At 35.5% G+C, this 243,793-nt stretch overlaps 2 protein-coding genes across 3 annotated transcripts; one reads left to right on the top strand and one right to left on the bottom strand.

The window, feature by feature from the left end:
* Positions 1 to 12,791: 12,791 nt before the first annotated feature.
* On the bottom strand, positions 12,792 to 203,816 carry LOC145694699 (G-protein coupled receptor Mth2-like). 2 transcript variants are annotated; one of them, XM_081771224.1, is made up of 5 exons: positions 202,849 to 203,816; positions 45,202 to 45,280; positions 25,881 to 26,062; positions 21,399 to 21,570; positions 12,792 to 14,117 (listed from the first exon to the last, which is right to left on the bottom strand). In XM_081771224.1, exons 1-5 carry the CDS (start codon positions 203,606 to 203,608, stop codon positions 13,754 to 13,756), a joined length of 1,557 nt encoding a protein of 518 aa, XP_081627350.1. In that variant the 5' UTR covers positions 203,609 to 203,816; the 3' UTR covers positions 12,792 to 13,753. The 2 variants fall into 2 exon arrangements, with proteins under 2 accessions (XP_081627350.1, XP_081627349.1); XM_081771223.1 differs by lacking the exon at positions 202,849 to 203,816 and adding an exon at positions 166,349 to 167,476.
* Positions 88,906 to 109,703, top strand: LOC145694700 (serine/threonine/tyrosine-interacting-like protein 1). The gene is made up of 2 exons (XM_081771226.1): positions 88,906 to 89,117; positions 106,802 to 109,703. The coding sequence occupies exons 1-2, from the start codon at positions 89,057 to 89,059 to the stop codon at positions 107,725 to 107,727; spliced, it is 987 nt and encodes a 328-aa protein (XP_081627352.1). The 5' UTR covers positions 88,906 to 89,056; the 3' UTR covers positions 107,728 to 109,703.
* Positions 203,817 to 243,793: the final 39,977 nt, after the last annotated feature.

Below are 243,793 nucleotides of genomic sequence, written 5' to 3'. Positions count from 1 at the left end.
GTTGTTCACCAGAACTTGGCGCCATCCTTTCATATAGCAACTTGTGCGGTACTTCATTCATAGTTTCTAAGCAGGGGGTAGGGGGATTCATTCTCGAGATTAAAAAAAAAAAAAATCGCATCGTGTTCCAATGTTATTCTGACGACAGCAAAATTACTTATTCGACATTAGAGTAAAATTCTTCCCCAATTTTTTTATTCCCCCCATTTTTTTTCTCGATGGCACAACTTGCGCCATTCATCCCTCCTGTGGGCGGCCCTTCTCTCTTAAAACGAACCAACCTTTCCTTTCACACGGCTACTTGCGCGGTACTTCATTCATCGAGTATCGAAGCAGGGGGTACGGGGGTTCACCCCGGAAAATTTTTGAAAATTAGCTTCTCAAAATCGTGTTTTAATGCTATTTCGACAGTAAAATTGCTAGTTCGAAAGTAGAGTAAAATCCCCCCCAAAAATTTTCTCAATGGCGCAGCTTGCGCCATACATCCCCCCTGTGGGCGGCCCTGCGTGTGGCAAAATTCAGTGAGTGTATTCAGGTAAGTATTTTATTCCCCTATTTCCCCATTATTTTTTTCTAATGGCGTTGAGATTAAAAACGTTACTACGAATGAGGGAACAGCATATATATAAGAACTAGCATGAATGTTAAATCAATATGCTAGTTTGTAACTTGGCTGTTAAGATTACTTAGGGGCAACAGAGGGAAGGGGAACAGCGCCCTGGAACAAATCCCTCTATGAAAAGGAAGCTTCTACGGTTGTTTACCTTAATCCCTTCAGTGCGTAATTTTCAGATGCGAACCGCTGTAAAAAGTTTTTTTTTTTTTTTTTTTTTTTGAGAAGTTTGGAATTTGTTACCTTTTAATAACTTTTGAACCTCTCAAGCAATCACAATGAAATTTTCGGCATTATGATCTTTGTTGCTTCTAATTAGCTACTATAACTTGTCATTGTCGTATTTATGGTTATCATCATCATCATCATCATCATCATCATATGGTTAGGTTACACAAAATTTGGGAATGCCTCAACAGATCAAGCCCAATTTTTCTGTGTGGTCTCTTGGGGTTCCTAGGTGAGCGTAAACTCCCTAAATATTGCCGGAAATAACATTACTCATACTATGGGCAAGTATATTCGCCATGCGCAATACAAAATAGCCAAAGCAAGATGAAAGCGTATATATACGCCATTCGCACAGCAGGTGCATTTTGAAGACACGAGTTAACTCGCCACCCACACTGAAGGGGTTAATGGTATCTTCCTCAGGTTCCTTTCCCCTTTGTAATTTGCAGGCCATGGGCGCCGAGAGCCTATCTATATACAATCAATTGGCATCTTTTCAGGGCCGGCAAATTTCCCAAAGATGCCTGGATATTTATGTAAATGTAACAGTTATCTTCATATTTCTCAAACATTAGTGTTTTAAAACATGTAGATACTATTTAAGAGCACTGAATGAACTTTTTTTATTATTATATATTTTAAAAATCCAAAGTTGGAGCAAAGCATCTCTTCTTTTATTCTTTGAGCAACTTCTGTTCTTCATATATTCATGCAATCCATAAGGTACTAAATCGAGAGTATACATTTCTGAGTTTTAAAAGATCTGTTTTGTTTGAAACTGTGTTTCCTTTTGTCACAGCTAGCGGTGCAAACATTAAGGGGGGGATAAGATTGTTCCCATGCTCTTTTTTTTTAAGTGATGTTCGAAATATTTATGAAGTTGAAAAACAATGCTGTGGAGGGTCAGGGGAGCAGAGTTGTCTTCAATATTGGGAGACTGGCAGATTTGAGGCTTATTGTTGGCGGAATATCAATTTAACTTTACTTTCCTGTGACAATCGAACACAAGCCATCAAAAAAAAAATTGAAATCGGATTATTGGGGGGACAGTCCCCCCAGTTCCAAGATTGGAGGAGACAAGTCCCCCTCATCCCCCCGAGATTTGCGCCAGTGGAACTATACCTACAAACTTTGAAAATGTTTGAAAGAAAAATTATCTTTCTCTCTTATATGGATCAAGATCGTTTGAATCAATTAATCAACTACGTACACTCTCATCAACACACAAGAAATGCAACAACGTCAAACGTGTACATTTAAGGGCGATCTACTGCAAATCGACTGACAGACTTCCCAAGATTTATGTCTTAAAATTTACGGATGGGGGAAGTAACAAATAATATGTTATCCACGTCCTTTCCGTGGGTTTTCTCGGGGTACTTTCGTTTCTTCCCACTTTCCCATTCCACCAATTCTTCCGTCATCATTTACTTGCTTTAATCATCGTCTTCCTTAGCCAAAAGGGTATAATCGTGGGACGTTGAACTAAAAGATTCCATTTCATTTTTCCACATCCTGGAGTAGCAATTGTGGCCTGCCTGAAGTAACGGAACTAATTGTCTGTGGGTGTAGGTGGTGTAATCGAAGTAATATTGTAGTTGTAAATCGTGTAATTTGTCGCGCATCAAGGTAACTACTGACAAATACATGAACTTATGCTCCAAAAATGACTGCTGTTCACGACAACACAATAAGTAAGGTAAGCGATGGTGAAGAAGACAGTGACAATAACTTTGGATGATTTAATCTATTGAGTCATAGTGTTTCCTTTATTTTATGCTTATTATTTTCATTTATCTTCTTATTTATATTCAAAAAGTTGCTGATAGTTATCTGTACTGTACCTAGATATTGCATTTGATGAAGTGCTTCCAGAAAAGCAGTTAAGTAAACAAAAACGTAAGTATATACCGGTAGTGATTATCTTTCATATTTCCGAGAGTCATGTCACTTATAGTTCCATGATAATCTCCATACACATTTGTGAATAGGAAAACATTTTTATACCAAGTTTCTCCTATTCTAATTACAGTATCCTTATATATTATGAAACAATTAGAGCAGTGGTTCTTAACCTTCTTTGAGTGACGACACACTTTGCTGAACCCCTACGGCATCGCGACACACTTACTTGATATTTTTACTAATAATGTTATAAATCATGCGCGTGAGGCTGTAAGTTTTAATGAAGTAGTAACTCTAGTACTCAGAATTTGTTGCTATCACTGGAGACATTGCCTACGTTTAACATTTTATTAAATGTTTCATGATTTTTAAATTCTAAAATCTCGCGACACACCTTATGGAACTGCGTGACACACCAGTGCGTTGCGACACACCGGTTGAAAACCACTGAATTAGAGTATCATTTAAAAAACTGAAAATGATTTAACATAGAAGTGTTAGTGTTATTTTTTCCCTCATTTTTAGTTAGTTGATCTATAAATAAGACAACGTTGAATTAATAGTTAGAAATGCTTTTCTTCGTATTTTGCTAACTGCATTTTGAAATAAAATAGTATCTTCAATAAATATAATAAAATATGTTTCCCCGACAATTCTCTTTAATTTGGAACAAAAATGTTTTCTATACCTATTCTATGCTAAGTAATCTTCTGGTGATGGCAATGTTGGTGATGTTATTCGGAGAATTGTTCAAGTGTGCCAGAATGGCACCCGTCGGGATCTCAAAGAGGACATTTTAGTCTATCACTAACAGCAAATAAAAAATATACTTCATGTCACTCTTTTTTTCTACCGAACTAAGTGTGCCAATGTTAATTCTTGTTCCGCACTTCTTTATACTCCAAGTGCGATATATGAACAATAGAGAGCAGTAGCTACCAGTACTCTCCTTATACGAGTACTTCAATTTCAAGACACCAGATGGCAATATCCTTCAATAGAGATGTGCACAGTATATTGCTAACGCTCGCAATAACGAAGCTCATGTATAATGCATAATTTTTAAAAAAGTTAAGTACGTTTGGAAATGGATTAGTTCAGCAGTTGTGGTGCTGCTTCGTGTTTGTACGTTTAAAAGAAAGAAAAAAAAAACTATTTTCATTAGTATAAAAGCTAACGTACATGATTTTCGTTCATGATGACAGGTGAGGAAACATCGAACCCACTGTACTAGTTTATATCCCAGTTTAAACTGTACATCTCATCTTACGGTATACAGCCTCATTGAACAAAGGACGAAAATAGTCAAGTTTTTCCTTCTACATTCTAAATTTCAAATTACTGGTTGATTGATTGGTCCTTTGATTGGTTTTGTCCAACAATACTGTGCCTCTCACACGTATTGTTCCTTCCAAGTCAAACGTCAGCTTCAGGAGAATTGTTGTCTTCTTACCTAAATTTATAAAAGAATCGACTGACCCTAGACGCTTAAAAGCACAACTTTCTACAAAAATGTAAAAAACTTCTCTTCTCTTACCGCCAGTTTTCGAAAGCGTATGTAGTAACGTGCTTTCCTAAATCAAGATATGTCCAGTTTCCCTCTAGAACCCGCCAAATTCTAACGACCAATCGAAATTTCGAAAACAGTATTGAATTAAGAAAAGAGACAATCAGCTTTATAGAATTTTGTAGGAAACCAAACAGAAAGAAAAGATTCTTCCGCCGAGCTTTGGGGTAGAAAATATTCTACAATGGACAGTGTGATTGACGACATAGTGTTTGAACAAGACGGCTGGACAAATGGGTTGGTTACAACATTTGATAGAGCTGTTCTAAAATAAAACGTTCTATTTCTATCCAACATTGTATCAGAGAAAACAAGCGAAAATCACTGTGCGGTGGCACTAAACATGGACACGTGAAGCAATTAAAATGCTTATTGATTTCTACAAGTGGCATCCTGTTTTGTATAACTCTTTAAAGAATATTTAAAACAAACACACTCAAAGAGGCTTTGGAAAAAATTGTGGCTGAGGTTAGGTTGGCAAGGCCAGAGACTACAGGTTGGTGAGCGTTTACATTTCAGATGCACGGTTCATATTTCCAATTGCTCATTTATTTCACGATTTACGATTTAAACAGCTTCCTTCTAAATAACTGCCTCAAACGACTACCGCGTTTCAATCTATGTCTACCAACAAATGTAAAACCTGAATGAAGAAATCTAAACAAATGAGCAACAAAATTAAGTTTTGTGCCATCACTGTACAAGTGGTATTTGATCGTTTATAGCATTAGCATGTAAAAGTTTTAGCCAAATTATTTGAGCAAATGATTATCAAAGATAAGTTTGATACAACATTTGATGGAAAACTATGACTATATATAATTGGTTTAAAGCTGAACTGTGCAGATATATCAACATGCACAGCAAAAAGGGGTTGATCTCACCCTGTAAATCCGCAATCTTAGAAGTGGAGTAACATTTTGGGCAAAAAGCCTAGTTTAAGTGATCTAGCGTGAATAATCAAAACGGCAAGAAGAAAGTGAACTGAGACTGTGAAGTACTCAAGTAAGTGAACTGAGTGACAATTTCAGAAGAACTGTCAAACAAATAACTGAATTACATGGTTGTTTACAAACACCCAACATGTGTTTCTATTTACAAACATCAACCATGTCCGTCTTACTATGGATTACTATGGCTGCAGACGAGAGAAGCAACTGCGACATCACTAGTAACATGACGACAAAGAAACAGCAGCGCTACTGCCTTACCTGGAGCACCTATAACCGAGAGGATTCCAGGTAAAGACATCAGTATGCGATTGGTCATCCACGCCTCTAGCTTGCTTTGGAGCTCTAGGAGATACTTATCCCAAAGCCTCTCGGAACTCTAGGCTTCCCATTTACCCTCTTAGCTTGCTAGGAGCTCTGGGAGATCCTACCTAGGCTGCTCGGGCCTTGGATCACCTCTCTTTATCCAGTTTTAGAGAAATTATATTATAGTAATATTTTTGTAATGTACTGTTTATAGTGGATTTTATAATAAAAACCGGTAGTGGAAAAACGATTTCACACTGTAATTTGTTCTACCTGTACTATACCTACGAGTACACCTGTACAAGCAGAACTTTACATCAAAACTCTTGAAGTGATCCAAAGACATTCTTATTCATATATTTTACTGCTATTGGCATGTTCTTCGACTTCAGTAGTCCTGTCTAATCATAGAATTTCTCTTTCAACTGTGCTATCCTCATATTTTTATTTATTAATTTCTCTCCGAGAATAATTTGCCATCCAAATACTCGTACGTACTAGTTTCTTTTTCATCAAGTAAATTCTTACGTTTTCCTATTTCTTATTCGTGCACTCGAGACTTCAACTTTTCTTGTTCATATTCATATTACATCTTGCCTTTAGTTCTTCACTCAAATTCTCTCCAAGTCATTTTCAGTTTCAACCACCAATGTGAAATCTTACTGTACTGTGCGATTTCCTGTTTATCTTTATACATTTTCATTACATAGTTCTTCCTCATACATATTGAATAATTTGTCTCACATTTTCTCAATTTTTGCTTTCGGAACTGGTTTCATGTAGTCAGGTTAGAGAAAATGTTTTTGAAAGTAGATACGAAGTTAAAAGAGAAATGTGACCATAATTTCAGTACTACGCCCCTTGTACTATATTGCTTATTTTATATTTTTGTTAATTTTGCAAAAGTGCATCCGAACGTTCTTACATGATTAAGAATGGAGATTTTACTAACTACCTCCATCTGAATCTTCACTCTTTTCAATTGCAAGGTAAACATTGCTTGGAAAAAGTAGGTTCGAATAAGGTATTCAGGGTTCGATGAAATTGTAGGGTTTTGTTTGCGTGAGGAATTTTTTTTTGTTTTTGTTTTTTGTTTTTTAATTTTAATGTAAATGAAAAATAATATATATAATCTTTTATTTTTCCTATTATAATACGAAGAAAACGTTCTGTAATCTGGAGAAAAATAGGATTTTTTGTTTAAAAAAATATTTTTCAGTTTAACGTCTCACGATTATGCCGTGTAAGCTCAAGGAGAGGAAGATAGTGAGAATGAATGAAATGGTAAAATGATGAAAGCGAGAGGAAACGGGAGACCGAGAAAACCCACGCACATAGTGTTTGTCCATCACAAAGACCACTTGCAGCAAGCTGGGATCAAACTAGGAACTCCATGCACCAAGAGATAAACGCTCTACCACTGAGTCATCCCGCCCCTCAAAAGTTTTCAAGAATCTAAGAAAATCACTTATGTATTCGATAGTTATAAAAAGTAAATTTGCGAACGTTGTAGGTCCTCAACTTCCAATGGTTGGTTTGTAGATCCGTGTTTTAATGTTAAGCTATCTACGCATACTAGAAAAGTTGCCATTGTCAGTTTTAACTTTAGCTTAAAATGTCATGTTCTAAAGTATTATAATTTCTGATTTAAGCACAGTAAGTCACATTTCAAGCACTAAAATCACATTTTGTACGAAGTGTATGCTGAAAAGCAACACATTTAGATGTCTTAATTTTACTACTAAGGTTTTAATTTCAAACACATTGATAAGGAATACGTTCATGTAACAGTGAAGGAAGTAGTTTTATATACAGAAAAGAAAGAAAGAATTATGTCGCCACCGAAGACACACCTTGTGCGTGTGGCCTGCAGATAGACGGCAACCTACTGATTCCTGAAAAGCAATGTTATTTTCAAGCTCAAATCTAGCGCTTTCAGATAGAGGGGAAACCACCTCTGAATTAGTTTTTGAGAAAAACAAGAAAACAAGCAAAATAATTCATACATAATAGCTTTAATAGTTTCCAATTATACTATTGCTTGTTATAATAAATTTACAAATTAAAATATTTGTGTTCTACACACAAGCAAGCTCTGTCAGTGCCCAAAGACTGAGTGTAAAAAATGATTTTGGAAACACAACTAGGCTTTCTTCCAGGAAAATTTTTTGTCAGGTTGAAGCAATGGGATATCGTTCACAAAAGGACATGACTGTACAAGAGTGGCTGCAATCGCCATTTAATTTACTTTAGTTACAAGGGAGCGGCGGTTGGTAAACTCCAGGTGGTATTTGCTCTCCCGGAAGTATGATTCAAAGAGAAACTGAATACAACAGAATGTATTGTTTATTTATTGTAGAAAATGAAGTGGAATATTTAGTTCAACATCCCACGAACCTGCCTGAACGCTACAAGTGATGGAGGAGGAGTAAAGAAAGTGAATGATGAAAAGACACTGTGGAATAAGGAGGTGCAAAGAAACAGAAGAGTGCTTAGAATGCTTAGAATGTGTCCCCCACGAACTTACATGGCATGACCGGAATTAACCCTTGGAGCCAGAAGGAGCACTCTAGTGTTATCATGGACACATTATGGTAATGGTAGGCGCATCCATTCTCAACATCAGAATGTAAACTTCGTGATTTTTCCTAGTTTTGCATACGAAATTTAAGGCTGTCTCGTCTCGAAAAGTATCGTGAAAACGTAGTTTCGATTTGGAAAACTATATCTGTTTGTATTGGTATATCTAGTTTTATCTTGTCCCATGTCTCGTCTCGTCTCGTGGAACATAATTTTTGCACACAATTACACGAATATTACAAGGCTATTAGGTCTAGAAATATAAAAAAAAATCTTGAAAGTTTGAAACAAATTTTGTCCAAAATTATTATTATTTTAAGGTTCGAAGTGTTCGCCTATAGAGATAAAAGTATTTTACGTTTTAAATATTTGCAACTGCCAAGACAGAGTGGAATATTTTGTTCTCTTTGTGAAATAAATATTACACAATTTTCTTTACTCTTTTATGGAAATTAAAAAATAGGTGTTCCAAAACATTGTTTGGCATTTCTAACGCTAAACGCCAAGAGGTAGATACAAATTTTGATTTCTTCATGTAATAAGTGTGATATACCTTTCCTTTCTTTCTTCACAGTGAAGGTAATCAAAATCATCAAGATTCTTTACTCAGTTGCCTGAATGGTAGATGTCACATAGCAAACAAAAGTTTTGAAGAGGGTGGACTGAGAGCTATTCACCTTCCGAGAAGGGTTGGATGTACTTTTTCGTTCGTGTAACTTAGAGAAAATAATAGTTTCTTCCATTTTACAATTACCGGTATACAAATGGAAGTACACTCATGTCCAAAATTATTGTCGCATATCTATAACTGTCTTCTTGTAAGAATATAATTTGATAATGATTATGTAGGGTACTTTTAATACTGATACTATGTGTATAATTGAGAGATGTATATTTGAGGTAAATTTCATAGGAAAAGAATTATAAATGCGAAAATTCCTATAACAACATATTTATAGACATGCGACAATAATTTTGGACATGAGTGTACATAAACTATTTTATATTACTCTAAGTTTAACATACTCCTATTATCTTAAAGCTTGTACGAGGGTAAGTACGTTGTATAAGCTTATTTTTCATATCAAAAGGGAAAAATGTGGCTTCGTGATTTTATGTTCACTTCTTTGTTCAATACAATGTTGTCCATCTTGCTGCAAGTTTGAAGTTAAACAACCCAAGTGACATCAAAATACATAACTTTCTAGTATATGGTTGTGGTCTCAAACAGATGGCAATTGGGTAACTTATTAGGAACTTAGAAGGCAGCATTACTCTGAGAAACAAAGAACCCAGTTAGATCAAATCTGGGACTCGAAATACTGTACGCTGGAAAAATGTTTGTTTATTATATAAAATTCATAGGAAGTCAAAGTTAGTAGTTTAATAAAGAAATTAGAAAAAGAAAAAGAAAAAGCCAATTTTTTAAAGTTATTTTCCCAAAATTGTAGGTTTTTTTTTTTTTAAATGGAAAATGTAACCCTCTCCCAGAAAAGAAAATCCAGATCTTTTGCGTCTGAAAATAAAAACCATATTTTATTCTATAATTTTCAATTAACCTTCTACCTGTGAGTGAAGGAGATAGTAATAATAATATGAACTCAACAAAATTTAGGATGAAGAAAATCTGTCTAGAAGTAGCTGTAGTGACACCAATATTAAAGTTGCTAATTTTGAATGAAACTGAAAAACACTAGAGAAAATACCTTACTAGTATAATTGTTAATGTACTTTATTCAGTTACTTTTTTATATTATTTTACTTTCATTCCCAAAAGCATAGATCAAGAAAGTTATTTCTTTTCTATACTTTTGGAGGTTTCGATCATAAAGTTGATAGGATAGAAGCCAACCTTCACAGAGTTCGATGACGTATCCAAAAAGTTCGAGTTTATTTATGGGGGACAGAAATAAGCAGAACACTTTCAGAGTTGCTGACGTACGTTTAGTGGCGTTCGCAAAAGTTTGTCAAGGTAAAAATTCAAGCTCCCAAGTTCATTTATATGTAATTTCAATTGTTTGTATCTTCATATGGTAAATATATATTTTTAAATAATTACTTGCTTAAAGAAGGCAAGGCCTCGAAACCCTCTTCCTACGCCCCTGTATACGTTAATACTTAAAAAAACTTTCGTTGAGCCAGGAAACATATATATATATATATATATATATATATATATATATATTACAAATTGCTGGCGCCTATTTTTACCATGTTTCAAAAATATAAGATCTATCTGTTTAAATTCTTACTTAAGTGTTCAAATGGTATGATTTTCGTCTATGTATCTTACTAAATCCAATTAATCTCGCATTCTAGGAAAAAATACAAGATAATTCGTTTGGTTCATCTTTTTTTTCTTAAAAAAAATAATTGTAATGGTATGGTTACAGCAAAAAAGCACAAGTGTGGATGTGTATAATACATTTATTAAATATCTTATAAAATACTTACATTGTTAAAAATCATTTTGCTCTGGATGTTACATGAAAATACGCCTAAAAAGTTTATTACATAAAAGACTAAAATCAATATATAATATTGTACTCCTTCTATTTTAGGAAATTCATATCTACATTTCTTTTACTTTCTTCTACAAATTGTTATATGCAACTTGATACCAATAAATGTTATACAACACCTAAAAGATCTCATGTTCTGTGGAAAAAAGTATATATTTAGTTTCAACCAGTAGATGTATGAATAATATTAATGTTACATTAAAATATCTACCATGCATTTCAAATTCAAGCCTTTTTTTTTTCAGAAACTATGCCTTTTTGAACACTATTTAATATTCTTTTTCAGATCAGTTTTGCTTGATAATTTTTAATTCAACTGTTCAATATTTAGCATTACAAAGGAATTTATTAATGCATAACTATTAACTAACGTATTTGTTATCATTGGTATTTCCACATCAAAGACTAGTATCATACTTTCCCATTGGGGAGGGGGTAAGTATTGGACTTCTATGTAACCTTGTACTGTATTTTATGATGGTAACCTAAAAGTAAGATTGAGGGGAAAATTCCAGTCTCTTTTACGTGCAGTCAAGATGAAACCTTCAGGCTTAATTAATTTTTCTCTCTCTCTATATATATATATATATATATATATATATATATATATATATATATATATATATATATATATATATATGCGGACAAACTCTGGGAGGTGATTCGTGACATCAAAAGAAGACAAAAAGTCCCTTACATGTTGTCGAATTCCGCGTCATGCACGAGTGACAGGGGTGTCAACTTGGAATCGACAAACGAATCCTTACAATTGGAACCGAACAGAAAGATGTGCACAAATATATCTGTTTGCGCAACTGCCTAATATACCATTTTGCTGATGTTCAATACCACATTTAACTAGTTTTGATGTCACGAATCACTTCCCGCGGTTTGTGCACATCTTTCAGGTTTGCCCGATATATATATATATATATATATATATATATATATATATATATATATATATATATATATATATATTACAAAACTCAATCAATCATAAATAGAAATCTTAATTACCTTCCCACTCTATAAATGGTAACCTTGTTTGATTATATTTCCATTATGAAGTGATAAATGTATCTCATGACATACAATACTTTTCAGTCATAGTAATAATCAGAATACTTAAGTCAGATAGACTGCTTTCATGTTTCCTTATATATCTACAGTATTACTAACATAAGAATTACTTTAAAAAAAACATTGTGATGCAAGAATACATGTAATAAATAAGAACTTTGATCGATGTGATGTAATTGTATTGACAGGCTACAAGTATATACATATTTTATCATTTGCTTTCACTGCTTATTCCAATAAGCAAACTACAAACTAGATTTAAATCACTTATATATAAATTTAATTCATTGTTTTACTTTTACCAGTTATCTACCCTCTCATCTAGAATGTTTTACTTAAATATGTGACGTAAACTATGAGAGTAGCTTTAACTAAATATATTCTGAAAACTTAAAATAAGTTCTAATTAAGCAATGACGTTGTTAACAATAATTCACTCTTAATACCAGTATCACAGCGGCTCGTGTTTTTTGTATGGAAGGTATGTTGATATCGAATCTTCCCATTTGTTTCAGGACTTTTAATGAAAACTATTATTTACAAATATTAATTAAAATGAATTAAAGTAAATTCGTTACTGATATAACACTTATATTGAACTGAACACAAAATGAAAAATATAAAGTTAAAATGATTTATGATGTAATTTCACTTATGAGGTAAATTTTAAATTATCCAATAAAATATTATAGCAACTAACAAGGAACAAAATACATTGAGTAAGAATTGTAGATGATAGCAGCTAAACCTGGAATGCAAGAATGAAATATAATCCTAACTTAAATCATTCACGAACGTATATCTTAATCACAATTATCATAAATGATCTAAGTTTTAAAAAATTACCTACTAATTAGTGTAAAATAAATGTGTATATATACAGGGTGGTAGGTAACTCCACCGACAAACTTTGGGAGGTGATTCCTTATATGAAGTGAAAGATAAAAAAAGTTCTAATAAACATGGGACGAAAAACGTCTCCTTTCAGAGTTATGGGCCGCCGAAAATTCACGTTTCGAAACGCTCTGCCTTAGAAACTACAGGACCGATCCCAAGCGGTATATACAGGGTGGTAGGTAACTCCACCAACAAACTTTGGGAGGCGATTCCTTATACGAAATGAAAGAAAAAGTTCTAATAAACATGGAACGAAAAATGCCTCCTTTCAGAGTTATGATCCATTGAAAATTCAAAAAATCATTTTTCAAAACTTCCTAACTTAGAAACTATAGGAACTATCCCAAGCAGTTTAAGGAATTACACAGGAACTAGTATGTTCTCTATCTAAATATCCATGTTTTACCATCTTCCGTTATCGGTGAAAGGAACTGTGAAAAGGAAGTTGAAGTATAGGGATACTCTTTAAGTACTAATGGTGCGTTCGTTTCGCTGGTACCGGTGAATTCTGAAACATGGATATTTAGATAGAGCGTATACCAGTTCCTGTGTAATTCCTTAAACCGCTTGGGATAGGCCCTATAGTTTCTAAGCCAGGATGTTTTGAAACGTGATATTTCAAATTTTCGGTAGTTCATAACTCTGAAAGAAGTTTTTCGACTCATGTTTATTAGAAGTTTTTTTTCTTTCATTTCGTATAAGGAACCGCCTCCAAAAGTTTTTCAGTGGAGTTACCTACCACCCTGTATATATATGATTATATAAAAAGTACACTTATGACAAACAACATTAATATTTTTAAAATGTTACTGAAACATATTTTAAGACAAAATATTCTATTTAATTTATGTTATCGACAAATATTCTGAATCATTCACACAAACAGAATTCCTCCAATCTTCTTGCGAGTGCAAGAAAATATTGCTCAATATTAAATGCAAACTTAGCTTGTACATAGTTAGATATCTTATGTGCCAACACTGCAGCCTATTACAACAGCCAAATTATCTTCATATGTTTGAGACATACATGTTACAAATTCTTTTCAATATACTAATAATTCTGGTGGACATAAACACAGTAGCAAATCGTTTTCCCTTCATCTTGGATGTAGTCGATCGCTGCTTCCATTAGCGGAATCTTTAGGGTTCAGTGGTTCAGTTACTGCTGATTCTGAGTACACAGACGAGGTGTTTGTGACTTCGGTAGCTCTGCTTTGTAGCGTTGTCAATCTCAGCCCTGCCGGAAGATCGTCATCATCATCTTTGGGACAGAAGCGAGCTCTCAAAAGCCTAAAGATTCTAGGCTTACAAACAAACACCACAAAGATAAACACGCCTTGCAGGATGTTCCCAATATCTGTGACATACCAAATGTACTCTGGACCCCCGATAGCCCAAGACAACACTTCCGTTACCCAGTTCACGCCCATTACCACAAACAGCTTCAAGTACAAGTTGAACCTAGAATAAAATAAATATATTATAATACTATTTTGCAAGGATCTTGTGAATACATTTAACAAATTATTTTATTTTAAGTAAATTATTATTAATGTACCAGTCTGATGAAGACCTGACTCCACTGTAAAACGAGTCCTATGTTTCATGACGACAAAGAAGAATGATAACTATTGGGATATAAAGCAGGAATTATATTAAAATAGGATAGTTAATAGTAATGTTGTTAGTTTGATTCTTAGTCTGTATTTGGCTACTGATGATGGAAGCTTATAGATAAATTGAAGTACTTATCTTTGTAAGTGATTTTTGGGATGCCTTAGACTAATCAAAAATTATTGAGCTTGGAATTATAAAGAAAGACAATATAGAAATGTTTGTGATCAAAAGTGGACATGACCTGCATTGATGATAAAAGAATTAAGAAAAGTTGTAGACTTATTATGATAACCCTAATGAAGTTATGTTTTTGTTTAGTGTATAGTATAAATACCTATACAGTACTTATGCTATTCCTTGCAGTCTGGTTCAGGTTTTGAATACCGTAAAAAGTGTGTTACTTCGGCTAATACTAACCATTCAGTTTCCGTTCAACTTTTTTCACATTAGACTTCCACCGCCAGAACTCATAATATGCGACAGTTTAAATACCCAGACCCATCAATAAATATTTTATGTATACACAATACAGTGCGATACAACTTTGACACATGAATGTACAGTATATAGAATTAGATAACATGTCTGATGAAGGCGATCGTACGTTGCTGGAACTATTACACAAGTATTGTTAATGTATTTGTTGCTTTGGTCAGTTGGTTTTATTAATACATGTTAAATATTTTCAACCTCCAGATAAATATCACTTTTACAAAGACATTTATGTGTTGGTGAGAAGAATTACGTGCTATAGTGAAATTTAGAGCTATGTCGGCGGTAGTTCACTACCAGAAGGGCCATCCTTACCGAATTGGTCTAAATGCAGTAGCCAGACGAAGTGTGTTCTGGGAGAAGGCAGCAGTTCTCCAGTAGCCAAGTTGGCGGAAATCATAGTGATTGGTACGGCAACTTAGACATTTAGTCCCAGGCGTGGTCAGAGTGACTTCAACAGCTGGGATACTGCGGGGTGGAAGGCAACGGGAAATCACTTCTCTATTTTTCCCTAGTTTGGTAACAGAAGGATGAAAATAGAACAGGTGTCTAGTTTACGATACATGAGTAGTATTTTTAGTGTTGATATGAAGTTGAAGGTGAAAGAAAAGCAAGGATAACAATAGCGAAAGAAGCTTTTAGGAGGAAGAAAATGCTATTTTGTGAGACCTTGAATAAAGAGTTGAGAAAATGACTCATAAAATGCTTCGTGTTAAGCAGGGCCGTACTGCAACTCAAGGGCCCACCGGGAAAGTACTTTCTATGGGGCCCACTCATATGTACTGCCCCTCCCCCGACAATAAAAGGAGTCCGGAAGTGTCACTCGGATCAAGTATACCTAAAAGCCTTAAAATGCAGATTTAAAACTTTATATATATACAGAGTGATTCAAAACAACATCAACAATGTTTGGGAGGTCATTCCTGACATCAAGACAAGACAAACAGTATAGACCAACCTGGGTGCACAAATGCTTCCTTTCGGAGTTACAGGCTCCCGAAAACATGAAATAATAAATTTTAAAGGTCCATAGCTCTAAAACTACGGGTTCGACCGTAATCGGGCCAAGACTTCACTTAGAAACTAATATGTGCTCTATCCAAATATCCATGTTTCAGAATCCTAAGGTACTTCCGTAATAATTTTTATAGAGGTAGTTTACTTACAAGCATATAATTTGAAGTACTCACCAACTACCTGTAGTCAAATATATGTCATACATGTCAAATATATGTACAGTAGTATATGTTTTGCATTTTAAATACTAACACGAAACATATTCTTCACCTCCATCGATCAATATTGAAAATTCTCAAAGGCGGCTCTGAATTTCCGTTACACTTCACAAAATATTTTTTACCGCAATACAAATGTCGAAATTAAAATGTTATTTGTGTGGTCATACACAGAATAAAATTTGAAAAGTTTACAATTATTACTGGAAATTAATGTTGTCATCAGTAGCGTATTTAGGGGGCTTTCCGAGCTTAAGCCCCTCCCGAAATCTTTCTTACTATAGTAAATTATATGAAATATCTTGCAGAATTTTCACATTTTCAGGCAAAGCTCCCACCCCCGAAACAAAATTGTAAATACGCCACTGGCTGTCATCCATTTCGAATATTTTAAAAGCACATAGTTTCGAATGGATTGAAATTTCATTTATTATTGATAGTATGAAACGTTGTAAATAGTTGTGACTTTCTATAACTGTTCTCCAATTGGATTTGTATACAACAAAAGGTAGTTTTGTCGAGTTTAACAAAACTAATATAAGCTTCTTGAAAAAAAGCTCTTATTTGTAAAAGAATACTAATGATCGCTTTTGGCTGTTGCAATGGTCTGTCCAAGCAACTTATCGTAGTATAACGACAACAGCTGCTCTTATATATATATATGAAGAAATATTTGTGAGGTGAGTGGAGGGGAGGGGAGCTCCGAATTCTACTTCGTCCCGGGCACCGAAATCTCTAACTACGGCTCTAATTAACAGCAATCAAGGGGGGGGGCAAAATTTTAAAAATTACTGAAAACATTTTCACCATAAAAGTTTAAAAAGCATAACATGAATCACTCCTATATAATTCATGGACCCTTTTGAATATGTTGAGAGAAGGCCCATCATAAAGTTTTGATGGAGGCCCCTTGTATTTCCCGCTCCAGGACCCCCATTGGTGTTAATCCAGCCCTGTATATTTTCTACGCGGAAAACAAGGTGCTGTAAAATGTAAATTAGTATTTAGTTTCAAGTTGTGGCATCATTTGACATTTCAATTTAGCTGAATACTTCAATATTAGCAAAATTAGCAAGCAGAGTGGAAAATCAGGAACCTTTCAAGGGTTGAATTACGGAAAATGTTAAAGGCTGTTTTCGCAACATCATGGGCTGGCAACGCTGGTCTGGGATTAGCTAACTGTATTGCCAATACTCGACGTGTTATTGTCCTTCGTTCCCTTACTCCCGTATGCGAGGAGTGCGTGACGTGTGCCTTTTTGTTCATATACAGATACTTACGATACGAGACGGAGGGCCCACTAAAAAATTCACCGTCCAGGGCCCACAGGGAAAGTTCTCGGTTCCCTACCTGGCCAATACGGCCCTAGTGTTAAGTATGGATCAGAAACATGGACATTTCGCCAAAATTATGAAAAACAACTGGAAGCTTTCGAAATGTAAATGTAAATAAGAATGGAGAGAATCAGCTGGCTCAACCGGAAAACAAATGAGAGGGTATTAGATATGGTGGGAAAGAAAAGAACAAATTTTAGACATTAAGAAGAAAAGAAACTGGCTGGAACATTGGCTAAGAAGGAAATGTGTCACGGAGGATGTGCTAGCGCAGGGGTGCAAATAAACACTCGCCCGGGGGTGAGTGGTTCATCGGTGCGGGCGAGTATTTAATATCATGCGGAAGGTAAGTAAATGATTTCTATTGTGGGATGTGGGCTATAGATTTTTTTCTTGGGCTAGTAAAATTTTGTTGCTTATTTGCATTCATGTGCTAGAAGGTATGGTGGCAAAAAAGAGAGGGAGTGGGCGAAGAAGACTACAATTAATGGACGATATCAAAACAGAAAAATCGTACGTGAAGACGAAGAATGTGAAGCATAGAAGTTTCTCAGCTGCAGTAAGTGACTTGCCAATAATGGCAGAATACATTATGATGATGATGATGAATATTTCCAAAGTTATAATGAACATCATTCCCTATATTTTTTCAAATTGGCATAAACTGGCATGAAACTATTCAACATATTACGGGTACATACTAGAATCACGATTTCAATATGTATCATATTTTATATATATATATATATATATATATATATATATATATATATAGTGTTACTATAGCATTTATCAGTACGAGAGTTAGAACTACTTTAAGCTAAAATAGAATGAAAACCAGCCCACAAGTGACAATGATTTCTTTTTTAATTCTAAAAAGTAATTAATGGCATTATTTTTGAAGATAATATCGTTTAAATATCTTCGTCTGTTTCTATGGGTGAATGAGATACTCTGTACTTATTGCACAATAAGTTCCTCGGACGTGCTCTGTCGAAAAATCGTGATATGGACTGGTCGCCCAGATCGTATGATCTCTATGGGGATCTCAAGTCTCAGGCTCAGAGAATAAGCCACGAACAACTTGTGAACTGAAAGAGAACCTAGAACAAACTATTTCAAATTTATTATACAATGTGCGTGCAAAAGTGGAGCAAAATTGGACTCTCAGGATGTATTCAATCCACCGAAACAGAGGATGTCATTTGAACGGCATTGATAACTTTTCAGAATAAGTATACTTCATTATTACCGATAGTCTTCATTCTATCTCATTTTAAACTTTTGATCTCCTTACAGGTAAACCCTATATTAATGAATCTGAAGAAAAGTGTAAATTGTGTAAAGAAAATTTAATTTTGTACATAACTGTATAAATGTTGATGCTGTCTATTGCAACAGACTGTTTAATGACAATAAAAAGATTCTGTGCTGTCTTGATCAGTTAATATATAATCAATGGGTCATTAATATTCTATGAATAATTTATCTCTAAGATATGAAACTAGAGATGGGAAGGATTGACACATGAAGTCTCGTAAAGTAGTAATAACTGTTGATTAGATTTGCACAAATCATCTGTTGAAGAATTAAGCATAAAATATACTGAATCACAGGATGTGGTTTTCTGTTTCTCAGTGACTAATATTATACATGTTCAAGTTCTAAGGAAGTAAATCATGTCAAGAAGGTTTCCTGTAAACAATTTAAACTGTCGCCATATACCACTGGTTAAGATTCTTTCTGTATTCCTGAACAGAGTATAAATGGTTCCTTTTCTTGCCTTTTCAACTTGAATGACAGCTGAACGTGAAATCAGACAGAAAATTTACGCGATTATACTCTGTATGCTGAAAAAGGCAGATAATAAATGCAAATGAATGGTAATAAAACAGTTGGTGAAATCCATCACTGGCTTGGAGTCAAACAAGGAACCCATAACAAAACTGTGTTCTTTCCCCCTGAAATCCGAACTACCATTAGTGGAAACTGATTCGTCTTCTCCTCTAAAAATGAAAACACGAACTATCTAGCCACAAGGGAGCCTCGATTTTTTTCCTGGTAAATATTGACCACACACATTGTTTTACAAGTAGTATGTGTATTACTGTTAGAAAAAGACATAACTTGTTACTAATGCTTAACAGTAATTTTACATATACAGTACCGGTACATAAACAAATAAATAAACAAGCAATCAGTCCCAGAATAACCATAAACTATCAATAATTACTGATAACGAACGAGACACCTTTCAGTCAGCACTATACAAATTAGTTTTCATGAGTTTTCTCGAAAACTACGCATGAGGATTTATACTTAATTTTGTTGAGATCAATGAGGTTTGTAAATCTCATTTACTGGCATGACGAACTATGTAAATTTTATATACAGGGTGTTTCAAAACAACACTGACATCGTTTGAGAGATGATTCCTTACATCAAGATAAGACAAAAAGTATAGACTAACCTGGGTGCACAAGTGCTTTCTTTCGGGTTATAAGCTGCCGTAAACATGAAAAATATGAGTTTTAAAGACCTATAGCTTCAAAATTATGGGACCTACCGTAGTCGGGTCAAGACTTCACTTAGGAACTAATATGTGCGCTATCTAAATATCCAAGTTTCATAATCCTAAGGTACTCACGCAACAATTTTTATAGAGGGAGACGGGCATATAATTTGGAGTACTCACCAACTACCTCTACAAAAATCGTTGCGGAAGTACCGCAGGATTTTGAAACTTGAATATTTGCATAGGGCACATTCTAGTATCTAAGTGAAGTCCTAACCCGACTACGGTATGTCCCATATAGTTTTGGAGCTATGGACCTTTAGAGTTCATTTTTTCACGTTCTCGGCAGCCTATAACTCCGAAAGGAAACATTTGTGGACCCAGGTTGTCTATACTTCTTGTCTTATTTTGATGTCAGGAATCAGCTCCCAAACGTTGTCGGTGTTATTTTGAGACACCCTGTACATACTTAACAAGGAAAAAAGTTAAGCATTAATTTTGCACTTTGCTGAAAAGTGTCTCTTTTCGGAGATACTGCACTTTTAAGCAATTTAATGATAATGACACCAGGTTGGCTACACTGTAACCAGGAAAAAAACATTCCGACATGTTTCTCACATCGAAACAAGAGAAAATCGCTATTTTCTCGTTATAGGAGCAAAATTCTGTCTCTTACAGCCTAGGATTGAAGAAAAATACTAGTATAAAAAGTCAGACTCTAAGCTAAACAGCTGTGTATGTCTGGTGAAGGGTGAAAAACTTTTAAATGCCGTTTCTTCTTTTGGGGGTACGGTAGCTAGTGAAAGAGAGCTCACCTATAATGCCAGAGATTTCTGGTTTGATCCCAAATCATGTAAATTCGTAGTGGACAATATCGAGTCCATGAATTTTCGTCCTCTCCCAGATTTTCGTTCCACTATTCTTTCATAATTAACCAGTTTTATTAATAAAATCCGTCTAATTTAACCTAAACGACACGAATTAAAGATTCAATTCCATTTCCGCTTCTTAAAAGAAAGTATAACTTGTCAAAAACGTCGTCTTATCCTCTTATCTACAGTTAAAGGTTTAAGGACACCATTATCACGAAAATTTCCAAGTTCCAAGGTTCAACAGAAGATGTTGTGAAGAATGAACCAAGTAGTGGCTGCTACTGAGGTAAGACACATAGCAAAAATTAATTTCCCACTAGCTAAAGTAAGAAAACTCACTGTACGTCCCATTTCTTCAACACAAAGGTTAGTATACTAAGTGTGTACTACTCTCCCAGCCTGCATGAGGTAAAATTCCAATTTTCACTAATGTGACTTCCTTAAGAGCCGTCAATTTAGTCAAAGAGTGAATTAGTAGATTTAATCTTTCAAAAATATTTATTAAAAAAGGTTTCCCCCGAAATATTCTAACATTGGAATCTAGTTTGCGAGTACAGCCTGATTTTAAACTTGGAATTACATTTATATTATTACATCTTACTCGTGTATCATATACGATAAACCTCTTGTTACAATTACTGAACAGAATAATGATTATAAGAAGAAGGAAATCTTACCTCATTTTCTCTGTATGATCTGTGCTGTGAGTGGCGCTATTTTTGTTCTTTAATGATCCTCCGTCCTTCTTGAGTTCTCTGATCCTAATGGCCGTAATGATGAACAAGACAATGTTGCATAGAATTACAACGGAGATTGGTCCGTAGAAATACGCAAAAAGAGCGTAGTTATCTGGAAAGCAAATAACAGAAATATATCATTTAAAAAATACTGTAGGTGTATTAATAGAGCAAATAAATAAATGTTAGATTTTAAAAGCAAGTATCTCTAGAGAAATAGGCAGTATCTGAACAAATGGTAGCACTGACTAATCTTATAGTCATGATACATGTGTGTTCAATTTTCAATTTGCATCTGGTACATCAAAGTCTGTTATGGAAAGCTAAAAAACTACTTGTAACTACCGGCTGTCTGGTCTAAAGCAGATTTTCTCAACCTATTTCATATCACGACCCTCTTTTATCACATCCTCTTGCCATCACCCCACACACACACACACACACAAACAAGTAATTTCCGGTCTGTAATAATCTTCTTGATTTTTGCTGCTTATCACTATTTTATTCCTATTGTTGTTTAAATGAATCTTTATTTGTTTAAAATTGCATTTAATACTGTTTGTTGTACTTGACCATAAGTATGGAAATAAAAATACCAGATATCCAAAAACGTTCATGCCGCTGGGACGAAAGATGAAATTCAAATGGCAGGTGTAGGCAACCAAGTCTGGATGACATCAGATGTTGACATTCCCATTTGTCAGTCAACACAGAGTTGTGAGACATGTCGGTAGTATCGAAAGCAATTCTGTAGGTACTACAATCCTGAAGTGAACATATCAATATCACACAGTTGTAGTTTTTTTTTTTTTTTCAGATGAGTGGGGTGGTAGCGCCAAAATTTGTGGACGTTTCTACTTGTTTCTAAGAATGCTTTCCTCGTATGCAAACAATATTACATTTTCGTTATGCGGGATTACATAATGACAGAAGATAAATAGTCAGTCAATGGAATGATTGTGGGGACACTCGTCTTCCTCTCCTTTAAGGACACTCGTCTTCCTCTCTTTTTGTCCAGGTTCTGAATTAAAACTTGGCAACGACGGATGCTTACAGCTAGTTTATAATAATAGTGTTTTAAAGATGATATAAAATCTTTTGCTGCAGAAATGGAACTGGCAACATAATTAATTTTCATGAACTGATGCAAAACATAATGAAAACGTTTGACTTAACAAATTTTACTGCTCCTTCAATTCTTAAAAGTTCTACACACAATATTCTATCTCGTTCTTTTATAGTATTTATTTCCTTCCCCATTTCCAATCGTCTAAGATTCCATAGTAGACATAAACTAAAACACACTTTCTAACGAATATTGTTCTGGTAATACGTAAAATACTCCACTGTTTGGAATTTAGATTTCTGGCAAATTCTCAAGGAAAAGATTCACACAACTTACACATTGCTTTTTTTTTCTTTCTTTTAATCATCATTCTCATTATAACATTTTCACCCCCCTAAAAGGGGAGAACAGACCTCTAGCAACACATCCTTTTGTTCATAGAAATTTGTATTTTATAGCGTATATTGATATGCGAGTTGTAAGGGATTGGAGCAAGTTATTAAAGCGACATTTAACATGCAGTAGCTGTTTTAAGTCTTCAATGTGGAAGTGAGTTTTTTTTTTTTTTTTTTAACGTAATTGAATTGTTTCAATGACTGATATTTTAGGTGAATAGTGGCGATTGTGAGGTTGTTTTGGGTGAGGTTTAGAAAGTTTTATCATCTTCACAGAACTTTGAGATGAAAAAATTATTTTTTCGCAGTGTGTTAGTATAACGTTGTATGAGTTGAATGAATTTCTTGAGATTAATGAGATTTGGCTTCTTGTAAAAGTCCGATATTAAGCCGATGAAATCACGATTTAGCCTGTATCTCTCTGTTGTGGATAACGCTTCGAGTTTCTGATTAAAAAATACATGTTGATCGAGAAGCAGTGGTTCAATTAATGTTTTGAAGATGTGCCGATGATGGAATTGCTTCACATTTCGAGAGCCAATTGGTTTTGTCAGCTTTATGTTTGAAAATCTGATTTATGTTTAATCTCAGTCGATTGTCAAGTGTTATGCTCAGATATTTAACAGCTTGGCTGATTTGAACAAGTTGATCTTGGACTCCATATTCTTTTAAACTACTACTCAACTGTAAATTTATGCTGCGACCGTCAAAGTAACAAAATTTCTCTCGACATTGGATATACTTTATTTCCGTCCACTCAAATCGAGAATCTTTCCAAAAATATTTTTTTTAAGTAGGATTGATATCAATATGAATTAACAATATTCAATGAGATAAATTTAGAATATTCAGATTGTTTTTTTATTTCTAAAAATTCAATGAATTCTGTAAGTAGGTAACAAACATACCTAGTGAGCTGTTATGTTTCTTTTTTTTTCTTTCTTTTTTTTTCAAATAACGTTTTGAAGAATACTTTATGTTCGTATTTTACTTTAGGATTCAGGCTATGACCTTGGAAAGAGTACAAGTCCCTTTGGATATAGGTGGAGCAAAGGCGTATAAAAAAAAAAGTAACTTTCTCATTTATTTAACTCAACCTCACACGCAATACCCTTTAGTTATCAGGTGACACACTTCCATTATTTACACTTGATATTACGTTGATAATTTTATCCCGTTCATTCAGTTCCTTCATTAATTTAAAAACTCAAGTCTCACTGCATCACGTCGCGACTACTTATTAGTTTTATTCTGTCATTGCCTGAGAGATGATGTCTCTTGACAAGCAGTCTTCTAGAAGAAATGAAGTGAAAGAAGAATCAGTTCGTACTTCTATTAGAAACTTCAATTCTAACTTTTATTGTATAGAAATAAAACACTAGGGAAGTCCAGTCGCGATTGTTAGGAGATTGCTACTAACAAAGTTATGTAGACAGTACAGCTACGTCACAGAATGTTTATAAAAGTATCGGTAAGGGATATGGGTCCTTGATGACATAAATCAGAGTGTCTAATATTTAAAAAAAATATATTAATTCACATGGGTAAATGAATCTGGGATTTAGTGTCACTTTTTCAGCACCAGGGCTATATGAGACGTGTGCATACAATTTAAAGTTGAATCCGATCACCGTAATGCGTTTAAATTTAAGTCTTCCCACTAAGAATCGAACCCGGGACTCCGTGCACCCATCGTCCGCGCACTAACCACTAGATCAATGGGGAGGGCTATGAACAGCAGCGTATCGTCAATTTTCATAACAAAAAGACTGGAAGCCGCCTTCTTCCTCCAAAATAAACCTAATTTATTAGTTAAAATTCAATACGCGCATAAACATCTGTTTCCGTGTTTCACTTGAATATTTACTACAAAATAATATCGCTACGAGTATTTCAGAAATTAGAACTAACATGGCCAGTTTATGTCTGTTTAGAATTATTCGTTCTTTAATGTTCTTTTGTGTGTAATTAAATGTTTTTCGTGTAATAATGAGAAAAGGCAACGTAGTTATTTCTTCATTAAAATTGATTTTTTTAAAAACTCAAAAGCTGTTAAAAACTTTTTCCTCCAGAAAACCAGTTTTTTTTTTTTTTTTTTTTTTTTAGCCCTGTATCCCCCACCGCCATACTTGCTGAAGTCGAGAAAGCGTAAATCGATATCTTTCTATCGCCAGTGGTTCAACTTGCGTTTCCCAAACAAGGAGAGATCCTTTTACCTTTACCTTATGTTAACACCGAAATCATGAGTAACGGAACCTACTATTAAAGTGGGATCCAAAACATATTTAAGCTGTAGCCACGACGTATCAGAGGATTTGAAAATTTCAATTTGTGTACAGTTGCCAGCAAATGTGGGTATTCACGTAAGCAACTTCTTTTGTTAAAAACTTCGAACTCAAGATCACTCTTTGATAATGGCGTAATTAAAGGAGGAGGGCAAATGTTCAGGAGCCCACTCGTATCCGGCATATTTTTTTTTCAACAAAACATTTTTAACACTAAATAGATTAAATACATGATATTTATTTCTATAACTATACCAATGTATGTCACTCTTAAATCTTAAGTTATTACCGCAACGAACTCATAAGATTTTCGAAAGAAATTTGAAGTATTCGATCGGCGCTCTGTAATATGTTTAAAGTGATCACAATCGGTAAACTAGTTTCTCTTCTTATAGCGAAAAATCACTTCTTTCATTCAATTTTCCGAAAGTCTGTGCCTATAGCTTTAATATTATTTGTAACCACTCCTGGCACAAATGCCAAAGCGAAGCATTTTTTTCCAAAACAAGATAATAAGATAACAAGATTTATGAAAATTTGATAGTTTTACGGAATTCTCCCTCTGTAGGAAACTCACAAATAAAACATTAATTAATAAAACAAACATTGTAACTACAGTTGATAGACTATTATAATAAATTAAACTATATGAAATAAAGAAATAAATTCTTCTTACCACCGAACCAACACTTTTGCTTCCCAAACGCTGGTTTTAAGTACGACGATGATATATTGGGAGTCAAATCCATGATCAATGAAACAATGAGTAAGATGGAAGGGCAACCCCACGCATACAGAGAGTAATAAATAAACCTCTTAGTCTCTCCAGTTCTCTGGAAACTCCGACGAAAGGTGGAGCTAAAAACAGGAAGAAAAATTAGAAAATAATTAAAATTAATAATAAAATAGTAGCTAATGCACAAAATGGCATTTTTACAAGATAAGAAAAATATCACTTCACATAAGATTAGTCGATATGCTCTCTCGAAATATTATGTAAGCTAATTATTTGAGCAGTTTAGATAACATGACAAGTTACATAAATTTTAATAAAAGAAATATACTGGATCTATATTATTGTAAAATGGAGCGCTATTTATATCTGTGACCTGATTTTAAAAGTGTTTTAAAATTAATACTGATGTACAGAGAATCACCGGAGGAAGGATTAAGCATCTTTCTCTAACGGTGTTGAATAACTGCGCCAGGGGCGCACCCACGGAGAATTCACGTGGTCCGAACACCCCAAAACTTCTAACTCAACATACATTTGTACACATTTTTAATAAAACTATAATTCTTTAACAGAGAAATGATTGATGTAGTATGAACCATAGGCGCCTAACACATGTAAATAGTGGGGGGGGGGGCAAAATTGCCCAATAAAGATTAAGTGAATTTTATAATAATAATAATAATAATAATAATAATTATTATTATTATTATTATTATTATTATTATTATTATTATTATTATTATTATTATTAAAATAATCATTTTTTCTTTCATTGGCTTTGAGGATAAGCATAGCTTCAATTTTTATTTGTGGTCTACAGCAATCATGGTTGTTGTTCGTACGAGAAGACGATCACTGTTGAGCATCCTATCGGGAAGGGAGACTACAAATTGCGCTACGTAAGACCCCAACGAAGAAAACACACTATTGTAAATGAATGTTCTGATAACAATGACATTAAATTGTGCAATCAACAAATAAATTGCACTAACCTCAATTACTAGTGGTTTTCGGTTGATTAAAATTTTCGACACCTTAATGGGAACATTATCCGAAAACATTGGGAGATTTAAAAAAAAAAAAAAAAAACGGACCACTCTTACTACACAAGGCATCGATAATTCGATGAATTTCACAACCAAAAATACTCACCCAGAAGTCAAAACAATTTTTCACTATGAACAGCAATATGAAAAACCATTGCTAATCGAATTAGAAATGAATTTTGCCTCTTGAAAGCATTATACAAGAACGAACTAATTATATACTAAATTACTGCATTGCTCTACCATGGTAAAAAAGTAATATGTTTATTACTTACATAAATTTAAGGTTTCTTTCTTGAAAATGATCATTTCCTGGTCTTGTAAAAATATATATAAACACCAAATATTCGAAATGTTTAAGATACAGTAGAAGATGTTTATACAATAAAAAAAAAAAAGTCACAAACTATATCACTACCACTCGCAGTTCCCAACACACCACATATACACAGTAGTTTTGGCTTCAGAAACAATCAAATGTTTTTCTGCGGATTTCTGTCTTTAATACGAATTCATTTGCTATATCACGCACATTTAATTTGTCAAGTCTTTCCTGGTGAATCTGAAGAACAGCAACATGATTAAGTCTACTCTGAGTCATAGTGCTTCTAAGATATGTCTTTAATCGACGCAGAGCTGAAAACGTTCTTTCAGCAGTAGCCGTTGTGGCGGGTAAAAGTAAATGTAGTTCCAGCAAAGTTTTAATTTCAGGGAAGAGGTATGACATATTCCCCATGCTACTTAAAATATCAACGACGTCTTGCACTGAAACAACATCTCTGGCATCGTTTATAACGACATCACGGAACATTCTTAGCTGAACTCGAAGTCTACTTTCGTTCAAATCATCGTTATATGTATCAAGTACATATCTCCGTTCTCCTTCATATTGCATATCACATGTGGCTTTCACAATAAGTTTGTCTGTGTGTAACGCTGTATTCACGTCCTGTTGGTCAAACCGTCTTTCGATCTCACCACAAACTATATCCAATAGTCTATACCAGATTTCTACTTTATATGTGTTTCACATCATTAAAAGTGTGGTTTGGAGAGCCATCGTCCAGTCGTCTAGGAATTTTTCGCTGACGCGGCAGTATTGGTTCTTCCACGCCTAACAACTCTCTTTTTGTCGTTGCATTAGTCCAAACTCTGTCAAAATGTTCATCTGTTCGAAGATTGGTGAGAGTCTCTCTTGTACCGTAAACTGACCTAGTATTAAAAGAATGCTTTGTTCGGAAGTTAAAAGATCAACAGATCAACATGGACTGTCACTTGATAGCAGAAGTGCCCACCCTCCTCTTATACTTTTCTTTGGCTTCACAGATACCGGTAGAAGTTGACCTTACCTCGCTTTTCTACCATTAGTCCAGTCCCTGTCCATAAGACCCGTAGGAATTTTGAGGTGGACTAAGTTTCTCTTCAGATCCAAGTAAGACACGTCTCAGTGATGGAAAAAATCTTGGGTGATCATCTGGCAACCCGGGCATAAGTTGGCAAATTGGAAATTCAATATGGCGGCCATGCTAAATGCCATATTTACCTAAAACATGAGTATCTCATCATTAAATGAAGCTAGAAACTTCATTCTTGTACCGAATTCAAGATAATGAACACTGTAATCAAGAAACATTCGTAACATCGAAACATAGTGCCGCCATTTTTAAATATGGCGGCAGGGTTTTCGAAATTTCGATTTTTTTCGTACACTATTATCATTTATTCGAAGATAACTACGAAACTATAAGAGATATCATAAACATACCTGAAATAAACGGGATAGAGCATAATGAGAGCTTTCCAACGGTACCAATATCTTTTCTCTATCTTTAAATTTGACGGAGTTATTGAAATTTTAGTAGCTCAAGGTGTTTGGCTTCAGATCAAGTTATGAAAGGTTAAGCGCTAAAGCAAACCTAACCATGATTTTTCTGCACAAGTTTTAGTGCTGATAAATTACTCTAAAATCTTACAGTGAGATTTCTAGGTAAAAGTGCAAATGGTTAATAATAATAATAATAATAATAATAATAATAATAATAATAATAATAATAATAATAATAATAATAATAATAATAAATCGTGGTTGCTAAAATAATAATTCAACAATTTCAGTAGAAAAAAGCAATATAATTAAAAGTGATATAAAGTTAGTACACTAATACAAATAATAATAAAAGCACCATATTTATAATATAACAAAGCTTTATGAAATTACTTGGTTTTGGTTTTCTTACAATCCTGTGATGAAATATTTTGATCGGTCTTGTTGAGGGCAACTAATTAAATGTTATTAATAAGTTCGTTGCATATTTTGTCTACATGGATTGAGTTACAAAAATGAAATGAAATGAAATCTTTGAGTTTTACGTCCCACGTTTATGCCGGTTAGGCTAAAGGAGACGGTGATGATGAGAGATGAGTGAAATGGTGGAATGAAGAAAGTGGGAGGAAACGGGAGAACCCCGAGAAAACCCACGAGCACGGTGTTTGTCCACCACAAAGTTCACTTGGCGGGGGCTGGGATCGAACCCGGGACCCCAAGCACCAGAGGTGAACGCTCTACCACTGAGCCACCGCGCCCCCAGGATTGAGTTACAGTTCGTAACGTTGGCAATTATTACAAATCATTTTGCACTTACAGAAGGTCGTACAACTAACAATTTTTTTTAGGCATTTGCATCGTCTTGTGGAACAGCTCTTGCAAGTACATGTTCGAATAACATCTTCTGGTAGCTCTATAATGCTAGTATCCGGTGTGAGCGATGAATCATCTGCATTGTATGTCCATCCAAAATCCGTTGGATCTAATGTTCTTTTGCGCCTAACACTGTAGAATACGAATATACCATGTAAAAGGATCTTTTCAGGTGACCCTGTAATGACGAACTGGTGCAAGGTAATTCCTGTAAGCTATGAAGACTACTTTGATTCATAATTTCAAATTGGAGAGTGTTAAATGTCTTAGATCTTGAACTTGATTTTACAACCCTGACCAAATATTCTTCAGCAAGTTCCAAGCACTCAGCACTTGGAGGAAGACTTCGTCCAAATTTGCACAGATACTTTTCCGATTCTGCCTTAAGAGCGGATATTTTGTTACCTATCATACTGGTAACATTAGACCCTGTAAGAAAGTGTGCTGCAAGAAGGGCATCTGTTGCTGCACCTATTTTGTTGACAAGTGTGTGAATTGGTATAATATCGGATCTCGATTTTCGCATCCATAATTCTGAAAGTCCATTTTCATGTAGGATCTTGTAAAAATGAATCAGTAAAACAAACACATCTGTGTCATTTGAGAGCACTACAACGCATTGCATCCCCTGCTTAACCGCATGGAAAACGTGAGGGATAATGCGTATGTCAGCCTCCTCAACAGCTACTTTGAGAGTTCCTGATATTTCCGTGAATCTCTTATTTTTGATTGATACAGCTGGGGTAGGACCACCGTCAAGCAAGACGCCACTGAGAATAGTTTCCCAATCTCGATTTATTGTAACTGTCTTCAAAAATTCAGCCAGAGCAGCCTGAATCAAAACTTTGTTCTCAGATGATGCCCAAAATCTGTTCATCTGTACAGGAAGTGTTGTGGTAGTGCTTATTGATGTCAATGGTAGTGGCTGTACAGAAGATCTTTCCCTCTCAGCACTTTTGATTGATGTTGGAAGATAGCTATCAAACACATAGTCGACACGGCTGAATTTGCAGGCATTATTTACAATGGTGTCAAGTGATGTGAACAAGTCTTTAAATGTGACATTTCCTTTAACTTTCAGTCTTCGAAACTGTTCATTACATCAACTACAACACAGGTTTCGTGAGGATCATTTTTCTGGAAATTTATGGCCGTGGTATCTAATCTTTTTATCAAAATATTCATAAGCTGAGACTTTGAGGGTTTCGTAGTGGCGCCGTTCTCATAAGGGTGAAGGGTGAAGGTGAAATATAACTAAGAATTTCTGCCATCGACAATCCTCTCTCCTTAGCAATTTCTACTTTTCTTTGAACCAGTAATTGATCCTTAATAACGCTTCTCACAGTTTTCTTTTTCATCTGCATGCTAGGTTGTGTTATACTTCGAAATGTGGGAAGATTTTGTCTGTGAATGGGTGCCATCAGTGATTTCGAGCGAGATATAAACCTTTCCTGTCGGAATGTGGCAAAAGCTTCTTCGGCAGTCATCAAAAATTGTAAAAGTTTCTTAACACTCGATTCCGGGACACACTCATTGGTTAGAAGGTTGTGAAGCTTCACTTCGCTATTCACAATATATGGATTTTTCTGCTCTCAATGTACTGGAACATGTTTTGGATGCTTTCTTCCATTTTATTTCTGAGCCTTCCCGTTAATTCATGATGCATTTTTAACTCATAATCACACGGTATATATTAAGAACAGACTGAAATGTTCTTCGTGTGAGCAGTGCTTCATAGTAAGCAAGCTCCCATTCTGCAATATATTCCTTCCTTTTTGTTTGACCAATAATCCCTCCACCTGATTTTTGAGAACGATTTATTGTCTGTTCGAGAGCCATGTCAATACCCACAGCGTTAAATTTTCCACTTGTCCTTCGTACAACAAAATGTCCTTGTTTGAACTTGTTATATATTTCAGGATGGCGTGTTTCAAGATTCAGTATTTGCTCAAAGAATAGTGAATCCAATCTCAAATAGTTTATTCTGTGAAATACCTGAAAAACTGGAAGGATATATTTTAGTGTTTGAAGATAGAGACTCCAATTACCTTCTCTGTCAGCTCTTATGAGGTTCTTTAAAGGACTTATTAGATGTAAGAACCCCTCAAGGAATTGACACTGCTCAGACATCCTCATCTGCTCTTCAGTGAAAACATTTAAGGCTTCCAAAACTTCCTGTGATGCTGCAATCAGCTCTTTAAACTTTTCTTGCGCATCTTCTGTTGTTGAGTGATTCATAGCAGTAAGAATTTCTGCAACTCTTGTAGATAACTGATAATCATCGTCAGAAGTATGCAAAAATGCTTTCCACTTTAATCTCTGCAAACAACTTCTGCTAACATTAACATTCCTTTGAGTGACCTTACATAATTGCTCCCTTGAAGGACACTTTCAGCAACTTTAACACCAAACACGTGACTTTCGATGAGAACATTTTCTAATCCACTCTCATTTATGTACTTACCAATACAAGAAAGTAAAATTTTGGTCATATGGAAAGATCCCAAGAGCAGCACTAAGTTTGGAAATTCATTTGAAACTAACTGAATTTCTGCTGCAATATGAATAACGCCTTCATCACATGAAATTGGTAGAGCTGGTTGATTGAGAACTGAAAGCAAGCTTTGAAAGTTTTTTTATACATGAATATACAATATCATAAGATGTTACTGGATAAGGCAAAATAGGGAGAAAACCAACTTGTTGTTGTAGAACATCAACTTCTGAAATAACAGCATGAATTCCAGACCATGTCAATGTTTTTTTGTTTGTCAATCCTCCAACAGTTTGCAACATACTTATCACTACCTCTTCTTTCTTGATCTCATCACACGGCAAAGTGTAAGCATCTTCAATGATTTTAAGATCCTGTGGAATGTTCAGCGGTGTTGATGGTTTCTGGTAATCTCTAATTTGTTGGCATGGTAAAGGACACAAGTTCGTTTTCTGAGTTTGTTAAGAGCTACTTCAGATAGTGGTGGCTTACTAGGATTTACACTTGGAGTTTTCTGGAATAATACCATAACAGTATCATGCGTACCCTGTAGACCGGAAAGGCTTGCCTCTTCGTGGTCAAAGTTATCCATAGCACCTACAGTAAAGTTACTACTGAGAAAATGACTTGGAAGTGCAAGGTTCTGTGAGCATGCCATCATAGTGTATAGTGCAAGATTATGACGAGATTGCATAACTTCATTATAGCTGACTGATAACCCAGCTTTATTGAATAATGTTATCAGCTGTTTGCACTTACATTTTTCATGAATTGAATGGCCAGTCAATAAATGCAAAGGGGTTTTCCTTTTTCCCTTATGAACATTATAAAACATTATCTGGAAAAGGACTTTGACTCGATTTGTTATAGGAGTTTCTCTTCTATCGTTGTTGTCTTCAATTTCACTGCATTCTGTTTCTTCTTCGTCTGAGCTCATAAATGCTTGACTGTTATAATTGATGTGAGAAAACAGTGTCAATTTATCCACGTTGAATACATGAGAGAAAAAGTCAATTAGCGGTTGGGGAATAGGTGTTGTCTTCCATGATTTTTCTAGTTGATTCGCATCTCCAAATTCATTGTCTAGGTTGAAGTCTGTTTCCAGAAGTGATTTTCTAATTAGCTTTCCAGCCTCTCCGACAGAAGAAACAGAACGTAGTTTGTCAGCTATTTCATCAATAGTGAGGTTTGATGAATAAACAAGTTGGGACTGGTTTCTTTGTATGGTTGATAAAATTGAATAGTATCACCAAATATATTTTTCATGTATAGTTTGACCTCTTTGTTAGTAATTAAATTCTCTGCAGACTGCTTGTTGACATAATCACGAACCTCAGAAAGGGTTAGGCCATAGCCATTATTTAGAATGTTCTGAAAAAGTAATCGACTATCCTCCATTAATTGACTTTTTGTTTTTTTGGGTTGATTCTCTTTTTGTTGAATTTGCTTTTTATATTTTTGAAGGTACGCTTCCAAACAAAGTTTGTGGTAGTATAAATCTGCTCCAAATACAGCGGACTTTGACCTTCAGGATCACAAGTTAACGTGTACACGTCATCTTGGAGGTACAAAGTTGCTGCAAGGAGTAATTTAGCACGATTCGTTTCACTTATTCGATATTTTTCTTCGATATTATTGTGTTTCAAATTTCCACAAATAATACATGGAAGACTGGCAGAATCCACCTTAGGAGATGGAAGGTTACGAGACAGTATCCCCTCTTAATCTTTTATATCTTGATGTTGACGAATCTTCCATGACGTCTTCCTTTGGTTCTACTTGCAGATTGACTTCGTTCTCTCGCTTCTTCTTCAGCAAACGATTTTTATGAGTATAGTTTTTGTAACACTCATTTGAACAATGATATTTGAACTCAAAATCTCGTCCAAGGACACTGATTCGCTGGAAGGTCTCATCTGGTCATATTTCAGCTGCATCCAAGACTTTTTGTCTTCCTTCTATTGTAGTTGTGGTTTTCTCTTTATTCTTATGCTTTTGCATATGATGCATTTGGAACCATCCATTTCTGTTCGGCTTCCGCTTCCACGGCCTAATTGTAGGCCAACAGGATGTTCATCATCATTCATTTCAATAAATGGGTCAGCTGAGTACTGAAAAAAAAGAAACAAAATGTCAATGCCTACATTTAACGTGTAGGTGGGTTAAACACTTGAACATTACACCAAAATCACGCGTTTAAAAATTACTTTGGTAGGTGAAAATTCAAGGAATATTTTAATTAAGATGCGGATTTAATTACAATAATGTCCCGTATTGAATAGTAATAAAATTATTAAAGAAATTCCTTAGTAATATAAACCAGGATTTTGCAACACTGCTTGTTGCAAACATTGAGACAAAGGCTTTGGAGTAAGAACAACAACAATCGTCCATGTAATCAAAACGAAACTTGATTACTTTCATTTGAAAAACTTATTTCTTTTACAACACGCAGAAAATATATCAAAAAAGACATTCCACTGACTTAAATAAACTACCTATTCCACTCGAAATTTATAGATTTAAAGTATTTACCCACTATTTACACTCATTTAGCAGATAAACACTCTTTGCACTATCATACTCGTGTAAACATTACTCACCAATGTTTGCAACCCTCAGGACAAAATGTTACTAACTTTTACACAGCATCATTTTGTGAGAGTTCATAATATTACCCCCCCCCACACACACACAGATTCGAAACCACAGGAGGGTTGAAATGGATTTTTCCAACACTTGATGTCACGAAAAAGTGAAATTTACTTAAATCCCCTTTATTTCCATTTGAAAAGTAACTTTTTCCTCTCATTTCTCCGCACATTTCGCACCCTGCACACACACACACACCTCCTTAAAATGTTATATACTAACGTAAACTCCATTCATTACTACCAAACCAGTGTTACTTCCAACGAAATCATAAATTTTAAAAGGGCGTGTCAAAAAATAACGAAGAATGTTCTTACCTTTTTGAGGTGATGTGAGGTGACTTTAGGTTAGTATCCCTTTTCAGCAGCGAGGCTATATGAGACGTGGACCTACTGATTAACGTGGAATCCGAACCACATGAGCTCCCGCCGGGAATCGAACCCGGGTCTCCCACGCCAAAGGCGCGTACGCTAACCGCTTAGCCTCGAGGGAGCTCTCTTACATTTTTGAATCTGAACTACAACAATGGTGTCTCGCAATGTATATGGAGGTTACAGTAGATCTTAGTCGTACTTTTCTGGCACAGTCTACATAAAAATAAAGCGATTTTTAATTATTACTTTGGATGAAAATCATGAGGAGATTGGCTTCACCTTACTAAATTTAATCTGAAGCCAAACACCCTGACCTACTAAAATTTCAATAACTCCGTCAAATTTAAAGATAGAGAAAAGATATTGGTACCGTTGGAAAGCTCTCATTATGCTCTATCCCGTTTATTTGAGATATGTTTATGATATCTCTTATAGTTTCGTAGTTATCTTCGAATAAATGATAATAGTGTACGAAAAAATCGAAATTTCGAAAAACCTGCCGCCATATTTAAAAATGGCGGCACTATGTTTCGACGTTACGAATGTTTCTTGATTACAGTGTTCATTATCTTGAATTCGGTACAAGAATGAAGTTTCTAGCTTTATTTAATGACGAGATATTCGTGTTTTAGGTAAATATGGCATTTTCGCATGGCCGCCATATTGAATTTCCAATTTGCCAACTTATGCCCGGGTTGCCAGATGATCACCCAAGATTTTTTCCATCACTGAGACGTGTCTTACTTGGATCTGAAGAGAAACTTAGTCCACCTCAAAATTCCTACGGGTCTTATGGACAGGGTCTGTATTACATGTTCTTTTTTCTAATGCGGCACGGGACACCCTGAGGATGTGATTTACAGGTTATTGTACCCATTTTTCCATCTGCAGTTGTTTTAATCCTCCACATTGTTTTGGACATGCGCATTTTACCAAAATCTGAGAATCTTGAATTTTTCTTTTCCAGCTGTTGCCTATGTATGGTTCACCAATTTTGACCCAAGCATATGCATCTTGAACATTATAGATGAAAACCTGACACCATTAAAACACACACACATTATATATATATATATATATATATATATATATATATATATATATATATATATATACAGAGAGAGAGAGAGAATTAAAAATGATAAACATTGTATTTGAGAGGTAGTTTTCCCTGAAAGACAAGACTTTTTGGATATTGTTTGGTGCTCCGAAAGTGGGGAGGGGAAAAATGCTATGTTTGCCCTCCCAGTCTGGGAAGTGGGGGGGGGGGCAAATGACCCCTTATGCCCCATGGCTCAGGCGCCTATGGTATGAACATTTGATTTTACACTTCATCTGTACTCTTTCTCTCCTGGTTTTATCATTTTTTTTCTGAAAATATAGGTGAAAGTATTTTACAATTACTTATCCGGTACAAAATAATACTCCTTCAATACTATAGGAAAGTCGCGTATTGTGGAATACTTCAGGTAATGTGGAATACCAGTGTTGCAGCGGTGGTAGTGGGTGACGTCTAACGAAAGTGTCCTGTACTACCAGTGGTGCTATTCTAATCTTTCAACAACCGGTTCTCTCTCTCTCATATTATATTTATATATATATACAGTGGCGGATCCAGAATATGATCAAGGGAGGGGCTAAACCATAGTTTGCCGCTTTATCCAGTGTATACATAAGGGTCAAGGGGGAGCTATAGCCCCTATAGCTCCCCTTGGATCCGCCCTTATATATATATATATATATACCAGGAAAGTGTCATATTTTGAGGAATGATAGTATTGGTCATGACAAGCAATCGATCGAGATATCGATGAAAAGCCACTTTATTTTGTATACATTACTTCGAAGCCACATATCGGGAGAACTAATGAACACATTATAGTAATTCAAAAACGTGCTGCAGATAAGTAGCACACGTAATAGGCATTAGGGGCCGTTCACATATTACGTAACGCTGTTTTTAATCAATTTTACCCCTCCCTCTCCCTTGTCACACTTCGTAATGCTAGGCTGAACCCCTTTCCCCCTTTGTTACGTAATGCTTTTTGATTTTTGTTTTTTCACAAATTTTGCTTATTTTGGGGGTTATCACAATAAAAAATAATTTTAATGGAAGAACTTTTCATTACAAAATGCTTGTACGTATTTTGAATATATTTTTAGTATTTTTTCGCCAACAAATCAAAGTGTTAGAAAATGGTAGTATTGTAATAATATTTTAACCCCAATAAGATTGTTTAATTAACCAATCTAATTCTTCGAAATTCCATACTGTCGTTTTCCCAAGAAGATCACACCGAACTTCTTAGGTCACCAATGATTGGCAAGGAGGAAGTGTTGCAGGAAGATACAGGTGAAACAGGATCTAGAGAATTGACATTGATCTTTTTTTTTTTTTTTCTGGAATCCAGGATGCTTCCTGTATTTGAAGTTTCCCAGTGTCGACGACACAAAGAAGTTCTCTACCCTGTAGATCACAGATTACGTGGCTGCACACTTGAAGGAGCAGGGACATCTCGTTTGTGAACAAGCTTTCGGTCATCTTCTTTGGACTTCAGTTTATCCATGTTCAAATTCTTCTTGTTCTAAATCAGTGCCAGAATGCGAATAAACTCGATTTCTCTTGGAAAATTCAAATCTAAAGATAAAAAATTCAGTATGAGATGAATATCCGATGAATTTGGCTTTTAATATCTTATTTTGCTTGGATCGTTCTGTCGCGGAAAATATTATTTCACGAAAAAGAGTTTGTTCTGTTTGACATGCGAAACCCCTTGGAAGAAGAGAGTGGGTAATGATTCAAATCAAAAGTTTTAAAACTATTCTCAGAAATAGCGATACGAGTAGGAAAGCGAGGGCATTTTCAAGTGGTAGTTACGATCGCTAACAACTAACTCCAGAAAAGCGTGTACTGTAAATGCACTGCGTGATAGCCACAAAGCTTTATTGTATTGTAATATACGCAGGGTTCGTCACCTGGTGGTGTCTAGTAGCGTCTTCAAATCCCTTCTACACGATTCAATTTATAAGGCTGTATGTTCTCAGTTTTCCACAGCAATACCTATAAATATTTATTTATAAAAATGAAAAGAACTGAATAAAATTATCTGTTTAAAAGATTGAGAAAACCTGAGAATAAAAATAAAGATTACAGAAAAAACACGAAGACGTTAATCCCCTCCTCCCTCGTGTCATACTTCGTAACGCAAGGCCGAACCCCCTTTACCGCGTTATGAAATATGTGGACGACCCCTTAGATAGTTACCACATTCATTACATTCACAGATCCCAGTATCCCGGAATGCATATTCAAATTTCTGTTTGCCCATTGAATTGAAACAATTGAAAGTTGTTTGTTTTCACAACAATACAAACGAGCAGAAAAGTATGGAGGTGTTTTCACTAATTTATTTGTCTTCTTTCTTTAACTCTTGGTTAGGTCATGTGTGGTGTGTGTCTGTGTGTTTATGTCTGGGAATAACGGTTCTGCGAACTTGAAATATTTTAACAACCAGTTCTAGTGACCCGGTGCGAACCGGCTGAATAGCACCACTGTGTACTACCCTGCCAAGGGCAATGTAGGCTGCCATGAAAATATGAGCTTGCTGTTGTTGCAGGCGTCGCAGTGCGAGAAGAAAATCTAATTTGTTAGAAATACTAAACTTTTGAAGGTACGTATGTTTCACTTACGTAGAATAATGTAACTTCTTGAGCATGATTGAACAAGAGTCATAATTATGGTGCTAAGTAAGAAAAGTGTGACTAAAGAAACGAATAATGCTTGATGTGGATTCTGCCAATTAGTTGAAAGTGAGGGGTTAAATTACCAAAATGGCGAAGGTCGGGTATAGTGGAATACTTGTAGGGAGGATAGTGTGGAATACTATTCCACACTACCCGTTACTCATCCATTTCATCACCGGGAGCGAACATTTTGACTTTTTCATTGTGTACATGATTTATTTCATTGTTCTTTAAGTAAATAAACTAAATTCCATTATTTGTGCCTTCTTTAGTGATAGTTTATCAATGGCGGCACCCTCACAAGTATCTCATATGACCCTTGAAAGTGTGGCAAAACAGCCGATGAAGATTCACGCTAGCTTCCGACAATAGTTTCTGTGGCCATTCCATCTACCTCAAAAACAGTTTCTCCTGCCATTCCATTTACGTCACGAACAAATCTTTTCCGCCGTTTCATACAGTTTCTCTGCGTCAACACATACAGAGACACATCTAAGCGAGTTATCTCAGTTTCGCCACAAACTATTTCACCGGTACCCTCATTAAGGAGACGCAGCTCAACCCGAGCCAGACCCAAGTCAGCAGCAGCAGTGATAACATAATCACCTTTCAGGAAGAAACTGCAGACGAATCTTAAGCCTACAAAACGTCCATTGTGGTGTTGAGGGGTAAACGTTTGTTATCTAGATCCGAACAGCAAGAAGACTCAGAATGAAGAACCCGATGACTGTCATGACAGTGATGCTACTGAAAGGACAAAATGCTCAGTGCCCCTACTGCTATGGGAAAATTTCCGAAGACAATTCATTGAACAATGGATTCAGTGTCTTTCGTGTAATCAATGGTGTCATACTGAGTTCGCCGCAGGATACAGAGTGGACTTCATTTGTGATGACTGCTCGTAAATTTCACACGCCATGTACTACTGTACGTGTTCTTCTTCAAAATTCGTTTATTATTCTATGTATTGTTTGCTTCTTTTTTCATCGTGGGACGTTAAACTTAAAGATTTCATTTTTTTTCTTTTTTCAAGCTCAGTTTTTACATTGTATTATATTCATATGTACTCTTTAAATTGAACAAACGTACCAGTTGACATCCCATACTTTCTTTGTCGATTTTCTATTTCAATAGTCATGAAAATATAGATCGTAATATCAATACATTATTTGGAACAGGTGGAGGATAATATGGAATACTATTCCACATCGCCCTTCACTTTTACATGATCTGAAATTCTGTCATTTTTTGAAAATGCTTGTCAAACTCAGAGAATGTAACGTGTGTAGATTCTGCAGTATTGTTTTCTTCAAGAGCATACATCACAGCATATTTTAGCATAAAACTCATTATTGTAAGTTCATTCATGTCTTTCGTATCATTGAAAATAAAAACAGTGTTCTACAATACCCGACTTTTCTCTACATAGACATAGTGGTCTGTAGTGTTGAACCTCCCCCATAGGTTGGATCTCTTACAAATTTCTGGGTGTGTGTCTGACCTACACCATTTTTAATTTCAGCCGACAATGAGTTTCCGATTTATAAGGACAATATATGCATAATAGTATAAATATTGATACTATTTTAATATTTAACTAGCTGAGTGTTCGTTCTTCACACGGGAAGAAATAACTTATGCAAAATATTTCAAAATAAAAGAAACGCGTAAAAATACAATGACGATCGATTCGCGACCCTACTAAGATGTCCATTCTTCGCACAGGAAGAATAAAGTTAAAGCAAAAATTAAATAAAAAATTATGCAACCTGAAACACCGAAATAAATATTGGGTTGAATATCTCACAGGCACTAGGGTCAGTGTACAGTTTTTGCGTAAAATTTTTGATATCGCAATCCTCTTTCGGGTTAAAAATCGAAAAAAAAAAGGCTCCGTATGCGATTAGATGTTATGAAAAAGTAATCATTTGCAAAATCTGATGGAGGTAGGTGAGTCCTTTGTATTCGAAAATCTGATGATACATCTTTTATATATTAGTATAGATAGATAATAAAATTTAATTTAAGCAATATTAAATTCATATATAATGCACTTTTATTTTTAAAAAGGAATGAGGCATTTAAATAGTCTGAAAGAGAAAATAAAATCACAGAACTAATATTGCAGTTCATTTCGAAGAAAATAGAAAAACAATTCCCCATATAAGTCAATGGGCTGAAAAGATATATATTTATACATATACTCAACATCGTTCATGTTCATGAATCTATGGCAAGGTATTTAAAAACTAAAATCGAGTAGGAAGTGGAATCGGCTGTGAACTTAACGGTTCATCTGGAGATCTTACAAAAGGAAATAGGATGCAATACCCTTACTAGTTTCTACTGAATTAGTATCTTCGTTATGGTCATTGCTTTATTCTCCTTCAATGCTATTAATAGCCAATTAAGATGTTACCGAATACTCAAAACCTTCAAAATGATTCAGGAATATGGCTACTGCAGGTAAGTGACAAGCGGAATACGATTGGTACTGAAACTCCTGTTCAACGAACAACGGGAAATTTACTCGTAAGTTATGTGTGCAGCATTTTAGTAGGCCTAAATTTTACTGCATTGCTTTTATAACAAAGGTTTCGGTTCAATGAGAGAAATACGTGAGTTGAAGCATATGGTTGAATATGTGAAGTTTCAATGTTTCATGAAAACAGCAAGCGTCACAAAGAGTGTTTATTGAAGTAGTTTAATCCCGAAAAAGAACTGGAAAACTATCGACTGCCTATTCCAGATCCAAATTTGAGTAGCACAATATTAGCGCTGGAAATATATTTTAGAGAAGCCACAAGCCATTGTTCACTTTAAGCTTTGCACAATTTTTCGTTCAGGACTCCTAGAGAAAATTTGAATATAGAATTTAGCTGGCTTTTATTTTTCATTTAATCAAATGAATTGCTAGATTTGATGCAACTTTACGCCAATTGACGAACAAGATTAATAATCACTATCTCGAAAAACAAATTTAAAAAACAGAAATGAATTGATAAAACTCGTGCAAGTAAAAGGAAAAAATAAGAGAAATTGTAAAAAAAAAAAAAAAAAAGGATTGCTCAATTATTTTTAGTTGAACACGAGATATAATTTGTGTGTTGAGCAGCTTTCCGTAATAACGTTGGATTTTAAACAAAGACCGCTGAAATTGTAACGTATTGTATATTTGTTTGTCGATATTTTGACGCGCGATATTCTACCTGACGCGCGACATTCCTCCAACGCCCTAGGCCCTGTAAGGCCTATGGCCACTTTTGCTTTTCAATAATTTTTATATATCCTAGTGCAAAATTCGGTGCTAACAACGGATGTCACGAGCTGCGCAGTACGCACCGAGATTTCTAGGGTACAGGTATAATGAGAAAAAAAACCTGGAAGCCGAACTTAATTCATTTAACAGCATTATGTACAGACTGTTAAACTCACTTTCTATTAAAAAAAAAAAACTTGCTTTCACATGTTGCTATTTAAAAACAGGACGTTCGAACCATCAAGAAATCTAAACTTTGTTCGGCGTAAGCTCTGAACTGCGATAAACAAAGCCACGTGAAACTAAATCTCGCTGATTTGCTGTTGCCCTACCGACGCTGGTACTCTTCCGCAAAATAGTCCATATGATTTGATTATTGCTTCTACTATGAATCTCCATATAAAACTACTATATTATTATAAATGACAAAAATATAATACGAATTATCTAATGATACTGCAATCGAGTGTGGTTAATGAAACAATAGAAATAAACACTAAGCATATGCAGTAATTATGGCGCCAATTCAACTGTGGAGGCGTGTTCTACTTTTACGTCTGAAAGATCTCACATGAATCCCGGTTCAGCGAGTGTTGTGGTGAAACATCAACAAGGTAAACCTTTACTCACTAAGCGACAATTGTTTACCAGCGAAATTCAAATATAGTTTTTTAATCTTTCGAGTCTTTTTCTTTCATTTTCTGCTGCTGCTGTAAGTATCGGGACAACACGAGACAGTATTGTCAAAATGCACGTGTATAATTTGCTCCTCCCCGTGGGTAGTGGGAGTGATACATCACTAGCCAATCGTATTTGTGACAAGCGGAAGGATACAAATATTTTGTTTATCGGAGTTTGGAGCTTACGAAGAACAGGGAATAGTAGCAATTACCGCGGAAAGTGAAGATCACAAGTGAGAACTATCTGAGCTATACAGTTAGGATTGTTTAGGACCGTCTCGATATTTTCACTTTTTAGTCTTCTCAATTTATTCTTGGTTTACTGAAAAGTGTTTCCATTCGATATACACTCTGCAAGTGACGTATTTCGCCTACCTCATGAGATGACCCAATCTTGTTATTTTTCAATACTAATGTGAAAATTATTCCAAAAAAAAATTCTGCTGCTCAAATATGTTGTTAGAAATACAGTAAAGCCATGATTATTCGCGAGCAGATGATCCCCGATGCGGATTATCCGCGAGTGCAGCGAAAAGAAATTTTAACCCTGTTGCAGTCGCGCTCAATTATTTTTCATAAATAGTCGCTGCAGACTTGACACTTCGCATGTAAATACAGTAAGTATTGAGTGTATGGAATCTAGGAAAATTCGGTGTAAGAAAATTCGGTGTACGGGAAACTAGGTGTCGGGAAATTTAGGTGTAAGGTAGATTCGGTGTAATACATATTGAATATTTGCGGGGTATTACTATAAATTACTTTTCATCACAATGAAGCTGACACTTTTCGTCAGAATTAAAACAATTACAACTATAAGTTCAGAGAATAGTTATAGGAACGACTGAAAGCACCTTTCCTATAGTACATCATAGAACATATACAAGGTGATTCTTTTAAAACTTATGGATTTCATTTATGTCTAGAATTTCTAACTGAAGTCCGATTTGTTTGTTGGTTTGAGGCAAATGATTAAGGAACGTTGGGAGATTTATGGAACTATGTTTACTGGTTTAAATTCATATGGGGTAATATCGGCCACGCCTCTAGAAAAACAGCAAATATCCACCACTGTACCGAATTGGAATTAGGTGAGGTGCGTTGTGGAGATTTGAGTTTCTTCGTTAGATGACGTTGAGTTTCTTCGTAAATATTACTTACTTTGTCTTTATAAAGTCTTTCTTTCACTATATATCCTTCATCTACTAACTTCTTTGCACCACGACTACTTCTAAATACAATTACTAATGATGTCCGTTTAAGTTAAGCTAAACAAGTACTGTAATCCTATTGGCTCCTTATTGACTTCTTCTCCAATCAGAGCTAGACATTTTAGTTGCATTTATTGTTACAATTATGAGTAACATATGATAAATAAATAAAATATGAAGATTTTAAAGAATTTAGATTTAAACATTTACTTATAAAATATAAATAAAATCGTTGGAACTTTTTTAAAAAAAATCTTCCATTTTCAACTTTACTCCTCCAGTAGCCTACCTCTATTTTTGGAAGTCGAAAATTCTAGAACAGCATAAAAGCTTGAGTTTCAAATTAAATGCTGGTACATTGAATGCAGTGGCCACTATGCTTCGCTAAATCATACGGGCGGACATAGAAAAACTAATTTCTCGTCATACACGAGTCATGAAATATTAAAATCCGTCGAAATCTAGAATTCAAATTATTTCACGATCACAATTTTTTAAAATTTGGTATAGTAGACAGTAAAAGTACGTTCTACACAAAGTTTGAACTTAAAACTAATACGCTCATTTATCCTCAAAGTTGAGTTTTTAATAAATCTTACGGTCTACTACAGCGAATCTTTCTTTACACCTAACATTCCCCACACCGAGTTTTCCGAACACCGAATTTCCTGTACACCGAATTTTCCTACACCAAGTTTTCTTACACCGAATTTTCCTGCTCTCGTATGTATGAAAATAGGTTTCTCCTGTATTGTGCATAGTTTAGAACTTTTATTGTTTTTTGTAGAATAAAATGTACTTTTTATGCTGAAATATTTTTTTTTTTCGTTTTTGCGCCTCATTTTTAGTCTTTTTCTGGGATTATCCGCGATTGTCACCATCCGCCATGCCCTTGCCACTCAATTCCGCGGATAATCCGGGCTTTACTGCATTCGAATAACAAATATTAGAAGAATCCATTATTTAATTATTTAAAGTGGGTGGGGATTCTGAAAAAAAAAAACTTTCACATTAAAATCTACAATCAGATACTTCAAATGTTCACTTCGTCATGCTTTTAGACTCAAAAAAAGTGGCGCCAATTTATGAAAGACAGACAGACATACCTGAACGTCCACCAAATGTCAAAGCACATCGCATTGAGCCAAAAGAATGCAGCAAGGAAGGAGAACTCCACAAGAAATGCTGGAATAGAAATGAAGAAATTTACAATCAAAATATAGTACTTTCTACAATGAAATAAACGAAATAATATTAGTTTTTATAGAAACAAACTGCTTATACAATACTTTTACATTCAAGCAGAAAATAGTTTGAAAATCAGATTTGACGTTTGACTTGTGTTATATGTACGCTACGTGGCGAGAGACAGATAACTCCAACCAATCAGAACCGTGTATTTACCATGGCTAGAGTCGAGCGTGATTAAAATATAGATATGCATTTAGGACCGTGCTCTAGTTCTGTGCTTCCAACAGAGATAAAAGCGTCCAAGTGGAGAAGTTGCGTACGTGCGAGTAGCAGCAGGTCAGTAGCCAGCCCAAAAATTTAGGGGGGGCGGCTGAAGTTAGGGGGGGCCCGATCCAACAATATTATAGTTCATCACCATATTATAGTTCATTTGCAAGCCTATCGTGACAATTTTAGAGGGGGCCAGCAAAAATTTAGGGGGGACCGCCCGCCCCTAGACCCCCTTGGATACGGGCCTGAGTAGCAGTAAGATGAAATCGCTGCCGGAATACAAAACTCTGTCAGAAGTGAAGTGAGATCTGTCAAACAATTTCTGAACGCGAAAGGACAGAATGCAGCTGACATTCATCGAGAATTGGGTGCCATTTATGGACCGACAGTAATGAGGGAAGGGAAGGGAAGGTGAGGCACTGATCGAGAATCCGACTTCCATAGTTCTCAAGTGGAAACGTATCGGAATTCTTCCTATGCTAATACTCGACAACATGATTTATTTGTCAACCGATAAACATACATTGATTTAAACTTACAGTTACAAGGTATTGCACAAGTCTCTAAGACAACAATCCTTAATTAATCTTTTAGTCATTGCCATCGTTATTCCTGCGTTTTATAGGTTGCTCCTGTTTTATAATGAAATCGAATAAAACGTAATCAATTTTTATACAATCTGCTTAAGAGTCTTCATCCCGGCGAAATTAAAATGCCGCTAATTTTACAGTAATTATGTGATATCTTCAAATAGATAAAAGATAATAGAAATGTGGAACAAGAGCTCCCTAGACAATATTATTTTATATGAGATACCGTTATCACGACTCACTTATCTGTTTTCGATTTCGAGCCATTTCGAAAATCGGCATTTATTTTCGCGTTTCTAAACAGCTGAAAACGGAAAGCCACTAGGTGACTTGTGATAACGGTACCTCACGCAAAATAATATTGTCTAGGGCGCTTTTGTTCCATATTTCAATTATCTTTTATCTATTTGAAGATAACACATAATTACTGTAAAATTAGCTGAATTTTAATTTCACCGGGATGAAGACTCTTAATACATGGTAGTAACTCACTTGCGTGCTATGTTGTTCTTAAATTGTTAACTTCCATGCATATGTCATTATCCACAATACATCTGCATTACTGCAGGAATAACCATTCCTGCATTCAATAACAACTATACAGCCTGATTCAAAATGATGTGAACGATAAGGAAACGTTCTAATACTCTATCAACAATGAAATCTCTATGGAAATACTTTCAATATTATCCTCAAGTTTTGTTTGGAACGAGCATAGTAGTTTAAAATTTATCCGCTAGGTGACAGAGTGATTAGTTCCAAGATGACTACCTGTGGTGCAGAGAGAGCATTTTGCGTTTTACAGTTTCACGTTTGTCGGTCTGTGTTAGTGTTCAACGCGAGTTCCGCACAAAATTTCATAAAGATCCACCATCAAAGAACTCCATACGTAAGTGGTATGACAAATTCAACAGAACAGGATGCATTTGTAAAGAAAAATCGCCCGGTAGGCCGTCCACTTCTGAGGCAGATGTTGAAAAGGTTCGAACCAATTTTCAACGCAGCATACAAAAGTCAACAAGGAGAGTTAGCAAAGAGCTTCAAATGCCTCAAACAACTGTTTGGCGTGTAGTGCGTAAACATTTAAAGATGTATTCGTACCGAGTACAGTTGTTACAACCAGGGGCGGATCCAGGACGGACTTCTGGGGGGGGGCGGTCGGTAATAATACTGATACTTAGAGCTACTTTTAAGAGCTCCAAACTTTTTATGGATGGGTTTATTTGTATATAAAATAAGAAAGTTTTCTCTTCTGGGGGGGATCGCCTCCCCCTGGATCCGCCCCTGGTTACAACACTTAACACCTAATCGCAAGACTTTTTGTGAGCCATTTCAAGAGTTGTGCAGTGTTGATGATGATTTTTGGGCAAACTTTGTTTCAGTGATGAGACTACGTTCCATGTGACAGGAAGAGTGAATAAACAAAATGTTCGCATTTGGGGAACTGAGAAGCCTCTCCAAATCTGTGAAATTGTGCGTGATTCACCGAAGACGAATGTGTTTTGTGCAATTTCATCTTCAAAAGTTTATGGTCCGTACTTCTTTGACGAAGGAACTCTGACCGGACAAACATTTCTACAAATGCTTACTACGTGGCTTATGCCACAGCTCGAACATGACAGTGCAGACTTCATCTATCAATTGGATGGAGCTCCATGTCACTTTTATCACAATGTCAGAAATTTCCTCAACAACGGACTGCCACACCGCTGGATTGGGCGGTCAGGTAAAAATGATCATCAGCTTCTACGTTGGCCACCAAGTGTATATATATATATATATATATATATATATATATATATATATATATATATATTCAATTAATACGTCACTCAGCGTAAAACTGCTTTTGCTGAATTTTTGTTAATGTGTATTAATTATTTTAGACAGGACAGCGTTTCTTCAGTTTGTGTCTAGTACTCGTTTATATATATTTCAGAATAAATACTGCTGGATATTACTGTTTTAATCCGATCACTCAAATAAATAAAAAATGAGCTAATGAAATGAATGGTTAAAGGACTACATGAAACTCATGCCTTCAGCCGGATTCAAACTCGCAAGAAAGAGGTCTTCCAATCACTAACCCAATGTCCCAAACTGCTCGATCCAGCTTAAACGGAAAAATTATCCTGTTTAATGCAGCAATGAATATCAAATATCGCTTTCGATATCCTGAGAGATCTTACGAATATATACCACATACTACCTTCTTTTTTCTCGTTCTTCCTTTTTATTTAATAGAGCTTTACAACGTGTTGTTTCTGACACAGACATTCTAAACTTTGAGAAATACAGTACCGCTCACAGATGACGAGAAGAACCCTAGCAGAAGTAGCGTGACGTAGGTATGGGCTCGTCCACTTTTCGCATGGGGGTTTCAAATGACACCACGGAATAGCACACATATAACTTTACCCGGAGTAGCAGACGACATCTAACAAGTAAACCTTACGTTTGGGTGAATCGAGTTGCCGACTGAGACACATATGAGAAAGTAGTACTAATTGAGGTCAGTATTTCAGTGAAGTTATAGGTGCGAAGCTCCAGGGGTTTAGGAGATACAGCTACCAGAACATCACATGGAAGTACAGAATAGTCTTCATACAGTTGGAGGTAAAAGCTCTGTAAGACCTCTTGGAACGACAAAAGATGAATAAAAAATATATGGGTACATATTAGGACTAGGTGGAAGTCATATAGTAAGGGTATACCTGACGGCGGCCATCTTGAAAGCCGCCATTTTGAATTGAGCTTAAGTTTTTAAAATAGGAATAGGGTCATGTGATACATGATTTAAGGCGCAAATTTAATCAGAAGAACAATGGTGACGTTAATTTTGATTTACGCGCAATTGGTAAAAAGTTACAGGGAAATTAAGTATTGTTGCAGCATATGTATTAGTCCTTTACCCCACCTTGTAAATTTAGTGTTAATGATAATAAATAAAAAGCAGGTAGATAAATATTAGGTCTATGGTAAGAGTTGCTTTGCTGGCGGCCATCTTCAAATCCGATATTTTGAATCAGACAAAAGTTTTAAACAAAACGCATAACATTGACACCTTATTAATAGCAAATTTTACCATAAATCCAACGGTATAAGAATTTTTGCTTTATCATTAACCAGCATTTGTTATCGCGTAAACAAGTTGCTAATTTAAGGAAAAATGACCAAAGTGGAATTGAGTCATAATTGAACTTGGGTCTTTCTTCCAGAAAAATCCTCAATTAGTACAATCAATATGTAGTTCAGAAAAGAGTGCATGACTTGCACAAATGCTCTGCTCACAGTGAGCACACCTGACAAAGGCAATCGAGTTATACTTGACACATTTGTCGTTAACATTTCCGTCAAAGCAGTAGTCGTAAGGGGCGATCCATTTAATTTTGTGCTGGTTAATGATAAAGCAAAAATGGTTATACCGTTGGAGTTATGGAAATAATTGCTATTAATAAGGTGTCAATGTTATGCGTTTTGTTTAAACCTTTTGTCTGATTCAAAATGGCGGATTTGAAGATGGCCGCCATCAAGGCAACTCTTACCATAGACCTAATATTTATCCACCTGCTTTTTATTTAATTATTATCATTAACCCAAAATTTACAAGGTGGGGTAAAGGACTAATACATATGCTGCAACAATACTTAATTTCCCTGTAACTTTTTACCAATTGCGCGTAAATCAAAATTAACGTCACCATTGTTCTTCTGATTAAATTTGCGCCTTAAATCATGTATCACATGACCCTATTTCTATTTTAAAAACTTAAGCTTAATTCAAAATGGCGGCTTTCAAGATGGCCGCCGTCAGGTATACCCTTACTATATGACTTCCACCTAGTCCTAATATGTACCCATATATTTTTTATTCACTTTTTGTCGTTACAAGAGGTCTTACAGAGCTTTTACTTCCAACTGTATGAAGACTATTCTGTACTTCCATCTGATGTTCTGGTAGCTATATCTCCTAAACCCCTGGAGCTTCGCACCTATAACTTCACTGAAATACTGACCAAATTTAGTACTACTTTCTCATATGTGTCTCAGTTAGCAACTCGATTCACCCAAACGTAAGGTTTACTTGTAAGTATAGATCACACCTCAAAAACCGAAAATGGACTTGTCAATGTCGTTGACGTTTACCCGCTTCCCCGGTTTTAGGGTTCTTCTGGTCATTTGTGAGTTGTACTTAATTCTAAGAAGTTCTTGAAGCGGTGGCTACAGAACTGAAACCATTAGTAGTATGAAAATTGTCTTGCGTGAGTTGCACTGAAGTATGGTATTACCACATTTATCTGGCGTAATAAGCTAGTAAGGCACGAAGATAGCATGACAGGAACCTTTCCTCTGTCTCAAAGCATACAAGCATATGAGAAACTGGAAATGTACTGTAATGAATAGCTAATTCCATTTTAAAATAATGTTAATTGTGATTGGATTGGATATGATTTTAGCGCCCCGTCCAGCAATAAGGCTATATGAGACGTAGACCTACAGTTTTATGTGGGATCCGAACCACATGAGCTCCCACCAGGAATCGAATCCGGTTCTCCCATGGCAAAATTTTAACTATGAATAGTTAACATTATTGAAAAGTTAATGAATAGTTAACTTCAATCGTTTCGAGGGAACTCTAAAGTCATCGCCGCATAAACAATTTTATAAGAATTATGTAAATTCTATCCTTAGCTGAACCACGTCAATCTTTAGCGATTATTATACTCTTAAATTAAGACTATAACTCAGTCAGCTAAAGTTATGATACTTTCTCACTTAAGACAAACATTAGCGTAGTACGAGTATTACATTTTTCGGTCTACAAAAGATTTTTTTTTAAAAGAAAGCTTCCTAAGTTACTCTTTATACACTTCGCACTTATTACGAAGGCAGATCGATAAGTAACGCACATTTTTTCACGCTACATTATATTAATCTGGATGCTGAAAACAGGGGCGTCATTTCAGACTTCGCTTGAGGGGGGCAAGAACACCATCGACATTAGACTTTCACGCTTTGTACTAGTATATCAGTAGACATCGATTAAAGTATATGTATTCTTCAAACCCTTGGGGGGGGGCAATTGCCCCCTCCTGCCCTCCCTAAATGACGCCCCTGGCTGAAAACTTAACAAAAAAAAAATCTTCGAAGTTCGCATTGTAGTTGGCAACTGTCCGTTCAAGTGTATCTCTAGTAGCAGAAGCGTGAACTAGTAAGAAAAGATGGTAAAGTACGGGACAAGAATACAACCAAAATTCCCATTAAAACTAATGGCGTTTTTGGTCGTTTATTCTTGTCCCGTACTTTACATGTCACACAGTGAAAGATCTACGTCTCTCTCTTCATCATCCCTGTGTGCTAACGTCCAGCTTTCACATCCATGCAGTATATCAGACTAAATTATTCTTTTAGTATCGGTCTATATTTACTTCTAATTATTTCGATATTAGTATGATCATTTTTTTCAGTTATTGTTAAATTGCGAAGACAAAGGTATTAACCAGTGGCGGATCCAGAGGGCGGTAGCGGCAACCGCTCCACTCAGGGCTATCTTTTTCTTCTAAGTTCAGCTATTTAGCAATTACATTACAATCATTAAAGCACATCATGTAGCCACTTTATTTTGTTTTTGGACGCAGTGGTTCAGTGGTAGGTCCTGGGGCTCCTGGCTCGATTTCAGCTCATTTATTTATACATATTTCTGGGCATTATCGGCATCTACGGCCTTAAGTCGGTCACGTATAAGATAACGTCCCCCGGCAAGTACACTATCTGGGGAAGAAGAGAGAAGAAAGGAAGCTGCCTGAGACCTGTATGTTAGGTACATTTATGTCCAAAATTATTGTCACATGTTTATAAATATGTTGTAGGAATATAATTTAATAACGAATTCGCCGGGTATTTCTTACAATGTTAGTATGTGTATAATCGGCAAAGACATTTATGTGGCAAATTTCCTGTCAAAAGAGCAGTAAATAAGAACAATAAAACGAAAATAAAATTTTATTGTCCATTTAGCAACATTTTGTTTTACTTGTTCTAACTTTCATATTTATAATTCTTTTCCTATGAAATTTACCATAAAATTTACGATTATACACATAGTATCAGTGTTAAAAGTTCCCTGTAAAATCATTATCAAATTATATTCTTACAAGAAGACAGTTATAGATATGAGACAATCGTTTTGGACATGAGTGTACCATCTTGACATTAGCCTGTGTGAATGCCGGAAACTCAGAGAAACCTCCAGTCAAGATGACTGGCATGGAAAAGCTGTTAAATCTTTTAGATTGAGTATTTCCAACATAGAATCGAACCCGGGACCATTTGCACAAAAAGCTAGAGCGTTAGTGACTGTGGGATTCCAGCGCTTCCATTTGGGCTTTGTGTTAGACAAAACACCGTGTACGTGGATTTTCTCGGGTTCTCCAGTTTCCTCCCACTTTCTTCATTCACTATCATCAATACCGTCTCCCTTACTCTCGATGCATAATCGTGGGAAATTAAACTAGAAATTTAATTCCATTTTAATTTATTGTTTTGAAGTACAACTTCGTATTTTGAGCATACGTTCATCGTTCAGAAGGCGATCTGCCCCTTCCAAAACGACCTTCTGGATCCAAAAGGCTATTGAGATGAACTGAATAACCAAATTAAATACTCGAAGGTTACTATCCGGGCCGCTTCTCTACATGCTTTGTGTATATTTTACAATGATAATTTGGCAAGAATAGCAACACTGCGTGATGCATTGTAGTTTTAGCTACTTGTGAATGGGATGTTTTTAAAAAGCTCTCTGAAAGCAATGTGACGTAAGAATAGGCTCCCATCTGAACAAAAAAAGTTCATACAATGTGCTAACACATTAGACCTTCAAATGTTAACTGTTATTTGAGATGAAGCAGCAGCGACTACCAGAGTACATCTATTCAAACACTGTTCAAAAACTTGTCTTGCTACTCAATGATGCATTAAACATGACTTGTAGACAGCTGCCTGGCTTCTTTTGTTGGCTGAGAAGCACTATTTCAGTATTTGTACTACATGTTATTACAACTATTATTGTCCAATACAAGAGCAAGAGTGCAGAAACTAATTGCTTATGCACTCTCACGAATTTTAAATTGACGCGATACTCTTGTGTACTTATGTAATTTAATTCATGAACTAGTTAAACTTTCCCTATTGCGAAAAAAAAATGCTCTGTATTGATTTTTAGTTAATCTTTCATGTATAGATACTGCATCAATCGTTTCACCGTGCATTTTCTCATAACTCAATGTTTGACATGTTTCATCCATTCATCGTGGCTCTAATAGTAATTAGCATTTTTTTTTTCAATCGAAAATTTTACTAATAGTATAGGCATCGGGGCTTAAAAATTGAGTTCTAAGGGCAAATCACGTAACAATAACAATAAGAAAACTGTGACCTTTTATTTTCCCTAGGACAGGTTCCTTTATCAGCAAGCGCTATTGAATTTGCAGAACTGTTTTTCACAAAGCTCCTCAAGGTTAATGCGAAGATCTGTGATGAAGCTAGGTTCCTACTTTTAGGAAAATGCAGCTTGGAGAGATTACCTCCAACTAGTGATGCTCTGAAACAACATATAAAGAGATCCCATTACCAAACAGCAATTTGGGAAACGCTGATAAGTGTAAGATCGATCTACCAAGACCAGAAGACTCCGGATGGTTTTTGGAGGACCAAATTCTGAAAACACTCGAAGATATTCTCAAGACTTGTTTAGAGATTTCCATGTTTAGCTGTCAGAAACTTGAGTGTATAAGTTTGAAATGCAAAAGTAAGAATCGCGGTTTCTTGTGCACTCCAATGTGTAGTCCGAACGAGCAGCATAAAAAATCAATTTCAGTTAATGAACAGAGTGATGAAGACTGAATGATGCATTAAAGAGATCATAAATTTCTTTATCTTTTTAGGATATAAGAGTGGCATAACATTATTGAAAACTAATTCTAGAAATCAAATAATTTGTTTGCTTGTGTAGAGATTTCTTAAGCATATGGTTTCCCCTCTATTACATTTCTTAGTACAGATTTATTGTATTATAGCAATTGTAACAATAATAGGCAAGTGCTTCTTCTGTAAATGAGAATTAACAGTTTAAAAATTGATTATTTATAAAATATGTTAGGCATATTTTATGCTTTTTTTCTTACCGTTACAGTAAGTATTAAGAGGGAAAGGTGGTAATATATACAAAAAAAAAAAAAGAAGAAAGAAAGAAAAGAAAAGAAAAGAAAAGTGAATGGCAAAAACCGGATGGCAAGTGACAGATTTGCAGAGTTTCTCATAGTGTATACCAGAGAAAGCTCCCTTTTCATTCTTCAGAGAAAGTTTGTGTAGCAAATGTTATTTTCCTAAAAGCCCCTCGATTGATATTAAAAACTGTTATTTTTAATTAGATTATAAACAGATTTAATCATCAGGATTATATACTTGCAGGCAGACAAGATTATATATATATTGGTCATCATCAGCTACTAATATGTACTGTTTGTGAGAAGATAACTCTTGGGCCGCGCCGTGATCAGTTTCGCAGACGACAAAATAAAGTCGCTTATAACTTAAGCACTATTAGTCCTACACTAATTTAAGTATATATATATTTTGGAAGAGCATAAAATGACGAAAAACAAACATTTTTTCGAATTCGATCTTATAAAGAATCTGTGGTTAAAAAAACTGACGTTACGCGCAACCAATACTGAGTAAAAATGAAAATAACAAGAAAACCATTATATTTAGCTCAAAAATTCACTTAAATAAAATCGGAGGACAATTAATTAGACAAATCAAATAAAAGAAGTTCGGATGCTCTAGCTCCAATGGTTACGGAGATATAGTGAATAATAGAAACGGCTAAAATTTCGGCTTTCCGCTTCCCTCTCGTGAGGTGTTTTTTCTGGCATCCGGCATTTTTGTGATCAATGATGGGTACATATTCAGGATGCCAGAATGTTAAAAAAAAAATTGTTACATGATTTGCCCTTAAACTCGAAAAGGAGAGCACTTTTATCAAGTTGATGCCTAGACTATAAGTACAAATCTTAGATTTGACCACCATAACTCATGAACCAAAGGGCTGCACAGGAAAGTATTTCACGTGCACACTAAGCAGGTCAAGGATTAACACAATGCTTTTTAATCAAATCAAGATCAAATAAGTTTATCTGAGGAAGTACAATATATACTCTCGTGGTATTGATTTTTAAAGAGTTGGTTTACTCTATCTGTCTCTGTGTATGTCCATCCAAGACACAAAAGATCAGGAACTGCTAGTTGATCAATCACCATCAATGGATAATTATAGCTCAACACGGAGCTACAAAATTCCCCCCGGGGCATTTCTCCAATCGGGCTCAGCTTCCTTTACCAGAAATTCCTCGCCTTCCCCTCTGGGGAAAATCTGAAATCATCACTGACGACGACAATTGCAACGTATTAAATGAAGCTTCTTGTTGTATAAAATGCTCGCAGCAGAAATGGTTCATATGATTGATTAACGTATTATGTACCAACAATACGAGTTAATGTAATAAATGCATGGTATCTTCCTAAGCAATTTAAAGCTTCGATAATTTAAAATTAGTAGACTCCCCCCTCCCCTCTCGTAACGTGCTGGGTCTAGTGAACGTAAGTGGAAAGTTATAGCGAGAATAAACATTCAGAAACTTAAGGAATCAATGCACAAATTTGATATAACAATATAATTCATATAACGAACTCTTAAGTGTGCAGAACATACGGTAGAATATATATTTTAGCACTGACAGCACTGATTTAATATACATATACTTACTCTATGCATTTTAGAGTTGATTTCAGTGATATGAGTGATCTGTATAGTGTATTGTAATGCAATACGTTTATTTCGGAACCATTTTCTATTATGTGGAGTAATTTACTGAATTTCATGCACTTTCAGTGTATACAAAATAAGACTTACCGTTAATTCTTTTTAAAGATATAGGTATCGTGGCATATTATTTCGTAAAAAAGATTGATATATGAGAATCTTGTTTTTTTTATGGGTCTTTAAATATTGCCATTTTTCGAAAAGTCGCTATGTTCAACGTGAAATATCTCGAAAGGGATATACTTGTTAAATCTATATTTTTTACAAAACAGTCGTTGTTTGTGTAGTAACAAGTGCTTAGAATCTAATCATTGAAACTTGACTAGTTTCTTAGTTATGTTTTTTTTATTTTTTTTTTATTTTATTTTACTGCATGTGGCGAAATTCAGTTTATTAGCATCAAAAGTACAACTAAACTAAACTGATGGTTTATTCTAGAACTAAGTTATATGTATTAGGTATCGAAACAGTTCAGTTCAAATTATGGATGCGCACGAGACAAGTCAAGACAGGATTTTCCTGACAAAATTCGAGTCAAGACACGGCTCTTCCAATAGAGAAATATACATTTTTCGAGTCGAGACCACTTTCAGGGCAAATTTTCGAGTCGAGACAGCCACAAATCTTGTCTCATGCGCATCCCTAGTTCAAATATGTAAGTTGTTTTATCATACTAATATTTTACAGGGACAAAACTAATAAATCATGTTTTGAAGGAAATAATTATTATTAAGAAATAAACGCTGTTTTGACTTATGTAATTTTTGATCTTATACAATTCATAAAATATTAGAGATCATTAATAGAATGGCTTACTGTTAAAGAAAATACAAAATAATACAAATGAAAAACATCATCTTTATAGTCAACGCGGGCAAACGATTCATTTAACTGTACTAGATTTTAATTTTAATATACACTGGACATAAAAATGTTGTATATTTAATTCTCTTTCAAATAGTTTTTGCTTGAAATCAATATCTTGAAAACTAACGGAACTGCAGCATTTACTGCAAGCCTTTGTAAAGTGCAAAATAGACATATTTCTGCATGCTTGTATAAAAAGAAGCTGATTTAAAAAATAAAAATAAAAAATAAAAAAGCGCTTCTTTGGAACTCTCTAGGTACAGTACAACTTGGTGTAATCAGAAAAGTAACTTTTGTCAGCAATGTTTTAATCTAAAATTGGATGATTTTAAATATATTGACCCATTAGCGCATCATGAAAAATATATATCTAAAGATGAGACTTGTACCAATTGATAATCTCGTTAAACCGAACAATATTATATGGGTCTATTTAAATCCACATGCGCTGTTTTCGAGGAAAACTAAGTTTCTTTTTGCAAATCTGAATAGAAGCTGTACTATAACCACACTACCTAGTAAGACGAAACTGATAATGAAATATATCTTTATCAAACTTTTTATAATAACATAACAAGAGCAAAAATCTTTAAGTTTTACGTCCCACGATTATACCGGCTAGGCTAATCGTGAGAGACGGTGGTGATGAGAAATGAATGAAATGGTGAAATGAACAAAGTGGGAGGAAACAGGAAACACGAGAAAACCCACGCATACGGGGTTTGTCCACCACAAAATTCACTTGCCGCGAGCTCAGATCGAACCAAGGACCCCATGCACCAGAGGTCCTACGCTCTACCACTAAGCCACTACGGGCCCCCATAACAAGAGGAAGTATACACTATGGTTAAAAAAAAAAAAGAGAGAGAGAGAGAGACCAATATTATGATTAACTCTCAAAAACTTCAATTTTTTGTTTAAGTACATATCTATAATATTGCACAAAGATGAGACACGCGTTAATAGATGACATGGTGTTGAATAAAATAACATGCTTGCGAGTAAATCATCATGCGTAGTTTTCGAGGAAAATAATATTTATGGAGCTATGGCATGTGTCGTTCCTTGCCAATAATAATTTAAAGCTGTTTTTATTATTCTACTGGTACAGATTATTTATTTATGTACCAGTGTTAATTAGCAGACTGCGTCTATTTTTGTTTTCTTCTAATACATGCTTCTAACAATGAGGCATAATATTACTTATGCTATAGTTTAACATTTGCATTTAAATTTTAATAGCATACGCTTAAAATATAAACCTACTAGCAGAATACTCAGTGGTCGAAGTGAGACGGTATGCGGTGGTATGCCATACCGAACTTGGTTTTTCAGTGATGAAAGCATACCGCCTCTGGTTTCTCAATGATTAAAACATACCGTCACTGGAAAGTAGATGCTGAATATTTTTAATAAATCCATTATTATACACAGTAATTGATTAATAGTTTTGCACGTAAAAGGTTTTATTTCTTATGTAAAAATAATTTCTAAGTTGACAACACCGACATTTTTCTTACCCTTTTCCTACCTTTTGTTTTTAAAATGAGGTGTCTGCAAAGAAGTTCACTTAGTTTATTTATATGTGCCATATTGAATTGTTTCTTTGTTATGTATGTGTGCATGTGTGTGTCCGTCTTCTTGCCTTAATGCATATAAATTCCGTGTTTTGAGCATGGGCGGGCTTAGGAGTTGTCTATTGTGGGCAGGGGCGTCATTTCAGACTTCGCTTGAGGGGGGCAAGAGCACTAGCAACATAAGACTTTCACGTTTTGTACTAGTACATTAGTAGACAATCGATTAAAGTATACGTATTCCTCAAACTCTTGAGGGGGTTAATTGCCCCCTCCTGCCCCCCTAAATGACGGCCGTGGTTGTGGGAGCGAACCTTCCGGGTGTTTGGAATACCCCACAATTGAGTGCGAGACCGGGAGTTTTCCCGCAGGAAATTATTAATATCCTCATTCGGCTTTTGAGCATTTTCATGTATAATTCTATATAGTACAACATAAGGTGATATTTTTTCAGAAAGTTGGAGGGAGTCAGAGTCTCTCCATGCCCCCACCCCCTCGTGCGTTACTACAGAGAAGCTCTCCAATAGTTTTCAGTCATTATGTAAATAGAAATGCAATCTTTTAAGGAACATCCCCTCACTGCATTTCAATATTTAGGTAGCCGGTGTGTCAAGTCAAAATCGTAATAAAACATACCGCCTCTGTTTTTTTATCCACTTCGAAAACTGAGAGTTCTTCGCAAGGGGAGAATACATTTCATTTTGAACATAAAGAGCTGAATCTGGCTTTCACAACGATATCGGAAGTGTAACTGTTCATCTCAGCGACCCGGAAAACTATGGATTCGACATTAATATGGATCATTTTTGATCATTTATAAATATCCCCCCTCCGCTAAGTTGCACCGTCAAAATGAAATGATAAAAAGAATCCGAAACTCGAACTTCATCTGTGTGGCAAATTTGATTGAAATCGGTCGCGTGGTTCAGGAGTTATTAGGTTTTATTTGTTATATATATATATATATATATATATATATATATATATATATATATATATATATATATATATATATATATATATATATATATATCCCCCTCCCCTCCATTGTACCGAAAAGTGAACTGATACAAAATCATTCCAGGCCCGAACCTCATCCATGTTGAAAATTTGATCGAGACCGATCGGATGGTTAAAGACAAACACAGTGACTTTCATTTTTTACATATAATCATGCCTGTTGTGCTGTAGGGTTGCGAAACATAGTCGCTTACTCTAAGGAAAGAATGCAAACTAAAAGTATTTGAGAACAAGGTCCTGAGACGAACATTCAGATCCAATAGGAACGGGAATGGGAAGTGGCGGAAACTTTATAACAAAAAACTACATAATTTATATCGTTTACCAAACATTGTTTAGGGTCATTAAGTCCAGGAGGTTCAGATAGGCAGATCATGTAGCCAGAATGGAAAAGAGGAGGAGCGTTTTCAAAATTTTAACTGGAAATCCAATCGGAAAACGGCCATTAGGAAAACCTAGGAGCAGATGGAAGGACAATATTAAGATAGATCTCGCAGAAATAGGTATACAAAGTAGAAACATGATCCAGTTGGCTAAGGATAAAAGTCAATGGAGAGCTTGTGGGAAGGCGGCATTGAACCTTCGAGCTCCATAGACCATAGAGAAGTAAGTGTGATATATCTTAAATATAGTTCAATTATCAAAATGTTACAATGAATTTCTCCGTTCTTATGAAAGAAATTAATTGAAGATAAAAGAAAGAACATTTTAATTCACTTCCAATATCTTGTAACATTTACTGTTCTTTATCAGAGTTTGTAACACGTAGAAAAACGAATAGAAAACGATATAAAATAAAACTCTGTATATGTTAGTTTAAAGTTTCTACTTGTGTAAATGTGGTTCCTGTCACATCGGGCTTTCTCCCTATTTCAAAACTGACTCCATTGCTCTGCATTGAAAGACAATACAATCATATCATCTCCTTACTGTAGACCTTCATGGTAATAACACCACGTTATCTTCTTAGTAAACACAAGGGACAAACAAAATGTAATGCTGATTGGTTGTCCCTATTCAACGAAACAAAAGACGCATGAGTCATTGAAAATTTTTAAACACAAGATGAAGAAAGTACAGGGAGAGAGGGATTAGAAATAAAATAGCCTGGCAGTAATCCCTCAGGAGCTGGAATTGAAATAGGGAAGCGATTCCTTTCATTTCTTTCTCTTTCCCTATTCTTTGTCGAATGTTCTTTAACTGTGTACAACGATACGAACGTTGTAACATCTGGTCTTGGAGATCTTTCAAACGTTTATATACAGTTTGAAAAAAGATGTTCCAGTTTCCCAATAAATATATTTTTATATAAAGCTTCTTACACCAACGGACTCCACAATCACAGCATATTTTCCAGACGAACAGGGAATGGCACGATAACATGCCAGACACGAAATGTTAGGGAAAAAATGGTTGGACATAAATTTTCAGCAATATAGTTCAGTTCCCTCTTCTTAGTATTTATTTTTGTCCTTATGCAGTTCTTCAATGGTCTTCTTCTCAAACCGAAGAGTTACTTCCGTTGAATGGGGTTTGTGGATGGATTAGACCGAAGAAAGTGTCGAACGGTGATAGAGACGCTCATATATAGGAGAGAGAGGGAGAAGTTGCTCTACATAGTACTCTCCCACCCCTAAAGCACGTGACCACCACCGAAAAAGACAGAATGAAATTCTAGGGGAGGGATCGTGTAACCATGGGAACAGGAGGGTTGAACATGGTTTAGGGGATGAATTGATTGATCCGACGTGTCTTCTGTAATTCCGCTGGGAATGTCTGATGTACGACTTTTTGCTCGTAAAAAACGTAAAAGATGAAGAGAAATGTTTAGGTGATAAATACACAACGAAATGTGGATTTTTATTTTTTTCTTTTACACGCGGAAGGGTATTTTTAACTTTTTTTCTTCTTTGGAAAGAGATAAACCATCCTTTGTGAGGGAACCCCTTTTTTACCTTTCCATTCCTTTCAATGTTAAAACGATGTTTCTGCTGACGTATATCCATGTTTATGAAAGTGGGTTAGCTTCTGTTATATTATTTTCTTTTTTACTTTTTCTTACCTCTACAAAAATAAGCTATATATTTCAAAACAGACATTTCCTGACTATCTAGAGCAATGGTCCTTCGATGCTAAACGGGAATCCCAAGGCTTAAAATTCCTGAGTTTCTTTCATAAAGATCATGTCGTTTTAAAAGCGACTATTGTTTGTTGGTATTTGAATAAGGCCATGACTTTGTATAATTAAACAACTAGTGTAGCTTTCCTGTATATTACTGAAATGTTCATTTCCCTCCCCTGGTTCATACATACTCGTAATGAAATGAAATGAAATCTTTGAGTTTTACGTTCGACAGAAATGCCGGGTAGGCTGATGATGGGACATGAATGAAATGGTAGAATGAAGAAAATGGGAGAACCCGGAAGAAACCCAAGCACTTGGTGTTTGTCCAGCACAAAGTTCACTTGGCGCAAGCTGGGATCGAACAAGGGACTCCATCAACATCTCAAAGATTACTGTTTGTAGCAAGCGGCAACTGATCTACAGATGAGTGGGTTACAGCAGCAGACAAAAGACTTCTATTTACAAGGACTTAAAAAGTTGCAGGACAGATGTCACAAATGCATTGACTTAATAGGGGAATATGTGGAATAGTGTGGGTTTTTCAGCTTCATAGCTCAATTTTTCTTGGTAAGGCTCAATCTTTATCAGCACCCCTTCGTATATTACATATTCTCAAACTCAAGAAAATGCTAATAATCAAAGAACAAGTACGTTACAATGTATACCACGTGAAGGAGTTTGGTTTGTTTATTGATAAACCAAACTCCTATTAATTTTTATCAATCATAGGCTTAAATATAACATTTTAACTGAAATTAAATGAAGTATACGTTAAGATGTACGAATATTTGAAAATAGAAAATATTCAAGTCTTCGGATTTGTCGAGTGGAAAGTCACTTAGCTTCCTTTTAGCGTTTTATTTTAAGGACAAATTAGTATTTTGCATCTTGAGTATTATACTAACCCGCTAACCTCAACAGCACTGCGGGCAACCTACCAAAGAAGGATGACGCACACAATTACTGCCATAGAAATACATGGAGAACCGACTTAGAATCTCTTGGATGAATCACTTCCATCAACGAACTCGAATCAAAACTTGCGGGGCCGCGGTGGCTCACTGGTAGAGCGTTCACCTCTGGTGCTTGGGGTCCCGGGTTCGATCCCAGCCCCCGCCAAGTGAACTTTGTGGTGGACAAACACCGTGTGCGTGGGTTTTCTCGGGGTTCTCCCGTTTCCTCCCACTTTCTTCATTCCACCATTTCATTCATTACTCAGCATCACCGTCTCCTTTAACCTAACCGGTATAACCGTGGGACGTAAAACTCAAAGATTTTCGAATCATAACTTTAGACGCTTTACATCGTGGTTAAAATTGATGGTGATACATCAGGTAGTTCTTGAGATTTTGTGCTTACCTGACGAACAGAAGAACACAAGGAGTTGTTGGTAAACGAAAATTCTTAAAAATAAATACACAAGTCTCTTATGAAAATCGGTTTTAATTAGGAATTTATTTTTCGGAATCGGAAAATTTCACTTTTTGGATTTTGGAAAAAATCCGGAATTCAGAAAATTCCGAAATTCAGAAAAATTCGAAATTCGGAAAAATTGGGAATTTAGAAAATTCCAGAATTCGGAAAATCCGGATTTTTTTTTCAAAATTGAAATATTTCCGAAATCCAGATTTTTTTCGAAATCGGAATTTTTCAGATATACAGTACCTTCCGGATTCCGAAAAGGAAAAATTCCGGAATTGGTCATCCCTAGTTTTAATTATTTAAGTTTAACGCCGGTTTCCAGCACTGAGGCGCTATGTATGAAACGGAATCTACTGCCTTTTAAGAAGTGGGTAGCAAATATTACTCTTGGAATTATATCAGAACCGAGTACCCCATACGAAATCGATTCCTAGACCACGCGATCAGGAAGCACGCACGTTAGCCATGTCGCCACGTTGGAACACATACTTGTGAAGATTTCGCCGTTATTCTGGTATCACTAACAAGGATCATTATGATCCAGTGCTCACCGAATAATAATAATAATAATAATAATAATAATAATAATAATAATAATAATAATAATAATAATAATAATAATAATAATAATAAGCTGGATTTCAACACGTGTGAACAGAAATATATTATGTATTCATATTCGTAGCATAAACCAAACTGCTCCACAAACATTTACAAACATTTATCGTCACAGAGATACATTGTTATTAGTACTTCATTGTGTAATCATTCAGATAAAAATTCAATCTCAACAGAGCCTTTTAAAAACTTTTTCAAATATCACTTTCTCCACCTTGTAATTATGTGTCCTTGATTCAAAATAACGGGTAATTATTTTTTTTATTCTAATCAACAGAGAAAAAATGTCTTATTAAAATGAAAACTAGTACTTTCGAGAGTGGGCAGACATACAAGTGAAAAGTACTAATGAAGTAGTAATGATGGAAGATGTAAAGTCAGAATTTTTAGTGAATTTAGATGATTTAATGATTCTTACATGCCGAAATACGTCTATAAAGCTTAAGATATTTGATCGTACTTATTTTCAAAGGTGATATTCTTATTCTTTTCCTTTCACAAGTCATGGTTTTACAGTAATTGAAGAAATACGTCAATCAGGCGCAAATATCCCTACTTTGGACTAACCTGAAGCTTACATCACCTGACATTACAATCACTCGACCTTACGCTCACATCACCTGTCTTCTGACATCACTTATACTCGACCTCAGTCACATAATGATTTCAATATTACGTATACTCAACCTCAGCTCACAATCATTTCATCGCGCTTACCACCTCACGCTTTATAACAATTCGTGAGGATGAGTTCGAGCAAGCGTGAGTTCCAAACTTGTAAAGGTCAGCTTCATATATATAGCTGTAAGTTTGGTTCGGCGATATATGGTCACCACATCATCTCTCATCACAATTACTATTATTTGCTTTTTTAAAATTCCAGTTAGTTACCCAATAAACTCTCGATGTTGCCACGATCAATATCTAAAATTCAGTTTCGAACCCGGCTGTAGCTGCACCAAAGGCACACACCCTAACATTTGGTTACACTGAAGCATTTCTGGATCGCCTACTTAGTACTGCCCACGACACATGAAATTTCTCGTCTTGGAAACGATACGATAGTCAAGGCGAGAAGTAGTTTTCAAATTCGAGACGAGACAAGAAGCATTACAATTCTTCTTGTCTCGTTTTCGGAAAGAGTATCGAGACGAGATTAGAAATTTCTCGAATTTCGTGGGAACACTCGTTCAACCGTCTTAAAATTTGAACACTCGTAATGACACATAATTCATAGTATAAAAACCATAAATTGACAAAGTGATTGTAGGCACATACAAATAGTATTATCAACGTTTAAAGACATGCATTACACAATGCACAATATAGGCTACTCCAATAATAAATATGGTTAAAATTATTTCATGCCCTTCGTGGATCTCTCGTGACGTTAAATGATTCTGATAACTTCCAGATGAAATTTTTGAAAATCAGGGCATAAAAATTTTACATAAATTTACAAATCGAGATAAGGGTTTTCGAGACGGGAATACTGATATCTTTTCAATAATTGGAATGAGAAAGAATTCTTCAAGAATCGGAACAACACGAGAGTTTTGCCGAGTGTGTGAAAATTATATATTTTTAATACTCTACAAAAAATTATAATATTACTGATTTCATGTTGAAAACAATGTTACAATATAAACTACTTATTAAGATATCACATTGCCTGCTTCACTTATTTCAATTGATGACCGCTGGAAGCAGCACGAGCAATGTAAACAAACATGGAGGACCGCTTATATGTTTATGAGCGAGCTCAGATCGCTGCGTAGGACCTTACAGATGGCCGGCATGAAGCCCAAATCTCACTTCGTGTGATTGTTTTCTTGTAGTGCTACACTAAGGAGGTGTACAAGTCCAAACATCATTCAATGGAGTAATTGGAGGCATAAATACAAGAAGTTACATCCCAATTGACTTCCTTCAGAACAATATATAATTGTATCTCTGGCCGTTTAGAAAGCTGGTTAATAACGTAGGTGTCTACGTTAACATATTCTTTTGTTTTCTTATCTAACGAAGGACATATACATGTTATTCTAATAAATAAGAATCAGTATTACATAATTTATAACAATTTTTTTCTAATAGCAATACCTAGCTATTTTTCACCCATCCTCTACAAAAATTTGCGAGACAAGATGTCAAATGATGATCGATATTTAATAAACTAAAATCGAAGAATGAGTTTTCACGAAAACTGATTTAATAATGGTGTTCGTACTTCATGAATGAAATAGAATGTATGTTGGACTTTCCTGTAGTTTTAAGATTAAGCGTTAGCAATAAATTTAACTCAAAAGAAATCCACCTAAATTGACAAAAATCAGTAATAATTACGATGCAAGTGGTCCCGGTTCAAGTTCAGCTGAAAATACGTCCCGGACACAACGCATAGGCCTGAGTAGCAGGATTGTACCCAGAACACTAAGAAAATGGAGGCTAATATAAATTTTGGGGGATCAACTAGAGTTCACCTTACATTCACAATTTCTTAGTGCATACATACTGTTATTGTGAAACACATAGAATAGATTTCCCTAAGCTACGTAAAACAAAAGCATTTGAAATACATTTCACAGTGCTTTAGCACAGTTTAATGTGATTCTGACAGCGTATGATAATTGAAAATGGATTACAAAATGAATACGTAATTCTATCAATTGAAGATAATAGATACCTGACCATAAAAAGATTTTTTAAAAATTGGATTTTTTACAAAAAGAAATGAGGCAGCCAGATTAACAAAATAAATGAAATGCTGTTTTCAACAAATCACTTAAATTTCAGAAAACACAAACTGACTATATCTCCTTCAGTGACGCAAGGAATCGTTGTGAGGTCAATAAGGACAGAAATTGAGTTGATTTTCAGTTTAACGTTCCTTTCAGCAGCGAGGCTATATGAGACGGGACGTACAGATTAACGTGGAATCTTAACCGCATGAGCTCTCGGGTCTCCCACGCCAAGACACGTACGCTAACCGCTTAGCCACGAAGGAGGAAGGAGGACAGAAATCTCTACGATATAGGAGAGTGGTCAAGTTAAAAAAACAATGTCGCTTTCTCTCGGTTGGCAAATAAACTGTAAAAATTTACTGGTTGCTTACTTTTTAAAAAAATAGTAACACATATTTATGGAACAAACTGAAAGTTTCAAGGGATAAAGGTGTTAACAGGGGATACGCTCCCTGCCTCACAGTTACGGGTCTGCTGACTAGTGTAATGAGAATCACTTAGTTGAAATTCTCTCGATTTTGGCTTTAGGCTCAAAGACAAATTATAAATGCAAGAGAATGATTTATGAAATAATTTATAATACGAGAATGAGTGAAGAAATGGCTGAATCCAAGAAAGCTCACGGTAGGAGTTGTCCACTATAAACTCTCGCGGCCTGGGTTTCAACCAAGGACTCTCGTGTTGTACAACAGAACCATATTGTTCCCCTAAACTCGAATACTACTTGGGGCGGGCGCCGTGGCTCAGTGGTAGAGCGTTCGCCTCCGGTGCTTGGAGTATCTGGTTCGATCCCAGCTCGCGCCGTGTGGACCATTTCATTCATTTCTCATCACCACCACCTCCTTTAGCCTAACCGGCATAACCATGGGACGTAATAGGGGAACGTGGGGCATAACGGGGTAGGGGGGCATAACGGGGTATCGGTATTTTTTGAACTGTAATTTACTGCAATCTAGCGATAAGTACCTAAACAAGATTATCAAGGACGAAGGGCTGTTGTGCTTGAGCAGCGTTCTTATCAGTTGAAAAGGAACAGTACTGTGTGTCAGTTCTTTGTTTTCGTGCTATGGCATATAACAATTGGGATTTTACTTTTGTCAAGGTAAGGCAAGTTATTTATTGCACACTTTTAAACTATTGATATGTTAAAAGAATATTTCTTCTGTGTTTGTTGTGTGTTTTTGAGGTTTACGGATTGTAAGTTATAACAGAGATACTAGTTGATTTAACACTACAACTCATCTGGGGCAAAACGGGGTGGGGCAAAACGGTATTGCAATCACCCCATTTTGCCCCATTACCCCATTATGCCCCTTAAGAGTATCGATTGTGTAGTTTACTATCCAGCTCGAAACATTTCTTGTTAATGCTAGGATTGCATAAGCTCGTGTTTGCTGTCATTTTAGCACATATAAAAGGAAATCAGCGAGGCAAAGTTGGGAGGAAGAAAAGATGAAGGCGGCCATCGAGAGTGTAATACGTGGTGAAATGGGATATTATAAAGCTTCCCGGCAGTTCAACGTTCCACAGACTACGCTGGAGCGGCATTGCAACAAGGATCGAGAAAACCCTGGATCCTCCCACTTTCTTCATTCCACCATTTCATTCATTACTCATCATCACAGTCTCCTTTAGCCTAACCGGCATAATCGTGGGACGTAAAACTCAAAGATTTCATTTCATTTCATTTTTCCCTCTGCAGAAAATATTTATAATGTAGATGAAACCGGAATAGCCGTGAATCCTAAAGGACATACAAGGGTTGTCGCAGAAAAAGGAAAACGTCAAGTTGGAGCTGTAACAGAGAGGAGAAACCGTTACTGCAGTAATTTGTTGTTCAGCTACTGAAGCTTACATGCCACCTATGATGATTTATCCTAGAGTAAGGATGCAGCGGAAATTTAAAATGTGCATTTCACTTGGATCATGGGCAGAAGTTAGTGTTACTGGATGGATTAGAAAAGAACTCTTTCTCAAATGGTTCAAGATATTCCTAATGTTTTCAGGAGCGTCTACAAGTAAACCAGTTTTTCTTCTTCTGGATAGTCATAGCACCCACACTAAAAACTTGGACTTAATTGACATGGCAAGAGAAAATAGAGTAGTTTTGTTTTCTCTGCCTCCTCATTGCTCTCACCGACTTCAACCCCTTGACGTCGGCTTTATGAGGCCACTCAGCAAGTTCTATGAAGATGAGGTTAGAAAATGAATTAGAACCAATTACCCAAAAGTTGTTACGCTCCTGCATTTTTGCGAGCAGCATCAATGCTGAACGTAATTAACGCCTTCAAGAAAACTGGGATTTGACCTTTGGACATGAACGTGTTTACAGATGAAGACTTTCTACCTGCAGATGAAACAGACATAGGGCTAAACGTCACTGAGTCAGTAGGAAATAAAAACCCTACACTAACTGCACCTAACAAATCCCTCTTCAAACCACACACACAAAGCGTACAGTCGAATACATCCGAATCTTTGATTGACGCAGAAATTCCCGGATGCTCTTACAAAGAACAAACTCCATCAATATCAAGTTTTCCTTCTGCTTCGCCTCAAAACATAATAGCTATTCCAAAAATTAAGCAAGGGACAAAACATACAAACCGTAAAAGGGTAAAACAGCCATATTAACTGCATCTCCGTACAAAAAGGAACTTCAATTTGCTCAAGCAAATTCCAAACAATCAAAGGTGTATAGAAAAAAAAAACGTATTATAGCACCACCAACGTCAAACAAAGGCCTACCAAAGAATGGTCGAAAAAGGAAACTCGTTAAAGAGTCATCAAGCTCGTCCGATGAAGAAGACGATGACGCGTCTTCATTGTGGCAACCTTTGGTCCAAATCTAACGAGGGCTGGATTTCATGCACGAAATGTCATCAGTGGGCGCACAATTCGTATGCCGTGGTTGTTAGCGATGACGATGAAATTGAATACTATTGTAAATTCTGTTAGAAAAAGCATGATTCTACCAATGTTTCACATCTACTTCAGACATAATAGTTGTACTGTATGCTTGTCTATTTTTGATTTCCTCGTGTAAATTTATAAATAAGATTCGAATACGCAGTTTTGTTTGTTTTTCATGCTGAATTTTCAAAATTTGGTTATGTTGATTTGATGTCAGGAAATATTAAGATTTAACTGACAATAATTCGATGTAATCTGCATAAACTTTGTAGTACAATTCCCAATGATCACATTTCTTCTTTTTCTTAATAATGCCTAATTCAAAATGTACCTTTTGAAGTAATTATCAACACACGTTAGCCGCCAAGCCATATTTCGGGGGTATTTTGTACCCCACAATTTGTGCATCAGAATTATGCACATGGCGGCCAACGTGTTAAAAAAAAGATTACTCATCTTTTGTTATATTTGATTATTGAGTCTATAAATATTTCATAAAATTCAAGTTGTGTTGTATAATAGTAATCATATATTGTTGTTTTATGATAAGTCTATATTACTGCTGGATATTATAGATGTAATAGTGTACGGGGCAGTATGGGGTAGGGGCATAATGGGATTGACTGAAATCCAATGTTCCATTATGCCCCACGTAGGGGGCATAATGGGGAAAAGAGCCATTTTTGGAATAAGCTAAGCAAAAAGGTCCAAAACAATATTTTTGAAAGGATTTGCTGGTTGAAATATCACAATAAATGTCCAACGTGTCTACCGCAAAAAATTACTGCAATTGAGATATTGGTTACCAATTTAGAAAGGCAAATATCTTAGCTTCCCCATTATGCCCCACGTTCCCCTACTTAAAGATTTCATTTCATTTCATTTTCTCGAATACTACTACGCATCACACCTTAGTACTACGTCCCATCCACGACAATCTCGGTATTAAGTAGAGACGTAAAAGCAATCTCTCAATACTTTATTAATTTAGTCATTTATCTCAGAAATATTACTAGGAAGTTTTGGTTAAATCATATAAATATTTTTGAGTGAGAATCATATACATAGTTATATCACAGAGTGGATATTTTTTTCAGAAGGTCAAACATAGTTAAAAAAGAAAGTTGGAAAGGGTGGATCTGAACACTTAATTTTTACTGCACTTGTTTTACCTAGACCGAGATTTACAAGCTCACAAAATGTTCATCATTATCTTCTATAACCATGTTGTTACTATTGAACAAAGTATAGCAGAAATATCAATTGTTAACTCTGATTACAGGAAGCTAATCCCAGTTTTGCCAGGATGTTGTTTAAGAGTTGAGGAAGTGGTAAATTTATCATGGTTACTAACAATAGTAATGACCACTTTAAAGCATCAATTATTCTGATTGCAAAAACTTCAGAATCATCACAATTATTCTAGTGTAACACACTGTAGGTAGATTTTCTCTTTTAAGTTTATTCAGAAAATGATACACACTGTTGCTCTCTCCATCCCTCTATCTATTATCCGACTTGAAAAAAGCAGAATCCAATTCAACTCATTTAAACATTGTGGGTATGTTTACGCATAACTTAGACATAGGTGCATTGATTTTAATCATTTTTTGTTTTGTTTTGTATCTTCTTGAGTCCCATATAAATTTCCTTGGGATCTGATGGTATTCGTAGGAGTTAGACCATGACACACCTCAACAGGAGCTGGACTAATTTTACGCAAGGTAATATAGGCAACCACACATTCTTTAGAGTGATAATGGCTGCAAAACAGCACAGGGGTTGTACTGCAAAGAAAACATTTACCTTCTTGGGTTCCATATAAATTGCGTTAGGATCTGATGATAATCTTAAGAGCTAGATTATGAAACACTTTATTAATATATGCTAGGCTAATTTCAGCAAATATGCTCATAAGCAACCATACATTCTTCAACGTGATTATGGTTGTGTAACAGCACAGAAGTTGTACTGCAAAATTTCGGAACACTTTTATACGGTTTGGGTACAAAACCTCGCGGCCAGAATCTCGCGGCGACAACCTCGCGGACCAAAACCTCGCTTGGACAAAACCTCGCCTCCCAAAGCCTCGCGACCCGAAATCTCGCCGGGCCGAAACCTCGCCGCCCAAAACCTCGCGGGACAAAATCTCGCCTGGCCAAAACCTCGCCGCCCAAAACCTCGCGGGACCAAAACCTCGCCTGGCCAAAACCTCGCGGGCCAAAATCTCGCCGGGCCAAAACCTCGAATTGCCAAAACCTCGTCTTCCAAAACCTCGCGCCCCAAAATATCGCCATACCCAAAATCTCGCCTGACCAAAATGTAAATGTTCCAACAGATGATAAAAGACGCTGTTTCAGAAGAAGTATCACGGGTATTTGACCAAGTCCCGCGATACCATATGAAAATTCTATTTCTGTATTAGAGGATTTCAATGTGAAGGTAGGGCGACAGGATGTTTTTAAACTGGTTATAGGGAAAGAAAGACTGCATAAGGAAAGTAATGACAACTAACGAGGTTAGTTTCGTGAACTTTGGAACATCCAGAAACTTACAATTTTAACAAAAATCTAATAATATTTATGAAAGTATGAAATAATATATGAGTTTTTACGACGTCCCTTGATTATGTCATGTAGGTTAAAGGAGACGTAGATGACCAGGATGAAGGAAATGATCGAATAAAAAAAGTAGGAGGAAACGGGAGTAACCCGAGAAAGCCCACGCACACGATGTTTTGTATATTATTATTATTATTATTATTATTATTATTATTTGTAATGTGGAATTGCATATTAAGAAACTCATTGGGTAAATTTTAAAGAAAAGTTTCATTCGCGGCGAGGTTTTGGCCCGGCGAGATTTTGTCCTGCGAGGTTTTGGGCGGCGAGGTTTTGACCACGCGAGGTTTTGGCCCGGCGAGATTTTGGGCGGCGATGTTTCGGCCGTGAGATTTTGTCCGTATCCCCTTTTATACTACATTATACCGTCTATGTTGCTTTTAACATTAAACGAAGAGTTGTGTGTGTGAAGATCAAATTTTTTGAAAAAAGTTTTGTAATTACGCACTTATTAAGATATTTTCGTAAATACAAGAGAAAGCGAATATGATTACATTTTAGACTTCCCAACTATGCTACCCATAAGTTTGGGAAGGCTCATAAAACGAAGACTGTCCTACGGCTGAGAGTAAAAACAGTAAAAAATAACGAAAACTTCTTTTCTGGTACGGATCCACCTTCGCCCTTAAACATGTACCACTTCCGGTTTCAACACTGGATCTCCATATAGTAAAATGGTACGATACAGCAGGAAATTATTTTGTGATAGCAGTCAAAAATTCCAAGAGCAATTTCACCTTCTCTTTATACCTTTATTGAAATTGGAATGGTAGATCCATCGCTTACTGTTTCAATATGGGATCCTAATAATGCGTACGTATATCGTAATTTGACAATAGAAAATGAAATCTACTTGTTTTACAGTATTAATTTAATTATTTGGTCACTAGGCGTGTAAATGGGTTATACTGGAAAAGAATGGCAAAATCTATGGTTTAAGCGCGTGATTTTTTTTAAGGCATCATGTTTTTTTACGAGGAAGATCAAGGAAGTCTGTAAGTTTTTCATATAGAGTATTAAAGACGCACCGCGGACTCCAAACATTGTTTTCTTACATCATATTGTAAAGTCTATGTTCAAAACCAATATATTATTTTTAAGTATGGAAAGACGAATAAACATGAAACTATATTTGAAATATTCAAAACATAGTGCTTTGATTAAAGAATGTCACACCGAGAACTGAATACTAGAATATTCGAACTCCAGTAGTGGACTGCATCTATCCACTATGAAATTCTGCAGTGATGTTGTAGAGCTGATATTATCATGGACGCCCGAAGGGAAGGTCAGGGCGGGGCCCGAAACTCTCCTTCCATTTTCTCCCGAAAATGTATTAAATTTCTCAAGATTTTCTTAATACAAATAAAATATACCAAACATAATAGAAAAATATAGCAACCAGGGATTTGAGCCTACTAGAAAATTTTCTTCGGGCGTCCATGGATATTACATATAATATCCATGGGCGCCCGAAACGTTTACAGCTGTTAAAGACTTTTCAACGATTTTTCGCTGCTGTGTTCTATCTTTCAGACCATCTAGAGCTGTTACGAGTGTTAATTCTTCAATAACCAAATATGTATTCTCCTCCTCATTGTATCAAAATAATTTTTATTTACTTTTTGTTTTTAGTTTTAACTTACAGAATTCTGTCTTTTAGCTTATAGAGTACGAATAATACATGAATGATAATAAAAAGGCAATACCTAATACTCATGCCCTGAGCAGAATTTGAAACCACATCAAACAGGTTTACCAGCTATCACCACCCTATTACCTTAGAACGGGGTTTTTCAAACTATCATCATCACGACGCCCCCCCCCCTCCCATCCCGTTCAATTCTTTCTAACGACTTCCATAAGTAATTTCAGGCTTGTAATAATCTTCTTGATTATTCCTGTTTATTGTTTGTCAACCCCTGTAAAACCAGGTCAGGCTGAGCATTCATTTTGAGTTTTATCTCACTATTTCTACTTGTTATTTCAATTTAAAGTTTTTCACCAGTTTCATTTCTCTTTTATTCCAATTGTTTTATAAACGATTTTTTATTTGTTTAAAATGTTTTATGTTTTTCGCTGTATCTGATAATAAATGTAGAAACAGTATTTCTATCGAAATAAGAAACATTTTTATAAAAATATATTGTTCCGCTACTATATTTTAATTACCTTTACTTTTTTCATCTCTCCTCGCAACTCGCATGTCTTTCCTTCACGACCCTCCTAGGGATCGCGACCACGACGTTGACCACTCCACCGTACTGGCCGGCTTTGACATGTCAAGATTTGGTCACGTGCTCTTACAACTGTGTGTACTACAGGTTATATAAGTCGTCACGCGTACCGTAGTCACTAATGCTCTCGCTAGCAGTCCCGGTTTCGATTCCTGTGGGGACATTCGGTTGAAAAGGTGTAACATTTTTTTTTTTTAGATCAAACACATTGCGTGAGGTTTTTCCTGTGTCTTCCTCATTCACACCCGGCAAATGTTGGGATGGCATCTAACATACAGATCCCAGAACGCTTCCTTCCTTCTCCATTCCTTTCTTTCTTCCCCTTGCCCGGATAGTGTGCTTAAGGCTATACATAGATGCCGGTAATGCCCAGAAATATGTATAATATAGGATATGTTTTTTTTTTCTACGCCACAGTGAATAACGTGCACTGTTGAAATGTAGTGGATAATGCGTACTATTAAAACACTCAATTATATATATATATACGGTTGACCCAGCTCCAGTTTAGCATTCAAAGTTTCCAGGTGATGCCCTTTACATTCATCTTAGTGACCTGGTTAATCCTGTATGGCGTGAATATTTCAAAGCTCTATTGTTGTAATTAATGTTGACATGTATTGATCCCAATGCGTGTCAGATACACAGCCCATCACTTCCTTTTGTCATTTGCTTCAACCGTTTCTATTTCCTGCTTCCACTTCCTCATGCTGACCTGTCACACTTCCCTGCTTAGTCATTTAGTAACTTTAGAAAAAAAAAAAACTTATTATTTAAAACTAAAAATTGAGGCTAACATAAGCCAACTTTTCTGTTTGTAGTTACAAGTGACCATTTCCGGAAATGTCTCTTAATCCTGAATGCTTGACTCTGTCTGTACCATGTAACAATGAGAATCCCAAAGTAACTCTCGTGTGCTTGAACTGTGTTCTGGGTCTCAAAAATAACGTAAGCATTTTGCCACGGCACTAAGATTTTATTACAGTTTCTTGTTTACACTCTTGGTCTCTAGTTTCTTCGTCTATCACGGCTTGTATCACATCCTGTTAAACAGTATTTTCTTCTTCATAGATTTTCCAAGATACATGTTACTCTTTCGTTCCACTCAGTTAATTTTTACTTCTTCTTTTCTATACTTACGTTTTGAAGGCCTACGTACACCACTTCTGTCCACTATTCATGTTCTTGCTATGCACAGTAATATAAAACCACACTAACTATATAACGATTATTTAACTTTTTGTTTATCCACAAAATGTGGTTTTTCTTTCTTTCTAAATGATTCGTTCAACACTTCGGGCGTTCAGAAGGGAATTACATCCAATTACGGAAGTTGTGAGAAAGTTTGTACATAGTACGCTCAAGTACATGGGAAAGTTGTCGCTTAAAGAAAAAAAATATAAGAGTTATTTACAATATCTAGACATGAATCTTTGAAACTTTGAAAGGAGCTTCAGACAACGATCTTGAAGACGAAATATGTTCAAAGTCAACAAAAATGGACTTGATCTCTTTCTGCACTGAAACGCACCGTTTCTAGCCCTGCCTATATTTATTGTGGTCACTTCACCAATGAGAATCTAAAGATTAGTCACTTCTATTTTTCCCTTGTAGTTTTTATCATTGGCATAGTACATTTACCAGTGCTTTTGTCGTTTAATACTCAGTGGCGGATGTAGTCCGGGGCCATGATGGCCTGGGCGCCCCAGTTTCTTGAGTGATAAATATAATTGACACTATTGTTTATATATTTTTGAAAGTTTATAGTAAGCATTGCATTTTATTCTTTATGGGAAGATTTTTGAAATGTTATAAATAGTTGCAGTTGCATTCTTTTCTGTTATGCAATGTCTAAAACAATTCTTAATGTCCCCAATATCAACGTCCAATCTAGCCATAATATCTGCCGGAAGAAAGTTGGAAAATTATGCAGGATCCACGAAAAATTGTAAACTCGTGGTATACCTACCATAGTCTGAGTTCTGGCTGCCTCCCCCAGTCCCCCGTCCCCCATCAGTTTTTACCTTCTGTGTTTGTTACTGTTAATACTTATTTTATTTTCATTTCTATATACACAAACAATAACTAAAACCATTAGATATTCTTCATAATGAGAAAGGAATATTAAAACAATAATGATAATAAAAAGCGTTTTTTCTTTTTCGAAAAAAATCATGTAGAAATGCATTTATTGATCTTACTGTGTTGTAGAAATGTCTAATTGTACTGTTCGAAGGCATGTTCCAGCTCTATTACATCTCTCTTACCTTACTCAGCCAGCTAGGTATGAGCATGGTGACCAGTTCGTTACGTTATTAGTTTACTACTATTATTACGACATTAAGACACACAAATTTATTAACTTTATACTAATTCCTTAGAAGAATTGTTTTGAAAATATTTACTTCTATACAAGGAATACCTTTCAAAAACGTGACCTAATACCGCCACCTCTTCACATTCGTAAGATTATGAAAATAGATTTATTTTATTACATATTCCAAATACCCAACTTTTGAGTTCTTAATTATATAATTTCCAATGTTTGAAATGTAAATAAATTTATCTAAAGCTATAACTCGCTCACGTAAAGAAGTAAATGTTAAGTGAATGGTTAAGCTCCGGAATTTTATAGTGTAATTCCACATGTTCTAAAATACAGTATTATCAAGAATACAAGATATTCATATTACAGGCTAAAATGAACTTACAATATGTTTAAAAAGTTCCTTATTGATAAATAAGACGTGTATAGGTTAATTTTGACTTAATACTCTCGCTGAAGTCGCTGCTTGTTGTATAGCGTTGCTTACGAGAGAAGACGAGACAAAATCTTTGTGAAGAAATATGAGACGAAACAATGCTCTTCTAATAGAAACAGATTTTCCGAGACGAGACAAGGCTCTTCTAACAAGAGCAGATTTTCCGAGACGAGACATCAATTTCATGATACTTTTTCTAGACGAAACAGCCTCAACTCTTATCTCGCAGGCGACTTAACTAATACAGGGCACAGCATTACATGAGTACTAGAAAAACCTACATTATAATTTTTTTAATAACTTTTACTTACTACAAATTTGAGATTATATCACTTTGTAGCAATAAAAAGTTACGTAGCAATATTTTAATACGTATTATAATTCATTTCTTATGCTGTAACTTCCTATAATTTATATTAGAGCGTTTTGTAATTACTAAAATATTTTGTTGTAATATTTTCTGTATTCACTGTACGATGAACACTGTAACGACTGTTGTATTCACTACCCGTTACTGACGGATCAGGTCCATTAGACCCGTCTTGGCTTGAGGCATTTTTTTCTAAAGTCATTGTTTTTAATAATTTTAATAAGTTTATTGATGAATTCTACATTTTCTTTGCTATACTTAGTATTTACAAACATTCAACATGCTTCTTAGTCTTGGTTACTACTAAGCATCCACTAACATTTGTTACACACAGTCTTGAATGTTCGTTACATACATTTTTCTTACATTGAAGCACACTATATTGTTTCTTCTATCGAGTTTCGATGGACAAATGTGATATCTCTTCTTGTAATTCTTCTTGGTGATATGTACCGTATGTCCTCAATATGGCTGGGCCCAATAGGCCTGTCCGTCCGTAAAGGGAGTCATCTATAATTGTGACGAAACTTATTGATATTGAAAACAGGATCTTGGTTGTTTTTAAAAATGATGAAAAAAAAGTCACGGGAGCTGAGGTCGGGAGCTTGTGCTGTTAAAATATAAAATACTTCAAAAAATTCAATTCGGGTCCAATGGACCCGTCCGTCGTTTTAACACTGTTATTTTTATTTGCTTGTTTCTTGCAGTATAGGTTATAGCACTTTGAAAGTACTAAAAACAATTATATTATATTGTATTGTATTACCTCTTAGTTTGTAAAGCACCTTGAAAAATGTGAAAATATACTGTAAAATATGCCATCTACATATACTTTCAACGCTATTACCTCGAATTCGGAAGATTCCGATTTTAAATCGCTTGCTGGCCATCTTAATTTTTCCTCAGTCCCATTGTATGAATACCATGAAATTATTTTTTAAATAATGTATATACTAGACTATTTAGGTGCAGTAATTTTCCTTTTATCTACAACTGTTTAGGAATATTATATATATATATAAAATAATGTATTGATTTAAATTAAAAAGTCTATCTTTCAAGATTCAAATAGTTTAATAATTACGCTTTTAAAAGTACCGCATTCGTCCTTTACTTTTACTTTTTTTTAAGAGAAGACTTCTATTGCTTATCATAAAAATATATATTTATATTTATAGATTTATATAAACTGTGTGAACTCGCACAACAAAATAAGTATAAATTGGTGCAGCTCACACCTTCACATCCTATGCTACTTAAGGGTTCATTTATTAAGAAATATGGCACGGAAATATGGTAGTAGCGTATTGTGAATATAAAATGACACCACATTATTTAAATGCATTGTTTTATACCACGAATTATGACAGACATTTAGCCATGAAATGAGCTGTAAACAAAAACAATTTGAATGAAGAATATGCTTATCTCCACTCCATTTCCGTCGGAGCTATGTAGTGGAGTAATCCTACTGTGCCATTTTTCCATCGCACTTCATTTATCTTTTTGTGACGCAAGAAAACAAAGGTGAGAAAGCAAAACTATGTCACTCCCATTAACATCATTATGTACTGGGATGGGTGAGGTAAAGATTTTTTATCCTTTTTTAAAATTTATTTTGTTTATATGTAGAGAGAGAAGGGGTGGAACTGTGTAAGTGACATGTAAATCTGTAAGTAGTAAGTCGTGATTCATATATCCACACATACAGTAAAGTGCATGTATAGACTATGACCTTCTAAACTTCGCAAAGTTTAAAAATCAATATTTATGCTTGGAGTTAGCAAGATGATTATAGTTTGCAAGAGAATAGTTACAAAAAATGTAAACAAAATTTGTAAAACGCATATTGAGGACGTTTCGTAAGAAGAAGTGAATTTGAACCCTAACATCATTACCTTTTTGTATTTTTCTGCATTTGGCATATTTAATCAATTTGTCGCGACTAATGTAGAAAATTTTCAACCATCTGAAAAAAAAAATCTGGAAAGATTGGAAAATAAAAAAAAAATACTTGAATATAATTTATCTCGATATATTTTGCCATTAACGAACTTTAAAATTTAATATATCCTGCTTCAAATTCGACAACTATGATGAATGCAATGCTCCTAGTCAATGAGAATGAATGATCTTGATTCAATTTTCAGATCTATAATATTAAATCAAATGACTCATTCACTCAATACTAGATCTCCGAAACTATTAAAAGTAGAAACTTGAAATTTTGCAGAAATAATCTCCCTATACGTAGATTGCATATAAGATGGGGAACTTGTGAGATTCGACTCCTAAAGAGACACAAATTGCTCTTGAAAGTTTTCCTTTGGCATTCTTCAGATATCCGATGCTATTAGGAACAGAACTTTGACATTTTGAAGAAATAATATCCTCGTACTCTAGTTTGTAGATAAGACAGATATGTTACGAGATAGAACTTGTAATGGGATAAACGAGGTCTTGAAAGTTTTGCTGCTTGCTATACTTCAGATCTTACAAACTATTAGGCGTAGAACATTGAGTTTTTTTTAAAAAAAATAAATATTTCCCATGTAAGCTAGGCTAACGATAACATGAAGTTTTACGAAATCTGGCCTCTAAAGGATGATACGGAGTGAGAGTTTACATAAATCCTCTTGTATCAACAACACTTTTCAAGTTCAAAAAAATTGTACCTAGTTACATCGTTTTAAATACTTTCCACAAATCTTATTCCTCCTAAATAGTTTTTAAAAAGGCATTCTGATAGTTATTTTATAATTGGGAATAGATGTGAAAATCGTTATGGAACGAACAGATTGTACTTTTTGAATCAAAATCCTCGTATTTGCATCTTTCTCTCTCTCTCAAACACAAACACACATACACACACACACACATATTTTACCACACACTATGTGACAAATATTTTGTAATGTTTAGAACTTTCTGAATTATTATTGTATCTTATCTAGTTCATTTGATTCCTCTTTCAAAATAAATAAATAAATAAACTCAAGAACAGCATACGTGCTAAACAGAACAAATTGGATCTTGACTAAACTTCGGATGGAGGTAGCCCTTGAGTTGCTTAGTAAGCATGTAAACTATTTTCCTGTACGAACTTTTGGTTCCCGATGAGTTTGCCATCAAAACTGGAATTCGGACTTAGACAAATTTTCGCAAAAAGATTCACTAATTGTTCTTAAGAACAAGAATTAGCGAAAATACATGGAACAAACTTGTTGAATGTTAAGTATTCTGCACAATATAGTGTGTATTTACATACAACACAGATTTACTAAGACAAGTAATTTATAGTTAAATTTTTGGATCAAAAGGACCAACATATTTCAATAAAAAATTTCTTGTAAGACTTATATCTGGAGAACTACATATAGTGTAGCTAAACCCAAACTATCACTTAAGTCATTATTATGTGCCTTTACCGTATAAAATACGAAAACTCGATTCAAGGGCCTGTTCAAAAATTTTGTTGCTCCTGATCATTATTATTGACCAAGATCGCAATCTTTTGATCCATTTTTGGATCATTTTCCTAAATTTCTTGTTAAATTCTTAAGTTTAAAACTTCATTATCGATAAGAGAACAATTTTTGACTCTAAACTATCCATTGTATTCTTGAATAAAATAATAAATTTAATTCTTGGTTACAATAGTTACACTAATAACAGCAAATTTTTCACGAATTATGCTTTATTTTACATATGATTTGAAGCATTTTTTAAAAATAAAAGTTTTATTATCCTCTTTAAAATTAGTTTTATTTGGACTTTTACACAACAAAAATCAAGTTCAGGGGTAGCAAACATATCTCTAATGTGCTGTTAGGTTTCGTTTTGAATTGCTCTATTCATTAGGGAGTTTTTACTAACGTAACAGAAAATTAGCCAGATCCGAAAAAAAAATAATGTTTCGGGAAATTTCGAATAGAAAATTTATTGTTTTACGTTTAAATGTATTGTTTAGAAACAAGAATTGTTTCTGGTAAAAAGGGGTCCCAAATCCAGAGTAAAGAGAAGAAGAAGAAGAAGTTTACACTTGTCCTGCCTTACACATTTCTGTATGGGTCTTCTTACTTAAAGCTGTTTTTAGACCATTTACCTAGCAGAGCTAGGCAACATCATTAGGTCAATAGATCAGGAATGGTTATAGATCTGTTAATAAAAACATATTTCAATATTACTTCCACTTCGTAAGAAATTATTAAGCTGCTATTAATTTTACTACATTAAATGACAATTTGAATTAGAAATAACTTTTGTACCACACAGTTTACGGTGAATATGGTGGACAGAGTTTTAAAATTATATATATATATCCTGTCGGAACCTCGATACCATACTGTCAAGGGTTCAGAAGAACTGATGGTAATAAAAGTAATAAACTTTGATGTTATTTTTATTAGTGAGTACACAATATTACGAGTATTAAGCATTAATATGATTCCTAAGTAACTCTTAATTCAACAAGGAATCAATTTATAATGTTTGAACATCCGAGGCAAGTTTAAAGAAGAAAAAACTCAAGCAATTTGAAAACAAAGAATGCACGAACAAGAAAATAATCTTTACAGGAATGACAGCTCTGTGGCACTGTTGTTAGAAACTAGAGTGGTATCATTTTTGGCAACACATACATTTCCATGAAATAATGTAAGGCAGCCATTTTAAGTTAACAAATCTTTCTTTTGCTATTTCTGGAGGGTAGCATCTGTACAAGGGTTATTTTCTTAGAACAAAAGCTGAAGAAAAGCAATAAACTTAATCCGTTTAGTGAATGTTTCCCAACTGCAAAAGCTTTTTGAGATTCCAAAGGAGTAAGCACATATGCTGTCACACTATGGAACACTTGTGTGTAGATTCATGAAACGCACTACCTCACACTTCGAGAATGGCAACATAAAGAGTTTTAGCTGAATATTTGTTCTGTCATTTGTCTTGCAAGTTTATTTATTTGTTATTTCTTAACGTTTCCTGTGCACACAGTGGAATGCTTTCAACTCTTCATGGAATGTTTCCCTTTCTTTTTAAATTTGTTTCCCAAATTACTCAAATATCTATTCTTCCTACCTTGAATACAGTATACCAGCATAAGAATATAATCGTGCTCAACAAAGCCTTTCAGTCAGGCACGATATGTCGAGTATCTGTGCCATCTGTTTTATTTATTTATTTTTCATTTATTTGCATGTTGAATTATTATTCTCTTTCGCTTGAAATGTATTGGCATTTTAGTAGTTAGTTTTAATTATTATTCTTCGAATCTACTTAAATGTCCCTTTCTTGATGAAAATTAAATCCTATGATTAATTTAAACAATCTATTTATTAAAATGTTAGATTTATAAGTTTGTCTCCAAAAAAAATTTATGTTTGTCTCCAATCTTTTCGACAGTGAGATCTCGAAAACCACAAGTGCTAGAAACGTGCCGTTTTCACTGGTCGATTCCAAATTTGTGTAGATTGTCCAGTTCTAATTAAATATGTTTTTTTTTTAAAAAAAAACATGGCCGTTATTTCTTTATTACATTTTTAGGGGTACATTGGAAGTGTTGAAATTTCAAAAAAGTAAAGTATCGCATCCTATGAGTTATACATTCCAGCACAGCATAGTTGTATACAGAGATTGCATATATCTCAGGAGTTTATTACATGGGGAAATCATAATGAAAAACGAAGGTTAACCATTTCTCCAGTCTAAGATGAATCTTTATTGTTTGGACTGTTTTGCCCAAAGAACACCATAAATCACTGACATTATAATTAATTGTGTGTGTAGTGTACTTGCTTATTACATCCTACATGCAGAAAGAAAGAAAATATTGATCATACATGATTTAGAAACTCCAACCGCAAGTAGGCTTAAATCTTGCAAACCTCCTCTTTTTTAAGATCCCATTGCCGATTTTTATCAAGATATCATTCTCTTGTATCTGTAAAGGAACATGTACAGGTGTTGTGAGGAATAACAAGAAGATTCATGCTTATATGTGAATGATGCGCTGTGTAGAGAGCGCAGGTTCAGCTAGCCTATATATTAAAATGCCAGGTTTATATGTTTGTGGCTAATCTTTTCCACAATGAGATCTCGAAAACCACAAGTGCTAGAATCGTACCGTTTTCACTGGTGGATTCCAAATTTTGTATAGATTGTCCAGTTCTCATTCAAATTTTCAAAAACCGTGTTGATTGTTCTATTCAACATTTTAGGGGCCGTTTTGAGCCCATCTATCTATTAAAATGCTACAATAGCAATTAAAAGCGCCTGAGCTCCAACCTATAACTTTGGCTTTCAAATCTTTCATTTACGGTTATGTGTGATTTCACGTTTAACACAGACAAAAATTTTGAGTATTTGTACTTTAAATAGTCTAAATTAGTTAACTATATCTTTTTCATAAAGTTTATGATATAAAATTATTGTTCAAAGCCTTTGTATTTTAATAAGCCTTCTCTAAAATCAATGCATGTGAATTGTCCTTCCTTCTTCCGAGTTCTTTTAAACTATGTTTATATGTTTGTGGTCAATCCTTTCCACAATGAGATCTCTGAAACTACAGGCTCTAGAAAGATGACGTTTTCACTGATCGATTGGAAATTTTGCGTAGATTGTTCAGTTCTAATTGAATATTTTTAAAAAAAACATGGCCATTATTTCTTTATTACATTTTTTAGGGTACACTGGAAGCGATGAAATAAAAAAAACTAAAGCATCATATCCTACGCATTATGCATTCCAACGCCACATTGTTGTATATTGGGGTTGTATATGTCTCAGGCGTATGTTTCATGGCCAAATAATAATGAGAAAGGAAGGATAACCATTTCTCGAGTCTAAGATAAATCTTTATTTTTTGAGTGTTTTGCCCAATGAACACCATATATAACTGACATTATAATTAATTATATATGTAATGTATTTGCTTATTACATACTGCATGCAAGAAGAAAGAAAACACGTCATACATGAATTAGAAACTCCAACCGGAAGTAGGCTCAAATCTTGCAAACGGTGCGAGATATTGAGAAAAAGTAATCGAAAAAATCTCCCCTTTATGATACACCTTTCCGATTTTTTTAAAAAATCAAGACATCTTTCACTTGTGTCTGTAAAGGGCATGTACATATGTTGTGAGGAATAAGAAGGAGATTTATGCTCATATGCGAATGATGTGCTGGGTAGAGCGCGCAGGTTCAGCTAGTAAGATTATTTCAGACCGAAACTACGGTGTTAGGCAACCAGTACAGAAGTTACGTATGGCGGGTTGACGGACACTACAGGCGCTTTGCTTAAATCTGAATGGCAAAACCTATTGCATGTTGGTAACTTGAAAGGCCTCAAGAGACTCAAAGAGGCGTACTCGGACGGATATGGATTTATTAGGGGGAAAAGTATTTCCATTTGATATCGTGTTACTTTTACAAATTTTCTAAAAACTCACTTCAACATCTATACATAGCAATTTACTTCCTTTGTGAGTCTCCTATCCTTTACTTTTGTGAGTAAGGAGAGATGCAAGTGCGAAGGAGATTCATGGTCATAACAGAACGATACGCTGAGTAGACAGAGCAGGTTCAGCTAGTCTATATATTAAAATGCTAGGTTTATATGTTTGTCTCCAAAGAAAAGTTTATACAGCGTCATTCAAAATGATGTGAACGATTACAACTCCTTATAACATTTTTATTAATCATCCAAATAGCTTCAAATCTTACAGTTAAATGCCAACACTCTCCAAGTTTTGTGATAAAAAAAATGAAAATAGTACATCAGAAATGTTCTATGTGGGCTCCCGTTTGTTACCCCGCATACATCTATTCGGTATTCTAATTCCGGCCAGATCCGTTTCAACATGTTTGCATCAACAGTTTGCACTGCAGCAGTGATGCGCTCTTTCAGTTCATTCACATCTTGGGGTAGAGGAGGTTTGTAGACAATGTCTTTTAGATGTCCCCACAGAAAAAAATCGCAAGGGGTTAAGTCCGGTGACCTTGGTGGCCAACGTAGAAGCTGATGATCATTTCTACCTGACCGCCCAATCCAGCGGTGTGGCAGTCTGTTGCTGAGGACATTTCTGACATTGTGATGAAAGTGACATGGAGCTCCATCCAATTGATAGATGAATTTTGCACTGTCATGTTTGAGCTGTAGCATAAGCCACGTAGTAAGCAGAAATGTTTGTCCAGTCACAGTTCCTTCGTCAAAGTACGGACCATAAACTTTTGAAGATGAAATTGCACAAAACACATCCGTCTTTGGTGAACCACGCACAATTTCACAGATTTGGTGAGGCTTCTCAGTTACCCAAATGCGAACATTTTATTTATTCACTCTTCCTGTCACATGGAACGTAGCCTCATCACTGAAACAAAGTTTGCCCCCAAAATAATCATAACACTGCACAACTCTTGAAATGAGTCACAAAAAGTCTTGCGACGCGTGTCATTAGGTGTTGTGTTGTAACAACTGCACTCGATACGGATACATCTTTCAATGTTTACGCACTATACGCCAAATAGTTGTTTGAGCATTTGAAGCTCTTTGCTAACTCTCCTTGTTGACTTTTGTGGGCTGCGTTGGAAACTGGTTCGAACCCTTTTGACATCTACCTCAGAAGTGGACGGCCTACCGGGCGATTTTTCTTTACAAATGCATCTTGTTCTGTTGAATTTGTCATACCACTTACGTATGGAGATTTTTGATGGTGGATCCTTTTGAAATTTTGTGCGGAACTCGCGTTGAACACTAACAACAGACCGACAAACGTGAAACTGTAAAACGCAAAATGCTCTCTCTGCACCACAGCCATCTTGGAACTAATCACTCTGCCACCTAGCGGATAAATTTTAAACTACTACGCTCATTCCAAACAAACAAAAATTGAAATGAAATGTTGGAGTTTTACGTCCCACGATTATACCGGTTAGGCTAAAGGAGACGGTGATGATGAGTAATGAATGAAATGGTGGATGGAGAAAGTGGGAGGAAACGGGAGGACTCGAGAAAAACCACGCACACGGTGTTTTCGTTCCAAACAAAACTTAAAGATAATATTGAAAGTATTTCCATAGAGATTTCATTGTTGATAGAGTATTATCACTTATAGAACGTTTCCTTATCGTTCACATCATTTTGAATTACGCTGTATGTTTGTCTCCAATCTTTTCGACAATGTGATCTTGAAAACCACAAGTGCTGGAAACATGCCGTTTTCACTAGTCGATTTCAATTTTTTTGTAGATCGCTCAGTTTTAATTGAATATTTAAAAAAACTGGTCGTTCCGTTATTTCTTTATTATATATTTTAGGGGTACACTGGAAGTGTTGAAATTTTAAAGTAAAGCACATATCCTAGAGATATACATCCCAATACCACATAATTGTATACAGGAGTAGTATATCTCTCAGGCGTTTGTTTCATGTCCAAATGATAATGAAAAACGAAGGAACCATTTCTCCAGTCTAAGATGAATCTTCATTGTTTGGAGTGTTTTGCGCAATGAACACCATACATCACTGACATTATAATTAATTGTGTGTGTAATGTAATTGCTTATTACATGCTGCATGCAAGAAAAAACAAAACACTGATCATACATGAATTAGAAATTCCAACCGGGAGTAGGTGCGAGATATTAAAAGAAAATATCGAAAAAATCTCCCCTTTATGATACCCATTGCCGATTTTTATCAAAATATCTTTTACTTGTGTCTGTAAAGGGAGATGTATAGATGTCGTGATGAATGACAAAGATTCGTGTTCATATATGAATTATGCGCTGTGTAGAGGGCGCGGGATCAGCTAGTAGATACTAAATTTATATAGAACTTAATTCAAATTAATTTGAAAAAAAAAGGTGCATCTAACAGGAATTAAAGAAGAAATCCACTATTGGCTGTTGGCTCGGGTCACTTCTCGATTCGGCTCGATAGTGAATGAACTGTAAGCCCAGAAGCTCGAGCCGTTAACAACCCTAAACCCGGGCCGAAAAGTTTAGAACATGTTTAACCCACGCCCAAAATTTTTTCTCAATTTTTGGCTCGAGCCCGAATACTTGCTCCTCCAGAACTCAAAGCCAGAACCTCGTGACCGATATCCTCGTCTCCTCAAAACTTTCCGACGACCGAGATCGACAGTCAACTAGTTTTCAGTATTCAGATACAAACTGTCCACCTTTCATGGTTTTACACGGTGTTGCTATAATAATAATAATAATAATAATAATAATAATAATAATAATAATAATAATAATAATAATAATAATAATAATAATAATAATAATAATAAATAGTAGTAGTAGTATCATAATTATATTGTCTATGTAGGATACTTGAAGAGAGTACCTGGAAATACACACACGGTTTAGCTCGAATTGCCTCGACTCGACTCGAAACTCGACCCGAATTCGAGTCGAGTTGGAGGAAATTTTTCGAGCCGAGTTCTCGAGTCGAGCACAAAGACGCTCAGAGAAAACTCGCTCGTGCCCATCCCTAGATACTTGGTTAAATGGAGTTTGATTCAGAAAGTTTTCTTTGATTTTCCAAGCATTTGATTAATCAACCTTCGCTAAATAAGGTTTGATTCAGGAGTTTACTTTACTTTTGCAAGAGTTATACTAGTCGACCTTGCTAAATAAGGTTTGATTCAGAAAGTTTTCTTCACTTTTTCAAACGTTGTATTAGTTAACCTTGTTAAATAAGGTTTGATTCATATAGTTTGCTTTTTCAAGCGTTAGATTAGTCAACCTTGGCTAAGTAAGGTTTGATTCAGAAAGTTTTCTTTGCTTTCCGAAGCGTTAGGTTAGTCAAGGATTTGATTCGGAAATTTATTTCTTTTTCTTTCTTTAACTTTTCCAAGCGTTGGATTAGTCAACTCTATCTCAAAGTTCTTCCTTTCTTAACCTCAACTATAATTTTATATCTTTAGGCGCATATTAAGTTTTTTGTCTCCTATACACTGAGTGTTTTTATAAGTAGTTGATTTGTAACATAGTAATAATTGATGGACGCAGTGTAACATAGTGTATAAATTGATGAAAATGATGATGAAAATTGACAGATGAATTTCTATCTCAAAATTCTCCAAGTTATTTCACATTTCGAGAAGCTATTTCTTTCCTTTTTATGTCTTTTTTCTTTTTTTTAAAGACAGTTGCAAAATTTCATGTTGAGTATATAAATATAAGAAAGAAGGTGTTAATAGGTTTCGAAAAAAAAAATCACCGTTCTGTGTCACATTTTATCCATTTTGCGGCACATACAAATGAACCTGAATACATAATACATTGAATACAGAACTAGTTTTTCTATTTAGAAACTGATTAGTGTGAATCATCCTAAACTGGACGGGGCTTTAAATGAAAGAAAGAAAGAAAGAAAGAAAGAAAGAAAGAAAAAAGTCATCCAGCTGTTAAAATCAATGATTTAGGCCTTCACTCTTTTGTTGTATTGCAATAATACACTACTACATACAAAAACACAACAATTAGACTATAGAGACGAAAAGAAAGAATCATTCGGATTGGTTCGGAGCAGCTCGTTAGTGATCGGTTTGGCGGGGGAAACCTGTGATCTGTTTTCTCCGTCCCTTACCCTGCTGCACTCGCGCGCGTCATGAGGAACGAGCATCATTCCCCGGCTTTTTGAGATGCGGTAGTACACTACGGTGCCTGAGTAGTTAGTTTGGATCACAATCTCTGGCTCTACAGCTAAAAATAACATGGTGTCTTGAAGAAACACTTATCAGGCAGACATGGGCTGCGCCGGAAGCAGGAATAAGTCCGCTTTGAGTCGTCTGAACCAATACCAATTAGGTGAGTGAACAATATTTTTTTGGTTAACTAGGGGGGAAGAAGAAAAAAAAAGAAATTCGTCATAAAAAAATAAAAACAATGTGGGTTTGTTTACGTCATGGCGAAGTGTGTATGAATGATGCGCGGAGGGTCTAAATATAACAATGCCAACATTTCTCTCAAGGATCATCATTCACGTCATCAATCCATAATACCATTACCTTACATAAGAAACAAGACATCCAGTTTCTGGCAATTGAATGTTGTCATGTGCAGGTGGTATCAAGAAAAGATGTCCATACAGTAACCTACATAGAATTTTATTTTAAAAGTATCATTCACTCTGTTGTAAATACGTAATTCAAAGTGTAAATTAAATGTAAATTATTTTACTTATGCCTTGGGGATGATTACTAGCTAATCGGGTACTTTAGTTACTATAAAAACTTTTAAATATAATCATGCAGTATTTTAGCGATAATAGTGCTAAAGTTAATCTTTTACAGGACTATCATTTTATTATATTAATAACAGTCATTATTTTGTAATTTTCAAGCCAAGTTAATGGAAGTTAGAATTATGAATTGATATTGATAATAATTATGGTAACTTTGTGACAATAACAGCCTATTCAGTAATTTATATTTATTATTATTACTGATTTTTAAAACTATTTCTATGAATGAAAATGAACATTAGGTAGATGTACAGTTGTTTCCAAATCCTACCTCAATTCTTCTAAGTACGCTCTCTTATTTGTTTGAATTGTACCAAAATTAGGTATTAGAATAATTAGTAATATTTTAATTAAAATTAATGCATGGACAGTAACATCGAATGTCTGAGAAGAATCTATGATGTCTCTGTAGTTCAATGTACGGGGAAACTAAAATTAAGTATATTGTGTATAAAAACGTATATTATATATATATATATATATATATATATATATATAGAGAGAGAGAGAGAGAGAGAGAGAGAGACCTTAAAACATCAAAATAAGAAAAAACTACTGTCTATAACAAAATAACTCTTATACTATATTGCATATGTAACTGTCATTTTTATTTACTAAGTCTACTTTTATTATTGCTGGAGGACGATAATAATAATAATAATAATAATAATAATAATAATAATAATAATAATAATAATAATAATAATAATAATAATAATCTCTTTTATTATTCCATCAAGAACATTTAATGTTGCAGAGGTTGATACTCTCGTTAGTTTAATATTCCTGTATGTTAACTATACACATCATAATTAAAGCTTATTACTAGTAATACATTATAAGACAATTTTATGACTACCATAAAGTTTTAACATTTGAAGTACATAATTAAGATGAGCGATTTATACACTAAAATAAAGCGCATTTACAAAAAAAAAAAAAAAATCGATATTAACCTAAAGTTTAATCGTTGGTACATGGTTTCAGAATTTAATGTCCCTTTTCATCACCAAGACATGGACTTGCAGCATGAGATGGCATCCAAACCACATAAGCTCCTACCAGGAATCTAGTCTACATATTTGATATTCATCTAACGTAAAATTAATACATTTTTTTTTATCTATTACAATTAAGTCTTCAGTATTTCATATATTTAAACTTATCCATGGCGGTGACTCAGTAGTAAAATAATTAACTTCTGATGTACGAAAGATCCCTGGAACGAAACTAGGTCATGTACTTTGTCATCAACATCACAGTCAGTAATTTCCCCTGTCCTTCCACTCTTCAGTCTACTTATGTTCCCTTTTACCATTTGTCTCTTTTTGCCAAGACGGCGTAACCATGGGGGAGTTAAATATTTCATATTTTTTTTTAAAAAAAATAATCATTGAATTTATAATGAATTTATGTTAATGAAGTTTTACAAAGAATCAAATAAATAAGTCACCTGGCATATACCAAACACCATCTGCGATATTGAGCATGCATTTCTGGAATGATCGATCCCGACAAGTATTTAAAATATCATGTCATGAAACATTCATTATTTGTCATATTATATATATATATATATATATATATATATATATATATATATATATATATATATATATATATATATGGACGGATTTAGGGGGTGCACCGGTGCACGTGCATCCCCCTTCGTTGTAAATATACACTATCTAAAAAGAGAAGCTAAAAGTAAAGAAAACAACACTTTTCGAAACTTTTTGCCATTATGTTTAGTTTCGGGCTTAAAAAGAAAGCAGAGCTTTGCAAAAGCAATAGTTTCAGTCGATTTTCTGAAGAGTGAAGGAAAAGGATTTACCAAACAAAACAATATAGCCTGACATTTACCAAGTAGGGAAGAAAACAGAAGCCAGGAGGAGAGAAGAACATTTTCTACTTGCATATCACTTGCGACCTTCTTTAAAATACTAACTCCTTCCCCCCGTTCTACGTACCAGTGTCGTCAGGTGTAAAGAATATTGTCACATGTCACTTTGAAGAGTTTCAGCGTAATTGGTAGTTATTGGTGCACCCCCTTCAGAAAATCCTGGATCCGACCATATATTATATATATATATATATATATATATATATATATATATATATATATATATATATATATATATATATATATATACAACTCAACAAGTTGTTGAAAGTATTAGACTCGGAATAAAAACTAGCTGCATTTCTTGGAACAGCATAATACAATATCAGTGTCAGAAGCTAAAATGTATAAGTGCCAGCAAAACTAAACGCATTCCTCAATATATCTCCGTTAGCAATACAATTTAAGCAGGTGAACGAATTCAGAGTATGTTTTCGATAACTGTGTTAAAACTAGTGTTGTGCACGAGACGAGACGAGAAATGAGGTTTTCTCGTCTCGTAATTTTTTTATAGAAATATAATCTCGTCTTCCGAAAAGCTTCTTTCTCTTCTCTCTTTGTAAATTTATCTATATACAAAATTTAGGCAATGCTTTTTAAAATTTAACTTAGAAGTTATCAGAATGCTTTTGCGTCACCAAAAGTCCAGAACATTTAAACCATATTTATTATTGGAAAGCATTGATAAATTCTCTTCATTCTGTTCGAACGATCACTTTATCAATTCATAGCTTTCATATATCAATCATGTCATACGAAAACAATGTTTGGGATCTAAGACTTGGGTGAACTTGTACGTATTGTTCACGAGACTCGAGAAATTTCTCGTCTCGTCTCAAAAGCAAGATGAGAGTTGTCATTTTTCTTGTCTTGTCTCGAATTTGAACACGTACTTCTCATATCATGGTCAACACTAATTAAAATTAATCAATTTCTACTAAAATTACATTTAGGTAGACGAGATAATATGTAGACTACCTGGGTGAAAAGGAGGTTGGCAAACAAATTCATACATTTACCAACAAAGAAACAAATTCTGACCAGTAATAGCGTTACAATTTCGGCAAAGTATCTTTGCTTTTATCAGACACATTATCTGACACATCAAACACATGAGACACATAAAGGCAAAGATACTTTGCCGAAAGTGTAACCTATTATTTATTAGATAATATATGCTTTGGTCAGAATTTGTGTTTTAATTTATACAAGAAGTTCCAAAGCTAAAATGAGTGGTACCAACATTTAGTTTAATAAGTTTAAATTGTATAATGTCTGCCAGTTCGGGAAAGTCGATCTCCGAAGCTACTAAATAAAGCTATTGGATGACCATAAAAGTAACTGATTGCTTATAGTTCATATAGGCTCATAAATGATAACTGAATTTTCAAAAATGTTCGTAGTATGAACTTACGTAGACTATCGATTATGCATTGATCGTAACATGACATTCAGTAAACACTACCTCATGATGAAGGGAGATTAACAAACTTTGAAAATAATTTTCTCACTAGCACAAACCGTTAGATTGCTTTTCAACTCCTCAATTACCATTATTGTAATAGGAGTATGATTAATGAAATCCACGCATGCTAAGTATAAAAAAGGAATTATTGAGTTAAAATACCAATCCTTTGAAATTTACGGATTTTATTTTAAAACCACGTTCGGGTTTTTGTTACCGCTTATGAGAGAACTACTACTTTTCGTAGAAAATTAAATGATAGTTATGTTAAATAAAAGTTCTCTGAGTCTAAATCAAGGTGGATACATTAGAAACAGAATTTAGAAATGTAAATCTGAACTTAAGTTTATAATATTACTTTCGAATCATATACTGTGATCAGGGTCGGATCCAGGATTTTCTGAGGGGGCTGCATCAATAACTACCAGTACATTTGAATTGAATTGGAATTTTTAAAATGCTTTAGGCATCTGTGGTGTGAATGAGGAAATGCTCTGGAAATGCCAAGTGTCTGTTCTCGGTGAATACTTTTCTTTCAACTTTTAGAAAATTGGCTTAAATTATCGAATTTGCAAAACTTCCCTTTGCTTTAAGCCCAAACGGAAGCATGACAGCAGCAATTTGCGGAAAGTCTTGTTATTTTCACTGCTAGCTTCTCACTTTAACAAGAACGTGCACCTTTGCACCCCCCTAAATCCGGCCCTAACTGTGATCTATATATAGTAATTGGTGAAGGTGGATCTGAGATTTCTTATTGCTTTTGATTTTCCATGTGTATTAGCTACTGAGGTCATAAAATTTCTTTCTTGATGATAAAATAGTTTATCACACATTGTTAAACAGTTAAAATTTTTGCTTTGTAATTAGGATGTTCTTGGATCGAATCCAGCGGAAACTGGTTACTTTGATTGCGTTTATCCGTTTATCATCGATCCCATCTTGATAAACTTTCTTCAGAAAAGTACTATAAAATTTCCAGTTGAATGTTACCATCACACATATCTAGATCATTATTGACAAATAAAATTAGCGTCCAAGATAAATTTCATAAAATCACAAGAATGTTTTAAATTGTGCATGATTATATGTATGGAAACTAATAAAAAAATCATCAGCCAAAAAAAAAAAAAAAAAAAAAAAAGTGCCACGCTTTCATCGCAGAGACGCACAATCTGGGCGTGTGAGAGATGTGTATACTTACGTATATCAATATATGTATGTATGTATGTTTTTACTTGGCTCTCAACGGGCGGAAATCCGGGGCTTTTACGTAATTCCTTGCGTAAACTGATGTCATCAGCGAATTCTGTTTTCGCCAAATTTTTAAAATGAGGACAACCACCTCATTTTTGCTATGTAGTAGGGTTATGTTTTACGGATCTTCTTGAACAGAAGCAGCGAATGAATTTGTTGGTTACAGGGTTACAGATGTGACCGTTTACTTGTTTTAACACTGGCTACAAGTTTCAGCACCTCTGGCTGTTTTCTTAATCTATTTGGCAGCTATAATGTTGTCCTCTACGTACATACCTCAGGAATATTAATCTTGATATATACACGTGTTAGTTAGAATAATACATTAATTATTAATGTGTAGCAACATGCAACCCAATGCCAAAGCATTTCGAGTTTTTGACCTGATTTACTATGTCCTTGATTCAGTCTAATTTCATTCCCCCCTTTACCCATTCTGTTATTGAAAGGCTTACCACATCGTATTAAAGGACTCTTAATAACTTCGCTGTGGTTTTGGGACAAAAAAGATGAATGTGGTATCATGTTTTGGTAATGTTGTACCTAAGGTTAGTAGGTCTGGGACACTGAGTATTTTTACCTTTAAGACAGAAATACCTAACTCTTCACATATCTGCAAGCTATATAAATAACCATGGAACTATTCATTACATCTTTACACGATTGAAAGAAGATGGAAATAGATGCATAAATTACATTATATTTAAAAAAAAGATATTGAATAATAATGAAGCATCTTATTTATTCTTGCATTATGTTAGAAAGTAATGGTTTTGGGGCAATTCTTTAATGTATTATAATGGATTGTTTGCCTTTCTTTGATGGGTGTAGTTCTGTCAAATGAGAACAGAAGTTTCAGCAGCACATCATCCACTCAAAAACTGTCCCTGGCTCAGTGGTAGAGAGCTCACCTCTGGTGCATGGTTTCTGGTTCGATCCCAGCTCCCACCACGGGTGTATTGAGATGAACAAACATGTGTGGGGGTTTTCCCGGGGTTCTCCCGTTTCCTCTCACTTTCGTCATTCCGTCATTACTACTCATCTCATCATCACCGTCTCCTTTAGCCTTGGTACATAAATGTGGGACGTTAAATTCCCAAAAAATGTCCTGTCTTATCAGCTCCCCTTTGTAAAGTTCCGTATGCTATGAATGTGATTTATTATTATTTCGTGTAATAGTAAATTTAGAGCTCTACTTTCCACACTATATGTGTCTCTAAATATCAGCAATTTAAGTTAATACACATGTCCCTATACATTCGTTACCGACACATCCTACAGTTATAAATTTCCAAAAGTATGAAAAACATAATTGTTACATATCACATTTCGAGAACTATTGGCTCTTCTCTTTACGTGAAAGAAATAATAAATATGTCAATCCTTAATTGCCAACTAGCTGAAGTGATAAGACAAAAAAGTGTCTTACCAATGTCTGGAGATTGATTTTAGTTTAGCGACCCATCCAGCAGCAAGGCTATATAAGACGTGCACCTACAGCTTAACGTGGGATCCGAACCACATGAGCTCTCGTTGGGAATCGAACCCGAGTCTCACGCGTACGACCAATGTCTGAAGAGAAAAGTTCCCAAAAATGCAGAAAAAAAAAAGAAAATAGAAAAATTAAGCCAATTATTTTTTTTTAAATGGCTTATGGGAAAGTGTCTTTGTACTTATTGATTATCTAAAAACATTTTCCTACACTATCAAAAAAAATATAATAATAATTGTAGCTTATTATTTCATTTTCCTCTACCTGCATGTGAAATATTCAAAGGAAAACTTAAAAAAAAATGAAGTGTGACCGATCAAAATGTGGAGAGTAGAGTTCCCATTGCTTATACAGTAGGTACAATATAAAAAGAGTCATAAGATTGAACTTTTGCTGAGACCACGCATTGCTAAAGCATTGATAATGGACGTTATGAATATTAATTTCATGAATAGGAAGAAAAAACGAATGCCTAAAGTGGCTATAATCCTTATCTCCCTAATTCTCCCATTATCTCAAGCATATGCCTCAATTACGAAATCAGCAAACCATCATTTGAGGAGAACATAAATGATCCACAAGTAATTTGTGAATTTTGGACCAAATTTCCATCACATAATTTCGGACAATTACTGAATGTCAATATTTTTCTCACACATCAAACATACATGAGGTCAAACTCAACGCCGACTATACAAGTAAGAGCTCGTGAGAGGTGAGCGCCCAATCGTTCAACTACCGAGTAAGCATCTCGCTTTTTTCAACTGTTGTCTATTTTCGTTTCCTACCTCGTGCAAAGATCTTTTCTTAAAGTACTGTACTGTTACTTTTTTTATTTTCCTTTAGTCTTAATTTCGTTGTTGTTGTTGTCTTTCTTACGTCTTGTCTTCCTTTTTTTACATCTGGCTCTTTTGAGGCTTCACATGATGTTTGTGATTCACCAAAAGAACGTTCTTATATAAATTCACTCTCCATCGGGAGAGGAAGATCAAAAGATTCGAAGGCCACACGTTTTTTAACACGCTATATCATGCTTCAGACAAAAAAAAAAAAAAAAAAAAAAAAACTTTCGAAAAGTAGCAAGAACGTAACTGTTTACTTAACACTGTTTTTTCTTTGCGTCTTTGCGTCTTTCATATACTTTTCCATTACAGTAGCCATATAGTTACCATTAAAATCCCTTTTTCTTGCCTTACTGCCTGCTTTCAACAAGTAGAAAAAGAAAAATCGATTGTGCTATTTTCCATAGTTGCCAGTTGGGTCTTAAATTTCCACCCTGCGTCTTCCTTTGTAATGGAAAGAGGGAGGTTGCTGGTGAGTGAACCCTTTTTGAAGTAACGAAGAGATGAAAAGCCGGCATAATGGAGGTGCATGGTATTCGGAGTACACACAAAAAAAAAAAAAAAAAAGTGTAGTCATTTAACACGGGAAATAGCTTCTACACAAAATGTAAATTAGTCTACATTAAAAAAAAAGGTATTATATTTAAAAATGAATGGGTGATTGTACAGTCCATCTACAATGACTTTCCGATGTTACATTTTCTTTTATTCTGAAAATATCTCCAGAATTTATGAACTGGTTGAGTATTGTTGTTTACAACTCGAATAGATCCACTTTTTTGTTTGTAGCCAACAACACTATTGATCAAACCAATCTGACAACAGTGCCAGAAAAAATTATAGATTCAGGGGAAAGTTTTCGGTTATATCTATATGAAGTTTCTTGCACATATTGTGGAACAAGTAGCAGTGTCATCACATGAAGAAGTTTTATTTGTATGACACGATATTTTCTCAATATTGAAACCGAAAGTGTAGCAAATTTCTGCCACTTCCAATTTTATTAGAGATATTAACAGTGCAGATACAATGCTTGCAGAAAACTGTGTCTTGCTGTCTATTACCGTTTTTACTCTATTGCGATCAACGTTAAAACCGGAAGTAATTGCTTTCGGCCACTTCTGGTTTGAATAGGGGATTAAGAAGAGATGGTAATACCTATTCTTACAACGCTAAAGCGATTAATAATAATAATAATAATAATAATAATAATAATAATAATAATAATAATAATAATAAATGCTTCTCATCGTTTTTGCTGAAATTGGAAAACGAAATTAAATCTTTCATTTTTACGTCGCACAGTTCTGTTAGGCTAAAGGAGACGGTGATAATGACAATAAATGAAAATATCGGAATGAAGAAAGTGGAAGGAAACTGGAGAATTTCGAGAAAATCCACGGATACGGCGTTTGTCTACCATAAATCCCACTTAACGCGAGCTGTGTTCGACTCAACAACACCCTGCACCAGAGATAAATGCTCTACCACTGAGCCATCGCGGCTCCGGTATTGAAATCGGCAATTATAGTAGATTTGTATCGCTTCCGGTTCTAGTAAAGAGTGAAGGATTTATATGACATGTATTCTTGGCACGTTTAATCGATTGGAGGAAACCGCTTGTTATCTATTACCGCTTTTGTTCTATAGTGATCAACGTTAAAACGGGAAATTTATATCTACCACTTTCGGATTGAATATAACCTCCACCAACAAATTCGATTCCTTAGTTTTGATTCTCTACACACTGGTGGTCCATCAAATTGTTCTTGAGATATTATGTCTCCCGGACACAGGGTAAATATATAAAGGAGTTTTGGTAACCAAATTTCTTAACAAGAACTTCTTACAGAGATTTTGACAAAGGAATTTGGTGTTTACGTTTGTCCTGTTTCGGCGCAAGTCAACTCCTGTATGTATCTTTCTGTCAATGTTAGTGTCATTTACATTAATTAATTAGATTCATATCTTGTTTTTACACAGAGGAAGAAATCTCACGTCCCTGTTTTTCCTCCTAAATACTCAAAGAGCAAGTTCAAGGTTAATTTAATATGGCGTGCTAAATCATTTGCACATCGCACGATCAATCATCAGCATGGGAAATAGACGGAAAGACGCCATCCGCATTTCCCATCTGAGTCAAAATAATTATGCGTTTTTTGGTTAATTAAGTGTAAATCTCGTTTCTGTTGTTGAAGCCAGCACGCTACATTGAACATATATTATAAACTCAGGTGCCATATTTCATGTAATGAATATGTGAATAAAGACTAGGTTAGGAAGGCGTGGTGTACACCTACCTCTTATAGGTGTCATCTTATGTCTTTTCATGTTCAGACACACATAAGCTGTATTATATTGGTTGTTTTGTCATTTAGTAAGTGTTTACTTCATTATTCTAGATGTCACGTTTTTGCGTAATATTTTGAGTTTAATTGAGTACAAAAGGAAACGAAATCTTTTAGTTTTACGTTCCACGATTATGCCGGTGTGGGTAAAAGAAACAGTGATGATGCACAATGCATCCAGTAGTGGAATAAATAAAGTGGGAAAAAACGGGAGAGCCGCGAGAAAACCCACGTACAAGGTATTTCTCCACCACAAAGTCCACTTGACAACCTGGGATCGAACCAGGTTAAATCGAATAGACTGAGCACTAACATTGATGAACTGTTGCGTTCTTGCTTCGCAATCGGGAGGTACAGAGTTTGAATCCCATGTATGGACAAGTTTTCCCAAGATCTTTCTTCGGTCCCACCGGAAGAATGTTAGGATCTTTGAATATAGTTTTGACCAATTTTATATCGAAAATTATCTTTCTTTGTTTCATTGTTGTTTCAAATGTAATATGGCATCACAATTGTATTTAAACGTGTTATTTAATAAGTAAACTAATGATAAATAAAAGATGAATTGAAATTGAGATACAAAATGCAATTTTAATAGAATTTTGTCTCATCTTTTTCGTTTTTGTTTTCTTTCTTTTTTTAAAAAAAAATAACGGGAATTGTGCCTTTTTGTTATTTCTTTATTCAACTACCAGTGTTACTACTTTCCTGTAGCAGAATCTACAGTATAGTAAGTTTATGTACAACATACAGTACTTGTGACTCCTAGGTTCGATCTAGGACTGATTATTTTTCAAAATAAAATTGCCTGGTTTGCCTCCAAGGTTAAGTTATGCAGCCTAGCTTATCATTTATGTTATTTGGTTGCATAACCATGTCATCCATATTTAAAACCTATACATATTGTTTTTTTTTTTTTTTGAGTTGCCGAAACTAAAACTTGCACACAAGAAAATAATATAAAGAAGTATATATTTAAAAAAGCACTTGGCAGGTTTTCATATAAAAGTAAGCTTACATTATGTTCTCAATACTAGAACAACTTTACTACGAGTTTCGAATGTATTGTTTGAAAAGCATAATAGAGTTATATTTTGTTTGCATAATTTAAACGAAATAAAATGTCATTCTGGGTATGTAAGTACCATTTTGGGACGATAGTAGAACACTCAACTCTTGTAAGTTCGCAGATCCCTGGTTCGATCTCACATCAGTTCGTGGTGGACAACATCATGTCCTTGGATTTTATCAACGTTCTGTCTCCTCCTCCCGTATCCTCATTCCACTCAGTGATGTTTTCAGATTTATCTGAGGCGGACTTCGAATAAACAAGGAGTGAAAGTAGTACTGCAAAGATACTGGTAAGCCAAGTTGAGCATGATCGCAGAAATTCCCGGGGGGAATTTCGTAGCTCCGGGGGGATTTTACTTCGTGCCGCACCAATTATTTTATATTCAATCTCTTTTATTATTCTTTTGTCTCAATTACCTTACAGAGCAAAATCGTGGGAAACAAAACTAGTTTTTGGGGGACAGAAAGGTGAGACACCTATATTCTTTGAAATTGTAGTTATCAAAAATGATGCACTGTTTTTTCTAATACGATTATTTTGAATATAAGCATAATTTCTGTAGTTAGTATTGGAAGGTTTCGTTTTGTCTTTAAAAGGAAACAGTATAATTAGTAAATCCGTAAGATCACGAAGAACGGGAAATGCATACTTAACAAGTACTTCATGGTTAGAGGCTGACAAATAAGGAATTGCATGCCAATCAAGCAGGTGACAAACATAATAATCATAGCACATAAGTACTGTTTGGTTTATGCAAAGAAAAGACAACACAATCAGCCCTAGTGCGTGCTTAGCAAGGTTTTATCATTCCATCACAAACCAACACAAATTGGATTACGTAGCTATAGGCTTTGGCCTCACGCCATCAGTGACAACACGAAATGTTTCACTGCTGTCTGAGCTTCTTTTTTAAGTAATATGACGTAATGTCATTGGACTTAATACATAGATCTATGTAATTAAACCGCTAACAACAATAATTAAGAGAACGAACCACAGCAACGTTACTGCATTAAGTTTTGTTGGAACGGTTGCGAACTTGGAAATAATAATAATAAACAATAATTGTAACTATAGGCTACACGAGTGGTTCCCCATTACTTCAGAATTGCGGATCCCCTTTTTACTTTCAAGGCAAGGCACGGATCCCACACCTTTGTTTAAATTTTAACATCTGCTTAGCAGTGGTAGTAGTTGAGAGGTACAGTACCTAGCAATATTAACAATAATTAAATTACAAACTTTTGTATTAACAGCACACAACATGCAGCACATGCATTCAGGCGGTACATCGCATTATTTATCTTTTACAAATTATAAAATGTAAATAATGTAACAGACCCCTAGGGATCCGCGAACAATTAATTAAGAATTACTGGGCTAGATTATTAGTTTTGAATGGGTAGAGTGGCGACGTAGTTAAATTTTGTGACACGGTATTATTAAGAACACTTAAAATCATTTCATTCAATATTAATTTTAAGAAGCGAACAACAGAAACATTCAAGAACTTCATTATTATGAAGTGTTGTTCAGAACAACTGGTCACTCACCTCTCTTTGTAAAGCCCTGTACTCTTACTAGGAATGGCCAACATTTTCCGCAATCTGGATTCCGGAAAATTCATATTCCGGAATCGGAAATTTCATTTCCGGATTTCGTAAAAATTTCAGATTTTTTTCGATTTTGATTTCCGGATTCCGGAAAGTAAACATTCTGAAATTGGCCATCCCTAACTCTTACCTATAGTTGGTAATTAAATCGTCGCTGTAAAACCAATACGCGTAGCTATCTCAAAATTTGCGTTGTGACGTTAACACTGCACTTTTATCTTACTTACCAATTGCTGTAAGAATCTATAAGAATCATAGGCAATGAAAGCTTCATTCTTGAGATTCTGAGTTAATTAGAAGACGGAGCGATTGGTACCGGTATGTCTCGTTATATCATATAAGGTACCAGTTTGAATTTTCTTTATTTAGAGGCAAAATATTAAGAAATTCACGTACGGTTACCAAAATAAGGCCTTCTAACGTGTAACGTAACATGCATAGCCAAAATTTTTGAACAAGACTGTACATAGTTTATTGGTGGGGTCTCAGTGACAGAGCTCTAATCTCCGATGCGAGGGTTTCCTGGTTCGATCCCAGGCGATAAATTATTTAAGAGTATGGTGAATGGGGTCATGTTTGAAATGGGGGCTGGCCATCGACCGTTAGTGTAAACGACAGTACCTCTATTCATTTATATTGTGGGTCCAGGTAAATGACAACATTGGGCGCATAAAGAGTGTACAGCCCAAATAGCTCGTTCGATTTAAAAAAAAAAATCCTTCACTTTAGATTGAAAACATCATATTTGGAGACAGTTTCTCCTCTTACATTTTGTTGCAGCTCTGATAATAACAGAGCTACCCTATGTCAGGGGATTTTTGAGACACCCAATATATTCGGATAGGAATCACAAATTTGCTGAAATTGAAGCAAAGCCTCTCCCCACATGAATTTCAGCGCGTTTATTTTTATTATATCTAACACTAAGAATTAGGCATTTTTGCTAATATGCGGTCTCTAGTAACAAGCATTATCTTTCAAGCACTATGTCTGAGTTAACCTCTATGAAGGATCTGGGTTTTTGATATTAAGAGAAAATTTAATGCTTTTAAACCAAATAATTACTAGTTGAAGTAAGTAGGTGGAGATATATCCGAATAATTAAGTCATAATTGCAATTTATATGTAATTTATATGCAATGTATAACTCAAATTGTAAATTTCGTCCTTCATCCAGCTTCTTAAAGTTGTGAACATTTCATGATATCTTTTGGACCAAGGTGAAAGAAATTAGTTATCCTATCACTACTTTTTCTTGTATTTTAAATCTAAAACGTTATAATAATAGGGCTAAACTCAGGCAATTCTCTGTACATACTAGGTCGGTACAAGTATACACATGGCAAAATTATGTAAATAGTATCCATTTCCATGTGAAGAGCAGGGATAGCATTTATGAATTACACCAGATATGACCTAAAACCTTGAATCTGAAAAGATGTCGAGAGTACGTAGTGTTGCCTGCGAGACAAGACAGATACGAGACGAGACATGACTCTTTTTCATGATGAGAAAGGTCCTTTGCTGAACTTTTTCGAAACGCGACAAATCTGGCCTTGTGAGTAACACTAATCCTGTAAAATGGCTGAAATAATGTAATCCAAATAAGAACTTGATATTCTCTCTCCCTTGTAGACACTAAGATCTTTAAAGAAAAGCCTAAGTTCCATAATAAACGATAAACACCTCAATTTGTGCATCACGCTAATAGATGCTATTACGTGTGCTGTTGATTGCCTATATAGCGAAAATGAAAATGAAATGAAATCTTTCAGTTTTACATCCCACGGTTATGCGGGTTAGGCTAAAGGAGACGATGATGATGAGAAATTAAAGAAATGGTGAAATGAAAAAAGTGGGAGGAAATGGGAGAACCCCGAGAAAATCCACGGGCACGTTGTTTGTCCACCACAAAGTCCACACGGCGCGAGCTGAGTTCGAACCAGGGACTCCAAGCACTGGAGGTGAACGCTCTACCACTGAGCCACTTCGCCCCCCCCCCTTCCGGCTATATAACGAGTCTTTCAATATTGGATAAATATGGTATGGCGTTTGGGATGGTTGGTGGGCAAACTATATTCAAAAAAAAAAAAAGAAAGAAAGAAAGAAAGAAAGAAAAAGTTAAATTAAACAATTAGAACTTTTAATTAAGCACGATTTTAACCTATGGTGTACAGCGGGCCTAAGGCTCGGTTGGAACTAGTATAAATAAAAGCACTGCAAATAGCGTATAAAACTTCTGCTAGAAAACAAAATAGCTTCTCCACAAATTCTGCTTTTAGCAAGATTTCAAATAATTTCCTATTAGCAATATTCAGATGATACATCAAGTATTAACTCCTGTATCACTGATTTGTATTTCATTCTTCAAAGATCCTGTACCATTTGCTCCGGGCCAGAATGGTGCCATGCATGCATATTTTAAGAACAGAATGAAATATTTCATGTTGCTTCTACTGGCATCTCGCGGACAAATTGATAACTTATGTTTACGTCATATCCCAAATATGACTCGGTTTGATGACGTGAAATATTACTTGGCTACAGCTTGTGTGCTGCTCTGTAGCCTTTCAAAAATAAATAGAAAGCAAAGAAAGAAAAAGAAAGAAAGCCTTTATGAACAAGCCAGCCGGCTTCTGTGGCTCAATGTAATCAAAAGATTAATTGAAGTGATTTAAAATGATTAAATGAATAAAAAGAAAACCGAAGAGCTAAATAAAAACATGTGCCACTAATCATTCTCATTATCTTACTGTTGAGATGAAGCTTTCACTTGTTTCATCAAAATTAGGCTATCTGATACACATGTATACACAGATACACATGTATACAGCATAAGCTCCCAACTTCTTAAACTTTCGCCTTCTTCGGAAACCCTGCAAACTTCATACGTCCCTCATCAGTCTTGTACAAAATACAGTACTCTAAAAACGGTAACGTACAATCAAATATTCTTAATCACTTAGTAATTGTTAAATTCCAGTGAAGAAATCCATCCCAATTACCCTGTCCTGGAATACTAAAAATAATACAAAATTTACCGTTTTTCTTTTGCATGTTTTTCGTAAGTGATGGGAGATAATGAAATGTAAATTATCACAATCATAGATAATGTTATTCTACAATAGAAAATATGAACCTGAAGAATTTTCAGTGTTGTTATCCACTGAAATTACAGTGTTGCCAGAATAACAAATCCCCCAAAAGCTAAGTTAAAGCAGCCACTAGTCAACAAGCTCAACTGCATTTGATTAGGTATCATATTGCTTTGGTATCCTGTAAACTACTTTTTAAATAACATTATTATTTAATTTTAATAATTGAATGTTAAAACTATTTTATTTATTACAAACTAAATACAACTATTATTTAAAAAGTAGTTCAGAGGAGACCAAAACAACATGATACGTACGCAAATGCAGTTGAGTTCGTTCCTCTAGTCGCTGCCTCAACTTAGATTTTGGGGGATTTGTTATTCTGGCAACAATGTAATTCCTATGAATGGCAACACTGAAAATTCTTGGGGTTCGTTTTTTTCTGTTGTAGAATAATATTATCTATGATTGTGGTATCGTAAGTGCATTTCATTATCTCCTTTCACTTATGAAACACATGCAAAAGAAAAATGGTAAATTTTGCATTATTTTTAGTATGTTAGGCTCTTAACTATAAATAGGACTATAGTTTACTAGTCTAGTCTAGCACAATTAACGGGTGAAAATTGATTTACGCATGACCACAAAAATGATGCACATTAAAGATCATTGTGAATCCAAACTGTCGTTGTGACTTGCACGCTTCCTTCCTCCCTGAATTACAAATGTTGCATAATCGGAAAAAGAACTTTAATTATTTAATATTATTTCGTAAATCACCTAGCGCCTTAGTACTTACATAAAGTCCTATTTAATGTCATTAATTTCGAGCTAACACTAGCCTTTTCTCTATCCTTAATTGCAGTTTAATAAGTAATATGGAGGAACTAAATTATCTTGCTATTTTGTACTATTGTTGTTGCTTTCTTGATATAATCCACACAGGGTGGCGGCTCTCGAGAGGACACATCAACAAAAAAAGAAAAAAAATGCTAAAAGCTTTGAGAGCAAATCTACCTATTGCTCTACTTCTTGTATGCGAAAGCCAGAACATTAGTTAAGGTTTCTTCCCTGAGTTTCTAATGACAAAATTTTAATTTTTACCCTTCAAAGCAGCCAGAGAGCCCGAATACTCCGTTCTTAGTTTTCCACAGTCAGTATTTTCTTTTCTTTTTCTTCCAGTGGTGTGTTAATTCTGAACGAATTAAATGAAGAATCATGCTATTTTCTTTTCTCCGTAATCGCCCCAAAATGCATTGACTGATATTTGATTCTTTTAATCCATATCTGATGCATATTCCTTCTGTTCACGATACGTGCCACACGTCTCTCCAGGACTATATCTCTATGTAAACTCCTTAAACTTTCTTCATTCTGATTTTTGAAGTGCCCATGTTTACAGAGATGTACGCAGAAATGTATTTCTGGGGATCCAAAGATTTTCGAAGAGTTCAAATTCAATGAAGATAAATTATATTAAAATTAATATAATTATCCCTAAAATTAGATTAAATTTACAGAAAAGTCTAGTTCAACACCCAATAGTGCAGGTAGTGACATCTTAGCACGATTGCTTACTATTAGTATTAGTGTGACGCACAGACAGTCGTTTGCTGTTTTTATTAGGATGCACATACAAATTTTAAGGGCAATTCTCACAGGGAAGGGACCGCGGTGGCTCAGTGGTAGAGCGTTCACCTCTGGTGCTACGGGTCCCGGGTTCGTTCCCAGCCCCCGTCAAGTGAACTTTAGGGTGGACAAACACCATGTGCGTGGGTTTCCTCGGGGTTCTCTCGTTTCCTTCCACTTTCTTCATTCCGCCATTTCATTCATTACTCATCATCGCCGTCTCCTTTAGCCTAACTGGCATAACCGTGGGACGTAAAACTCAAAGATTTCATTTCATTTTCTCACAGGAAAAACAAGCTCGTTTATTATTTACTTATGTATTGACAAAACAGAGTTTGTTAAATTCCTGGAAATCTGGACATACTATCATAATATTTCCGACTAAAATTACATGGGAAATAATTGTAAGATATCAGTAATCTTCATCATTAATGTATATAACGTAGAAAGTAATGTCATTTTTAAGCAATACATATAGAGTAGCTATTCCTACTATTCACTAAAATTTAAAAACTGCTTTCTCTCTTTTTTCCAGCGTCTCTAGAGGATTGTAAGAATTTGAAGCAACTTCCAAATCCCCTGGACGACGATGAGGGAACAGATGGGGTTATTTCATTGCGAAACTTCCACAATATGTTCTACGATGGTTTCTATGCCCCGTACATTCGGAATCCAGATTACCTACTGTTGGTTGACGTCAGAGATGAAGACAGATTCCTCCGGCGCCATATTGTAACTGCCAAATGGCACGGAAGGACAGGACTGGAAGACAATACTGTCGACCTCACTCGCTACTGTCACATTGTGCTTTACGACTATGATGGATCAGAAGTGAACCGTCCGGAATCAAGAATCAGGAAGATCTGTCGAAATCTGCGAGAAAAGAAGCTAGAACCGTATTGTTTGTCTGGAGGTTTCCGAGCTGTGGAGCTGTCGTGTTCTTATATGGTAACCAACAATGATATCTCTTTGCAACAACGTGCACTAAGCTTAGTTTGGTTTCCGTCTGTTGTATTGGACCAACAATTGTACCTTGGCCGTGCAGACCAAGCCGCCCATCCAGGGATAGTGACAAGTCTCCATTTGACTCACGTTGTGTCTGTGACAGATGCTATTCCTGGGACTGGAGGTTCTCTCAGTCATCTGAGTTTACCAATCAATGAAAACAAAGACGTCGATATCGTCTCCTATGCTAAAAAGTTGTCAGAATTCATCCACGAGGCTTTTGCGAATAACGGTCGTGTCTTAATCTACGGGGATCAGGGTGTGAATCGCAGCGCTGCCGTAACAATTGCCTTCATCATGTTGGAGAGGACTTGCACTCTAGAGGATGCATATTATTACGTCAAAAGATCAAGGCCTGCAATTCAGCCAACGGAAAAACTTCTCAACAACCTAACCAAACTGGAAGAAGAAATTTTTGGAAAGAAACTGACAAGCTCTGAAGATCTGTGTTATTGAATTTTGTTTATTGTCCACCAGAATTTTGTTTATTGTCCACAAAAGTGTCCACCAGAATACTGCCGTAAAATTCCAATTATAAGGATAAACATATTTTACTAATTGTGTAGTGTTTATAAGTATCAGACAATAGAAAGTATAATAGAGCTCAGAATTTGTTTATAATGTCTCCAAAATATTTGTGTAACGAGTAATGCAGTACTAACTTTGTATCAAAGGTACTTAAAAATTCTTCTGTAATTATTTATGAGTTTAAGTCGACGAACTATATTCTTCATTTTCTCCATAATTCGTAAAACGATAAACATACAGAAGATAGACATTTTGCTAATATATTAAAACAACAGGTTATAGCATAGACAATAAATTAAGAAACTGGAAGATAAAGAAACGACCAGCTAAGTGAAATCTGATGAAAGTAATCATAGATTAATCTGACGTATGGAATTATCTAGCGAAGGGGGGATGATGATCAGAATCACAAGGTAAAGATAACAAGATGGTTTTCCCGCTATACACAAGCATCCTTTATTATTATTTTGTCATCATTTTGTTACGGTAATAAAGACAATATAATGACCCAATTGTTGTAGTCCAAGGATTTCTTGCATACTGCAGTAAGAAGTATTTGGTTTACCCATAATACAATTAGGCTCAATGTTACTTGTACTCACTGTTAAGGAAAGAAACACCCATAATACGGCACTAAAACTACTATTCTTAGTTTTTTTTTCATTAAGGCTCTATAAAAAAAAACTTTTGAAACTAAAAAGGATACTAAACCAGCTCACTGTGAGCCTTAAGTAATAAAAACTAAAAGTTACACTTCAAATAGTGGGAACAACTTCGTCATTTACTCAAATATTGGCTTAAATTAAAAATGACCTACATACTCGTACATGCGGTGTATGATATGCGGTAATGAATTATTTTGTTACTCTTGGTTTATTACGCTTGGTTACGCTTGGTTACAAGCAGGATTATTATTAAGAAAAATTGAAACCTAGAAATAAATTGAAGTTAATTTGAATAGTTAGAAATACAGTGCTGATAACCATTTTTACCTTGTGTCAGTCATATTTAGTAATAATTACATGGTGCGTTATGTTTTGTAAGATAAGCAAATGCTTAGTTTATACAAAATAAACTAACCAAGCATTAATTTGCTTTTAAGCTCAAGGTGTTATTATGATAAGTTTCAAACGGAGTATTACATACTGTACTATTAGTTTAGTAAGACACATGTGTTTTCGAACAGCGTATAAATAACAAGCTTAGCTTTTACTTATGAATGTTTATATCGTTCTATCAATGTTGCAGATAACTTTCATTATTCAATTTTCAAGTTATTGTGGCATTGATTTGTTTTGTATATTTTTTCTATATATAAATATTCGTTTTTCTAATGTCTTTTGTTATACTTGTGTTTTTTGAAAGAATTTATCTGTTTTATTTTATGTTTCTATATGTTAAAAGAAAATATATGTTGTTTTTATCTTCTTTGAGAATGTAAATTTAAAGAATTCTCATTAGTTGGTTAACTTATGCAGAAAGAAGGAAAAGCATTTAGTGATGAAGTAAATTACTTTAAACATTTATTTCTTATTGCGTATTGATTATATTCTATTTTATATTTTTAAAATTATTCTGTAACTTTCAGATTTATTTACTTTTAAACAATGTCAATACCGATACACTTAGGCTCCCTCGATCCGATTCAAACAAATTTATGTCAGCTAAGATGTTTTAAAAAGAACGAAGATAATAGAGTACAATATATTTTGGTGAGGAACTGAGGAATCGGTTATTAAAATTAAATTCTTTATATAATATGTGACCACAATAACTCTTCTAAGATTATGTTAAAAACGATTTCTATGGAAGTAAATTTGGAAATGTTAATAATATATTTGGTACGAGTGTAATAAACAAATGACAAACATAATGATAATAAAATGTTCGATTTTTAAAGGTAATACATTAATATATATTTTTATATAGAAGTCGCGTAACATATCCAACCATTTGACTGACATAGTGAACATTGTGTGAATACCGAATATCTGATAATTATTAAATTAAATAATGGAAGCCATATTGGGAAGGAATGGAGGATCAAGAATCTACACATATAGATTACTATATTTAGAATAGTTGCTGCATCTAAGCCTAGGTTAAGATTTTTATTCAATGTTTTAACTACTAATTGTGAACTTTTATCTAGAAGAACACATCACTGAACAAAACAACGTTTATTTTAAAATAATAACTGTGTGACAATTTCGCCAACTAACTCAACGTATTAGCTTGATCAGATATTGACAATGTGTGATGAAGTCAATACGTTCAGTTAGTTGGCGAAATTGTCACACAGTCATTATTTTAAAATAAACGTTGTTTTGTTCAGTAATTTGTTCTTCTAGTTAAAGTTATGATAGCAAAGCTGATATGAACCAGTTACTGATTGTGAAACACAAGGCCTTAAAAGTGAATACGAAAACATGGCAGGAAATGATATAATTCTAAATAAGAAACACTATGGGCCTTCTATCGAAGTTGGTGATTCTAGCAACATTTTGAACGAATATCTGTTTTATACTTTAAGTCACCGAATTCTTATCGATTAAATGTCCAATAGATTTTTTTCTTGTAAGTTCGCTGTTGAAAATACTAAAATACTGGAAACATACTGTGTATATGTGGAAGACGTCCTTTCGGTAATCACTACTTTTGGATTTTTTTTATTTATTTTTTTTTTTTTTACATGCAAGAGTGTGAGAGAGAGATGAAGTACTAGGATGAAGAAATCCAAATATTACAAGTACTATTCGTAGATAAGATTCAAAGAAAATGCTTATATGTTTGTATCTTCCCCGAAATGAGATAAAACTGGTAATGATAAGTTTTCCAATTACAAAATCTGTTCCAATACGATATATCGCTCTTCCGTTATTTGACATCTAGAAATTTATATCCTCTAACGCTTAGAAATTGTGTATCTTATCTGTTACGAGAGTAGTAATATTAATGCAATGGGCTTATAAGTGTTCAAATTAATTGACTACATTTTACGACGTTCTCTTTCCATTAAAAATTAAAAAAAAAAACTGACGAAAGTTATTGATTTAACGTAATGGGTAAATACTATAAGTTATGCTTGTTATACGAGTAAGTTTTAAAACCTAACAGTACAAATAAAAGAAAGAAATACTGTACAATATTTTAAGATACAGTACACACAATATTAACACGGCTTTTTTTTTTTTTTTTTTTTTGCATCATTGATTTAAAGAACTTACATAACGAGCTACACTTAACGATTTCTTTAGAAACCATAACAACTAAACACATTTATATGAAAATTACTTAAACTGTAATGTGCATAGAATTAACCACTGGTATTACATTTCCTCTACTCAGGTAATGAACTTTTAATAGTTTTACAATAGAATTTTACGATACCTCTACAGTCTGTAAATACCATAGTTTTGTTGTAAAGTACATATATAAAGTATGCAATTTAAGTAAAAACTAAGTGTGTTGTTGAATACAATTCAAAATCTTTAGACCATGTGAAAGTTCTCCTGTGTAATATAATTCGACGAGGTGGTAACTTCGTTTGAGTCGTCTTCTGCTAAATTGGCTTGTATGCATAACAGTTAATTATAAAGTGCTGTAGAAGTAATTATTTACTGTATTACCTTACTAATATAAACAAGGTATTGTTTATGTTAATGAATAATTTTCAAGATTCAATTTATACCTGAAATTGCATAAATTTGCAAAAAAAGAAAGAAAAAGAAAAAGAAAAACTTTGAGAAAAATATTGTTTAACCGCAATAATGTTTCTCAAGAAATTTATAGACAACATTGTGCATGAATGTAGACTAGGTTATCATCTGATAGAAATTTTGAATGTGTGAGTGTGTTCAACTTGACAGACTTGACTTATAGAAAACGTTGCTAGTTTTACTGTTATCAGTAAACAATAGTTGAACCCCGTATTAAAAATCAGTAAAAACTGACCAGTGCAATTGCCTGAGATTTTACTTGCTCTTAAGATTAACTGACCAATTTGAAGTTCTCTTCAAAGGCTGTTTTACTGCAACAAAGATATTCGATTAGTTATCACTTTAGTCGTCGATTTTACATTTGTTTCAATCTGAAACTGAGTTTCAAAACTAAAACCTTCTCATGCACTTCAATACATTTTTTTTTCTGTATTATTCTATATAGATGTAACACATTTCATTTATTTATACTATAATTGTACTTAAATTATTTAGTTGCTGCAAATTCTGTAATACCAATTTAGTATTCCATCTGAAGAAAAGGTGAAGTGGTTTGTTTAGTATGCGCTATAGGATTTTGTCAAAAAATACCAACTAGACCTATAGGTTACCTGTGTCGTCTCATAGGATTTTGGAAAAGACAGTACCGAATTTAAGACATAATTGATTAAAGGAAAGTTTCACGTACCTCACAAAGTCATCACAAGAAAAAATCTAAAATTCGATTTACCAAATGCTTCAATATTTTACACATGCTGTTTCGTCCCAAAATTGTTTGAGTTTAGCTTTTCTTCTTTTAAACGGAAGTATTAGCGGATAATCGTGTTTCTTATAATATGCAAAAATGTAAACAAGATTCTACGTAGCGTCTGCCAACGTATGAAAAATATCAAGTCAGAAAATCAAATTATTGATAGAGAAAGACCTTGATTATGAGTCAATCAGGTAAAATAAATATACTCATGGTACCTTCATCTCCCACTGCCTATGATTGTATTTTTGTGATCTCGTTATTATTGTTATCGGCAGTTCTAAAGAATTTTAAAATCGGCAACTCTTCGTAAGGCCTTAAAAGTGAAAGTGAGTGTTCATTATGCTCCCAATATGTTTTATCTTTTCTTTAAAATAGCACTCGATAACAGCAAATAACATCATTTTAAAAGTATGTTATTTATTAGTTTCAAAGCATTACTGACTGTATTACCAAGTTAATTTGGATGTCCTAAGATTTTTCAGGCTTACAAAAGCATGAGCAGTTAATATATTACAGATATGATCTGACTTACTTTCTCAATATTGTCCCTTACGAGTAAGTTATTCACTAACATACATCTTTTATATATATATATATATATATATATATATATATATATATATACGCGTAAAACTTAATACAGTGAAACTTGCTTTAAGGAATCTAGCTAGTGTTGCCCACGAGACGAGACGAGGAACAACAATTTCTTGTCTTCGAAATTTTTATAGACATCTCGTCTCAATTCTCGAAAAAGGTCTCGTCCCATCTCAAAAATATCTTGCCTCGTTTTACGAATTTACACTCTGTTTTCTTTCTTAATTTCATTCAGATTTTATCAGAATCCTTTCGTGTCAAGAGAAATCCAATATAGTGTGATATAAAATTTAAAATATCATTCTTATTGGAGTATATTCTGTAATAACTTACGTATCCTTAAACAATGATAAGTGCTCTTCATTGTTTTTGTAAGATCACTTTATCAATTTGTGTCTTTTATATTATACGAATTATATAATACTACGCAAACCGTGTTTGAGATCTAAGACTTGGGTGAACTAGTGTTGCCCCCCGAGACTCGAGAAATTTCTCGTCTCGTTTTTGACGTGAGATCGAGATGAAACGAGAAATTTCTCATCTTGTGGGCAACACTAATTTGAGCAGTATTCTATTTCCGTTGGTAGATAGGTTTACGATTATTATTGTTCTACTGAACAATATTATTTTCATATTGTGTTAACTGTGGAGAACAACCATATAGCCATAGTTGGTATAGTCAATAAGAGACTATACTCAGTGTCACCCGAATTGGCGTCGCGGAATATAATAAATTTCCCTATAATGGGAGAAATAAGTACATCGATTTTAGCAAGTCTAGATTACAAATACACACTGCACTTATTTCCCTAACAGGTTTGTTAAGTCTAAGCTCGAAATTTGGTGGCCAATAACTCGGGAATTAAAGATCTCCACTTGTCCAAATTTGAAATGTTATACAGGCATTTGAGTTATTGACTATTAAACTTGAGATTTGGGCTCAACTAAGTCCAAACCCCAGATTTGATGGCAAATAATTCGAGGAACAAAGACGTACATGATATATTTTATATTCGAAGTAAGCTCATGATGGTCTACCATCATGTCAAATTTGATCAAGATCGGATAAGTTTCACCAATCGATTTTAGTGAAATTTCTTTACTTCATTGAGTTTAAACCTAACTTCAATTGCAAACAACTTGAAAACTAAAGATCTGTAAAGATATTATATTCAAGTGTGTACAAAGCTCATCAACCTTTACCATCGTAAGTTAGCAAATTTGGTCAATATCAGATGATTGTTATCTAGTGAAATTTCTTCATTTCACCAAGTCCAAATCCAAATTTGGTGGACAATAGCACAAGAACGAATGATCTGTGTGACATATTATTTCATGAACATACTAAACTAAACAAAGTCAACTATCCTAACAAATTTGGTCGAGACTGGATTAATGTCGTCGATAGAATACCACATATAATGACGTTTCATTAAGTCTAATCTCAATTTTAATGTCCAATAACTCAGGAACCAAAGGCTAAAACACCATAATATTTCACATGTGTACTAAGTTTGTCACGTTCTACCAACATCCCAATTTTGATCAAGAATAGATGAATTACATCTATCGTGTTTCAGCGAAATTTCTTGATTTCTAAGTTCAAAACCAATTTCACTAGCCAAGACCCGGAAATTAAAGATCTGTACATCAAAATTGTATTTCACACTATGCTCCAATGTGTACAGAGCCGTCAAACTTCACAACCTTACCAAGTTTGTTCAAAATCATCAGGTGGGTTTTGTCGATCGCGATTTGGTGAAATTTCTTCATGTCACTTAAGTTCAAACCAAACCGGTAAGTTTAAATTTGGTAGTTAATAACTCAAGAACCAATGATCAATATACCATAATAGTCGATTTCATATGCATACTAAGCTAGATGAGGTCTGCTACGATACCAAATTGGACAAGATTGGATTAGTATCGTCGATAGCATATCTTTCATTAAATCGAACTGCAAATTTGATGGTGAATAATTCAAGAACTAAAGGTCTGTATATAGGCTTGCTAGATTTTGTAAACGAAAAACCGGGACACCAATCTCAGGCTATATATAAGGTCAGAGTTCCTACTCATTTGGTCAGAATTAATTAATTATCTGTCTTTTCCAGGTTACTACTCACAATTTACCAGTTCATTCTATTCGCAGTTAACACAAATGAAGCCTCACAAGAGATGTATAAAGAATGTGAAAAGGTAACACTACAAGAGCTGCCTAGCGTCCTTTATTCCGAATTCCGATTTATTGTGTTTAACAGGTCCTAAATATTGCGCAAAGTACGACATGTTCTCCCATTTATGATTGAAGACATTTTTCTTTGTTGCGTCACCACTTGAGTCAGAACCACTACCCTAAAAGAAATACAAATTTAGCATTTAGCAAGAAAAAAATCATTTGAAGTATAAAATAACTAGCAGTTGAAGCCCGTCACGAGAAAAAGACGTTCTTTTCTATTAGAGAAATTATTACCGTAACACATGCCCCTCTTAAATATTTTTTAAATTCTTTTTTTTTCTGGAAGCGAAACAACTCATAGGACGAAAGAATGAATAGGTGATTTTAAAATTCCTTGTTTGTTTAGTAAAATTAACTGGCTACATAAATCTTTCGAAAAACTTCCGTTTTTAGGTGAGACATACTAATTCTTGCAGATTGAATTTTTTCTATCTGAAGTACGAAAACCGGAACGAACAGGCGTCCCGAAAGCCTTTTTCGGGACAGTTTATTTTTTTTATTGAAGACCGGGACGTCTGGCAACCCTACCTGTATACAAAAATTCTTCATAATGTGTACTAAGTTCGCGAAATTCTGCCACTATCCCAATTTTGGTCAAGATTAGATGAGTTCAACGATCCCGTATATATCAAATGAAGGACGAAAAGGGGAACCAAGCTACAAGTTACGTATCATTTCTCTTTGAAACAAGATCAATGAGAGAGAAACATGTTGCTCATTTTAATGCTTAGTTGTTCGAGTATTTATTTCTAAGGACAGGGTAATCAAGGCATAAGTACATATAATTTGCACAAGTTAATTAGTATGTCTAAAATATAATGGTTCTTTGACCACGAAGCTAGATCTCTGATAAGTTTCGATAAACTACCATAGTCTATCACTATGCACTTAACCGCGTTCTATGTGACTGGTTAATATTTTCACAAATTGTCTACGCTATTACCTACAAGAGTTTCCAGCTATTAAAAATTGTATGTTGAAATAGTACAAAGAAACGTACACTCTGTGCGACAGAAACATATATTTTGCAGTACTCAGAATCAGAACGTACAAGGCATATAAACTTCTCACATGCTTTTAAAGTATCGTATTCGTCCAGAGATGTAACATGTCTAGCATGAAGCGAATCAGCTGTTTGATGGAAGCATCTTTCTCACGAATCCCTGACAAATTATATACTGGACGGCAACTATGTGTCAAGTCTATAAGATTGGGTTTAACTACATATGGAATCATGTCTGTGCCTGACTTCGAAGCTTCGTACAATTTCCCAATTTAGGATAGATTTTGTTACGTTTCACTGGGTTATGTTCAAAATCAAATGTTTCTTGTTTCCGCAACAACCATATTTTGCTGCAGATACGAACAGCGTTATGAGGGACAGAATGGGAAGCTGGTTTCTTGTAATTTTGTTCTACTTTTTTCGAATTCGACAGATATAAATTGTATGTATTAAATTAATTCTCACTCCTTTGTGACTACTAATAAAAAAGATAATTTCGTACATCCCAGTACATTATAACAACAAATATACAGTATATGTATTGTATACGTAGCGTGCCTTTGTCCGTATTATTCATATCGCCATGATGATGAATTTCAGCAATAAACGCTTTATAATACCAGAAAAAAACGTGTTGGTTGATAAATCGTAAATGTATTGTAGAACGTCAAAGAACAGTTTCACTGCCGCTTCTATATGTAATGACGAAAGAAGGAAATATACCCTTAAAATATGATGAGAGCTTCATATAAATGAAAATGAGATTTAATTTTTATTAAACGATATATAGGTATATTAGTGTTGTCTTTGTGTGACGTACTGACATAAAATGATGGAATTCAAAAACAAAAAATATATTTTTACCAGATCATTTTGATAAACAACCAACAGAGTTCAAATGTTATTTTCTGTCAATAAAAAGATAGCAAAAAATAAATGTAATAAAAATTAAACAATGTACATTATAGATATATGGAAATAAAAAAGTATATTGAAATAAAAGTCAGTGTCTATAAATGTATACAATATGTTTTGTTTCTTACGTTAGTACTTCCTTTATTATATATGTTACTCATACAATTCAAGTGATAACTGATACGAAGAAAAGGCATAATTCCCAGACACCTCTGAAGTAATTCCCTAATAAACGTATGAAAATCAGTATGGAAACAGATATTCTCTCAAATCTCAGATATTTTAATTTCCGCACTACATAAATTAATGGTAGAATTTTGTAAGAGAAGTAATTGTTTACCAGGTGTGTTAGTTGAAATTTGCCGGTTTTTTCGAGAAAGAAAACACTTAATATTCAGGGAATCTCACAATTTGTTTATTCAAAATAATGACCATTGGATTCTACTCACTTTGCTCATCTTTCAGGCAAATCATGGATACCATCCCAAAAAAACTTTTTCTCTTTCGAGCCAAACCATTCGACGAGCCATTTTTCGACGTCTTCAAAATTAGCGAAGCGCTGCACAGCAAGTGAGTGTCCCATCGAGGCAAAAAGGTGATAGTCCGACGGGGCGAGGTCTGGAGAGTACAGCGGGTGCGCTAATATTTCCCAATTAAGTGTTTTTAATGTGTCATGGACCAGTTTAGCGGTATGAGACGGCGCGTTGTCATGTTGCAAGATAACCTTGCCATGTCTTCGGGCCCATTCCGGCCGTATTTCGATCAACGCATGATTCAAATTAATAATTTGTTGTCTGTAGCGATCCGTATTAACTTTTTCACCAGGTCTTAATAACTCGTAGTACACCACACCACACTGGTCCCACCAAACACAGAGCGTTGTCTTACAACCAAAGCAATTTAGCCTTGCCGTCGATGTCCCGGCTTCACCAGGTGCAAGCCATGATATTTTTCGCTTCGGGTTCTCAAAATAAATACATTTTTCGTCCCCCGTGACAATTCGATGCAAAAATGATTTCCTTTCGAACCGTTGAAGCAGGATTTCACACACGGTTTTTCGCTTTTCCATTTGTCTATCCGTCAGTTGGTGTGGCACCCATTTTCCATACTTCTGGATCTTTCCCATGGCTTTTAAACGTTGGGAAATTGCTCCTCGAGTCACATTTAGTGTTTGTGCTAATGTTGCTTGCGATTGGGTTGGGCCTTCATCTAATAACGCCTGCATTTCCTCGTCTTTGAACTTTTTCGCTGCACCGGGATGTTCCTTGTCTGTCAAATCGAAATCTCCACTTTTAAATTGACGAAACCATATCTCGCATGTTCTAATCACTGTAGCATGTTCACCGTAGGTTTTTACCAGCAACCGATGAGCTTCAGCTGCTTTTTTCTTTTGATGAAATAACAACAGAAATGCATGCCGCAAATGCGATTTACTTGAAACGAAACTCGCCATATTCACTGAGGTAAACAACTCCGACACTATTCTGTTGGCCGAATGTGACTTGTGTATTTTTGAAGGTTAATGTTTACAGAAACAAATGACGTACATGCGGCATCATAGAAATGTATACATATTGCTAGAGACATCTAACGGTAAAACCGGTAAACTTCAACTAACACACCTGGTATCTATCTTACACGGGTGTAACATCCGCTCCGCCTAGTTTGAGATGCGTTAACCTCAGTTCGGAATTTTTCACCTCATTTTCTTAGAAAGATAGTGTTCTACAGAATTGGATTCGTAGTACTGTAGAAATGAATGACAACCATAACGGTATAAGTGTACAAATCTTGTTTCCAAGACAAACAAAAGTAAACTTGAGTGATCATATAAGTTTCTTACGAAAAATGGGAACATAAACATCTTTATATCTGTCAAATGCTATTTCTTCCTTTAGATTCGCTAGGAACCGACCGCCATTACCCATGTCCAACATCAACGTGACCCGATAACATGTACTCTACAAGTTATAACATTATATACACATGGTAAGGGTCTAATTACATGCATGTGCATGACCAAAAAGTGTACACATTGAATAATGAATCTCGGACACCTATTTTCTGTAATGAAACAGCTTGCATCCATGTAAAATAGTAGACAGTTGCATTTGTGTACGAAATCTGACCATATTAAAATGCATTTCCTAAATTTAAAATAACTGCTTGCCTTGCAGGTATGAAGGATGGAGTGGACAATACTTTTTATTTTGCCAAACGTGTTCGATAGTTTCGTCTGTCTAGAGCCGCACTGGCTCAATGGCGGAATGCTCACTTCTGGTTCGATCCCAGCTCGCGCCAAGTGGGATTTGTGGTGGACAAACACCGTGTACATGGGTTTTCTCGGAGTTCTCCCGCTTCATCTCTCTTTATTCTGCCATTCATATATCATCATCTCGCTTCCAATCGGCATAATCGTGGGACGTGAAACTAAAAAAAATCAGTTTGTCTAATGAGTAGAATGAAAAATAGAATACACTTAAACATGGCGCTCCTTCGTCGACCTAGATCTAACACGTTGGCTTCCTGTGTCCCGGGTTACAGGTTCGGGTTGGATCCCCGATGAAGGATACTACTGATTCAAATCCCATTTTAAATGGTAGTAGCAGTAGTTGGGCATACGCTCGAAACAAGAGTAGAAACTATCTCGTCTCGATAAATGCATCTATATCTATTGGAAGAGTTCTGTCTCGTCTCGAATTCGTTATGAACATTCTGTCTCGTATCGTATCATGTGCAACTCTAGTCTCGACAGCTTGTGGGATATTAGTTAGACAATGGCTGAAGTCATAGTAAGTAGTGACACAGTTAGATAGTTGGACAACTTATCATTTATATTCAGCATAGATGTCGGGAGCAGTCGTAGATGAATAGTTTTATTTGTATTCTTGCTTCACAATCGGGAGGACCCGTGATCGGATCCCATGGTTGGCCATCCTGACATTCCTCAATCTCATTAGGCGAATGCTAGCATGGTATCTTTAAATATATGTTTTGAGCAACTCCTTTCCAAAAATTCTTCTTACGCTTAATGTATTAATTGCCTCCCATTTAATATGGCTTTAAACTTGATTCGGGACTATGTTAAAGAAATATATGTATGCGAATTTATTCTGGAGGGAAGATGGAATAACAGCTAGATATTGCCGTAAGTAATATACGCCAGAAAGATTGATTACTATCAAAGTGTGAATCTTAAATTCACAAGGTCGTGCATTCATTGTGCGTTCTTGATCCTTGGATTGGCACTTATGCTCTGATGGAAGGCGGATCCAAGGCCAATTTCAAAGGATGTCTTGGTTATTACAGTGATGAATGGGCGGCATATACCATAACGATTACAAGGAAGGCGAGATTCTCTATCACAGGTGTTGTCTTTGTTTACGATTGTTATTCACAAGTCAGTCTAAACGAACAAGTATTTGTATATTCCAAGAATAGCTGCCACAGAGACTATTACACGATTTCTCTTTTCTTTTTCCCTTCTTTCCCTGAACTGATTATTATAAATTTCCAGACAATGATTAATGTTTTCGTAACCTGAAGCCTTTGGTATACTGATCAGCATCATTATAGTTATATTGCCATTACTAGCACGTTATTTGTCGTAAGCTAGAAGATTCCATATATCACGGTTCTCATGTAACTTCATTTTGGCAATCGTTTATTCTATTCAGTGGCAGTTCTTGAGGGATGTCACATCGGTAATATATATATATATATATATATATATATATATATATATATATATATATATATATATATATATATATATAAATTTATCAATTTATCGCTACAGGCTAAGAATAAAGCTTATCTAATTAATTTTAAAAAGCCACTTGACGTAACAACCCATTTGAAGGCCTGAGCCGCTCCAACGCCATCTGTCAGCGACCAGCTGAACTACATTCAGCCTAGTGACCAGCATGTGGTCAGCACGCTGCGTTGCCTTGCCACTAACTGGCTGTCAGGAGCTTTCTATAAGGGGCTATCAACTGAAACCCGTTCGTTCCATGTATTATTGATATAGTGTGTAGGAGATATTGTTTGTTTAATAGTGTGTAATGGCTGATGTCCCGGTGTGTTGGGTGTAGGAATGTTGTTGATACGTGTTTCCGTTTTGCAGGTATAACGAGTGAAAGATGGCGTTCAAGATCCCCAATCCGTCCACACAGAACCAGCGTGCCGTCATCCAGTTTCTGAGTGCCGAAGGTTGTCAACCAGCTGAAGTGTTCCGGCATATGAAAGACGTGTACCGTGACGCATGCATCTCCAAAACAACAGTGGTGGACTGAGCCCGAATGTTTCGGAAAGGGCGTGAACAAACCACTGATTATCCCCGTCCTGGTCAAGCCCATGTTGTTGCCACATAAGACACGCGTGAAAAGGTGAATGTGGCTATAGCTGCGGATAGACGCATTAGTATTCAATCCATACGTTGTGACTTTCACATCTTTTGACCTCTAAAGAAGGCATTGAAAGGTCAGAGATTTCAGTCTGACGCTGAGGTTCAGGACGCTATGCGTGATTGATTTGATACTCAGCCGTCCAAATTTTACATGGACGGCATTTGTAACTTAGTGGGACAAGTGTCTCAACGCTCATGGTGACTTCTTCTGAACAGTATTTTTAATGCGCGCTAACCATATACGCCTCTAGATAGTGTACAAGTTTCCGCTCGAAATAAAATTTATTTCATGAATTATGACCACTGAATGGGTTTCAGTTGATCGCCCCTTATAGACATAGTGGCCGCCACGTCTTTCATTCACGTGACTCCCTACTTTGTGACGTTAGGTGGATGCCGAAAATTGGGAAGTAGCAGCCGGGAATTGAACCGCGGACCACGTGGACATGAGTCCAACGCGTTAACCACCAGACTATGGTGTCCCTCTAATACTAATTACTGGATACAACTTTCTGAAGTTATATAAAGCTTTCTTACCTTATCTTGTTGCGATAAAATTTAAATTTTTATCTCTGTTATTTCCTTCAAAGACTACCTATTGTCCAATTTGTAACCTCCTTCATCATTGCGCTCAGTTCCTCTTCACTGTGCCTTCTATTATATTAATCGAGATTCGATTTCTTGTCAGAAATATTCCAACCCAATTTCCTTCCTTTTAATTATATTTAAAGCTGCCTCTTCCTTCTCTGTTCCTAACAGTTCCTCATTCGTTTCGTGTTCGACTCAACTATTTTTTAAATTGTTCTTCACACTCATATTTCAAAAGATTCCAGTCTTTTTTGTCACTTTTGAGTAGAGATGCAAAAAAGCCGGCTTTTTTGAATCGATGGTTTTTTTCACATAAAAAGCCGGCTTTTTTGGGAAAAAAGCGAGAATTTTGGAAATTTTGGCTTTTTTCATTTTCATGATTTTTCTATCTAAATAGCTTTCTTATAGTATATTCTATAGTTAGATAAGAATTCCATGACCTGAACGCCATATTTCGCTCTAAAATTCACCATCAAGATGGATGGAGCACATGTTTTACGAATTAAAGCTAACATGAAGAATGTAGTATTTGAGCTCAATTTTAGAGGCTATTTAACTTTATTTTAACTTTTCAGTTATCGACATTTTTTTCTTCTCGGGATCATTTCAGTTTGTCGTCTGTGTTTCATTTCTAAGAGCTTAGTACTCTAGTTTTTAGCGCAAAAGAAACTTACGTTTTTCTATATATCCGTCAAAGCGTACGTTTTTCAATTTATCCATCTAACCGTACTTCCACATTTCTGTTATACTGTAGCTGTGCAACGATTTAGCAATGATTTTCCGGATACAACCTTGCATACTAATTTATACAATCAGTAGCGGATTTAGAAACGTACTTTGGGACGGGTTTCTCTGATTGTTTCATTTTCTAAAATGTCTTAATTTTATTTGGGAGGAGCTTGAAGTTTATGAGTACAGGCATTACTAATACTGTATTTCGTTTCGTTTATATATTTAGCGATAATCTTCCGGATACAACCTTGAAGATCATTTTATACTGAGAATCAGTGGCGGATTTAGAAAAGTATTTTGGGAGGTTTTTTCTTACTAATGTTTAGTTTTTCTAAACATTCGTAATTTTTATTTGACGGGAGCTTAAAGTTTATGAGTAAAGGCATAATTAATAGATATTTCGTTTGTTTTAGACATTCCGTAATTTTGGGGAACAGGCTTCAGCCCGAAAGACCGCCCCCCTAACCTTCGCAAAACCGTCACTGCTGGTAATTAGTAATAATAACGATTTAAAAACAATAAGAAATGAAGTCGGCCAACTCACAGTACACGCACTATTTCTATTTCATAGATGGAATGAAGAAAAGTTTTGTCAGAATAGTCGAATGCTGAATTGAATCCGGACTTCTCGATAGAAGCGCAAAAGCTCCACTCAGTCATGTTTGTTGTGCAGTTGTATTTATCTTAACTTAAATATATTCCGTAGTCCCTTTTTTTTTCTTGGTATTGGTGGGGTGGGAAGAGTTCCATAATGATATGAAGGGTGTGAGCCAAGAACATGGTAACTAACAAATTTTGAATTGCTGAGTTATGCAGCACCAGATAGACAGCAACGCATACCGCTTCGTTTAATCCCTCATGTATAGTCTTATGTGAAAAATCAGTTTTCCGACTTTCAAAATGGATTGTGCAGCAGAAAATTTCTAATTTCTTAAAATAGTAAAATTGTGGGTTACCATGTTCTTACCTCACACCCTTCATATGTTGAATCCCTCTTGTTAAAAATACAGAAAACCTGAGGACTGAGTAAACCGTGATGGTGCTTATATAAAACTGTAGAATTTCAAGAATATACAAAACCAAAAGCTCTAGATGTGCAGCCTTTAAGTGTCTTATATAAATCTAAGTATTTTTCTTATGTTTTATTCTAATTTTATTTTGTTCCAAAAAGAGGGTATGGAATATTTTGAAGTAAAAATACTACATAGAATTTTGCTACTTATTTGAGTATTTTTTTAAAAGAAGTATTTATTTTTAGGGTTGGCTGGTTTACACCAGCTGTTTTTCTTCTTTTTTTGAATAAACAACTGGTTTAAAAAGAAAAAAAGAAAAAAGAACGAAATATGCGAATCGTGTGAACTTCATGGTGACGTTTCCATACATCAAACCATCTGCATTAGTTTTATTTCCTTTTCACCTTTTAATCAAGGTGTCCCATGTTCAATTCTCGGTCGAACCACAACCCTTCTTTCATGCGTAAACAAAGTAGCGGTTCGGATGTAACTTTAAGCGAAAGTCTTCTCCTTGATAACCTCGATATTACGTAAGGATGTTAAGCCTGAACATACGAAACGAAACTAAATTGTATATTTCTGCATGCCTGAATGCCTGTTGTTTTATAAAGAAGCCAAGGTTGCTTCAATATACTGATATAAATTGGCAAAATTTATCGATTGCCTACGTAGCTTCCAACATTAGCTTGGATTGTACTTTCAATGATATGTACGTACTAAATTTGTAATTTAATACCTCAGTTTTAGCGTACTGATTATGATATGTTGACCTTTAAATTTTACATGCAAAGCAATAACAGGATTTAGAGTAATGGCGGGATTTTCCCGATGGCTAGGGCGGGAGTTTCTCAATTTAAGAAATTTACTGACCGGACTTCTTTAAGCTTATGTGACCTCTTCCAGCATAACCCCGTTGTTGCATAATAACACAAGGCGAAACAAACTTATTTCTGTCAATATGTAACATAAATACATAAAGCAAAATATCTAAACCCAAAAAAACCTGGTTTAAACCAAAAAAGCCTAGTTTAAACTCCCCCCCAAAAATGGGTTTTTGGCATTTTCAAAAACAACCATGGTTCTTGCCAACCCTGCTTACTTTTGTATGTAGGAGGTTAAAAAAAATCTTATTATATACATTGGTTAATGCTTTGGAATTCATAATGTAAATATGTTGAGAAGTAAAACTGTTTGAAATATCTTTTCGAAATTCATGGTTTATTTTTGAGGTTTTATATTATCATCGGCATCAACCACTAATTAAATGACTTTTTGTGTTGTAGAGAAGCGAAACAAAATCTGGTTTATCAATTTAAAGCAGAATTTTCAAAAAAGCCCAAAATTTCCCAAGCAAAAAAGCAAAGCAGAAAAAACCGAGTTTTTTTTTCAAAAAAGCCGGTTTTTTTCCGAGCCCTTGCATCTCAACTTTTGAGTACATTGTTTCCCCTCATTTTTCGAAATATAGAGAAAGTAATATGTCTTTACGTATCTTTATTAGAAAAGCAAGACATCTCAGTTTCTCAGTCATGCTCCTAATTGTTCACAGGCAATTTAATAGCTGCCACTGCCTCCTGCCTAGCGCCTAGAGATGTCGCTAGCGTATAGGAAACTTGTAGATGAGGGGAGCAACTAATGGTTTATTAGAAAATACTCATCCTTTATACCTTACAAAGGATGGCAGTTAGATCTCCACTCAGGGAGTCACGATGGCTAAGCGATCACTTTTGGTGCGAGGGGTGCCTGGTTCGATCCCAGAATATGAGAGTTTATGGCGGATAACATCATTATTAAGTATTCTGCCATTTGGCAGATCCTGAGTCTAGTGAGTGATATTTATTTATTTTTAACATTTCGGCCTCGAAGTGTTCCTTCCACGTCTCTCGATCTTCAGTTTGCTCTTTTAATTCCCAATCTTTTCTCCTATTCTTTAAATCATCGATCCGTTGTGTATTTCCTCTTCCTATTCTTCGCTTTCCTTCCATCCTTCCTTCTATGGGGGTTTGAAGGAGACAATTTCTTCGGAAGATGTGTCCAATCCAATTGGCCTTCCTACGAAGAATGCTGGCTAAAAGCATCCTCTTCTTCCATTTTAAAGCACCTTCGTTTGTTACTCCCTTTGACTATTTTGTCTTCTCCATCTTCCTCCAACACTATATTTCGAAGCTCTCCTAATTATATCCATAAGTTTGCTCGGGATTCTCCGTTCCCTCCTACATTTTCATTTCACCATTTCTTTAATAACCATTGATTTTCGGTAATTATACGTATCCTTTAGCAGCGCATTACTGTAGACGTAAAACAAATTTCATTTCATTTTATTTCATTTAGAGCATAGCCCAGTTCACCTTCGAAACGCATTTTTTTTTTTTTTTTAAATATTAGGCGGTGATGAGGTGATGATGGCGATAATGGTAGCGGATTTTCGTACTATTTGTAGGCAAAAGAAGAAATCTTGCGTCAGAATTGGCGAATCCAATGATCGAATTCAAGAGTCACCAAATACAAAGTTAGTATGCAATTGCTTAATAGATTATGATGAACCGTAAGAAAGTGCTACTTTGCATCAGATTTAAGGAATTTTACAGAAAATCGCATTTAACTTACAAACGTAATGATTTAGAACACTTTATTCTATAATATAAGGAATATATATATATATATAGGAAAACATTCATGCAAGTCCATTAGTAAACATTCAGTATGACCATAGTTATTGAAATATAAACTTTGGTGAAAAGTAACCCCATAGGTGAGGATACTTTGCACAACATATATAAAAAAAAGTATGTTCAACGTACGAACATAATGTTTCTGTGCAATGTTCTCCCTTCAGTATTTATACATTTAACTTCCTACACAAAACTGCATACAGCCTACAAATATTGATATCAGAATAATAGTACTGTACCAGTACTTAGTATGAATTATCGATATTTGTAAAAAAAAAAAAAAAAAAAAAAAATTCTGATACCGGCACAGGAACCACATTCTGATACTTTAGCAAATGTCACACAAAAATGTCAACTCAGGAACAGAAAAAAAAAATCCCCGTGAACTAATTTGCCTTTGTTGCTCTTTATGTCCAAGAATACCATCCGAACCGCAATCAGTGGAAGATTTACGGGGTTTGAGGCTTTCAGACTGAAGCCCACCCAAATTGCATGATTTATTTTCTTTAAAAAAAATCTAATGTTAGTCATTCCTATGCGTATAAGCTACGAGCCACACCCCTTCCCCCCAACCTCAAAAACGTCTAGTAATTTCTATAAAACCGAAGCCTTTCTGAGTAAAGCCCCTCTCGAACTATTTCTCTGAATCCACCACTGTTCGTTTCCAACAATATGTAATTTATTTTCCAACAAGAAATCCATTCCGGCATCTACCTAAATAGGAGATTTACCTAAAATTAGAAGGCAGGAGCTACCACCAGTAATAATTTCCCATCTAAGGGTACTTTGGACCGGTGCAAAGTAACCCCGATTAGAGGCTAAAACCGCCTTCTCCCAATTTTATTTATTTATTTATTATTTTTTTTATATGACTAAAACGTCTCACACTTCAATTTCAACTATTGCATCAGAAGTCCCATTATACACAGTAGTATTCTACGAAACTGACTTAACTTTGGCGGAAATTCTTGTACGCGATATCTTGCAAATTTTGTCGGCCTTTATAATGACTACTTTCCATGCCTTTACAACAAATCCTCTGGGCGTCTATGGCGAGGGGACGTGTCTCCCCAATATTTTGAAGTACAAAATATTCAATATCCTTTTCTAATTTATTTACTAACGACAGAATAACATATAAATAATAATTATTATATTTATTTGGAATACAATATTCAGGCTGTGAAACGATAACAAAAAAATGAAATGAAATCTTTAAGTTTTGCGCCCCACTGTTATGCGGATGAGGCTAAAGGAGACGATGATGATTAGAAATGAATGAAATGGTGGAATGAAGAAAGTGGGAGGAAACGGTATAACCCCGAGAAAACCCACGAGCACGGTGTTTGTCCACCACAAAGTCCACAAGGCGCGAGCTGGGATCGAACCAGGTACACCAAGCACCTGAGGTGAACGCTCTGCCACCGCGCCCCCACGATTATAACACCTTAGAGGGTCCGTGAAGGTGAGCAGAAAGGTAACAAATGGAATCGAAGATAATAAACAGGTTGGGCTAGGTACTACAATTTAAATCACTTTTGTTCATGTCCATTCAAATTTTACATGCCAGAAACACCAGTGATTAGAACTAATGTTAACCGCCCACAATATAACCAAAACACAGTTAGGCCTAGATGTTCCATCTTACGGTGGCAGTTGAAACTTTCTCTTTACAGTTCATGGTTTTACCGACAGGGGATTGTACAACTTTTTCCCTATTTTGTGTCAAGTTACCCATGACGTGCAAAGTAACCCCGTCTTATGATATCTAATATTCCCAACATTTTTATTTCGATATTAGTTTTCATGTTATATATGATAATATATGCATTTATAATGTTAAGTACTACCCGACTTTTGCACGCAGTTCTTGTCTCCTTATTTAGTGAAGATTTACTGCTGTTGACCTCCATAATGCAAAACAATATGTTTGCATTTTGCACAACAAAACCACCATGAGTTAAATTGTAAGTACAATTTAGTGTCGCAAGACATGCCGCTATCCTCATTCATTACCAGTTTTAGTTTGTTTCCATTTCTATTTTAAAACAAGAAATTCAAGTAACTGCAATAAAATATACTCAAACAGAAGAAATGCCTAATTTATGAAACAAGGCTGATTACCCGCTCCTTGCGCAACTCCCGTGTTCCTGTTCTACGCGAAATGTATGTTGATTGCAGTCACGAAAATAACCAACAGATGTCACGTCATACCACAAGCATCATAAGCTCACAGCAAAAGTTGGTTCTTCGAAATGGAACTGACAAACTCATAAGCATTGATGTGACGTGAGTGTTTCTTTTCAGTTTTACAGGCAAGCTTACAAAACACGCATTACTCATCCTATAGAATTGAGCAAATCCATTATACGGTATGTGCAGTACACCAGCTTCAGAGGATTCGAACTACTGTAAATCTACAATGATTTCTTAGCTCAATGATTGTAATTTATAAGTAATCACTGCAGGAAATTGAGTATGTGCATGTATTTCAGTAATAACCACACATTTACTTCACACTCTAGATAAGCTCTTCAGTTAGATTTCTAGAGACATGTGTCACATTCAATAGATTATCTGCCAAGAAATGATATCAATTCAGTGCAGCTGATACTTTAAAAGCAATTGAAAACAAATTATATATCATATTTCAACTTTTACGACAAACTTTATTATTATTATTATTATTATTATTATTATTATTACCAGGCTTTAACATCGAACATAACACTAATCATAGTAGAAACAAAAATCCAATCCACCAGTAGGCCTACATTTATCCTGGGGTAAGAAAGGACAATTCGCGTAACAACTACCTGGATTTTGTTGGCGCGAAAATTATGGCAAAAAGTCCTCTGAACCTAAATAAATAAATATAATAAATCATATGAATGAAAAGTGATCTTAAAATAACCAGAGAAGACTTTCGTCAGGAATTGTATTCTGAGCCATTTTTTTTTAGGAATGTTTTCGTTTCCTCCAGTCCAAAAGTGTCTATGATATGGAGTTACTTAAAATTACTTAGGCTCTGAAGAAAATTTAATAGTTTAATTCATATTCTCACAACCATTTTATCGAAGTGTGAGAAAAAATAATGAATTCATAAATAATATATGTAAAGTCTCAAATCTAGTTTAACATTTTGTAAATTTTGTAAGTTCCGATGAAAAGTGTTAATAGTTATGAAATTCAAGAAATAAAAAAAAAATCAAGTCTTAGAATGATCGTAAATATACACAACTTGTATTTTTAATGTGTGAATGTCAAAATTATCGTTAACTTTGTTTCTTATACTATTTCGTGAAGTTTATTTCGAGCCTAACAGAGCCACCTGAAACATATTTGATGCAGGCAAATCGTTGAGAGTAAGTTTACTTCAAGTTGATAATATCTACTAAATACTAACGTATGATAACTTTTTTTTTTTTTTAACTACGCACAGACAATTATTTCCTTTCTGCACAATTACGGACAAATGTAGTTAAAAGTGACCATAAATTCAGAAAGTGATCTTGAAAGAAAATAGTTTTTGAATTTATAGCGCAGTCGATAAAGCATCTAGCTGCCAACTGGGTGGGTCTGGTTTGATACCCGATGGAAATGGAATTTTTTATCGTTGTATGTTGCCCCAATCCGGCTCTGACATGAAGTTTACAAAACACATTTGAAATGTATACCCGGAGCAGCCTGAGTAAAGAAGGCATCACTTCCATGAATATTGTATCGTATTTATTTTGCGTTTAAGTGACCACAGTACTGTACATTTGTATAGGCAGTATATAACATCTGATAAAGAATAAATATTTTCATATACGCGTTATTAGTACTACAGTACTATTTTATGTTACATAAAATATGTCAAAGTGGTTTTATATACACTAAATCATATCTATTGATTGATATACATATTTTCGTTCATAGTGCAAACATCTATATAATTGATACACTGTTATATTCTATCTTCATTATGTTAACTTCAATGTTTCTAGCCCTTCTATGGTTTCATACTATTACAAGTTTCTAGTCTGAGCATGTTCATAAAATTCAGAAACAAAATAAAATCAATCCTGCAGTAGGTAGTTTGTCAGTCTTTGTTTAAAAATGTTACGTTTTTTTATGTTGTTCGGTAAGCTGTTAAAAATTAATATCCCTGTATAGTAGGACCTTTTTGATAAAGTACTGTATTAAGAACGGGAATTGCTAGATCACTTTTGTTTTTAGTATTATAGGCATGTGTATCACTGTTGCATTTACGTGTCGGTTTAAGCTTTAAAAAATAAATAAAATTGCTGTTCGTAATATATAAAGACAAGGTAGTGGAAGAATTTTAAATTCTGATTTTATTTATTTATTTATTTATTTATTTATTTACTTATTTATTTTTTACTTGATACTCTTTATTTGATACCTTTTATTGTTCGCATTACTCTTTCCTGAATTTTAAGAGGTGATTCTGCACATTAAAATAAGAGAAAAAGTTCATATTGACTTGTAACGAAAAGTGCATAGTTTCAGAGTTAGGACTGTCCAAATCGCTAACTACTTAAATTTCAACACGCCTTATTGCGAATTCGAGAAACTGTGGATAGCGATCCTTATCAGCGTAAAGGAAGTCACACATACGTAATCCAAAAATGCATATATTATCAATGTGCAACGGGTGTGCAGGAATATTATCTTCTATTGGAAATTGTTTTGTGTATTATGTTAGTATTACTTATGTTTACATTTTGAATAGTAAAGATGTGGGTCTCATGATCAGAAAATCCAATATTAAGGACCTTCACGAAATAGAAAATATTTTAATACTTTTTCCTTTTGGATTAGATCTATTGCACTTTCTGTAATCTATTTATCAATTAGAATCCTTGAATGAATCAATTGAATCAATTAGAAGCTATACATTATCATCTACTTGGTTTGACAAAAGATTCATGTTTAAATAACATATTACTACTATCCGTACTTTATTACCTGAAGTAATTTATTATTATTATTATTATTATTATTATTATTATTATTTAAATATCTCATCTAAATTGTGTACTAATACCTTAAGAGTCAGCGGGACTCAAGTGACCTTGACAAATCGAAGATATCAGCCTTCCTCAGTTATAAAGTGTTTCCTTATTTTGGCAACAGATGGGGTTGTTGCTGAAATGCCGTCAAAGCAAATGGCACCCTTCCTTTTCCTTCTTTACCCTGCATGTGGTCAAAGTTGGACAGCGCAGGAGGGGGTGGTTACGGCTGCAAATGAGACAGAAGAGTGAAATTCCTTGTTTTGGCTAAAAGAGAAACAGAACTGAAGAAAAAGAAAGAGGGACCAACATGATATCAGCCCTCAGCCCTCAGCCCCGTGTCTAGAGAGCCACTCAAATATCTACAACGATCACAAACATACCATAGAGAACTAAAGCACTTGTCGCCTGTCTCTTTCTCAAAGAATTCTACCTATGGTAAATAACAGAATAGTGCGGGAAGAGTCTGATATAAAATGAAGAACCATGCCAATATTAAAAAAAAAAAACGCGGAAGAGTCGATATTCTAATTTATTTAGAGCCTTCGTGGTTTAAAAAACTTGGAATTGAAAGGCAGAAAACCCAGGCAAAGATTTGAAATGTATTGACAATGTGACTCTTTTTTAGTGGAATCTATTTCCTTATTTTCTTTTCAAAATATGACCACCAGATATACCCTCTCACCTTCACATTCGATACCAGTGGCCGACAATCCTGAGTTTTTCCTATCACAACAGGAAAGGGCCGCAATGTTACATTCAGCCTTGGGGACCGGCTTAGAAGGACAGGAGGGAGCATATGTCCTGCTTGGTGTTGGTTTTTATTTGGGGAAATAGACCACTTCATTAACAACAGAATTAAAAGATGTGTCGCCTTCTTCAGGAAGGTACACTCATGTCCAAAATTATTGTCGCATATCTATAAATATGTTGTTGTAGGAATATAATTTGATAACGAATTCATTCGGTATTTCTTATAATGTTAATATGTGTACAATCGGCAGAGACATGTATGTGGCAAATTTCATGTCAAACGAGCAGTAAATAAGAACAATAAAACGAAAATAAAAGTTTCGTGTCCATTTAGCAACATTTTGTTTTACTCATTCTAATTTGCGTGTTTATAAATATTTTCCTATGAAATTTACCACATATACATTTCCCAATTGTACACATAGTATCAGTATTAAAAGTACCCAGCAAAATCATTATTACATTATACTCTTACAAGAAGACAGTTATAGATAAGCGACAATCAGTTTGGACATGGGTGTACAATGAGTAACAGGTGTTTGATTCAAACATTGAATAAGTGTTCGTATAAATTGAACTTATTTCCTAACGTCATAGAACTAACAAGTAAGAACTGTTCCAGAGCGACGTAAGTCCGATGACAATACAACATTCCATTGCTACTTTCATACTTTGCAATATATCTATTTATTTTAAAAGCAAATTTTAATATGTTTTTATTTTCAACTTCTTTATCCTAAAATAAATAATAGTCTTTAACCAGCCCTGGTTTCCCTGGTTGCATATCACTTTAGGATTTGGAAAATTTGTCCAACGAATAAAAAAATGATAAAACACCTTTTAAACACATTCTTTTGTTAATCAATTCGTACTAAAAAGTTAAAAATAATTTTATTTGTGCAAGACTAAATAAAAAGAATGGGGCGCGTCATTTTAAGAATTTATAAAGTAACTTTAAGCCTATGTTAGAGTGCATCTCTCTCTTTTTGGGGGGGTCATGCATAAACAAAACTGTTTTTTACTTTTAAGTGAGACTTGATTAATGAAAGAATTTCTTTAAAATGTTTATTATTATCTTTTTATTATTGTTAATGTTTCCATCCTTGGCATAGGGTGTTTATTTTGGTAAGGTACCATATGATGCGTTTCTATACTACTAGAGTATATTAAAATTTAGTTTCCTATGCATTACTACATACATTAAACAGCACTTTTTTTTTTTTTAAGAATTACTACCGAATATAGAGTGTTTCTCCGCCAATAAGAGGGAGATAGATTGAGGATACCAAACACCCCTACCGTTGATTGAGAAATATTTAGGTGTCGACACTGATGAGCAACATCTACATTTGAATTTGAATGTTTTATGGGCTTTAGACAATTGATTCAGACCGGGATACATAGGGGACAGAATGTTGGAAGCAAGTAGCCCAGTCCCTAGTTTGAATGCCTGGTATGAGTAAGGACTTTTCCCCCCTTGGTAAAACCTGCCGGAATTGGAAGCAATATCAAAGAAACACTCGAAAAGAGAGGGAGCAAACATGCATAAATAGATAGTCAGAGTCGGATTTAGTTTTAGTGGGGCCCCAAGCTGTTTAAGGTAATGGGGCCCTTTATGTGTCCAGATGAACATAGGCACCCTACATACAAAAATAAAGAAACTAGAGATAATTTAGGAAGGAGACTAGCAGAAGGAGCCCCATTATTTACATGGAGCCCCATGAATGTAGGGTACACAGTAGGAAGCACTGTTGCTACGTATATTTAAATTTAATTTAATTTTTTTTTTAATTTTCTTATATTGTAGAAATGTATATCCAGTTTTTCTTTAGATTTTGGTGCCCCCAAGAGAGCGGGCCCCTAAGCTATAGCTTGTTTATCTTATACGTAAATCCGGCACTGTAAATAGTATACATATACAGGCGCGGATCCAAGAGTGGCTATAGAGGCTATAGCCCCCCCCCCTTAAACGCTCAAGTATACACTGGATAAAATGGGCTTCAAGTGTGTTTACTCTGAATAAAGAGACAAACTATGGTTTAGCTCCTCCCTTGATCATATCCTGGATCCGCCACTGTATATATATATATATATATATATATATATATATATATATATATATATATATATATATATATATATATATATATATATATATATATATATATATATATATATATATATATATATCAAGGCTGGCCTTGGACCGATTGCTCCCAATCGGGCCCCGCGCTAGAGTCGTCTACTCTACTGTCCAGTCTAATCTACTCTCCAGTACCGTTTTAACAGTATATTAAGCTCAAAGCAAACAAGTGTGTTGTGGTCCCTATGACTAAATTTTGCTCCTAATAAATGCCATTATTTTCGCGAGGACCCCAGTCAAGTGAATCTGTTCTGCTACTCTTGGTTATCAAGTACACACAACAGCGTATTACAATACAGGTATATCCATGGATCTCCCTAACAAGTAAATGAATAGTTTATATTAAGTTTCCGGGCATAAGCACATATTTTCTGGATTTAATGCTGAAGTAGTTTCTTTAGTTTTTTTTTTTATGTTTATAACTTCTGTTGTAAAAATAGATATTATGTCTAGGGAGTATCTTGCACACCTTAACACTCCCCTAAATTTCCTTACACGCATCCCTGGGCTTAAAAATATTGTTTTCTTTGAGTTTGTGTAAAAATGTATATCATTATTCTGGGTGCACACCCTTTTTATTTTGAATACCCCACTAAGTAAAAGTTCCTGGCATTTTTACTGATTATGTCATGTCATACTACCGAGATGGTATCAAATAAATCAGCCTCGGTGCGAGCTCTTTGCATATCCTTTCTCTTATTATAGCTATATTAAAAATACAAAACCATAGGACAAACTTTGCCCTCTCCTGCAAAAAATCCCGTGGATTTTTTTTTTTTTTTTTTTTTTTTTTTTAATGAAGTCAGGAAAAGCGAATGTATACTCGTGCATACTGAATAGGTGGCTGCTTATGAAGGTTTGTGTTCTAACTCGAAGAATCCAATGGAAAATGTCATTCATCTGCAATCAGTTCCTTGAAGTTTGTAATCCTCTCATCATCATTTTATTTTGTCTACAGTCGATGACGATTTCAAGCTGATTATACCTTTCATAAGTAGCTACCTACGATGTTCTCACTAGCGTACTTTAGGTTTCCCTGACTTCAATTGTTTTCAAAAAGATACAGCTGTTAAGGAATCTTTGAACCAACTAATTTATATCAATGTGTATTTCAGTATGTCTTACAAATATAAACTTATGGAAACATAGACTGCACCACTGTATTTCTTGTAAAAGTCTACCCCAATTTGATATATTACATGTGACCGCCTTCCTATTAAAAAGAAAATAGAAGTTAAGTGAGATACAAGATGGCAGCCATGATAAGCATACCCTCAAATAGATGTCTACTTCCCCCGGTGTCGGTTAATGTGATTTTGGTTTTCATCCGTTTACCCGTTTTACAAATAAAACGAAATTTTCAAATTTAAAACGCATTGTTATGGCTTGTTCTGGTCAGTCAGATTTTTCGCCACTGCGGCTATCTTTATGGACAGAAGCACTTTAAATTTTGCTTACGCTCGTTTTTTGATATTCTACATTTCTCTGCCAAGTTGATCAAGAAACTAGATTTCGACATCGATAATTTTACTTGTAAGAGATGAAAACTATGAAATACTGGTACAGAACCTTCTTAAAAAATTGCAAAGCACAAGGGTGAAACATGTATTTTAAAAATTCATTCACTGTCTGTATTGACATTTGAGTTAGACCCTATATATATACATATATAGGCTCTACATACCTTGGTGCAAATTAGTTATAAATCCGGTGCCCCACAAAATGTTCCCAATCGGGCCCCGCACCACCTAAGGCCGGCCTTGATGTATATAATATGTGTGTGTCTAGTATTGTACGATGGAAGCTGATGAAAGAGCTCTATATTATTCTTGATTTTTTTTTTGACAGGTAAACAAAGAATATTTCGGGGATTAATCTACCCTAAAGATTATACTAATGTATCTTATCTTTTCTCTTGCATGTATATTCTCAGTCCTGCAGGAAGTTTTCATTTCTTTCTTGGAATACATAAACGAAGACTTTGGTTCGGCTTCTCCTTCAGAAATCTTTGTCGAAGTCCCCGGCTACTTTAAGCGATCGCAAAGCGTATTTATTGCTCCTGCGTATGCTTGAAATACGCTGACCATGTATTTAAATCTGAGCGGCTAAACATGAACGCGAAAGCAATAAAATCGCTGAAAAAACGCCGGCTCGAGCGTATTTGGTGCAGGTCGGAACAATAGACCACCTGCTGTTTAAAAGATTTCAAAAGGAAGGACAGAAAAGAAAGACGTGTTGCCAGGCAAGGGGATTGTAGCAAGAAACAGCTGCTTGGAAGACGCTTTGTGCAGAGAATGGAACTCTGCTATTATAAAGTATGTGTGTATAACAAAAGAAAATTCACAAAAATAGAAGGAAATTCCGAAAAATTAGCTAATTACAGAAAAATCTATGTAACACAATAGGGTGATTTCTCGTGATACACTTGATTGACAGTTAGCTGATGCCATGGTAATCTATAAGCAAAATATTTGGCTTTAGGCAAAAGATGAAACAACGAAATAACTTGAATTTGAGCCCCTATCTCCGAAGCTCGAACTCCACCCCCAAACAGATAACCACAAGTGTAATCACAAAGAGAAATTATCAGTTGTGTTTGAAAACGTGTCCTGTGTACATATCCAGTCATGGTTAGTGTGTTTAACACAGAGGCGTTTATAATCGAAATACAAAATATGCCATGCCTATATGATTTAAGAGATCCGAACTACATGAATCGTGACTTAAAAATAAAAATGTGAAGAGAAGTGGCTGCGATATTTGTTCCAGACTGAAAGGGAATGGAACGGAATTCTCAGAATGAAGAAGGTAAGAATATTCTTATTTTATGATTTCATTTAATACTGTTAAGTAGAGCTACATCGAGCCAAATTGATGTTCACTATGAATAATAATAATAATATTAATAATAATAATAATAATAATAATAATAATAATAATAATAATAATAATAATAATAATAATAATAATAATAATAATAATAATAATAATAACAATAATAAATACTTTGTTAAAGTTGTGCCAACTTCCAATATACCTAATATATACCAAACCTTCAGGCGCAACAGTCCGAAAGGGCCAGGGTCGCCTATGCGTCATTTTATGGGGTGGATGATGGAACAATTGCCCTTAGATGGTTTAAGCCATAGATGTGTGCACAGTAGAAAGGCGGAAAATACCACCTCTAATAGTTTGGTACTTAGGTATATCGAAAATGTTTTAAACAGCAAAGACCATAATTTTAAATTGGGGTTCAATACATCTTATTCTCTTTCCAGTCTTTGAAATGACCGAAAAACTACGTTGCCAAATTATTTCGTAACTTAGTTTTGTAAAACAAACACATAATGTTTCAGTTTCCAGACATTTCTTTCCATGCAGCTTAGAAATATTCCTGGGAAAGATATGTTTATTTTATTTTATTTATTTATTTTAACTGCAACTGCTCGTGTTTTATCAACTTTGTTCTGAAACTGAAAATAAGGTGCTAAAATTGGAAGAGAGTAGGAATTTCAGAAGAAGCCAAAATCATGAGAGGAAAAAAATTAAAAGATTAAACCAGAGAATTGGTTAAAAATATCATGATGTAAATTTTATACTTGGTGGCTTGGAATTTAGCGGTCCTTTCAGCACCGAAGCTATACAAGATGTGAACCTACAGTTTAAGGTGGAATCTAAACTACCTTTATGCGCTGAAACTTTTCAATGATCTCCCACAGGATTCGAATCCGGAACCCCATTCTCCAAAGGCACGTGCATAGCTAGTAAAGTATAAAGTAGTGTAAATGTTGGAAGTTATTGATTGGGGTCTAATATTTGTTTTCGATACAGAGGATATCTTTAAGAAAATGCCTCTTGCTTCGTCTCTTTCGACTATATCAGCGAGGCTACATCAGACGTGAACTACAGCTCAACGTGGGACCCTAACCACATAACCTCCTGCCTAGAATCGAATCCAGGTCTACCACTTCTGGCGCGGGAAATGAAAAGAAAAGACCTGGAAACCCTGACTGGCTCATAGTATGATTTACAACTTTGGTGAAACTAAAATTACCGTTTAGCCACTTAGGCCGCGTTCACTGTGGGGGGTAACGCTTTGTCGACTAGCCTAGTCCGAAGAGTTGACTTCCTAAATTACTTCTTATAGAAACCATCTAGAAATACACTGTACTGCTGAAACAGAAACCATCAACTAAAGAGGTCATAAATTTTGCCATTCCTCGTGTTTGAAGTTCCCGTTCTTTACAATGATTTCCTTCCTCCCGCCCCTATTGAGAAGTTCAAAGTAAGTTTTCAAAAGGACTGGCTCCCGCTGAGAAGGAAAGTGGGATGAGGAATGACTATAGTGCCATCTAGCAGTTAGACGGCCAAGTACGTGAACACGAAAAAATCTGATTTCTGATTTCTGTAGATTCAATGATGAAGGATATAATTTCTTATCGATTGTGTAATGGATGTATTTGGAAACAGCGAAAAGATAGTACAGTAGCGCACAAATACAAAGATAGTACCCCATTCTCAAAAAAGTCCGAAGTTTTTAGCTCTTTTCCTTACTGTAAAAAAACAGAAGAATTTTCCCCCTAATTTTGATCATTTTCTTATGGGAATTTGGATTATAATTATCTGTATTTATAAGAAGAAAATATCACGTACAGAGTTCAAATTGCACCTTTAAAATGAGATGCATCATATTGAGTGAGCTATTGAGACAATTTTGCGAAACAACGAAATGAAACCATGATTTCCCTAAAAAATGGTTGAGATCCCATGTTAAATTGAACACCAATATTCCGGCCGCTGTGGCTCACTCCTTCTCCCTCTTAATATTACTGTCTGCAGTTCTTAAACGCAAATTATAATTAGTTTTTGTTTTGGTAATTCCATTATGCATGACTCAAAGTCTTTGTCGATGCTGAGATAGCTGAAATTCCTATATATTTCTTTCTTTCTAATCTTTCTTTGATACAGAGAGCAACTCCTTTTCTTTGGATCCCCGTTCTACAGTAGTACCGACGTCAAGAAAATGTGGAACCCTTACTTCCAAATACAATTCTTGGAAGCTCATGACCTTTAACGAAACGAACGCGGAGACCTTTACTTTTACTATATATCAGTGTTCCCAATCTGTGCTCCGCGTCTTCCTACGTAGAAATGTATACCTTCTTCGCTACTCTAGTGGCTAGCGCGTATCTTTGATGCACGTGGTCCCGGATTCGATTCTCGATGGGAGTGCACAAGAAAAACTATTTCTCAGTCATTCACTTTTGCTGATCGTTTGTCTCCTTTAGCATAAAGGACGTAATCATGAGACGTTAACCTAAAATATGCCCCACTGAGGGATGCACTTTCTTTTTTTCTTTTTTCTTTTCTTTTTTTTTTTTTTTAAAAAAAAAAACTTGTCTCAACCTCAAGTTACCTATCAGCCACTGAAACTCAATCTCTCAAAGCCCTTCAATTTCATGATTTCACAAAGTTTCTCATTCAATCTTTTGGTTCTCATCAGGATAACTTCATGACCACTGAAGAGCGTATGCCCTCAACTTGACGCACAACAGGTCTCTCAATTTCATACGCTGAGTTTAAGGGTGTTTCAAGCTGAAAAACAACTCATAATGGTGCCTAACTCAGGTTCTTGCTATATTTGTAATTTCCAAAGAAAAATAAATGCATATAATCCATAGAAAGAAGGAAAAGCTGTTGATATACTGCGCATATATTAGAAATACAAAGCGGGCATCTATTCCATGATTCTATTGAAAAAAAATGTACCACAGTGTGGCTATAAAGTATAGAACAATGACAACAGCTCTTCATGTGTAGACATTCATTGACTGATTAATTTGTTTAACGCACCTTTTCAGTATAGATGATATATGAAACGGGTTATCTGCAGTGCTTAAAGTGAGGCGGTATGAGCCGGTTATGCATCCGAAAGTTCGAAAAGCGGTCGGTATGGCATACCAGTAAAAATAACATTTAAATTGTAATTTGCGTGAAGATGATAACAGAGTTTACACATAGAAATAAATACGATGTTATCACTGAGTCAACAAATATGTTTGTACTATCAAATATTTCGTTGTTGCTGCTTCGAAAGTAAATAACAATTCTTTATCGCTCTATTCAATGACAGAATTTGTGCTCTTAATTTTTTTCAACATTTCGGCGAGCAATTCCAACCCCTCAAAAAAAAAAAAAAAAAAAAAAACTATCTTACCATTCACCTAAGATCGTTTAAGCTGGATCCGCCCCTGGCATTGAATGACTTTTTTTTCAAGGAAAAAATATTCATTGAATACTAGGATGATGATACTTTAGAGTAAAACTTTTATATATTAGTCCTCTCTCTCTCTCTCTCTTCCCATAGATTTTCATGTCAAAAAATGGTGCAAAAATGTCAGGAGTAGAGATGCTATTTAGGGTTATGTCGAAATTACTGCTCTAAATGGTCATATTTGTTGCATACCTTCACTTCATCTGATGTCACTTTAAGCACTGGTTATCTGCCTAAAATGAGAACAGAGCCACTACTCGGGTTTGTATCTAAAGAAAATACACGGAATCGAACTTGGAATAGCGTGGGTTAGCCACTTGCTCACGAAGAGGTATACAGCAAAAGTCGTTAAGCTACTGGTTCAGTTACATGATTGAGAAAATGGGACATGTGGAAAAAGTATTTTAGTCATTTGACTCCAAGTCCAAGCATATGCCGTGGCAGTCGAGGGTCTGAATAATTTCCGTGAGAGGTTAGCCACTGGAATGGCTGTACTGGATCTTCTGTGTTGAAAAAATAAAAATGTTTGAGGAAGTGTGTTGAGAATAGTGGCGGACGTGTGAGGTAAGGTAATATGCTGTTTGCCCGTTTCAAGAATCATAGCCACATACATAGCATAGGTTAACCTTTTGCTAATCTTACCTTGTCAGATGCTTATATCCTCTGAAACATGATTCATTCTAAATCTTTTCATTCGTAACTAGGATTAGGATTTAGATTTCTGGGCTTTCGGCATCTATGGCGATGTTAACCCATCACGTACGAGGGAAGATGTCTCTCAGAGATCACACTATCCGAGGAAAGGGAAGGAAGGAAGTGGCCTGGGACTTGTATCTTAGGTACCATCCCGGCATTTGCCTGGTGTGAATGAAGAAAGCCCAGAATGGCCATAGATATTAGCTGGCCTGAAAAAGCTTTTTCACCTTTTCCCCACCGGTGTCTCTACCGGGAATCGAATCCGGCAACGCTTTCACCAAAGGCGAGAGCGTTAGTGACTACGCCATGCGGGGCCACCTTTTCATTCGTAACAATCCTAGGATTAGTCTTCATTGATTGAGAAGCTATCGGCTGGTCGATGCTCTTACGAATCCTTCAACTCCCCCTCCCTCTCTTGAAAATGAGTATATTTTCTGGTTAGATAGACCTTTCACTAACCTCTTAAAATTTACCAAAAAAAAAGTTTAAAATTAAAATTTTGTAACGATTTGGATTTTCTTATGGTATAGTGACCTATAAGAAATCCAATTTTATGGTACAGTTTGTGATAATAATACAGTTTATGATAATTAAGATCATCGGTTTCTCTGCCATTGACTTGTTTCTCTTATACCTTCAAGGTTGCTTGATCTTACTCAATTTCATTTTTCTTTGGTATACTAGAGAAAGAGGCAATTTAAATCGTAAAATCTCGTATGTTACAGAATCTACTGAACGCAACAGGAGAAGAAAAGTAAAACCGGTTCTTCCACTTTTATTGTTTTTCGTATGATTTGTGCCCTCAGCATTACACCAATACTAATTTAATTTCATTCTAATAAATTCAAATTGTTTAGTTCAGGAAGGAACATATTTACCTAACAGACAATCTTCTCAGTTTAATTAGGTGGTATAAGACTGTAATTATTGATAAAAACTAGAATTATACACGTGAAGTCACCTAAGCCTTTCTTTTTCAGACAACTGATATAGTCAAGTGCTTTTTGCTACTAAGTTGATGTGCACAAGGTTAGTCATTTACATGTTCAAGTCTCTTCTACGGCAGTAATGAGTAAACTACGGCCCGTGAGTTAGATATCGCCCCCTGACAGATTCTAACCGGTCTGCGACATGATTCCTAATCTGAAAAATAAAGCAAGTGGTCTCAGGTTCGACTCCCGGTGAGGGCACTCGGTAGAAAAAGTGAAAAAATATGTTTCAGGCCAACTATCCTAAATGAGGTTTTTGTGGATTTTCTTCTTTCACACCAGGCAAATGCCGGAATGGTACTTAACATACAAGTCTCAGGCCGCTTTCTTCCTTCCCTTTTCTCGCATAGTATGCTGCCGAAAGCCCAGAATTCGTAATCATAATCCTGACAAATGAAAATAATATGATTGGCGTGTGTTCTTTTCTTCCCAGTCATATGCTCTTTTCCGGACACTAAAAATGTTCCAGGATGGTTTTTAGGAAAACAGAGAAGGTCTTCTTTTGGGAAGGGGGTACAGACAACTGCCCAGACCTATACCATTGTTACTTTTTAAAAAATGGCCTGAATGAAAAAAAAAAATTTTGAACCCTCCTAAAAATCTTGCCCATCACTGTTCAAGGGCATTGATGTTCGTTTATCACCATTTCATTATATTTCTTGTCCAATTACCTCTAACATATAGAGGGTAAGAGTGGAATGCAGAATTCTAATGAACATACAAACGATGCTTAGTTTGTATTTATTTATTTACTCTGTATGCTCATGAGAGCGAGGGAAACAACGACTTCGACTCAATGAATTCCAGATAAAATACAGTGTAGCAGTAACGTTTTTCTGTTATTTCCTGGTAACTTTCCCAGTCATTTTCGTTCTTTAAGAATAGCAGTTGCTGAACTAGAGGCACTCAATTTACGGAGTAAACATCAGCAAGAGAACATCACATAATTCGGATTTGTGCTGATATTCTTCCTTAGATGTATTAGAGCAGTAAACCTGAACGCTGTTAGCCTAGGATGAATTGCAGTGAAAAACAAGAATGTCGAAAACAATAATGTACTGTGCATGTGATTGATTGCACTCTTGACCCGCCTCTCCTGGAAATACTGGGTTGCGCCAATTCGGAGACATTGCTTCACTGTCCCAGTGACGATCTACAATATAAATATTTGGTTACTGATCATCTGCTAACCAAGATAGGGAGTTCTACTTGGTGCATTTTTTGTTTTCAGGAGACAATTCCGGGAGCAAACTGCACCAACACGTAAATTTTCAAAACAGACAAAAGAATTTACAGCATTGAGGATTTCTGTTTAACATATTGTCATAATGTCATGAAGCAATGATCCTCTTTCACAAGTTCCCTAATTTTACAACATTTTCAGCAGTCGTGCTCGTGGGAGATCAGCGTCTCTTCGTCTTTCACGCTCTTTCGTTCTTGAATCTTCAATATTACTCAAAATATCTCGCAAGACTTACTGGTTCATCGCTATAAGTCTGCCAAATTATTCGAGAGTCTTTGTCCCATCTTGTCTAGTTTAACGCGTAATCTGATCTTAGCTCTTTGCTCTAGTTTCCAGTATATACTGAGATAGTAATTATGCCCATGCAGGCTTTCTTAATTTTTTTTGGGGGGGGGAGGGGGAACACGCCTTTGTTCTAATGAGTATATATTAAAATTGCCTACTAATATATTATGGTTTTCAAGTGAGGGATAAATTCCAGTTATTTTGTATATCAAATACCTAAAAAAAATGATTGAGCTTTTTTAATGTGTTGGCAATACTTTTGTTGTGAGTGGTTCCAATATAACATATTCCAACTTGAAGCGTACATAGGAGCAATATATTTTAAAAGTGTTTCAATATTACTGAAGTCCTTACTACTTCTAATTATGAATCCTAATAGTTTAAAAGTAACATGAATAACATTTTTGATGTGTTTAATGAACATTAATTTCGAGCCAAATGTAACACCTAGATCTTTACTATCCATTAGGTATATCCCACATCTGATTGAATTGGAGTTTAGCGTTCCTCTCAGTACCGTGGCTATATAAGACGTGGACCTACACCTTAACATGGGATTCGAATCACATGAACTCCCACCGGATCTTCCACATCGAATAAGTGTTATCCTACATTTAGTTTACGTACACTCATGTCCAAAATTATTGTCACATTTATATATGTTGTAGGAACATAATTTGATAACGAATTTGACCGGTATTTCTTATAATGTTAGTAGGTGTATAGTCGGCAAAGATATGTATGTGGAAAATTTCATGTCAAAAGAGCAGTAAATGAGAACAATAAAACGAAAACTTTCTTGTTCATTAGCAACATTTTGTTTTACTCATTCTAATTTTCGTATTTATAATTATTTTCCCATGAAATTCACCACAAATATACATTTCCCGATTATACAAATAGTATCAGTATTATCATTATCAAATTATATTCTTACAAGAAGACAATTCCAGATATGCGACAAACATTTTGGACATGAGTGTACCTATCCGAACTACTGGGGTAAAGAAATTTAAAAAACTAAAAGAAAAATAACCGACTTCAAAAAAGCACTAAAAAACAGAAAATAATTCATTGTTTTTTAAAAAATATTTTTGAAGTCGGTAGGTACCAAGCTACACAAATTAATGCTTGATAAAAGTCCAAAATCACCAATGAAAGTATCTTTCATATTAGACGTTAATTTATTTGGCTTGATAACGATTTCAATATATTTTTTTTAAATGATTTTTTTTTTTTTTTTTTTTTTTTTTTGCGTGTGGGAGCTCTTTTTCTGAAGTCGATTAACAACTTACTTACTAAACAGAATATGAATTCCGCGACTACGAAGTTTTGCACATATATACTAGATGAACTTCAGCAGAAATATCTAGGTCTTTATTCCAAGACACCCTTGATGTTATAGCGTAAAGCCATGGCCGCTGTTGATGGAACACATCATGAAATTTAGGTTTATCTTTCGTTGGTGAATCAAGTATTTTCGTTTTCGTTTTCGTTTTTCTATACTCTGACAGATCGAAGGACCAATCCATCAGCGCTAGTCTTGGCATTCGTTAAATATTTAGGTTCAATGACGTTGCTGGTGTCCAGACACAAAAGAGAATAAAAAAGAACGTTTGAAGATATAAATCAAAGATTATCTGGTTCATGTTGGCTTTGCTTTAACAATTCAAAATAGAAATAACACAAAGCAAAGCACATTTTTTTTTAAAAAATAAAATATCGATGTATAACAGTTTCGCAAACTAAATAAACGTTTGGCTTCATCAGACACATTACGTTATACTTAATGATAATACTTAATCCGTTATACTTAATGATAATACTTAATACTTAAGCAGAATACTAATTAATAATAATTATGATAAAGGCAGTTGTGTGTGGGATAATTGAAAATGACATCAAATGAAATCTTTGAGTTTTACGTCCCACGATTATGCCGTATGGACTAAAGGAAACGGTGGTGATGACAAATGAATGAAATGGTGGAATGAAGAAAGCGGGAGAACTCCGAGAAAACCCACGCACACGGTGTTTGTCCACCACAAACTCCAATTGGCGTGAGTGGGAATCGAACCAGGATGGGGTAAATGAGATGAAAAAGTAAATAGTAATAATATGGTGATGTACGTCGATTTGGTGGAGGTGTACGCATTTGCATTTGTTTAGCATGTACGTAGATGTAATGAAGAATATGGTATAAGTTAATGATTATGTTAACAATTAGAAGATTATTGAAGTAAACGATCTCCGGTATCTACATATGATAATAGTAGTGAGCAACATTACCAACGATTAGAAGTTACGTATCAAACGGCTTAAACGGTGCCGGGTTACAGAATGTTGTTATTATTATTATTATTATTATTATTATTATTATTATTATTATTATTTCAGACTGTCAATATAAACACAAGAATCGACTTTCCACAAAGATTTTCTTTCATAGCGAATACGGAGAATTAAACAAAGTGGATCCACTTCTAATTTTGAAGTAGTATTAACAAGTGTGAATAATTTTCATTTTTAATTTTTTCAAATTTTTAAAATGTAGTGGCAGGTCTTGAGAAAAATCGCATCGTAAAAGCTATAATATTGCTACGAGTTAAGGGAAGAAAAGTTAGCTAATGTACTAATTATTGGATACAGTAATAGAAAAACAAGAATTAGACACAGTGCGTATAGATTAGATGTTGTTTGCCATGGTGTCGTTTGCCGCAACTTGACTCTGGTTTGTTTGCCACGGCATTGCTCTCTCTGAATTGTGTGAGATAAAATTGGAATGCAAATACTGTGGGAAAATAGTGGCAAACAACACCAAATTTGAGTCGTGGCAAACAACACGTCATCGTATATGAAAGTAGTACATTAGGTAAGTTTTCTTTCCTTAGCTCGTAACGATGTCCTTTATTATTATTATTATTATTATTATTATTATTATTATTATTATTATTATTATTATTATTATTATTATTATTATTACAGTGAAACCTGTCTTCAGCGGAATCGAGCGGGACTCGCAAATATTTCCGTTAAAGACAGGTTTCCGCTTAATGGAGATAGACCTTTCCGTTAAAAAATATATATATATGCTTATAACGGACATAATGAGAAAATATATTGATGTACGCAACTTGTTCAATTACAGTACTTTTTCCTTCTACGGATTAATACCCCCCCCCCCGAAAAAAAACTTAAAATAAACACAAAATATGCTGTGCACACTTTCCTTTATTTTTCCCAATAGTCAAGCAGGATTTTTTTTGCATACATTGCTACTACTTGGCTGCGGTATACTTCAGGACACAGAAAAGCTTTCTCTGGAATTTGGAAGTCCTCTGAACTCTTTCCTCCTTGTTTTCACGACACGTGATGGAGATATATTACTTCTGCTTTACCACAATTCCTTTTTTCCATAACTTTGTTTTGTCAGTTTTCTTCTCATTTTTATTGGCTGTCGCTAGTTGCTACACAAGCGGAACAGAAGTACGCCTACAAAGAAGACTGACAGCTGACATGCTACGTAGGACTAGCGAAAAATTGTGGGAGCTGAATATGAGTAGTGATTGATGAAGGTCAACACTGCCCATACAGATTTAAATAAAGAACGAAGTATTTATCGCAGACAGTATATGTTTACCTTCTCACAGGATGTTTAAAAATTTTCTAAACGATGTAGTCTGAAACTCAGAATTTTCCGTTAAAGGTTTATTTTGCTTTCCGTTGTTCGCATAACCCAGTTTCCGCTTAATGAAGGGACTTTTTTACATGTCTTTTACTCCAAAATCCATGAGACCATGAAATATTTCCCTTTAAGACAGTTTTCCGTTTAATAAAGGGTCCGTTGAAGGCAGGTTTTACTGTATTATTATTATTATTATTATTATTATTATTATTATTATTATTATTATTATTATTATTATTATTATTATTATTATTATTATTCAGGTCTCACTTCCCTCAGGAGCGCGCACAGAAAAAGTAACGACAGAAATTAGTATTACAGATATTTGTTATCAGCAAATAACAGTTGCGATTTTAGCTATTGATGTTAATGTTATCCAGTGGTGTACGCAAGAGAGGTTCCGTGTTTTATCCCGCCGCCACCACCACGTTGAATAAGATATGTAAAAATAAGCATTTACCAGATCAAAATACGTATAGAAACATTCTCAAATGACACGAGTTGAGAGCCTGAACTCCCTCCTCCTCTGACGGAATTCTGAGTACGCTGCAGATGGTATCTTGTTCTTTTTCCTCGGGACATATCAAGGTCATGGTTACTATCATCATCATATCTGGAAGCACCAAACTTCAACAGGAAGTTACATGAGAAAGAGGAACGCCAACTTCATGTAGTAACTTTGTTCCCTCGATAAGCATAATTATATAAAGGATAATATCGCTCTTCACAGCTGTCTATAAATTATGTATTTATCTAGTTTTATAATTATGTCAACAGCTTTCTAGGTTCGGTTTACAGCTGTGATCATAACACGTGCCTATATTTTAAGGCGGGGTATGGTGGCTCAGTGGTAGAGCGCTTACTAGTTCAATCCCCGGGGAAGTAAGTTTGTTGTGGACAATATCATGTTCGTTGGTTTTCTTGCGGTACTTTCGTTTCCTCCCACACGCTCATTCTACCAATTCTTCCACCATCATTCACTTGCCTCAATCATCCTTCTTCCTTAGCCTAAACGGTTATAATTGTGAGACGTTAAACTGAAAGGTTTCATTTTTATAATATTTTAAGATTATATTATTTAATTTATTGTTTCTTACTTCATTTCTTCCTAACGTATCAGTTCTTCTCTCCTTCCTAGGCATAGAAATGAACTATTACTAGACCTCTTGTACTGAGAATGAAAAATGGATCATGTATGAGAAAGTAGGAAAAAAAAAGTTACCCCAACTAGGGCAAGACATTCCTTATACCAAGACTCCAAAGAAGAGATTATTGCCAATATAGGAGGGTGTCAGAGAACTAATTAACTATGAGTTACTAAAAGTAAACGAGACAATCAATGTTGAGAATTACTGCCTCCAGTTGGAAGTCTTAAACGCAAAACACAACTAAAAATGGTAAGCTCAAGTGGACGGAAAGGGTGTCATTCTGTTGCATGATAATGGAAGACCTAACGCTTCTTTAACGACTTAGCAGAAAATAGCAAGGCCTAGTTGGAAGGTTAAGACACCCACAATATTCGCCTGATATTGATCGCACAGACTGCTATTTCCCATTGTCTCTAAAAATTTCTTAAATAAATAAATAAATTTAAAAAAAAAACTGAAATGAAGATCATGTGAAAAAAGTTGAGACATCGTTGATGTCGTATCCATTTACTGAATTTATTTTTCTCAGAGTTAACAGAACGGATCGGCTCAGATAAAGCTAATATAAATTAAATGAAATTTAAAGTTTTAAGTCCTATGGCTATGCCCTATAGGCTAAAGAACTCGGATTATTATTATTATTATTATTATTATTATTATTATTATTATTATTATTATTATTATTATTATTATTATTATTACAAGGTCTACCAGAAAGTTCTATCTGTTTGAAGCTCCTACGAAAGCAACGTTATTTTCTGGTTGAGAATTAGTTTATTGTTTCACATAATTTCCCCAACTAATTACAAACTTTTCCCACGTAGATGGCAACTTTACAATCCCTGTTCTCAACTTTAGAGTCTAGAAACGATGTCAGATTTTTTTTTTTTTTTCATTTAAGAAATTTTAGAGACAATAGCAGGCTATAGTCTGTGAAAGCAATATCAGGTGAATGTCGTAGGTGTCTTACAACTTTCCAACTAAGCTCTGCTATTTTCTGCTGAGTCGTTAAAGAAACGTTAGGTCTTGCATTATCATGCAACAGATTGACACCTTTTCTGTTCGCTACAGCTAGCTATTTTTAGTTTCGCTTTGCATTCAAGGCTTCTAACTTAAGGCAGTATTTGTCAGAATTGATCGTCTCGTTTACTCTTAGTAACTCATAGTTAATTGATCTTCCCCCTCCCCCCACACCCATATCCACAATAATCTCTTCTTTGGAGTATTGATGTATGGAACGTCTTGTTCTAGTTGGCAATAAGCTCTTTTCCTAACTATTCGTCTTTTCCTAACTCGTCATAGGTGATCCATTTTTCATTCTTGGTTACAGGAGATCTAGAAATAGTTCATTTCTATACCTAGGAAGAAGAGAACTGATAATCACACGATCCTGTCAATTCTTCTCATTGTCGGACAGTTTATGTAGAATCCATTTGATCCTAGCTGTTTGATGTAGTCAGAAACTGTTGACCAACCCAAGGTTCTGTACAATTTCTGATGTAGTCAAAATGCATATCCTATAAAAACATTACGATGAGCAAGTCATTAATCATGGAAAGTCGTCCATCTTCAAGCACTAGGCCTCCCTTTTGCATTTCTCAAACCATCTTGTGTATGAACAGCAACACAACACAAAGATTTTGTGACATTCGCTGCATTCTTCCTTGCTGAAAGTAATATGTATTCAGTGACGCAAATAAACTTTATTCAGGTACACATTTTAGAACCGCAGATCCTATACGAATTGTAGAAGAAAATACACAACTATTCTTAAAATCATTCAGTATTGGTATAATAAAAATAAATGACCTATATGATAATGTTGCAATCGTAGGTTATTGATGTGTAGAAGGAAACTGAATTTAAGTTTTTCCAAAAAGAGAAAAATCTTCCAGTAGTACTGATGTTATTACTATTTCTCTCCAACTCTCTCCGCTGGTCTAGTGGCTTAGCACGTATGACTGGTGCATGTGGTCCTGGGCTCGATTCCCGGTGGGAAAGCACAAAAAAATTAACTTCACAATCACTCAGTTCAATAATTACCCGTCTCCTCTATCTTAAAGGGAATGATTGTGGAACGTTAAAAAAAAATTTTTTTAAAAATCTGTCTGAAAGGGAACTTACTTTTTTTTTAGTTCCTTTATCAAAACATGTGCTTTATCAAAACAAAACGTATTCAGCTTAAGATGAGGTTAAGTGAGGATGCGCTTAACATCCAAGTGTTAGTAGACACAACTGAATGTCGGTGGATGAATTAATAGAATAAAGCAGTGTTCAGAAAGGCAGTAGCGACGCTAGGCTCGTAATACTAGGGGGGTTAGAGAGGAGGCAAGAACAATTTTAGGGAGGCGGGGCAACCACACTTGTTTTGCTTTGAATATTATTATTATCGGTTGTACATTTATTATTCACCGGTTGTGCATAGAAAAAAAGGGGGTGAAGATGAGGCGAGAAAAAATAGATGGGGTGGCGGCCGCCCCTCCTCGCTATTACTGCACAAAGGAAAGGGCACCACGTTAAAATCCATAGACATACAGTAATTTATCCACTAAAAGCTCATACGACTTAAAAATAGAAAATTAAGTTATACAGCAGAGACGATCGCTCTACCACTGAGCTATTATGTTCCGCGTTCATAAAATTAATTTTTCATTTCGTTTTGAAGGGGTTTCGTATTATATTAATTTTCTTTCTTTCTTTCTTCTTTTCAATCAAAGCTTCTTCCTCTGGGATTGCGAACAAAAATTAAGTGTCTGGCAACCCAACAAGAAGTGGGAAAATAAGAATGAGGCGGGTTTTTTGTTTATGAAAACAGTTCCATCCTACATTCTCTGTTCTACATGGGCTGCAAGAGCGTCTAGTCACCAATGCGTGACAACATGAAACAGTAACCAAACCACACCCATTTCTTTTAGAGCTTCAAAATGAAAATTATTCTGCGTGTTATCGTCAGTATTATGAACAGCAGCAGTAAAAGCTATCTATTAGAAAGAATTGAGTACATATTTAAAAAGAAGCATTAGGTGCATGTATTTTGAGTTCCAAAAACGGGGAAATATATAGGTCTACACGCGGTTTTGAAATAAAATGAACTTAAGTTTAATCTTGCGGTTACATACATTATGGTTAAAGGCGACAACGATAAACCCATGATAAAATAAACACGACCTCTGGTAATTGAAATCTTGTGCTCTACAGATAAAGTGCTTTACCACCGGATTTCCGGAGCCTAAACCTGCACTCCGAAATCATTCTTTCAACTTTACGTATAAGCATTTAGCAGTTTAAAATTATGAAATCTCCATTGGTTGTTTTATTGGGATTTAACGACCCGTTTCGGCAGCACGGCTATATGAGACCAGACATGCCCATGCTTACGGACTCAATAACTTGACAGTGAGAGCAAGCCGGTGTAATGGATAGCGAGTTAAAGCCCTAGTTCGAGTGAATTAGTCTTGTGTATGACACACACACATACACACACACAAACTAGTCTCGTTTCGAAAGTGAAGAAAGAGTATTTTGTTTTAAATATTCGAGACAAGACGGGAAACATAACAATTCTCGTCTCCTTTCTGAGTCTCGTGTGCAACATTATCAGCGGTAGAGCGTTCACCTCTGGTGCTTGGGATCCTTGGTTCGATCCCAGATCGCGCCAAGTGAACTTAGTGGTAAACAAACACCGTGTGCATGGGTTTTCTCGGGGTTCCCCCGTTCCCTCCCACTTTCTCCATTCTACCATTTCATTCATTTCATATAATCGCCATCTCCTTTAGCTTAGCCGGTATAATCGTAGGACTAAAACTTAAACATTTCATTTCATTTTTCCTGTGCAATACTAGTTCACCCAAGTTTTAGATCTCAAAGGTTATTTTAGTATTACATGATTCATAGTCTAACAGCTATAATTTATAAAGAGACTGCATCGTGGCGGACAAAGTCTTTGACCAGATAATGGCGACTGCTTTGAAACAAATGTAGAGTATGAGAATTAAATCTGCCATATCTATACTTTCGTGTGGAGAAGAAATAAACTTGTGAACCAAAGGCTTAAGAACAATTCATGTTATTAATATAAATTTTGCCAAAGATTATTCACTTATATCATCATAAAAGAAATATGAAAGACGTTCTGAAACGAAGAAAAATAACATACAACTTTGCAAGCGGAGGCAAAGAAACCTAACGTAAACAGATTAAAGACGAATAATTTACAGTGATCATGGTCCAGTGGTCAGGGCGCTTGATCAGTAATCTGGAGATTCTTGGATCGAATCCACGTCGGGCATTTTTTTACTTTAGGAATTTTGATGACGATTGATCGGCAATGACACACGTTTTATTATATTCTGATATTTGAATACTCGGATGTTTCAATACTTGAACTATCAAATCTTCAGGAATAATAATAGTAATTATTATTATTATTATTATTATTATTATTATTATTATTATTATTGTTATTGTTATTATTATTATTATTATTATTATTATCTCGTAGAAGATTAAAAATTAGAAACTTGTTATTGCTCAGGTCATACAATTACAAGAAGAAACGTGACATTAGGCAAAAAAAATATTTCGGTTTTGTTTAATGTTGCCCATGAGAAGAGGAATTTCTCATTTCGATTCTAAAACAAACCAAACAAAATCGAGATGAGACAACATTTTACATTCGAGACGAGACAAGGCTAACTCAAATTATCGTCTCGCTTTGGAGATGAGAATCGAGAGGAGACGCAAAGTATCTTAAACATTTCTCGTCTTATCTCGATTCTCGAAATAGTGTATGCCACTCTTTAAGTAACAATTGCTCTGTAGACTGAATCTTATACGTTATATTGTTACTTTCACTGAATTATGGTCTGTGTACATACTTTTGTAGCAAAGCTTTTATAATTACATCTGCATATTCTACAAGTTAGTTTATTATGCCTTACTGTTCAATGATATTCAGTTATTTTTATTACAGTTATTTTCCTTAAAACGTACAGTAGAATACTTTCTACATGAAACTTTAATGAAAAGCTTTCGTTTTTCATGATAAAGTGGGAGTGTTCCGAGAAAACCCACGAGCACGATGTTGTTCGTCTCAAGCTTACTTGCCTTGGGAACGAACCAGGCACCTCACCTATCAGATAGTTCAGTAGGCGGGGTTTCAGTTTCGATTCCCGGTGGGAGAGCCTTTGAAATATTACATGTCCTTGATGTATCTGTGTTCGTGTCTCTGTCGTTCAAGGTTACTGGAAATAACTGTAAAACGAAAATAACCGAATATAATAGAGATAAGTTACGGTGATACTTTCGGCCTTTTTTAAAATTTAAACTTGAATTCTCTGGACTATAGTATTTTATCATGACCGAAATCAGTGTTTCATCGTTAATAAAATATTGGAATGGTAAACGTGTGCAATTTGTTACATACACGAGTGTTTCTTGACTCTTACTTAAAAGAACTGTCGTAGGGCAGTGGCTTGAGCATTCGTTTCGTGAGTTAGGGGTCCGCGGTTCGATTCCCTCAGAGGAAATTCAAAAGAATTTTATAATTTACAATGTTGATATTTCTGATGTATAACAACATTAAAATAGCCAGTTTCTCTCGTTCTTACAAGTTAGAGTTGAAACGAATTCCTTCACAGGGGAAAAGCTAGCAACATGACGCCACAGTCTACAATCTCGATTGCTACTGTCTCAAAACTTTGCGTGTTTCGCAAACAATTCATGAATACAAAAGGGTAATACTTAAGACCTAGTATGAGTCATAAATTTGTCTGAAACGTCATTGTGGAATTCTTATTAAGTTCTTCCACTCTAACTAGAAATAATAATAATATTTTCATTCTCCATTTTCAACACATTCCATATACTTAGGTTCCACATTCCATATTCCATATAGGAACCATTCCATATAGTTCAACCAAAATTGGTAAATAGGAACTTTTCTTTTTTATATTTGTATGTATATTTTGTTAAAATATCAATATAACGCAAACATAATATAACGTTTTTTACCCAAAGAAACGGCGTTACTATGTATCGTGATGAAGACAAATTATACTTAGTTTCTGTTAAGGCATCCAAAGGTTCGATTTTCGTATTGTCCAGTAGATTTCAAATTCTTTTTTCCCCCTCCTTTCCTTCCAAAGTCTCTCTTATAAGGCAATTCATCCTTATAGAGGGTCAAAAAAAATTCTTTACATTTTTCTTAATTTCAGTATGCTTATTTGCATTGGAATAGGACGTAATATTGAGGTCTCAAATATTTAGTAATAATAATAATAATAATAATAATAATAATAATAATAATAATAATAATAATAATAATAATAATAATAATAATATAGAAGACAAATTCCGTATGAGGACACATTGTATTAAAATCTGTAAAATCACTCCTAGCGTTAGGCAAAAGTTACAAAATAGTCGGGATTGGAGAGAAGTGTCAGAACCATCAGGACATAACCTCTGCATACGTCCCTACAACTAGCTAAATGTTAAACGGAAAGTTTCCAGGCAAATTCCATGTAGAAAGTAGGAATACTGAACTCACAAGAGTCATAAGAAAATTTGTTTTTAAGTAATGATTATGCCGGTTAAGCTACAGAAGACGTCCATGATGAGAATGAAAGAAATATTGGAATAAAAAAAGTGGGAGGCAGGGGCGGATCCAGGACGGACTTCTGGGGGGGGCGGTCGGCGGTAATACTGCTACTTTTAAGAGCTCCAAACTTGTTATGGATGGGTTTATTTATATATAAAATAAGAAAGTTTCCTCTTGTGGGGGGGGGGGGCGATCGCCCCGATCGCCCCCCTCTGGATCCGCCCCTGGTGGGAGGAAGCGGAACTCGGAGAAAACCTACACACACGGTGTTTGTTCAGCACAATGCCCACTAGTCAGGAGCTGTGTGGAACAGGATGAACCATTAAATTAACCACACTTCAGTAATAATAATAATAATAATAATAATAATAATAATAATAATAATAATAATAATAATAATAATAATAATAATAATAATAATGGTATTAAAAGTTTAAAGTTGCCCTGAAATTTGGCAAAACTTACTTAAACCTAGGGATTCCGTACTTTCAAGACACACCTCTGCAATTACCCATATTTAAACGAAAGCTTTTCATTAAAGTTTCATGTAGAAAATATTCTACTGTACGTTTTAAGGAAAATAACTGTAATAAAAATAACTGAATATCATTGAACAGTAAAGCATATAATAAATTAACTTGTAGAATATGCAGATGTAATTATAAAAGCTTTGCTACAAAAGTATGTACACAGACCATAATTCAGTGAAAGTAACAATATAACGTATAAGATTCAGTCTACAGAGCAATACTTAAAGAGTGGCATACACTATTTCGAGAATCGAGATAAGACGAGAAATGTTTAAGATACTTTGCGCCTCCTCTCGATTCTCAATCTCCAAAGCGAAACGATAATTTGAGTTAGCCTTGTCTCGTCTCGAATGTAAAATGTTGTCTCATCTCGATTTTGTTTGGTTTGTTTTAGAATCGAAATAAATGAGAAATTCCTCTTCTCATGGGCAACATTAAACAAAACCGAAATATATATATATATTGCCTAATGTCACATTTCTGCTTGTAATTGTATGACCTGAGCAATAACAAGTTTCTAATTTTTAATCTTCTACGAGATAATAATAATAATAATAATAATAATAATAATAATAATAATAATAATAATAATAATAATAATAATTATTATTATTATTATTATTATTATTATTATTATTATTATTATTATTATTATTATTATTATTATTATTATTATTATTATTCCTGAAGATTTGATAGTTCAAGTATTGAAACATCCGAGTATTCAAATATCTGATTATAATAAAACGTGTGTTATCGCCGATCAATCGCCATCAAAATTCCTAAATTAAAAAAAAATGCCCGACGTGGATTCGATCCAAGAATCTCCAGTTTACCGATCAAGCGCCTTGATCACTAAACCACGATCACTCCACTGTAAATCATTCGTCTTTAGTCTGATTACGTTAGGTTTCTTTGCCTCCGCTTGCAAAGTTGTATGTTATTTTTCTTCGTTTCAGAACGTCTTTCATATTTCTTTTATGATGATATAAGTGAATAATCTTCGGCAAAGTTTATATTAATAACATGAATTGTTCTTAAACCTTTTGTTCACAAGTTTATTTCTTCTCCACACGAAAGTATAGATATGGCAGATTTAATTCTCATACTCTACATTTGTTTCAAAGCAGTCGCCATTACCTGGTCAAAGACTTATGTCCGCCACGATACGAAGACAAAGAAAAGTATTTATCAACGATTCCCCGCAACATCAAGGTGTGGAACTCTTTACACGCCATACTCCAATAATAAATATGGTTTAAATATTATATCACGCTCTTTGTTGATCTCTCGTGACCGTAAGGATTCTGATAAATTCTAGATGGAATTAAGAAAATTTGTAATGCATTTAAGTTTACAGTGCAAGATGAGACCGAATTCTCCGGGAATAGGGACGAGATTTTTTTTTATTTACAAAATACACGAGAAGATACGAGAAAACCTCATTTTTCGTTTTAGTTGCAATCTCACTCAGTTGCAATCTCTGAGAGGGTCAAGGTCATTGGCTACCATTCCCCAAGGACAAGGTCGATCCTTGATATTCCCACACTATAAAAATAAGTCTTCATCACAGAATTGGATTTGAATTCATGATTCGCTGAGCAAAAAGAAAGGTTTTCCCACATTCTGATCTGCTGGCAGTACTTTAGATTAAACAGGATGGCGAATTTGGACATTCCCTTCAGTGATTTTTTTTCTTTCTTTCTTTTTTTTTCTTTTTACTATTTATGACTTCTACATTAAATACAATTATGGGAATAGTATTTACTTTCATTGAAACCCAAACATTAGCACAAAAACAATAAATGACGGTTGGAAATTTGTACTGGGCTTTACCAAAGACAGCATCAGACGCACGGCGCTAAAGATTACTCTAAGTACCGGTAGTATTTTCTTGGGACAAAATGTTCAACAAACTGATAGGTGGGATACCAAAATTTAACAACACATACACTTCAATGTCGAATATATGGACAATTTTCCAGTTACTGTTCCTAAATGATAACCGATGATCTTTCCTCTCACTAACTTCCAACACCAAGCAAAATTTGACGAAGATAGAAAAAAATCTAAACTATTATATTTTTATTTTTTTAAAAATCTGCAAGTGTGACGAAAGGGACAAGTGTGTTGAGTGGGTCGCGACGGATAGTGTCCATTGTCTTGTCAATTCTACTGATTTTTCAGTAGATCTACTGAATTTTCAACTTATTTACTGATCAATTCATCAGTTTTTAGGAACTACCTAGTATTAAATCTTCATAGATTTACGCTCCAAAGAAAAGCAATTGCTATTTTTATCTATATTATAAATTATAAACATTATGTAATGTTATGTAATCTTGTGATGGCGCCCTTTACGGAGTTGCTATACAGCAATGTCAGCCCCCTTCTTCGTAATTCTAATAAATAAGCACATTAACTGGATAGTTGAGTAGTGAGTAGTTTTATTCTTTCCGCGGAATCGACTCCTTTCAACCTATCCCAAATAAGGATTAGTTCCTCTGTATTGAATATTTTGATTTTGGAATTCGAGTTCCTTGGGTTTTCCAATCTGATTCTGACAAACAGACATTCATCTGCTCTTGTGGATCGAATCTTTTGGTTCCGGTAAGTTATATACTATAATTCCGAGTTACCGTATGGTTTTCAAATGTGGTTCCTTCTTTCATCCAAAGAAGTCAAAACCACTTTTATCAATTCAAAAGTTATTACGAAAAGATTTTCCGGTGCGGAGGAAGACTGAAGTGATAAGAAGCGAAAGAAAGGAAGCATCCAAGGAAAGATTGTAATGTCTGAAGACATGTGCAGAAGATTTTATTTTTACTTCCGAGTAACGAAAGAAGAGAAGAAAGTACGGTGATTATTAATTATATATACTCGAATAAGATATTTCAAGGGATATACACGTTTGATACTGAAAAAGTTTACGAATCTGTATATCTGTTCGTTCTTATATACACTCGCCTAGAGGCCATATCGTTTAACATATCTGAACCAAAATTTAAACTTAAGTTTTTTATGTAATTCTCCAAGATGGGTCTTACGAATTTGACTCCTACCCATTAAAATAAGGGTAGTTTACCGAAAGGTTAACTTTTTAAAATTCAATTTTCTCAAAAATAACTAAAGCGATTTTGTTTATATTTCATAAAGCAATTTCTTAATAACCTCATACTCTGATATAGACAATTTCTCTGGGGAAAGCTGAGGAGTAGTAGTTTACTCTTGGGTGTGAGTTCTTGTTGGACGATTTTCTCAAAAACGACTCACGAAATATTATTCTTATTTCATAAATAAATATTTCATTAATAACGTAACAACATGGCACAACTAATTTGTTTTGAGAGAATGCACGAATAGTAGTTCTATCTTGGGGCTGTTTTTTTTTTTTTTTTTTTTTAAGACTACTTTCTCAAAAATGACTCAAGCGATTTTCTTCATATTTCATAAATACATAATTTGTTAGTGATATGACAATATGGCGTAACTCATTTGTCCTGAAAAATTACCTTATAATTCTATATCCAATAGCATGAAGTGCGTAAGTCTAATTTTGACGAAAATGAGTTAAAACCAGTTTTGTATAGCTTTCGCAGGTCTACAACGAATAGTTGGTTGTATTTTGTTCCATACGGATTGATGAGGTAATTAACCAAGTATTTAAAGTACCGGTAGTATGTCCAATATGTACTGTTTTCTGGAAAACAAGGATTTGTGACTTGCGCACTTCATGCTCTCAGGTACAGAATTGTGTTCGTAATTCTAAAGAATATTTGATTAATAACTACAGCGCAATATGATTTACTTTAAGGAATTGGAGCGAGAAAGTTTAGTGCGGTGGCCCGTACCTTTTATTCCTGTTAAAAGTAATATTATGGATAAAATAAGAAAAAAGCTAATATTGTTTGTTTCTTTGAGTCTTCTATTTATTAAATCTGATTATTGTGAGTCCACGTTAAAATCATTAAAATATGCATTTTTTAAAACTATATTGAAGACCAAAACAAGTAAATTTTCTGTCATTTTCATTTTTAAAATTATATTCAAATATAAATACCGGCAACTACTAAAGAAGTCTCATGGATCTTCATACTATTTGATTCTTGTGAACACCCACCCTTTTCTTTCTTTCTTTCCTTCTTTTTTTAAAAATAATTTTCTAGTGCCTATATTTTCTAATTTAAACAGGCACAGGATAAAGATTCACAGATTTTCATGTTACGTACAAATATTGCTTTCTCTTTGAAAACCATTCTTGGTTGCTACAAAAGTATGAGCACTTAAAGTGTGGATTCTCGAAACCCTAGTGTCTTCTTGCTTCTAGAGCGGATATACGGTATTTTAGTGCGAGTGTAGAAGCTTTTCTCCTATCAATAAACCTCCCGATACAAGCCATAAACTTATTCAGAACACGATGTTTGGACTTTTATACAGGGTGTTTCAAAACAACACCGACAACGTTTGGGAGATGATTCCTGACACCAAGATAAGACGAAAAGCATAGACCAACTTAGGTGCACAAATGCGTCCTTTTAGAGTTATAGGCTGTAGAAAACAAGAAAAACTGAACTTTAAAGGTCCATAGCTCCGAAACTATGGGACCTACCGTAGTCGGGTCAAGACTTCACTTAGGAACTAGTTGGTGCCCTATCCAAATAGCCATGTTTCAGAATCTTGTGGTACTTCGATAACAATTTTTATAGAGGTAGTTTGTGAGTACTACAAATTATAAGACAGTAGCCACTCCCTCTATAAAAATTGTCATGTAAGTACCTTAGGATTCTAAAACATGTATTTTTGGAAAGCCCACATATTAGACCTTAAGTGAAGTTTTGACCCGACTACGGTAGGTCCCATAGTTTTTGAGCTATGGACCTTTCAAGTTAATTTTTTCATGTTTTCGACAGCCTCCTACCTCCAAAAGGAAGCATTTGCGCACTCAGGTTGGTCTATACTTTTCGTCTTATCTTGATGTCAGGAATCACCTCCCGAACGTTGTCGGTGTTGTTTTAAACACCCTGTATAGAGCCTGTCAGCAAAATTCTTGGAAGGTTTAATTTTGAAGATAATATCATGAGAGATGTTGAAATATTAGATCCCACAAAAAGCACTCATTTACACCCATTATCCAGCCTTTAGTAGCATTTCTAAACATAGTGACACCTGAATAGGAGCCCACCCAGAAATTATTGTTGAAAGTTCAATTTAGGGGATCCAATACTACAAGACGTTATGTCTACGTAGTATTGAACCGATGTTATTCTACATCTGAAAAAGATAATAAGTAATTGTTAAGTAATACTGCCATCTATATTCTCAGGGGAAAAAAACATGATTGAAGTAAATTGCTTTTATCAGAAAAGGAGGAAAAAATGTTGTCAAGCACAAACTTACTCGGCTGGGGATCGAACCAGAGATCCCACGCACCAGAGATAAGCGCTCTACCAGTGAGAAACTCTTCAGACGTTGAAATTTTTGCTGCGCAAATTGAGAGTAACGTTTCGAATTCCGAAATTTCTTAATGTAACTCCTATGCTATGTATTACTGCTGCAAATTTTGCTCATGCTTCTGCGATTATCTAAGCCGTTACCGTCCCACTGTAGGCCTAATAATCTGTATTGTAGTCCAGAAAGAGTCCGAACTTTGAATCAGCATCTAGCAAGGAAATGAATCTATTATCAATCTTCATGAGAATAGGATAGAGCTAATCCTTCAGTACTTTTTTTTTTTTTAATTTCTTGCTTAGCAGTTAATCCTTTATCTCTTGAGATCTCAATAGACATGATTTTCTTTTTTCTCTGACGTCTCTAAATGTCAACAATCAATTTCTGACAGTCGGTAAATCCTTCATCCTGGGTCTTACAAACTGAAGTTTCCACTTGGGCGTAAAAGTTATCGGGTATTATTTAGTTTCTCCCCCAAACCACTTGGTTGTGACTCTGGGTCACTTTGTAGTGGTTACAGTTCGTTATTTAGGTTAGGTTAGGTGTTAACTTTGATTCCCAGTAATCGCTTACAACGGCTCACTATTGTAGTCATAGTACTAGCTCTGGAACCGTCGAAGGATTTGGGGGAGATTCACACAGGAATTCAGTTGAACATGCTTTCCTTATAGATTATTATGCGGTGAAAAGCATACAGTTTGACTAACATTTTTGAACATTATTACAGATGTTATAGGTAAGCCCTCTTCCATACGCAGGCAGCGCTTGTGAACCATTGCTTTAAATTGTAGTTTTCATACGGAGCAACCGCAGTTGCTTCCACTAAAACAGTTGCTGCCACCATGTGCTCTAGCACATCTGTCTCGAGCAGCTCTCAGTACCCGCTACCCGGTATTCGTGAAGAATCATGAAAGCTTTCGTTCGTACGGAAAAACTCCAGTAGCCGCTACCGCACAAGGTTACCAATGTATAGTTTGTAAAATAGCTGGATTACTGTTCAGCGACGAAAAATGCACAATTATTTATCGCTTAAAATTTATCTTATCTCACATCATATACTGGAGTTCTTGACTGTCTTAAAAACAACTGCAGATTATTCCTATTTTCTATGTTACAATGTGGTATTACTCCTGTGATGAACGCAAAATATACCAGGAACAGATTGTTGCCTGCTTCTTTATATTACTACCATCTTCTAAATTACCGTTATAATTCTGGTCTTTCTGTAACGTACAACGTATCCATGGAAGCTAACTAGTCGTCTATTATGTTTTATTCTTTGTATATTAATTTGTATACAGTATATTAATCATCTGATTTCCTGCCACCCCTATCTGCCAAATCAAACATTTCCGGATTATATTATTATTATTATTATTATTATTATTATTATTATTATTATTATTATTATTATTATTATTTATTCAACTACTAAGGAAAGAAGTAAAGGAGAGAAATATGTTGAGAAAATTAAACATGCATCTAGAGGATTCCTAGTGGCTAAGTGCTTCTGCTTAGAACTTCGCTGCCTATGCAGGAGGCTGGGTTTGGTTCTCGATGGGAGGTACTGTAGTTTGAAAAATGAAATCTTTCAGTTTGAAGTCCCACAATTATGTCCGTTAACTAAAGGAGATGATTATTAAAGCAAGGAATTGATTATGTAAAAATTGTTGGAATGATAATGTGGGAGGAAACAGGGTACCCGAGAAAACCCATAGACACGATATTGTCCACTACAAATTTACTTGGTCGGGGATCGAACCAGGTGCCCCACGCAACAGAGGTTGCCGCTCTACCACTGAGCTACCGTGCCCCCTACTGTGGTTTGAATTAAAACCACGGATCTACGTCTAATATAGCCTAATAGCCTGTAATAGCCATCATGCCTGTTGTTTTGTATGGCTGCGAAACATGGTCACTTACTCTGAGGGAAGAACATAGACTGAAAGTATTTGAGAACAAGTTCCTGAGACGAATATTCGGACCTAAGAGGAACGGGAATGGGGCATGGCGGAAACTTCATAACGAGGAACTACATAATTTATACGGTTTACCCAACATTGTTAGGGTCGTCAAGTCTAGGAGGCTTAGGTGGGCGGGTCATGTAGCTAGAATGGAAGAAAGTAGAAACGCTTTCAAAGTCTTGACTGGAAGACCAATCTGAAAACGACCATTTGGAAGACCTAGGCGCAGATGGGAGGACAATATTAAGATGGATCTCGCTGAGATTGGAATACAAAGTAGAAACTGGATGCAGTTAGCTAAGGATAGAAGTCAGTGGAGAGCTTTTGTGAACGCGGCGTTGAACTTCCGGGTTCCATAGGCCATAGAGTTAGTTAGTTAGCCTAGGTGCTATGTACAGTACTTCTATATATTCCTTGTGTCCTGTCAACCCCGTCCCACAACAGAGAAAATAGTGAGTGTTGAAAGATTTTTTTTTTTTTTTTTTTAATGCGTTGGTGTCTGCTATCAATTTCTTGGTTTATATTTCCGTTCATTTTAGTGGCGCAACTCAGTTGCTGTGTATGAAAGGGCTGTAAGATTTGAATATATCTGATTACTTTCCTTATATTCCTTTTTTGAAGTATTATTACATATTTCTTCTGTAAATACTACAAATCTGCTGTTGTAATATTTACAACAATGTTCATCTACAATATGGTCGCCTAAAATAGGGTAGCACCTCTACTAAATTCTGGGAGACCCGGGTTCGATTCCCGGCGGGAGCTCACATGGTTCGGATTCCACGTTAATCAGTAGGTCCACGTGTCATATAGCCTCGTTGCTGAAAGGGACGCTAAACTAACATCAACTCAACTCAACTCAACTCTACTCTACTAAATTCGTTCAACATAGGTAAAGATTCAATAGCTTTTGCCTGTAATAATGAACCCCAGGGTTTTCAAAATTACAGAGTGAACAGTGGCGGATTTTGTGGGAAGAAATTTAATTTTATAGCTTCAAGTTAAACGAAGAAAGTTTCATACATCTTCAATCAAATTTCTAATTTTAGTTCCATGGTTATGCTATGCCCTTTGGCTAAAGGAGACGGATGAATAACGAAAGCGAATAATTATAAAGCAATTAGTGAAATGATAATGTTGGGGGCAAAGGATGAATCCGAGAAAGCATACAGACACACACACATCACAAGGGATCGAACCAAAGACCCTTCGCACCAGAGGTGAGCGCTCTACACAACTTCAAAAGGATAATAGTGCATTAGTTAAGCTTTGTTCGATTGCAGTGATAGCATTTAATCTTTTTTTTTTTTTTAACTCGAAAGCCGCATTTGAGAGTGAAGTTCATAATTATGATCTTAATACTTTCAATCTTTAAGATATTTATTTAATATAATCAATTAATATCCTAATATTCCTATTCTAAAATTTAGTAAAATGCTTATTGGGTGGGGCATGGTGATTAAAAAAATGATAACGCTTTTACTCTTACCTCTGGAGCAAGTCTACTTCTGATTATGTAAGTTCGCGAATAACACGTGCGTGTGCTTTTCTCGCATTTCTTCCGTTCCCTCCTATATTTTCATAAGCATTCGTCATTCACAGGCTCCAATGGAGTAGTCCACTGGCAAAGTGACCAGACGTCCCGTTTTAGCCGGGACAGTCCCTTTTTTTCCTCAGTTGTCTCGTTTTTATCTGATTCTCAAACGGGACGCGTAAATGTCCCGTTTTTAAACAAAATTAACCCAGGTGTCAAGTAATTATTATTCAAAATATAAATGGTCAATGCAAATTCTACACTCTTCCGTGCCAGCACTCATTGGGAAGGTTCAGCTGTGTCTGGATGGGAATTGAGTATTCTGTGCTTCAAGTGGAAATTGCGTTTGAATTTTGAGTGTTCAAGTAGTTAAAAGTATTGTTGGCAGTGGCGTATTTACGATTTTATTTCGGGAGGGGCTTTGCTAACTTTCGGGGGGGCTTTGCCTGAAAATGTGAAAATTCTGCAGGATATTACATATACTTTACTATAGTAAGTAAGATTTCGGGGGGGGCTTAAGCCCGGAACCCCCCCCCCCTAAATACGCCACTGATTGTTGGGTTGTACTTAAGTTAGAAACGGTGTTATCATTCTTACTTATATATTTTGTAAATTCAAAACACTGCTGAGTCCCAAAATGCAATGTGGAAGTCATATAACCCCCCCCCCCCCGGTCCGTATGCGTCCCGTTTTTGCAAGTAAAAGTTCTGGTCACCTTGTCCACCGGGTCCGGTCCGGACCCCCCGAAACTTCGTAACTCGACGAACATTTCTCTACTTTCTTAAGAAAACTATGGTTGTTCTAGAAGAGAAATGGTTGATGTAGCCTACAGTATAGCCTATTAAAAATTTGATCTTAAGGGTCTTCACTACAGCGAAATTAAACTACCGCTAATTTTAGAGTTTTTCTGTAATATCTTCAAAACAAATAAAAATATTCGAAAAGCATAAACGTAGTGAACTAGACAGTCCGATTTTGCATGTAATACCTTTACCACAATTCACCTATCTGCTTTTGGTATACCGCTATTTACAGAATCCGCAAAAAATGCTAAATCTATCTACAGTTGCAAATCGAAAGCAAATAGATGAGTTGTGATAAAGGTATCCCATGCAAAATCGTATTGTCTAGTTCACTACGTTCCTGCTTTTCGAATATTTTTATTTGTTTTGAAGATATTACAGAAAAACTCTAAAATTAGCGGTAGTTTAATTTCGCTGCAGTGAAGACCCTTAACACTCCATCTGTACTCTTTCTTTTCTCATAAAAACAGTTTAGTTTTATTACTTTTGCTGAGAATATAGGTAGCAATACTTTAAAATTACTTATCGTTTGATCGTGCAGTAGGCTATAACATCATTTCAATATTACCTAGACATAGTGATGACTAGCAGTGGACCCCCCAAACTTCGGACAATCCCCAATAAAATTTCTGGATATGCGCTTGATAGCTTCCATAAGTGTATAACAACGTAAGTTTTAAAATATTTCATGTTTCGTTTTCTATTTTGTAACTTCTATACATGAAAATAAAGTGTTCTTATCTAAGTAAAAGAAATAGCGAATTTAAAAAAAAAAAAAATCAAATAAGGCTAATGTACTTACCCATGGAAATGCACGTATCTTGGGGCAAATTGTCTGAATTGATTTGAATTGCGCACAAGGACACATACGCTACGAAAAGACTCAACACGTAACTCATTAAACATTTCCCATGGAGATTACGAAGTTGTCGCAGTGTAGCGTATACGAAAAATGTTATCAGAAGAAAAACACTTGAAATGGCCAGAAAAATGGGATAAACCAAATGCACTGCATGGGCTTGTTGGATATCATCAAAACATACTAAAGGTAGAAGCAAACTATCGTTTCCTTCGCGAAAAGTTTCTAAGCAATATTCATGCACGTTTAACATCACCCCTGTATCGGGAACATAAAGCAAACCATCTTTAAGTAAGTAAAATTTGTCTAATGGCTCAATATGGGGTTCGAGTCTGTAAGCTGTTGGACACGATTTACCAATTAAGACATCAAAATTATTTACTGTAACGTTTACAGTGTGTAAATTAATATCGTAAAAAATTGGTAAAAATGTTTCATTAGTTGCTGCGCACTTCTTCTTCATTATATATGACTCCCCAATGGGACAACATTTTCTAATGCATGGTTTCAATTTGCAAGGACATCTCCAAATTTTGGCATTGCTTTCCCAAAAATCCTCAGGTGGCAGCACCTGGCCATTTTCAAGGACGAAACTTTCATTATTCAATGTCCCACTGTCTGTGATTTCTATTGGTTCGACGTCACATGACCCCTCAATCACTTTGCACCAACTTACGATAAAAATAGCACTAAACAGCACAATTATTATGTCACACTGTATAAACTTCTTTTTAACTTTCATTGCTCACGTTTAATATCTTCTCACAACACAAACACTCACGTTAAATAACACAAGGAAATAAATGCATTTTTCAGTCAATGACATTTTAAAAATAATACTAATCACGTGGAGCTTTTACAGCACAGCATGTAAAAGGTAAGAAGACATCTTAACATTTCACAATTTTTATCAACTAAACTTCGAATCTTCTTTTTCTTTTATCAATATCCGTTTCTATGATAAGCGATAGTGACGAGAGTATTTGTATAAAAGCCAGCGAGGCATCCAAAAAGCCTTCAGTTCAATTCACGCAGGGAAGAAAAGTGATTCACAGGCCAATGCTGCAGCATTGAGGGCATGGTTGCCAGTGTCATCACTTGAGAAACTCAAATTCTTCCTTTAGCTGTATTCTTTTTTCCCCTCCTCTTTTTGTTAAAACTTCCCTTAAGAATACTGATTGACGTATTTGTTTGTATGTTTGATGACGAATTGAAAAAAAAAAGTGGAAAGATTTTTTATAGTAAAGAAAGTGACGTGTTTTAATTTACTTGACCATCTGACCTTTGTAAAGATTTCTAAGAAGATTACGCTCGTGGATAACTCAGTTCCCAAACAAAATTCACGGTTTTCATTGAAGTTATGCTAATCAGTGGAAAATGTACTGTGAATAGTTGTGTGTACACTATTTCTACACTGTTCGCTTATTTTCACAAAACACTATTATGCCTCTTAGATGAATGGAAATTGGTTTCCTAGGAGTAATCAAACCCATTACTTCATGATAAATATTAATTTTCATTGCCTTAAAATTACAACTTTGCTTGTATATATTATGCGAGTTCCATTGAGGGGATCATGGTGACTCGGTGGTAAAGCGTTTACTTCTGATGCGTGGGGCCCCTGGGTCAAGTAAATTTGTGATAGACAACATCGTATCCGTGGGTTTTCTCGGGATATTTTCGTGTCCTCCCACTTTCTCATTCTATCAATTCTTTCAGCACCATTCACTTACTGTAATGATCGTCTCCCATAGCCTAAAATGGCATAACCGTGGAACCTTAAACTTATATATATATATATATATATATATATATATATATATATATATATATATATATATATATATATATATATATATATATATATATATTTGAATTCCATTGTGTTTGATATAATTCTAAAACTCGAAGCAACATGGGTAATGATTTATAATAATAAAGAATAAAATCTGCCCCAAAACTATTAGATTTCCAAACTATACTTTTGCATAAATAGTGGTCTTCTAGGACAGCTATATCCGTCTATCTGTCTGCGGACAGGTATCGAAGCAAAACAGTATGAGACAGGGAGAAACGGCTCTTTCTGGAATTGATTCACTACCCGAAGAAGAGATTCCATCTCCACCCAAATGTCTCTTCTCGAACCAGAAGGGGTAGAAATTTAGTACTACTTCCAGTTTCAATCCATAGAGGAAAAACGGGACGGAATCGATCCCGGGACCATATACACCAAAGACGCACATGCTACCCAGTACATCGACTCCATCGCTACAATTTTAGTTTCTAAACGAAATTTCCCCGCTTTGTCTAACTACTAGCACGCGCACCTTCAGTGTACGGGATCCCGGGTTTGATTTTCGGTGGAAACACTTGAAATATGAATGTTTTTACAGTGATTCGGATTTGATCTTAATTTGTAGGTTCACATATGCTGAAAAAAAAAAATGCTAACCTCAAACCACCGGGACTGAATACACGCGTGCTAGTCCACTTGACTTCATAGGAGCATGGGAAAATATAAGTTTATGTATTAATAATGTTGATTATGGAATTTCACATCTATTATTATTCTCAATTCTAATTAATAGAGGGCATGGTGGCTCTCAGTGGTAGAGCGCTTACTTCTAGTGCGTCGGGTCTCTGGTTCGATTCTCGACCAAGAAAGTTTGTGGTGCACAACATCGTCTTAGTGGATTTTCTCGAGGTATTCGTGTTTCCTCTCACTTTCTCGTTCTACCAATCATTCACTTGCCTTGTATTATCGTCTCCCTTGGTTTAAAGGGGATAACGTGGGACCAGGGCCGGATTCAGGGTGTGTGTGCAAAGGTGCACGTGCACCCCCGTTCGTTATAAATATACACTACCTAAAGTGGGAAGCTAGCAGTGAGTTTTGCAAAATCAATAGTTTTAAGTCAATTTTCTGAAGGTTGAAGCAAAATAATTCATCGAGAGCAGACACTTACTTAGCATTTCCAAAGGAATCCCACATTCACATCACAGATGCCTAAATTAAAAAAAAAAAAAAAAAAAAAAAACTCTAATTCAAATATACTGGTAGTTATTGGTGCACCCCCCCCCCCCTCAGAAAATCCTGGATCCGGCCCTTCGTGGGACGTTAAACTGAAATATTACATTTTATTTTTCATTTCAATTCTAATAGAACCGAAACAAACAAGGAAATGTTCATTTGGGGAACGCGAGAAAAGTTTCAATGCCTAAATTTCTTATACTATAATCTACGCCTCTGCTAGGAATGGCAAAACAAACAACCATCTATTTGAATTTTTGAACAAAATTGGGTACCGTTGGTTGCTCAAAGGAATTATTTTCATATCTTTCATCCGGAAGCTGTGTTCTTTTGTTGTCCTTCATTAAAAGCACTTAACAACGTGACATATACAAGCAAACGAACGAATGAAGGAAACAGAAAACGGCGACAATATTCCTTCCGTTCTTGTTTGTTGATAGTTTCCTACTCAAGGTTGAGGCTAGAACCAAGTATGCCTGTTGCAAGACAAATACCTCCGCAGCGGGCAGCCGAAGAGAGGAAAAGAGGAGAGAAGGGGGGATTACATAGTGTTGGCCAAAATATCTTCCTTGCATTTTGCCTTTTCCCTCTGTCTCGACGTTTGCTACCGTAGATTGCCATTTACAGGGTTGCCAAAAGAATTTTAATTGCCTCGCAACTATACATCAACCAAGGAACATAGCTATATTCTGAATCATTGAAATCAACAATCTCGACTAGTGCAAATGACAAATAAGTAAACAAATAAAAACGGTCTAATGGATGATCATTTTAACTTGCAAAAATGAGACGCATATGAATGTCGGGGGAAAGGGGGATGTAAAATTCCCAGATTATTACATTTTGAGCGTCAGCAGTATTTTCAAATTACAAAAGACTCAAGTAAGACTGACACCGTCGCGTTTCTGAAGTAATACCAAACAATTGCCAGTTCCAGGCACAAGGGCGCCCATGTTGTGGTTTCCAAGGGAGGGCAAGTATAAGCGAAATTTCAAATGTAGTCTCAAATTTTGCGATAACTATCCTAAAAAATGTATTGGGTTTTCGATCTTCCGAAGTACAATTTCCTGTAGAGGGGGCGAGCGCCCCACCTTGCCCCCCTAATGGGCGCCCTTGTCCAGGCAGTGCCCAAAAGTTCTCAATAAGCGTTGGTACCAAAATTAGCTATATGCACAGTCATTTTAAGGAAAAACTGTAGAAATTGTCTGATGACTTATATTCTGAATAACAATTACTGGAGACTTTGTTCATATTTGCTGAGAAACGGGAAATTTAGGTGTCCCATTTGAGAACGGGACCGGTGAGAAAAAAGGAATGGTCCGGTTAAAATAACGTGACGCCTGTTCACCTTAAGTGGCTAGCGCGCGCCTTCTGTGCACGAAATCCGGAGATCACTTGCCAATTGAAATGAAATGAAATGAAATCTTTGAGTTTTACGTGACACGGTTATGCCGGTTAGGCTAAAGGAGACGGTGATGATAAGTAATGAATGAAATGGTGGAATGAAGAAAGTGGGAGGAAACGGGAGAACCCCGAGAAAACCCACGCACACGGTGTTTGTCCACCACAAAGTTCACTTGGCTGGGGCTGGGATCGAACCCGGGACCCCTAGCACCAAAGGTGAAGGCTCTACCACTGAGCCACCGCGGCCCCTTGCCAATTGAAGAAAACTGAAATTTGAATGCATTGTGGTGGTTCGAATTTCCCTTCCAAGTTGTAGGTCCATGTCTCATGTAACTCGGTGTTGAAGAGACGCTGTAACTTCAAATAATGATTCAAGAGAGTATACTTAGGGAAATTACACTAAAGTACGGTATTGACACTGTCATCCGTTGAGCGAAGAGTAACATTTTATGTTAGTCTTCGCTCAACGCATTACAGTGTTAATACCGTAATTTTACCGTAAATCTACACGACATCATCGCGGATCTCTCTTTCAAACAAATAAACAAAAACCATGAAAATTGGTGAAGCTGCTTTACTTATAGTACAAATGTATGTTGATTTAGGAAGTTTTTTGAGGGTTCCAGACCCGATGGACTCTTCCTTTATATATATATATATATATATATATATATATATATATATATATATATATATATATATATATATATATATATATATATATATATATATATATATCCACCCTTAAAAAAAACTTCCTAACTCAACATATATTTGTACAGTTTCTTAATACAACTATACATGTTTAATAGAAAAATGATTGATAAAGCATGAACATTTGATTTTTACACTTCATTTGTACTCTGTTTCTTATATATATATAAACTAGTTCTATATTTTTTTTCCTGAAAATATAGGTTGAAGTATTTTACAATTACTTATCGGGTATAGAATAATACCCGTTCAATACTACATAGACTTAGTGGCTTCTAGTATTAAACCCCCCAAGAAAAAAATTCTGGGTGCGCGCCTGATATAAAGGTCGAATTGAGAATCTTTCTTTTTTTGAAGTCGGTGCGATGTTAGATTGTTCAATGTGAGTATTGTGGAGAGCAAGTTCTACATACAAGAGTTTCTTGCAGTTCTTACTGTTTTCGTTCACACTTTCTTTGTGCTACTATGTGTAATTATCATTCACTTTCTTTCATTCACCACCATCTGAAGGTCATAACGGTAAGATGTTAAAGTTATCCAAATTTAGCGTTTCGAAAATTCTTAAGAGGGGTGGGAGAGAACAATTTCTTCAATATACAAATTTCCGGTTTTATATATATTACATACACGTTATTCTTCCCATGATCAGAACGGTTGCTTTAGCTAATATTGATATAATTTAATAGTCATTTATTTTCTTCTACGATGATTCTCCATTGCTCAAAATACTAAAGAATTAGTTCCTAGAATGAATATGTTTCCACATTGCTTTATGTTTAAGACTATACATTAGAGACAAAAGGGGAAATTGCATTAATACATAGGCGTTCCTTGTCAATAAAACGCAGATTCTTTATAAAAACTAATAAAGTACTTTTTGTAGAAGGGTTCAAACCCATGCCAAAATGAGCAGTGGCACAGAACTCTATGACGCTATCCATTACACCCAGAACACATCACTGTGATTCTCCTCTGTTCATTTCTATTACTGTTCTGTAGTCTTGAATCTCGCATCATGCAGAATCCCGTTTTTTTTTTTTAAACTTTTTTTCTGTCATATTTTTTTTGATTGTTTTCTATATGCTATTTGTATAATTACTTGGCACCAATGTCCAGATGGTCTATTTCCATTAAACAATATATATTAAAAAATGAGTATAAGAATATATAATATCATGGAGCAACATGGAAGTTTTACATGTTGCTCCATGATAGAACGTAAGGAAAATAGATTTCTCTTGTAAGGAGACAAAGGAACGTAAGGATCTAGGTTCAACTTATTGGGTTTAGTCTCTGGAAGGCAGTTGAGGTTTTTGTAAGCAGAAGTGTACCGTACAAGTATATTTCTGATCTTTGGGCATATTTATATTCTTTTGTTGTTAAACGCTAATAATGCTGTATATATACAGGATGTTTCAAAACAAACTACGTTTGGAATGTGATTCCTGACACCAAGATAAGTCAAAAAGTGTAGACCAACCTGGGTACACAATGCTTCCTTTCGAAGTTATAGGCTACCGAAAACATGAAAAAACGAACTTTAAAGGTCCATAGCTTCAAAACTATGGGACTTACCGTAGTCGGTCAAGACTTCACTTAGGAACTAGTATGTGCCCTATCCAAACATAGAAGTTTTAGACTTTTGCGGCACTTCCGCAACAAATTTTACAGAGGTAGTTGGTGAATACTTCAGATTATTATGCCCGTAGCCAAACCCCCTCTATAAAAATTGTTGCGTGAGTTTTGGAGCTATGGACCTTTAAAGTTCATTCTTTATGTTTTTGGCAGCCTATAACTCCGAAAGGAAGCATTTGTGCAAGCAGGTTGGTCTATATTTTTTGTTTCATCTTGGTGTCAAAAATTACTTCTCAAAAGTTGTAGGTGTTGTTTTAAAACACCCTGTATATTTCTTCCAATTCACATGGCGAGTGTGATAATCGCATTTCTCAAATTACTTTTGTTGATTCTGAGAAATGAATGTTCAGAAACTACCTACATATTACACTATATATATATATATATATATATATATATATATATATATATATATATATATATATATGCATGTGTGTGTATGATAGTTTCCAATATTTCTGTATCTAGCTATATTTTTCCCTCTCATGAATATTCATTTATGGTTTTGCGATCACCTATCGTACGTCCTAAAGCGAAGCTCCAATCATTTTCGTCATGTTTCTTCTACTTCAAGAGCAATATTAAGTTTGACCCACTTATTTTAATTAAAAAACTTTCTCTTAATTATTTATGTACGGAACATACATAGTTCTAACATAAAGATCATATATCATCAGTTCGTTGTTGCATTTTGTCTAGTGGGTCATGAAAAGTTATTTTGAACTTTGAGAATTTTGAAATCTTCCAAAAGAAAACAAAACATGAAGTATATTATTACCTATATATCAGTCTATTCACGCATGACAAACATATAATGACACCTGTTCTGTATTTACTCTCTTTTTTGATAAAGTAAGTAAGAAATTAAGACGTTCACTATCAGGTGTTTCACAAAGTATTTAAATGATTTTCAGTACCAGTCATTTTTTAATGCCTATGCCAGTCACTCTTAATTAAAATTTCTCTCAATTGAAATTTCTCTTACACTATCAATAAAAAAAAATCTAAAATTTTGTATATACCTTCAGATCAATATCGCCCACCCTGGTGTGTGTGTGTGGAGCGAAGGGGACAAACCTCCATCCGAAATTTGCTTGGGTTCACGTATTTGTATTTAAATCCTCATTAGTATGTTGTTAGACGATATCTGATAACGAAATACATATACCTAAACTCCCCCGCCCGCTCAAAGTTAAGCAGAAATCGGCGTCATTGCTTCAGATGATGATCTAGTATGATTTGAATGTGTTGTATCTAGTATTACACCTTTCTGGGTGAATAGGTACATCACATTTTCTACAGTACTACCAGGTTTCATTGATTCTTTTCCTCCTAAGGCATACTCTGCACTGTCTTGTCGGATTTTGTTACCTTTTATGGGAGGAAATTTCAACAAAATATGTTCTTTCGTTTTGCTACTAAGACGAAATGGATGTCTTTTGGTGGTGGTTTCTTGAGAGTTCTATGGACCAAGAGCAGGGATGATGATGACGGAGATGCCTGTCAAATATTCGAAACGCCAGAAGCAGCAGATGAAAAGCTAAATAAGGTGTTACCATTTAACAGAGGTACATACCTAAGTTATGACATTTGCTGACAGAATATTACAAAAAAAAAACGGCCTTAAAGAAAGGGAAATATCATTGAAATACGTGATTCCTTAGTAACTTAAAAAAAAAGTTTGTCTGGCATGTGGAAGCTAGGGCAAACTAGATCATCTGGCGTGCTTTTCTATGGTGATAAGGGTTAAAACCAAAAAGTGTTTATTTCAACCACTCGTGGTTTGAATAGAAAGCTAAGAGAGGAGATAGAACCTGCTCTTGAAACACTGAATCGATTACAAACAGTCGCTTCTTGACATATTTTACTGTTTTTCCTCTACGGAATTCGGTATTGAAACCGGAAAAATAATAAATTTAAACCACTTCCGGTTTCGGTAGAGTGTTGTGCATACTCACTATATATATTAGGGGGCGCGGTGGCTCAGTGGTAGAACGTTCACCTCCGGTGCTTGGGGTCCCTGGTTCGATCCCAGCTGCGGCCGTGTGGACTTTGTGGTGGACAAACACCGTGCTCGTGGGTTTTCTCGGGGTTCTCCCGTTTCCTCCAACTTTCTTCATTCCACCATTTCACTCATCTCTCATCATCACCGTCTCCTTTAGCCTAACCGATATAACCGTGGGACGTAAAACTTAAAGATTTCATTTCATTATATATATTGTCCCGAGACGCTGAATCGGTTGGAAAAAAACTGCTTCTTGCTATCTGTAACCATTTTCATTCGATGGTGATAAATGTTGATACCGGAAATATCTAATTTTAACCACTTCCGGTTTGTATATAGTTCCAACGGAATAGATTAAAACACCCTTCTTGGGACACTGAATCGATTGCAAAATACCGCATCTTGATAGCATTTACCGTTTTAGCTCTACAGAAATCAGTATTGAAACCGGAAATAACAGTAAATTTAAACCACTTCTGGTTTCGGTAACGGTAGTCATGATATGCTGTATCTGAATAGTCATGATATGCTGTATTGAGACACTGAATCGTTTGCAGAAAACCTCTTCTCGTTATCTGTTACCATTTTCTTTCAGTGGCCATGAACTTTGGAACCGGAAGTGACTAATTTGAGTTATTTACGGTTTGAATAGAGAGTTAACAGAGGATATAGAACCTACTTTTGGGATGCTGAATCGGTTTCAAAAAATGTATCTCGATATCTCTTACCATTGGGAGACCTGGGTTCGATTCCCGGAGGGAGCTCATGTGGTTAGGATTCCACATTGATCAGTAAGTCCTGTCTCATATAGAGTCGCCGCTGAAAGGTACGTTACACTCAAAATCAACTCAATTATCTCTTACCGTTTTGGCCTGGTACCTGTCAACAGACGGACGGATAGACCAAGTCGTTCTGTAAGACTTCCGACACTTACGCCACAAACAAGAATACATATAGTCTTTGTGACTTATGCATAGCATAGTTTGGAAGTCTAAAAGTAAGTGAAAATGTTTCGTTATCATTCATATCTAGAACAGTAAGATTAGGAAGTGCAAATATTTGTTTGATAAGATGAAGTGTGAATTCTTAATTCCTTGATCAAAATCATTAACTTTTGTTATATGGTCTTTAACTTTTGTCGATAGTCGATAACTTTTGTTACTCGTATTAGTCTATCTCAACCCTGGACACTAATCCTTTAGTAATAATAGAATAAATCACAAATATCATACGTCATGTCTTCCAAATCTTTTAAAAGATACGATATAATAAGTATTTCATCTGTTTCCGGTGAATAATGTGGAAATTTAAAATAATATTACATTATTGCTCGCCGCATCTAGTATTCAATAAACGTTTTTAATAAATCTCCGTATACTGTTGCATTAACTCGCAAGTACACAAATCTTGTTGATCCAGTTATTCCTCTTTCTTTACACTTTTAGAACTCCTGGGCTGAACACCCAAGAAAATGATAAATATCATGACATTTGAGAGGAAGATAGATCTTGTCATGTTGAAGGTATTTTTACTGCCGTGGTACATTGCTGCTCTTAAGGTTTTTACAAACTGAAAGCGATAAGTTTAAAGCAATATGCATGTCAGCTTCTGCTTCAAGGTTATAATGTTTGGCAGCATCTACAAAATAGTATTCTATATTCAAGGGTGCCATCAAGGAAAGCCATGAATCTCCGACTCTATTTTGAGGTAGAATTTTAATAATAAATAGCATGCGGGGAACTCGTAGTTGTGACTTGTGCATACCAACATTTTCACTCAGACAGGGCCGTAACTTATGGCGGGCAGGAGGGGCAACTGCCCCCCTCACGGAAGCTCCTCGCCTTTCGAGGGGGGCCATTTTAAAACAAATTTTTCTTACTTCATATATGATACGAATATGAAGTTATAAATGAAGCATCAAACAGGTTCACTACATTATCTAAAGAAAACAGCACACAAAAGGTAAATAAAACAAAAATGAGTCGTTGGCCCATTTCAGTAAAAATTGTCTGCTATTCGTGGCCCTAGAAATAATATTTATTAGCAGGGCTTTGAGATTTGTCAATGTTGTCCCCTTAACTAGTTTGTCATATATGGAACAGGCCCAGGGGCATAACTAACGGCCCCGCAGACCTTGCCGTGCGGGAGGGTCCACAGGTTCCGGAAAAAAAAAAGAGTAAGAGAAAGACGAAAAGAGGGACCCAAGAATTACAAAAACAACTTTTCTTAGGGAGCCCAAATACGCGTATTAATGCTTGCCCTCCCAGAAAAAATAAATAATCTAAGTTGTGGCGCTGCACTCAGAAGAACTCATTAGGCAAGATCTTCATAGTTTCAATTTTGTTAATGAGTTCGATTATCATTATTTTTTTATTATTAATCTTCATATGTGTTTCTGCACATAATTAGGTCATTTGTGACAAATTTAGAATAGTGCCTCTTCGTAGCTTAGTGGCTAATGTGCGTGCTTTCTATGACGGGGTTCCGGGTTTGGGTCCAGGTGAAGGTATTTGTTGAGTTGTGGTTCGAGTTGCAATTTTAAACGTTGGATCTTGCGTCATTTGGCCTTGGTGCTCTGCAAAGAAACTTTGCACTCTAATCAACGAACCAGCAACTTTAATGTATCAGCTTTCATGTAATGCTGTCAGAACACACATTAGTAAATATTAAAGATTTATCGCGTCCGAATAAGGAGAAAAGAACTTACCTAAGGTGCTATTTCATTCACGATTAGGCTACGAGGCTGGGGGAGACAGATGGTGGTGGTAATGAACAAAATGGTTGAATGAAGAAAATGGAGCAAAACAAAAGAACTCACCACCACAAAACCGAGAAATTTCTTGTCCCGTCCCCAAAAAGAGAAGATATTTCTCATATTTCTACTCTCGTCTCGAATTCGAAAATGTACTTCTGGTCTCGTCTCGTGGGAGCACTTTTTAGTTTGAAGCAAAAAAGTCTCAATTTTTACCGATGTGACTTTTCTCGCGAGCCGTCTCAGCGCAAATCTCTGTTTTAATACAACAATTATCCATTTAATATCGTTGATCAATTGCACGTCTTCTTCCAGATCACCTTCCACCTTCGTTTCATCGACTCTCCAAAATATAACTTCTTTTTAAATAATGTTCTAACCAGTTTCTTTAAATCTTTCTTAGTTACTTTTAGTATTGTCCTCTCTCCCAATTCTTGCTAATACTTCATCATTAATTTTTCGTTCCATTCAGCTAATTTTCTCAATATGAAAGTTGTTACAAAAGTTATAGATCTAACTATGAAGGGAAGAGCTGAGAGTTCAAATTAATATCCTACATAGTCCTCTCAGCATTTAAAAATCACTTTGCCTATTGATGTTCAAGTGAGTTTATGCCACTCTGGTAAAAAAAAAGAATTTTGTCAAGACTGTCCAAGATGTCATTTACGCAACACTGATGTCACTTCCGGTGTCCAAATGATTATCTTCCAACTTTTTTGGGGGGTTTTGGGAACAAATGAGAGTTAAAAGGTGACAAATCTGGCGAATAAGGTAGGGGGATCGAATAGAAACCGCAATCATAGATTGACGTCATGGTGACAAACGGTTAGCGATTGGAAGGGCGTAATTCTAATGAAAAACAGACGTCTTTTGTCAATTTGCAAAGATGCTTCTGTCGAATATGATTAAGCAGCTTTCGTAGGAGGCTAGGATGATAATCTTCAATTACTGTTTGTCTCTGGAAGATTGTCTATGATCATCACCTCCTCCGAATGATTTACTGGTTTGGGGTTCTTTGGAGGTGGGAGTCTAGAGTAGCAGTTGCGATGTTTATCTTTTCTCGTAGTTAATCCAGATGGCTAGTTCTCCTGATGTATACACTCTAAGATTTCAAAATTTCACATAAAACACATTCCATGGAACCTCTTCTGCGAATTCGGAAACACGTAATTATACATTCAAAGTATAAAGCATCACAGTAGTAATTGGTTATCAATCTTATAGCTAGCCTCTAGAGTTTTTTTTTTTTTTTTTTTTTTTTTTGGGGGTAAATGGCACACTGTTTCAAATCAAGATTAAAAAGAATAGTAAAATATATACTTATTATTTTCGTCAGCGTACAATATTTCTTGTAGGAGAAGCATGACTGCGTGGACCAACTTATGTCCATCAGCAGTTTAACACGATCTTCAGTAAAGCATATGCTTATCATTAATTTTCATGCTCTACAACAGTGTTCCGTAATGTTTTTCTACTTGCGGCACAGCATAAATTATCCATTACCCAACACGACATACGAAAACGCTGTTCCGCTCAAAAACTCATTGTATAAAGAAACTATTAATACAAATGCATATTGTAATTAATCTATTATTATTATTATTATTATTATTATTATTATTATTATTATTATTATTATTATTATTATTATTAAACAGAAATCAAATTGTGCTTTTGTTAACTTACGAACATGAATTACAATTCATGGTGACAGATAAATTACTTTACTATAGAAAAACAAGAACATACACCTACACTTTCAACGTGAAGCTTATACACTCATGTTCCAAATTATTGTCGCATGTCTATAAATATGTTGATGTGGGAATATAATTTGATAACGAATTCGCCCGGTATTTCTCATAATGTTAGTATGTGTATAATCGCAAACACAATGTATGTGGTTTGTTCAGTCAACGTCGAATAGCTCAGGCAGGCGCTGCTATCGGCTGAAGGAATTTCACCCTCTTTCCCTAAGGCTCTCTCACTTAGCAAGAGTTAAACCCTTATTGACTCAACACGTGGGTGTATCGAGAATGTGAGCTTTAGTTCGCATTTTTGCCACGGCACATGACATTTTGGCAGCACTATAACTCGGCAACTAATTGTGTCAGTAGGTAAAGAAAAATATTGAGATTTTACTTGTAACTTCTCAATCCAGGACTACTTTAATCTTTTCTTTGCAAACAGACATTAATAACGTTTCAGCTATTGCATATGATTTCTTGGTCTTTACGGTAAGTTCGGCTATCTTATAACTACCTTCCTTTACATTTTCCGAAACACGTACTGTACTAATCATGAATGTATTTTGATTTTACTTTCGAGCGACGATAAGAAAGAGCGAAATATGGTAATCGCGGGGGGGGGGGTATCGTTATTCAATGAATTTACACATTTCATGGCTCCAACATGCCCCAAAAGATATTTTATCATGTCTATCCATTCGTTTGTTCGTTCCGCGTAAACATATTTACTCGCCTAGAAGTCATACTGTTCATCTTACCCGCACCAAATTTTAAACTTAAGGTTTATTTAAGATTCTCTAGGGCGGGGGCGCAATTTCGATTTTTTTCTGCTTTCCAATGTAAGAATAGTTTGCTGAAGAACGAGTAGAAAAACTGCAAATTTTTCGGAAAAAAAAAAGCTAACGATTTCTTTTAAATTTTATACACCAATATTTCATTAGCAACTTCATACTATATTACAAGCCATTTCTCTGGGAAGAAACGGAAAAGCTAGTTTATTCCTGGGATGAGGATTTTTCGGGCGATTTTCTGATAAACAACTCTGTTGATTTTATTTGTATTGCGTAAATAAATGTTAGATTAATAACCCTACAATGAAAGATAGGGTTGCTTCATTTCTCAATGCTTCATTTGTCGTGAAAGCAATCTAGAGCTGTACTTTACTCTTGTAAGGGAGAGGGGGTTTCTTTTCAGAATGACCAATGCTATTTTCTTCATATTTCATAAATAAATATTTCATTAATAAGTTTTAATCTTGCGTAAATTACTTCTTATATAAATATATAAGAGGTAGTTTGCGTTTGAGGGTGAGTTTTCTTCAGATGAAGTTTCCCAAAATGTCTTATAATTTTGATCGTATTTCACAAATAGATGTTTCAGTAAAATGTGCTTTAGTCTGAAAAATTGGATCGAGAAAGTTCAGTTCGGTGGCCGTACTGTTTATGTTATAGTCTTAACAACCGACGAAAATGCTGTACAGAGAATGAAATACTGTATAAGCATAGAATACACAGTAACTTGGATAAAATAATAATAATAATAACTCAGAAATTAATTTCTTACAATAAGTAAAACTTCGCGTCACACTTATCAACGGTGTGTCGCGGCACACCGGTTGCGGATCACTGCTCCACAAAACTATCGACAATGTTACTTTACATCCGTTGTGGTACGAATATTCATCGTTGACAGTCATTATCATCATCGTCATAGGTATTCTGCCGTTATTAACAAGTCACTTGCACGAACCTTGAAGATTCCATGCCACAGTCTTCAGCTAACATAGTCTTCCAGATTCTTTTCATCGCTTTTGTGTAATGTCAATGTTTCTGCACCATACAATACAATTCAAGGACCCACAAAATATTTTTTTTCCTTCTAAATACTTCTTTCGACATTTCTCTTCTTGTTTTTATTTCATTCACACTTCACATCATCACTAACAATACTACCCAGATAACGAAAGTTAGCCATCTGATAGATTTCCCCCCCTTCTACTTCTAGTGTATTTGACACTGACCGTTTTACCAATCACCATTCAACTGGTTTGTAGATAGTATCAGAATACAATAATTGAAGGTCTACTTGAACTGAAAGGTAACGAACTCCGCTCTTCTAGAAAACTAGAAATAATGAAGTTAGAAGTAGATGCCTGACAATGGAGCATCTAGTTAAACTTTACGTCATTCGGCTGGCTATAGTTCCCCAGGGGACGTAGTACCACGGAGTTCAGTTTACTTTATATGGTATGCTTATAACAAGGCCACAAAGGAGTATAGCCCAGTGATCGAACAGGTCACGGGTCACCGGATGACTTGAGTCACTACTTTCTTAGGACCATACGGGTCTTAGAGTTGCGTCTCAGACCCGATCTGAAATAGAGACCCAAATAGACCCGGCAATTAAGTATGTCCACTAATCGAGCTCAAACATTCATTGAACATATACTATACAAAAATATTAACAAAACACTGTATGGGCTCAGTGGCATCTTTTATATTCTAGCGACAAATTTTACAAGTTACTCGATTAAATTTTCACGATCTCTCTTAAGAAAGCATGTAGTTTATCTTTTCTGTGATTCCGACGCGTTTCTATTATGTTAAACCCTATAGTTATCTTTAAGTGTAATGCTTTGACACATAAGGACGCACACACCAAGCAAATTATAAATCTAGTGAGAAGATAGACACACACACACACACAGAGAGAGAGAGAGAGAGAGAGAGAGAGAGAAGATAATTGTATTTCTTAGAGTTACATTACCAGCTTCACATATATTTACCATGTGTATGATAATGTTTCGTTGTTTCCGGATCATGGATCTGACCGGGTCAGACAGGGTCTGTTCGGGTCACTCTGAGTTATGAGTCTGTCCGAGTCACTGGGTTTAGTAGTTGAGGTGCTACGTGTATAAAAACTGCAAATTGTGATAAGAACATCCCTTTTGGTACAAATAATGTTTAAAGTTATACAATTAAATTAAGTCGGGGAGGCATCGTCTAATCGCAAAGAAATTCAAGATGACGGCCATATTTCAAAATAGCTACGCGGTTACAGTTTTTCTGTTATACGTCGCAGGAATTGAGTGTTTGGTATCGATTTATAGGTTTTTGAGGTCAAGGATTGCAATTTTTGTGTTAAAAACGCGTTAGAAATTATATATATATATATTGCTTTGCGCTAAGGAAATGTTCTGATCACAAGTACAGGATTTTGTATTTCTGGTTCCTTTATAAAACAGTAAACTCGTTCTAATAAATGCAATAGTCAACTAATCCCTGTTTTTATTTTATTTTTTTAAATTATTTTTTTCAGATTTGAGTACGTGAACGTGGCAATCGAAAATGACAAAACGTCTCCTATTAGTTCCTGCATGTGACCTGGAATATAAAGAAAAGAACTAAAAGTGTTGATTAGACAAAGTATATACTGTGTCAAAAGATATCTGATGAATATTTGGTATGTTCTGCAAATAACCCAAATGCATCTTTTCGTAACACTGGATACGCAACGCTTGCGAATAATTTAGAAAACTTTCAATATATTTGTGCCTTACCCAGTGATATGTATATAAAACTGTTTGATGAAGATAACTGTGGAGTGGAAAAGCACTTTTAAAACGACAAGCTAAATGGCACAAAAAAGTGCATTAAATTATAACTCTACAATGTTCGAAAGAGCAAAGAAACGGAAGCTTAATGAAGGTGAAAAGAGTCTACATCATTATCACATGATCGTAAACATTGATCATCTACTTCTAAAGAGATGTGCTTCTTTTGTAATGGTTCTGCGACCAGCAAGGATCAATTGTTTAATGTAACCACGTTACAAGTAGATCAAAAGCTGAGGAACTGTGCTTGAACAAGGAAATAGTGATCTACTAGCAAAACTTAATGGTGTTGATATGATTGCTCTAGATGCAAAATACCATGCAAAGTGCCTAGCAGGATTGTATAACAAGTTTCGGAGTAGTCAATTGACATCAACTTGCAATGTTCATGTATTTGAAGGGGTAGTGTTTGCAGAGTTAGTTAATTTCATGGAGGAAAGTATGAAGGGTTCAGATGAGACGCAACCAGTTTTCAAGATGAGTGTCCTGACAAAAATGTACAAGATGAGACTAATGTAACTACTAGGAACGGATGAGAAAATGCCACACCTTAAGATTACGACAGAGGATTCTTGCACATTTCCCGTATATGACGGCACAGATGTCTGGCAGAGAGTATATATTAGCATATGATAAAACTGTTGGTGATACCAAGACCAAGATGAAGACGCCCTTGCTTTGTTGCGTGTTGCTAAAATAGTAAAGAAAGAAATGCTATAACAAAAGAACGTATTCAATGGTGATTTACATGCTAAAACCCAGCATAAATCTGTTCCTCGCTCCCTGCTTGCCAATGTGAATATGCTCTTGTATGGACCCAACATTGAAGACAATGAAGTTGTTTCACAGCCATTTTTAACAAAATCGCAATTGCTTTGTTTTAATGTACAATCCCGAAAACCAACTGGAAACATATTGAGGCATGAAACTGATAGAGAACCCCTGCTGCCAGTTTACATGGGTCTTTCAATATTTGGAAAAACACACACACAAAAGCTACATTCACTTGGTCTTTCAATCTCCTACACTCGTGTGCTGGAACTCTCAACAGCGATGTGTGAACTTGTAAATGTCAGGTACCAAGAAGAAAAGGTATTGTGTCCATTAAAACTACGTAAAGATATATTCACAATTGGAGCGTACGATAACATAGGCCACAATCTTAGTAGTTCAACTTCGGACAGTTCCTTTCATGGGACAAGTATATCAATATTTCAAAATCCGGCACCTGAATGTTTAGGAACAGTGAGGCCCACACAAGATATACAGTATGTCATAATTAACTTCAAAAAGCGAAGTGTGCCTAGTCTACCGGACGAGTTTGCTTTGGTGGAGCCAGCAATCCTTAAGTCAAAAGAACCCACTATTCCAACTTGTTCTGATGTTACATTGAAACTCATGCTGACACCCACTGCTACGAATCAGAAGAAAGAAGAAATTGCATGACTAAAACGTGTCACTAGCGAGGATATCGACATTGGACTTGATACATCGTGGGCTGCGTACCATGCTCATAGACAAACTTGCTTCAACTGATTTTCTTCCAGGCATATAATCACTTTTACCATTATTCTATAGAGATTCATCATCAATAGCTATGATCAAGCATGCGATGAACGTAATAAAACGAGTTACACTTATTTCTTAAGGGAAATCAAATTCCTGTCATGGTAGTGGATCAACCACTGTTTGCGTTATCAAAAGTGATTCAGTGGAACTATCCAGACATGTATGGTGAGAAAAAGTTCATGGTGATGATTGCTGCAGAAAGCTATCTCAAAGTAACCCACGTAAAGGAAGCCAGAGGAATTCACCAAGTGATTGCAGCAGCACTATACCATTTGTTGCAAGATGCTTAGCACCAGTCTGGTTCAGAGCTTGAGTTTATAGGTGTGAAGATCGAGCTGCAGACAGTATCATGTTCAAATATTGGCTGACTTGTCTTGATATGGAAATCCTATTGCTTCTCTTCGCTCAATTAGAGAAGACAACTACTTTTTGTACCGTGACTGCTTAAGAGACATGATTCCTTGTTTTTTTTGTCCTGGATCATAATAACTATGCCCGTTGGCTACCGGTCCATCTGCAAGACATTTTTTATACAGAGTCTCAGCTACCAGACATACATCGCTCATTTTCTTCTGGACAGTTTGTGAAAAGAAAATCAAACAATCTTTTCAGCAATCAGCATTGACCAAGCATAGCATTATATCATATATTTTTAGATAAAAATAGTGTATAATGATTTCGCCTATGTTTCAATTTAAAAACTATATGGAATAGGGACCTATAGTAATTCCTAATTTGTTTTTAACATAAAAATTGGAATCCTTGACCTCAAAAACCTATAAATCGATACCAAACACCCAATTCCTCTGACAAGTAACAGAAAAACTGTAACCGCGTAGCTATTTTGAAATATGGCCGCCATCTTGGATTTATTTGATTATAGACGATGCCTCCCCGACTTAATTTCATTGTATAACCTTAAACATTATTTATACCAACGGGAATGTTCTTATCATAATTTGCAGTTTTTCGTTGATTTCTGCGATGTAGCACCTCAACTATAGTGGATCATGTATGAGTATGACTACCTCCGGGTCTTTCGGATCATAGGTTACAACCTCGTGACCTGTTTCACCACTGGTATAGCCGGTCGAGCGGTTCCTAGTAATGTGTGGTCAGCATCAGCTCTTCATCGTTGTAATGTCCTGATTTCTAGAATATAGTTTGGCAGCTCTTAATTTAAATTGCTCCCAAATTACCTCACGATATTGGGTCAAAATCGAAAATCCTGTGCTCCATTGATAATGAAACCCGATATTATGTAGTTGATCATTCTGCCATGCAGAATATACTTACATATTGAAACTAAGTACGTTTTACCTCTGTTTTACTTGTTTTTTGTCAGTTAATTTTTAGATTTATGTGGTACATTACTGTGTCGCGTCAAACGCTATTCATGGAGTCAACTCTAGGCTTCAAAACTCCTGGACTTGAAAGGCGGTGTAAAAGATCACATGATACATATGTTGAAAATGCAACACATGTCATATCTACACCAGTCATTTAATTTTCTCCTACAAGCATCAGGAGAGAGAGGGGGAACGAAGGAAAGTTTTAATTCCCTCCATGTTATTGCCAAATACATAAAATATCTGTGGAAATTAATTATCTCTCAAGCTGAGTATCATTACGAATTCACATCAATTTAGATTGATTCAGTACTTCTCGGTATAAAGTTAACTTACTCAGTGTTAGAAAGAACTTTTTAAGCTAACTCAATATCAAGAGACCTTGACCATGATTCATAAACATTTGTCGTAGAAGATAAATTCCCCAAGCGGAAGTTCTTCATCGCATGTAAACTCAACAGCTATACGAGCAACAAAACCACATTGATTGCAATTTCCTGTTTATAGACTTTACTATAACACCAATTAATTACAATTTTGGTCAGGGTGGTTGGAATTTTCCTCATCTCCTCCCAAAAACTAAATTACACACACATAAACCAAAAAGAGTTGCATTAAAAATAAAACAAAATCTTCACAAATGCACAAATCAGCCTTTTTAAATTTTTAATACCATAATTTAAAGAAGAAGGGAAAAAAGACACTACAAACGAAAGAAGGAAATTACTAAAGATCTATTTCTACTTTCTCAACATTATACCTGGATAATTACGGACACAAAAACGAAAATTAAGTTGCATTAAAAAGGAGATTGGGAAACTCCCGAATTCATCTTGAGTTTCTGGTGGAATATCCGACGTGTAGTACAATTATCGCATGCTACAAAGGTACATTGACCATAAAATATATTGTAAGAAACCAGTTTGAATTGAAAATGAGTTTTAGAAAAAATCAGTTTGAGCTGTCTGTCTCAATGTCTGTCTAGCAAATGTGAGAGTCCAGGGACGAAATTGCCAGTTAGCCGAAGACTAGTATAAAATATAAAATTCACCCTATTTCGTAATTTTCTATATACAACATATACTTCTATATCATATAACTGAGTGTGTACATAATAGAGTAACATGTATGTAAAGGAAAAGAGTACTATAGAAAACACGTTTGTGAAAAAAAAAAAAACAATTTACTACAAAATTCATACTGTAATAAAGATTTAAGCTGCTATAGCTTCTTAATGAAGTGTGAAAAAAATACACATTCTGTTATTTATTTATTTTTAGGATATTCGGGAAAACGCCAAGTTCTCTATTCCTCCACTTCCAACAAAGTACTCGTGGTGCCTTCCACTTCAATTCAGGCAGAGCATGTACCATCACCATCTCAGATATTGTTAAAACTTTTTTTATAGCAACTAGACATGTTTTTAAGAGACCCATATTTTTTTGTTTTGTCGAAAAAAAATTTCCCGCCAAGTAATGGGCCATCAAAGGCGGGGAGTGCGATTTATGAATTGTAGGAGACATGGAAAATGGTCAACTTTGGAACCTCACCATTCGGCTTTGGAGACAGGTAGAGTTATAATTATTGTTGTGGTATGTATATAGGAATATAAACAAACTATATTTTATTATAGTTTGATTTGCGCATGCGTATCTTTTTGTACATAAATTAACAAATGAACGTCAATTTATCTGAAAAGTCGAAGTTTGCGAATTTTTTTCGAGCATTTCCGGTTCGAATTTTAAAATTCTGGTTTCACGGTTGGTAAGACCTAGCTACCCAATTTCCGAAAATATTTTTGTATTGCTTCTGTGTACAACCGTTTTGTCGTAAAAAATTCGAGAAATTGTAAAATTTTCCAAAATCGCCATTTTTGGGCGCCATTTTCTCGAAAATACCATCATTTAAAATTCTGAAATTTTGTCATATGGTTCAGCTTTACATGAATAATAAACACACGTAATATCATTCTCGACCAATGCTTCATGAATTAACTGCAGTCTTTTAAAGTTAGCGAAGTTTCGTTAGCTTTAGTGTTGCCACGAGACGAGACGAGACGAGACTTTAGGCTGTCTCGTCTCGTCTCGTGCAAAGTATGTCCCGTCTCGTGTCTCGTCTCGAAAAAATGTGCTCGTCCCGTCTCGTGTCTCGTCTCGAGAGGTTCTGTCCCGTCTCGTCTCGTCTCGATTGTCTCGTTTTGTCTCGCCTTGTCTCGTAAAAAATATTGCAGCATACCATGGGAACGAAAGTAAAATGTAGCCGACTGCACCATGCTAATCAAGATACAACTAAGTTACAAGTATTACCCAAAACACACAAGACAAGAAATGTCACGGTAGCTACACCGTGAAGCCTTCACCTCTGGTGTATGTGGTAGTCGGTTCGATCTCGGTTAGTGCCATGTGAGCTTTGTGGTGGACAAACGTCGAATGTATGTGGGGACCGCGGTAGGTCAGTGGTAGAGCGTTCACCTCTGGTGCTTGGGGTCTCGGGTTCGATCCCAGCCCCCGCCAAGTGAACTTTGTGGTGGACAAACACCGTGTGCGTGGGTTTTCTCGGGGTTCTCCCGTTTCCTCCCACTTTCTTCATTCCACCATTTCATTCATTACTCATCATCACCGTCTCCTTTAGCCTAACCGGCATAACCGTGGGACGTAAAACTCAAAGATTTCATTTCATTTCATTTCATTTTTCGTATGTGTGTGTTTTCTCGAAGTTGTCTAGTATCCTATCACTTTCTTTATTCCACTAATTTTCCCATCAACATCCATTCGGGGTGGGCCAAAGTTGCCTAAAGGTCTTAAAAATAAATTCAAATATGCTCACGAGGCAAGGAAAAATAGTTTACAAGATAATATATCTCTGCTGTTAGTTGTCTGAGGCTTCTCGACCCTGGCTTTTTTTTTTTTTTTTAAATATTCTGAAACATTGTAATTTGTTTCACCAGTTTCAATACACGAATATACAGTAAATTGCTCATAGGTACGTCCAAGATGAAGACACTAATGTCAAATAATGTTTACACAACAAGCAAAGTTCGATGTAAAGGTGTCACCATCCCCGAAACTATCGTATACTGCAGCCCACTTGCTTTATAGTGTCTGTATATATATATATATATATATACACTACCCCCGAAAAGTTTCCGAACAAACACGAAATAAAGAAATTTTCAAAATGTAACATAAGAATGCATTACAATTTGCTCACAAATGAAATGTGAAACATTTTAGAACATGACGGGAGGAAAGGTCTTGGCCTGTTGTGGATGAATTAAGAAAAATAAACTTAAATATCGCGCCGTTGTGATGGTGCATTACGTACGCATGCGATACAAAACGGCCATTACACTGCAAATTGAAGGTCGATAACACAATAAATGCCTCATAGGTATCTCTGAAGCTGCTCTGTCTACTTCTCTCTCAGATCTTACTGTTGGGAGTTGTCTATTGCACGCTAGTTGTTGTGTGTGTGTGTATTCAAGTGAGGTGTAAAGTGTTCCCTATTAGTCAGCATAATGCCCCATACGAAAAGGGCATTGGGTATTGAAACGAGAGCAAAAATAGTTACTTTACATGAGGAGGGGTATACAATACGCGAAATAGCCGCAAAAGTGAAAATACCCCTTACTTTAATGCATGATACCTTGAAACGATTTGCTGAAACAGGGAAAAATCGCTCTCGAGCAACATCTGGAATTCCTAGAACTACTACTACAAGGGAGGACAAGTACACTATAGTGACAAGCAAACGCAACAAGTTAGAAATAGTGCCCCAAATATAAGCTGAAGTGAACGAAACTCGTGAAAAACCGATCAGCTATGAAACTGTCCGGACACTGTTAGTTAATGGGGGACTAAACGGTCGCGTGGCAACTAGGAAACCGCTCTTGCGCCCCCAAAACTAAAAGAAGAGATTGTTGTGGGCAAGAAAATTTGCAAGCTGCGGGCCAGAGCAGTGGAACAAGTGATTATTTACTAATGAATCAAAGTTTGAACTCTTCACTCATAGACGCAGGGTTTTCATGCGTCGCTCCAAGGGCGAAAGACTGCTTCCATCGTGTATTTTGCCAACGGTAAAGCACGGCGGTGGTTCTGTGATGGTGTGGGGTTGCTTTGGGAACAATCAAGCGGGGGATTTATTGTAAATACGGGGTACAATGCAGAAAGAACAGTACCATCAGATTTTGATCAGACACGCAGTGCCATCTGGGAAGAGGCTCATTGGTCTTGGGTTCAACATGCAGCAAGACAATGACCCAAAACACACATCCCGACTTTGTAGAGGGTGTTTGTCAGCAAAATAGCAACGGGGAGATCTCAAGAATATGGTGTGGCTCCCACAATCACCGGATTGTAATCCAATTGAGCTACTGTGGGATGAGCTTGATAGGGCAGTTCGAAAGATGCGACCCTCTAGCGAGAAACAATTATTTGACTGTCTTCGCAAAGTCTGGACAGCAATCAAGCCAGAAACTAATACGCCGAATGCCCAAAGTCTGTAAACCTGTAAAGACAGCACGTGGAGGCTACTTTGATGAGTCGAAGATTTAAGTTTTTTGACAAAACAATGATCCATTTCTGTTAAATTTCTGTATTTTCCTCTCAAATACATATTGTAGGTTCCAGATAAAAATAAATTCCATTGATATGTCTTTGCTTTTTCTCGCATACACTTAAAGTATACATAAACTTACTTTGTACGGAAACTTTTCGGGGGTAGTGTATATATATATATATATATATATATATATATATATATATATATATATATATATAGAGAGAGAGAGAGAGAGAGAGAGAGAGAGAGAGAGAGAGAGATGGAAAGATATATAGATAAATAGAGAGATAGATATGTGTGTACACTTTGATTTCATATATTCCAGCCTTTAGGATTCCATACCAATCCAAAAACTACTTTCCATTTTAGCATATTTAGATTTGTTGCAATTCTTCTTTTTTTTTAAAAAAAAAAAAAAGCTCGGAACTAAATAATTTTATTGAGTAATGGAAAGTATTTGATTGAAATTTTATATATTACTGCACAGTAAGCTCTACTTAAAGTGCCATAGTAATGGGAGCTGAATGACACATCGGACCAAAGAATGCTTGGGGCCAGTCTTCACCTCCATGGTACAAATCTGTTCCCATAAGCGTGGGGTGTGTGCCACTATATGGTGGTTGCCCTGTTTGTGTAACAAACTCATGACAGTACACCCAGATTAGCTAGTGGTCTAAAAAAGTAGTTGATTTTTGGTGGCCATTTTGGATTAAAGTTTCTTATATTGTCGTGATCTATTCGCAATCATACAACGTACATCTTCATACCAAGCCGAGCGGTCTGTGGGGATAGACCATCGGCTTGAAGGCCCCGGGTTGAGTCCCGGAAGGGTCATGTTTTTATGGATATGGATTTTAACAGCATTTGTTTTTTCGTATTGTGTCAGGGGGCAAAATCGTATGGGATAAAAGGATTTCAGTCTGAAAAAATTGGAGAGAATATCCTCCCCAAGATACTTTCATGGGAGTAAGAAATTAGTAAAAATATAGGGTATACATAGGGTATACATATAGGGTATAGCAAGTTTAAAATTATGGGTATCCTATTTCTTTTCTGTTAATTATGTTCTTCAATGTTCGAGTTTTGATCATTCTCATGATATTTTCTGCTTTCAACGGAGTTCCATGAATATTATACCAAATGTTCTTTACATTCTGTAAGAAACCATTTCTGAAGATAATTTAGGTCCTAATGAATATTATTCACTATAGCACGGCCAACAAGAGATGGTCTCTGACGTTTCTTACCACATGCGGTGGGACATTGCAGCCCCTACTTTGATACCAGTGTTACCAACCACGATCACTCTGTCTTATACCATTAATTAAATTGCCACTACAATTGCACCGAAAAAAACCTTGAGACGCGAGTAGTGGCAATGTCACTGCGAGCTGTCAGAGACGTTCTCTTACTGGACGCACTATAGGAAAGGGAAGTATTCCCCTCCTCTCAACATGGAAGCAGAGGGCAATTTCGCAGAGGTCAGATCAAACATTTCCGCGTAACAAAACGAAGGTCCCCCTGTAAAACCTCTTCACTTAAAGTGTTATTGTTAGTATCATAAATTTGCTGAAAGCAAACAATTTGAAGGGTTCGTCGATAATATCTTCGCTTTTTTTTGTCCTTCGACCGCCTTCCAAACAATGAGGTGAATTTTACAACATGACTGCTGTATAATAAGCGAGCGATTGGTAAAATGGAAAAAGTGTGTTTTTATGTGAATGTGTGTGTGTGTGTGTGTGTGTGAGAGAGAGAGAGAGAGAGAGAGAGAAGACAAAATTTTAGTTGCAAGATGACGTACTTCAATTGCCGTTTCGGGTTCATATAGCAAAAAGAATACCGCCACCAGAGAATAAAGACAAGTGTAGTGTGTTCTGTTTTCTTCCGCCATCTCAGCCAGAACTTTCAACTACAGCCTGTAATGAGTGTTGACCTTATCCAGTTTTCAAATTGAAAAGATGGTCGTGGTAGTTCGGTTTCTTGACCTTGTAAAAATCTTCCCTGTCTTTAATTTTGTTTGTCATCATTCCAGCCAGAAATGAAAAAAATGAGAATTCCTCAGTTTACAGCAAGGGGAATTGGGGACAAGACATTAAGGATGATATTCCTGGAAGCTCATGTATCACGATTGTTTCATTCAATAGACAGAGGCCACTTTTCTATGAAGGCTTTCAACATGTTTTCACACAAACATGTCTTCTCCTTTTGCAATCTATATGACTACTGGCAATTTCAATCTTGGCCATTTCCGCCAGCGTTTTCATTTTCGAGACACGAGACGAGACGAGACATTTCAAGAGACATCCCGTCTCGTCTCGTATCTCGTCTCGTTTTCGAGACGGGACAAGTAGTCTGTCTCGTCTCGTGTCTCGTCTAAAAGGTTCTGTCTCGTCTCGTGGCAACACTAGTTAGCTTTGATGTCCCAGTTAGCAACACTGGGAACAATAAAAGTGCAATGATTTGATGATGTTTGTGGTTCACATTCATTAAATGAAGAATAAAATCTTTTCTTGAATGTTTTTTTTAATTATTATTTTGATCAAGAAGGCTCTCTGAAATAGTAAAATGAGCCTCCCCCCTATTCCTCCGTTTTCTTAAACCGAAATAATCTGAGGTGGAAATTACGATTACGAAACATACAAATTTTAAATTTACTTGAAATGGCCATCCAATAAATTCTGATGATCTACTAAAAGCCTGAACGATTACCTCAGTGATGATTTGGAATGCTCCAGACAAAGTCTCAATTAAGTGCGATGTCATTACAGTGATAGAAAAAGGACAAAAATTTTAAAAAATCGAAACGTTTTCTTACGCGTTCCAAAGAAATTTACTGACTTTTTAAACAGAACAATCCCAAAATAAGAATGGGTCACTCGGAATTTTATAGTATTCGACTAAAATGGGTCAGTCCGCAACCTGCGAGGGAAGTGTGTATGTGTGTGTGTGTGTTGTACAAATTTTAAGTTAGCTGCTACTGCGTTGCTACAAATCAAAGGTGCAGCCTGTATTGAAGCTGTCATGAGTGACCTATTTCCTTTAGTACTATGATCCGTAGAAAATGACAACTGTCTTCTTCAAGAATGTGGTGAATGTCCTGGAGAGGAAGGAATAAGCGTGGAGTCTTTAATTATTGATCCTGATGAAAATGAAAGTGTTATGTATGTCATATGGGAAAACAATAATCTCGTTAAAAAACTGTGCCACTTTCTGTTTTCGTATCGCACATTGCTGGTTTAACTGTAAGAATGATACTTCATGATACATCAAGAAAATCCAAAGAGTATTAATTGCTACCGAAAAGCATCGTGTAAAATTTCAAGATACAAATTCTATTTTGCTTTATGTGGACTTCGTTGAAAACTGGATTGTTATTCTGCAAAGTGAAATTCAGAGTTATCACCAGAATATGGAACAACTGACAGTTTTGTTGTAATAAACGACGATAAAACACACGATTCGGTTCGTGTACTCATAGCCATAAACAAGACTAAAAATACTCGAAGAAAAGCGAAAATATATTTTACAGAAAAGGGTTTGAATACGAGAAAATAAGTGTTCAATTTCCCAAACCGTGTCAGTGATTTCTGATGGTGCTGCATCCCACTTTAAAAATCGCTTTCAGATGTTCGAGATGCAGACAGGTCCGATAAGGCTGTGGTTTTGCAGTGAAACCGGCCATGCAAGGGTTTCTGCGACGGTATTGAGGGGGGGGGGAGGTGTAAAGAATGTGACAACGCGGCATAACCTTAGTATTACACACACACACACACACACACACACACACACACACACACACACACACACACACAGTATTAAAGCCGCAGAAGAAAAAAAATGAAATGAAATCTTTAAATTTTACGTCCCACGATTATGCCGGTTAGGCTAAAGGAGACGGTGATTATGAGAAATGAATGAAATGGTGGAATGCAGAAAGTGGGAGGAAACGGGATAACCCCGAGAAAACCCACAAGCACGGTGTTTGTCCACCACAAAGCCCAAACGGTGCAATCTGGGATCGAACCAGAGACTCCAAGTACCGGAGGCGAACGCTCTACCACTGAGCCACCGCGCTCCCAAAGTCATCTTTGGCTTTCGGAAAATGGCGAAGTTTTTATGGCAGTAACGGGTCACCATGAACTAACTTCATGCTTCCCCCAAAATCGAACTTCTGCAATTCAAAGTGTAGATTTAAGAAATCTGCAGAAAGGAACTTTTGTTACATGTATGATAACCAGTGGTGCGTAGCAGAAATATTATGAATAAATCATGAATTACGTGAAGTTGAAGTGCTGTTTATACTTCCACATGGACCTTCAGCATTTGTGACTATCGACAATGTGCTACGCAGGGCGGATCCAGGACGGACTTCTGGAAGAGGGGGGGGGGGTAATACTGCTACTTTGAGCTACTCTTAAGAGCTCCAAACTCTGAGATCGGTTTTATTTATATATAAAATAAAAAAGTTTCTTCTTCCTGAACGAGTTGTGAGTGAGCCAACACCTATCGGAGCACCTGCACGGTTACATGCTATTAGCGAAGAAGGCACCAACCAAGCAAATGATTGGTCCATGTAAAAAATAAAAAAATAAAAGAAGATCAGCGAAATTTTGTTTCCGAAGACCATTTTAAGTAAGTGAACTTGAAATTTGTGCGTTTCGTAATCGTAATTTCTACCTCAGATTATTTCGGTTTAAGAAAACGGAGGAATAGGGGGGAGGCTCATTTCACTATTTCAGAGAGCCTTCTTGATCAAAATAATAATTAAAAAAAAAAAACATTCAAGAAAAGATTTTATTCTTCATTTAATGAATGTGAACCACAAACATCATCAAATCATTGCACTTTTATTGTTCCCAGTGTTGCTAACTGTGACATCAAAGCTAACGAAACTTCGCTAACTTTAAAAGACTGCAGTTAATTCATGAAGCATTGGTCGAGAATGATATTACGTGTGTTTATTATTCATGTAAAGCTGAACCATATGACAAAATTTCAGAATTTTAAATGATGGTATTTTCGAGAAAATGGCGCCCAAAAATGGCGATTTTGGAAAATTTTACAATTTCTCGAATTTTTTACGACAAAACGGTTGCACACAGAAGCGATACAAAAATATTTTCGGAAATTGGGTAGCTAGGTCTTACCAACCGTGAAAACAGAATTTTAAAATTCGAACCGGAAGTGCTCGAAAAAATTCGCAAACTTCGACTTTTCAGATAAATTGACGTTAATTTGTTAATTTATGTACAAAAAGATACGCATGCGCAAACCAAACTATAATAAAATATAGTTTATTTATATCCCTATGTACATATCATTACAAGAATTATAACTCTACCTGTCTCCATTGCCGAACGGAGAGGCTCCGAAGTTGACCATTTTCCATGTCTTCTACAATTCATAAATTGTACTTCCCGTCTTTGATGGCCCATTACTTGGCGGGATTTTTTTTTTCGACAAAACAAAAAAAATTTGGGTCTCTTAAAAACATGTCTAGTTGCTATAAAAAAAAGTTTCAACAATATCTGAGATGGTGATGGTACAATTTTATATTTTTTTGCCTGAGTTGAAATGGAAGGCACCTCGTATGAATTGGATAATAATAATGATAATGATAACAAATCTATTTATAATACAAAATCATCTTAGTCTATGAGTAACAGTAATTCTTAATTGTTGAGTTGAGTGGATTTTGAATTTAACGTTCCTTTCAGCAGCAAGGCTATATGAAACGGGTCGTTCTGATTAACGTGGAATCCGAATCATACGAGTTCCCGCGGGGAATCGAACCTGGGTCTCCCACGCCAAAGGCACATATGCAGGGGCGTAAATGAGGGCCCCGAAGACCCCGCATTGCGCAGTGGCCCGAAGCCATCACGGGGCCCCAAATCGTGATGTAGGACGTAGAAAAGGGGCCCCATTCCACGTTGTCTGCAGGGTGGCCCCCAAGCCCTTAGTTACGCCACTGCGCATATGCTAACCGCTTAGCCAAGAATGAGCTCAATTATTAATTGTTAACAATCGCCGCTTCGCATGTTGGCTGCCTGTCTTTATTTGACAATAGATAATGATGATGATGCTGAACGAAAACGTGCTCTGCTATTTATTAATAAGACAAGGGCTGTATTAAATGTAAGTAAAACTGTAATTAGTTATAGAAAATTTACAAGTATTTATTCCATGTGAAGCACAATATTATTTATTAACTAAGCAACAATATTAATAAGTAGTATATAAAGTATGGACAGTTATTACTATTAACTTTAGAACAATGCAATATTTAACAAGCTTACCGCCATTCCATATGATGAAGCACATTCACTACAGGATTAAGGGTCTTCACTACGGCGAAATTAAACTACCGCTATTTTTTGAATTTTTCTATAATATCTTCAAAACAATTAAAAATGCTCGAAAAGCAGAAACGTAGTGAACTAGACAATACCATTTTGCATGTGATACCTTTACCACAATTCACCTATCCACTTTTGGTATCCCGCTATTTACAGAACCCGCAAAAAATGCTAAATCTTTCTAGAGTTGCAAATCGAAAGCAGATAGATGAGTTGTGATAACGGTATCACATGCAAAATCGTATTATCTAGTTCACTACGCTTTTGTTTTTCGAGTATTTTTTTTTTTATTTGTTTCGAAGATATTACAGAAACATACTAAAATTAGCGGTAGTTTAATTTCGCTGTAGTGAAGACCCTTAACATAACGTAACCACATTTGGATTCGAACACTAATATTTGTAGAAAATCAGAACTTTTAAATAAGCATGATTTTAACCTATAGCGTACAGTGAGCCGAAGGCTTGGGGGGGGGGGGGCAACTAGTCTTAATAATAAAATAAATAATCATCACCTTAAGTACTCTGCCATCACTGGTGGATCACTTCTCGCAAATCGACCTCAACTACCAAAACCACCACTACAACAAGTACTACTATTGCTAGTACTACAGGGTGTCCGAGAAGTCCTTCCCTGATTATAGAAATTGATAACTCAAGCTAGAAATAAGATAGAAATATGAAACTGGTGTTGAATTGTTTACAAACTATAAAAGCTTTTGATAGGATGAGGTCTACCGAACACGTGTGCCAGATCTTGAAACCCTGCAGCAACGAATAACCACAGTCGTTGCATCGATTCCTCCAGTGATGTTGGCTAATGTGTGGATGGAAATTGAATATCGCCTAGATGTGCTACGTGCTACCAAGGGTGCACATGTGAAAGTGTACTGATGTGACCAAAACTTTTATAGTTTGTAAACAATTCAACACCAGTTTCATATTTCTATCTTATTTCTAGCCTGAGTTATCAATTTCTGTAATCAAGGAAGGACTTCTCGGACACCCTGTACTATTATTAATAATGCCGAGTATTGTGGCTCAATGTTGGAGTGCTTAGCTTTGCTGCAAGGAATCCTCTTATTCAATCCCAGTTATACTTAAAACAACATCGTATTCGTAGACTTTCTTCGGATTCTATTTTCTCCCATAGATCCTATTCATCAATTAGTTCATATCCGTTCATTATCATTTAACATTCATTATCCTAAAGCAGATCTACAAGACATTAAATTTATCGAAGATAACTCGGAAATATATATACTAAATATATTTTTGACATTCCTGGCAAAATAGTAGATTTCGAAGTTCGGCTTTACTGTTGTCTCACTTATTCAAATTAAACTTAATTGACTTTCACCCAAGTTGTATTTTCGCAAACATACATACATTTTGGAATCACATCTACTGTACATGCCAGAACAATGTAATTTAAATAGCAAATTACAGAATGAATAACAAGATTCCATATTAAGTTGAAACAAGTTCCATTTTTAGTTATTATTCCGAGAAGCATATGCATTACGTGATGCCAATTATGTATCTGAGCATCACGTAAAACAATTCGTGCCAGTTATGTTATTTGTTTGATTTTGTAAACAACATTACGTAATTATATTGCAAATTTGTAAGTTATTGCATTATTATTATTATTATTATTATTATTATTATTATTATTATTATTATTATTATTATTATTATTATTATTATTATTATTGTGTTGTTTTATACTGTCTATTTGAACAAGAAATTGGCGTGGGATGGAAAATTTAACCTACTAATACGGAATTTACATACAACTCAAGAAACAAAGAGTAATAACAGAAGAAAGTGAAATTTCAAGGGGAATTGTACATGAGCGTTATCTTACATTAACTTCTCCAATATATTCTACTGGTGAGACTGAAATGTTCGTATGAAGTGCGTAAGTTTCACAGGGTGGGGCGGGAAGAAAAGAAAACTACGACACCTGCTTGTTAAAAATAGTCTCCGGGTACAGTCACGTGCTTTGCCATCGCTCAATCGAGTACTGGATTCTATGACGAAAGAAGACTGCGATGCGAAGTACTCGTCACACGCACGTTGCACCGTCCGATCATCCGGAACGTCCTTTCTCGTCAGGAAGTAATCCAGATATATCAGAAAAGCTGGTGGACGGTGGGAGGGACGTCAAAAGAATACGGTGGGTTGGAAAAGATTCATGGAGAGTCTGCTCCGTCCCTTGATCAGCTTGTGGGTGATATGTGATCGTGCAGTATGAGGACACAATTTCTGTTCTGTTTTCGGAAATCATCTTAAACGTTGGTAACGATCCATTCACTTCTGACCATTTACTATTGTAGTAGCAGATTCATTTTCCATTAGAAGTGAGAATTCGATACAATAAACCTTCTCGGTCATTTCGTACTCAGATTATTACACACCTCCAGATGGCGATCGTTGTTGACCGGTATCAACATATTTGACATCCAAATGTCCAATTTCTTTAACCTTACCAATTATGCGGAACATCACGAACGACAGTGGTATGGTGTTTGTCTAACTTGCCTGTAACTGCACGAACACTTTTGCGAAGGTAGCTTTCGTGTTGTTCCCGATGTGCTAATCAAAACATGCAGCTGGTCATTGGCCGCGGGACTCATTTTTAAGTATTTTCAACAGCACGAAATTCCAAGAACTAACAGCATATAGTGCGTTCTTTCTACACTCCTGGCTCAAACGCACTGTTCATGTTTTTGGCTAGATTGCAGAATGTCCCAGTTTGAGTTCATAAAGGAAAGTTACTCATAGTTATATGTTCTCGATAGTGCACTTTCACACGACTTTGTTTAACAACACACTTCCCCCTGACTACTGGGAATTCCAGTATGTTTCTGAACATGTGACATCCTACTCGTAGCCTCGATATATCCATTGATTGCATTAGAGAGGATACTCTCCCAGTAAACGTAAAATGAGACATTTCAATCGCACCAGCCCAATATATTTAGAAGAACAGTTTGGCTGAAGAATACAGTATTTAGTTAGTAGGCAGAAGAGTTATATGTGTTGGTTTTGCAGATGATATAGCTGTCATACCGGAATCTGAGTTGAAAATTAACTTGTTGCTAGAAAACTTGAAGAATGTGGGACGAAGGTAGATGAAATTACTAGTTGTTGGAACATGAAGAACTGTGGCAACTATGGAAGCAGAAGGAAAGTAACTAGATCAGGTGACTAGTTTTTGGAATCTATAGATAGTATTTATTGTAAAGTTATGAAATGTGAAGTAAAATAAGAACAAGGACAGGAGTGACGTACGAAATCTTTAACAAGAAGAAAGTACATTTCGCTGAATACTTACGAACAAAAAGAAGCTCCCCGGTGGGAGCTCATATGGTTTGGATTCCACGTTAATCAGTAGGTCCCGTCTCATATAGCCTCGCTGCTGAAAGGAACATTAAACTCAAAATCGACTCAACTCAAAAAGAAGCTCATCAACGTGTAATCCAGAGTAGAAACATGAACATCGCGAAAAAGCAAGGAAAAACGGATGTAGACTTTCCAAAATATTGGTGTATGAAGATCAATGAAGGACGTAATTGATTCGGACTCAAAATGACTCAGGGAATGTTAGGGATACTAGATAAATAATAGGAGAAAAAAACAGATAACACAGTGAAAAATCAACTGGCTAAGACATTTGAACTGGTTTGAGAAGAAACTGGGTTCAATGATGTAATGCCAGAATTTTTGGTGGGTATACGCTTGACCATTTTCAAAAAGGTAGCATTATTGACCAGTATGTACTCGTTCTTTTTTACTGAACTATAAAAATATACGCTGTATACACCTGTTCTAACGAACCTGGGGAGAAAAAGTGTTAAACGGAAGTATTAAAGTGGATAATTCCTGCGTCAATACAAAAGTGATATTGAGGACCATGATGCATGCAAGTTTCTCTCAGTTTTATATCAAGTGACCTGTAAAGTAAAAATACGCATGATAATGATGATGATGATATTGCTAAAAATATTATTTTAATTATTTTTATTTCCCTTTCACATTTCAGATGACATATCCCTAGTAGCATAGACAGAAGATCGAACAGAGGGGAATGGTAGGTTAACCAGTTGCCAACGTAGATCTTACGTTGCAATTGTCCGTTTTACCGACCATCTGCCAACGAACTCAATTAATTGCCAATGCAACTCGTACAAAAAATGTAAAATTAGACTGGAAATGAGAGATTGAAACTGTTAGATAAAAGAAAGTATACTGTTGGCTGGTCAACATACATTTTATACTACTTGCAACTTCCAACCGTGCCAACCATTATCCCACCTTTCCAACCATGCCAACCGTTTGTCTACGAATTCCCAGTCATACCCCTAGCCTACGTTGGACCAACGTATCTTTCAACTTTATTTTCACAATTATCAATTTCCAACCATGTCGATTATTAGCCAGCCTATCAATCCCGACTGTGCCTTCCATTAGCCTACCAATTCCCAGCCATAGCTTATGTTGGGTCAAAGCGTTTTCAGCTTTATTTTTGACAATTTTCCATCATTCTACGTCGACATTTGCCTACGAAGTGCCAACCATGCGACAGACGTACGGAGAACGGAAAACAACGATGACAATGAGAAGTTCTATTGTCGACAGTTTAAAATTTCGAGTTCATAACACTGCAAGCAGAAACGCAAGAAAGATATTTGCAGGGGGTTGAGATGGCAAAAGCTCGACACACAAATCAATTCGCAAATAGACACACTTTTATGCACATAATACTTGATGTAAAACAATTATTATTGACGCATATTGCATACTACATTAAATATGTTAAATACTGTAGTTTGTGAATTAAGCAAATCTAATATGTTTTGCAGTGGCGTAACTTGAAGCTTCAGCGCCCCCCGCAACCCTTAATTATGCGCCCCTACTTTCTATATACTTTACGCCTTAATTTCTATATATTTGGCGCCCCTCCGCGCCGCGGGGGGGGGTATTTACTCCTATGATATTTTGACATGAACTTGAAAGAACTTTAAAGAACCGAACCCCTTTCGAACATTCAGATATGGCAATTGCCTCTTCTAGTTCTTCGCTGCTCATATATATCAAATAGATAAATGTATTACCAACCTTTTGCCTGGAAAGTTACTTCTTACAAATCATTGTTCTTGTAGCAGAAGATGGGTTTGTTGGTTTGAGAGTTGGGTGAATTTTCTGTATTGAACTATACCAGAGGCGGATCCGGGGGGGGGGCGATCGGGGCAATTACCCCCACCCAGAAGAGGAAACTTTCTTATTTTATATATATAAATAAAACCCATCCTAAAGTTTGGAGTCCTTAAAAGTAGCAATATGACAACCCACCGCCCTCCCTAGAAGTCGGTCCTGGATCCGCCCCTGAACTATACAATATGCTTGTGTACACATAATAACCGGATTTTCAAGACCAAAACCAATTTTTATTAAAAGGGTGGGTTTATTCGAATACATACGGTATATCACACAATAACATTTCTCTTTCTTTCTTTTCTTTTTATTATTTTCTTTCTTTTTCTTCTTTCTTTTCTTTTTTTTAAAGAAATATAGCTCTACTTCTAATGCAATGACAGTTCTTGAGGGGAGCTAATGCCGATGTGATTTATATCAAGAGCCGTCACTGTTTTCATGTATATTATACTTAAAAAGAAATTAAATTTAATTTGTTTTTTACTCACCCATAAACAAACAAGCATCATAAGAGAGACTTGCGTGACTATCCATTTGAATCACAGAAAGTGAGATGAGGGCCATACCAAGACTTAACACATAACATATCAAGCATTTTCCAGGCAAGTTACGTAATTCACGAACCGCACAGTACACAAACATTGTAGTAAAAAGAAATACACTTGATATAAGATTCAGAATAGGGAAAATAATAAATGCAGCACTTTCTTCTGTCGAGGGGAGGAATGTGTCACATATCATAACTGTAAACTCAGTGAAATTACCATATTCGAAGTTTTCAAAACAATACAAACTGATGTCAATAGTTTGATTAGCTTGTACCAAAGATCCATTCTCAAATAAATAGTATTTATCACTTGGGTAATTTTCCGGTTCTAATTGATACATACCACGACATGGCTTTCCAAAAACGAAATCAAAATTAGACAAAGGCACTTCCACTTCATCGAATTTACTATCTAAAAATACAGGCGAAAACGTCTCATTCATTGCTGTGCAAGTTAAAGGAATTTCCAGCATTGTATCAAGACCCGGAAATATGTAACCTTGTCCGAAAGGGCAGCACTTTCGAATACATGGTTTTGATTTGCATGGGCATCTCCATGTTTTATCATTTTCTTCCCAGAAATCTTTAGACTGTAATGGAAGAGTGTCATCATGGGTCACTTCGACTGGTTGAAAATCGCAGCGTCCGTCGGAATGCTTGTAGCATATTAATAAAACCATAAGAACTAAATATGCCTTCATGCTTTAGGATACTGTATGTGGACGTATCACGAATTTTCACTGTTATTTCATAGCACTACGAAACAGAAAACTGCACTAACTCGAAAACACATTACGCTGAGTTTTGTACACAGATGAATGAAATTTGTTCAGTAACAAAAAAAATAATATAAAGATGTTATAAATTTTGGAACGTCTGGCAGCTTTTTACCACACACACACATACACTGTCTCCCTTTACAAGAAGACCAGAATCACAAGCCTGTGAGAATCACTTTCTTCTTTCTCCAGCTAGTCATAGTTTAGAAAAATAAAAGTCGCCGGCTACCAAATGAAGAGAAAAAAAGAAGAAAGTAACTCATTCGCTGTTTGTTTGGGATGTCATATCCGGAGGCGTGGCTAGTTCCAACTGGAAATATAGGCCTACTTTTAGTTGTTGGTAATAATATTGCATTCTTGATTTAATCCTGGTTCTTTATGTGTGAAAGGAAATAGTAGTACAGAGGTTGCGCAGAGCTGTACAACAGGTTTGGAGGGAGGGAAACCTACTATACGCACAAGCATCTCACGATTTTGTCTTCATCTTTTGGTCATACTATTAACAGGATTATAATTTAAATATTTTTTTTAAAAAAATAAATTAGCTCTTTACATACTTTACCAGATTCTACGTGAGGGAGGAATGATGGCTCAGCGGTAGAGTGCTTACCTCTAGTGCTTGGGGTCATTGGTTCGATCTCTGACCAAGTAAGTTTGTGGTGGATAATATCGTGTCGGTGGGTTTTCTCGGGATACTCCTGATTCCTCCCACATGTTCATTCCACCAATTCTTCCATCATCATTAACTTGCTTTAATCATCCGTCTCCCTTAGCCTAAAGGGCTTAAATGTGGGAAATTAAACCGAAAGATTTCATTTCAGATTCTACGTGAAATCTATAATGATGGGGTTTAGGGGAATTAGACTCTTATTCTTTAAATTTGAAAGGCTAATGTGAAGGTCTACAATATTTTAGTCCTGTCGAATATCTCACTTCTTAAAGCTAACTGTAGAATTGTCTACAATAACCATGTCAGTCCCGGCGTCCCCCACAGGCAAGGGCGCCCATGTTGTGGTTTCCAGGGGAGGGGGGCAAGTATAAGCGACGTTTCAAAAATAGTTTTAAATTTTGCTGTAACTAATGTAAAAATTCTATTGGATTTTCGATATTCTGAAGTACAATTTCCTCTAGGGGGTGGCGAGCGCCCCACCTTGCTCCCCTGATGGCGCCCTTGCCCGCAGGGGAAATAAAATATGACGATATTCTTCTTCTTCTTCTTTTTCTACAACTTTAAAATCAGGCTTGCAACATTGAAAGCTGTTTACAGGGGATGATCATAAATGGATCATGCCCTGTAAACAGTGGTGCCCACCCCCCCTTATGTCCATGACGCACCCCCCCCAATTGTCTATCCGTAGGTGTTCTTCCATGAAAAAAAGCTTCTTTTCGATTAATTTTACCCCCCCCATCAAACATATTTATATAGATTTTTAACCCCCCAAATATTTCAATGACGCAGTTTGCGTCATAGCCCCCCCCTTGTGGGCACCCCTGCTGTAAACAGTTTTCAATGTTGCCAGTCAAGTTTTAAAGTTGTAAAGAAAGAATAATATCGTCATATTTTATGTCCCCTATGGGGGACGCCGGGACGACATGGATAATTACTTTCTATTGTTCGCATAGGTAGGGTTGCAGCCTGTCCCGAATTAGGCGGAAGAAGGGGACATCCTAAATTTCAAGAAATTTTCGGCGAGCCGTGTTATGCTTAGGAGGGATACTGACTGATGTAGTACGTGTCGGTACGCCAAATTATCCAAAATGCTTACAAAATATGCAAGAGATACTTGCAAATTTGGATCCACAATATGTAGAGTACCTATGATTATCGAGATACCAATATGGTTGTATCACTAAAGTTCTTTTTCTGGCAGCAGTGAAATCACCGCCAATGAAGTTATTCTTTGACTGGTTCAGTGGTTCGTAACCTCTATTCAACTAACCGCCAACAAACTGACACTAGTATATTTCGTGTGTTTGGGTTTTGATTTTCATTGCAAATTTTATACATGAATTTATGTACATCTATTCAATAAATTGTTTCAGGTGTACAAATTTGGTGTGAGGTACCACCGATCTCCACATTCGATAAGAGACAGTGCCGTGCCATGGGGGGAAGGAGGCGAGCGGGGTGACAGCCTCGGGCGCCGCAATAAGGGGGCGCAAAATTCCGGACGAATAAAGAAAAGAAGGAAAGAAAAAAGAGAGAGGGGGAAAATTACTTGTTATATTTTAGATCAGTACAAACTAGTATGTACTTAAATCCTCTTCTTACTTTAGAAAGTGGTCCTGTAATGTTAGTCATGTTAAGAAAATACATGTGCACATATGTAAAATGGAAGAAAAAAAGTAATATAAAGTGCTCAAAAGCAAGGAAAAGCAGGGTTTATTTTTGAAAATTTTCTTACGCTTCGCGGATGGTCTGTCAACCTCACTCATATGTACGGGGGCGCCATCCTGTACTCTCGTCTTGGGCGCTGATTTTCCACGGTATGGCACTGATAAGATTGTCCCGTTTTGCGCTTACAAAGTTTTAATTGAGTTTGGGTTTAACGTACCGCTCAGCAGCAAAGCTATATGAGACGTGGACTTACTGATTAACGTGGAATCCAAACCACATGAGCTCCCGCCGGGAATCGAACTTGGGTGGCTTACAAAGAGATCGCAACCTTACGCATGGAGCCATATTTAAGTCTCGGTCCATCGGGGCACTAAGGTTTGTAAATAATCCCAAATTTTGGTTCAGATCTAATTTTTAACATTGAGTTCGGTCTCATGTAACATTGGTGCTTAAGATGAATATTAAACGCCAATCAATGAATCAGTGATTCATTTATGTCAAAGTACGTCATTAAGGTAATCCAGTCATATACGACATTCAAATTGTTGGGGAGAATAGCTAGGATTTGATTGTTTCTAGAAAATGTTCTATTAGCCTAACTGGAGCTTTATTATTGTACTCTTTTTTGGAGATAGGAAAGCATCTCCATTTGTCTCTGTATTATTTCATACAACAAGAACTACTCACACATGTGCAGTACAGTAGGTTTGCCCACGTTTGCGAAAGTACAATACAAACAGGTTGTTTGTGTTATGAGGGGAAAAAATGAGGTCGAATACCTTTGAAATATCAATGCAAATTCATAGCCGGATCGCTTCTATCTAGTACATATAAGAGTATTTGTTTATTATTCAGATAACAATTATGAATACTTTTGCTTACTCCAAGTTAACGTAGTACTGGTCAAGCACTCCGTACAACTACAAACACGTAAATAACATTCCTATAATACGATATCAAATCTTGTAAGGTGCCGAAAATGCGAAAAAAAAAAAAACTTTGATGCGTCTTAGTTTGAAAACTATAGGATGTAGTAGGAATGTTTCAAGAAACTATAGAAAAACTAACAGTAACAAGTCATTAGATATTTATACTGAAGCTAAAAGTAAGTTTATATTGGAATTGTATAGTGTTGTATAATTTTCATCAATTATTAGAATTTAAAGATTTCTGTTACGATTGTAGATTTTTATATTATACGAAATTTTTATATTATACGTACAATGCGAAAGGAACGTTTTAACTGAACGTGTTATGTTAAGAAACTAAATATTCATGTCTGCAAAACCATCTGCACTTCTAAGAGTACAAGAAACTAGCAGATGAGACCACGTACCAGTTTCTCATTTCCTCTTCTAAATTTCATTGTGTAGGGGATGAATGGAAGTAAAAAAAAAAAAAAAAAAAAAAAAATCAAATTTAACGACAAACGATTATGTTCGTTAGGCCACTGGAGATGAATAGTTTATGAAAGTTGATGATTGTGACAGAAATGGTAGAATGAGAATTTGGAAGAAATGGGAGAACCCCGGGAAAACCCGTGAACATGATGTCATCCACTACAAATTCACATGGTTTGGGATCGAAGAAGAGGTCCCCTTACTTTTGACAGCTATACGTTACTATTAGGACATGTTTCTTACATTTGACACACATAATCACCTCTTGCAAGAATTATATATATACAGGGTGGGCCATTTTAATTAATCCACGGAAATATCTGAAAAATGATAAAACATAGAAGAAATATTTGAAGTACACGTTATATATTGCTAAGGGGGAAAACCATTTACGCCAAAAGTACCCCTCCCCACCCCCCGGAAATGGGGGTAACGGGGGGTAACTTTGAAATGTCAAATGGGAACATGGGTCGAGTAATACCTCGTTCGAAAGGTCTTGGAAAACTAAGTAACGCTCTACCAAAATTTGTTTCATATGAAGCACCAGTTTCAAAATGGCCGCCATGATATAGTTCGGAAACTCCAGTAGCCGTAGTATGAAAACCATGGGAGGTAAATGAATGGAACGAAATTGAAATACGTTAATATCATAGGGCATATCGAATGATGTGACCCCTGCGATCCCAGCGGCTTCCCTGAAGGAATCTTGTGAGCTAACTTCAAAATTTCAATGTCCGACCGGACAACGGTTCGGGCGTACGCTTGACCTACCCAATGCTGTTTGGAAGGCAGACTTCAGGGATAGAGAATTAATGCACTCAGTTAATGCGGATGGCCACAGTCAAGGGCGCCCATAAGGGAGGCAAGGGGGCTCTCGCCCCCCTAGAGGAAATTGTGCTTCGGAATATCGAAAACTCAATAGAATGTTTAGAATAGCTACAGCAAAATTTGAAACTATATTTGAAATGTCGCTTTTTCTTGCCTCCCTTGGAAACCACAACATGGGCGCCCTTGGCCACAGTTACATTTTGATTAACTATTAGCACTCATGTCATATTGTGAGCTTGAGGGACGAAACAGTAGGTACGTATATCCCCGAAATGCTTTCCGAATAACCAGCACGCATTGCATAAAAGTTTCTGTGGCGACGGAGATTAGCAAATTCACACGTTTGTAAGTTCCAGCCACTGCATTATTCGACAACTTCTTTCGTATAACGTTCCTTCTGTTTTCGCATCAAATCATACTTAGCCATACAGATATGCGTTACCATTCAAATAAAATTTCACCTTTTTTTAGTAACTACTGCGTCATCCTTACAAACAAATGCTTCAACCATACCATACCTATTTGTAAGGTAGCCTTAATTTGCGAATTAAAGTAGAGTTCTCATTTGAACTTTCACTGCTACTTTCCACCCCACTCACATACAGAGCACAGGAAAAGATTATTTTGCAGGACTTTGATATCTCTCTATACATTATGGCAATTTTACTCTAACATTTTTATCTCTGTTGTATCATTCTCGAGCCTTGGAACGCCTGCGTGGTTTTCCTATTTAATTTTCGTTATTTTCATTTATCTCTACCCCTATTCATACTATGGGCACTAGACGTTTTCTTAGACACATTCACCATGTCTTGGCGATCATTTTGAAAACGGTGTCTCATATCGAAAATATTCTTACAGAAGCTGTTTGATATTCATTTGTCTATGTAACATGATGTTACTCGCTTCAAGTTGCTATTTGAAATTTTCAAGTTGGCACCGGAAACCTTTCAGTGGAGTCACCCCGACAACACCTCTCGATGTGCCTTACGTTAGTTACCTACTCCAGTTTTTCTTCTGTTGATTTATCTCCAATCGCTTTCATACTACGGGTACTAAACCTTTTCTCTGACACTGATACTGTTTCGGCGGCCTTTTGAGAATACTGCCATTTCACCTCAATCGTTTTCTCCTGCAAGATGTTTGATTTTGCAAGATTTATCGAACGAGGTACCACTCGACTCATGTTACTATTTGAAATCTTGAAGTTAGCTCCCAAAACCCCTTCAGGGAGGCCACTGGGATCACAGGGACTACACCATTCGATATGCCCTATGATATTTACGTATTTCAATTTTGTTCCATTCATTTACCTCCCATGGTTTTCATACTACGGTTACTGGAGTTTCCGAACTATATCATGGCGGCCATTTTGAAACTGGTGCTCCATATGAAACAAATTTTGGTAGAGCGTTACTTAGTTTTCCAAGACCTTTCGAACGAGGTATTATTCGACCCATGTTCCCATTTGACATTTCAAAGTTACCCCCCGTTACCCCCATTTCCGGGGGGTGGGGAGGGGTACTTTTGGCGTAAATGGTTTTCCCCCTTAGCAATATATAACGTGTACTTCAAATATTTCTTCTATGTTTTATCATTTTTCAGATATTTCCGTGGATTAATTAAAATGGCCCACCCTGTATATATATATATATATATATATATATATACATACATACATACATATATATATATATATAGTGGCGGATCCATTAAATGATCAAGGGAGGGGCTAAACCATAGTTTGCAGCTTTATCCAGTGTAAAACAGGATTGAAGCCCATTTTATCCAGTGTATACCTGAGCGTCAAGGTGGGGCTTAGCTTCAGCCTCAAATCTTTATATATAAATTTTAACTTATTGTATTATATAATAAGTTCTAAAAGTTTTGTGTTACAATTAAAAGACTTTGGAAAGTTAACATTTTTGTCTCGTTTTTCCTCCCCATATAAACTCTCCTGCTAGCAATCTGATTTGGTTCGTCACTTTCAATAGAAATGCCAATTTTCGAACTGACGCCCCGTCCTTGAAGTTGATCGTAAATCCATGTAAAGTTTTATGCTATTCATTAATAATTTTCCAGCAATAATCTATCATTTACATCACGTGTAACCTAATGATGAATCCATTCATTTTCAGAACTTTTAAATTTATTCTGATAGAAACACGTCCTGAAAAGGACTGAAATGACGTTCGTGTGGGACAGTGGCAGAATTCTAATCTATAGCCTATATCTTGACTGAAGCCCTCCCGCTCAAGACTCTAATTGACTACTCTAGCAGATTTTCAACAACGGAACAAACATTTTAAATGTAAATTTACCCTCTCTTGTTGTTTGTATAGTAAATACGATTGTTTACATCTGGCATTCTATCAAACAGTGTATTTTTGTTGGAATGAGGGGACAGTTCTCCCTCACAAGAATTTTCACACCTGCTGAATCAAATCATGAGGAGTTCCTTCGTCATCGTCACCTTCAAGCGATTCTAAACTGTCATTAGTGTTATCAACTTCCTTGTGACTATTTGGTTTATCACTGTCCAAATCACATTTTTATGCCTAAAGTGGAAATAAATTACACGTGTATTTTCCGACTCTCACAGCAATGAAGCAACGTGTATGAGAGTCACACACTCGCCTGCGAATACAAAGCAAAAACAAAAGTGAATTCTTGGAGGGACCTTATGACTAGTGATGGGTAAATTCCCGGGAAGATATTTTTCGGGAATATTCCCTGGGAATATTCCCGGGAAGATTTCCAAAATGGGAATCTATCCGGGAATTTATGTTTAAAGAAAATTGCATTCTACTACTATATTATGATTTCAAAGTTGAATTAATTTTTATATCACAACATATTATTACTGTTGTCCACAGAGGATACTTTAAAAGAGTATATTCTGAACGGTACTATGTTACTTTATTAACACTTTATTATATTTAGAGAGTACGCATAAATGTATGTTTATTTACAATATGTTCTATCAATTAAATATGTGTGAAAAAATTATACAGTAAGACCTAATACTTTTAAACCGCTAAACAGTTTAAATTTATATGTAAGTGGATTTGCTCAACTCGACTCTATTACTGATATTATAAACACATTAAATTTATAAACGTTATAAACCAATTAGATTGGGTAAATGCTAGAAGATACGTGTATCATCAATTTATCAACATTTGCGCATACAGATTTATGTTCACAAAATTTTCAAGATACTTACTTATCTTTATATTTTAGCACGTAACATTGCCATACACGACCTTTCATTCTACCTATTTCTCGAAATTCCATACGTTAATTCACATGTAAAAAAAAAAAAAAAAAAAAGTCCGAGTACATCTTCAGAAATTCGAGTCAGAGAGAGGAGACAGACCGACGTCTATTACTAATGGTGGTTCAGGGTTTATTAATTGTACTTCATCTCTATCTGTACATAATTCTAAAATACTTTACAAAATGGTTCCTTTTCATCATTTGTAAATTAGTACTTTGCTAATTTTGGCTGTTTTTTAGCATTGGGAGTCAGTTTTTGCACCTACTTTTTTTGCGATATTCTATTCCGATGCGGTTGTTTTATGATTTCATACGTTAAATTACGTAACCAACATTAAATTCAGACAGCATTACAGAGCGAGCGTTAGCGAATGAAGGTGGGTTAGAGCCCCGCATGGACGTTGTTTTCTATCTTTGTTATCAACATTCCACTTTTTTTTCTCACATAAATCACTTCCACTTACCTTTCCGTTTTGAATAAATCCCCTACTGCCCTAAAAAAAATTTGTTCGATACTTTCTCGACTACTTGAACATCACTATCAACTCATTTCTTCCGTAAATCATCCTACTTTTTGCTAGTTTTGGCCCCCCAATACTAAACAATTACCTTACTTTTTAGTGCAAACGGAAATGGAACTTAAAAATTCATTTTATTAGTTATATAAAGTACCGTCAAATAATTTTAATTTTTTTAAGCTCCAAATTCTTTAAAACCTAGAAGCAAATCATAATATATTAAAATAAAGTAATTAGTCATGTGGTTCTTATAATTTGGAAGATAAAGTAGAGAAATGCAAATAAATTCCTTCCCGGGAATTTATAGGCCAGGGAAAAAAACCGGGAATATTCCCATTTTAAAATTCCTTCCCACCGGGAATATTCCCACTGCTCATCACTACTTATGACGTACTTAAGTATGTTAATGGGAATAATTGTTGGCGCAAGCATCATGATGTACGTACGTCACTAGAGCAGAAGGATTAACGCATATGAGAAATATATATACGCGTATATGGTACTTTACTGCCCAGAGACAGATTCTAGCCCATTTACCTAGATCAGAGGTGGAGTGGCCAGTTTCTCCCTTATGCGTAGTTCTTGAGAAAATCGAAAAAAAAAAAACTGTAAACCTGAAAATTGCTCCTGCACAATAACTAAACAATGTATTAAGATTAATCTGATCCTGATATCACTCATCACGCTTTCCACTATGAGCTTAATGAGCTATAGCTCAAGATCATGATTAACTCTAAAAGTTAAAATTTTGTATAAGACTGTACAAAGATAAGACATATATCAATCGATAGATCCCACCAAGCTTAACAAAGTGATATAGTGGAGGACAAAATTTCATGCGTAGTTTTCGAGATATTGGATCAAAACATCTTTATAGCATTGAGAAATATGTCGTTTATCGTCAATAATAATTCATAGGGGCTCATTTACACTGGAACTAATTGTTTATTTATTTCTGTTCTGTATACAGGATGACCCAAAAGTAGGTGAACTGTAAATAATAACATTTATCTTTAGATTCCAAATACAATTTATATTTACTAATAAAATTCAATTTTGATAAACAATTGTTATATTTATAGTTAAATTTTATTGTGTACAATAGCGCAATACAAAAGCGCTGAAAATTCTATGAACGCAGATGCTCAAACTGTTCTCCATCACAATTTACACAGCTTTTAAGTCTACCTTTCACAATTCTTTTCTCTTTTTCTTTCTTTGGCACACATTTCTTTGTGTAATGATTTCTTGAAATGCATCTCGGATGTAATTTTTCAAATCACGATATTTCGCGGTTTTCGACTACAAAATTTGTCCCTGATTACTCCTCACAAGAAAAGAAAATCCATTGGGATAAAGTAAGGTGAATGTACCGACTTATCAATTGACCCTGTTCGATTCATTTCTCAAAACATGTTTCATCGTCATACTCACAGACTGCTCATGACTAATGCGGAGAGTCCCTATCTTGTTGGAATTAAAGGTAATATGAAATAGGTTGTTCTTCTAACTGTGGAACATTTGATTTGTTAGAATTTCGAGATACTTATCGCTTATGGCTGTTCCATCAAATAATAATAATAATAATAATAATAATAATAATAATAATAATAATAATAATAATAATAATAATAATAATAATAATAATAATAATAATAATAATAATAATAATAATAGAGTTTAAAACACCAGACTTGTAATACCACCCCAAACAGTGACATCAGGCTCTTTCAGTTATTCCTGCGATGTTAAATACATGTTTTCACTATAAGCTCCTAAACAAAAAAAAAAAAAAAAAAAAAAAAAATAATAATAATAATAATAATAATAATAATAATATGACCGCACAATTTGAAAGAAGCTTCAACCGTACACATAATACTTGTCTAAAATTTTTAAATTTTCTCTAATTTTGTTCAGCACGATTTTACTAAATTGCATCCGTTTGTTTGAGTCATTTTCCCATGTGGACGATTTCAACACAATACAGTAGATTTCAGGTTTCGTATCATAAAAGTTTGTGAAAAACTCAAATCTGTTGACTCTTCTTGTGGACTTCTTTTGGGGGGATTCTAAAGAAATGCTTTGGCAACAAGTTGCGTATGATTCTCTGTACAATCTTTTTTTTTTTTTTTTTTAAATATTTTTAGCCAGTTTTGGAGACAGTGGTGGGTCAATCCATTCTGGACCATCTCCAAAAAAATTTTTTTCAGAAATGTTGAGTTCGTATATGAGTACTTCAAGACCACAATTAATTGTTGTTGTTTCTTTTAACATTGCATGGCGACGCAGCGGCTGCCACCATTTTGCATTTTCTCAATTTTAAGCGTTTACGTTGTTTTGAATATCTCAGCATATATTTGTCCTACCAAATTGAAAATTGCTACACATTTCCAACTTGTGTAGAGCTAAAACTTTGATCTCTTAACATTTTTGCCTAAAACCACTTAAAAGGGGTGAAATCACTGCCTATAGTAGCAACATTTTTGGACATTGAAGACATGTCTGGGAAGATGAAGCAACTGACATAGAAGTCTGAATTTATGTGTGCATGTAGCCCAGGGTCATAACTTTATACTCAAATATTTGCAGACCTGTAGCTGCTCCCAAAGGCCTGAAAATATATCGTGAAGTTGGGGAATTATGCCAATTTGGCATATTTCACTGTCCAATATCTCCAATGGACCTGGATAAAAAATCTGAAATTTTTGTTAGAAACGCGCTTTGTTGTGTGCTATGGTATACTAAAGGAGTAACTATTTCAAGTTGGAAATGTGTAGCAATTTTCAATTTGGTAGGACAAATATATGCTGAGATATTCAAAACAACGTAAACGCTTAAAATTGAGAAAACGCAAAATGGCGGCAGCCGCTGCGTCGCCATGCGATGTTAAAAAAAATTAATTGTAGTTTAGAAGTACCCATATATCGACTCAACATTTCTGAAATGATTAGATTTTTTTTTTTTTTTTTTTGAAAAGGTCGAGCAGAAATTTTTATTTTTTCTCGATCATTTAGCATGAATTGACCTTGGTATCAAAGGGTCTTTCCTAGTAAGACAGTGAAATCGGCCCTTGATCCAAATTGGGTTGCTATTGACCCAAAAGGTTACCCTTGACCTAAAACTACCTTAAAAAATTGACCGCCTATCCCCTCCTATTACCGAATTATCGTATCATACATACTCAAAATTTAATATTTTTTAAATTTTAGTGCAAGTGGTCGAAAAATTTTGAAAGTTTCGCAGATTGTAGATTCTATCTAGATGTAAATATGCATTTTTTCAAAACTATTGCTTTTGCAAAACTAAGCTTTTTTCAAGCCTCAAACGGACACATGACAGCAGAAAGTTTCGGAAAATGTTGCTTTTTCACTGCTAGTTTCTCATTTTAAATAGTGTATATTTACAGTGAAGGGGACTTATATGCTCCGGTGCACCCGCGTAAATCCGGCCCTGTATGTGTTAGTGCATTTTTAATATATTAATTAACAATAAGTAACATTAAATTCAGAACTTTCATTGTGAGTTTAAGAAATTAAGTAATTGCTGTAATTTTAAAGATGTGTAGTAGCCAAACTATTATCGAGTTACTCAAAGGTAGCCTCTGACAGATAGCTGCACATGTTGTAAACAAAACGAGAGGGAGAATTGTTCGCCAATCACAGCAGTATTCTTTCACGCTATTGCTAGGCAACGAAGGTCATTGACCACGCTGTTGCCGATAGTTGAGACGACTTGTTAAACGTCTTGAGTTTGTCGCCAGAGCTGCTGTCTGTATTGCGGAGCCTCTGGCAACAGTGCTTCCAATACTCCACATGCTCTACCCAACTGCTAGAAGCCACCTTTCCTTGGGCACACAGTATATTTTGGATTTTAAATACGAACATTAAACATATTCTTCAACTCCATCGATCAATATTGAAAAATTTGCAGAAAAAGTGCCTTCTGAATTTTCGTTACATTTCACAAAATATATTTTTTTTTTTTAATCCTAAAAGAATCGAAATTAAAATGCTTTTGTGTGGTCACATACAGAATAAAATACAATTTAAAGTTTACAATTGGAAATTAATACCTATTTCAAACATTTTATAAGCACATAGTTTCTAATGTATTGAAATTTTATTTCTTATCGATAAAATAAAACGTTGTAAATAGGTGTAAATTTCCAAAACAGTTCTCTAAGTGGTACTGTGTACCAACCAAAAGTAGTGTTGTCAAGTTTTAACAAAAAATCCGAAAATAAGTCTCATAGAAACAGCTCTTATTTGTAAAAGATACATAAAGATCGGTTTTGGCTGTTCCAATGGTCTGTCCAAGCAGCTTGCTAAAAATTCAGCGTAGCATAACAACAAAAACTGCTTTTCATATGTATGCTTTTCACAGTGAGAACTACGTAGCATATGTTGTTCTCCAACTTCTTTGCGTTATGAATACCACCAACGAAAAGAAGTTAACCTACTTTTCTGCGGTCTCTGAAGTAGCACTGCAAGACTCTTCTTTGTTTTGTCATCGACAATGGTTTGAACTTTCCCCTTTTGGATGAATTAACGTAGAATTAGCCATTTACACATAATTGGTCAACATGATATCAGATTAGATAGGAGAAATGGGCAATTGACGGTATTTATTTTTAATTAACTATACATATATGTTCAGAAAACTAATTATCATTCAAACAAAGCTAAAGCTATACAATATCTTGATAGAATTCGGAATTCCTAGCAAGATTGCAAGGTAGATGAGGAATAAAACAAATGAATAATAAATAGTCTGAAAGAAAGGGACATTTTTATCATTTACTCTCTAACTTCGCTTCAGAATGAGCAATTATGATCTATATACAGGGTAACCCAAAAGTAGGTATACAGTCCTACAAAAATTATGTTTACAAAAAGTAGTACACAAAGTCCTACAAAAAGTAGGTATAAAGTATGACATTTTAGTTTATTAAGGTATTTAGTTTATTTGCTTCTGTTTGTTTCAAGCTTAAAGTATGAGTGAAAAGAGATTAAAAACAAATAATAGAGTAACTAAGTTACTGCTTGTGTGGATAACAATAAGTAAATTATATAAAATGCCATGAGCCGGTCAGTGCGGGACTATATACCTTCTTTTGGGCCACCCTATATTAAGATGCTAGGTTTATATGTTTGTCTCCAATCCTTTCGGCAATGAGATCTCGAAAACCACAAGTGCTAAAAACGAGTCGTTTTCACTGGTCGATTCCAAATTTTGTGTAGATTGTCCAGTTCTAATTCAATATTTTAAAAAAAATGGCAGTTATTTCTTTATTACATTTTTAGGGACACACTGGAAGTGTTGAAATTTTAAAAAGTACCTGGTTCAATCCCCGCTCGCGCCGTGTGGACTTTGTGGTGGACAAACATCGTGCTCGTGGGTTTTCTCGGGGATCTCCCGTTTCCTCCCACTTTCTTCATTCCACCATTTCACTCATCTCTCATGATCACCGTCTCCTTTAGCCTAACCGGCATAAACGTTGGACGTAAAACTTAAAGATTTCATTTTTTTAAAGATTTTTTTTTTTTAAAAAAGTAAAGCATCTTACCCTATGAGTTATAAATTCCAACACGGCATAGTTTTAAACAGGGGTTGTATATCTCTCAGGCGTTTGTTTCATGGCCAAATGAAGAAAAACAAAAGATAATAATTTCTTCAGCCTAAAGTAAATCTTTATTGTTTGGAGTGTTTTTCCCAATGAACACCATATAACTGACACTATAGTTAGTTGTGTATGTAATGCATTTGCTTATTACATACTGCATGCAAGAAGAAAGAAAATACTGATCATACATGAATTAGAAGCTCCAACCGAAAGTAGGCTCAAATCTTGCAAACGGTGTGAGATATTGAAAAAATAATCAAAAATCACCCCTTTATCGTACCCCTTGAAGACTTTTTAAATCAAGACATCCTTCACATGTGTCTGTAAAGGGACATGTACAGATGTTGTGAGGAATAACAAGGAGATTTATGCTCATTTATGTATTATGCGCTGTGTAGAGAGCGCAGGTTCAGCTAGTAAGTAAGTTAGAAACAGAGGATTAAATGATCTAAGCTTATGGATAACCAGGGTACTGAATTCTTCCATCTCCCCTCTAACTTCAAGACTCATGATAACTTCAGTAAGTTGGTTGAATATGTGTTTCTATATTTTATTTTCTAATGCATCTATTGAATTTTCTCTTTCAATCCAGAACAATGCCAGAGGGGACAAAATGCAACTTCCTAGTGGCTACATCTTCCTCCCACGACTGATTCTATGCACACTGAGAAAAAAAAATGTAGGTGGCGTACTTAAAAAGATAGGTTACATGCGTAATTCCTGTAGTTTTTGGTCTTAACGTACAGCAGACCTATAACTGAAAACGCATGTTTTATAATACTTTCTGTATAAGTGTTCCATCTATACGTACTTTCTGTATGAAACAATGTAAGCGGTCAGGATTTCACATACAAATGGACGATATATAACATATAGCTGACGAAGGTAACATAAGTATATGAATGTGATATACGGAAAACTGTTAAGATGTCAGACATCCTGCAACGGCATGATGTAACACCTAAGGGCAGTGCCTATGTAGCATACGGATAACGTATGCTCCGTACTGATTTCTATAGTAAGCAAAAGGATACCGTATATTTGTACAATGAGAACGGATTTTTCTCTGTGCATTTCAATAAATGACAAATGACAATCTTATTATAATATGCACATTTCATAATAATAATAATAATAATAATAATAATAATAATAATAATAATAATAATAATAATAATAATAATAATAATAATAATAATAATAATAATAATAATAATAATAATAATTTATTATTATTATTATTATTATTATTGTTATTATTATTATTATTATTATTATTATTATTATTATTATTATTATTATTATTATTATTATTATTATTATTATTATTATTATTATTATTATTTGACTCCTTTTTCCTGTCCATACGATTTTCTTCCCTTCTAGATCAAATAACAAAAAACGCTAAAACACATCTTAAATTAGTTTAATTGAGAAGAACAAATTTATTAAGGCCCAAACAGGTTTTCCCAATGCTGGTAAAATTAATAATCTGAGGATCCATCTTGAATCTTCTAACTAGTTCTTATACAGGATGGCCCAAAAGTAGGTATACAGTCCCGTACTGATCAACTTATTGCTTCTTATACATATAATTTCTCATTGTTATCCATCAAGTAGACTTAGTTTCTTTATTATTTGTTCTTAATGTCTTTTTACTTATATCTTAAGCTCGGAATAGCCTAAGCAAATAAACCTATAAGCTAGAATGTTATACTTGTTCAATGCAGGGATGTATACCTACTTTTGGGCCATCCTGTATTTGTAAGTTTTAAAAACCAATGCATACACTAGCACTAATACTCATTACAAATAATCATTATATCATTACAAGTATAAAAGTACTATCGTGCTTTGTAATACATGTATATCTAAAAGGATATTTTGTGGATAAAATGATCCCAGAATTAACATTGCGTACAAAAATAAAGAAATAAATGTAAATAAATAAGTAAAAAATAAACTCCGGCAAGAACTACCACTTCTCGGACTGAACCAGATTAGTTACGCAATTCCAATAAGTCTCTCTGATTCAAAATAACTTGAGTAAAGTTAAATTTACATAAACACAACTCTCACTATAAAATTAAGAGAGTCCGAGTTATGGACTCCTTTTATAATAATTGTATTCCCCGCCGCTTTTCCTTCACACACACACTATGTTCTTCTCTTGTAGATCAAATACGAAAAAACTCTTAAATACGTATCTAATTATTTTAAATGACTAGTTCATATACGATTTTCATGTATCTATATATATAAAAGAGAACGTACAAATCCTTTGTTCCCTCATCACGCTAATACGGCTGAACCAATTTCTTTTATTTTTGGGGGGTTATTAGGATTTGGACCCTAGATGGTTTTTATCATATCACTTTAATTTTTAATTACCAGTGTCTTGAGATAATTGACCATTCAAGTGTCCATACCGTACAAATCCTTTGTTAGTTCATCATAGGTATAAAAATAAACGTATTTATATGCAACCCGCATGACCGTGTCACTCGGCGGGTTAACATAAATGACAGGCGCTATAATGTTAACATTTACTGCAATTTGAAAGCGAAAAAGTAAAAATTATCTAAGTAACAAAGTTTATTGCGTTCCGGGGTGACCGCAGCGAAGCGGGTCACTCGGCGGGTTAACATAAATGACAGGCGCTATAATGTTAACATTTACTGCAATTTGAAAGCGAAAAAGTAAAAATTATCTAAGTAACAAAGTTTATTGCGTTCCGGGGTGACCGCAGCGAAGCGGGGTGAACGCTGCTAGTCTAATATAAAGAAATGCGGAAGTATGGATATTTTAATATAATAATAGCCACCCTATCTCCCTCTTCCCTCATAAGAATCCCAAAAATTACTCCTTAGTGGTATCTTACGTTACAAATCCTACATGCTACCCACAATTTAAGTTTCCAGCTTAAGCGTTTTTCCCTGGGCGTTGATCAATCAGATAATCACTTAGCCAGGACTTCCTTTCATTCTTCATTTGGTTTTCAACAAGTTTGGTTTAACGAAACTCCTTTATCCTATGCCCGTGATGGTAGAAAAAAAAATAAAGAACTATTTGATGGATCACCACCAATATTGGTCAGAATTTAGAGAGTGAAAATTTAGGAGCTGACTTCGTTTTCGAAGCTGATTTTCAAACCGGAAGTAGTAGAAATCAACTATTTCTTGTGTTAACGTTGATCACTATAGAGCAAATACTGTGATAGATAGCAAGAAGTTTTTTTTTTTTTTTTTTTTTTTTTTTTTTTTTTTTTTTTTTTTTGTATTCGGTTAAGAGTTCCAACGTACATTTCGTACTCATTCCTAACTCACTAGTAAAACCAGAAGTGGTACAAATCCAGTATAACTTTCGGTTTCAATAATCTACATAGAGCAAAATCTATAATCGATAGCAAGAAGCGGTTTTCCAGAATCGATTTAGCGGTCGAATAATAGGTATCACCTCCTTTCTTAATCCTCTTTTCAAATCGAAATTAGCAGAAATCGATTATTAGCGGTTTTAACGTTGATACCATAGAATAGAGACCGTAATAAATAGTGAGAGTTTCTTTTTTTCAGTGAGTTACAAGAATATATTCTATTTTCCATTCTAGTCTCTCAATTTGGACCGGCATTGACAGAAATTAAGCACTTTCGGTTTTAAACTTCAGAGAGTAAACATGGTCACATATAAAGAAAAGTGGTTTTCTACAATCAATAAAGCATCCAAAGAATATACTCCATCTCCATTTTGATATCTCTATTAAATCCGGAAGTGACAGAAAAGGAACAACTTCCGATCTCAACGGTTATCGCTAAAGATTGAAATCGGTAATAGGTAGGAGAAGCGGTTTTCAACAACCGATTAAACGTTGCGTCACGAGAAAACGAACCGAAAGTAGTTGAAATCCATTAGAACTTCCGGTTTCAATAATCTATATAGAGCAAAAATGATAAAGCATAACGAGAAGCGATTTATTAAATCGATTTAAGGATGTAGCGTTCTAATCGGTTTAGCGATTTAGTGTTATTCTCTTCTAGGCCTATCTTAGTTCCCTATTCCAAATAACAGTAAAAGAAATCAATCATTTCCGGTTCTAACGTAAAATCGTTAAATAATAAGAACGATAATGGATAGCGAGAAACTGTTTTTATCTGTAATCATGTTCTAAGATTACGGTCCATATTCACTCTAATAACTTTACTAAAACAGGAAGTGGTAGAAAATGAACCACTTCCCATTTTAAACAATGTTTCCTGTAAAATAAAAACGATAATAGATAGAGAGATACGGTTTGTTGTATTGTAATCGATTAAGCTTCCCAAAAATACATTTTATATCCATCCTTAACTCTCTATTAGTGTGAATATTATACCCTTTGTGAATCTCTCGTTATGGGGAAAAATTTTGATAATTCCTGGATGAAATTAAGGAAAAAATATCAAGACATAAATTTTGTATACAAATCAGTGACGTGGCGTGACACTTTGACGATTGTTACCGGTTGCTGACACTACAAGTAACTCTTGTTTCTCAAATAACAGAAAATCTAGTACTCACTTTTTCTTTCAGAGTATCAACCATTTCAAACTATAGGCATTGGCAAAGGGGTCAAATCCCACTTCATTTACTCTTGACCTTTTTGAACAATGTGACTCTTCAGGTTCTTTCATTGTTTTACTAAATATTATTGAAACTGTCTCTCAATGATCTTAGACATTTTTCAAACTCAACTGTTTTCTTTCTGCAGTAACCTACATCATGAACTTTCTTTTGTAAGATATTGAACAAGATTTCTTACCTTGATACTATAACAGAAAAGAGTTCAAGTAAAAAATTGAAGTCAAAACTTTGAAATGTTTGATAAAACTCTGGTTTGAGAATCCTATTCGTCCGTTTTATCCATCATGGATTTGAAGACTCCTAACAGTTCATCTTTAAAGACACACAGCACATCATTTACCCTACTTCTATAGTTCCATAACCTGTGTTTGAGGCTGTTGGGATACTTTTGTTACTAAATAATCCAGAGCATTTGTTCTTTTTGAAGACTTCGAGGAAGAAGAAGCAAGTCCCAACACAATTAAAAAAAAATACCCTTTTCCAGTAGCGTAACTTGTAGCTTCAGTGTCCCCGCAACCTAGTTATGCGCCCCTAGTTTCGATATATTTTGCGTCCTGGAGCTCGTGTGACCCCCTTCCGCCACGAGGGTTGCGGGGGTGCTATTTACGCTTGTGCCCTTTTGCATAATCAACGGACTTTTCTAAAACTAAATTAAGTCTATAGGCATAAGAATGAAAATATAGGTCTAATTAACAAGAGGCTGCAGTTCCCTATCTCACCAACAATAACTGGAGTTTCATCGTATGTTTGAGCAACAAGTTTTCCGTATTGAAAATTAGACAGTCAAACTGCGGCACGATGAAGACGATTGCACACTTCTTTTTCAACACATCAAACTGCATCAAAGTGCAAATTCAACTAGTAGCCTAGCGGCTAGAGTTGGAAATTTGTTGCATCGAAAGTTTTCTATACTAAATTAAAAACAAAATATTTTCAACTTAATTACCATAAATCCTAAATAATAATAATTACTCGGATTGGAAGGAGCGCGGGCAACATCTCTGCTTCGCTCTAATTATTACTATTCCCCCTTGCTCTTCAAACAGTTTCTATATAGCACAATATGTTTCATCGACAGGCATTTCTATATATTTAATGACACTTCAGGGACTGACAATATCTTTGCTCCTTGAGGCATGAGATAACCATCTAAATTTATATATACCGTTTAAACAGAAATAAAATCTCAATTTAAAAAAATAATGCCCGTAAGCTCAAATTAACATTCAATGAGAAACTTTATTTTGAACCAAAGTAAACCTATATTAAATTTTTGTTAGAATATCCCATGGAATATATTCATCTTGTTCACTGTTGTTGTATTATTCAAATTTAAAGATAACGTATTAACATACAAAAGTCGTGTAAAAATGATAGATTAACATATAAATAATGCACTAGAACATCAGTCTCACAGTAGCATGTGTTAAATGCTATTAGTATGAAAAACCTGCTACTTATATTTGTCCCAAATTGTATGCTGTTAAGACAATGAAATAACCTTATGAATACTGAAATTACAGCCAAGTTTCTATCCTTAGAATGGGGAAGCAAACGAAACAGTATAGTAGAGTTACCTCCCGTTCGATCCTCTACAGCGAGAGGAGAGCGAATAGACTCCTAAGCTGGCGGTGAATAGTTGATGATATTCTAGATTCTCCTTGTTTTGACAGGGAACGTTCCTATTTTTTCCTGTTCCACTCAGCCGAACGGTAACATAAGGGCTATTCCGAAAGTCCAAATACGAGCTCGCAGGATGCTTCTGGCTGGCACACTAATAGTCCAGGAACTTTAGTCAAAAAATGGGTGTTTCTTCGGAAAAATTAGAAGCCAAGGTTTTTCTTCACAAATACGTTCATTAGGTCATTCTAAATGACATATCAAAAGTCCCCGACTTTCTGATGTACGCTTCCCCTTTTTTCGGGGGGTGGAAGTGGGGGAGGAAAACGCAATTTAAAATACAATCAAATTCAGCTTATTTGCATGTTGACCTAAATATTCCGAATAAAAAAACAAAATTTACCGGGAACGCTTATCACATTCGCTCGTAAATGTTTCACAGGAAATCTCAAAGAATATCGGGTCGGGTTTCGGAAATATGACGTCATCAAAATGGCCGACACCAGAATTTGTAGTGTTTTGTGGGAATGGTTATAACTTTCCGCAGAATAGTGGTAATACCGTCGTTTTTGTTTCAGATTGAAGATAATTAATTACCAAATGTACGGAATGAAATGTGCTGTCTGCATTGTTAATTTCTTTCGAGACACAATAACAAAAAAACTAGTTTTTGAGTACCTGGTTTTAAGTGTAAATGCAAATAACTCAGTAATCATAAAATATTTGAAAATATGTCTTCAAATAAAGGTTGTAGAGCATTATAAAGCCTTTCCAACGGTACTTGTACCTGCATTTTTTGTAACTAAAACCAACTAAAAGAGAGAGGTCCAACTGCACAATTATGGGAGCAGTATTTAGACATTGTGTTAATCCTCCAAGAGTTTATTAGGGCAGAGAAGATGGGTGACTGGAAGGCATATTTGTCTGCAGTGAAGAGGATGATTCCGTATTTCCACGCCGCAGGACATTTTTTGTAACATTTAAAAGTGCCAACTTGTTTGACAAAGACATGGTAAAGTTGGAGAACTTAATGGATGGAGACATCTATATAAATTTTACTGCTGACTTTTTCACCGTTAAGCGATCAGACAATTTTTTTAGTGGAACTCCAACAGATATGGTAATAGAACAGTCACTCATGAAGTCTTCAAAGATACAAAGAGGCTTTGTGCATGGAAGAAGTACAAAAGAGAATGTTTTAACTAAGTTTGTTGTTGGTTTGTTAAGTGCGAGCAACATTTCTGAAGGACTAGAAACCTTTTGTGGGATTTCGTTTGCAAGAGAAGAACAGCATGTAGATGCACGAGAATCTCGAATCAAACGGGACCAAGAAGATGTTAGGAAAGTATCAGAGTGGTTCAGTGCTCACAACCCTTTCCCAAATGTACAAGTGATCATGTCTATAGCAACAGGGGTTACAGGTAATGTGGAGAAAATAAACTGCTACGATGCACTGAACATTGGAGCCAGGGACGGCGCCAGGAACGCTTGATGGGGTGGGTGGAAAGAGGCGGACCTACCTGCTGGGTGGGCGGACAACGAAAATGAGAACTGGGCAATGTAGACAATAATTAAATTTCAATTTTTATACTCTTTAGTTGGCTAAGGCTCAGACCGAAATAAGGGAGAAACAAAGATGTGGAAAACAGCTGTGTTGGCCTTATAGAAGGTGCTATTCCAGCATTCACCTGGTAAGACTGAAGAAATGCAGGACTTAGGATGGGCTGCGGGAGTTCGTGGCAATATGCTCGACCTACCGAATTCCGCGTGGCACACACACTACCTCTACTTTCAGCTTTTTAAATAATAATAACGGTGTGTTCTGTGTAGTCGAAGAAGTTCAAGACTGCTTTAACTCCTCTCCCTCCAAGAATGCACATGAATGCATAGAAATAAAAGAAGGTTCAAACAACGCAGACTAACAGATAATACTCTACTTTTCGTTAATATCATAAAATACACAATAAGTAGGTAAAGTAAAACAAGGATAAAATAGGCTGCTGCAAACATTTTTATCTTTGAAGTATTTATTACAAGAAAGCAAGAGACAAAAAATATAAATGAGTAACTTCAGAAACACTGCTGTCGTCTTCGCTCTCTCCAACATCTAGTTCATTTTCACTTTCCTCGAAATCGAACACTTCAAATTGCGAATCCTGGTTGTCACATGTATTTGTATTTTTTGTCTTTTTCCCCATTGAAGAAGAGGGATTATCACTAACATCAACGGATTGAAAATCGCGCTTCTTTGAACACGAGAAAGACACCGAGCCTGAGAAGAAATCGCTAAATTGTTTCGACATATTAGCTGAACAAACACCTACCGCCAAGACTTCTGAACGCAACAGAGATCAACTCAACAATGCTATAATAAGGGTTTTTACAAATCTGTTTAATGCCACACGGGTAAGACATTTGGTACATTGCTGTAAACAATTGCAAGTTGGAACTCTCTTATAAGAAGCAATCGCGCCAACACAAAGCAAGGGCGCCGATTTCTCTGTAAATTTGGGGGGTGGGGGCATTCAGATGCAGAAGGCATGCATGAGGATTTTAAGACAAATTGAATTCAAACTATGCCAAATATTGTATATTCATAAATAAAATGCGGGGTCGCTCATGGGCTTTGGGGGAGCCCAGGCCCCCTTGTGCCCCCAGGATCGGCGCCCTTGACACAAAGCACTACTCTCCTCCCTCTCTTTCTCAAAATGAGACAATAGATAATACTGGCCAGCTCTGTCCATTATTAGTTGGCTTTTTAGAAAGCACTTTTTTTTCAGTGCAGCACACACAAACACTAGCGTTTCAATAGCACAATTGTGCGTGTGTGTTAAACTTCTATTCATTAATCACGACTTTTGGCATCATTATATTACTACAAGTATCTGCCTTAAAATCACTGTTTATTGCAGAGTTAAACAGAGTCATAGAACCTATTACATTGCAATCGAAAGTAATACCTATTGCTTGTGAAGTACAGGATGTCACCTTCAGTGCCGGATTTGCGTTTAAGCTAAACAAGCTATAGCTCTCTTGGGGGCCCCAAAAATTTTAAAGAAAAAATGGCTGTAATGTCATTTCCAAATAATAAGAAAAAAACAAATAAGATAAAACGCACATACAACAACGGTGTTCTGTACTGTTATGTATTAAGCTCTCATGAAGCAAGTAATAGGGCCCTGTTTTCCAACCCGCCTGCAATGGGATTTCTGTTGCCCAGCCCCGCTTATAATGGAACCCTCGTTTCCCAGCTCCGCTTGTAATGGGGATTTTGTTTCAGAGCCCCATTTGTAATCGGGACCCTGTTTTCCAGCCATTACACTTAGCTACTTTAATAAGACTTCACAGCATAAGTGATACAGTATCTTGTATGCGGATAGAACTCTAGTGCTACCCTTTCTTGTACCATTTGGAATTCGACAAGAAATTGAGTCTGGTAACAGTGGATGCTTAAGAAGAAGGCATGAAACGACAAGCTCGCGAAATAATAGTAAAATATAAAGGAATTAAGCCCTAAGCGGCAATAATCTTTACATCGCGAAATTATAGCTATTTTATTTCGCTGTACGTAAGTATGAAAAGTAGTTTGCAGAAGTATTTTCATAACTTTCAGAACTTGGCACTGATTTTCATAGTGATCTATAGAGTTGAGTTGATTTTGAGTTTAACGTCTCTTTCAGCAGCGAGGCTACATGAGACGGGACCTACTGATTAACGTGGAATCCGAACCACATGAGCTCCCACCGGGAATCGAACCCGGGTCTCCCACGCCAAAGGTGCGTACTCTAACCGCTTAGTCACGGAGGAGCTCATATAGTGATCTATAGAGTGCAATAATGGATCACTAAAGGCAGGGGCGGATCAAGGGGGCGATCGCCCCCCAGAATTGAATATGTTTTTATTTTAAAAATAAAACCTATCCTAAGAATTTTCACCTTTGTATTATAAACATAAAATAAGGCCTATTGACTTCGAACGACTGCCCCCCCCTAAACATTCAGAATGGATCCGCCCCTGACTAAAGGAAAGAATAGGAGCACGAATCGTAGTGATTTCATCCATTCGTTCTAGGCATATGAGTCGTTCGTTTGCATATATTAACAGTATTTTATGTATTGTTACGTTCAGAACTGCCCGAATTTACCTTGTGTAAGTTAGTATGCAACAGGCTGAATCCATTAGGTTATCGGCACTAGTTACTACCAGTGGCGTATTTACGATTTTGTTTCGGGAGGGGCTTTGCTAACTTTCGGGGGGAGGACTTGGCCTGGAAATGTGAAAATTCTGCAAGATATTTCATTTACTTTATATACTAAGTGATTTCGGGGGGGCTTAAGCCCGGAAGCCACCCCCTAAATACGCCACTGGTTACTACATAGCAAGGCAAGGTACCAACATCTTTTCACGTCGCAGTAAAAAGATGCTACCTACATTTATATGTCTTATAATAATTTTAGTGCAACAGTTAGGTTTTTTAACGATGTTTTTATGATTTTCAGCCAGACACGTATCTAGCCAGGGGCCGGAGAGGTCTACGATCCCAGTTTTTTGAGTGACAAAAATAATTGAAGCCATTATTTTTGAAAGTTTAGAGTAAACTCACGATATATCTATCATAATCTGGGTTTTAGTTGCTCCTTCTCCAGTTTTAACCTTCTAAGTTCGCCTCTGGTTCCAGCGAATTTGTGTCGTATTACACCTTGTGTAATCTTCGAGGGTTGCATTCCATTTTGAGTTACTCCAGTAACCTGACCTGGAAAAAGCTCACACGATTAGTTGAGCTTCAGGCAGTAATTACCAACCCTGGATGATATTTAGACTGTATTTACTTACACGGATCCCTGGAAACGTTTCAAACTTTACCCAACTGAATAGAAACAACTTGAAATGAGAAATGATGCGGTCTCCATATATTGTAGAAGCATGGCGTGGAGCGTGGATCATAGTTGGTGCAAAAAGATCGGCAAGGTACTTTATTGGTACCAAATTAAACTACCGCTAATTTTACAAATTTTACAGTTTTTCTGTAATGTATTCAAAACAGTAAGTTAAATTAACGAAATATACACGAAAACGTATTTACTTAATAGATATGTATTAGATCCATAAATTACCATATAGCATATATTCAAACAGAAAAGGCGAAATTTTGTCGCTGAAAAAGAATGCTAGAAATAAATTGGCCCCATTATCTTCAATAGCTTAGGGCCCCATCAAACCTAAATCCGGCACTGGTCACCTTTATTATTCCCCTGTTGCAGGGGTGTCATTTCAGTCTTCGCTTGAGGGGGCAAGAACACCAACAACATAAGACTTTCACAGTTTGCACTAGTATATTAGTAGACAATCGATAAAGTATATGTATTCCTCAAAATCTTGCGGGGGGCAATTGCCCCCTCCTGTCCCCCCTTAATGACACCCCTGTTCTGTTGGGATGGGCGGATGGGTGGGCGAGGCCATCCATCGGGTGGGCGGTTGCCCACCCCCGCCCACCCTTAGCGCCGTCCCTGATTGGAGCAACCATGATGGAAAGAAAAGTTGGTGACAATTTTCATGACATAAAATATTCTCGTACTGATAGGGTTCTTTCTCTTTAAACAGTGAACAGTCACCTTACGGTACATGATGTTACTGTGCTTGTCGATCCACTGCTGCTGTTTCAACGATTCAGCGTAATCAAAAGATCAGATGATGACCTTCGAGCATGTTTAAATTTCGAACTGACTCCTTACCAAATGGCTCTTTTTGATGCAACTGGAATGAGAAAAACAAAGAAATCATCCTTATTCAACATCTTCAACCCGACCAATGTTCATCCTGATCTCGGAAACGCAAACTACATTGTTGATGGAGGGTTCCTTCTTCATCGAGTGGTGTGGCGTCAAAACGAATCTTTCATGGATATTTGTGATAAATATGTGGCATATGTGGAAAAACATTTCGGTCAAAACACTGGCATCGTATTTGATGGATATGGTAATCCTTAGAAAAATGTAAAAGGCATGGAGCAGCTTCGATGGTGCCCGAAAGCAGCATCAACAACAATTATATTTGATGGAAACACGGTTGCGACTACGAGCCAAGAAAACCTTCTCGTCAATGCAAACAACAAAAGTAGATTGATTGGTTTGCTCACTGATAAATTCATGGCTGCAAATATTGATGTCAAACAAGCAGAGAATGATGCTGATGTCCTCATTGTAGAAACCGCACTCACGATGTCAAAAATTAATTCTAATTCTACAGTTATTGTTGGTGAGGATATTGATTTGTTAGTAATCATGACAGCTCGAACTCCGCCGAATTTAGAATTTTTTTTTCTTGAAGCCAGGAAAAGGAAAGACAGAGCCGAAGATTTACTCATCAAGGAGTTTAGAAGGTGTATGCAAAAATCACATTTTATTTCTACATGCTTTTTCAGGCTGTGATGGAACATCTGCCATTTTTCAGAAGGGGAAATCAGCTTGTTTGAAATTATTACAAAAACGTCAAGATTTAAAACATGTCGTAGAATTTTTTTAATCGAAGTAATGTTCCCATGCAGAAATAACTGAAAATGGCATACAGTTTTTTTTGGAGGGGGGTTATACGGTGCATCAGCAAATTACACTTCACTAAATGATTACCGTTATCATTATTTCACCAAATCAGTGAAGAGAAATAATTCTGTCGATTTAAAAGCCCTACCACCGACTTCAGCTGCAGCACAACAACATTTGTTTCGGGTTTATTACCACGTACAAACATGGCTCGGAAACCAACTAAATCCTGAGGAGTGGGGTTGGGTTATGAAAGACAATTTGTTAGTACCAATTCAATCAACGCAGCCACCTGCTCCACCGTCCTTTTTAAAAATGATTTTCTGTTCATGTTTTAAAGGATGTGGCAATGTGTGTGAATGTCGAAAGCTGGGTCTGTTCTGCTCTCTTGCTTATGCAAATTGTCACGGACAATCCTGTTTGAATGTCACTCCAACGGAAGGAATCTCTGAACATGAAATATTCATGGACGCCGAAGAAATGGAGGTGACAAACCAGGTGGACCTGCTATAATTACAATTATTTTTTATCAATCAGCAAAGGAACTCAATAAGTAAACCATTTCAGAAAGTTTAATAGTTTCATTTCTTATTCATTATTACTCTGAATTTTACATTTCTCATTCTACAAACGATAAGAATCTATCGCCGAATTGTAAATCCTCATTTTTGTATCTGTGTCTGGGGTGTGTGTGGCTTACGGATGCTAATGCGATATTGAATCTTATATCCAATTATTTTCAATTTTTTTTTAAAGTAGGCTTATATTGTCTTTACAAGAGTCGGTCTATTAAATAGAAAAACATACCTTCCTTACATTTCAAAGAAAATGCAGGTACAGGTACCGTTGGAAAGGTTTTATAATGCTCTACAACTATTGTTTGAAGATACATTTTGAAATATTGTATGATTACTGAGTTATTTGCATTTACACTTAAAACCTGGTACTCAAAAACTAGTTGTTTTGTTATTGTATCTCGAATGAAATTAACGATACAGACAGCACGTTTCATTCCGTATATTTGGTAATTAATTATTTTCAATCTGAAACAAAAACGACGGTTTTACCACTATTCTGCGGAAAGTTATAAGCATTCCCACAAAACACTACAAATTCTGGTGTCGGCCATTTTGATGACGCCATATTTCCGAAACCCGACCCGATATTCTTTGAGATTTCCTGTGAAATATTTACGAGCGAATGTGATAAGCGTTCCCGGTAAATTTTGTTTTTTTTATTCGGAATATTTAGGTCAACATGCAAATAAGCTGAATTTGATTGTATTTTAAATTGCATTTTCCTCCCCCACTTCCACCCCCCGAAAAAAGGGGAAGCGTACATCAGGAAGTCGGGGACTTTTGATATGTCATTTAGAATGACCTAATGAACGCTTTTGTGAAGAAAAACCTTGGCTTCTAATTTTTCCGAAGAAAAATGCTAAAATTCCTGGACTATAAAAGGTGCTTCTGGAGTGAACGAACGCTATCGGGGTTCGCATTACCTTTGAAATCTGCGGTATCAACAACAGTATGCTCCTATTTGGTGTTGGCATGTTGCATTCGTTCACAATGTAAATGAAGCATAGGCCATCCAAACTTTTTTTTTTAAAAAAAAAGAAAGAAAAGAAAAAGGAAAATGTAAACATCTTCCCATGTCGATAATGAAATTTGAAGATATATGAAAACGAAAAACTGTAATATTTTTACCGTTACCGCCGGTAACAGCGGTAATATGCACTACACGTCCCCGATACAAATTTATAAAAGATGAAAAACAAAAAGAAAGGGCTTTCCGAGACAAGAAGAGAAAACCTTACTTCTCATTTGTCTCGACTCGTTGACAATACTAACAGGAAGTGGAACTTAAACTCCTAGAAATGATTTAATCTGTACTTGTAATATTCAACGAAAATAACAACACAAATTCAATCAATTAAGATGGCGCCGGATTAGAGGGCACAAAACTGAGCAAATATTTGTTTTCACCATAAGGCAAGAGAAGGAGTTTTAGCAAACTAAAGATCATAAAAAAAAATACCTCAGAAACTTAATAGGACAACAACGACTCACCAACTTTAGAATCATATCCACAGAGCTTAAGTTAGCTGCAAAGCTAAATCTTTTGAGGATCCAAGTGAACTTTGTGGTGGACAAACACCGTGTGCGTGGGTTTTCTCGGGGTTCTCCCGTTTCCTCCCACTTTCTGCATTTCACCATTTCATTCATTACTCATCATCACCGTCTCCTTTAGCCTACCCGGCATAAGCGTGGGACGTAAAACTCAAAGATTTCATTTATTTTCTTTTGAGGATATTGTAAACACCTTTGCAGCCAGAAGAGACCGCCAAGTTAAAGTTTAGTTCCAGCTTTTTGTTTTCATTTAACTTATATCGATTTAAAAGATTTGCAAAATGCCTAACTGTAGGGGCTCATACTCGAGACAACAGCTTGTCTGTCATAGTTAAATAATCTATTCTAAAGCAATAGTCTGTTGATTCATTCTACACATATGCACATCCCGATATAATTCCAAAAACATTATGATTAGCAGTTATGATAAGACTATAAGAATATATAAAGCATGCTACTCTCAGATTATTTGGTAATCAAATACTAATTAGTTTGGTGTTTTATCTTTTACTAAAACTTAAATATGTACTGCAATTTCAAAATCAAGCTTTACAACTTAAAAAAAAAAGTGGAATAGGAGAATTACTGTCATGCCAATATCAGGTGTAGTCGGGGAGAATTTTGGTTTGGTTGGTAAGGGGAGGGCGCTGAGGTGAGTTTTTGTCCAGAGCGACAATTAGCCTAGTTGCGTCGCTGAGAGTAACCGATTCTGTTGTTCGTTTTATCTTTCTTAAAAAAAAAAAAAAAAAAACGAACAACGCTTCTCAACGTACTGTACCTTTGTTGTACTCCATCTTTTTTTTTTTTTTTTAACTACAAAAATTATTAATTTATATTCCATGATACTTAGTTCAATTGAATCTGTTATTGGGTCTTTCAAAAAATAGATATGAAATGTATGACAGAGCATAGGTCGAGTTTAACCACTTGCAAAAGCTTAACTTTCATGCATGGAAACGAAACCAAACAGGATGAGTAAAGAGATATGACTTCCGCTTATCCACATTATACAAACCACAACACAGGATCTCTATTTTAAGCTCATGTAGCTTAAAATGCATCTTTACTTTGCAATTAGAATGTTTGAATTTCTTTATTAATTGATATTGTTACACAGTGCCTACAAATAAATATGAACATTACTATTTCTGTCCCCATCACGTCAAAACGTCTGAAGACTTTCTTTTCTTTTTGTTTCTAAATAAACCAGCTTTAAGTATGTGAAGGTTTCTTCAATTTTGCTTCAATGGCACTATTTAGTCATAAGAGAGCAATTGACCATCAAAATTCTTATTCGCCGTAACTTCAATGGGCCATTTTCTAATCCTGGTGTGGGATAGGGAAAACTAATTTTTTTCGTATGCGAAACCTTTTAGAATGAAAGTGTTTAATATTTATCGTAAAACGTAACGCATCACTTAAACAAAGTGCAGGTCGCGGTTACTTAATGAAGTTTCTCGAACACTAATCTTTATTATATGAAAGAAGTCCTGAATGATTGATCATTACCAAAACCAAACAAACCTTTTAAGCTAGAAACTTAAAATTTGAACAGTGAACAGGATTTGTAACGTAAGATACCACTAAGGAGAATTTTTTGGAATTTCGACGAGGAAAGAGGAAAGATAGAGTGACAATTATTAGCCCTATATTAAAATATCCATATCTCCAAATTTCTTACGGTTTGATACATGAAAATCGCCTTTTGAACTCCTCATATAAAATAATTAGATATTCGTTTAACTTCTTTTTTTCATATTTGATCTAGAAAAGACGAAATTAGTGTGTAAAGAGAAAGGATATTATTATTATTATTATTATTATTATTATTATTATTATTATTATTATTATTATTATTATTATTATTATTATTATTATACAGAAATGGATTTCTGACAAATCCGGAAAAATAACAATTGGTTCATGAACTAGAAAAAAGCTACAAACACTGCCAAATTCCGAAATTCCTTAATTATCTAGTAAAGTGACAGATGGTGATTGCAAGGAAGGTTCCAACAAAATCTTTAAACTTGAAGACATATGAAGAGTTTGTAAGAAGCATTAGGAAAGCTATCTGCCAAGCTTCTCCCACAAGTGAGTGCATCAACATTGTTTTCGACATTTATATCAAGAAAATTGTAAAAGCGCTTTAAAGATCCAAGCGATCACGGATACAACCTTAGAATATGGAGCCCTAAGTGACAGCACACTGTTTCTTGTAGATATTGACGCTTACTGGGCTCATCTAGAAACAAAGAATTGCTGCAATCATACTTTGCTAATTGGATATCCCGGGAAAAAGATTTTTTTTTTTTACTTCGTCTGTTCCGATTTATATTGGTGGTGTAGTAAAACATGGTCATCCAAGATGTGTTTCTATAAAGAATGGGATGGATGAGAATGAACTTAGTTTGGAATCTGATCACGAAGACGCAGATGAGAGGATCCTAGCCCATATTTCTCACATGACACTGACTTCAAAAGTAAGCAACGTGGTTATTTGTTCTACTGATACCGATGTTTTTTCTTGATGCCTTCTGAAGTTTTAGACTGCAAGAACTTTGGATTTCCTTTGGAGTAGGAAAATCATCGCGGTACATTCCACTTAACTCGTTTGAAAGCAGAGTACCGCTTGCTATTTTAACAGCTTTACCAGCTATTCATTCTTTAACCGGCTGCGACACTACAAACAGCAGCTTGGAAAACAGCAGAATCATATGCGGAAGACCCCTTGTTAGATTTTGGCAAAGGGCTACTACATGAGAAAAAAAAAAGCATAAGAAGTTTTGCTTCGTGCACTTGGCTCAAGCTTAGGTACAATGGATAAATTACGTTTCCATCAGTTCCATCAAATAATTTTTTCAAAACGTTCAAGATTTAGCATCTACTTCAAGATCTATCAGTCTTCATATTAAAAGAAGCTACTTGCAATACTATAAATGGATTCGTGCTTTCTAACCGTCTGAGAAACTCAATCCGTTGGACTATGGTTCATAAAGGAAGACGGTATTTTAATTCCGCAGGAGAATACGTCATTGTTCCATTTTTTCAAATTACACTATAATTTAGAACTATGAGATTTACTTTACAAATGAGTAAAATGAGCAACCAGGCTGTAAATTCGGACCACTGGGTACTGAGATATACTTTGACAAAAGGATCTAGTAACTTGGCGTCCATTTTTAAATATGGCAACCAAACGACTATGATCTGGATCATGTGACCGTTTTTATACTCGTATAGGTGTTTAACAAACCCTACAAGACTTAAGAGACATGAAACTTCGCACGTGAGATGGGCTAGCGCCTGCAGTACAGATATATTACTAGACGGTAAAAACGGCGGAAAAGCTATTTTTATAACAATTTAAATCATACATACTATTAGTTTTCCTTTAATACGAGGGCTAGTCAAGAAAGACTTGGACTGATTTTTTTTCTAGGCAATTTATTATTACTCAGCAACAGGCACATGATCCTTTTCAAAGTAGTCCCCGCCCATTTGAATGCACTTTTTCATTCGAGTCTTCCAGTCCTCAAACACGTGTCGCAGGCCATTCTTTGAGAGGTCCTTCAAAACCGCCTCCGATGCCTTCAGAACCTCGGAATTATCGGAGAAGCGGCGGCCACACAGTCTGGATTTTAGGGCAGGGAATAGAAAAAAGTCGCACGGTGCGAGATCTGGGCTATACGGTGGGTGTGGCACACAGTTGATATTGTGCTGATGTAGGTATTCGAGGGCAGCATGTGCCACGTGTGGTCTCGCGTTGTCATGGTGGAGTCTCCAGCCGCCATTGCGAAGGTTTGGTCGTTTCTTCGCAATGTGCTGCCGTAAGGTCTGAATGACTGACACGTAATATGTTGCAGTTACAGTAGTGCCGGAGGGAACAGCATGCTGATACACCATACCAAGATGATCAAAGAACGAGATCACCATCACCTTGCCTGCCGACTTCACAATCTTTGCCTTTTTTGGTGTGGGCGAACCTGGTGTCTTCCACTGCGTACTGGCTTGCTTGCCCTCAGGATCGAAATGATGAAGCCATGACTCATCGCCGGTGACAATTGACTCCATATAGGCGTCTCCACCATCCTCAAACCTTTGCAACAGCTTCCTGCAAGTCTCCACTCGAACGGCCTTCTGCTCCGGTGTCAGGAGTCGCGGAATCCATCGAGCACACACTCGGCTCATGTGGAGGTGGTCATGCAAAATTGTGAAGGCACTGCCATGAGATATGCGTAGTGTGGCTGCCAGATCGTCGATACTGATGCGGCGATCTTCTCTAACAATGACTGCTGCCGTGTTAATGTTCACCTCAGTAACAGCTGACGCTGATACACCTGGTCCACCAGCTTTCGTGATTGTCATTCTGCCCTCTTTAAACTCTTTGAACCACCAGAACACGGTACTTCGTGGCAGAGCGTCATCTTTGTAGTCTGCTCTCAACATTCCTAGAGTTTCTGTTGCACTTTTCCCCAGGCGATAGCAGAACCGTATAGCTGCAAATTGTTCATCTCGTAATGACTCCATTTCTTCTAAGGCGACTTCTAGAGGTGGCGCAGAACATCACCTGCAATAAAAAGTCGTGGTTACCAAACATGCAATGATTCCTTAAGAACATTTTATATATATGCACAGCAAGACCCACCCTACTTGTATGCCAAACTATGAAGCTCCAGCGTTAACAGAACTGCCGGGAAAAAATCAGTCCAAGTCTTTCTTGACTTGCCTACGTATATAGCCTAGTTTTAAACTAAATTCAGCATGTTGTATATCATTTTAAAGCTTATTAAATTCTGCTTCTTAAATTCTGCTTTAATAAATTCTTATTAAATAAAGCTTATTAAATTTTGTGTGTTATTAAAATGTTGAATTATTAGCTATTTTCGAGTAAATTACGAAAATAGAATAAAATTTTATCTTCAATTCTACACTTTCCAATTTTTCGGGAAAACGGCGCAGATTTTGCGAAAAGTGCAAGAATACAAAATTGTATAGTATAATTTTCTTTTTCCAAAAGAAAAAAGATGATCCAAATCGGTTCATAAATGGCCGAGTTATGAACGTTTAAAAAAGGTCATGATCCGCCATCTTTAGTCCAATATGGCGACTAAACGACCATGGACCGGATCACGTGACCAAAAGAAATTAACTCTCTTTAAAGTGAGTAATAACACCCAGAAGTCAAAATGAAGGCACATATAATGCACACGTGACATGGGCTAGCACCTAGACTAATAGTAATATTAGGGTCTGTGTGGTCCGCTTATCTTGGACCACAATTTTACAAAGGATTTTCACTATTTAAAATCACCTTTACCCAAAAACCCTACGCATCGAAATCAATATTTCGCAAAACATTTAGAAAAAATAACATAATCAAATACAACTCTGCAGCATTTAGCCATAAAGAACATACAAGGGATAGACAAAAAATATAAAACGTTAGCAAAAGTATGAAAATCATACCTAGTAAAGTGTGGGGCCTCCTTTTGCGTCCAAAATAGCTTGGATCCAACGTGCAATGGACGTATACAGCTCCTGAATCGTGGTGTGTGGAATTTTGTACCATTGTTCCTCCAAAACATGCTCCAGTTCCTTAAGCGATGCTGGTGGAGGGTAATGAGACCGAACACGCCTTTCTAACTCAGACCACGATGGCTCAATGATGTTCAGATCTGGTGATTGTGGGACCTAGGGAAGGTGTGATAGCTCCCGGTCATACTCCTCAAACCATGATTTCACCGTTTTTGCAGGGTGACAGGGTGCCAAATCATCTTGGTAGATGCCATCACCATCAGGAAACAACATTTGGGCCATGAGTAGAACCTGGCCCCCCAAAATGGCCTCATACGCCTTAGCATCATCATTGCATGCAGGGCTATGATGGGACCTGCAGAAAACCACGAAAACTACCATAGGCCTGTAACGGTGTTCTCCATACGTAAACACGACCGGTTGTTGGAAACAAGGTGAAGGTTGATTCATCGGACCACATTACGTGTTTCCACTGCTCATGAGTCACACGCCCTGTGGTCCTTGTACCACTGGATACGCCTCTCCGCATTTACTGCTGTGACCAGGGGTTTGGCGATAGGGGCCTGCCATGAATTTTCATTTTATGTAGTTCCCGTCGCACTGTTTTCGATGAAACCGGGTTCTGTAGGCCTGAATTGAGTTCAGCCGTAATTTTCATTGCAGTGTTCTTTTTAGCTGCTACAATCCGTTTTAATGCCTTCCGGTCCCTATCTGACAGGATTGTCTTTCGACCACTGTTGTGCTTTGGAGACGTCATATGCCCATGAGTTGTATATGCCCTCGTGACATTGGACACAGTGCCTTTCAATACCATCACCATGTTCGCCATTGTTGCCACTGAAGCTCCAACCAGACGGGCACCAACGATCATGCTCTTTGGAAGTCTGTCAAATAGCCCATTTTACAGCACCACTTTCACACCACGACACTAACAGGTGAACTGGTTACTGCTGACGGAAGAGGAAGGTCCACATGACACATTGAAAACAAAAAACGATCGGCAACCTCAACATTTGTTGTACAATGGAGGGCCAAACTTACGTGTCCTGTATGAAGTGTTTTTAGATTTTTTTGTCTTTCCCCTGTATCTAAAATTGCACTAAAACTACACGTTTCATTTGTTATGTACCAACGTCAAAATAAATAGAAATAAAAAAATATTATAATAATTTCTAATTTACATGCGCAACGGAATTTTAAAAGCAATCGCAGATTCTTGCTAAAGTGGTAGACCAATAACGAGACTTTAGTTAGTGTGCCATCTAGCACATGTTAGATACGAACTTACAATGTACGTTATTATTACCATGTAGTCGAAATTTTTAATATAACTTTTCTGGAATGGAATCATAAATTCAAAGTTGAAATTATTATTTATTGGTTCAATTTAAAAACATCGAATTAGAAATTAGAAAGATTGATATAAAAATTTTGAATTATCGTTTTCAAATAAATTTGATTTCAAATATCTTGACTTTGCACTGTTTCAGTTCTTACATTCTGTCAATACATAGATTTCAATAAACATTATTATTATTGTAGCAAGATTCGCATATCCATAGCTTGCCGGTACAGAGAAGAAAAGATGAACATAATACATTATTATTACCTTCTTTGGCAGGTCAACATAGATTATTACGCTTCAATGGAACAATTCTCATAGGAACACAATGTTTGTTTATCAGCATTAATAAGCATGCAATATATACAAATGAATATGAACGAAAAAAATCTACAATGTTTAGCACTTTCCTGATTATACTGTAAACATAACATTTCATTCTATGGATCGATACATTGAACTAATTAAAGCAAAACGACAAGTTGACCGTAATTGCGCTAACCTAACCTTTTAAGTTACATAAGGACATCAAGTAATTAGAAATCTGTACCGGAAGCTAATTCCATAATCGTACTGGATGCACACAAAAATGTTGATAATAATATTAGCAGAAGTATCACGATAAGACTGTGATATGCGTAACGCAATACACAACACTATTTGCACATGGTTGTCATGCTACTGTTACGTACGGATGAAATTCTTTTAAACAATTAATGTCTTCCAATGTTTCAAAGTTTACCACACGAATGGTACCATGTATTAGGTTGTTTTCAGGCGGAATGATTCAGATAGAAGAAAAGGTAAACTTCGGTTTTACCTGCTTATAAGTTGTGTGAGGAGTCCACCCTCCCCTCGGTTCTACCTCTCCATTAAGCTGCAGGGGCCGGTCCCAAAACATGTCTCGGCAAGAAACACAACAGCTGTACCATCTCCTTCGGTTCCTCACAGCAAAGCGATGATGGTAACTTGTGGTGACTCATGGGTTTCACAAGAGGTTTATCAGAATTTATGTCAGAGCCTCCAAAATTTTTGTCCAATGTACTTTAGGTTAGGCCGAGATAAACATTTTATAAGGTTTGATCCTAAATGAGCAATTTATGCATCTAAATTTCGAATTTCCATGGAGGTCTCCGACGGCGTCACCTATTCCTTATCACTACACAATGGTTGAGCGTCATGCAATACCTGGCCACTACACACCTAGCTATCTCACGATATCTCATATTGCAAAACCTAAAATTTTATCATAATTACTTTCTTAAAGTTTGAAACCTTAATGGGGTATTAATATATATGATATATTTAACTACACGAATAATTCCTTAAACTAAGAACAAAATATTTGTATACATCACCTACTTCCGTCTTTCAGTCCAGTGTAAGTAAATCAATGGGAAGCCTCCCCTTCTCTCTATCGTAAACCCTGTGCGGCGCCATATTGGGCTCATTACCCAGAATGCACCAGCACACGAGAGTGGAAATCGAATCACCGCTGCTCCACGGAGTAATCATACAACTTAATGTGCGTTCTAGCTAATAAGGATTTTACTGTGACCATGTCAATACAAATAACTAATAGCCTTTACGTAGCAAATTTAGAAAAATCCGTTATAATGTTAAAAAATGTTAAAAATCATTTGTAATTAATATTAGTTTTGTACGTGAATATAGTGCACAGTTATAGGATAACCTTGCCATCTAGTGACTTCTATTAATAATAAAAAAAATCACTAAATAACATTAATAATTAACACGCAAAAACAAATCAAACGTGTATTTGAACTAATGCCACTGCTATACCAAATGGGGGCCACTCAAAAAACACAACAGAAACAACAAAAATGTGAAGTACCGTAAAAGGGTACGTTATATTTTTCACAGCGGCCTCGAAAATAATGTGGGCACATGCACTATGTGACGGAAGTGCACGGAACATTGTTCTTTTCTTTATCATTTCCTTTTAATCTATTTCTTGTACTTTCCTAAATCTTAAATGAAGGATGAATGGATCAATGTAGAATTATATGAAATACTTGTAGACAAACATCGTTATTTAATGAGTATTGTTTCATTAAAGCTACTAACTTATTCTGACCTGTTTGACCTGCCAAAGAAGTTACTAGTAATGTATCATTTATATGTTCATCTTTTCTTCTTTGTATCGGGAAGCTATGGATATGCGAATCTTGCTACAATAATATGTTTATTGAAATTTATGTATTGACAGAATGTAAGAACTGAAACAGTGCAAAGTCAAGATATTTGAAAACAAATTATTTGAAAACGATCAATCAAAATTTTTACATCAACCTCTCTAAGTTGTAATTCGATTTTTTTGTGAATCAACAAATAATAATTTCAATTTTGAATTTATGATTCCATTCCAGAAAGTCATAGTAAAAAAATTAGATTATATGGTAATAGTAACGTACATTGTAAGTTCATGTCTAACATGTGCTAGATGGCACACTTACTAAGATCTCATTGTTGGTCTACCGCTTGACAAGAATCTGCGATCGTTTTTTTTAAAAAAAATTCCGTTGCGCATATAAATTAGAAATCAGTATTATAATTTTCTTAATTTTTTATTTTCTTGTATGGCTCTGAAATAAGGTCGTTACAAAATTGACAATCCAATGCAGGATTTTGATTTATTTCGAGATTTTTTTCATATTCCTGGGAAAAAACCTTACAAAATTGGCTTAGTTCAGCCAGGATACTGAAAATTCAGCTTTCCACTGTTTTATCAGAAATTTAGTCCTGTACAAAATTGGCTACACCAGCCATAATTGGTTAAATTTTCTTTCTTATTATTGCATTGAGGAAAACGTGTAGTACAAAATTGGCGACACTTCAGCCTTAGGATATTTTCATTTTCTTAAAAATTAAAATGTTAGCTCTAGTAGGTAAGACGAAATGAGATTTTAGAACAATTAGCGAAAGTATTGGGATGAAGCTGAGAGATGCGTGACTCAAATTTTAGTGGAGAATGATGTTAAGTGATTCTGTCAATCAGGAATTTCAAATTTGTGTTTATTGTAATGAAAACTTAGATCGAAGTAACGTGAAAACGATGGTATGTGCGAATTGTAGACAGGAAGGTCACTTTGACTGTTTGAAATTATCTCATCCCGGAGTTGAACGAAGTATCGAAATAGACTCATGTTGGGTTTGCGTTCCATATCAACAACGCATAGTTAATACTATGGATGAGTTATTTGGTGAAAATCTCCGATGTGAAAGCATTTAAGCATGAATTTTCATCTGATGTGAAAGCGTTGGAAAATGAATTATCATCTAACATGTTAGTCTTCCGAACGGAAATGTCATCATTAGTAACGTCATCAATATTGACTTCTGAGAATGAAGTTGTAACTGGACTTTCTACTGATAAACCAGAAATAAGAGCTAGGGGTCACGTGTAACTAATAGTGTTGGAGAGACAGATACACAATTATTAAATAGTAATTTCTGTGGTGTCTCAGATGAAGTAGATAATAGTTTACAGATAAATGACATGGCTGCCTTAGGAGCGCCTGAGCTCAGGTCTCATATAAATATTGTTAAGGATAATTTAAGTGATGAGACTAATGATTATTATAGTGATGTAGATGTAGATGTAGGTTTAGATTTAGATTTATTTTGTAGTAGTAGATATAAGATAAGTGTCAATAAATATTTGTTATGTGAACCCCAGATAATGCGCGATAACGTAAAGCATAGCTCTTGGATGTATGTTTATTATGAAAGAAAGAAATATGATAGGGTAGCGAATTCTAGTCGAGAGAATACTGTAAAGTTTTACGTACTAAGTGGTGATGACGTTGATATTCCTTTCCATATTGATGACAAAAGAATGGGTAGATTTCGAAAAAGGAGAAAAGATGTAAGGAAACCTAATTGGATATCTAGCATAGATTTCAATGTAAATAGATCAAAGGTATTTCTATGGTTAGTAGGAAATTGCTCTAGCCAGGGTCAAAGACATATGATAACCGAAAGATATTGCTGGAAGTGGCTAGAAGCACTCCGTAGGATTAGACAGGCAAAAATCTCACCGCCTGTATTAGCTCCTCCTACAATTGAATTTGTAGACGTGGACTTTTTTTCTCGTTGTGGTTCTATTAGTTGAAGTTATGTTTTGTAATGTTTTATAAAGAACGCAGGAGGTAAAAGATCATATATAGATATGCAAAAAAAAGGGGGTTTAGAAACTTCATTTATAAATTTCTTTCGTCTGGTGGCCTCATATATAAACATTTTTGTAAAAGAGCGACAAGTTGACTCAAGTCATCTTGAGCAGTTGTAAAAAAAAAAGAAAAAAATCTTG

The sequence above is a fragment of the Thermobia domestica genome, chromosome 9 (assembly GCF_964235325.1).
Source record: "Thermobia domestica chromosome 9, izTheDome1.hap1.1, whole genome shotgun sequence".
NCBI lineage: Eukaryota > Metazoa > Arthropoda > Insecta > Zygentoma > Lepismatidae > Thermobia > Thermobia domestica.
This window is presented reverse-complemented; position numbering and strand designations above follow the sequence as displayed.

Coding starts and splice junctions, on each gene's coding strand:
- LOC145694699 (XM_081771223.1), bottom strand. CDS start 167,147: ATGAAAGTTAAAAAGAAGTTTATACAGTGTGACATAATAATTGTGCTG. Junction 45,281..166,348: donor AGATACGTGCATTTCCATGG/GTAAGTACATTA, acceptor TTTCTATTCCAG/CATTTCTTGTGGAGTTCTCC. Junction 14,118..21,398: donor GATCATACAGAGAAAATGAG/GTAAGATTTCCT, acceptor ATTTTATTCTAG/GTTCAACTTGTACTTGAAGC.
- LOC145694700 (XM_081771226.1), top strand. CDS start 89,057: ATGGGCTGCGCCGGAAGCAGGAATAAGTCCGCTTTGAGTCGTCTGAAC. Junction 89,118..106,801: donor TCTGAACCAATACCAATTAG/GTGAGTGAACAA, acceptor TCTTTTTTCCAG/CGTCTCTAGAGGATTGTAAG.